At 46.6% G+C, this 211716-nt stretch overlaps 8 protein-coding genes across 17 annotated transcripts; 5 read left to right on the forward strand and 3 right to left on the reverse strand.

Moving 5' to 3' along the window:
• Positions 1 to 10537: 10537 nt before the first annotated feature.
• Gfod2 (glucose-fructose oxidoreductase domain containing 2) lies at positions 10538 to 53077 on the reverse strand. 4 transcript variants are annotated; one of them, XM_036187672.1, is made up of 3 exons: positions 52887 to 52945; positions 22621 to 22964; positions 10538 to 12053 (listed from the first exon to the last, which is right to left on the reverse strand). In XM_036187672.1, the coding sequence occupies exons 2-3, from the start codon at positions 22877 to 22879 to the stop codon at positions 11155 to 11157; spliced, it is 1158 nt and encodes a 385-aa protein (XP_036043565.1). In that variant the 5' UTR covers positions 22880 to 22964; positions 52887 to 52945; the 3' UTR covers positions 10538 to 11154. The 4 variants fall into 4 exon arrangements, with proteins under 4 accessions (XP_036043565.1, XP_036043566.1, XP_036043568.1 ...); XM_036187673.1 differs by lacking the exon at positions 52887 to 52945 and adding an exon at positions 37981 to 38041; XM_036187675.1 differs by lacking the exon at positions 22621 to 22964 and having other exon boundaries at positions 52887 to 53077.
• A 12925-nt stretch (positions 53078 to 66002) lies between these two features.
• Ranbp10 (RAN binding protein 10) lies at positions 66003 to 125851 on the reverse strand. Of its 2 annotated transcripts, XM_036187599.1 has the most exons (14): positions 125585 to 125851; positions 124718 to 124829; positions 103418 to 103470; positions 84237 to 84404; positions 79708 to 79730; positions 77441 to 77625; positions 73597 to 73709; positions 72212 to 72320; positions 71965 to 72113; positions 71588 to 71783; positions 70723 to 70844; positions 70125 to 70270; positions 69708 to 69819; positions 66003 to 69377 (listed from the first exon to the last, which is right to left on the reverse strand). In XM_036187599.1, exons 1-14 carry the CDS (start codon positions 125817 to 125819, stop codon positions 69247 to 69249), a joined length of 1854 nt encoding a protein of 617 aa, XP_036043492.1. In that variant the 5' UTR covers positions 125820 to 125851; the 3' UTR covers positions 66003 to 69246. The 2 variants fall into 2 exon arrangements, with proteins under 2 accessions (XP_036043492.1, XP_036043493.1); XM_036187600.1 differs by lacking the exons at positions 124718 to 124829; positions 125585 to 125851 and adding an exon at positions 109373 to 109497.
• Positions 125852 to 126357: 506 nt separating this feature from the next.
• Tsnaxip1 (translin associated factor X interacting protein 1) lies at positions 126358 to 147985 on the forward strand. 2 transcript variants are annotated; one of them, XM_036187597.1, is made up of 16 exons: positions 126358 to 126464; positions 129273 to 129354; positions 140281 to 140393; positions 140542 to 140668; positions 141426 to 141519; positions 142383 to 142579; positions 142904 to 143039; positions 143973 to 144142; positions 144224 to 144383; positions 144460 to 144590; positions 144710 to 144835; positions 144990 to 145142; positions 145262 to 145371; positions 146246 to 146372; positions 146471 to 146577; positions 146784 to 147985. In XM_036187597.1, exons 1-16 carry the CDS (start codon positions 126421 to 126423, stop codon positions 147025 to 147027), a joined length of 2121 nt encoding a protein of 706 aa, XP_036043490.1. In that variant the 5' UTR covers positions 126358 to 126420; the 3' UTR covers positions 147028 to 147985. The 2 variants fall into 2 exon arrangements, with proteins under 2 accessions (XP_036043490.1, XP_036043491.1); XM_036187598.1 differs by lacking the exons at positions 126358 to 126464; positions 140542 to 140668 and having other exon boundaries at positions 129309 to 129354.
• On the reverse strand, positions 147247 to 153837 carry Cenpt (centromere protein T). The gene is made up of 13 exons (XM_036187601.1): positions 153725 to 153837; positions 152316 to 152406; positions 152107 to 152194; positions 151897 to 151993; positions 151652 to 151788; positions 151481 to 151517; positions 151139 to 151290; positions 149504 to 149704; positions 149168 to 149320; positions 148517 to 148610; positions 147677 to 147847; positions 147491 to 147595; positions 147247 to 147412 (listed from the first exon to the last, which is right to left on the reverse strand). The coding sequence occupies exons 1-13, from the start codon at positions 153835 to 153837 to the stop codon at positions 147289 to 147291; spliced, it is 1563 nt and encodes a 520-aa protein (XP_036043494.1). The 3' UTR covers positions 147247 to 147288.
• A 10484-nt stretch (positions 153838 to 164321) lies between these two features.
• Positions 164322 to 166355, forward strand: Thap11 (THAP domain containing 11). Its single transcript, XM_036187950.1, has one exon. The coding sequence runs from the start codon at positions 164773 to 164775 to the stop codon at positions 165676 to 165678; it is 906 nt and encodes a 301-aa protein (XP_036043843.1). The 5' UTR covers positions 164322 to 164772; the 3' UTR covers positions 165679 to 166355.
• A 3873-nt stretch (positions 166356 to 170228) lies between these two features.
• Positions 170229 to 191986, forward strand: Nutf2 (nuclear transport factor 2). 3 transcript variants are annotated; one of them, XM_036189112.1, is made up of 6 exons: positions 170233 to 170309; positions 170684 to 170777; positions 185044 to 185169; positions 185835 to 185906; positions 185992 to 186090; positions 190384 to 191986. In XM_036189112.1, exons 3-6 carry the CDS (start codon positions 185071 to 185073, stop codon positions 190495 to 190497), a joined length of 384 nt encoding a protein of 127 aa, XP_036045005.1. In that variant the 5' UTR covers positions 170233 to 170309; positions 170684 to 170777; positions 185044 to 185070; the 3' UTR covers positions 190498 to 191986. The 3 variants fall into 3 exon arrangements, with proteins under 3 accessions (XP_036045003.1, XP_036045005.1, XP_036045004.1); XM_036189110.1 differs by lacking the exon at positions 170684 to 170777 and having other exon boundaries at positions 170229 to 170309; XM_036189111.1 differs by lacking the exon at positions 170233 to 170309 and having other exon boundaries at positions 170331 to 170777.
• A 431-nt stretch (positions 191987 to 192417) lies between these two features.
• Edc4 (enhancer of mRNA decapping 4) lies at positions 192418 to 205533 on the forward strand. Of its 2 annotated transcripts, none has more exons than XM_036187927.1 (29): positions 192418 to 192700; positions 196170 to 196326; positions 196690 to 196801; positions 197513 to 197612; positions 197875 to 198064; positions 198181 to 198328; positions 198406 to 198510; positions 198920 to 199029; positions 199122 to 199205; positions 199291 to 199386; positions 199475 to 199577; positions 199702 to 199882; positions 199976 to 200048; positions 200149 to 200240; positions 200317 to 200504; positions 200579 to 200709; positions 200794 to 200947; positions 201406 to 201842; positions 201917 to 202021; positions 202107 to 202259; positions 202339 to 202375; positions 202507 to 202684; positions 202789 to 202944; positions 203033 to 203148; positions 203237 to 203402; positions 203488 to 203674; positions 203765 to 203984; positions 204598 to 204761; positions 204983 to 205533. In XM_036187927.1, exons 1-29 carry the CDS (start codon positions 192619 to 192621, stop codon positions 205173 to 205175), a joined length of 4218 nt encoding a protein of 1405 aa, XP_036043820.1. In that variant the 5' UTR covers positions 192418 to 192618; the 3' UTR covers positions 205176 to 205533. The 2 variants fall into 2 exon arrangements, with proteins under 2 accessions (XP_036043820.1, XP_036043819.1); XM_036187926.1 differs by having other exon boundaries at positions 192434 to 192700; positions 200791 to 200947; positions 204983 to 205517.
• A 39-nt stretch (positions 205534 to 205572) lies between these two features.
• Nrn1l (neuritin 1 like) lies at positions 205573 to 207302 on the forward strand. Of its 2 annotated transcripts, none has more exons than XM_036187930.1 (3): positions 205573 to 205986; positions 206663 to 206777; positions 206916 to 207302. In XM_036187930.1, the coding sequence occupies exons 1-3, from the start codon at positions 205896 to 205898 to the stop codon at positions 207187 to 207189; spliced, it is 480 nt and encodes a 159-aa protein (XP_036043823.1). In that variant the 5' UTR covers positions 205573 to 205895; the 3' UTR covers positions 207190 to 207302. The 2 variants fall into 2 exon arrangements, with proteins under 2 accessions (XP_036043823.1, XP_036043822.1); XM_036187929.1 differs by having other exon boundaries at positions 206645 to 206777; positions 206916 to 207300.
• Positions 207303 to 211716: the final 4414 nt, after the last annotated feature.

Genomic DNA, 211716 nt, shown 5'->3' on the forward strand with positions numbered 1-211716 from the left:
AAATCTTATTCTCTGGCTAGCTGGTTGTGTAGCTGGGTGGCTGGCCTGGTGTCCTCTTGCTTCTCTGGCTCCTAGCTCTCTTTTCACTCCATGTTTTTTCTTCTGTGTATTCTCTTCCTGCCAGCCCCACCTATCCTTTCTCCTGCCTTGCTATTGGCTGTTCAGTTCTTTATTAGACCATCAGGAGTTCTAGACAGGCACAGTAACAGTAACACAGCTTCACAGAGTTAAACAAATGCAACATAAGCAAAAGTAACACACCTTAAAATAATAGTCTACTACATTTCCCCCTTTTTGTCTAAATAAACAGACAGTAAGACTATATACAATAACAATTATCAAGTAACGATTACATTCACAATATTCTGTCCATTTATACTTAGCATATTCAGAGAAAATAATGCGTGCTCTATCCTGTCTTAGTGAACCCAAAGTTTTACACCTAACTTACTTTTCTATCATAACTAAGAGAAACTGCAACTATAACTATCTAGTCTTCAACTTCATCAAAGACCCAGCAGGATGTAATATTATCTAACAACAGAGACATCTGACTGCCTGGATAATCACCCAGAGTTCCTCTCCAACATTGGGGTATCCATCTTCAGCCTACAGGCCTAGAGTTTCTGGCAGACTCTCCTGTGAAGCAGGACTTTTGAAGGACAGTCCTGCTTTGTTTTGGCAAAGTTCAATGGTCACTTTTTCTGGGTCCTCCATGTCCAGTTTGAACAGCATTGTCAGCAGTTGAAGGCAAGAACAGTTTCCTTGCCCAGTGACTAACCTTGCCACAGTGAAAACAAACTCCATAAGGAGTTTCAGTGCCCATCATCTTCTCTGAAAGAAATTGGTGCTGCTAGAAGCAGATGTGGCTAAGTTAACAAAACATTTTAAGTGCTATATTATGTAGGACTTTGAAATATTTAAAGACCATCTATCTGTCTAAAATACATATGACCTAGGAAACATACCTATCTACAAATTTGATTGTTATAAATTATTAGCCACTAACCTATGTTTCCTTGTTATCCTATATAGTTTATAATGAAACCTTTCAAAAACTAGAATTTCACCTTACATTTTTAAATAAACTGCATAAGTACAATACCTTAAACAATAGAAACATATACAATATGTTGTAACAAAAATAACCTTAAATTTATATTAATATACAAAAGTCCTTTAAACAAGAGTAGAAACATACAGTGTAACAAAGTTTTTTGCCAATATTCTATAGTCTTAAATGATAACAAACATCTATAACCCACTAAATAACCAAAAACCACCCACAAAAACCTAACTCTTGGGAATGTAGGCGTAGTTTTCTCCATACTTCTTCCTGCTGTCTGTGGACAAAGTATCTTTAGGGTCCCAGAGAGAAAATCTGAGATAATGACCAAGTCCTGGGGAAGACCAGCAGTAACTTTTGCTATCACCTGTCAAGTTTCAGATCTCACCTGTTCAGGCCTGACCCATACTAACCCTGAAGGAATCCACAGCCTCTCAGCTCCCGTAGGAACAAAACTCCAAAGCATTTTTTTATTTCCATTTGACAAATACATGTTTTGACTTTTTAAAAGTGAAGGCATTCCTAAAGTGTATACGCTGATTTTTTTTCATCAGCCCCTCTTCAATCCCATGTCTCTTAGCAGCTGCTGTTTGCTTATCACCAGTCAAAAAATCCAACACACAATATACAGGATCCAAACTGCCTATGTATTCCCCACCTTACATGGCTTTTTTCTTTTACTCCATACCCTTTTTCTTCTCTTTAAGCCTATACACATTGTAAAACAGGCTGGAACCTGTTTAGAGGTTTTTCTGTCTACATCTCTTTTACTGTGTATCTTTTAGCGTTTTTTGTTTTGTTTTTGTTTTTGTTTTTCGAGACAGGGTTTCTCTGTAGCTTTGGAGGCTGTCCTGGAACTCGCTTAGTAGACCAGGCTGGCCTAGAACTCACAGAGATCTGCCTGGCTCTTTTAGCCTTTTTTGACTGCACGAGCAAACTTTTAAACTGATACGGTACACCTGGATTCTCCGCGTGCACGGCTCTCAGCTGCCTCTGCCTGCTTCTCAGTTGTGAAAGCCAACTCATGGCCATTTGGAGGTTGGTCTGGCCAGGTACTGCATTCGACCTTCTTAGAGTTCTAGAATACCAATGCTTGCACTGTGGCAGGCATTGACTGGCAGAAACTGTCTAGTTGAAACTCTAAAAGGAGCCATATACTCTTTTTTTGTTTGTTTGTTCAGCTTCTCAGGTTCTAGATTGATACTCGAGAGCCCTACACTGGGGTACCATTTTGTTGTTGGAGATTTTTGCTCTTTTAGGGGGGCCCACCACCCAGCTACCAAATTCACACATGGAAGCTTATGAATGCTCAGCCTTAGCTTGGCTTAGTTTCTAGCCAGCTTTCCTTATCTTAAATTATCCCATCTACCTTTTGCCTTTGGGCTTTTCCTGTTCTCTTACTTCTGTAAATCTTATTCTCTGGCTAGCTGGTTGTGTAGCTGGGTGGCTAGCCTGATGTCCTTTTCCTTCTCTGGTTCCTAGCTCTCTTCACGCCTCCACCTTTTTTCTTCCTCTATATGGTCTCTGCCTGCTAGCCCCACCCATCCTTTCTCCTGCTTTGCTATTGGCTGTTCTTTATTAGACCATCAGGGGTTCTAGACAGGCACAGTAACACAGCTTCACAGAGTTAAACAAATGCAACATAAACAAAAGTAACACACCTTAAAGTAATATTCTACTACACATAATACACCTGAGAAATGCCTGCCCCACACACAGCCGGTGTTGCCAGAGGATGCTGGTGGGGAGCTGTGTCCTTGAGAGCTGCTTCAGGAAGGCTAGGGTTAGTCAGTTTTTAGCCAGACACTAGAGAGCAGAGAGAGGCTGGGCTCAACCTGGGAGAGACAAGAGCACTTCCGAGGTCAGACAGGCTGAGGGCAGCTTAGGCAGTAATTCCTGCTCCTTAGCTCCACCTGTAGTGGAAACACCTTCACTTCAGGTGTGTTTGTGTGATTTGTTTCACCAAAAATACTCCTTACTGGATTTCTCTGTGTTATTTCAATGAAAGTCCAGTACTAGTAGTTTTCAGATGCTTTTCAGTGAGAAAAAAAGCCAAAGGGCAAGATTGATGTAGATTGTAGCTGGCTTGTGTCACCTGTGCAAGCAATTTACTGAGGAAAACAGAATAATAGGTTTCTTGAGTCTGGAATATTCCAAACTAGGCAGACATCTCACCTAAATGGATATTTTATTGTATATTGTAGCCTGGGACTGTCAGAATTAGACTTATTTACAATAGAAAGTCCCTTTTACAGAATAGCCAGCCAGTTGTGTTGACCTACATCACCAGTAACCCACACTGCACTTCTGCATATTCAGATGACCTGAAAATCAAGAGTCCATCAGTCCTGGCTGACTTGATGGGAAGGTTCAGGCAGGAAGGGGAAGTTCTGATGGAGCTAAAGACAGTGGTGTTGCCCAGCTTGTGCTATATCTGACAGAGGAGTCCACTAACCCTCAACATCAGAAGCCGGCTCGCCCTATCCTACTGAGAAAACTTAGGCCTAAATTACTGAGCCTCCAGTAATCTATAGTCTGTAATCTGTTCTCTCCATCCCTGCCCTGGCTTCAGCCCGAGCTGCAGCTGTCCTGTTGAGCGTGCACCTGAGTGAGCCCTCAGTGGCTTTAGTCAGGCTCTCTTGTAGTAAAGCCACCTGTGGTGAGTTAGCCACATGCACTAGTTTGTTCCTCTTGGGCCTCCAGTCACCTGTAGAATCTGCCTGAGTGTTCTCGGTCTCGGGTTTGTTTTGTTAATACTGTCCTGACCACGAGCAGCTGTGCAGCTAGACCTCCTTACCTCTGCAGAGCCTGTTTTTCCCAGTAGTCCCTATCCGCCTCAAGCACCCAGAGCACAGGACTAACCCTGTAAGTGCTGTCTGGCCTTGGCCCTGAGAGTCTTTCTGTAGCCCTTTGACAGTCACCCCTTCTCATTTTAATCAGAAAAATCCCACTTGGGGTAGGGTTTTCTCCCTGCTGTTTGGTTGGTTGGTTTGGTTTGGTTTTTCAAGACAGGGTTTCTCTGTGTAGCTTTCCTGGAACTCACTTTGGAGACCAGGCTGGCCTCGAACTCCTGAGATCCACCTACCTCTGCCTCCTGAGTGCTGGGATTAAAGGCATGCTCCACCACCACCCGGCTTTTTCCTGTTTTTGAAGTCCCAGAGTTACCATGGTAGTCTTGGTAAGCAGAAGTGCTCACTAATACACATCTCTAAATAAACATTAAAGCCAGCCGGGCGGTGGTGGCGCACGCCTTTAATCCCAGCACTTGGGAGGCAGAGCCAGGCGGATCTCCGTGAGTTCGAGGCCAACCTGGGCTACCACATGAGCTCCTGAAAAGGCGCAAAGCTACACAGAGAAACCCTGTCTCGAGAAACAAAACAAAACAAACAAACAAAAAAAAAAAAACATTAAAGCCAGGCATGCTGGCACACCACTGTAATACCAACATTTGGGAGGAGGAGGCAGAAGTTCAAAGCTGGCTCAGGGGCTCACGCCTGCAATTCTAGCGCCCAGGAAGTGAAGCAGGCTTGCCACAAGCTGAAGGCCAGCATGGACTACATAGGACCCGGCAACCAAGGACAGCAAGGCCCTGTGCCAACAAAAAGGGGGTGAAGAAACGGGTCAGTGGTTAGCAGCTCGAGGTGCTCTTGTAGAGGATGGTGCCCACTGCAGGCAGGGTGCAGCTGCCTGCCACTAGGTGACCTGATGCCCTTCTGGCCTCTGGGCGCCCACACAGTGTGCGCAGGCAGATACAAACAGAAATCCAGTTCTGAGAGTAACTCAGGTGTCAACGGCTTCTAAAAGACTAGTGAGTGTCAAAACTCATTCACTTTGCCTTTCAAAACGCACATTCTCGGCCATAATGTGCATGAAACTAAATGTTGTCACCCTATAAGCCATTTGTGAATTCCAGATGGTCTTACAGTCTTCCGTCTCAGGCTCAGACTTGAGAGGCTTCAGAACGTCTTGGCTCTTTGGCATCTGCTCTAACCAAGCCCTCCCCATCTGCCTTCAGCTGTCACTCCATGTACTTCTTGCTTAAATGGCGGTGTCTTCCCCCAAGTGGTTTGGAAGTCAGCAAACACATGCTAAGAGGTTTGTTCTCATCACAGTGCAGGACACTGAACTCGGGTTTCATGTAGATGAAGCTAATGCTCCTGGAGCTTAGACATTTTGTTTTGAAGAGACAGGGTCTCTGAGTGGTCCAGAAAGTCCTGATTATTCAGAATCACTGGGACTTGGTCAAGAGGGTCCTGGCTAGAGGATGTGCCCAGTCTGGGAAAGGTAGAGATGGGAAAGAAGCTGAAGAGCTACCCAATACACAGTCTTCTGCTTCCCAGGACATTCCATCTCTCTCTGGCTGAACTGTAGATAGAAGTGAGATTCAGTGGAAGTCTCGGGGCACAGTTTGAAATCTGCGAACCCTGGAATCTAGCCTCTTGGCTTTTGTAGGTCCATATGCTTCTGGCTGGCGTGCCTCATGACTGGCTTCTTGACCTCCAGCTCTAGACTAGCTTTATTTTATTTTATTTTTATTTATTTATTTTTTGGTTTTTCGAGACAGGGTTTCTCTGTGCAGTTTTGGTGCCTGTCCTGGATCTCGCTTTGTAGACCAGGCTGGCCTCCAACTCACAGAGATCCGCCTGCCTCTGCCTCCCGAGTGCTGGGATTAAAGGCGTGCGCCACCACCACCCGGCTAGGCTAGCTTTTTTCTCAAGTGAATTCTCCCTAAACTTCAGTGCAGACAACATGAGGACATACTTGTACCTGGTATTTGCTCATGAGTCACTCCAGCATTCCCTAAAGTTCAGGCCATAATTAGCTAGAGCTGTGCCCTAGGAGCCCCAATCTGCCAGGCGGTGGTGGTGCACGCCTTTAATCCCAGCACTTGGGAGGCAGAAGCAGGTGGATATCTGGGTTCAAGTCCAGCCTGGTCTACAGAGTGAGTTCTAGGATGGCCAGGGCTGTTACAGAGAAATTCTGTCTCAAAAAAAACAAAAACAACGTGTGTAAGTCCCTGATCAACCAGGCCTTTTACTGCTTTCATTATGCACATGGGGCTTTCTCTAAGATGTCTCTGTTCCTTCATCCTTCTACCTGGCAAGTACATACATACCACACACCACATACATACATGAATACATATACACCACACACACCACATACATACACTCCACGTACACACATACATACATGAATACATATATACCACACACACCACATACACGAATACATATACACCACACATACCACATACATACACTTCACATGCATACATACCACACATACCATATACATACATGCATACATATATACCACACACACCCTCTTTCTGCTGAGTCAGGAAGCACCAATGTTGTCCTGAATTTGTAGCATTTTTATACTGTGAATTGTATATCTCCATAGACTGTGCACCCCTAGATCACACATCATTGGGTCACACCTACTTAGGGGTTCCCATCAAAGGCCTCAGAAAGGAGGTAAAAAGTAGAGGAGGCGGGTTGGGGATTTAGCTCAGTGGTAGAGCACTTGCCTAGCAAGTGCAAGACCCTGGGTTCGATCCTCAGCTCAAAAAAAAAAAAAAAGTAGAGGAGGCTACAGAGATGACAGGTATGAAACAGAACAGTTAAAGCCACTAACACCCATGACCTCAGGCAGGGTCTCTGGAATAATGGTCCAGCATGATCACTGGATGGGAATGAGGTGGGCAGAAAGGGAGAATGGGCATGGTCCTCTTTCCTGGCATCATTCCAGGCTGCTCCCTGCACTGGAAGGTTACCTAGATGTTTTCTGGCCTACAGCAAGGTCACTGGCAAGCCATAAGGTCTGGACATTTCTCCCTCCATCTGCCTACAGTAATGATTCCACCACCTCAGGTGATACTGTCCACAGGCACCATGAAGACAGAATCTGGCCCACAGAGATGAGATGATCACTATTGACGAAGGATGTCTCAGAGCTAGATAACTGAGCTTGACCTCATTTTATGATGGAGGAAGTGGATGCATGCAGCGATGTGGCTTTACAGTAACCCTGGGGTCCAGGCCAGCTGGTCTGCACCATCTGTGGACCAAGGGACTCTGACTGTGGTAGACCCAAGCATAGGAGCACTTGCTCTTTCTGTCTCCAGAGCTGGAAGTGCAGAGATCTAACACTGAGAAGAAAGTTCATGTTTGTGCTTAGAGAACAATTCCTGAGGCCTAGACCTGCAGGCTTGTCTCAGCAGGGTGCATGACGGGAGCCAAAGGGAGCCAAAGGAAGAGATCACCGCTGTGCTCTCATGCTCATGTCGGAGCACAGATGGTGAGGTGACTGCCACTTTACCCTGGGGACAAGTGATGCCAAGACAGCTGTTCCTGGAGGAAAGCCCTTCAGGCCTGAGATAAGCCAGGGACACGCTGTCCTGGTGTGGGAGATGTCTGCTCAGTGTAGCAGAAGCAGAGGACATGGTGAGCAGGGTTGCACGCTGCACAAGTGTGAAGGTAATGAGGAAGAGCGTAAACAAACGAGTCTTAGCCACGAGAAAGGAGGAGTTCATTGTCAAGAGTTAAGTCTATTGTAGCCCAAGAAGGTAAGAGAGTTAGATGGTAGGAAGGAGTCAAGCCCTGCTGGAACCTAGACTAAAGATAAAACACGTTGTCTCTTGAAAATTTACTTATTCTTTATGCCAAGAACTGTATCTTAGTTGCCTTGAGAAATAGTTCCAAAAGAACTGCCTTGTCCTGCTATTTCTATAAACTTGCTTGGCTTTATGTTTTTTGTTTGTTTGTTTTTGGGGTTTTTTTTTGGGGGGGGGGGGGTTTCGTTGTTGTTTTTTCAAGACAGTTTCTCTGTAACAGCCCTGGCTATCCTAGAACTCACTGTAGACCAGGCTGGCCTTGAACTCAGAGATCCACCTGCCTCTGCCTCCCAAGTGCTGGGATTAAAGGTGTGCACTACCACTACTGGGCTTAACATCCTGGTTTTTTAAAATGAAGAAAAATGAATCGTTAGAAGTCTGTAATCATGCAAACTAAAATGTAAATCCTACCAAAGTTGCACTGTACATACAGCCAATAGAAACTGTATCAGGGTCTGACCACTCTGAGGATTAGCTTGAGTTATCAGCAGCGGATACAATAAAGTTGAGTTCTCCATCTCTCCAAGTGCAGACTGGTGGTGTCTGGGGTGGGGTATGCTCCTCTCATAGCCTGACATTGTGGGCAAACCGTTTATGAAGCAAAGAACAAGAATTGGTGAGATGGTCAGGGCAACGGGAAGCAGCTACTGTGTCTGGGTGAGTTCAAGGCCCAGCTAGACTTTCTTGAAGGCCGATGACTTAGCAGGTATTCTGGAAGTTCTCATCTGGTTGGGGTATCAAATGGGGAGAACTAACGCAGAAGAAACTTTTACCTCCAAGATGCTGTGGCCTTCTTCCAGGAGGGGGCGCTGCAGGACAGGCCTAGAACTAGTTTGGCTCTGTCATCCCTGGGCTCTCTTAGCCACAGGCATCTGGGCCTTAATGCTCAGATTACCCCATTCCCAGTGACCGCAAGTTCTTGTGCCAGAGAAATGGAAAGATGTCAGGAGTCCAGGAGGTGCCCTCAAAGCATATGTCTTTGTTTGTTTTGGTTTTTTTCCAGAGTTCCTCTGTGTAGTTTTGGTGCCTGTCCTGGAACTCGTTCTGTAGACCAGGCTGGCCTTGAACTCACAGAGATCCGCCTGGCTCTGCCTTCCGAATGCTGGGGTTAAAGGTGTGCGCCACCACTGCCTGGCAAGCCTGTGTCTTCTAAAAGTAGTCCTGCCTCGTGCCCACTCATGCTTGCTCCAGGACTAGGCGTTTATCTCCAAACCCAAAGTTTTCTAACCTAAGCCCCACTCTGGGCCAGCAAAAAGGCTCTTTCACAGGGGACATGACAGTCTTAGGTGGCACCCTGGCATCTTTTTGTTTTGATGACAGGGTTTTTCTGTGTACCATTTCTGGCTCTCTTGGAACTTGCTTTGTAGACCAGGCTGGCCTCAAATTCACAGAGATCTGCCTGCCTCTGCCTCCCAAATGCTGGGATTAAAGGTGTGCACCACCACTGCCTTACTAGTAAGACATAGGGACAGCTGGAGCTGAGTGGAATGTTCTGGAGACAGGGCTGTCTCACGTTACCTCCTTCCTGAGGGTGGGGCACTGTGCAGTGCCTTCCTAGTTCAGGCCAAGCTGAATCCTGCTTCAGAGAAGACAACACCTGGTATCTGAGAGAAGATTCCCAAGTGCTGGAATAAGGTGGTTTAAGGTCAGGAGCTAGAGTCCTCACCAAGGAACTGCCTCTGTGCCTTCTAGTCTAAATAATAAGCATGGCTTTTATTCTGAGAAAGGTTCTCTATGTAGACCAGGCTGGCCTTGAACTTACAGCAATCCTCATGCCTCTGCCTCCCAAATGCTAGGATTACAGATGTACAGCACCATGCCCAGCTCTAATGGACATAGTAACAGTACCTTTCAGAATGGCTTAGAGATGAAATGAAGTGATCTGCATGAGTGCTTTACTCTGGGGGACCAGAACACCACAGCACTCCAACCTTATTTTACCTCATAAGGACAATGTTTGAAATCAGGACACGGCAGGGAAAGAGGCCTGGTGATTCCCACAAGTGATACCAAGAGGAAGAGGAAGGCCTCCCCAGGCCTTTTGGGCAAGGTGCCCAGGATTTGAAGGAGGAAGACTAGATAAGGAATAGCGTTCATAGAGGCCTCACAATCCAGCAGATTGACAGAGAAAACAAAGGGGCAGATTTGTCCTCCAAGACCCCACCCAGCTCAGACCTGTCCCTGTCTGCAACAGCTAGTTAATGGACATGTCTGGTGACTAGCTAGCTGACTCAAGTAGTTAAACCTGCTCCTGCTCCAGAGGGTGGCCAGGCCCTTCCTCCTTATGCTCCTCCCCAAGGGCTCTCCGGCAGCCACACATGGCTTCAAGAACAGAACCCTGGAGCTGGAGCTGGTTCAGCAGTTAAAATTGCTTACTGCTCTTACAGAGGACCCAGGTTCAGTTCCCAGCATCTGCATCAGGTAGCTCACTACTTCTTCTTGCTCCAGGAAATATAATGCCATCTTCTGGCCTGTTTGAGTATCTGCACTCATGTGTACACACACACACACACACACACACACACACACACACACACACACACACATAAATAACAAATCCAAAAAAATAACAGAAAAAAAAAAAGAGCTTTCCATGACCTCCAGCCAAAGGGTCCCAGGGTCTCCCCCCATCATCTTGAAATGGCAGGTTTGGCAGCAGCCTGATAGGAAGCCTCACACCCTGTCTACTAAGGATATTTGGAGAACTTCTGGGACTCAGCCATGAGCTGAGCCCTGAGCTCAGAGCTGCTGTGTAGTCCATGAGAAAGGGGGAACAACCAATCTACAGCGAAAAACAAGCATTCCATTATTAAAGAAACCCAGTCCCAAACAAATGACCACACGCCATGATGTCACATTTTGTCCTGACTTATTTACTGACATTTCTCAGATGTTCTACAGTTCTCCTTTGTCCCCTCTCTGCCAAGTCAGGGGCTCTCCTCCCTATGTATATTACAGAAATCTCCTTTTCTCTGGGAAGGGCCTGCCAGGGGGCTGAAAGGGTCTGGTCACACAGGAGAGTGGGCGAAGACCCCTAAGGGATGGTCTCTTGTCTTGCCCAGTCCTGAGATGCCCCAGTCCAACATGGGCACGGCTTCTTGCCATCTCCCCTTAGGACTCAACCAAGCTGGTTCCTTTTGTTGGGCTTTCTCATCCTGTCAGACCACACGTCAGGCTGCACAGCCCAGGGATTGATCTTGCAACTGGCCCTGCTCACTGGGAGAAGCACAAGGGGCCGGGCCTCAGCCCTATCCTGCATACACTGCATACAGCAGCTGGAGCATTTGCTGCCTTGCAAGTCTGAGGAGTCGATAATGGACAGATGGGCTTTTTTTTCGGCCACCTGCAATCGGCTCCTAGCCCTGGCCCAGGCTGATTTATTAAAAGACATGTCTCTGCTATAGCCAATCACAGTTCCCAGTCCCCTCCCTGGTCCCTCTGCCCAGCGGGAGGAAGAGCACGTGTAGGCTCACAGGTTGTTCCGCTGAAGCGCTTCACACAGGTTCTGGTTGGCATCTGGCTCCTCGGTCAGCATCTCCACAGTCTCCCATTCCCCAGATCGGCTCGACCTTTTAATGGCATCCACCACGCTCTGCATGTACAGTCCATCCTCAAATGAGGCGGCCATGGAGACTGGGGTGCGGTCCCAGGTACGGCGGTCCCCCTGTCCCTGGAAGGACTGGCGCAAGGCCTGCACCATGTAGACCATCCCTTTCAAGTAGAGCAGTGGGGCATCCTGGGGACCTTGCTCAGGGAGCCCCGCACCCACAGCCAGCGAGTCCCTCACCAGCAGCTCCTCCTGCGCGGCAGAATTCTTCTGCCCATAGAGGTCAGCTCCCCGGGCAACAAGGCGTCCTGCTGAGCCCACAACCATGACTTCATGGACAAAGGCGCCTGGCATATTGAAGTTGAGCGTCACTGTGCTGCACACCCCCCCACCCATGAGCATCTGGAAAAAACAGAAGTCATCGCTGGTGACATGCCGGATGCCTCGGATGCTGGCATTCTGCCTCACAAAGGTCTTGAGTAGCCCATGCACCTTCTCGGCTTTCCGGCCAGTCAAGTGGGTCAACAGGTCTACAATATAGGTACCCATGGTATGCAGGCCCCCACCACCCATAAGCTCATCACATATCCAGCCATAGCTGGGGCTGAGAAGGCTCCCGGAGTAGATGCGGGCATCGCAGATCATCACCGCACCCACGTAGTGCTCTGCAATCAGCTGCTTCATACGCACAAAAGCAGGCAAGAAGCGCAGCACATTCCCCACCAGGCTCATCAGCTGTGGGTAGTAGCGAGATGCTGTCACCATCCGGAAGGCATCTACTGATGTTGCTGCCTTCTCACATACCACATTCTTCCCAATTCCTATGAATAAAACACAATGAGAAATCTTCAAAGTTTCACAAGATTTGCCTTATAGGGAGAAAAATCATCCCCCGCCCCCCACAAGTTTCTTTATGTAGCTTTGACTGTCTGGAACTCATTCTATAGACCAGGCTGACCTCCAGCTAAAAGATCTGCCTGGTTCTGCCTCCCAGGTGCTGGGATTAAAGGTGTGCACTACCACTACACAATTTTCTTTCTCAAGCCTGACAAGGTGGAATATACCTGTAATCTTAGCATTTGGGTGGGTGGGTGGGATGGAGAGAGGAAGAACTGGAGTTTGAGGCCAGCCTGGATTACGTAAGATTCAGACACACACACACACACACACACACACACACACCCCCTACACACCTCCAAGGCAGATAGCCCAGGAATGTCTCCTACAGAAACAGGTGATCTGGAATGGAGGGAGGGACTCAGACATACTGAAAAGGTCTCAGCGACTGGAGGAGTGGTAGAGGGCACTGGGGATGGCCAGGACCAAGGGAGGCTTCACAGGGGAGTTACTGGGGCAAAGGGCACGCAGAGAGGGGGTGTGACATATGCCAAGACTTTAAGGCAGAGAAGGGCCAAGAGTTAGAATTGCTAACACCCTGGCTGCGTTCCAGGACACAGAACCAGGTTGATCATGTGGTATTTAAAGTGATATGAGAAAGCACACGGACAACAGGCATCACTCACTCCCAACACATTCAAGGTGAGATCCAAAATGGGGCTCTGGAGAATCCCTTGTTCAGATCTTCCCCAGCGGCCTGGCAGTGGTGTTGCACGCCTTTAATCCCAGCACTTGGGAGGCAGAGCCAGGCAGATCTCTGTGAGTTGGAAGCCAGCCTGGATCTACAGAGTGAGATCCAGGACAGGCACCAAAACTACACAGAGAAACCCTGTCTCGAAAAACAAAAACAAACAAACAAACAAAACAAATCTTCCCCATCTAGGTTTCCTGAGTCAAAAATCACTGGAGGTACCTCATACGTGCCACTTTTAAAAAGATTTTCTGTCTGCATGGTGTAGGAACATGTTTGTATGTGTGCGTGTGTCTGTGCAGTTGGTCATACAATGCGTGCATATGGGTGCCAGACCCAAATCAGGTGTCTGCTTCTATCACTTTGCACATTTTTTTTTTTAAATTTTGGATACATAGTCTATGTAGCCACAGCTGGCCTTGAACTCACTGCAGATCACACTGACCCAATTCAGAGATCCTCCCGAGTGCTGAGATTAAAAGTATATACTACACCAGGCCACTTTATTTTTTGAGACATTCTCTCACTGATCCTGGATTTGTTACACTGGCTGGCCAGAAAGCCCACATCTCTGCCTCACCACCTCTGGAATTTCTGGCATATGCTGCTATGCCCTCTTTATGTGGGTGCAGGAGATCTAAGCTCAGGGTCGCCACAAGCACGTCACTGAGTAAGTACTTTGCTAACTAAGCTAAGTACTTTGTAATTATGCCCTTCATATCCCACTTTCTTTCTTTGCTTTCTTTCTCTTTTTCCTTTTTTGAGACAGGGTTTCTCTGTTTAACAGCTCTGGCTGTCCTGGAACTCACTTTGTAGACCAGGCTGGCCTTGAACTCAGAGATGCCCCTGCCTCTGCCTCCTGTGCTGGGATTAAAGGCGTGCGCCACCACACCAAGCCACATTTCACTTTCAATACACCCTGTGGACTTGGTCCTCCAGCTGCATGCAGAATCAGATCCAGCTCTAACTGCCACTTTCCTCATCCAGGTTATCACTGGTTTGTTTTGCCTGGATTATAACAGTCATTTCTTGGAAGATAAGACAAGAAGATTAGGAGTTCAAGGCCAGGCTCAGCTACATAGCTAGTTTGAGGCCATATCTCAAGAAACCACTCCCCCACTCCCCAAAGTCACTTAGTCGGGCTCTGCCTCAGCTCAGTTTTCTCACAGCACAGCAGTCATAATTCTGTTCAAACTTGTTATAGTTTGCATCTTGACATTCTCTACAGGTCCACATGTTAAAGGTTTGATCCCCAACACTTGGTGCTATTGGGAACGGAAACCTTTGGAAGGAAGGCAGGCCACTGAGGTTGTGACTTTGAATGGGACACTGAGTTCCTGGCCTTGCCTGCTCCTTCTCTTTGCTTTGCTGCCAAGAAGTAAAAAGCCTTGCTCCTGAGCTGGATGGGGTGGCTCAACTTGGAATCACAGCTACTGGAGGTTGAAACAGGAGGATTATGAGCTTGAGGCCAGCCAAGGCTACACAGTGAGAGCCTGTTTCAACACACACACAGAGCAGTCTTGCTTCACAACATGCTCTTTACCTTACTCTTCTCTCACAGGGGTCCAGAAGCGACAAAGCTACTACCATGGCTAAATGGCTAAACCCTCCAGCAAAGCAAACCTTCCCTTTTAAACTCACAGAGATCCTCTTGCTGCTGCCTCCAAGTGCTGGGATTGGTGAGTGCCACTCGCCGGCTAACCTGTCCTCCTTTTAAGGTGTGTATCTCAAATGTTTTGTTCCGGTGATGGAACCCTAACATAACATAAAACTTAAGATGCCAGAATACTTCTCCCAAAACCTTCCAATGGATTCATCTCTCATTCAGAATAAAAGTCAAAGCCCTGGCACCAGGCACGGCAGCGTCTGCCTATAATCCAGCACTTGGGAGGTAGAGACATGAGGACTGAGGCTGGAGGCCAGCCTGGACTACACCAAAAGGCTTTGTCTTGAAAGAATTAGGGCTGATGAGATGGCTCAGTGGGCTTGGGAGAAGCCCCTACTATGTAAATCTGATGACTTGAATTCAATCCCCAGATTCTACAGTAGAAAAAACTGACTCCAGAAAGTTGTCTGCTGAGCCCCCCACCATGTCCTCTGTGACACATGCACATCTGCATTCCCCTCTCTCTCTCTCTCTCTCTCTCTCTCTCTCTCTCACACACACACACACACACACACACACACACACACACCAGTTTTTGTCTGTTTTTGAGATAGGATTTCTCTGTGTAGCACTACCTGTCCTGGAACTCACTCTGTAGACCAGGCTACCCTTAAACTCATAGAAATCATCTGTCTTTGCCTCCCTAGTGCTGGTTGATAATAATAAATTCTAAAAGTAAAAACTTGCCTGGCCTAACAATTCAATTTCAGCCTGGAAGTTAGACAGATCCAGTCTCAAAATACAAAGTAAAAAAGGACCAGCTCTTGCCCCGCACACTTGAGGCCCTAGGGTCAACCCAGGCACTAAAAAAGCACAAGACTCTATTAGCTTTCTCCTGACCATGGTCGGTCCCTCCTCTGCTCAGCCTGTACTAGCTGCTGACTGGAGATGGTACGGTTCTGCTCCAGAGTCTGGCAGTTGGGCAGAGGCAGTGATTATTAGTACCAAGGAATCTGACAGGCAGAACTGGATACCATCAAAGTAAGGGAACTCTTGAGAGGGACTACACTCTGTAGACCAGACTGACCTTGAACTCAGAGATCTGCCTGCCTCTGCCCAGCTGTATTCCTGGTTCTTATGGAAGATCATCTTAAACAGTGTGTGCCCCTGGGCACACAAGGGCTATCTGTACTAACCTGGCTCGACAGGTACGGCCTGCCTGGTTGGAGGAGCAGCCCCCAAACCTTGATGGCCCTCTCCTGGGTCCTCACTGTACCTCCCCTCCAGCTGTGCACATCTGCAAGTGTCCTAGTGCTCACTCCTTTGGTCCCTGCCTGTTTCAGATGAGACAGGGTGGGATGCAGATGACTTTCGGAGGCTCACTCTGGGGCACAGACTGTCCTGATGGGTGGGTTCTGTTCCTACAGACTCAGCAAGGAAACTCCTCTACTCATATTTCACCATAAACACTGGTCACCATAAACCTGAGATTTATGTAGGATTGACTATAAATCTTACACCAAAAAAAAAAAAAAAGAAACTATAAAAATGACTGATGTCTCCCATCATGGATGGGCTTCCAGTCAGGCAAACAGCAAGAAAGTGCCAACTATTAGTAGCAAACTTAAACATTGGGACCAGAAATTTCTGTCATCAAAATTTTCTCACTTCACGATGAATGACCTGCTTTCTGTCCACCTCTCAGAGCTTTGGTTTATTATGGTGGGTTGAGTCAATCCACCTTACAGGGAGGATACCTGGATGAACTAAGGTAACCCAGGTAAGGTGCCTGGCTTGGCAAACTGTCAGTGACTCACTATTACCAAACACAGGAGAGCTTCCTACAACTCAGATCCCCACAAATGCTACAATTTCCAGGCAAATAGTTTCTGTGTTTAATATGTCTAACGTTTCTTCTTCTGGAGGAAACCGGGGGCGGGGGTGGGGGGGTGGGATGGGGTAGGGGAGGTGGTAAGATAGGGTCTTACTCTGTAAACCAGGCTACCTTCAAACTTATTATATTCCAGGCTGGAGAGATGGCTCAGAGGTTAAGAACACTGGCTGCTCTTCCAGAGGTCCTGAGTTCAATTCCCAGCACCGATATGGCGGCTCACAACCATCTGTAGTGAGATCTGGCTCCCTCTTCTGGCCTGCAGGGACACATGCAAACAGAACACTGTATACATAATAAATAAATAAATCTTAAAAAAAAATATATTCCTTATTAGTACTGTTCACTAGGCCTCTCACAGAAATAGGCTCTGTGTAGCTCTTTGGGAGCTCCCGCCCCCACAGTGGCCACAGCAGAGAAGATATTTTTGGCAACCCTGCCAGCTTTACTTCCTACACCTATCCCTACACCACCCTGACCCTCAAGAAGTCTACAGAACACTTATCATCAACACATACGCGGGTGTCGGGCCTGAACTCTCAGGATGACAAGCCTTAGTGCTATACCAAGAGCATTTATACTTAGAGCACATGTAGACAGCACCCTATGTCATCACTGCAACTTAGGGTGCCCTTCAGTCTCCCGCTCTTCTCCAAATAACTGAAGCTTCAACAGCTGCAGGCAGGATGAAAGAAGAGCTAGCTCACTGTCACGTCTGGGCAGGGGACAGAGTGCCCAGGGCAGGGTGGCCAGGCCTTTGCATAGTGGCCCTGCAGGAGAGAAAGGAGTCCCAGCTGCTGTTACCTTGCTTCTGGAGGGTCTCCAATGCTCCCCCAATTTAAGACGTCTGGATGAGGAACAGGAAAATCACAATACTAGAAGTAATTGCCATTTGGCTGTTAAACACATGTGGCGGGCCAGTGAGGTATAATTAGGTTCTTAGAGACAAAACCCCACTGATGGTTGCAGTTCTAACCACCTAGAAGCCTCCTATTACAGTAACACACTGTTGGGCTTGTGATAGACACTAACGAGTGAAGTGAGCTTGGAGAAGGGTGAGGAGAAAACCCCATTTTCAGCATGCCCAGCAGAAGAGATCTTAGACTTGGAACCCAGGAGTCTTAGCATGGAAATCAAAAGTATTCAGATGTGATTAGGTTCCTGCAGGCTAGCCATGCAAATTCCAACTTTCGCTAGACTTGGGTTGTCTTGAAATACATGCTTAAGTTTTTCCAGCTCTCCTGCCAGGCCGTCAAGAGACGTTACTGAATGAAAACTGCCACTTGCCTCCTGGCAGCAGGAGACAGAGTCTCTGGGTACTTTTCTGTTTTCTTTTTCTTTTGTTTTGGGATTTTTGTTTTTTACCTCAGGTTTTCTGGAGGGTAAATATGTTTTAAGCTATAAGCCTCTTTCTAGCTATAGATCCCTTAACAAGGCCCCAGCCCTCTTCAGAACACTTCTTTGTTCCTTAGTAACACACCATAGAAAGTGAGGTTCACAGGCTGGGCTCAGGACACCGGCATCTTCCTATCCCTACTGAGAGGCCCTGGGAGTAAATGATTCATATAGCAGGGTGGAGAGGGAAGCCCAAGAAGGACATCACTTTCATGTCTTATATTGAATAAAATCCAGGGAGATATACATACACACACACAAAGTTTTATTTATTATGATTGTGTGTTCGCACATGTATTCATATTGTGTGCATGTGGGTGCATGTTGGCCAGAGGACAGCTCTGTGGAGCTGGCTCTCTCATTTCACCTTTATGTGGGTTCCAGAGATCAAATTCAGGTTGCCAAGCCTGCATGGTTGTAAGCACCTTTACCCACTAAGCTATCTCAATGGCTCCCACTTTCTTTCATTTAAAAAGAAAATATTATTTTATTTCATGTGCATTGATATTTTGACTGCCATGTATGTCTGTGTGAGTGTGTTGGGTCCCCTAGAACTGTAGTTACCAGTGTGAGCTGCCATGTGAGTGCTGGGAATTGAATCCGGGTCCTTGGAAGAGCAGCCAGTGCTCTTAACCACTGAGCCATCTCTAGCCCCTCCACTTTCTTTTTTTAATTAAAAGGTTTTATGGGACTGGAGAGATGTCTCAGTGGTTAAGAGCACTTGCTTCTCTTGCAGAGGATCTGAGTTCAGTTCCCAGCACCTACCTGGTGGCTCACAACCATGCATGTATGTGGTGCTCATACATATACACAGATAAACACACCCATGAAATAAAAGTAAATTTTAAAAAATAATTTATTTTTATTTTATGTTCATTGATGTTTTATCTGCATGTATATCTGTGTGAGGGTATCAGGAGTCCTGGAACTGGAGTTACAGACAGGTGTGAGCTGCCATGTAGGTGCTGGGAATTGAACCCAGGTCCTCTGGAAGAGCAATAATTGTTCTCAACTGCTGAGTCATCTCTCTCCAGCCCTTGTTTTGAATTTTTTTCTTCCTTTTTTGAGACAAGGCCTCTCTATGTAGTCCTGGCTGTCATGGAACTCACTATGTAGACCAGGCTGGCCACAGATATCTATCTGCCAGTCTCTGCCTTCTGAACACTGAGATTACAGGTGTGCGCCACCACACCTGGCCCAGATGCTAGAAACAAGCTTGAAAACCAACTCTCACTCCTGCCTACAGCCAATCTCCATTTCTTCCCGGTCACAGGTCCATTGCTAGCTCTCTGGCCACCAGCAAAGTGGATCACATGTGTGGAAATTAAACGTCTTACTTACCCAGGATGCTAGGTTCTAGGTCAAGCCCCGGGGTAACACAATATCAGTCACGGACTTAACTTGAAAGATTATACTTTAGGGGTTCATATGACCATACGGTAAAAGTATAGACCACAGAGCAGGGATCTGGTCTGGCCTGGGCTCAGGGAAGCTTCCTAAGGAACTGGAGTTCTTGAATTAAATTACCTGGGTCAGTCTGCTTGGAGAGTGATCTTTTGTTATCATAACAGACCATGAGAAAAGAATTCATAAACTTACTGTGTATGTGTAAAATACATATAGACATACATATATAATTTTAATTAATTTTATAAACTTTATTACTTCACAGCAACAACAAAACCCTTTTAAATAACACACCCAGATGGGTGTTGGTGGCGCACGCCTGTAATCCCAGCACTCGGGAGGCAGAGGCAGGCGGATCTCTGTGAGTTCAAGGCCAGCTTGGTCTACAGAGCCAGTCCAGGAAAGGCGCAAAGCTACAGAGAAACCCTGTCTCGAAAACAAACAAACAAAAAATTACACACCCAAATCAAGCAGACCTGAAGTCTGTATCTCAGTGAATTTCTATAGAATTATAATGGCCGTTCTGAAGCTGTGGGGCTTCACACTGGATCTTTCACTTTCACTATGGAATATATTTGTATGTACTTATCCGTCACCAAATATGAAAACTCCTTGGAGAATTAGAAATAGGAAACAAGTCACTCTTTGTCTTCTTTCATAACTCAGCCTGGGGAGCAGGCTGGATGGGGACCTGAGTGGATTCCCAGCACCCATGTAAAACCAGGCCCTGTAGCATGTGCAATAACCCCAGGGCTTAGCATGCAGGGAGTGGACACAGACAGAGGTACCCCAGAGCTTAGGACGCAGGGAGTGGACACAGATGAGGTACCCCAGGGACTTACTGGCTGGCCAGCCTAGTTGAAATGGTGAACTCCTGGTTTAGTGTCTCAAAAAATAAGGTAGATAGGGCTTGAGAGCCCTAAGTTCAATTCCCAGCACCCATGTGGGCCACTCATAACTGCCTGTAACTCCAGCTCCAGGAGGATCTGATGGGCTTCCTCCCTGGGTACCTGCATTCACATGCCCCTCTCCCCTGCCCCCATCCTGTAAATTAAAAATAAAATTACCCAATATCAATTTCTAGTCTCTATATGTGGCATGAAGGGACATGCATTTCCATACACAGTGTGTAACATGGATACTACAAACACAAAATCAAAACAAAAAGTACTCTAATGAAGGAAAAGCAATTTTGCCTATAGCCCAAGACTTAGAAAATCTCCAAGTAACATTCCTGGGCCTCAATTGCATTTTCTTCTTCTTCTTCTTCTTCTTCTTCTTCTTCTTCTTCTCCTCCTCCTCCTCCTTCTTCTTCTCCTTCCTTCCCTCCCCCTCCTCCTCCTCCTCTTCTTTTTGTTTGTTTGTTTGTTTGTGGTACTGGGTATCGAACCCAAAGCCTCATGCACATTAGCTCTACCTGAGCTATACCTCCAAGTCCCAGTGGGCCTCAGATTCAGGGGAAAGCTTTGAGGAGTCAGTCTCTTCTTCCACCATGTGGGTTCTAGGGATCAAACTCAGGCTGTCAGCTTTGGCAGTAAATGCCTTTAACCACCAAGCTGTCTCTCACTGGCCCTCTTCCTCTCCTTTTCCTTTTTGGTTTGCAGGTTTTGTTTTCTCAAAACAGGGTTTCTCTGTGTAACAGCTCTGGCTGTCCTGGATCTCACTCTGTGGACCAGGCTGGCCTCGAGCTCACAGAGATCCACCTGCCTCTGCCTCCCGAGTGCTGGGATTAAAGGCGTACGCCACCACTGCCTGGCTTTCCTTTTCTTTTTTAAACAGTTTTTCGTGTACCCCACGCTGCCCCTGAACTCATTATGGAGTCAAAAATGATTTTGATCTTCTTGTCTTCCTGCCCCACCTCCCAAACACTGGGATTACAGGTATATACACACCATCACACTTAGTCTTCTATGGCTCTGGAGACTGAACCCTGGTTTTCATACACACTAAGCAAACACTACCAACTGAACCACATCCTTTAACTGACAACAAAGACATCACTATGGGCCTGTGACCCTTCATCCACAGTGTGCATCAGAACCACCAAGGAAGCTGGCCCAGCCAGTGTGGGGTCCATCCGGAGACAGCACGTTTGAGGTGCTTGACAAACGACAGTTCTACCTTCTGTTTGTTTGTTTGTTTGTTTGTTTTGTCTTCCCCAGACAGTTCTACTCTTACAACTGTCCCAGGTGACATGCTTCTTTGGTGGGCTGTGCAGGGACTCCTGCGGTGTGGGGGAGCTGGAGGGTTCTGGTGGAACTCCACTAAGAAAGAGAGAGCACACGACAGGTGCTGACCACACACTGCTCAGGGCACCTGCAGGCCTCACTGGTTCTAACTGGCACGAGAAGTCTGAGAAGACGTCCGTCTGTGTCACATGTGTCACAGTATCTGCAAGTCTGTGTCAGAGTCATGTGCCTCACAGTACTGTTTTTCACCCTCTGTACCTCTTACGCGCTTACCATATTATAATACAACCCAAGAAATAGGCTTAGTTAAAGGGAGGCTTCAAGTAAGTGTGAAAACTTCTTACATGCTTCAGGTCTGAAGGAGCTGAGCTAAAATTAGACTATTCTAACAGCTACTGACTAAGAGACCATTGTGTCTTCTTCCACCTCGAAAAAGACTGCATTTATAAAGCTTGGAACCTAATTAAAAACAAAAGAAAGGCTGGGCGGTGGTGGCGCACACCTTTAATCCCAGCACTTGGGAGGCAGAGCCGGGTGGATCTCTGTGAGTTCGAGGCCAGCCTGGTCTACAGAGCGAGATCCAGGACAGGTATCAAAGCTACACAGAGAAACACTGTCTCAAAACAAAACAAAAACCCCAAAACAAAGGCACACAAAAAGAGCAGGAAAGACCGACCAATAATAGAAAGTAAAGCCAAGAGCAGCACTCAGATATGAGGCAGGATTTGAGTTGGGGGCCAGCCTGGGCTACCTAGGTAAAATCTTGTCTCAAGATATGTATGATGGAGAGAAACATCTGTCTATAGTTCACAGGCAAGAGGAACTCACTAAGAATTGAAGATCAGATGACCGGACCACACCCAGCTGGGGTCAGAGGCCCCAAGCCCAGTTTCCCAAGAGAGTGGAAATGTGAACAAGAGGTCCTGTGGTTGGTGTCAGGAAAGCCAGGGCTGACAGAGAGCCTTCCTGCTGTCTGGCAACATGAGATTGCAGCTTGCCAGGAAGGGTGGTGCTCATACAGACAAGGGCTGACAAAGCATGGGAAATGGCAGCCTTCAAGACAGCCTCCTCTCCTTCCTGTGGTGCAGTGCACTACAGAACAAACACATCAATCACAACGGATGTCGCAGGGTCTGGGGAATGCTGACTTCCCAGACGCAGACCCGAGAGACAAGAAATCCAACTGTCTCCTTGATGGGCTGAGTTTCTGCTCAGAGGGTTCCTAGTGAATGAGGGTGGAGAAGGGCAGTGAGCTGTGGAGGACTGCCCAGAAGAAAAGATAATCTGCCTGCTGTGGCCTGAAGGTGCATACCTAGAGCCTTCACGGATATCTGTCGGGTGAGTGGAGGTGGGATGTTGATGCACACCAGGTCTACATCTTGATGCAGCAAGACGTCATCAGTCCGGCTGGTGTAGAAGGTGATATTCATCTCCTCGGCCAGCTGCTTTGCTTCCTCCTCGGTCTCTCCCCACAGGGCCTCCACGGTGAACCCCTCTGCCCTCAGCAGCGGGACTAGGACCCGGGCTGAGCTGCCAGTCCCAAACACGCCCACTCCTGGCAGCAACTTCATCCTGGCCTCTGTTCAACAACTCATCTCCTTACAAGGGTCTCCAGAATGGAGCTGACCTTCCCATAGTCCTGATCAAACATGGCTCCTAAAACAGTAAGAAACAAACCGGTTAGTGGTGGAGATCACTCAGTGGAACCTACGTTCTTGGGTAATTTGGAAGCAACAAGTTCTCTGCTCCCAAAGCAAAAATGAAGTATTTTTACAAAATAAAAAGCTGAAGGATCTTGTTCCTGAAACACTGAAAGAGACCACACAGTCACCTGTTAGACACAGAGAAAAGAAAACAAGTCAACAAAAGAAAAGTGGGGGTGGATCTTTATTCTGCTAAAGTTTCTATATAATGCTGGGCAAGTAATTTAGCCTTCAAGGCTTCAACCACCAAAGGGGAACAAAAAGGATTGATCTTAAACTTAAACTTCCTTCTTTTAAAAAGTAGTGTGTGTGTGTGTGTGTGTTTGTACCTGAGTATGTATGTGTGTGTGTGTGTATATATATACATATGTCTGTGCATTACCCATGTGCAGGAAACCATGGAGGCCAGAAGAGGGCACTGGATCCCCTGGTATTGGAGTCACAGGCAACATGAGCGTCCATGTGGATGCTGGGAAGGGAACCCAGGTCCTGGGCAAGAGCAGCAGTGCTCCTAACTGCCCAGCCACTTATGCAGCCCTAAAGTCCTTTCTTGCTGTAAACATTCAGCGGTTCGCGGTATGACAATGGGAAAAGGAGGAAATAAAAGCAGCGCACAAGGAAGACAAGCAATAGGGTGGAAGCTGGTGAGGCTTAATGGTAGAGTGCTTGCCACGCATCTGTGAGGTCAAGGGTTCGAGTCCCCAAACCAAAAAAAATAAAAGAAATTGTCCTCTTTTCCTTCTTTTTGTTTTGTAATCAGATATTCACCAGGAAGGACTTGGAAGTCTCAGGAAGCAGTACTGTGCATGTGAGGCCAGCCTGACCTATATAACAAGAGTCTGTCTCAAAAAAGAGTGAAAAAAAAAAAAAAGATAGAAAAAGAAAGCCAAGCATGATGATACACTCCTTTAATCCCAGCACTTAGGAGGCAGAGGTAGGTGGATCTCTGTGAGTTTGGGTCCAGCTTGGTCTACATACTGAGTTCCAAGACAGCCAGGGCTATATAAAGACTCTGTCTCAAAAAAAACAAAAAACCCCAAACAAAAAGACCGAAAAACAAGGGTAGCTAATAAAAATGTCAGGTTAGATAAGGTAACACTGGACACAGGGCACAGGTTACTAAAACCATAAGGCACAGGGGCCTTGGCCACCTGAGCTCATTTACCACACACTCACTGTAATGGGGAGGGAAGTGCTGGGTCCACGAGGTAGCCCTGCAGCAGCATCCTGTACTGCTGACAGGACGTCTGTGCCTCTGTGAGCCTGAAATGAGAATGGCTTAGGAGTTGGTAACTGCAGAGCCTTCAGTGTTGGTTTGGCGTGTGGATTAGGATATTTGTTTGTTTACTCAGCATCTTGTGTATCCAAGGGTGGCCTCAACCTATGAACCACACCCGGTTTTAGGTGCTAGGGAATGAACCCAGGGCTTCACGTGTGCCAGACAAAGCTTTCTACCAACTGAAGTAGATTCTCAGCCTGGTTTGTGCTATCTTTTGTGCCCACTGTGGATGTGGAGCCTGGCTGGCCCCTGTGCACTATCGTTGGGATTTTGTCTTACCCTATTTATTTACTCACTATGAAGGCCTGTGTGTCTGGAACTAAACACATAGACCAGCCTGGCCTCAAATGAACAGAGATACACCTGTTTTTGCCTTTCGTGTTGGGACTAAAGGTCAAAGCCACTATGCCTGGCTCTGCAGACCATTAATTATTAAAGCCAGGGATATCCTCTCTAAAGTTATGTGCAGGGCAACACATTTCCTCCCGTTTCATGCTGCATGCCTAACTATTCTAGTCATATATGGTGTATAGAAAAATAAATAATATATGCATACATTTTGTCTATTTATTTATGGTATATATATAAATAAATAATATACACACATTACATATCTTTCTTTCTTTATTTAGTTAGTTATTTTTTGAAACAGAGTTTTTCAGTGTAGCCCTGGCTATCCTGGAACTCAATTTATAGACCAGGTTGTCACTGAACTCAGAGACCTATTGGCTCTGCCTCCCAAGTACTAGGACTAAAAGACCACCACTGCCCAGGGATATTCTGAAGCACTGATGGCGGAAAAATAACAAAATGGAGTTGTTGGTTTTTTTTTGTTTTTTTTGTTTTTTTTTTTTTAAATAACCTGTTTTACTACCACTGACCTCTGAGGAAACTAAATGGCATGAAACTAAGCAAGCTGGGTGACTCTGGGTGTTGACTTCCTGCTCAAGCAGGAGCAGCTAGTTTGCCTGGTTTATTTCCCTGACTACTCTTTCTCATCCCAAATTTCTTACTCTTTGAAAAATCTTGGCATATGCCTTTCACATGCTCCTGAAGATCTAAACAAATCCAGCCTCATCAAGCTCATGTGAATTCCAATCACCACATCTGTCAGGAATGCCCAGGACAAGTATTAGGAAGGCGGTACAGGGGTTAGAAGCAGGTTTGCAAATCCTGACTGCCACTTACAGCTGGGTGGCCTTCACCTGGGTGGCCGAGTGAGTTGGTCACTTTCTTTCTCTCAACCCCCTTTCTCTCCTCCCTCCCTCCATTTTTTGTTGTTGTTGTTGTTGTTTGTTTGTTTGTTTGTTTTTTTGAGACAATGTTTCACACTATAGCCTAGAACTCACTATGTAACTCGGGCTGACCTCATACTCACAGCAAAGTGCCTGTCTCAGCTCCCCAGATCTGTGATTACAGGTGTGCACCATCATATGTAGCCAGCTCAGCTTTTAAAAAGACTATGTATCTTTGGACTTACATTCTCTGTATGTGTAGAGGAGGGTTATGACATGAACAAAGTATAATGTATGTATGTTTGAAAATGCTGTAACTGACCCCATTATTTTATATGCTAACTAAACATTTTTAAAAAGAGAAAAAAAAGATTTGTTGTCGAGTATGTATAGAGAGAAGCCTTCCACCAATGACTTGTCAGTAAGAAAGAAAGAAGCTCTGAAATACAGGGAGCTATGCTGAGATTCATTGTTTTATGTTTGCTGGCTTTTAAAGGAAAGGGCTTATTCTGGCTTACGGTTCTAGGGGATGGTCCATCATGGCATAAGGTAACAGCTGCAGGAGGTAGCTGGTCACATGGAGATCACAGTCAGGAAGCAGAGAGCAGTGAAATCATTTTTTTAAAAGTAGGATCTCATATATTTCAGGGTAGCCTCTAACTCATCATGTAGCTGAAGGTGACCTTGAACTCCTGCTACTTATACCTACCAAGTGCTCTACTACAGCTAGCTCAAAGTTGCATGCTTTTCTGAATTTAAAATATTTATTATTATTATATGTGTTTGAGTGTAGACAAGCACATAGCAAGGCATACATGTAGAGGTCAGAGAATAACTTTTGGGAGTTATTTCTCTCCACCATGGGTTCTGGGGACCAAACTTAGGTCTTCATGCTAGTGTACCGAGTGCCTATGCCCACTGAGTCATCTCACTGGACAAAATTGCATTTTCAAATAACCAATTCAAATAGTGATATCTAATATTCAGAAGCAAATAAACAAATAATAAGTAAATAAATAGTGAGGACTATGGAGCTTGCAATATAAGAATATAAGCATGAAGACATGAATTCAAATCCCCAATACCTATGTAAAAAGCCGGGCAGCTTTGTGAGCCTACAACTCCAGCATTTGGAACACAGAGACAGGTGGTTCCCAGGAGCTTGCTGGCCAGCCAGTCTAGCCAAAATGGCGAGCTTCTGGTTCAGTGACAGGCCCCGTCTCAACGGAATAAGGTGCAGAGTAATAGAGGGGCCACCTGGCATCTTTATCTGGCCTCCCCAGCCACATGCTCAGATGTGGGCACCACACCCTCTACACACAAATCAAACAATCAGCTATGCAGGAATACAAAGGTAACCCTGAGCTAATTGCATGGGTACAGACCATCAGGTAGCATGAGCCTGTCTTTAAGTCTATACAATCTTGTCTTAAGGGGGAGAAAACAGAAGCCCAGAGAGACTTTTCCAACACCCCACAGCTGGCTGTGAGCAGCACACCTGCCACACACTGTGAAAACCTCCACAGGTTACTTGGCTCTCCTGAGACTCTGAAAGTTACTGTGGAACACGTGTACTCTTAGAGCACACTCTTGTCCTTAGTGATGAGTGTGAGCCAGAAAAGTTCCTTCTGTCACCAACCCTACTGCTCGCCTCAGATCTGTCACTCAGCCAACACAATCTGTTTATGCACCACATCTTTTTTTTTTTAATTTATTATGTACACAGAAGAGGGCGCCAGATCTCGTTACAGATGGTTGTGAGCCATCATGTGGGTGCTGGGATTGAACTCAGGACCTCTGGAAGAGCAGCTGGTGTTCTTAACCTCTGAGCCATCTCTCCAGCCCCTATGTATCACATCTTTATGGGGTTTAATGGGGCTCTGGGGTATGAAAACCCTGAGTTCAGGAATGACAAGTCAGAAGGTCAACAGGAGTCGGAGCTGGCAGCATCAACTAACAGACTAAGGGTAGACTGGCAGATGGTTTGCTCAGTCCTCCTGCTCTGCCATGCTGCCTCGGATTCAGAAGGCCAATCTCTAAGGAGCAAGACTCCAGGTCTTCTGGCTTCTATCTGAGTCCCTAGAAAAAATCTGAGAGCAGGAAGGTCAAGGCACTTATCCTGTGATCTCTTTTCAGACATGGTTCTAGCAGGATCTATGTTCTTTGACTGAGGTCACAAGTCCTATGGGTGACTACTGAGGATCCTGTTCTTGATCATAGCTTTGGCTGGGTTCCAGGCACACCCACTTTTCCTCCATTGTATCTGGAATGGGAGCATGACCAGGTACTGTCAGACCTTGACAGTCTCTTGGTGCTCTACCATCCATTATAGGGCCACTTTGGCTGTTCATGCAGTTGTAAATAATCCCTTCATTCAAAGTTTCTTATTAACCTCTGATTGTACTGGTTGTTTCCTGTAAGCAGCTAAGTACCACTGATTTCTTTTTTAAAGCTGGCACAAAGATGAAGGCGGAAGAGATTTAGGAGACACTTGATAAAAAGGAACAGTTACAATACCAAAAGACAAGAAAGGCCAGGAAGGCGGCTCAGTCAGTACAGTGCTTGCCACAAAAGCAGAAGGACCTGGGACTGGATCCCTAGTATTCCACAGAAAGCCAGGGGATGCCCAGGAATCAAGAAAGAAAGATCCCTGGGGCTTCCTGGTTAGCTAGTCCAGCTGAATCAGAAAGCTCGGGGTTCAGTGACAGGCTCTTTCCTCAGAAATGAAGGTAGAAGGCTTGGAGATGGCACAGTGGTTACAGCACTTGTTACACAAGCAGGAATTCAGATCTACTGAACTGATGTAAATCTGGAGGGGCATGGCTATCCACCTGTAATCTGGGCTTGGAAGATGGAGACAGGATCTCCAGAGCAAGCTAGCTAGCTAGACTCGACATATCTGTGAGCTCTGCCTTTGACTGAGACCCTGACTCAAAGTATAAGATGAAGAGAAATGGAAATAACCACAAGCTCACACACCCACACACACACATGTGGAGAAAGAAGAAAAAGCAAAAGGTGGACGGGCTGGTGAGATGGCTTAACAGGCTCTTGCCACTAAGTTTGAAGACCTGAGTTTGATCCCTGGAACTAACACAGTAGAAGGAGAAACCAATTCCCACAATTTGTCCTTAACCTGCTCACTTGAGTCACAGCATCTGCATACCCATAAGTAAGTATATGCACATGTGTTGTCTTAGTTAAGATCACTACTGCTACAATGAAACACCAAGACCAAAGCAACTTGAAGAGAAAAAGATTGATTTTTTTTTTAAGGTTTAGGCTTTTTTAAATTTTTATTTTATAATTTAATTTAATTTTACATATCAGTCATGGATTCCCCTGTCCTCCCCCCTCCCACCCCCACCTTCCCCACAGTTCCATATAACAGTTCATTATCAAAAGCAGTGAGGGCAGGAACTCAAGCTGGGCAGGAACCTGGAGGCAGGACCTGATGCAGAAGCCATGGAGGAGTGCAGCTTAGTAGCTGGCTCCTCATGACTTACTCAGCTTGTTTTCATTTTGAACCCAGGACCACCAGCACAGGGATGGCACCACCCACAATGAGCTGGGCCCTCCCCATCAATCACTAATGCCCTACAGGCTTGCCTACAGCCCAATCTAATTGAGGTATTTTCTTAATTGAGGTTGCCTCCTCTCAGATAATTTTAGCTTGTGTCAAGTTGACAGAAAAACTATCTAGTCACGTGTGCACACACACAACTAAATGTTTAAAATACAGGGCTGGAGAGATGGCTCAGAGGTTAAGAGCACTGACTGCTCTTCCAGAGGTCCTGAGTTCAATTCCCAGCACCTACATGGTGGCTCACAACCATCTGTAATGAGATCTGGCACCCTCTTCTGTGTACATAATAAATAAATAAAATCTTTTTTAAAAATGCATATATATATATATATATATATATATATATATATATGCAATAGTAACACACACCTTTAATCCCAGCACTCAGGAGACAGAGGCAATCGGATCTTTTTCAAGGCAAGTTCCAGGACAGCCAAAGCTACACAGATACACAGAGCAACCCTGTCTTCAAAAATAAAAACACAAAACAAAAAGTTTAAAAGAAATATAGGGGTTGGGGATTTAGCTCAGTGGTAGAGTGCTTGCCTGGCAAGTGCAAGGCCCTGGGTTCGATCCTCAGCTCAAAAAAAAAAAAAAAGAAATACACCACACACACACACACACACACACACAGACACACACACACACAAACACACGTGTGTGTGTTTGTGTGTGTGGTGTGTGGAGATGGCTCAACAGTTAAAAATACTGGTTGCTCAGCCAATGAACCCAGGTTCAATTCCCAGCACCCAAATGGTGACTCATAACTGTAACTCCAGTTCCAGAGGACATGACACCCTCTTCTGGCCTCTGTGCTCCATATTCATGCCTGTGAAGGTCAGAAAAGAGTGTCTGATCCCCTGGAACTGGAACTACAGATGGTCGAGTTGAACCGGGTCCTCTGGAAGAGCAGCCAGTGCTCCTAACATCTGAGCCATCTCCAGCTCCTCCCTCCTTTACCTTCTCCATTATAGCTGCTCTAAGTTACAGCAAACAGTTCAGTAGCAGCAACAGGCCACAGTGGCCCACACAGCCTAAAACAGTTCAAGCTGGCCCTTTAAACAAGAGATTTGCTAACTCATTCCCTATCCATGGGTTATACAGTTCAGGAGGTTCTGAGTTGACAAAGCCTAGCCATGAAGGTGACAGGAAAGAACACTCTACCCCACTGTTGGAAAGTCACAGATTCTGAGCTGGTGGCTGATTTCATTAGGCAGATCACATAGGAGTGAGACCTTAAGTCAGAAGATGCCTGGGAATCCTTCTTTGTCGGTTGTTATGTGAGGTCCCAACGCACCAGGTTAAAAGTCAAAATGGATTCGTGCTGAAGGTATATCATTTTTTTTTTGTCTAAATAAAAAAAGGTTTTAATTCTAACACATTAAAACTATATGCAATAAGAACAATTATCAGGTAAGAACTACATTTATAATGTCCAGTCCATTTGTATTTTGGAAAATTTGAAGAAAATACTGTATTATCTATCCTATCTTAGTCCAAAATTTTATTCCTAAACCTTTTTTTTGAGACAGGATTTCTCTGTAGCTTTGGAGTCTGTCCTGGACTAAGTCTGTAGAACAGGCTGGCCTCGAACTCACAGAGATCCGCCTGCCTCTGCCTCCTGAGTGCTGGGATTACAGGCGTGCACCGCCACCGCCAGGCACCTAAACCATTTTCAATCATATCTTTTTTTTTTTTTTTAAAGATTTATTTATTTATTATGTATACATTATTCTGTCTGCATGTATCCCTGCCGACCAGAAGAGGGCACCAGATCTCATTTCAGGTGGTTGTCAGCCACCATGTGGTTGCTGAGAATTGAACTCAGGACCTTTGGAAGAGCAAGACAGTGCTCTTAACCACTGAGCCATCTCTCCAGCCCCCATCATATCTTGTATTACCATCTCAAAACTACCTTTTTAGACCTCAAAACATTCTCCCAGATAAGCAATTTAAGCTTTTATGTCTCTCAACCCCATACATACATTTTAACCTCCTTTGTGAGTTTCTTTATGGTTTTCATTCAGGTTACATGTCACTGAGTTTAAACTAGACCGTTATCCAACTTTCTCAGATATTAGAGAGCGAGTAGGTAAATTTCCCCAAAAGACCAGTGTCAACTAGCAGGCAATAAAGACTTCTCTGCTCAACCTTCATGTAAAAAAGGAAACCTCAGTGATTACAAAGAAAGTAAAGAAACTTCTTGCTTTTAGTTTCTGTTTTCTTCAGCATTTTTAATAAAAAAAAAGAAAGAAAAAAGTTTATAGGTATTTTGCCTGTTCTTATGTACTTACAAAATCTGCATGCTTGGAACTAAAGTTAAGAAACAGCTGTGGCCGGGTGGCGGTGGCACACGCCTTTAATCCCAGCACTCGGGAGGCAGAGCCAGGTGGATCTCTGTGAGTTCGAGGCCAGCCTGGGCTACCAAGTGAGAACCAGGACAGGCACAAAGCTACACAGAGAAACCCTGTCTCGAAAAACAAAAAACAAAACAAACAAACAAAACAACAACAACAACAACAAAAAAGTAAAAGAAAAAGAAAGAGAAAGAGCTGTGAGCAGCCACTGGGAACCAAACTCTGGTCCTCTGCAAGAGCAGCAAGTGTTCTTAACCATGGAGTCATCTCTCTAGCTCCTTCAGCCTTTTCAAACTCTAAAACCAACCTTTTCTTGGCTCACAGAAATACTTACCCGGTTTTAAGGAATGAAGTGTTACATGATTCTAAAACTAAGAATAAAGCCAACTGTGAAAGTTAAATTAAATTATTGTAATTTTGTTCTTTATAATGTTGGGATTGTAATACGTAAAGCTAAATCCTGTGTTTCCCATACTTCCTTGCAAAGAGATTTATCTAGTGAGATAAAAATAGAAGGTACAGTTTGCTAAAACTTGTGGATTTTTTTTCCTCCAGGACAGGGATTCTCTCTGTATAACCCTGGCTGTCCTGGAACTCACTAGATAGCCCAGGCTGGCCTCCAACTCAGAGATCCACCTGCCTCTGCCTCCCAAGTGCTGAGATTAAAGGTGTGCGCCACCACCTGGCCAACTTGGGGATTTTTTTTAAAGAGAAATAAAAATAGGGGGTCTACAGTGAGGACTCAGCAGTTGAGAGCCCTTTTTCTTATTGTCTGAACATGCAACCACTTCCTGCAGCATAATCAGACATGACCCATAGCTTCAGGGAACACCATGCCACAACAAGACAGGCATTTAGCGAATCTATTTTAAAGTATGACAGGGCACAGTGGCACATACTTATAGTCACAGAGCTCAAGTGGGGACTTCAGGTGTTCAAGAAGGATCAAAGTGTTCAAGGCCAGAGCAGCTACATATTAAAGCCAGCCTTGGGCTCTAAGAGACCCCTCCCCAACACACACACAAGATACACTAAGTGGGTACTTGTGTGTGGCACAGGGCTGGAGATGGCATGCGAACAGGAAGCTTCCTGGAGGAAGTGCTGAAAGAGCCCTGAACTGATGAGAAAGACAAGCGATAATAAAGTCCTCCATCACATTCAGGTCAAGGCCCCTCTTAAATGGCAGCCCACTTCTGTCTCTCAGGACATTTTAGTCAAGGTTTCCTTCCTTCCTTCCTTCCTTCCTTCCTTCCTTTCCTTCCTTCCTCCCTCCCTTCCTTCCTTCCTTTCTTTCCTTCCTTCCTTCCTCCCTTCCTTCCTTCCTTTTCCGTTCTTTTTCTCTTTTTGAGACAAGAATCTCAACAAGAATGGCAACTCAACTGCTTCTGCCTCTGGTGTGCTGGGATTAAAGACATGAGCCGCCACCCTCAGCTTGAGCATTCTTCTTTAGATGGACTTATAGCCTCAGGAATCCCCCACCCATAGAACACCCATGACTCTGCTAGGTGGTGGGCCCGCAGTCACATCCCACACTGATTTTGAGATAGCTGTACTGTTTGGTAGCCATCAGCAGGATGAAAAGACATAGGATGGATTTCTCAGCCAACAGCTTATAAAACCAGAGTGAAAGAGCAGGATTCAGGAACTAGTCAGAGAAATGGGACCCTAGTCATAACGCTTGGCCCTGGGAAGAGACACGGTATGCTGAACTGCCTGGAAGGCCATTAACTGATAACTAAACCCAGTTCCAGAAGTCCTGGGTATGCCCACAGGCTGCCAAGGAGAGCTATGGAAGCAGATCAGCATAAAAGCAATCATTAAATGCTGAGCTTTAGTTTGTTTTGCTTGTTTTTTAGGTTTTTTGTTTGTAATTCAACTGCATGGTTCTCAAGTGTGAACTCTGTAGATGAAGAAGTTGTACAGGAGTATCAAAGGGTTGGGTTCACCTGCAGGAACATCAAAGGGTTGGGTTCACCTGCAGGAACTAAGATAATTACTCAGCAGAAGGCTTCCTGATAAAGAACAAGTGCACCCCAACTGGCCCCTCCAGTGCCAATCCAAATGGGCTTGTCAATGACCCTCAGGAAAGCTGTCCACCCTTATAAAACCAGCCTCAGCTGGGCAGCAGTGGCTCACGTCTTTAATCCCAGCACTCGGAGGCAGAAGCAGGTGGATCTCTGTGAGTTCGAGGCCAGCCAGACCAACAGAGTTACACAGAGAAACGCTGTCTCGGAAAACAAACAAACAGACAAACAACAACAACAAAAACTTTGCCTAAACTATGGGGACAATGGCCCACTGTCCACTCTCACCCCTTGAAAGTGTTTGGCTCTGCAAGTTTCTTTTTATTCCTATAATAAATGCCTGTCTTTTATACTACATTCTGTGTTTCATCTGAATTCTTACAATGGAGATCAAAAGAACCAGGCAAGTAAAGAGAGAGTCCAGACAGAGATCTCAGTAATAATACTGTCTGGCTAACAGTAGTATGACAAAAGCTGTGTGTTAAGGTAGGTCTTACTACTCTTAAGATATCTGGGGCCATCAGGTAAGCACAAAACCATCCTTTGGGATCATGAGAGATGTGTCCAAATTATTCCCACTACCTCAGCTGGCACTGAGCCAACTGCCAGTTATGTGAGTGAGATCATGCCAGGCCATCAAGTTCCATTTGAACTGACTTAGACCAGACCACCCCAAGAAGCAGGAGAAATAAACATTTGTCTTAAGTTCTTGGATTTTAAGGCTGTTGGCTATACAGTAAGAAGTTACTAATATACTTCATATGGACTAAACACCTACAGCCTTCACAGGCTCCACCCCTTGGTCCAGCCTGTTCTGGATGTCAGCCTGGTTTATCAATGGCTTAATTAAGTGCAGGCCCCAGGGCTACACACACACACACACACACACACACACACACACACACACACACGCTCTGTTCTTACAGCACGTTACACTTTCTAGGAACAGCTTGGGTTCCTTCTATTGATGTCAGTCTCGGAGACTGAACTCAGGGCTTCACTAAGTGTTCTACCAGCCTACATTTATTTTATTTTCTAGTGCTGGGGATCCAATTCATGGCCTTTCACATGCCAGGCAAAAACTGTCCCATTAAATAACATCTGGAGTCTTTTTTTACCCCTCTTTTTAAAGAAGATTTATGAGGCCGGGCGGTGGTGGCACACACCTTTAATCCCAGCACTCGGGAGGCAGAGGCAGGTGGATCTCTGTGAGTTCAAGGCCAGCCTGGTCTACAGAGTGAGATCCAGGACAGGCTCCAAAGCTACACAGAGAAACCCTGTCTCGAAAAACACAAAACAAAACAAGTAAAATGTTCTGAACCCTGAACTGCAATTATTCAATGTGTAATACTACATATTCGGTCATTGTGGATAAAAAACCTAAACTTGCCTGATATTTGCCACATACAATTAAATATTGCTAAATACAGGGGCCAATTCTCATACTCATCCCTCTTACATCTGTCTGCAACATCTGATGGCCTTTCCCACCATCCTTGACAGTTTTGTTTTCTTGGCTTCCAGAACAAAGTCTCCTGATTTGCTCCTATTTCTCTAGGCCCTTCTCAGACCCTTCTGCTAGCTTCTCCTGATAACCAATGTAACTACCCAGCCCATTTCTCTTCTCTATTTATACTCCCTTGGTGAGGCTACCAAGTCTCATGACTTTAAATACCATCTATTCCCTAGTGACTCCTAAAATCAGCAGCTAGATCCTTTTGCTTGAGGCCCAGACCAGTATAATCAATCACCTATCTGACATCTCCACTTGGATGCTTAACAGGCATCTGAAACTTAAAAAGTCCAGAACAAAACACTGTTTCTATTCCTCCCACGGTGGCTTCATCACTGAAATTGGTAACTCAAATCTTCAACGGCTCACGCCAAAACCTTGACGTTATCTTTGCTTCCTTCTCACACTTGATATCTGACCCACCACAAATCTAAGTACTTTCCACTTTCTGTCACCGTGGTCTAAGTTCAAGAGACCGTTCCTCCTAGATTACTGCAACAGCCTAACTGTTCCCAGTTTCTACTGTCTCCCCATATTACACCCCCACTCTACTCACACAGCACCAAGAGTGACCTGATTAAAGTGTAATTCAGATCAAATTACCGGCCAAAGGCTTTCGCATGTGGAGTAAGAACAAAATTTTTCCACTGGCCTACAAAGCCCTACACCTTACCTGCTGCCTACTTTACCTTTCCGACCTTATATACCAAGCCAGATAAAATGGTTCACTGCTGTATGTATCTCAAACAAGCCAGGTTTGCTCCTGTCTTAGGACCATTACACTGTTGTATAGAAATCCACTCACCTCCTCCTTCCTTTCAGGTCTCTACTCAAATATGGTCTTTTTTTCTTTCTATTATTTCTTTACTACAGAGGAAGTGGCCCTAAAGCCTCATACAAGACAGGCACGTGTTCCATTAGTGATGTCTCCTAAGATTTTAAACACAGTCTTATGAGAACAGGTTTGTGGTAATGTTGTTGCTTTACCCGCCAACTGCTGGAATTTATGCTCCCTGGGAACAAGTAATTGGGGGGGCGGGGGGGGGGCGGGGCTTGGAGAGGTTTATTTTCCCATGTTTTTCTTTTCCTTTCTTTCTTTCTTTTTCTTTTTTTTTTTTTTTTTTGGTTTTTTTTTTTTTTTTTTCTTTTTTTTCCGAGACAAGTTTTCTCTGTGTAGTTTTGGTGCCTGTCCTGAATCTTGCTCTGTAGACCAGGCTGGCCTCGAACTCACAGAGATCCACCTGGCTCTGCCTCCCGAGTGCTGGGATTAAAGTCATGCGCCACCACTGCCTGGCCTTTTCCCATGTTTTATCACTGATATTTATTATATAACTAATGTTTAACAAATATGATCTAGGGGGAAAAAAAGGTCTGCCTTGTTCCTGCATAGTCAAGAACCCACATTTACCGAGCTAATAAAAACTGTATAGAGGCTGGAGAAATGGCTCACTGGTTAAGAGCTCTTGCAGAGGGCCTGGGTTCAATTCCCAATATCCACATGGTAGCTCACAACTAGCTATCTATAACTGCAGTCCTAGGGGATCTGACAATGCCCTCTTTTGACCTTCTAGGGCACCAGGCAGGCAACATGGTGGACATACACACATGCATGCAAGTTACTTGCACACATAAAATGAATAAATGTAGTCCGGTGTAGTAGGGCATACCTTTAATCCCAGTACTCAGGAGACAAGAGGACCTTTGTGAGCTCCCGGGCCCAGTCTAAATAGGAGTTACTTAGTGAGGCCCTGTCTCAAAAACAAAACAACAAAAACCCAAGTAAACAAATAAATAAATCTAGAAACAATGTATATAGAGATGGACATGGTTAACTCATCCCTGTAATCGTTGCGCTTGAGAAGCTGAGGGAGAATTTTGAATTCCCGGCCAATCTAGGCTACATATTGAGACCCTATCAAAAAACAAAACAAACAAAAGAAAAGCTACATATAATTCAGTAGGGTCTTGGGATATGTGTACAATGTAATACATAGCTCTCTAGCTACAAAATTAGGCCTGGGGCTGCTACTCAGTTGGCAGAGTCCCTGAGTAGCATGAATGAATGTTACTGTTCCTATCACTGCATCAAAACCAGGTATGGCAGCGAAATTCTAGAACTTAGAAGGCAGAGACACAAGAATTAGAAATTCAGGTTACCCTTTGCCACACAGTGAGTTCTAGGCCAGCCTGGACTGCATGAGACCTTGCCTATAAAAAAGAGAGGGAGAGAGGGAGGAGGAGAAGGAAGGACAGGTAGTGAGGGAGAGAGACAGTGAGGGAGGGGGAGAGTTCCCAGGCTTGTGCCCCTCTGGAAAAGAGGGGGAGGAGATTTCTAGGTAGGCATGGCAGTTCTTGCCTATAACCCAAATACTCAGTGCCACGACAAACCCGTTTCAAGTACAACAGGAGAAACGGCTTCCTCAGTAAAGTACTTGCTGCATAACCCTGAGGACCTGGGTCTCTTTCTCCAACACCCACGTAAAAAGCTGGGGAGTGCCGCTGTGCCCCTCTGTGAGTCCCAGTGCTGAGAAACCAGAGACAGGGAGGGCCTGGGCCTGCTGGCCAGCTAGTCTAGCCAAATTTCTGAAATCCAGGTTCAGTGAGAGACCTTGTCGAAAAAAATAAGGTGGACAGTAAAGGAGGAGATCAGCGGTTATCAATCTCTGGCCTCCATACGCATGTGTCTACACACACACACACACACACACACACGCACGCACGCACGCACGCACGCACGCGCGCGCACACACACACACACGCACGCACGCGCGCGCACACACACACACACACAGTCTGGTTTAGCGGCTCAGGAAAGAAGACGAGCACCAGGTGACGGCGAACTGATGACCAGGGAGAGGCGCTGCCTGCCCTGTGCCTTGCGTTGCAACCTGAGCTCTCAAGAGGGTGCCCTTGACCCGGAACCACCTCTACACCTTTGACCCTCCTTCCATCCCAGCTAAGCTGCCCTCTCTTACCAGAAAAGAAAACTGTATGTCAACGTTTGGAGGACCGCAGTGGACAGCATGGAGGCTGTGTTCAGTCAAAGGCCACACACCTACATCAAAGGAAGGAAAGTAACAGTGGACTCCACAAACGCTGATCCATATGTAACCAGTTTAAAAGAAACATGGCAAGAGTGAAGCCTCTCTGTCCCCACCCTGCCCCACAAGTCTGTCACCGCACCCCATCAACTGGACATCCTGAGGTCACTTGAATTCACCCACTACTTTGATCTCCAAAGATACCCAGTACTTTTCCTAGTCCTGAACATTAACTTCCCCAGCCGAAGGGAAGCACCCCCGGCCCCAGATTTCCTGACAATGCTCACACCACAGCTAGTCAGTGGGCAGGAGCCCCACCTCTCTACCTTCCCACTTTGCCTTACACAAGCACGGCCCCGGCTAGCCACTGTCTACAGCTGTCTCCTTCAGTTCCTCTGAGACTTTGGTCTATACTCTGTCTGTCAAGTCCTTTTCTAACTTCTAGCTAACTCCTCAGAACTGTCAGTCCTCCCCTTAAGCATCACTTCTCAGAGAACCTGTGTTCTGGGCTGGGGTGAGTGATTCTGGCTTCCTCAGTGCTCACATGCCCAGCAGTCAGAAGGGCAGAACATGGCTTCTCTCACACACTGCTGCAGTAGCTCCAAACCAGGCACAGCCTGACAAGCAGCGGAGGCTGCGGAATGACCCAGTCACTGAACAAGCATGGGAAGGAAGGAATCAAACCGGCCCAAGCCTGTGAGGATCTTCCTTGTCTTTCTGATTTAGAGAAATGATTATGTTTAAATCTTAAGGGTGTAAGCTGAGCTGGTGAGATGGTTCCGTGGATGACAGTGCTTGTCACCAAGCCTGACAACCTGAGTTCAATCAATCCCTGGGCCCACATGGCCGAAGGAGAGACCTGACTCTGGCAAGTTGTCTTCTGACCTCCACATAAAAATGTGGCAAGTGGCCGGGCAGTGGTGGCACACGCCTTTAATCCCAGCACTTGGGAGGCAAAGGCAGGCAGATCTTAGTGAGTTCAAGGCCAGCCTGGTCTACAGAGCGAGATCAAGGAAAGGCGCAAAGCTACACAGAGAAACAAAAAACAACAACAACAAAAAATGTGGCATGTGTGCACATACTCAAAACCACAGTAAGTAACTATATTTAATAAAAAAAAAATTAAGATGCCTGTTTTTTTTTTTTTTTTTTTATTTAAAGAGTATAAACTACCTGGAGAATATAATCTCACTTAAATAATACTGTGGAATTCTCCCCTAAGGAATGCCATGATTTAGTATCCAGTTGAAAAAGAATCTTGAACACAGCATAATTCTCGAGGGCAGTAAGAGATTTAAAAAAATAGAGACAAATGTGTAGCTCAGTGGTAGAGCCCATGTTTACATGTAATGAATCAAAGTTCAATCCTCAGCACCAACATGAGCAAACAGGAAAATAAAAACATAAAATATATAAAGGCTACCTTTCTGTTTTGCAGAAACTAGGAACCTGTTAGGTACCATTAGACTTTTAGCAACAGTCATATGCCAAAATTTAATTAGGAAGGTACCTCTGACTATCCCCTGCCTAGACTTTCTCATAATCCCTTTGATGTCCAGAATTGAGGCATTATGGCAGACACGCTAACAAGACTTAAACTGTAGGGCTGACCCCAAAGAACAAGGACAGAGCTGGGACCAGGGGCAAGCACACAGCTTCAAAGCTCTGAACAACAAATTCACAGCCAACAGACTAGCTACAGAATGGTTACTACTCCCTGACAGCCGACTGGTGCTGAGTCTGAAATGCTAACATGAATGCCTTCAGGGAGATGAGAGAATGTTTCTTCACCTGCAATTATGTTCCGATTGAAAACCAAGAAGACAGCCAGGTGCAGCTAGTTCTAAGACAGCCAGGGCTACACAAAGAAATGCTGTCTCAAAAAAAAAAAAAGAAAGAAAGAAAGAAAGAAAGAAAGAAAAGAAGAAGAAGCAGCAGCAGCAGCTGGGCAGTTGTGGCACACCACCAGTACTCGGGAGGCAGAGCCAGGCAGATCTCTGTGAGTTTGAGGCCAGCCTGGTCTACAGAGCAAGATCCAGGACAGGCACCAAAACTACACAGAGAAACCTTGTCTTGAAAAAAAAAAAAAGAAAGAAAGAAAGAAGGGAGGGAGGGAAGAGAGAGAGAAAGAAAGGAAAGAGACAAAGAGAGAGAAAGCTGGCCATGGTGATGCACAACTATAATCCCAGTCATTGGGAGGCTAAGGCAAGAGTTTTAGGTCAGCCTTGGCCACACAGCAAGTCCAGAAAAGAAGAAGAAGAGGAGAAGGAAGAAGAGGAGGCGGCGGAGCCAAGCAGTGGTGTCACACACCTTTAATCCCAGCACTCGAGGCATAGGCAGGCAGATCTCTATGAGTTCAAAGCCAGCCTGTTCTACAAAGCGAGTTCCAGGACAGCCAAGGCTACACAGAGAAACCCTGTCTCAAAAACAAAACAACAAAACAACAACAAATAAAACACAAACGAAAAAGAAACAGTTCGGTGTGGTGGTGCACGCCTTTAATCCCGGCATTTGGGAGACAGGCAGGCCAATGGAGACCAGCCAGAGCAACACAGAGAACAAGTCTCGGGGTTGGCCCTGGGTTCGATCCTCAGCTCTGAGGGAAAAGGAAGAGAGAGAGAGAACAGAAAACAAACCAACACAACTAAAATTTGATATTTGGGATTCACATGGTGGAAAGAAAAGGCAAGCAATAGGCAAGCAAATTGTCCTCTCATCACCACAACATGCGCGCAGACACAGACAGACAGACAGACACACAGAAGGGGAAGGGAGGTACATGGAAGGAGAGGGGGTGGTAAAGAACTGAAAAGGGAAGGAAGGGGAAGAGGAGGAGAGAGGTACTGGTTGACTCTTACCAATTTGTTTCCATAAATATTACTTATTTGAACAGTGCCTTCAGTGACTCTATGACGTGGTCACATATTTCTGCCTTCCCACTGGGAGCAAAACCAAAAGCAAGACAAAGGAAAGAGAAGCCATCCCTCAGCACAACTAGCTGACAGGGCAGTCACTTGCTAGGCAGCCACCACCTCAAAGCACAGAGGCACCTGCTCTCCTCTCCACTCACTGTACACGGGACTCCAATGGCCAGCCTGCTCTCCTCTCCACTCACTGTACACGGGACTCCAATGGCCAGCCTGCTCTCCTCTCCACTCACTGTACACGGGACTCCAATGGCCAGCCTGCTCTCCTCTCCACTCACTGTACACGGGACTCCAATGGCCAGCCTGCTCTCCTCTCCACTCTCTGTACACGGGACTCCAATGGCCAGCCTGCTCTCCTCTCCACTCACTGTACACGGGACACCAATGGCCAGCCTGCTCTCCTCTCCACTCACTGTACACGGGACACCAATGGCCAGTCTAATGACCTATTCTGTGAAGCATAATTACCCTAAGCACAAAGGGTCAGCTAACTGGGTCATGAAGGAGAAGTAAATGTAACACCACAGATGCATTTAGTTTGCTATTAAGTTACAAAGCTTCAGCTGGTAAGAAAAACAGTCCTCTGCCAGCTCTAGCAGATCTTTATTGGCTTTTGTTTCTTTTTTGGTTTTTTGGGGGGGTTTTTTTGAGCTGAGGATTGAACCCAGGGCCTTGCGCTTGCTAGGCAAGCACTCCACCACTGAGCTAAATCCCCAACCCTTGTTTTGTTTTTGTTTTTTAGAGACAGGGTTTCTCTGTGTAGCCCTGGCTGTCCTAGAACTCGTTCTGTAGACCAGGCTGGCCTCAAACTAACAGAGATTCATCCGTCTGCCTGCTGAGTGGGGGAAGGGGATATCAAAGGTGTGTGCCACCACTCCTGGCTACTGTTTCTTTTTTCTTTCCTTCTTTCTTTCTTTTTTCTTTTTTTCTTTTTTATTATGTATATACATGTATGCCTGCAGGCTAGAAGAGGGCACCAGATCTTACTACAGATGGTTGTGAGCCACCATGTGGTTACTGGGAATTGAACTCAGGTCCTCTGGATCAGCAGCCAGTGCTCTTAACCTCTGAACCATCTCCCCAGCCCTACTGTTTCTTTTAAGTTACATTTATTTATTTACTTTTTTGTTTATTTAGTGTGCACACTTGTGGCGGCCAGAGACAACTTGCAGGAGTTGGTTCTCTCCTACTGTATAGGTACAAGAACTCGAAACTCAGGTTGTCAGGCTAGCAACAGTGACTTTACCCACTGAGCCATCTAACTGGCTCTTTCAAATACATCCAGAATAAGCTGAGCATGGTGGCACATGACTGTAATCCCAGCACTCAGGAGATAAGGCAGGAGAACTGCCCGGAGTCTAAGGCTAGGTGAGGCTACATAGCAACTATTAGACCAGCCTGGGCAACATAAGATCCTGTCTTAAAGCATGCACAGATAGACAGACAGACAGACAGACAGACAGACAGACACACACACACACACACACACACACACACACACACGAAGACACAGACACACAGACACGCAGATTCAGACATACAAACACATGCAGGCAGCAGGAGGGACTGGGGATGTAGATCGATTGGTTCAGCGATTGCCTAGCATGTTTGAAACCCTGGGTTAGATCCCCAGCTCTCCATAATCCCCATGACATGGCCCACACCTGTAACCCCAGCTCTCCATAATCCCCATGACATGGCCCATACCTATAACCCCAGCTCTCCATAATCCCCATGGCATGGCCCACACCTGTAACCCCAGCTCTCCATAATCCCCATGACATGGCCCATACCTGTAACCCCAGCTCTCCATAATCCCCATGACATGGCCCACACCTGTAACCCCAGCTCTCCATAATCCCCATGACATGGCCCACACCTGTAACCCCAGCTCTCCATAATCCCCATGACATGGCCCACACCTGTAACTCCAGCTCTCCATAATCCCCATGACATGGCCCACACCTGTAACTCCAGCTCTCCATAATCCCTATGGCATGGCCCACACCTGTAACCCCAGCTCTCCATAATCCCCATGGCATGGCCCATACCTGTAACCCCAGCTCTCCATAATCCCTATGGCATGGCCCACACCAGCTCTCGGGGTGCAGGCAAGCAGATCCAAAGCTCATCAAAAGCTGGTTACACAGCAAATATGAGGGCAACTTAGGTGGCAGGAGGCACTTTCTCCAAAAAGGGAGAGACCGCAACATTTTGTCTTGTTTTGTTTTCTGACATTGCTTCACACCAGCCTAGGGACATTCTCAGCCCTTTTTCTCCTGCAGTTTAGTCTAATCTCTCCTCGATTTTATCATGACTTCCACGAAAACATTCCTAACTTCCAGTCGCCAGCCCTGGCAAAGCAGCTTCAGCTCCACCTCATGCTCATTCTTCTAAGGGTCTGCTGGGAATTCCCGCGGCCGGCTACCAGCATCCTCCACCAGAAGTCCTCTTCCCTCACGTCCGAAGCTGCTCCTTGCCCCTCCCCCAACAACATACAGTCACCAGAGTTCTTTCCTCCCTCACTTCCTACCATTTTTAGTCACGAGGAGTCAGGCATGTCAGGACCTGGGGCACGCACACAGGAGTGACTCAAACAGGCCGTGCCCCTGGAGCTCAGTTTCCATTTCTTACTTGGCTCTAGCTGAGGAGAGAGACTGATGCCTTGGAGCCTGGGGTGGCGAGCCATGTAGTAACAAACACTGGTTTGTCTTTAAGGCACTGAGGGAAAACTCTCGAACCCTAGGCACAATTTTGTTCCATAGTTTAGTTTTACTTGTGGTGCCAAGAACAAGGTGAGTTTTTAACTTAAGATACTTTTTCAATGGACAAACTAATTGACATAAGCCTTAAGGTTTTCACTTTCTTTTTTGTTTGTTTTTGCTTTTGAGACAATCTCAAAATACACAGCCTTGGCTGGCCTGAAGCTCATTATGTAGACCAGGCTGGTCTTGAACTCACAGAGATCCTCCAGCCTCAGCCTCCCAGTTGCTGGAATTACAGGCATGAGCCACCACACCCACTTCTGGTGCACTTGTACGCAGAAATCAGCTCACCAGAACCAGCAAAGTGGCTCAGTGGGTAGAAGCACTCACCCCCAGGCTCACAGATCTGAGTTGCCTCTCCAGAACCAACACACAGGAGAGAACTGTCAGGTCCAAAAGGTTGTGGTGCCTATTAGCATACCAAAGCTCTCTGGCCTCCCGTCTTCTCACCCCTAAATTTCTCCAGGTGTGGGCTTCCTTCCCCAGATTCTCATTCCCGTACAACCTTCTTATCTAGCTGCGGTCTCGGTCTCTCTCTCTCTCTCTCTCTCTCTCTCTCTCTCTCTCTCTCTCTCTCTCTCTCGGTCTCTCTCTCTCTCTCTCCTCCTCTTTTGGCCTCCTCTCTCTTGGCCTTCTTTACTTGAACTCTCTCCTCTCTCCCAGTCTGCTGGCCATGTTTAGTCTACTACTTTCTTTCTCTGCTCTGGACACTGACTATACACTCCCTCATATCTACAATAAAAACCTTCTCCTCAACTATACCTTGGAGCAGTTATGTCCTCAGTTTATACATCTGGTGCCAAAACCCTCAGTTTATACAAGAACCAACTCCAAGTTGTCCTCTGCCCTCCACACTTGCACTGTGGCAAGCGCATGCCCACATGCACGCACATGCACACACAAATGAAGTAAATAACTAAGAAAAATCTGCTTAGTAGCTAGGCCATAACTATGCTTAGAGCTAGCCTCTAGCTCAGCAGTTCCCAACCTGGGGGTCATGACCCCTTTGGGAAGTGGACCGACCCTTTCACAGGGATCGTGTATCAGATATCCTGCATATCAAATATTTACATTATAATTCCTAACAGTAGCAAAATCACAGTTAGGAAGGAGCAACGAAAATAATTTTATGGCTGGGGGTCACCACAACATGAAAAACTGTATTGGCTGGGCGGTGGTGGCGCATGCCTGTAATCCCAGCACTCCAGGAGGCAGAGGCAGGTGGATCTCTGTGAGTTCGAGGCCAGCCTGGGCTCCAGAGTGAGTTCCAGGACAGGTGCAAAGCTACACAGAGAAACCCTGTCTCGGAGAAAAAAGAAAAAGAAAAGGAAGGAAGGAAGGAAGGAAGGAAGGAAGGAAGGAAGGAAGGAAGAAAGAAAGAAAAAAAAGAACTATATCAAAGGGTCACAGCATTAGGGGGTTGAGAACCACTGCTCTAGATGTTAACTATGGGATGTAAATGAACGTAGTCACATTTTTATTTTTATTTGTTGCCATACCACCCCTTTTTATTTTGTAGCTATGTAGTGAAGGGGCCAGCTCTAAAATACAGGTTATATACAGGATGTGCCTGACTGAAAATACTCATTCATTTAAGTATTTTAGAATTTTCTGTTCCTGTTAAATGTTGTCTTGTTTCATTATTGAGACTCTTTCAGGACAAAAACTGAGTTTTCAGTATTAAGCAGCTACTAAGTCCCTGAGAATTAATACTTACAAATACATTGAAGATAACATTTCTTTATAATCTGGTGATTATTTAAATGCATTTAAATGTTCTCTGGATAGCAATTAATTACTAAGAAATATTAGGAGGGGTTGGGATTTAGCTCAGTGGTAGAGTGCTTGCCTAGCAAGCACAAGGCCCTGGGTTTGATCCCCATCTCAAAAAAAAAAAAAAAAAAAAAAAAAAAAAAAGAAGAACAAGAAGAAAAGAAATATTAGGAATCCTAAGCATTAAAAGAAGGATAAACTAATTTTAAAATAAACAGTATGTATGCTAGCTAGTTTTATGAATTTCACAGGCTTGAGAGACGGGAACCTCAATTGAGAAAATGCCTTCATATGACAGGGTTGTAGAGAAGACTGTGGGACATTTTCTTCGTGATCGATGTGGGAGAAAGCAGTCCACTGTGGGTGGGGCCAACTCAGTCTGGCAAGAAAGCAGGCTGAGCAAGTCCTGAACAGCACTCCTCCACAGCCTCTGCAGCAGCTCCTGCCTACAGGTTCCTGTCCTGTGTGAGTTCCTGCCATGACTTCCTTCAGTGATGAACAGTGATGTGGAAGCACAAGCCAAATAAACCCTCTCCTCCCCAAGGTGCTTTTGGTCATGGTGATCCATCACAGCAATAGAAACCCTAACTAAGACAGCATGATCAAGTCAAGCCCAGCAAGATGGCTCAGTGGGTAAATCAGAGGTATATAAGCCTGATGACCTGAGTTCGATTCCTAGAACCCACAAAAAAATAGGAGAGAACCTACTCCAAAAGCTGTCTCTGACTTCTTATGCCATAACATGTGTGCCCATACATGAACATCTCATATGTTCACACAGGCACACACACATACACACAGGCACACTTTTTTTTTTTTTTTTGGTTTTTCAAGACAGGGTTTTTCTGTGTAGTTTTTGGTGCCTGTCCTGCAATCTGTCCTGCATCTCACTCTATAGACCAGGCTGGCCTCGAACTCACAGAGATCTGCCTGGCTCTGCCTCCCGAGTGCTGGGATTAAAGGCATGTGCCACCACCGCCCAGCATTAGGCACACTTTTTTTTTTTTTTTTAAGATTTATTTATTTATTATGTACACAGAAGAGGGCAACAGATCTCATTACAGATGGTTGTGAGCCACCATGTGGGTGCTGGGAATTGAACTCAGGACCTCTGGAAGAGCATTCGGTGCTCTTAACCTCTGAGCCATCTCTCCAGTCCCTAGGCACACTTTTTAAAACATTTAAATACAAAAAAAAAAATATTTTGAAAGTAGTATCATATAAGGAAATAATATATTAAAGTATTTACTCCACTGCCCCTAAACACAAGCTGGATCTCCTAAACACTCCACACAGGAATATAAACGCAAAAGGCTAAACAAAAAACAAAACCAGGGAGTACAGTTGACCCCTTCTCTGACAGTCAGAGGAGACCTAGCAGGTCAAATGTACCAACTCTCCAGGTTCCTAGAACCACTCCCAAACGGGCTCCTCTCAGAGACAATCATTTTCTAGCATGAGCCACCATGGGGCTGCAGAAGAAACTAATCACACAGACTATCCTCTGCTTTGGAATATTGTCTAACAATAAAAACCAACAAGGTGCTAGGTGCTAGGATGGCATTGCTCAGTAGTAAAGCACTTGCCTAGCATGTACAATGTCCAGTACCCCTAAAACCAAAATCCAAAACATAAAATCTATGTGGTAGTGCACACCTTTAATCCCAGCACTTGGGAGGCAGAGGCAGGAGGATCTCTGTGAGTTCCAAGGTCGGCCTGGTTTACAGAGAAAGTTCCAGGACAGCCAGGGATATTATTATTATTATTATTATTATTATTATTATTATTATTATTATTATTATTATTAAGACAAGGTTTCTCAGTGTAGCTTTAGAGCCTTTCCTGGATCTCACTCTGTAGCCCAGGCTGGCCTTGAACTCACAGAGATCCACCTGCCTCTGCCTCCGGAGTGCTGGGATCAAAGACGTGCGCCACCACCTCCTGGCAAGCCAGGACTATTATAAAAACCAAAAGAAAAAAAAAATTGTAATAGTATGGGGAAGTCTTTGATTTTCTCTCATATCTCTTATTTTAACTTTCGTAACTTCAATAGTTTTCCCTTTTTTGATGGTACTGGGCACTGAACCCAGGACATGTGCACACTAGGCAAGTGCTGTCCCGCAACTCTCAGACCTCTTTCACTTTTCATCTCGATACAAGGTCTTGCCAAAGTCCAGGCTGGCTCTGAATGCACTCTGTAGCCCACAAGGCCTTGAGTCTGTAACCCTCTCGCCTCAGCCCTCCACTTGGGGTCACAACCACATGCACCTGTTGTTCTTTCACTCACACTTTTTAAACTAAGAAACTGAGGGTCTGGAGTACACCTTAGTGGCAGGGCACTGTCCAGCATGCATGACGCCCTAGGTACAGTGCCCAGCACAAGAAAAATAAATGAAATGGAATAAGACATGACATCTAAATTTTTAAATAATTCCAATTTTTTCATCTTCAAACATCAACTGTTTTGTTTTGCTGCAGAGTACCTTACACATATGCAGAAAACTCCATCACTGAGCCAACTCAATGCCCCAACTCCTAGACTTACTTTTTAAGTTGATTAACACAAAACTGACGTTTTACGTAAGACAAGTGACATCCTTTTATTATACTACATAAAAATTCTCAATAATACCAAAATCTCTGATTTAATTTTCTCCTAAACGCTTTCTAGCTCAACTTGTGGCTCTGCCTAAGAATCATCCCAATTTGTACAAATAAGTTTTCAAGCTCTAGAAAGGCACAGAGGCCATGTGCCCTGCCCAGTTGGGGGTATCTGATTTCCTTTGCCTGACTGCCTGGCCTCCTTCCTTGTGAGACAGAGTCCCACCTATGGAGCTGTGGCTGTCCTGGAACTCACAAAGATCCACCTGCCTCTGCCTCTCACGTGCTGGCTGAGATCACAGGTCTGCGCTGCTAGGCCTGGCTGGTTCCTGTTTTAGCCACTGACCTCTGTATCTCAGACTCATTTTATCAGATGGAACTGCATGCCCCTTTATTTCTCCTGTAGGAAAACCAGAAAGTCAGTTCAGTGAAAGTAGATTCTGTTAGTGCTACGGGTTTATCTGGTAAGAGTTCCTTGTGGTTGAACGGTCAAACACTAGTGATTACTTTATTGCAGGTCAGACTTGATAGCTGCCCTCACCCTGAAAATGGAGTCAGTGCTAAGCAATTATTTGTCAAAGGTTTCATTGCCATAGTAACTTAGAAACACCTGCAGAGTCTCTTGTAAGTCCACTTTTCTCTGGAAACAAGTGTCTGATTGCAGAACTCAAAAACAAAACAACTCCCCCCAAACAAAACCAAACAAAAAAACCCACAAACCCATGAAGCACAATGAAGCCACATCTACCTACACATCACAACATAACAATGTCTCTGTAGTTAAGAGTACTTATAGCCAGCCTGGCGGTGGTGGTGGACGCCTTTAATCCCAGCACACAGGAGACAGAGGCAGGAAGATCTCAATGAGTTCGAGGCCAGCCTAGTCTACAAATCGAGTTACAGGACAGCCAGGACTATTACATACAGAAGTCCTGTCTCGGGGAAGCAGGGAGTACTTATTGCTATGGCAGAGGACCTGGGTTCAGTTCCTAGCTCCTATGTGGCAATTCAAAGCTATCTTTAACTCTAGTAACCAGGAAATCTAACACCCTCTTCTGACCTTCCTGGGCACCAGGCACACATATGGCACATATACATACATATAGGCAAACACTCATATACATATATATATATATATATATATATATATATATATATATATACATACACACACACACACACACACACACACACACACACACAAAATAAATCTCTTTTTTAAATGTTATTTTTCAAGATTTCTAACTACTGAGCCATCTTTCCAGCTCCAAAATTTTAAAATTTTATGTGCATGATTGTTTTGCCTATATGTACATCTGTGGACTGTGTATGTGCCTGGTGCTCATGGAGGTCAGAAGAGGGCATTGGATCCCCTAGAACTATAGTTACAAATGGTTGTGAGCTGTCAGGTGGGTGCTGAGGATCAGAACTGGGTCCTCTGGAAGAGCAGCTAATGCTCTTAACCACTGAGCCATTTCTCCAGCCCCCAAAAGAAATGTTAAAAACAAACAAACAAACAAACAAAAACCCTCACACTTGGGACTGGAGCAATGGCTCAGCAGTTAAAAACATTTGCTATTCCCCAAACCACACATAAATCCAATTTCAGGGGTTCTGACACTCTCTTCTTCAATGGCACTAGGCACATGCCTGCATGCAAAATTTAAAAAAAAAAATTATTTCTGCCAGGTATGGTGGGGAACAAAGTAGGAGTGTAGCTCAGAATGTTCCAGGCTGGCTTGGGCTATAGAGTGAAATCTTGCGCCGCCCCCCCCCCCCCCCCCCCCGACAAAAAAAATCATGTGTATATGTTTTTATTGAGACAGTCTCAACCATGTATGTAACGTAACATTGGTTCTCTCAGAACTTTGAACTCACAAAGATCAGTCTGTCTCTTACTCCTGAGTACTGTGATTAAAGCCAGGCGTTTGCTACCCTGCCTGGCTGCATATGTTTGAGGCAAGAGCTCACTCTGAGATCTAGATTATTACAGAAATCATGTATCTGAATTTTCTAGGCTTTTGTTGATTTTTTTTGTTTGTTTGTTTGTTTGTTTTTCGAGATAAGGTTTCTCTGTGTAGCTTTGCGCCTTTTCCTGGATCTCCTCTGGCTGGCCTCAATCAAACTCACAAAGATCTGCCTGCCTCTGCCTCCCGAGTGCTGGGATTACAGGTGTGTGCCATGACCGCCTGACTTGTTTGTTATTTTTTATGTTAGGTTCATACTACTAAGATCAGGCTGGTATTGAACTTCCAGAAATAATCTTGCCTCTAGCTCTTGAGTGCTGGGATTGCAGGCATACACTACTACCTGATATTTGTGTGTTCTATTTATTTTAAATTTTTTGTTTTGGACTTATTTTGTTATGGTGTGAATGTTTTCCCCACATGTATATATGTATACCATGTGCATGCCTGGTGCCCAAGGAGGCCAAGAGAGAGTGCCAGACTCCCCGGAACTGGATTTATGGATGGTTATGTGCCACCATGTGAGTGCTGGGAACCCAACCCATTCTGGGTGAGAACATCAAGTATTCTTTTTCTCCAAGACAGGATCTCTCTATGTAGCCCTAGCTGTCCTGGAACTCACTCTGTAGACCAGGCTGGCCTCAAACTCACAGAGATCTGCCTGCCTCTGCCTCCCAAGTGCTGGGATTAAAGGCATGTGCCACCACTGCCCAGCAACATCAAGTGTTCTTAACCAGTGAGCCATCTCTCTGGCCCCTTTTTGCAGTTTTGAAACATGATCTTAATATGCGGTCCAAACTGGCCCAGAACGTGCCACCTTCCTACCTCTACCTCCTGGGTGCTAGGATTACAGGCGGGTACTAGCCTCGCCCAGATTGAATTTCTTCTCTCTCTCTCTCTCTCTCTCTCTCTCTCTCTCTCTCTCTCTCTCACACACACACACACACACACACACACACACACACACACACACAGGCCAGGGAGGTGGCTGATCAAGTAAAACTACCCTGCTGCCAAGCCTGACACCCAAGTTCCACCCCCAGTATCCACATCGTAGGACTAGCTGTCCCTGACCTCCATATTCATGTGCACAAGATAAATAAAATGTAAAAAAATATTTTTAATGGAAGATTACAGATGTAGCTCAGTTCATGCAGTGCGTGCCTATCAGGCACAAGGTCCTGGGTTCATTTCCTGGTGCCTTATAAAACCAGGCATGGGGGAGCACTCTCAGTCCTTGGAAGGTGGAGGCAGGAAGATCAGAAGTTTAGGGTCATTTTTCAGCTACATGGTTGAGTCTGAGGCCAACCTGGGCTGTATGAAAACCAATCTCAATGCATAAATTGAATAAATGAAGGATTGGACCCAGACCAATAATTTCATAGGAAAAGTGACACAACCACATGGTAAGAGAACATTCTTTGTAACAGAATTTTCATCTATAAAACAGGGACTCTTTAGAATTGTCAATTTAGCTGGATGTGGTGGTGCACGCCTTTAATTCCAGCACTCTAGGCTGAGGCAGAGGCAGAGGCAGGCGGATCTCTGTGAGTTCCAGGCCAAGCTGGTCTACAGATGGAGTTCCAAGACAGCCCAGTCTACAGAGAGAAACCCTTCTGGGAAGGGGGGGGTGGGGGTAGGGATTCTACCAATAGAACTGTGTACAAATATCTTTCACTTCTTGGCCCCAAAACATGTTTTAAATTCATAGCCCTAAAGCCTTCATTTTCTCCTGTTTTCTGTAAAATGGGTGTTCTGAAACTCTAGTATTCTCCAGTATAGTTTTTCAGAAGAAAATGAGTTTCCTTATCACAAATGAATCTAGCTTCCCCTACTCAAAGACTATCACTCCGTATCATAATAATGTTGGATCTTCTTTTTCTAGTCTAAGGGCTGTTTCTTTCAACTGAACGGTCTTCCATCAAGACGTCTTTGTGCCCACAGATCGTAAGAGTAGTGCCTGAGCTGGGTTTTGATGTCTTCCTGATGTATTCTATCCTTAGCATGATCCTGGGAACAACGGACACAGACGTAGGATAACTTCCTTCTGTCCACCAAACCCAGCTTTATACCTTTACATTTCTGCCCTGTTCTTCAGATCCCTCTGCAGTCTGGAAGGTAAACGTACTCATTCACAAACGCTCATCTCCCAGGCACATCTTTCCTCACCATTCAGGTGTAATAAAGCCTTGACAGGAACATTACATCTCATCTTTTGTCTCCTCAAATTCAGCAGTTTTCTTCCTGAGCTACAAAAGTAGGCCAGAGCCAGGACACTGCACTCGGGGCTGGCAGGGTTAACCAAACACTTCTGGGATGTTCCTGTTTTCAAGCTGTTACCTGAACACCAGTTTCTTACACATTTGCAGCAAGAAAATCCCATCTCATTTAGCAAGAGGATGGACCATCTCCACGACGAGTCCTTTGTCTGAAGTTCCCACACCTCACAAACGCTCATCCACAAAGCACCCATCCTCACACAGGTATGGATTGATCTGCTCCGCACTGGGCGAAGCAGTCTAGGGTTTCACATCTGTATAGGTTAGGTTCAAGATCCTACAGGATCCAAAATTCTGCATTCAAATGCCCAGGTCCTATCTCTGAGGTGGGGAAAACGAACCCCAGGACGACCCTCGTACTTAGTGCACTGCACATAATAGCATTTAGCACAGGCCTCCTCCAGCCAGGGCCCCGCGTATATTCGCCTCCAACCTCAGGAGCCGGGCGGCGGCAGAGGCCGGGCCAGCGCCCACTCTCAGCCGCGCCATGCCCTCCTTCGCCCTCACCCGCCGCCGGCTGCCTCTCACCTGGCACGCTGGCATCGCCCGTCCAGAGCCGCACGCGAGACCACAGATCCGGACAAGTTTCGGAGGCCGCCCGTCCGCCTCCAGGGAGGCTAGTGCGGATGCGCGGGCACCGGAATCCAGCGCACCGACACCGGGAACACGCCGCCGGTTTCCAAGGAACAGGGGGCTCTGGTAGGGAGGGGCGGGGCGGCTGGAGGACAGCGCATGCTCTGTGACGGGGGTGGAACCGCGAGAGGAGGGGCCGGGGAGGAGAGCTGCGCATGCTCGCGCCTTGGGGCGGTGCTTATGAAACCCGCCGGGAAGCGGCTGCTCTCTGGGTTTCTGCTGTAGAGGTATTGATGTTAGGGGCTTCCAGCCTCGGAAACTCTGGGGTTTGCCCACCGGCGTCAAGAATGTAGATGCTTTAGAGGTTTTCCGGGAATGAAGAAAGGTCTCGTGTTCGACAGTAACCTGTGTTTGCAGAAGTCCAGGTATCTCCAACTGGCCGCATTTTTTGACTCGGAATGATTGGCCTTCCTGTTCGCTCAGGTGACTGTCTGATCTCTTCCTCTGGGTGTTCTTTGGTTGTTCCTTAAATGTCATTTCTCTTTTACACTATGACCTCAAGTTCCCTTGACCTCCTTATGGAGCCTGTGTTCTCCCAAGGAAATAGATTTTGTAATGAGACTACCCTTAGTTTTTTACCAGACTGCTATTATAGTGAAGCCGGTAGGTCTTAGTGTGAAATTGGCTCTGCAGAATGTGACTGGGGTTTATTCTATGTGGGAATAGTCTCCTGGCTACTTCTCAACTGCAAAAGGGGAGGCTCCTAGTCCTCATCCCACAGCAGGCTGGGATGAAGGAACATGCCAGCTGAAGGTGGTTCTGTGACCCTTTTACCAGTTCTAAGCCTTGCCACCATTACCGCCATGTCTCTGCACCTGGGCAGCTTCCAGGGTGAAAAGAAATCCCAACTTCAAGCCTTCCTCTGCAAATAGGCCGTTTTCTCCTGTTCGCTAGTGGCAGAAAGGATCAGAGTTAAAAAGTGGATGCACTTGCCTAGTTAGTATTTTCTATTTATTGAAATATTTCTTTTCTTTGTTTTTTCGAGATAAGGTTTCTCTATGTAGCTCTGGCTGTCCTGGAACTCTCTCTGTAGACCAGGCTGGCCTTGAACTCAGAGATCCATCTGCCTCTGCCTTCCGGGTGTTGGTATTAAAGGCGTGCGCCGCCACCGTCGCCGCCACCACCACCACCACCCCGGCTTGCATTTATAGTCCTGGATTATGGTAATTCTCCTAGATCAAGGTTTTTCAGCAGTGATACTGCTAACTTTTGGAGCCTGGTAGTTTTTATTAGGCAGAGATGGAGAGGGTTGTTTGCTATAGGATGATTAGCATTATCCCTGGCCTCTACCCAGTTGATACCATTAGCACACAACCAGTTGTGACCAAAATAACCAAAAGTTACTTTTGTGCTTATCTGATTTCCCATTTTCTTCCTCTACATTAGCTGTTCCTTAGGAAATGAAGGTGCTGGAGTGTAGCTTAGAGGTAGAGCATTTGCCTAGTTAGTATCTGTGAGAGCCTGGGCTTTACACCTCAGCACTGCCAGATAAAACTAAAACATCTATAAGATGCTACTGAGTGAAACATTCTCTAGAAACGCAGATTTAGGAAAATGAGCGTTAAGCCCCACACTAACTCAGGACTTCTAGAACTTTTAAATAACTGGTGATTTCTGGGCTGGTGGCACACACCTTTAATACCAGCACCCTGGAGGCAGAGGAAGATGGATCTTGAGACCAGCCTACACTACAAGGTTCCATTCAAGACAGCCAGGGATACACAGAGAAACCCTGCCTCAAAACACACATACAAACAAATAGTGATTAATGTTCACTATCAACATCCAAGAGTTTTCCTGATTTATAGACCACCAAAAAACCCTTTTGCAAGAACATGCCTCTTGAGATGTGTGTCTGGTTCCTTCAGCAAACCTCACTCTGGTGGCTAAGCCACCACCTGCTTCTGTTTGTTAACCATCATAGTCTCTCTCCCCAGTCAAAGCTTGTTGACCTTGTTTCTTCACCAATCTTGTGCCAACTTTTATCTCCTAAATATTTCCCAGCCTTTCTGGCTTTTAGGGCCTACCAGTGGCATCCTAGTTCATGCTTTTATCTGTTGTCTCTAATCTTACCTCCTGTAGACACCAGCATAATTTATTGTATCCCCTTTCTGCACAAACCCCTGGTTTTATGGAATCAGGAGAGCCATCGCACAAGGCTCGTGGAAGGACTGAACACTACTCACAAATGCTATCACCCTCTGATTTCAATGGTTCCACAGTAACCTTACCTTTTATGGATGGGAGGCAAACCTAGAAAATTAACTTCCTTTTTTTTTTTTTTTTCTTTGTTGCTAGGGATTGAACCAAGGGATTTTCGAATATGAGGTGTCTTGATTTCTTTCCCTGACAAAATACCCCAACAGATTTAGCTCAGTAGTAGAGCGCTTGCCTAGCAAGCGCAAGGCCCTGGGTTCAATCCTCAGCTCAAAAAAACAAAAACAAAAACAACTTAAGAGCGGAAGTCTGTTTGGCTCACAATTCCTGATTAAGTTCGTCACTATGGGGAAGTCAAGGTAGCTGTCCATTACACTCAAGAACAGTGCTGAAGAGGTGGCTCAGAGGTTAAGAGCACTTGCTGTTCTTACAAAGGACCTGAGTCCAGTTCCCAGCACCCATATGACAGCTCACAACTGTCCATAACTCTAGTTCCAGGGGACCGGATGACCTTCAAGAGCACCGGACACACAGATGGTACACAGACATATATAAAAGCAAAACACACAGATAAAAACAAACAAAAAAACCAAACCAAGGAGTAATGTATACATGCTATTGCCCAACATGCTCACTCAATCTTATATAGTCCAGGATCCTCTGCCCAGGGAATGGTCTGCACATTGAGATCTTAGTACAACTGAAGCCATGTTAGGAACATCGTTTTGACCTTAGAACCCAGACCATATGCCCACCATCTGCCAAAATGGAAAAAAAGATGTAATCTATCAAAGACCTAATCCACAGTTCCAGGATCTGGGGAAGTCCCTAGATGTATTAACCTTTGTTTTTTGGCTTCTGTAGCTTCACTTCTTGCTAACTGTTGCTAACCAAAGTGTGCCAACCAGGATGTGGGTTTTGTACATAAAAGGCAAAAATCTGGTGAGTCTTGGAGCTGCATGATTTGGGCAGGTTCCCCATGCAAATTGCCAGCCAGCAATACAGACTTCAGATTTGGCTTTAAGAGTTTCTATGTGAGTGGGGCCAATCCAGCACTAAGGAGGCAGAGGCAGGTAGATCTCTGTATTCCAGGCCAGCCTGGTCTTCAGAGTTAGTTCCAGGACAGCCAGAGCTACACAGAGAAACTCTGTCTTGAAGAAGCCAAAATTTCTGTGTGTTGGGCTGGAGAAATGACTTAGTGGTTAAGAGCACTGGCTGAGCTGGGTGGTGGCGGCACACGCCTTTAATCCCAGTACTCAGGAGGCAGAGCCAGGTGGATCTCTGTGAATTTGAGGCCAGCCTGGGCTACAGACCGAGATCCAGGACAGCATCAAAGCTACACAGAGAAACCCTATCACGAAAACAATCAAACAAAACCAAAAAAAAAAAAAAAAAAAAAAAAATGCACTGGCTGCTCTTCCAGAGGACCTGGGTTCTATTCCCAACATCTACATGGCAGCTCACAAATGTCTTTAATTCCAGTTCCAGGGGATCTGACATTCTCTTCTGGCCTCCAGGGACACCATACACACATGGTGCCCAGACATACATGCAGGTAACACACCAATATACATAAAATAAAATTTAAAAGAAAAAAGAGTTTCTGAGTGTTCTCTGTTGGAATTACTTCACAACATCCTAGAAGCCCCTGCGAGATACATGTCCAACACCCAAATATCTTATTTCCAAGCACTTCTCTTAGACCATCCCCATCCCCAATTCTGTAAAACTTTAGTCATCAACTCAGCCAGCCTGCTGCCATACAATAACCCCACAGAGCCTCTCCACTATTCCCTTGAACTCACTGATGTGCAGTTGGTCAGACCCAACAGAACAGAACCAGAAGAGGTACTGTACGCTGATTGCAGTAGCTTTGTTCAAAGTGGAATCAGATATCCTGGGGCTACAGTTGTCACCTATCCTGGAAAGATTGGGCCCAGTCTCTCAGATGATGGACTTCAGCACAAAGGGCTGAGCCTTTGGCATTAACCCAGGTGCTTTGCTGGAGGAAAGGCAAGCCATCGCTGTGTACACAGACAGTTGCTATGGATTTACCACAGTCCATGTCCATGGGGCCCTCTGTAGGGAAAGGCAGCTCCTCACCTCAGCCAGAAAGGAAATTAAAAACAAAGAAATCCTGGCCCTATTAGAGACCAGATAGCTGCCAAAATAAGGTAGCCACTATCTACTGCAAAGGACATCAAAAAGGGGGGGGAGGTGTCTCTGGATGCCCAAGGAAATGAATGGGTAGCAGACTCAGCTGCCCAGAAGGCGGCCCTAGAACCAGTGGGGCTGCACCAGATCTTGGTCACCCTGTCCAAACCCGAATTGCTCCAACACCAAAAGCACACACAGAAAGAAACCAAACGGACAGAAAGGGAGATCGCAAACAGGTGATGCTTGGATGCCCTCCCTGCTATTCTCAGAAGACAAATTGTCTCCACACTCCACCAGGCCACCCACCTGGGGGCATCCAAACCTGCTGAGTTACTCAGGCCCAAATATTACACCCTTCAAGTAGACAATCTTGTCAAAGACACTGTGTCCAGGTGTGCAAGTGTACACAAATGAATCCCAAAGCAGGAGGAAAAGCCTGGGAAGGAACCTGCACTCAAGGAGCACCCCCAGAGACCATTGAGAAGTCAATTTTACAGGGAGAAAACCCACAGTTCTTTGATATAAATAGATACCTTCTCTGAATGGGTGGAAGCCTATCCCACCCCAATGCAGACAGCCTCAGCAGTCACCAGGAAACTCCTCTTATTGATTGAAAAATACATTGTACCTGTAGTTTACAGAGCTCAGGATAGGTACAAAGGATAAGCACGACCTTAGAAGAAACTTTAAATACATCCCTGAGACTGGCAAAAATTAGATCAATATCCTACCATTGGCTTTTTTTTGGGAGGGGGGTTGGTTTTTAGAGACAGGGTTTCTGTGTAACCCTGGCTGTCCTGGAGCTTGCTCTGTAGACCAGACTGGTCTTGAACTCACGGAGATCCTCCTGCCTCTGCCTCCAGAGTGCTGGGGTTAAAGGTGTGTGCCACCACTGCCCAGCTTACCATTTGTCCTTCTAAGGGCCAGATGCACCCCAGATCAAGAGGGTTTCACCTCATTTCAAATTATATTTGGGAGGTTTCCCCTTCTCCTTCCTAAGCTATGTTCATGAGGCAGAAACTACTAACCATTCCCCCCTCAAGTCCTTACAGGCTCTGCAACAAGCCCAAAGGGCTGTGCCCTTATCCATGTCTGAGCCTGTAGACAAGTTCTAGCCCAGCAACCTTGTGTGAGTAAAGAGTCTCCCAGATCCTGAAGCCAATATGGAAAGGCCCATATCCTATGATTCTCACCACCTCTAAAGCAATGAAGGTTGCCGATGGATCCACCATACCTAGCTGAAGGAAGCTACCAAGGACAACAGATGGGTTGTCACCAGATCCTCTGACCCAGAAGGATAAGATGACAGGTCCCGGAGACTGTGGCTGTCTATTTTGTCTTAATCCCTATGGAAAAGGCCCATAACCTCCATAAGACAAGACCCTGGGGTGAGAATTAAGAAAGATGAAACTGGGAAGTTTAATCTCTCCACTGAGACCCAACCTACCTTCCGGTGGACTTCTATACAAAATTACATCCAGAGGCTACTGGGAAAAGAAGGCTGCAAAGGAGCACGCTGCCTGAATAGTAGTGCGCTCAGTGGGGTTGCGAAACGGATTCCTTCTGAAGGCACAATTGACCCCTTCAAAGTCCTAGAGAGAAAACCATCACAATCTACCTGTCATTTCTCTAGTCTTGAGCAGTGCAATCTCATACCTATAAAGGTTTGTTTGGGCTTGCCAGGAAACTGAAAGTCATTATTGGAAAACCAAAACCCAGGGATTCAGGTGGTAGGTGTGTGCATGGTCAGGACCCAGACAAGTTATTTACTAGCCAAGGAAACCTTCACCTCGAGTTATCTGCCCCATTGACCCAAACTGGCCCATCTTGGTACCCCTGGAATACAGCCTTCGAAGGCTGGAATCTCCAAAATTCCAATTTCCCCAGAAATCCCTTGGTAACTAAGCGGGAAGACGTCAGAGACAACAAAGGCAGCCCCTCAGCACTTGGGATGCCGAAAGGAGTGTGTCAGCTCCTAAGCCATTCTCAACTGGACATGGGTGTCTTAGTTGACGCTCTGTTGCTATGAAGAGACACCATGACCATGGCAACTCTTAGAAAACATTTAATGGGGCTTGCTTACAGTTTCAGAGGTCTAGTCCATTGTCATGGCCAGGAGCACGGTGACACACAGGCAGCCAGTGCTGATGCTGGAGAGTAGCTGAGAGTTCTAGATCTGGATCCATAAGCAACAAGCAGAGAGAGACTCTGGGCCTGGCTTGGGTATTTGAAACCTAGTGACACATTTCCTCCTCAAGGCCACACTTCCTAATTCCTGTCAAGTAGCACCACTTTCTTTTTTTGTTAATTTTTTAAATTACACTCATGATATTCATTAATTATACTCATGATATTAATTACATTTGTGGTATTCATTGATTACATCCGCAGTATTCATTCAATAACTATCTGATATTCATTAATTACATTCATTGTATTGATGTATTACATTCATGATACTATGTCCTGGTACTACTGTCCATTTGTGGAGCTTTCCCATCACACAAAACAGAGATTCTGTACTTAGGAAATCATTGCTCTACATTCCTTTCGTCTGCATCTTGAGATAACGTCTAATCTTTCTGTCTCTATGAACTTGGATATTCTATATATTTCATGTAATACAATTCTATAGTGTTTGTCCTTTTTTTAATGTAAAAACATGTACAACTGCAGGAGAAATAATACACAGATAGCTTGAACATTTTAAAAAAAAGTTATAATTCAAAAGTCCAGTGTTATTTGAAACCGGAAAATATTTTCTCTGTAGAAAATAGTAAAAATAGCCGGGTGGTGGTGGCACATGCCTTTATTTTATTTATTTGTTTGTTTGTTTTTTCGAGACAGGGCTTCTCTGTAGCTTTGGAACCTGTCCTGGACTAGCTCTATAAACCAGGCTGGCCTCGAACTCACAGAGATCCACCTGCCTCTGCCTCCTGAGTGCTAGGATTATAGGCATGTGCCACCTCCGCCTGGCACAAAGCAAGATCCAGGACAGGCACCAAAAACACCACAGAGAAACCCTGTCTCCAAAAAATCAAAAAATAAGTTAATTAATCAAACAAATAAATAAATAAAACTAGCGTTTAAAAAAAAAGAAAGAAAGCTAAGAGGTTGGGGATTTAGCTCAGTGGTAGAGCGCTTGCCTAGCAAGTGCAAGGCCCTGGGTTCGGTCCTCAGCTCCGGGGAGTGGGGGGGAGAAAATAGTAAAAATGATAACATTTCTCAATAAGACCTTTTAAGTCAAATAATAGCTGAATTATACATATTGATTAGATTCTGGGATACAGAAAAAGCCTATCTTCATCTGTTCAGAGAGCTATGTTCTACTGAAGTTGTGTAAGTGAGATTTCTATTCATCTTCCCCTTCACTGTTTGATTTATGGCAGACATTTTTCTATAGGCTAATCCATAATCTAAAAAGATTTTAGCCTCCCCTCCTGAAAGTACAGCCAGCATATTCTTTCATCAGCTTGATATGGTAAAAAATCTTATCTTAATAGTGAAATGTTTCACTAAAGCTTGCCCAGTGATTGGGCTGAACCAAAACTTATTATTAAGCCACAGTCATCCTAGGGTCTTTGCTGCTAGGTAGCCTCCCTGGATCTGTGGGTTGCAGTCTGATTGTCTTTTGCTTTATATCTACTATCCACTTATGAGTGAGTACATACCATGTTTGTCCTTCTGGGTTTGGGTTACCTCACTCAGGATATTTTCTAGTTCCTTCCATTTGCCTGCAAATTTCATGATGTCATTTTTTTCTGCTGAGTAGTACTACAATGTGTATATATAACACATTTTCTTAATCCATTCTTCAGTTGTCAGGCATCTAGGTTGTTTTCAGGTTCTGGCTATTACAAATAATGCTGCTTTGAATATAGTTGAGCATGTGTCCTTGTGGTATGATTGAGCATTCCTTGGGTATATGCCCAGGAGTGGTATGGCTGGGTCTTGAGGTAGATTGATTCCCAATTTTCTGAGAAACTGCTATACTGATTTCCACAGTGGTTGTACAAGTTTGCACTCCCACCAACAGTGGAGGAATGTTCTCCTTGCTCCGCATCCTCTCCAACATAGACTGTCATTAGTGTTTTTGATCATAGCCATTCTGACAGGTGGTCTTTCAGCCATTTGAAATTTTTCTTTTGAAAATTCTGTTTAGCTCTGTAGCTCATTTTTTTTTTAAATTGGATTGTTCAGTATTTTGATGTCTAGTTTCTTGAGTTCTTTATATACTTTGGAGATCAGTCCTCTGTCAGATGTGGGGTTGGTGAAGGTCTTTTCCCATTCTGTAGGCTGTCTTTTTGTCTTATTGACTGTGTCTTTTGCCCTACAAAAGATTCTCAGTTTCAAGAGGTCCCATTTATTAATTGTTGCTCTCAGTGTCTGTGCTGCTGGTGTTATATTTAGGAAGTAATCTCCTATGCCAATGCGTTCAAGTGTACTTCCTACTTTCTCTTCTATTAAGTTTAGTGTAACTGGATTTATGTTGAGGTCTTTGATCCACTTGGACTTGATTTTTGTGCATGGTGACAGATATGGATCTATTTGCAATCTTTTACATGTTGACATCCAGTTATGCCAGCACCATTTGTTGAAGATACTTTCTGTTGTATAGTTTTGGCTTCTTTGTCAAAAATCAGGTGTTCATATGTGTGTGTCAGGGTCTTCATTTCGATTCCATTGGTCCATATGTCCGTTTTTTAAAATTTTTTGTTTTTGTTTTTTGAGACAGTGTTTCTCTGTGTAGTTTTGGTGCCTATCCTAGATCTCACTCTGTAGACCAGGCTGGCCTTGAACTCACAGAGATCCGCCTGGCTCTGCCTCCCGAGAGCTGGGATTAAAGGCATGCGCCACCACACAGCTGTAGCACCATTTTCTATTGACCAAGCATTCACATATATGAACCTATTGCTATTATATAGGATGAGGAGCCCTTTTCTATTAAACCGATGCTGGCTATGCCTAGACCCCAGACCCCCGTAGTATGTTGGGCTTGGAACTAGTCAAACTAAAGCTCCCCTTCTAATCGTGACAACTATGAATGGGACCAACCTATACTCACCCTGTGGGACTTCCAAGGAAGGATGCCTGCTCAATGCTACCGAGATATCCCTGGATAGTTCCCCCCATGCAAATTCCTGTGGCCAGGTACAGCAGGTTTACCCCAGGAATGGCAGATGGGTGTATTTTAGGCCCCAGAGACTATCTGGCTTGTTTACACTAACAGCTTAATCAAGTGTGCATCTTGTAAATTGTTTACACTGGAGGAAACTCCACTCCTTTGCATCTGTGTTTGTTATACCACAAGTGTTCATCTATAATAATAATAATAAAAAAAAGAGGATAGGGGCCACCTTTATCTAGATTTTGGGTTTCCTCTGTGTGACAAGCTGTTCCCATTCTCACCCCCCTGTTGGTGGGGGCAGGCATCTTGGGTGGGCTCTGCAGCACTTGGTACTTGAGCCCTAATTGTGGGAGATAAAAATTTCAAGGAACTCAATGCCCCAGTAGACACAGACCTAGGCTATCTGAAAAATGCCATTTACTCTCTGGAAACCCAGGTAGTCTCTCCCTAGTAGATTGTTTGTCAGAGGTCTGGATTCCCTCTTCATGATACAAGGAGGTCTCTGTATGACACTGGGAGAAACACTGGTTCTATGCCAACCAGTCAGGGATAATTAGGAAAAGTTTAGCCAAGAATATGGTAACTGCTACCAATTTGGTCTCCTAGTTAACTGAGCCATTAATCTTTTTTGCTCCTGGCACTCAAAAGAACCTTCAACTCTGGTTGCAACATTTGGGTGAATGCCTTCAAAATATATAGTTGGCTTTTGCATTCTACACCCATGGAGCCAACCAACCAGGGGCCAGTAGGATCTTTGTGTGCTTTGTTTTTTTTCGAGACAGCTTCCCATGTAGGCCAAGCTGGTCTCACAGCTACGTAAGATGGCTGGCCTTTAAGTACGGACCTTCCTGTCTCCACCTCTCAATTTCTGGGATTATAACTATGTACCACTACACCCAGTGAAAAAAATTGTTTTCTTTTTAGTTGCATATGTAGCTGGAATTTTGTCTCCAGATCCCGTCAAGCCCCGGCAGTCCAACAGCCCACTTATAAAATAATCACTCAGACGCTTATATTGTTTAAACTGTTTGGCCTAATGGCTCAGGCTTCTTGCTAGCTGTTCTTACATCTTAAATTAACCCATTTCTATTAGTCTGTAAGTTGCCATGTGGCTTGTGGCTTACCGCTACCTTACAGCTCGCTTGTCATGGTGGCGGCTGGCAGTGTCTCAGCCTTCCACTTCCCTGAATTCTCTTCTCTGCTTGTCCCACCTATACTTCCTGCCTAGCTACTGGCCAATCAGTGTTTTATTTATCAACCAATCAGAGCAACACATTCACAGCATAGAGAACACCCCACAGCATGCATACAGAGACTGGAGGGATGCTTTAGTGGGTCAAGTGGTTGTTATGCAACCATGAAACTCTGGACTTGGATCCTTGGTACCCACATATAGTCAGGCACAAAAACACATAAACCATAACCCAGCACTGGGAGGCAGGAAGGAGAGGCTCTTAAGGACTCACTGGCCAGTGTGGCCAGACTGGTGAGTTCCAAGTTTAGAGAAAAAAACCTCAAAAGAATTAAGGTGAAGGAAGCTTGGCTTAGCAGTTAAGAGCAGGCACTGCTCTTGCAGAGGGCTAGAGTTCAGTACCCACATCGGGTAGTTGAAACAGCCTTTAGGGGATCCAGTGCCCTCTTTGGACCCCCCAGGCACCACACATATGTGCAAGTACCCCCACCTCATATACATAGATTAAAATAGTAAAGAAGGGCTGGGTGGTAGTGGCACATGCCTTTCTCTCTTTTTTTTTTCTGGAGCTGAGGATCGAACCTAGGGCCTAGTGCCTGCTAGGCAAGCGCTCTACCACTGAGCTAAATCCCCAACCCTGTGGCACATGCCTTTAATCTCAGGACTAGGGAGACAGAGGTAGGCAGATCTCTGTGTTTCTATGAGTTAGAGGCCAACCTGATCTATAGAGCTATTTTTAGAACAGCCAGGCTACATAGAGAAATCCTGTCTTGAAAAACCAAAAAGAAAAAAAAAAAAGTAGAGTGAAATTGAGGAAGACACCCAAGTCTCTGGCCCCCATACATTATACAAGGGGAAGTGCACCTGCACACATACAAACCACACACAAATTTTTAAGTGTATCTAAGCCGGACATGGTGGTGCACACCTTTAATCCTAGCATTCAGGAGGCAGAGGCAGGTGGATCTCTGAGTTCATGGCTAGCCTGGTCTACAGAGTGAGTTCCAGGACAGCCAGGGCTACACAGAGAAACTCTTGTCTTGAGGGGGAAAAAGTACATCTAAGTATATCCAGGATGTGTGTAGGTCATATTATATACCATTTTATATGAGGAATTTGAACACCAGAAGAATCTGAAATGTGGAAAAGAAAGCAGTCTCTTGGAACCCTTTCCATGAATACTGAGTATATGCTACACCCCCCCTTTTTTTTCCTCTTAAAGATTTATTTTTATTAAAATTGTGTGTAGGTTTATATCTGAATGTGGGTATGTGCCTGAGTGCAGTGCCCTGGGAGGCCAGAGGTGTCAGATCCTCCTGGAGCTGGAGTTACAGGTGGCTGGTTAGCCACCTGATGTGGGTGATAGGAATTGAACTCAGGTTCTCTGAAGAACACCAAATGCTCTCTCAACCACTGAAGCCCACATTTTTTTTTTTTTTTTTTTTTTTTGACACAAGATCTCACTGTGTAGTCCTGGCCTGCCTGGCCTTTAATTCAGAGATCTGCTTGCCTCTGCCTCTTGGTGCTCAGACTAAAGGTATACATACACTATCACACCCAACCCCCATACTACATCAAAAAAATTTTTTTTTCTGATACAGAACTTGCTTTGTAGACCAGGCTGGCCTCAAATTCAGGAGATCCTCCTGCTTCTGCCTCCCAAGTGCTGGGATTAAAGAAAATGCCACCACACCCAGCTTCAATTAAATATTTTATCAATTATCCCTTTCCTCTTCTCCCTCCAATCCTTTCCATGCACCTACCTTGAGCTCTTGATTTCATGTTCTTCTTTTTTCTTTTTTTTGAGCTGAGGATCGAACCCAGGGCCTTGTGCTTGCTAGGCAAACACTCTACCACTGAGCTAAATCCTCAACCCTTTTTTTGAGTTTTTTGAGACAGGGTTTCTCTGTGTAGCTTTGGTGCCTGTCCTGGCTCTCATGCTGTAGCCCAGGCTGGCCTTGAACTGAAGAGATCCACCTGGCTCTGTATCCCCAGTGCTGGGATCAAAGGCGTGCGCCACCACCACCCGGCTTATGGCCTTTATTTGTTATTGTTACATATATATGTGAGTGTCTGTGTGTTAATACAATCCATTCAGTTGGTCTGTTACTTCTGTGTATGATTCTGATCAGGGCTGACCACTTTGTACTGGATGACCAACGTGGGGGCTCTTCTGTGGAGGTAAAAGGACCCGGCAGCCCACCCTTCTGAAGTCAATTTCTTGTTTTCCTTGTTAAGATGAAAGCTATCTGAAGAGAGAACTAGCTAAAGTCCCTGTCCTTCTTGGAGTCTTGCAAAGATGAAGTCTCAAGTCCTGGAGGAGGAGGCACTAAGGTAGGCCCACTGACCCTAGTAAGACCAGACAAATGAGGCACAATTGCTCATGGATGTGTATTTTAATAAAAATAATTCTGTCAAAATACAACCGGAATTTTTTCATCTCAAGTACAATTTAATAGGATGTTTGTGTTAGAATTCTGTCAACCCTCTCACACCACAAGTTTCATGCTAATGCCGAGTATCAACTTGCAAGGACAAAGGCAGAACCAGTGTGCACAATGTGGAGGATGCCTGTTTCAGCTGTAGTTGATGATGGAGGGAACCTATGCGAAGAGGGGGCTCTGGGGACAGCCAGAAGCCACCATCTGGCCACAGGTCCAAATGCCTGCGATTGGTGGTGAAATGGGGCTCTGCTGTCCAGCTGCCAAATGACATGCATACCTGAGTTGTGAGCAACCAAAGGAACGTTCAGCCCCAACAGTCCTCTGCCTCATCTTGTTGTGCTTAAGGGCTGGGAAGATGCTGGGGAGCCAGGCAGTCCTTACTTCCCTAGCTTGTGATATCCTTGTTCTGCCAGCCTACACCCAGCCACAGACTCACCAGGAAGGGGTGGGGATGAGTTTTTGACTCTGAGTGGTCTGCCAACTTGGTCCTTGCTCTGCAAGGAGCTACCATCTGGTGCCACAAAGGGAAGGGGAGTAGGGATTGCTGCTCCCCAAGGGCTGGACAATCCAACACAGCCAGGTCCTCCTGCCCACAAGGGTCAGGTCCAGCCCTTTACTAAGCTGCATCCAAGAACCCCACTCCAGGCTCCTGGAAACAGGCTAGTAGGAATGGGGGTACATACGGGGCTCCTCTGCAACAGGACAGGACTAACAACTGGCTCCAGCAGCTTGATTTTGGCCCTCCCCACAGCTTGTGGGGCAAAGGCTTATGTCCCCAAAGTGAGCTGTCCAACTGGGACAGAGAACCCCTCTGGAGAGGAACAGAGTAAACAACTTGGACTCAGCTGAAACAGTGAGATAAGGCACAGAAAATGGGGAGGTGGCCGTGGGTACTGAGTGCGAGCCAGGTAGACACACAACCCCATGCAGCACACAGCAGTCCCGAGCCCTCCAAGGCCCTCTCAGCCGCTCCACAACCCAAGTCTAAGCACCCATGCCCAATTTTGTCACACTCCTAATGGTACCTGCTGCTCAGGCACTGCCCAGGTCATGCCAGCCTAACCCCTCACAAAGCTCTTTTGCCATTTTGCTTTAGGTCTAGACAGGACTATCGAACCCACAGGAATAGTTAGTCCTGGCTCTGCCACTCTGCTGTGTGGCTTTGGCCAAGTCACTTCATCTCCTGGGCCTGTTCCTTTAACTGGCAAAGGAGAGGAGGTGGAGACTTTTTTTTTTTTAAAACTCCACCGCTCTGCAAATACCACCGGTTTTCATACCCAAATTCGAGGACAGCCACTGCAACAGCCTGATTTTCCAACCTGAGTTTGGAGCTTGGGTGTTCTAGCTGTGGACAGGATGAAATTTCCTTTACACAGGACAAAACCTCCTGACAAGCTGCTAACCAAGACCCTGCCGGGAACCAAGAAAATGCAGTAGCCTGTAGGATTAGCCCCCAGAGCAAAATTTTGGAAGATTTCAGTCAGAGACCTGGCCCCTCACTGACAGCTGGTCTAACTTATTTTTGTCCAGCTGTGGGCCTGGTGAGGCCATCCCAGTAGGCACAGAACATCTTGAGCTTTACCACTGATCTCTGTGTCCACCAACAGAACATGGGCTCACCCAGCCCAGATGCAGATGGGGACTGGAAAATCACTTGGGGCTTTGCCACAGTTGGACCTACTCTTTGCAGAGGCTGCCTGGGCTTTTCACTCACCCTGTGAAGCAGGTGAGGAGATCCTGACCCCTCCAGGTCTCCTCTCCATAGACCCTCCTCCTCCTTGGCAGACAGTCCCCTCCCCAGATGGCCCACCCACATCCTGGCAGCATCTCAGCCCTGTGGTGGTAGGGTGTGTTGTTGTCCCACCAGCTGTGAGGATCCACATCCAACAGCTGCTAGGACATCTGTAAGGCCCATGGAGTCTCCTCTTTCTAAGAGTCGCTGGGGCCAAGCTGTAGAGAGAGCAGCCTCCCACAGCTGCAGGGAATCTGGACCAGGCAGCCAAGGGTTCCATCCACTCTGGACCAATGGGCCGAGACTCAGCCTCCACGAGGTACCAACTTCTCCACAGGAAGCATCAATCCCATCAGAGTTGGGCAGTGATGGTGAAGACCCAGGCAGGAAGAAAGCAGCCAGCCTGTCCTTAAGGGCCTCTGTCCTGGAATGGAGTCTTCCTCTTGGCAGCCTGGCATACAGCAGCTCTTGGGTTGAAGGCAGGTAGTTTCCAGGCATTCAACTGAGAGTAATGAATTATTTGGCCATCTTAACAAGGGAAGGCAGGGCACTGAGATGGGAGAGAGGGGCAAGGCAGGCAGTGAAAGGCAGGGTAGAGCGGTAGACAGAGTGCTGGCTACGGACCCTGTGTTCCCTTGCTTTGCTGTGTGCCCTGAGCCACCTCACTTCCCTGAATCCCTGACCTGCAGTTCTGTGTTTTGTCTACCTATAAGGGGCCTAGAGACCCATACCTCTTGGGATGCTACAAAGCAGCTTAGCCTGACCTTGCCCACCAAGCAGCCTCAGCTGGACCTGTGGCTCAATAAAGGGGGGGCCTAAAATAAACAAATCACTTGACTGAAGTGACAAGAGATGATTCTTTTTTAATGAGTTGGACTCAAATAAAAACACATGGTGTCTGGACAGCCTCACCCAAGAGGTGCTGGACCACTAGTGCTATGATAAATACTGCATCTTTTTTTTTTTAATATATATATATTTATATATATATATATATATAATCTCATTTGTTGTTTGTTTTTTACTTATGAAAATAATAAGCTATCATCAACCTGGACAGGCTTCATTACTAAATCAGCAGAAACCAGCTCAGCACAAACTCTCCCGAGAGAGACACTGGCGGCTCAGTCAGGAGGAAGAAAAAGATTAAAAACCCAACCTCTCCTCAAAACAAAATCTCCTTTAAAGGAGAAGCCGCTACATGAGTAACCAGCCAATACTGTGTCACAGGCCGCTGCACGTGGGAGGGAGAGGCAGAAGGAGAGGACAAGGAAAGGAAGGAGGGCGGGATGGAGGGAGGGAGGGAGGCAGGGAGGACCGGCCAGGTAGGAGGCGTGGGACTCTGCCCATGGCTTCCAGGTCTCTGTACCAGGTGCCTATGGAGGGCAGAGTTGCTCCAGCCCTAGGCTGAAGGACGGCCAGACAGAGCCAGCCAGGAAGGTCAGCTAGTGCAAGTAGTCATCGACTCTGGCAAAAGAGCAAGATCCCAGGCCTGCTCGGGCCATGAGCCGCAGACATTCAGATGCCTGGCCCAGGGCAAGCATCAGAGGCGGCTGCTTTGGCAGGTTCTGAGACTCTGTGGAGGAGATTATGAGACATGGTCAATGCCTAGCCAAGGGCTTGGGCGCAGGTCAAAGTTCTCTAGAGTTTATAGAGGTATGGACAGAACTCTTGGAACAGTGTTTATTGTCTGAGTGTTCTAGGCACCGGCCATGGCCCTGCATTCATGACAGGAATCTGAGGACCTTGGCCTTCTCTAGAGCAAGTAAGTTGGCCTGGCCCATGGCCATGAACTAGCGGCCAACTCAGTTGGCCTATGCCAACCTTGATGCTGTCTATCTCTAGGAAGAAGGAAGGTGGTCACCACACTCATGGGTTAACTTTTGCTTTCATTAGATGCACTCACCTAAAATGGCGCTGTTGAGAGCAGCACACACAGGCTCCCTCTGGATGGGATCAAGCTGATGGCCAACTGGGCAGCTCCAGGGGTCTGAATATGCTAGTAGGCTAAAGGCATCCTAAGGGACAGAGCATCCATGAGAGGAATGTAGCACACTCTACATATTCCCATAGCTCCAGAGGAGGTCAGAAGACTGCAGGGGCCCAGGGAGAGCTCAATATCCCTGGACTATAGAGTCAGGCAAATATATACCCTCTTTAGATCTTGGAATGGGAGGAACACCCAGGACACCCTAAACACTCCAAATTCCACTACAGACATAACTAGAGCCCGTTCTGGCTATTACTACTGCCCCTAGATGTTCCCAGAGCCCCGGCATCAAATGGGGAACTGCTCTGTGTGAGGACCTGACTTATCCTATACCTGTAGCATCTCCGTGTGGGCCAAATTCTTGCCGTACTCTCGGCCCAGCTGCTCACTCAATGCTTGCAACTCTCGGCCAAACAGGATGATCCTTTCTGTGGCAGCCTGGTTGCCCCCGCAGAGCTGCCGCCGTGGATGCCCATCATCTGCACCCAGAGGTCAGCAGAAAACACATTAGAGGGTGGAGAGGGAAGAAGAAGGAGGACCCCATGAAGCTACAGCTTCTGCCAAAGGCAGGCAAGGGCTAGGAGAGCAAGCAGGTGGAGCAGCTACTTCCAGCTGGCACACAGACCAGAGGTGGGGCAAGGCTTGGAAACCTCCCCTTCCCAGCCTGCACGGAGCTAATGAGGTCCACATTCTCAAACTCCCTTTGGCCTTTGAAGGGGTCTTGGCAGCATACATGGACCTTCCTTCACCTCGGAAGCCACCTCAAGGGTGCATCCAGGAACGACTAAGAGTGGAGGACTCAGGACACCTGCAGTTTCTCAAGCTGCCAGAGCCTGCCATCTTAGCCCCTCTTAAGAGGAAGTGGGCATTGGGACTGTCTGTTGCCTCTCAAGGAACACAGGGCTAGGTCACACTAAGGAACAGCACTTACCCATGCTGGACTCATCTGTCTGCAGGCCTTCGTGCTTGTAGGCACCATTGACGATGCGTGTGGATATGCTCTCCAACACACCGTTGGGATAATGTTCCGCCTCCATCTCCATCTCGCTGTCACTGTAGAGAAGAGCTGAGATGAGTTGGGCCTCTATCCAGGCTTTGCTGACCTTTGCCTCAGGCAAACCGAAGGAGTTTACCTGAGGGACCATAATGGGTCCCAGAATGGCATCAAACTGAAGGACTGCCAGGAACATGAGAGGACAGATAACCAAGCATTCTAGGCTCTGAAACTTAGCCCTACTACAGTTATCTCCAGGGGCTTGTTACATGATTCCTGTTCTTGCCCCCAAAGCTGCCCCTGGGACTCCTCTCAGTAAGCTCTCTTCTGAGTTGATACACCTCTTCAATATATCCCGCTCATCCCTACCAACTGAACTGATTGGGTATCTCTGAGGCCTTGGCAAGGACCCAAACTAAGGTCAGCCCAGGACCTGCTGAAGGCCATTTGGAGCTGCAGCCTACAGCCCAGGTCACCTGGCTACCCATGGGCCTGATTTCATAAAAAAACTCCCGTTGACCCGAGAGGTTCTAATAGGCCCAGCCTCCTTGGAGAAGGAGTCTCTGTGTAGGCCACCACATTCTCAAGTCTGGCAGGGTCAAGGGGACTGACAGCTATCTCTTGAATAGGGACAAAAGCCAGAACCAGTGTTTGGCCTGACCTTTCCACAGGCTGCAATCCAGGCAAAACCTATGACAAACGTGAGGGTGAAGGGCAGAAGGCAGCATTTCAAAGGAGACTGCCCAGTGGTGGGCCCAGTGGGCACAGAACCGAAGTGGGGAGAGAGGAGCAAGACAGGCACCTGGTCTCCTGGTTACTGGTACTGCTGTGGGGCTGGGACTTGGTGGAGTCTGTTGAGTTGGACTCGGAGTAATTGATGGAGGACGGGGAAGAGGAGGATGAGGAGGACGAGGAGGAGGAGCTGGGTGCGGGGTATTTACTGTGGTTCTGTTTGTTCTTGGAAGCAACGCCATTGCTGCAGCTGGGACTGTCTGCTCCTAGAAGCCAGGAGGGTCAGAGAAGGCAGGTCAGAGGTGGGACCCTAGGGATTGCCATAGTGGCCTTTCCCCTTCCACCCAATCCAGCAGTCAGTCCTAAGTCCACCACAAGGAAAGGTAGTTGGGGCGGCCATTCTTCTCCACACCAGCTCATCCCAGAGAACTCCCAAGAATGGCTGACCTGTGTTATGCATGTGGGAACTACTAGGGCCATGTCGGGGGCTGAGGCTGGGGGAGCCAGGGTAGCTGTCCTGGGACTTGGGGCTTCGGGAGCTCAAGCTGCGGACCTCACTGTCGGTGCCGTTCACCATCTCCACAAACTGCCGACACCTGTGAAGGGAGCGGAGAACTGACACTCTGGGCTGGCCCAGGCTGTGGGCTCCTGGTGCAAGCTGCGGGCCAGGCTCCGGAACTGTAACCTGACTTACTTGAGCATAAAGAGCAGGTTGGGGTTGTGTTCCAGCAGCCCAGGGTAGAAGCGTTGGGTTGTTTCAATAGCTTCACCCACCCGGCCTTCCAACACCAGCTTCTGGATTTCTGTAGAGAAGAACATGGCTCTGAGTAAGGGCTGAGGTCCCCTCCATATCCCTGGCCTGAAGTCAGGTGTGCGGGCTCTTGGCATGCTGCTAGCTGGAGAAGCTCACAGAAAAGGCTGAGAGAACTTGGTTGCCCAGGACCACAGCAGAGGCTGCTTTGGGTCAGCTGTCAAGGAGTCTTTAAGAATATGAAGGGAGAATAAGAACTCACAGCCTAGAGATAGGTGAGTCTGGAAGTCCGCTCCTACGGGGCATAAGAAGCCAGCTAGTGAGGAGAACCCTGGCTGGGAGACCTTGACAATCTGTAGATGCTGCAGCGTGCTCCATACTGGGAGAGAGGCAGTCTACCTCGCACTGGCCTCTCTGATGATGGTGCCTCTCCAGTCATCCTGCCCCCTTCTCACTCCTGCCTAGGACTCTTGCTGTGAATGACTGCTGGGTCTGAAGCTCCCTCATTTGTAGACTCCAAGTCTAGGATAGGATACTTTTCCATCTGTCTAGTTGAGCGCAGCTTCTCTAGGAGACCCAGACACATGAACACACACAGACACAGACACGGAGATAACGGGCTCAGAGAGACAAAGGTAGGCATTCACAGGCACATTCATAAATATATCCACTCACCCACATTCTCCTCTCCTCCTATCTTATACTGGGTGGGTTCTGTTCTCTATCCTATCCCTCCTCCCATGAAAGGGTTCCAAACACACAGAACACCAGGAGAGCTGCCTTTGGTCAAGAAAGAACAGGTTATCTGCAAAGGGCAGGCAGGACTAGAGGTAGGGATCAGGGAGACAGTATGACAATAGTCAGAGAGCATCAGCTTCACCCTGTCTGAGCACCGAATCCTCTCTTTGGCCAAGAAAAAGCAGAACTATTAACCTTGAGTGAGCGATGGGAAAGACAAGATGGTGGAGTAAAACACAAACATTCCTTCTGGAAGATCACAAATAGGAGGCCAACTAGAACCCAGGATTCAGGGGGCAAGGAGAGGAAACTAACATGGAGGAACAGAGTTCTGTCATGCCAGGACCAGGTCTGTACCTGACTTTCAAATGTGTTACGTTAGGGATGCTGCTCTGAGACCTTCTGGGGCCACTGGCTACCCAGGTGACAATTGTATCTTGAATGGAGGACAGGAGCAAGCACTGGAACAAGCAAGCTGGTCTCCAGGATGCTAAGGACAGGGTTGGACTAGACTTTTGACAGGCTAACAGGAGTAATCCATAGATTCAGGGGCAGGGAAGGAGCCATAGGGAGAGAAAAATTAACCTTACTTTGTCTGTTCTTTATGGATGCCTGTTCTTCCTGAATTGTGGTTTCAGTCATTCGGGCAAAAGCTGTGGCTGTGGCACAATACCCATGATGCACCAGGTAAGATGAGACCATGCTAGAAAAAAAAAAAAAAAAAAGAACAAGGTAACACTCAAGAACCACATTTCCCGTACAGCACTGAAGGGGGACAGACTACACACACCCCTGAGGGCTCCCCTACACACACCTTGGAGGTGTGACCTGGGAGTGGACGAAGAAGGTGAAAACTTCCCTCAGGTACTCCGACTGTTGGTAGGAGGGGACTGTCACCTCTGTGCTCAGAGGCCACAGGAGTGGCTACAGTTCTCTGAGATATGTTGCCCTCAATCTCATAGACATGGCTGCCTTCTAGTAGACTGCAGCAAGTCCAGATCTGGTCAATGAGCTTACCTCAGGGCTGCCTAAAATGGCAACTAGCCAGGCAGTGTGGCAGTTGCCAGAATACAGAGGTTGCCCGGCACACCCACACTTGACAGAAGTACTAAACAAAAGCAAATAGTGAGAAAGGCAGAGTGGTACTCTGGGGCTGCCTGTACTAGGCACAAGCATCTTTGTCCCTGGTGAGCCTGCCAGGTGGTGGCGCTGGCCCTCAACAGCAGTTCTCAACCCCTCTGGGGGTCACACATCAGATATCCTGCCTGCATATCGGATATTTATATTGTGATTCATAACAGTAGGAAATTTGTAGTTAGAAAGTAGCAACAGGAGGAACTGTATTTATGGGTCGCAGCATCAGGAAGGTTGAGCGCCGCTGCTCTAGAGTAATAGGAGATTAATCTACAGTCCAAATTAACTCCATGACATACTATGTATCAGGCGCCCAAGAATTCATAAGATCAGGCTGATTTTGCTGGGAACAGACAGGCACAGCATGGCTAACAGGAGCACAATCTTTGTGGAAGGGCATAATGTACAACAATTTAATCCCATCTAAAGCTGGCTGAGCAGTGCTATGTGTATGCATATGTGTGCATGTACATGTACATAGATGAGCTCTTACAACTCATGTGGATAGGAGATGTATGGGAAATGTTCTGAGGCTGTGTGCAACGTTGGCTGTTAGTCTTCTTATGTTTTAAGTGACAAATAAGATAAGACAAACAGCTGGGCGGTGGTGGCACATGCCTTTAATCCCAGCACTCGGGAGGCAGAGCCAGGTGGATCTCTGTGAGTTGGAGGCCAGCCTGGTCTACAGAGTTAGTTCTAGGACAGCCTCCAAAACTACACAGAGAAACCCTGTCTTGGAGGGAAAAGAAAAAAAAAAAAAAAAGATAATACAAACAAAATGCTTGGCATTTGATCATCAACAGAAGAGCAGTGAATTTTGAAAAACAAAAAACAAAAAATAAAAACCAAAAAAACCATGATTCAGATGAGCCCATATGAACATCAGATACCCCTAAAATGTACTTTCTTGGGGCTGGAGAGATGGCTCAGTGCTTTAAGAGCACCTGCTGCTCTTGCAGAGGACTGAGTTTGGTTCCTAGCACTCATATAGTGGCTCACAACCCTTTTTAACTCCAGGTCCAGTGGATCTAATTCCCTCTTTTAGTTTCCACAAGTACCAGGCACACACACAACGCACATAATATAACTGCAGGCAAAGCACTAATTCATAGAAAATAAAAATAAATAAATAAAATATAGCTTCTTTGACTTAAGAATACTGTTTAGCCAGTCAGTGGTGGTTCACGCCTTTAATCCCAGCACTCAGGAGGCAGAAGCAGGTGGATCTCTGAGTTTGAGGCCAGCCTGGTCTACAGAGTGAGTTCCAAGACAGCCAGGGCTACACAGAGAAACCTTGTCTTGAGAAACAAAACAAAACAAAACAAAACAAAACAAAACAAAACAAAACAAAACCCCACTACTTTAGAGGACACTAAGGAAGTAATTTTAAGCATTTATTATTATTATTATTATTATTATTATTATTATTATTATTATTATATGTATTTGAGCGTTTGCCTTCATGTATGCATATATACTGTGTGTATGTCTGGTACCTGCAGAATACAGAAGAGTATCAAATCCTGTGGAACTGGAGTTACAAATGGTTGTGAGCTGTCATGTGGATTCTGGGAACCAAACACAGTCCTCTACAAGAGCAGCAAGTGCTCTTAACCTCTGAGCCATCTTTCTAGCCCTTTATATATGTAAATTTCTTTATTATGAAAGGGTTACCTATCCCAGCAAAAGAAACAGGGGCTGGGGATTCAGGTCAGCAGTACTGTGGCTGCCTAGCATGTATGAGGACCTGGGTTCTACTGCTGTCTCGGGAGGAGGGAAGGGGAGAATGATAATACTTGAGTCTCACCAGGGCAAGCCAGTCAGACACGAAGCTGTTGATAGCTCTATCTCTAAGATAACCTAGCCATTTCTAATTTTATAAAATAAAGCTATGTGAATAACAGAACACAAATTATACGCAGGTCTTGGCAAATGCTGCATAGGACGCATACAGGCATCATGGATACATACATAAAAACAAAAAAATCCATGTGCTGTGCCCGACCCTGAAAGTAACTCCATCTCTTCTCCTGCCCAACCAGCAAGTATATTGTGGAGAATGGCTTTGCTCTGGCCTTCAAGGAAGCACTTCTTAGCTGCTGGGCTAGAAACCAGAGATAGTGATGCTGTTATTCCCAGGTCTACCCGAACCCCAGCCCTTCCTTAAGTCTATCTTAGTCAATCCCCCAAGAAAAGAAGGCTGAATACTGGGGACGTGGCTCTGTGATAGTGCTTTCCTAGCATACACAAAGCTCTCGGTTCAATTTCCAGTACTACAAGAGAGAGAGAGAACCAAGAGAAAGGCTGGGGTGGGTGGGTGGGGAGGGGGGAGAGGGGGGAAGGGGGGAGGTGGGGAGGTGGGGGCTAGAGACTCACTGAGTAAGACTGGATGAGAACTCACTCCTACCCCTGGCCCCCTGGTGCCTTTGCAGCCAAGCCCTTCCCTGCCCTTGGGAGCCAAGCTCACATCCACCTTCTAACAGGTGGACGAGTAATAGTCATTGCTTCACCCAGGTATGCAGTTGGCTAGTGAAATAAAGACCCAAACTTCGGGCCCTGGTGGATCTCAGCAACACTGGCTTCCAAGACAATTCTTCAGACATTAACTAGCCAAGGAGCTTGCTCGGCTCATTCTAAGGAAGACTTCCTGATACCGCTCTGCCACGGATACAGGGATACTTAGCTGGATGCTGACCCTGGGAAGTGATCTCAAGCCAAAGTATGGCATTACAGATTTTATTTTTAATGGTTTTTTGAGACAGGGCTCTTCTACATAATCCTGGCTATCCTGGAACTTGCTCTGTAGCCCAGGCTGGCCTCAAACTGAGAAATCTGCCTGCCTCTGCCTCCCGACTGCTGGGACTTAAAGGCGTGCACCACCACACCTGCCCTGTGCTGGTGATCTTACACACAGGAGCCTTGTGAGCTGCCTGAGGGGAGGTTTGGTTTTTTTACTTGTTATTATTTTTAATTATATGTATGTATGCAGTCTATGTGTGGGTTTGTGCCACTGAGAGAGGCTGGAGATGTCAGATCGCCTAGAGCTGGAGTTACAAGTGGTTGTGAGCCACCTGACACGGGTGCTGGGAACTGAACTCAGGTCTTCTACCAGAGTACTGTGTGCTCTCAACCACCGAGTCTTCCCTCCAGCCCAGGCGAGGTTAACTAGGAGCAGCTCCAAAGTACAAAGAGGGAGACAGCCATTGATGAGAGGGAGCAGCAGCTGGGTTGTTAGCAGCGTCTGCAGGACTGCATAGGCCCACGGTACCATGAGGCCTAGGGGAGAGGGGCAGCACTCACTTCTGCAGCACCGCCTGCCACTCGCCGAGCCGAGCACTGATGGGAAAGCCGTGGACAGTGCCCTGGACTTTGGCACGCCACTCCCGCATATAGTCCTCAATGTCAAACAGGAAGGGCTGCTGCCCAAAGTTGGCGTCCACAATCTCCCCAGGAGTCTGCAGGCCTACGGTGGGGTAGAGGTTGGCCTGAGGAGGAGAACGAATGTCAGTCAAGCCCCAGAGAGCAGCAGGGCTCCAGGGCTTCTCTTCACTTCCATGAGTCCCACCAGCCAATACTAGAGCTAGAAGAGGGTAGCGTGCCAGAGGCAGCAGGGATAAATCACATTCTGTCCACCTCCCTAGCAGAAAAGCTACACCAAAAGCTTCAAGGGAGAAGAAAAAGAAAAGCAAGGCTCAGCATGGAAAGTCCTCTGTTCTGCATCAAAGGCCACTGTGCCCAGGGCCTTTGGCCAAGGTACACAGTAGCAGACAGGACTGCACACCATTACATACATACTAATAAAAACGTGCTACAGGGTTTATGGCTGCTCCCAGAAAGAGATGCAGGGCCAAGGATGTCCTTGGCCACCAAGAAAAGGTACATGAGGGGCCGGGGTGACACAGGAAATGAGGAACACAGGATAATAGCCAAATGAATTTGGTGAGTTGCTTCTAGAGCTGGTCATGGAGAGAGGGGTTGCTCCTCTTCCTGGGACAGGCTTTCTAGCCAGTGATGTATGGAGCTCTCTGCTTATACTACCCACTTCCATGACCAGCTCTAGTCGGGTCACACCCTCACTCAGTGCCTCCTGTGGCTCCTACTGCCAATGCCCAAAGCTTCACCCACCTCCCATGCCACTAGACACATTTCCTCAGGAACCCTGATCCACTTTTTTTTTTTTTTTTTTTTTTTAAGATAGGGTCTCTCAGGTTGATCTCTGTGAGTTCGAGGCCAGTCGAGTCTATAGATCCTGGACAAGCTCCAAAGCTACACAGAGAAACCCTGTCTCAGGGGATGGGAAGGGGAGATAGGGTCTCAGGTCGCCCATTTGGCCTCAAACTCACTATGTAATTGATGACCTTGAGCTGACCCTGCTGCCTTTACCTCCTAAACGCTAGGATTACAGGTGTGCCCCACCACCTCTGACTCCCTTGAGCCCTCTCATCTTCCACTCTCAGGTGATGGGTCATTTACAAGTACTTCATGTTTCCAGGCACATGGGTTTAGCCCACCATGAGGTCTGAACCCACAGACTCTCAACTCCATTCTTCCCCTCCCATCTTCTACACCACAGGCAAAGCCCACAGGGGCATTTCCCAGTCTTTCCAGCACGTGACAGCACACTGTCCACACTCACGTCTGTTCATTTCATGTCATGTCTCCATACCTAGATGCTTCCCCAGCCAGAGTCAGAATTCTTCTAAGTCTGCTCCCTTTGCCTAGGACAACAGCCCCTTTGTGGGGCCTCCAGGTAGGAAGGAAGGATTCTGATACATAGACAGGAATTTCAAACATGACTGTGGGTACTGCAGTTAAGATTCAGAGGCCCCTCAGATTACCAATACACTCCTCGGGGCAAAGTGGGCTACCCAGGATCCTAAAGCAGCCATCAAAGTCAAGAAACTTCTCCTCAGAACCAGCCAGGGCACACAGACCCATGCAGGCTCCCAACATTTTGGGTGAAGGCTCTGCATGTGACAATGCCTGAACAGCTCAGTGAAGTAATGGGACCGAGACGGTGGGAGAAAGAGTCCCAAACTAAGCTGACAGGAAACCCCATCCCTTTCTAAGAAGAGGAGAGCCTCTACAACTCATCTCCCAGGCTTAGGGGAACCCTGAATGGTAGCATTCTAAAGTTTCCAGGGGTGCTGGCTTTCCTCAGGGATCTCTGATGGCCTGTATAAGGACCTGATTCCTAAAAGTTCAGGAGCAATCCCTATATGCCAGACCCCAGTTCACTGGCTGGAAGTCACAGGCATCTGATTCAGATCAGCCTGCGCCATGGGTTACCCTCATTCCACCACCAGTCTATCCCCACCCACCACAACTGCCTTAGAAAATGCCACAAATTTCTGTCACCTGCTAAGAGACGTGGAAGAAGACCAGGCCTTGCTGAAGAGAGGACGGCCAGCAGGTAATCCCTACTGGCACCCTTAAGCTGGCAGCACATCACACATCCCTGCTTGGGGAAAGGGCCAGACTCCACACCCTGCACTTGCAGGTACCACCACCCACCCCAGGCAGCCCTCAACAGCCCAGGAGGAGGAAGACCCATTGGCAGTACTTACCGGGAGATCCGTGAAGGCTATACCTGGGGGAGGAAAGGACAGTGATCAGGCCGTTAGATAGGGATGCCGTGGTCTCCATGCCTCTGTGAACTTGAGGTGCAGATGGTGGCCAAACATGTACTAGGCCCTGGTATTTTTAGGCCTGGGCCCTCCTCTTGCTGGATAATCCAACCAAAAGGGAAACCAGAACCTTAGGTAATTAATTGCCTATGGTTTTTCTACCTAGTAATGTATCACCTAAAGCTGTTCAAGCCTCTTGATCTAAAAGATGTTCATAGAAACCTATGTGTGCTCTTACCCTTTATCATCTATTACCTGATCCACTCCTCATGTCAATCCTTGGACCAGGCATTCTGTTCATTCTCCCATTTACAGGCAAGAAAAAGAAGTGTCAGAGTTAAAGGCCTTGCTCTGGTCACTGAGATGTTGGTAGTGGTGGATCTGCAACATTCCTAGTCTGAGTCTAACAGTCCAAGCTGACAGAGAAGTGCAGGCCGCGAGGATGGCAGCTGCTTATCTAGTTCCAAGTCCTTGGAAGTTCCTTATTATCTTAGCACTGGCTGACAATGGCCTGTGCATCTCCAAACCCTCCTGTCAAGAGTGGGAAATGCATCTTCTAGAGACTTCACTTTTGAGCTGCAGTAAGGGTGGAGGCCATGCAACCCCAAACATATCAGAAGACCTGAGCAATATCCTTAGAGTAGTGCATCAGAATGTGAGAGCCAAGGAAGCCTCTTCCAACACCTCACAGACCACGTTTTTAGATAGTCTGTCATCATCTTGGAACCCCTCGGCTTTTGGCATTAGGGGTATTCAAACCACTGACTCCTTGGAGGTCCCAAAGGACTTTCCGAGCCCTCATCCAGAAGGGAACAGGAACTTGGCAAACAGCACAGTGAAGGCTGGTAACAGCCTTAGGAAGTGCACGTGATTTCCCACTAGTCCACAGACTAAAACCCAAGGTAAGGAGAGATGAAACATTCTTTGCACAGCTACTTGGCTCTTCAATGAGTGAAAGTCAAAAACCTTATTATGCTTCCCTGGCCCAAGACCACTTGTGAGCCGCCTCACATGCCGGGCCAGAGTCACAGCACCAGAAGCCCCTCATGAAGCTGCCCTTGTAGATCTTAGGTATCTAAGATGTTACTCACTCCCAGGCTTGGAAAAATGCTCAGGGGACATTAAAAGGGAGACTCCTGGGGTTGGGGATTTAGCTCAGTGGTAGAGCTCTTGCCTAGCAAGCGCAACGCCCTGGGTTCGATCCTCAGCTCCACATAAAAAAGGGGGGGGGGGGAGCTCCTGCTCTCGGTCACTGCTATGTGACCTTTGGCAAGTTACCCAAAGTGCTCTAGCCCATCTGAAGAAAGGGTTATACTAACCCTTTACCTCAAGGGGAAAAAAAAGAAACAAGCAAACAAAAATGAGACAGTCTATGAAAGCTGCTTCCCACACCACGAGGTTGAGTGCAAGTTGGCTGCATGGGCTGGCTACACAGTGAGAAAACTGCCACACTCTGGACAGAGGCTGACCCACTCAGGCCTGCCCAACTCTGCCTCACAACAGCACCAGGAAAGACAAATCCTCGAAGGGCTTTCAGGACAACAAGGAAAAGAACTAATTTTTACTGCACTGTGGGAAGAACCACTGCTCCCTGATGAGGCCCTGTGAGCCTCACCAAAGCTACTATAATAGTAAGATTTGTGTAGACCCACAGGAAGAAAGGCCAGGCAAACAAGACAGCCAGACTTGCTGATAAGAAGAACCCTTGATCAAACAGGGTCTGGGGGCCCTGAAGCTGATAACAGAAGACTGTATGGGACAGTACAGGACCACATGAAGAAGAATCTACAAGCACACAGACCACTTGTAGACCAGATATCAGTCCTCTGTCTCCACTATCTTATAAATAGCTGTTGAGGAGCCAGGTCCACTAACAGGACTGGGGAAGCAGCTATAAGCCAGCTGGCCCCCCAAGCCCCTGAACTTAGCAGGAGGTCCTGAATGATGGCACACAGGGCCTGAGTGCTATGACAAAGAAAAGGACCAGGGAGGCCACAAGTAGGATATGTAATTCTAATTCCCTAAGTGGGCGGGATTAGAGCCGAAGCACATTAATAAGATGGCACATGGCATGGGAAGATTCACCAAACATCTATCACTCAAACTTCATGAAATTCCATGATCCAGAAAATGTAAAAGACAGGACCTATTAATTTTCAGTTAGGTCTCAAAAATACACTTGTAGGCAGATGGTAAAACATGAGCTTCAAGCTAACATACCTGATTCTTTTTCCCCCCAGCATTAAGGATGGAAGCCAGGGACTTGACTAGGCCAGGCAAGTATCACCAACTCTCTTTTCATTATTTAATTTTAAGACAGATTCTTATTAAGATGCCCTATCTGGCCCTGAGCTTTGAAGGCCCCTGCCTCAAGAAGTTGAGATTACAGCCTGTGCTACCAGACAGAGCTTAACTGACTCTTTCTTTGGCTTTTTTGTATTTATTTTGCCTTACTTTGTGATACTAAGGATTGAACTTAGGATCTTGAAGAATGTAGGCAAATGCTCTACCACTGGACTACATCTCCGGACCACACAACTGGTTTTTAATGGTTGCTGTCTATCTAGGAAAGCTTAACTAGAAGCAGAACTCAAATCTTGGCTTTTTCCTCTTCTAGTATGTTAACAAAAGTTTGAAATTAACATCAAATATTAAGAAATAAGATTTTTTAAAGGATAGAAAAAACAATGTACTACCACATCAAGTTTATTTAAACATGTAGAGTAAGTCTTTGCATAGGGTCCATAAAAAGAATTCACTAGGCAGATGAATACCCAAAATGGCCTGAGGTGACCAGCTGGCAAAGAGTGTGAGGCCCTTTGGTGGTCCTAGCACACATCTATAGGGCCCAAAGGAGGTACTAAATATACAGGTACTATAGGTACAGCATAGTATTCTCCCAACCTTATATCCACAACAGACACCATGCTGTAAGCAAGATGGATAAGCTACAGGGACATGAAAGGCAAGGTACATAAAGGGGTAGGACTGAGCCTGCTGCAGACAGGTGGTCAAAGGGCACATGATGAGAGCATACAAGAGCCCCTGGATTCTGGCAGCAGATGAACCCAAAGTGAGGAAACAGCTAGAGTCAGAGATCAGAATGAGGAGCAAAAAACCTTCCTGAGATCTCAGGTTAGCTAGTAACAAGCCTGAGCTATTGGCTGAGCACTTATTATTAATATTAAGCCCGATATTTACTGCCCCAGAAGTCAGCAGAAGCAGGACCCCCAGTTTCCATTTCTGCAAAGCTTGGTGGACTGGTTAGTAAGGTGCTGCAGGTCCTCTTCTTGGAAGAAGCAGAGTATGGTCAGAGCAGAGACCCTTGCAAGACAGGCAAACCCAGCAGTTAGGGACCAAGTTGGGACAGTGTGGCCATTTACTAGTCCCTTTATCTTGTGTATGTATGTGTTCATTTGAATAGGGGCACACATATGCCACAGCACATGGGTAGTAGTTATATAACCATCCTCCTCAGCTCCTGATGCTGAGATTTCATGTGTCACACCTGGCGTGTTCTTTCTCTTCCCTCTCCTCAGACACGTTTTGTTTGAACAGTGCTCTTATAGTCTAGACTGGCCTCAAACCCTTTTTACAGCTGAGGGCGGCCTCGAACTTCTGTTCTTCCTGACTCCATCCCTCTAGTCCTGGAATTACAAGCATTCACCACCACGTCCAGGTCAAGTTCTAAAGTTGAATTTCTATACATTTGGAGAACAGCCCCTTTCAAGGAGGGCATCAGACTCCCAACTTTCCTACTGCTATATATATTCCTTCACTCCACTAGTCCAGTCCCTTCCTCAACTTCCTCTTCTCACAAGTGCACCCACCCCATCTATCCTGCTGGACCTCCATTCCTCTTTCTCAGACCCATCACTAGAGATTAGCCTCCAGACACTTGCCTTTTCTCCTGGCCTTTTCTCCAGCCCATCCTTCCATTTCTCTCTGAATTTTTATTTGTAATTCTGTCAATGCTGCTTCATGTTAACCATGAACGGGCCAGAGTTCCATCCCTACTTCACTCGTTCCTGACTGTTTACCTTCTGTCTGGCAGCCCTCACTGGTACTTTCAGTACCCCACTATCAGAAGAACTAGCCAAAGCCTGGGCCAGGTTATAGACATGCAAACCCTAATCTAAACCATAATCACGGATAACTACACTCAGGGTCTCCAAACTTTTTCTCTATCAGGTACGACAGACAAGACAAGACAGGATCATGACCAGAACACTGTTCCACTCTCAGCATCCACCCTGGGCTTTTCCAATAATGCAGCTGAAGGACGGGTTAACAATTGGGCATGCCCTGTTGCCTTCCATTCACCTGAAAGGGTTCCAATGGCTGGAAATGACTGCAGTTCCCCAGAGCTGTACAGAGGCTCCATGATACCACTTTGACTTCCCTTTGAGTTTCTCATCAACCAAAGTGGCTCCACAGGCCAGACCCTCCCAGGTCTCCTATGCACCTACCAAGGCTATGGCCATTCTTGGTGTAGAAGCAGGTGCCATTGATGAGGTTGACACAACAGCCAATCACATCCCCTGTGGTGAATGTGGGACCGTAGGGCTGACCCGTTCCCGAGGAGCAGAAGGAATGCCCATCATCGCCATGGTAACCATAGGAATGTTTGTCCCAACCTGTGGGGAAGAGAGCAGCAATAGCTGAGAATATGTACTTGATAGAAGGCTCTGAAGGTCTCAGTTATACTCCCAGGCTCCGCTTTAGCCAGCACTCAGGAGTATGGTCTTTCACAGAGCTGCCTGTGGACATGGGCTTGCTGAGCTGCACACACATGTCTTCTGACAGAGTCCACCAGATCATCACCTCTGAGGAGCTAAGGCAGGAACCCAAACCTGGAAAGGACTCACTAGAAAACAAATGCAAAAGGGGAAGCCTCATGAAGGAGCAGGCTAGAATCTAAGAAGTCTGTCCTGGTGGGCTGTTACACTGTTTCTGTTTTTCAGACAGAATCTCATGACATCCACAATAGCCTCAAACTCACTCTGTAGCTGAAGCTAGTCTTGAACTTCTGATCTTCCTGCCTCCATTTCCCAAGTGCTAGGATTCCAGGAAGAGTACCAGCATGCTCAGCTGTTAAAAATATGTATAAGTGGGGTTGGGGATTTAGCTCAGTGGTAGGCCCTGGGTTTGATCCTCAGCTCAGGGAAAAAAAAAAAGCTCAGCACTCGGAAGGCAGAGCCAGGTGGATCTTTGTGAGTTCGAGGTCAGCCTGGGCTACCAAGTGAGTTCCAGGAAAGGCGCAAAGCTACACAGAGAAACCCTGTCTCGAAAAACAAAAAACAAACAAGCAAACAAAAATGTATAATTGTTTTAAATGGGGAATAATTTAGTTTTTTTCTTTTTGGTGAAACTAGAGATTGAACTAAGGTTCTTAGGATTGTTAGGCAGGCATTTCAACATTTGGCTCTACTAATTTTTTTTTTAAGTTTTATTTATTTATTATGTATAAAGAAGAGGGCGCCAGATCTCATTACAGATGGTTGTGAGCCACCATGTGGGTGCTGGGAATTGAACTCAGGACCTCTGGAAGAGCAGTCAGTGCTCTTAACCTCTGACCCATCTCTCCAACCCCTAATTCTTTTTCTACATTTTATTTCTATGTATTTATTTATTTAGTTTTTGTTGTTGTTGGTTTTTTGATTGTTTGTTTTGTTTTGTTGAGACAGGGTTTCTCTATGTAACAGTCCTGGCTGTCCTAGAACTCGCTTTGTAGACCAGGCTGGCCTCGAACTCCCAGAGATCTGATTGGCTTTGCCTCCTAGTGCTGGGATTAATTTATATTGTATTTTAAGACAGGGTCTAAATTGCCTATGTTAGCCTCAAGCTTAAGGTTCCACTGCTTCGGGGTTGGGGATTTAGCTCAGTGGTAGAGCGCTTGCCTAGCAAGCACCAAGGCCCTGGGTTCGATCCTCAGCTCCACACACACACACACAAAAGGTTCCACTGCTTCAACCTCACCTGAAAACTCCTTCCTTTGTACTTTTTTCTTTTTGTGTGATGGACATTGAACCCAAGGCCTCACCTGTACCAAGCATATTAGAATACTGACTATACTCCTGCTTCCTCTTCCATCTTAGCAGTACGATTCAAATTAACTTTAGCAAATGTATATACAGCTGTGTTACCACCAAGGCAACAGAATGCTGCCAAGTGTAGTGGTGCAGGCCTTTAATCCCAGCACTTCAGAGGCAGAAAGGCAGGTGGATCTCTCAATTCTATGCCTGCCTGGTCTATTTAAGAGTTCTAGGCCAACTCAGTAACCAAACCTGAGTCCGCTGCAAGAGCAACAAGTTATCTCAACCACTGAGCCATCTCACCAGCCCCCCAATTTTTTTTTTTTAATTGTTGTTGTTGTTAATTGAGACAGGGTTTCTCTGTGTAGCTCTGGCTGTCCTGGAACTCGCTATGTAGACCAGGTTGACCTCAAACTCAGAGATCTGCCTGCCTCTGCCTCCTGAGTGCATGCGTCGCCACCGCCACCACCACCACCCCCTGGCTATAAATAAGGTATTTTTAAACTCCAGAATGTTGTGTATTTCCTCAGGAATAGCAGCTGCAGCAGCAGGGTGGTTCAGAGACAGCACAGGACTTTCCTTTCTGGAAAGAGCAGGGTGCCATCCCCTCCGCCCCGAAGAATCAACAAAACTCCTGGGAGTTTGCAAGGGTGATGTGAGATGTGGAAGGAACAGAGAAGACTGATAACATGTAAGTAAACAATCAAGTAAGGAAGAAATACCTGGTAGGGACTGGAGAGATGGCTCAGCAGTTAAGAGCACTGGCCACTCTTCCAGAGGACCTGGGTTCAATTCCCAGCACCACATGGCAGCTCCCAATCATCTCTGGTTCCAGTTGCAGTGAGATCCAGTGCCCTTCTCCTGGCACTGCATGTGCTGCACAGACAACACATATCCAGGCAAACACTCACACACTGAGCAGAGTTCTACTTGCCAAGATCAGAGGGAAAGACATTTTGGGTGAAGGGAATACAATCAGTTCATCAGAGCAAAACAAAATTCCACAGATTGTTAGGAGGACAGCAGCTCTCAAACTCCCTCCCAGCCATTGTTCTAACCTCAGAGAGAAGTTCAGTTTGGTAGCCTAAAGCTAATAAGCAGAGAGCAGAGATGAAAGATACAGAGACCCTCAGGAACACCTGTACCTGAGACCTGGCACCTGTTTGCCCTTCCAGAGGTCAGTGGGTCAAGCTGGTCAGAGATAGGTTCTCTTCCTTAATGCAGTCAAAGTTCTCTGAGTAAAGTAACCCTATTGAGCATCCTTCTGTCCACGCAACCTAACATCTGGTTCATGTAGGTGTTCAAAGAATGTTTAATAGGACTGAGGGTAGATCTCAGTGGTAAAGTGTCTGTCTAGAAGCTTGAGAGTCATCTATGGTGGTGCTAAGTCCCCTTCCTGTTTAGGGGACCAGAAGTCATGCCTGAGTAAGCCCCCTCCTACCCAGCACCCTCTCCTTAAGACTAGTACACTCTTTCCCACTCGTGCCCTAAAGCCAACAACATGCACACTCATCCTTCTCTGGGTGAGTCTGGTATAAAGTTGGGTATGTGACTGGTAATGAGATTTGCCATTCCCATTACAAGACCACAGACATGAAGGCCCGTGGTAGACTGATTGCCTAATATGCTTGAAACCCTTCTGGGTTTGATACCTAGCACCACAAAACAAAACAAGGACTAGAGACAGCTGCTTCAGAGGACAGCAGGACACAAGGGTCATAAGAGGGCAGGTGAGCACTACTGTATGGGTCAGGCTCTGCAGGTAATCACATACAGTTAGCTCTGATTCGGAAAGATGGGCTGGGGCTGTGCAAATAGGGACAACACTCTAACAGAATGCCACCCAACTCATCATTCCTCTCTCTCCAAAGAGATTAGGTATAGCTACTCTCAAAGGGAACTGATCACATGGGCACCCTAACAGAAAAGCCAATGTCAGGGTGCCCTGCCACACATCAGGTACTACCAGATGCCAGAAACACAAAGGGAGGGCAAGCTACATTCAGCCCAGGAGGCTCCATGTGTACAGTTTAGGAACCCTAGTACCACCCATTTCCCCTGACTCATCATCAAAACGGGAAGACTGAACACATAAGTATATGGTGGCTGAGGAAGTGGGTCATTGTCTTGGCATCCCCAGACACCATGCATGGGATAGCCCAGAGGTGAGAGACTCTCTGTGGGAGTGCCAGGACTCCAGCATGATTGCTCTGGGAGCCCACACATGCCATGCCCATCCACCAGGACACACCAAGGGCTTTAGTCTCAAAGTAACTGACAGTGGAAAGACTACTGCCAAACCACATTATCAGTGTACTAGGTCAAAACCCTGGAAGAGGGCCTAGGCTGTGCCCACTAGGGCCCAGTCCAACGTTACCCATACCAAGGGGCCAGCCTATGCCTTACCACAAAGCTAGCCTCAGCCTGGGCCTTCAAACCATTTATTTCCCCACATCCCACTCAACAATGGACTTTGGGGTCAGAGGACTTGATTTTATTTTGGTTGGGGTCTCACAATGTTGCCCTGGCTGATCGCAAATTCACTGGTTAAAATGACCTAACTGCCTCAGGGTTTGAGTCGGAATCCCAACTCTTCCACTCAGCTCCTGAGTTCACTCAGTGAATTTCTTTCAGGGATGGTATAACTCAGTGGGACTGTGCCTGAGGTACGATCCACAGGAAATGTTTCTAGTAAGGTTCTTTCCTCCTACCACCTTGAACACTAGCTTAGTAATCACACCTGGGTGCTCTTGACTTCTAGCTCCCTTTTGCCCTACAGTGGCAAGCCAGGGTCATCATCTACCTCTCTCAACAAAAGCTTGACAGGCCCACCAGCAGAAGACCCAGGCCCACTCTGTTCTTCCTTGTCCACAGCCCTTAGAGAACACACAGCATTCAACAGCCATGGCTAGTGGTTCTCAAAATTGCACCCTCAGGGCCTGCTGTGGAAAGGAATGTGCTGGGCTGGCCGGCCAGGGGGTTTCCTAAGCCTCAGGCTACTAAGAAGACAGCCAAGCATTACGTGGGACATCAATAGTAGGGCTGCCCCAAAGGGTAATCACCAGTGCTGAGACATTCCATTCAGAGGTCCAGCAGATGTGCTTTCTCTATAACCCTAACTACCTTTAAAAGCCTGACAGAACCACGGCGGCAGGGCAACAGATCAACAATGACTACCGGGAGAGCAGGAGAGGTTTGTTTCCACTCAGTAGATGCTGTGAGGTAACAGAGAACATGCCCATCACAGGAAGCACTGCAGTCACACCACTCCCATGGCCATTAGTCTAAACTCTGGGAATCTTGGGTCATGGCACCCTCAAACCTCTAGTAGTTGAAGGCAGAAAAGGAAACAGTAACAAAGGGGCAGAATCTTCATGGGGGCTCTGCATGGAAACCACGTTAAAGAGAGAGAAAAAAACAAAACACACAAAAAAGTCTGCAAGTAGCTACTGACCCGGGGAAGGTAGCTTCCCACATGGCTCCTGGACCCTCCACTGAAAAGAGCCTGGGAGTCAACTTGAAGCTATGGGTAGGGCAAGGGAGGATACAGTCAGAACCTATATAAAAAGGGAGATTTCAGGAATGGAGAGATGGCTGGGCAGGTAAGAGCACTGGCTGCTCTTCCAGAGGACCCAGGTTCAATTCCCAGCACCCACATGGCAGCTCACAACTGTCTGTAACTCCAGTTCCTCACAAAGACACACAGACAGATGAGACACCAATGCACAGAAAATAAAATAATTTATTAAAAAAAAAAAAAAAAAGGGAAGAAAGAAAGAAATCTTGTTTGTGTCATCATCCTTGGTGTTGAGGAAAGACCTAAAAATGTCCATGAGGGTCTAGCTGGGTCTGGCTAGGTCTAGGCTCAAATGGCATCTGCCTAACCTGGGTGAGTTATTTTTCCACACCCCAGAGTCCCTTGTTAAGGAATAGGGATGGAACCGTTCTGTACAATGGGGGCATATGGCCTCAACTCCCAGATTCTAGGGTTGAGTCTGGCTTCTGCTCGTTTCCCACAGACTTCTTTGAAAGCTCTGGGGAATGTTAATGGGTGGTAGAGATGTGTAGGTAAAGAAAGAAGCCTGACCTTGCATGCATCCCCAAATCCTAAGAGGTCTAGGTAAATATGAACAAAAGGCTTCCCCAAAGGTGGCCCAGACACCACTGTCTTTTGACACAGATCTCTCTGGTTGTGAGGGTTGGAGCAGCAACTGGTCCTCACTCTGTTCTAGCCTGATGTGGCTCCAGCCTCATCAGAGCACACTGGAGAATCTGTTTACAAAGGCTAACAAACTCAAATTTTAGAACTGGCCCTTTCACTGTCAGTACCATCCCTTATCTCAAAGGTCCCAACTTGCCCTGAAAAAAAATCTCAATCAATCTCAATCAATCTCTCTCTCTCTCTCTCTCTCTCTCTCTCTCTCTCTCTCTCTCTCAAGATGGAGATTTGCTATGTTGCCCAGGCTGATCTTGAACTCTTGATGCTCCTGCCTTGGCTTCCTAAGCAGCTGGAATTATAAGTGTACTCTGTGCTCAGCTTGAAAAACACACTTGTTTATACAGCTTCTCACTCTATAGCACAAGTCTAGAACTCAAAGTGACCCTCCGTTTATAGAGACTAAAAGCGGATATATGAAAGAGCAGAATACTATAATGAACCCCAATGTCCAGTAATACGAATTTCCAGGGGCTGGAGAGACGGCTCAGGGATGGGGAGCATTGGCTGTTCTCCCAGAGGTCTTGAGTTCAGTTCCCAACACCCACATGGTGGCTCACACCATCTGTAATAAGATCTGGCACCCTCTTCTGTGTACATAATAAATACATCTTAAAAAAAAAAAAAAGGATTTCTAGGTCTAAGTGAGCAGCCTTCAAAAGGCTGCCAAGTAGCACTGATGTGCTGTCTAACACACACATGTCCTGTGGGTGAGGACAGTAGCCTTTGGAAAAGGGGTTCACCTGGGCCACAGGACCAAGGGCACTGTTAGACTTAAGCATAACTGCAGGGAAATGAGAGGTGGAGGCTCTCCCCTGAACCATGCTCCTCCCTTGGGGACCACACACCACCACAGGAGCCATCAGGATTTCTGACCCATTCCCTGCCTCTGGCATCCAACTGCCAAACAACTGTATTTGAACTGCCCCGCAGCACCTGCTGCCAGAGCTCCAAGGCTCCTGGGCATCTTCATCACTCCCATTCAGGATACTTTCCAAGGACATCTCAGAAAAAGGAGAGACAGAAAGAAAGGCCACAATGGGTCAGGCAGTACCAGGCTTTGAAGCCCCAACCTCTCTCTCATAGCCCTGGTCCTAGCAGCTGCTCAGTGGCTTCAGAGAATTTCCTAACTGATCCCTTTTACAGGTAGGGCTGCCTTGAAGTGCCCTACAGAACTGACTACTAGGGAAGTATTGACTCCCAGTTCTGTGCCCAGGGATTCTCTTGTAGTGAGAAGGAAAGGCACCCAAAATCTGAGTGAGGCCCTGGTGTTCAACTCAGAGAGGTGGAGAGAGCAATTTCCCTCAAAGAGGGCTTGAGCACCACATGGCAAACCCTTGGGAAGGGTTTCCTGAGAGGAAAGAAGTTCCAGAGAGACGATGGCCGAACAAAAGACCTGGTGGTGCTCGTCAACTAATGAGCAACAAGGATCCCAGCTTACATGAAGTAGGAAAGAACAATTCCTTCTTGGCAGGTACACACAAGCAGCATTTCCAGACTATTAGAAACCCATCTATCTAAAATGTCTGCTATATATCACCATCTGCAACTAGCATTTACTTCAGACCCTTCCCACTGCTTGAACTGCACCCTTAGGAAGGTAGGGAGGAAGGATATTGAACATCCGGTTTTTTATTCACACTCTCACGTGAACCTGGCACAGACCCTGAACTCTGCTCTCAGTGGCTCACTTGTGCAGATGTGACAGATGAGCTATTAGCCCAGCTAGTAGAGGCAGCTGTCCTGCTGGGGACATCCTGCTGATAGCCCACTCACAGTAAGGTACACTCTAGGAGGAGGAGAGGTGCTCAGTTACTTTCCACCATCCTGTGGAGACAAAGCCGACTGTTCCACCTTGGGCCCTCCCCCATCTCAGCCCAGGCCTGGGCAACAGCTACTCCAGGGGATATCCTCTCAATCCCTAACCATAATCCTTCCAGAGATTCCTTTCCAACAATTAGGGAAAACAGGTCTCAGTGGGTGGGTGTGTATTCTCCTTTGAGGGGTTGTAGCAATCAAGGTAATATATGCAACACCATGGGAACAGCCATCTTACTATAGAAAAGGCAAGTGGGACCATGCCAGAAACCCAGCTTGTTGCAGACAGGCCTCCTTTCGACACAGCATGAGTTTCCCCGACTCCAGCTGAGGGTCAGGACACAGAAGCAACAGTTCTCTATCCCCCAACCTCTCAAAGCACCCAAGCATGGAAGAAGCCCAAAGCCCTGGTCTCCATCAACAAGCCTGCTTTTTTCTTTCATCCAGCTTCCTCAATCTAGGGATCCCTGCCCTTTCCTGTTAGTTCTCCAGCGCAAGGGTGGGGCAGCAGGCAGCTGCACTCACCTGTCAATAGATCATTCAGCCTTGCCTCTGAGTCATTTAGCCCAGGGTTCCAACATTCTTATTTTGGAACCACACCTGTTCCTTGGTTTCACACTTAAGGAGACCAAAGAACACCTTGCAAAAGATAAGCAAAACTTCCACATCTTCCAACAGAAACTTCTGACATTGCAAACTAAGACACTCCCACATGCTGTCAAGAAACTGAGCAGTACAGCCTCATGGGGAGGTACTCCTGTTATCATCCTCACCCATGAGTCCCACAGTGCCATCCCACCCTCTGCCCCAACACCCTGGAAGGCAAAGATGCTCCACTGAGCACATTAGAAGCATCAACATCCTGACCGTGGTCTCAGCCTTCCATAACACTACTCCTGCTAAGACAGTTGACATTCAAATACAGAAAACTAGCACCTGAGGGGAAATGCAATTTCCTTCCTTTTTCTTTTTTTCTTTTCTTTCTTTTGTAGTCCTGGCTGTCCTAGAACTCACTATGTATATCTGGGTGCCTCAAGCTCCACCTGCTTCTGTCTCCGGAATGCTGGGATTAAATGCATGGGCCACTATGCCCAGTTTCAAAAAGTACAGTTTCAATGAAAGCTAACTCCAATCTGTATGCAGACACAGGAGAACTCTAAATGCACAGGTGCTCTTTTTTCAGGAAGAGGAAATTTACCTCTACAATAGCTATGCTTCCGCACCCCTTTTGAGTCAGGTAGAACTCTTAGTAGTTTACAGAAATAAACTCATTCATCAGGATGTGGTGATACACACCTGCAATACCAGCATTTGGGATGCTAAGGCAGGAAGATTCAGTTTGAGGCCATCTGGATTTATTGTGAGATCCTATCTTAGTTCCTCCCTGAAGAAGAATTAATCTTTAATTCTTATAACTACCACCCTAGATATTTCTATGTTAATATATCCCTTCCATTTTACAGATGGAGAAACTAAAGAACCAAGCAATTAAATAATCATTCTAGGCAATAAAGCTTCAAGAATACAAATACAAACAAACAATGTGGCTTCCCAATCCATGGCCTTAGCCACTGAGCCACACAGTTTCAGAAGTCAACTACACATTGCCAGGCGGTAGTGGTGCACTTGGGAGGCAGAGGCAGGTGGATTTCTGTGAGTTTAATGCCAGCTTGATCTACAGAACAAGTTCCAGGATAGGCGCCAAAGCTATGCAGAGAAACCCTGTCTCGAAAAAACAAACAAACAAACAAACAAACAAACAAGTCAACCACACAGCCCTCAAGATTTTTCAGGCTGACAAGATGGCTCAGTAGGTAAAGGTGCTTTGCTATCAAACCTGGTAACTTGGACTCGATCCCCAGGACTCAGAAGGGTGGAAGAACCAACCATTGAAAGTTGTCCTATGACTTCCATGCACCACACACTCGTGCCCTCACACACACACAAACAAACACACACCCTCAATGAATGTAAGATCTGCTTTCCCGCATGACCAAATGTGAGCCAGCTTTGAGTCAATGACTCTGAGCCCTCTAAGTACAAGGTGGAAGAGCCCATCACACTCAGTGCCACTGTGCTTAAGGCTCATCCAAGGCTTATCCACGCTGATGCAAAACTGGCTCCAAAACCACAGGTGACTTACCAAAGTTCATCATGTTGAGGCAAAGCACAGCAAAGCACAAGTACAATTTCAACCCAAAGCCATTATGCAAGGCCCCGTACACACTCTGATGAGTCATAATTAAAAGATGTACTCCACAACCAGGTGCAGTGGCACACCGCTTTGATCTTAGAACTCAAGAGGCAGAGGCAGGTGCATCTCTAAACCCAAGGCCAGCCTGGTCTACACAGTGAGTTCCAGGATAGCCAGGGCTACACAGAGACCCTGTTAAAAAAATAAAATAAAATGTAGTCTAAGTCCTAAGGAGCTCACAACCCAATTAAGGACATGATAAATGCTGAGCCATACAAGGCATAGTGACAAATGACATCACAGAGATGGTGAGAGTGAAGGGACCAGGCAGACTGCACTAGGGGTCAAGAGGAAGGGCTTCTCAGAGCAAGGTCAATCAGTGTCTGCCAGTGGCAGATGTGGGATGTCAGCAGCATGTGTGAGGTGCCCCACAGCCATGAGGCTGTGTAGTACATGCAGGGTGCAGAGGTATTTGAAGAAGAGGCAGACAAGAAACTGTCCTGTCAGCAGAAGAATCAGAGGCCCAAAGCAACAGGGGCACAACGTACACAGTGGAAAGCAGAGGAAGACGGCAGTAAGGCGGCCGTGGGTGAGCAAGGGCAGAATGGAGAAAGCAGCGGAAGCACAGGACAAGGCCAGTAGAGAGCCTGCAGGTTACTCCAGGTTACACTCAAGGGCCAGTAGTCAGCAGCTGTCAGCCGAGTCACATAAGGACCCGGTCCTTGCAAGAAAACTTCCATTTGGAGAAAGCAGGTCCACTTTCTGTCCAGTTTTTTGTTTTTGGTTTTTTTGTTTTTGTTTTTTGGTATCTCTGTGTAGCTTTGTGCTTTTCCTGGAACTCACTCTGTAGCCCATGCCAGCCTCAAATTCACAGGGATCCACCTGCCTCTGCTTCCTGAGTGCTGGGATTAAAGGCGTGCTCCACCACTGCCCAGCTCTGCCCAGTCTTAAGAAAAGAACAGAGGTTTCTAGAGGAATGATTTGCTTAAAAGTGAAGTTGAGTCAGTACAGTGAGTTGGATTCCCCCTGGTTGCCCTCAGACTGCCTTTTCGGGGCCTGACCAAGCCCAGGCAACCACTCGAAGGCCACAAGAGTCCTCTTAAGGAAGACCAATACTGCTGCTACCACCTCTCCAGGACCTTCACTCAGCTACTGTACGTTATAATAAGACAGTAGAGCCAAAGGGACCAGAGAAATGAGGAGTCCATGGTAGAGAAGGAAAGGAGAGCACGCTCCTGTCAGTCCCTTATTGGTTCCGGCTGGTTTCAAACACTCACTAGATCAGGGCCTTAAGAAAATGATGTCCATCACACTTGCAACACGCCTTCCTCACACTCAGTTTCCCCAAGGCCCCGAGAGGCTACAGTATGAGGAGGAGTCAAGGACCAAGTATTTCTCAACTGCAGCAGGACGGCAGATGAGACCTGGGCTTCATAAATTAACATCTCTCAGATTTTGACAAGAGCTGCTTGACTCAGGCTCTCAGCCTGTTTCTAATGTCACCGAGATTCAGTATCAAAACAGCCATTTCTTATTTAATAAAAGCATTTTTCTTTTTTTAAATTTGCCAGGCAATGGTGGTGCACACCTTTAATCCCAGTACTCCAGAGATAGAGGCAGGCAGATCTCTGAGTTCAAGACCAACTTGGTCTACAGAGCATGAGTTCCAAGACAGCCCAGGTTACAAAGAGAAACCCTGTCTTAAAAAAAAACAAAATCTGGCCGGGCGGTGGTGGCGCCTCCCAGCACTCGGGAGGCAGAGGCAGGTGGATCTCTGTGAGTTCAAGGCCAGCCTGGGCTACAGAGTGAGTTCCAGGACGGGCTCCAAAGCTACACAGAGAAACCCTGTCTCAACCCCCCCCCCAAAAAAAAAGCAAGGGTTGGGGATTTAGCCCAGTGGTAGAGCACTTGCCTAGCAAGCGCAAGGCCCTGGGTTTGATCCTCAGCTTAAAAAAGAGAGAGAGAAAAATAATCCCCCTTTCTCTTTCCCACACACTCTCCTTCCGTACCCCCCACCAGTCCTTCTCTCCGCTTCTTCTCTTTCTCTCCCAATAAAGCTCTAAAAAAGAAAAATCAAATCAAATCAATCAACCAATCAATCAGTTACTTAGCACAGGCTGCCTCAAAATTCACTTCATAGCCAAGACAACTTTGGATTTCTGCTTTGTCTGGCCTCTACCTCCCAGAGTGCTGGGATTATAGGTGTACATCACCATAGCCTATGGGTTTCTGCAGTGCTAGGGTCAAACATTTTGCAGGCTGGGCAGACAAACACTCCTCCCCCAAGCTCAGTGAAAGAGCTTTAAAAGCAATGGTCAGTAACTCTGGAGACATGCTGGAGACATCTGTCCACTCCTCTAAAACACTCCTCCAAGAGCTATCAGCCATCCCATCTTCTCCTCCTCAGTCTTGTCCAGGTCACTTCATGAAGTTCTGGGCCACTGAGACAGGTTCTAACTGGTCTCCTTGTACCCATCCTTCCAAGCTGTACTACGGTTTCCTCACAACAACACCCAAGACATCCATATTCCTTACTGGACCCTGTCAACCATTATAGCCCAGTCCCATTGGCCTTAGCCAGTCCGTTACAACTCAGCTCTTGCACCGCCTCCGTCAGGATCTTTAATACGTTCTTCCCCACCTGAGCTTCCCTTACCACTTATCATCACCACTCCTGGCCTGACCCCTCGTCCTTTCCAACCTGAAGGCCATTACTGTCTCAGGAGGCCTGTCTCCAGTACACTTGCATCACACTCTCAGCAGTCCCATCAAGGAACCTACAAATGTACAGTGCCCAATGCAGGGTTCTCAACTACACGTTTCTTCCCTACTGGGTAATTTCATAGGGGGAGAGACAGTGTCTATTTACCTCCAGGCTAGACTCAGTGCCTGTCACAGAGCACCCACACAATGCACTATTAGGGCCTCCCGGTTATAAGGAATGAGAAGCTCCCTGTAAAGCATCCAGCACGGAGAGAGTCTAAAACACAAGGGCATTTGGTTATCCACAGCTCCAAGAGCAAAGTGTCTGGGGGTCACGAAAGAGTCTGTTGACTCGATGTTGTGATGGGACCAGAGGACAGCTTTCCAAGTTTCTCATGGGAAAAGAGACCTGTCTGGTGATACTTCCCCAGAAGCCAGGGTAGAGCTGCTAATATTATTGTTCACATCCAAAGCCTGGTCCAGAGGAGATAGACCTCCATGAGATGATGGGACCTGCCCTGACAAGTTTCTCTGCAACGCTGGAAAGGCCAGCCCGCAGGGGCTAAACCCAAGGCCTACTTGGCCCAGGATCAAGGGTGATCCTTTTCACTCCAGTGGCTTCTTTCAGGATGAAAGAGTATTGCCTGCCACCACTTATAAATGCTGAAGCAGCAGCCTGACACTGGACCCCACCCAGCAATTCCAGGCAAGTTGCCAGGACACCAGAAGGGAGGGCACTCCACTCCCACAACCAGCCAGAAGCCTCAGTGCATCCATCATATCACAGTTCTTATCCCTGCGGAAGGTTTTTCTTGTTTGTCTAAAACAAGGTTTCACTTACATAGCCCAAGAACAGGCAAGCTTCAGCCTCAGAGATCCACCTACCTCTGCTAGGATAAACTCAAGAGCCATCATGCAGGGCTATTTGTTTTAATTTGAAGAACAATTGACTATATAGCCTAAGCTGGCTGAGAACTCACAAGCCTCCTGCTTCAGCTTCCTGACCGATGTGTGCCAGCACATACAGCCTTCGATGAGTTCTTGTACTTTCCTGTGACTCCCAACTGGTACCTGGATATCCACGGCTCCCCAGAGAGGAGTGACTAAGCCCCACTTCCTAGTCCTCCCTCTGTATTGAGCACAATCCAAACACCCATCTCCAGGTGACCTGCAAACAAGAGCACAAAAGGCCTTTACCACATGCTGAGGACGGACAGACAGACCCACACCCACAGACCCAACATGCTTTGACTCCTCACCTGGTCCAACAGCCCTGAAAACAAAACAGCTTCCTCTGAGACTTACTGACTCCTACGTTTTTTGTTTTGTTTTCTTGTATGGGTATAGTGTACCGGAAGGAGGGATTTATGTACTTGTCAATGTGGGTATACCTGCATGCAGGTATATACACATGCACATCGGGTAATGGGCAGAGGTCAACAGTGGATATCTTTCCTCAGTCACTCAGTCACATATTTTGAGACAGGGTCTCTTGCTGAACCTTAAGTTCATTGACTCACATAGATTGGCTGGTCTGTGCATTTCAGGGATTTGCCAATTTACACACACACACACACACACACACACACAGCACTAGAGTTACATATGTGTGCTACCACCCCCAGCTTTTATGTGGGTTCTGAAGATCCAAACTGAGATCGTCAAGTTTGTGTAGCAGGCACTTTACCAACTGAGCCATGTCCCCTGCCCACCTAAGCTTTTCTTTTTTGTTTTCTTTCATCCCCCCCCCCTTGTTTTTGGTTTTTCAAGACAGAGTTTCTCTGGGTAGTCCTGGCTGTCCTGAAACTAGCTTAGTAGACCAGGCTGGGCTCAAACTCACAGAAACCCACCTGCCTCTGCCTGCTGGGATTAAGGCGTGTGCCAACACCACCCAGCCCACCTAAGTTTTTCTATACTTGCAAACAGAAAATAATCTCTACAGGGTGAGTGGTATAGGTCAAGTGGTAGAGAGTTTCCAAGTGCAAGACCCTGAGTTCAATTCCTACCACCACCACCCTAAAACGTAATCTATATACACAGCCATCAAAATAAGGAACCTCTCCCAATGACCTAGCAAGAGTCTTCTCAACCAAGCCAGATATATTCCGTTATCTCAATATACACACATTTAAAATATAACTGCCTACTTTAGGAGACGGGCAGTACTGGGGACCAACCCACAACCTCATTACTCAGCTACATCCTCAGGCCCCATTCCGCTTATGACTAAATGTGTCCAGTTAATATCTTAGGGTGAGAAAAGAGTCTTTTTGTAAACCATAATCTACCACTTCTTACAGTTCCCTGACCAGCTGACTTCTTAAAGTTCTTACTGCCCAAGAGCCTCAGCTTCAATTCCTCTGTCCTCCTTCCTCTACATTGGAGTTAGGGTGAGTTAATCTGCTAACATCTTACACATACGAAGCAAGTCTGTAGCCCCAGCTGCTTACTGAAAACGAAGAAAGGAAGAGAAGGAGGAGGAGACCACCATCACATGCCATGGGAAAGTGAGGCAGGAGGACCAGGAATTCAAAGCCAACCTCAGCCACACAGCAATTTTGTGGTCATCTTGAGCTACCTGTCTCAAAAAACAAAATGGGGGCTGGAGAGATGGCTCAGGGGTTAAGAGCACTGACTGCTCTTCCAGAGGTCCTGAGTTCAGTTCCCAGCAACCACATGGTGGCTCACAACCATCTATAATGAGATCTGGTGCCCTCTTCTGTATACATAATAAATAAATAAATCTTTAAAAAAATGGACAAATTAATAAAATAATTTACAGTAAAAATAGGTTTCAAACTCCAGTAAAGAATAAGACAAAACCGGGCAATGGTGGCACGTGCCTTTAATCCTAGCACTCTGGAGGCAGAGGCAGGTGGATCCCTGTGAGTTCAAGGCCAGCCTGGTCTACAGAGTGAGTTCCAGGACAGCCAGAGCCACACAGAGAAACCTTGTCTTGGAGGGAGGGAGGAAGGGAGGGAGGGGGAAGGAAGGAAAGAAGGGAGGGAGGGAGGGAGGGAGGGAGGGAGGGAGGGAGGGAGGGAATATGACCAACCACTAAGCAAACATGAATAGCCTGGCTAAGACACCATGGAAACAAACTCGTTTCTGCTCGGCATGGAAACAAACACCTATCATCCTATCAGAGAACTCAAGAGGCTAAGGTAGGCAGATGTCTAGTTTGAAACTAGCTCAGGATATACAACTAGACTCTATTTAAAAACAAAACAAAAAACAGCAATAACAACAATTACAATAACTAAAACTTAAGGACAGCCAGGGCTACAGAGAAATCCTGTCTCAAAAAATCACAAAAAAGAAAGAAAGAAAGAAAGAAAGAAAGAAAGAAAGAAAGAAAGAAAGAAAGAAAGAAATGTCAGTACAGCGTTTTGGAACAGTTACTTAAAATCTTGCTGGTAGGGCTTGCTAGTTCCAAACTGGCCTGCCCAAAACAGGGTGTGGTAGTACAGGCTCATAATGGCATAGGCCTGTAATCCCAGTACCCAGAGGCAGGAAGATCAGAGTTCAAGGTCACTCTTAGCTATATAGCTTAGAATGTTTGAGGCTAACTTGGTATACATGAGACTGTTTTCCTATCCCCTGCAACCCCCAAAAAGGTCTATTACAAATATACTTCACTATATTAAAACATTAACACCCTTCCCTAAATAACACTAGAAGAAAAAACAAACATTTTGCACAAAGATGTTTGGAGCTGAGGACCCAACCCAGGGCCTTGCACTTGCTAGGCATAGGCAGGTGCTCTACCACTGAGCTAAATAAATCCAACCCTACAAAGATGTTTCTAAGTTTCTAAGACTGGTCAAAACAGCAAACCCTGCTAAGTAGATAGCTCAGTGGGACAGCATTTGCCTAGCATGTGCAAGGTCCTAGGTTCAATACCCCAGCAGAATATAATTTATAATTTTAATTTAAAGAAAAATATCCAGGCATTGTGTGATAAGCCTGTAATCCCAGCAGAGAGAGGAAGGCTGGAAGATCAAGTTCAAGGCCAGCCTGAGCTACCTATGAAAACCATGTCTCAAAACAAACTCCTTCACATAAACAGAGATAACCAATAAGGAAGAAAGGTTTGTAGCTATGGTATATCTAAACAAAATGGATTTATTGGGTCCATTGACGGTGAACAAACACTGAATGTGTCCACCAACTATTTATGTACACACTGATCTCAAAAAGGATATTTGAGTGGGGTATGGATGCATATGCCCTGAATGCCAGCACTTGGGAGTAGAGGCGAGTGGACCTCTATATGTTCGAGGCCAGCTTGGCCTACATAGTGAGTTCTAAGATAGCCAGAGAAACATAATAGAGGGACCTTGTTCCAAAAAAATAAAAAAATAAAAAATAAGCCGGGAAGTGGTGCTGCATGCCTTTAATCCCAGCACTCCGGAGGCAGAGACAGGCAGATCTCTGAGTTCAAGGCCAGCCTGGTCTACAGAGTGAGATCCAGGACAGCCAAGGCTACTCAGAGAAACTCTGTCTTGGGGAAAAAAACTAAATAAGTAAATATTCATAAAGCCCCCTTGAGTCTGAACCACTGGCCTGAAGACACAGAACCCCTAGTGGGTGGCTAGCAGGCTGGAAGATATCTTTTCTCTCAAGCATCTCATTGAAAGTAACAACAAAATCTCAAAATCTGGACCCAGCCAAGGCCACTACCAGACCCTTCCCATCAATCACACATCCAAACAATCCAATTACACACACACACACACACACAGAGTCATACAGAGTCACACACACACAGTCACACACACACACAGCAACCTTGGGAAAGCTGAAAGCACATTCTTCTATTCTAACCTTCCAAACGCAGCAGCAGACCCAGCAATGATAGACCCATCGTCACTCCTGCAAAGGAATCCTCCACTCTATTCATATACCTGTCCTATGCCAGATCTGCCCAGACATTCTGTTAGTCCTGCATCCTAGGAACGTCAGGGATATCCATCCTTCCCAAGAAGCCCTACCTAGATTCAATCTGATGATTTCCATCCAGGAAATTCTCAGGCAGAGTCCAGATATGGCGGAGAGCACTCAAGATGTAGCAGTGAGTGTGGAAATGAGGGCAAGCAGGGCCTGCTGATGCCCATCTGTGATCCCAACACTTGGGAAGCAGAGGCAGGAAAACTACCAAATTTGATGCTGTCTCCCACGACAAAATCTCTTTTCTCCACTACCAAAACAGTACAAAAGTTCAAAGATCACACTGAAAGCAAGAAACAGATCTGTGTAAGAGAGCTAAAACCATAAAGAGGCTGAGCCGGGTGGTGGTGGTGCACACCTTTGATCCCAATGCTGGGAGGTAGAGGCAGGTGGATCTCTGTGAGTTCAAGGGCAGCCTGAGCTCCATAGTTCTAGAACAGGCTCCAAAAGCTACACAGAGAAACCCTGTCTTGGAAAACAAAAACAAAAACAAAAACCCATAAAGAGGCTACACCTAACTTACAAATTCTGATTAATAACAAAAAAGTTTGTTTTTAATCACATTAAACCAAAAAGACAAAAAGAGAAAAGCCCAATTCCTGACAATTAGTTGAATTCAGAGCAAGTGTAGATTACATTTGAAATCAGTTCATCATAGACAAAGCTGTGATGAAGATTACAGTCCTTAGGAAAAGGCACTGAAGTATTATTCGCTCTTTAGAAAAGCCAGTGGTCTTCTGCAGCAGAGGTACAAGGAATCCAAGTCAGAACCACCAGGACACTGCCTGCCTTTTTGATGGTATCAGGGCAGCTCACGCCATGCCACCTCTACCACTTAAGGCAGACACGGACTTAGCACCATCACCTGGAATCTATCCATACAGGACTGGAAATGAACAGCTGGGCAGAAAACAACTGGAAGTATGTAGGACTGGTAGAGGAAGAGCAGATGCAGAACCTAGAACAGTTCACTGATCTGAAGCTGCTGTGGACTCACAGCTCCAAATTCAGATGTCTTAATCATATCTCTCTTTTTTTTCTTTTTCTTTTTTTTAGCTGAGGATCGAACCGAGGGCCTTGCGCTTGCTAGGCAAGCGCTCTACCACTGAGCTAAATCCCCAACCCATTAATCATATCTCTTATTTATTCAGAATTCACCTCAACCAGGTTCCACGTGGAAAACCACTTAAAGACTTTGATCTTTAACATGGTGAAGTAACAAGCCACGAAGGAGCCAGGCTTGGCAGTACATGGCTCCTGGCACATGCCTGAGTCCCAAGCTGGCAGGGGCCAATGGGAATGAGGGCTACTGAGGCGTAGCCCCAGTGGGAGTAAGGTCAGGTCACTTCATTTAACAGTAAACAGTTCAAATTCCATGAGTGACAATCACTTGTCAATTTTTAAAAGATTTTTATTTTTAATTATGTATGATTGTATGTCTTCAGTGTGGGTTCAGGGGTCCAAGGAAACAGTTGTGAGCAACCTGACATGGGTGCTGGGAACTGAACTCAAGTCCTTGGGAAAAGCAGGAAGCACCATTCACTGCCAAACTGTCTTTTCAGCCTCCACCAACCGGTTTTTGAAATGGAAGATGTCCTAACTCAATGACCATCATTTGGAATTCTCTACCCAATGTCTGGACATCCTGCAAACAAGACCCTCCCCAGTCTTTCCGCTGCTCTAATAGACCAGGACAGATGAGAGCGAACAATGTTTTCTTAAACAGTGACTCACCAGGTAGTCTGTTCATGTTGACGCCTTGAGCCGAGAGTCCAATTCCCATGTACCTTAAAAAGCAAAGAGGGGAATGCATGAAAACAGAGCAGAACACAGATGTATGAAGAAGCCATGATGAAACTTATTATCTTGTATGCTAGCTAAAAATTAATTGTATCTCCCTTCTTAAACAGTTCTTAGTAGAAGACAGAACAATGAGAAAAGCAATGGCTGTAGTCTTTCAATACACTAAGGGCTCTCAGAGAACCTTCATCTTTGGATTTCGCTCATCTAAGTATCAACTAGGCCCCACTCTTAGACAACCTTGTGATCTTCCTTTCCCTCTCTCTCTCTCTCTCCCCCTCCCTCCCTCCCTCCCTCACTCACTCCCTCTCTCTCTTTTTCTTTGAGACAGGGTCTCTCTGTGTAGCTCTGGCTGTCCTGGAACTCATTGAGATCCACCTGCCTCTGCCTCTGCCTCCCAAGTGCTGGGATTACAGGCGTGTGCCACCACCACCCGGCTGTGTCTTTTCTTGATCCCTGTACAACATGATGGGGTTGCTGGTTTCAAAGGGAGGTGGGTGGGTCGGAGCCTTGCATTCCTTTCTGCTATTCTGTTTGGGTATTAAAGTTGCTCCTCCCAAATCCAGTGAGTGGTACAGATAATGAGAGAAAGAAAAGAGGGCATTAACTACAGTGTAAATGCCAGGCAGGGGCAGGGCTGACTATGGTATGGGGCTCTGGAGCATTAGGAAGCAGGTGTCTAGAGCATGGAGTGTGCTAGAGGAGCAATACTCTGAGATGAGATATATATATACGTGGAAAGGATTTTGTAAAGTCATGACACAAACAATCAAAATGTGACTATCCGAGCCACTTGAAAATAGGCAAATTAAGGCAACTCTATGCAGCTACCTCAATTTTGGGGAGTAGGGCGATGGCTCAGTTGGTAAAAATGCCTCCTGTCCAAGCATAAGGACTTGAGTTTGGATCTCTAATATCCACATAAAAATCTGGACACAGCAGTGTACACCTGTAATCTCAGAACTGGGAAGCTGGAGACAGGAAGATCCCTGTCTGTGGCTTACTGACCAACCAATAGAGTTGAAATTAGTGAGCTCCAGGTTCAGTGAGAGAGCATCTTTAAAAAAAAAAAAAAGGCCAGGCAGCAGTGGCATGCCTTTAATCCCAGCACTCAGGAGGCAGAGGCAGGCGGATCTCTGAGTTTGAGGCCAGCCTGGGCTACAGAGCAAGATCTAGGACAGTCACCAAAACTACATAGAGGAACCCTGTCTCGAAAAAAACAAACAAACAAAAAAAGATGGAGAATGATTAAGGAAGATGTCTGATGGTAAATTCTACCTTCCACATACATGTACACACATGATGAACATGCACATACACATCAATAGAAACTTTTTTTCATTATGGTAAAATTCATTTTACATAGTATTGCCATTTTAACCTTTTAAAATTACAATTCAGTGGCATTAAATACATTGACATTGTTAGGCAATTATAAAGTTACACCTTAGCCTCTTTGGATGGTGTTTTGGGTGTCTTAAGTATTCCAAGCACCTCAGCTGCCTGTTTATTGATGATTTTATGTGCTTAGAATCTGGTATTTATATTTGGCGTCTACTCTTTTCTTTTACTCTTAAAAGATGATTGCTTGGCCAGGCACTGGTGACACACACCTTTAATCCCAGTGCTCGAGAGGCAGAGGCAGGCAGATCTGTGAGTTTGAGGCCAGCCTGGGCTACAGAATGAGTTCCAGGATAACCAGGGCTGTTACACAAAGAAACCCTGTCTCAAACAAACAAACAAATAAACAACAATAACAAAAAAGCCAACAAAAAAGATGATGGCTTGATTCTTTTTTTTTTTTTTAATTAATTTATTTATTTTATGTGAATTGGTGTTTTTCCTGCATGTATATCTGTATGATCTGTGTGAAGGTGTTGGATCCCCTGGAACTGGAGTACAGACAGTTGTGAGCTGCTATGTGGGTCCTGGGAATTGAACCCCGGTCCTCTGGAAGAGCAGCCAATGCTATTAACTGCTGAGCCATCTCTCAAGCCCCAGATGGCTTGATTCTTTTATTTTTAAGTTCTTGAGTTACCCATTTCCTTATATACCACAAACACTTAGACTGAAAAAGAGATTTCCTTTTTTGGCTGACCTCTTCTTACGAGTGCCACTAAAACTTCTTTGGAAGTTGCCACAGGAAGGGCCCCACCTTGCCTTGCATACCTTACTTAGGTACCTGGGGAGGAAAGATGTGTGTGTGTGTGTGTGTGTGTGTGTGTGTGTGTGTGTGTGTGTGTGTAGGGGGGATGGTATTGGAAGCTCAAACTTCACCACCTCCCTGCTCTGTGTGATCCAGGAGACTATCTGTAAATGTACAGGGAATGTGTATATGTTTTGAGGATCCTGAGAGGAAGCTGTGTCAGGATTCTTGATGACCCAGAATAGATGCAGCCTGGCTGTATTTTTTCAGGGTACTGCTCCTTGCTAATGAGTAAGTCTGACCTTGCATTGCTCTGCCACTCGTTCCCTAGGTACTTCTAAGGACTAGATTCTCCTTTCCTCTTTGGAATTAGAAGACAGGTGACTGGAGGCCATGATTTCAGTACACTAGCAGCTAGTCATGGTTACACACACTATCTCTTATTTCTTTTTCTTTAAAGAAAACTTTAAATTGTGTGTATTTGTTTATTTTGTGTTTGCATGTGCACACATGTATCACGGACAGATCTGGAAGTCAGAGGAAGACTTTTCAAGGGTCGGTATTTTTTTTCCCACTGTATGGGTCCCAGAGACGGACGGAATTCAGGTTTCAGTCTTGGTGGCAAGTGCCTTTACCTAATGAGTCATCTTAGGGGCTCTCTTCTTTGCCACTAAAGAAAGTGGCAAAGATATTAAGATGCTTCCATTAGAAACCAAAAGGTTAGCTGGACATGGTGACACACACCTTTAGTACTAGCACTCTGGATGCAGAAACAGGCAGATCTCTGGGAGTTCAAGAGAGTTAGTCTGGGTCTACAGAGTTAGTCCAGGACAGGCTCCAAAGCTACAGAGAAGCCCTGTCTTGAAAAAAGAAAAGAAAAGAAAAGAAAAGACACAGACCAGCACATAGAGCTAATTAATTTAGTCCACAGTGCTTAAAGCGGGTGGTGGAGAGGACCAGCATTTTATAGAGGAGGCATCCATAGCACAAAGAAAACTTGTCTTGCTTATTTTAAGCACTATTTGGGACACAGAGTTAGATCCTTTGAGGTCAAAGACATGGCCCAATACACAGCCCAAAGCTGAACAGAACTGCTCAGCCCTTCCAAGAAACACATACTGACTGCCCAAAAGGGCCAGTTTCTAGGACCATCAGGAGCCATTGTGTGAGCCTGCTGGCAGGATTCCCATTAGATTACAACCTGCACATTTCCCCAGAAAAACAGCAGCCTAAATAACCAGTTTCCTGGCTTTATGTGGTAGAGGATGCCAAGAGCTGGTCTCTGTTCCCTTGGTGTCTTTGCTGACCAAGCAGTAAACAACTCAACTAGCCTGTAGTCACCCACCCAAAACGCACAAGTGTAACACAGCCAGACGGTTCCTAACTTGGAAGACAGTCACTTCTCCTGTCTACTGTGAGAGGCCTGAGCCTGTACCCCACACCACTTGTGGTTTCCTGAATCTAAGGTAAGAGCTTGTGTTTAGAGCATATTTGTTTCCTGAATAACCCTTGGCAGCAGCTTAAAGCTAGTGCAAACAGGGTAAATCAAGGATCCCACAGGAGGAGTTATGTTTGGCCACCAGCCAAAGTTCGGGTTCTACAACGTTCCATAGGGATGAAGGACCACTAAGACACCTATGCTCAAAGCACAAGCTGCTTTTAGGGAACTAGTGTAGCTCAGTGGTACAGCACTTGCCTAGCATGTACAGAGCCTTGGGTTTGATCTCCAGCACTATAAAAAACAAACATGAACAGAACTATTTGTTCCTTCCTACAAGGGAAGCCTCTTCTCTCTCCAGCAGGAAGCCATCACCACATTCCTCTAGGTCCTGTGCTTCCCCAGCAGGAATAGCATTTCCTAGACAACGGCCTGCCTGAGAGCCTGTGCACAGACTCTTGCTCAACCTCACAATCTGATTGGATGAGTTAAGTGTAGAGTAGCCGGGGGAAGCTGACACCCATTCACATTGGGCACCATGCCACCTCTGGGTGTCAATGACATGTGGAGCAGCCCCACAGGAACCCAACTAGCAGACTCAAGTGAGGTCACAGCTGAGTCAGGGTCCAAAGGAAATAGGCCCCAACTCTTCAAACACTAGATAACACTAAGTCTTTTCCAAAACAAGGGCACTCTGAAGCTACAAGACGACACAGATCCCTGGGCTATACTGGCAGGGCACTTGCCTAGGATGTCTAGGCACCTGCACTCAAGCCCCAGGCACTGGGTAAGGGAGGAGAGAAAGAAGTTTTCACAGATGGGTGTGATGACACATGGCTGTAATTCCCCAGTACTTAGAAGGAAGAGGCAGGTAGAATGTCAAAAGTCCAATACCAGCCTGGACTACATAGCAAGTCACCCAGGGATGCATAAAGAGACCCTGTCTCACCTTTTTGTTCAAAATAGATGTAGTTTCCCATCTTCTAGTGAGTTTTCAGGCCCCTGAAGACTACCATCTAACCGCTCTGAGATAATCAAAGGGTAAGAGCCACAGCGCCCTTTGAATATACTAAAAAGTGCTGTGCTACACACTTTTTGTTTTTGTAATACTGGGACTCCAGCCAAGGTCCTTTTGAGTACATTGAAAGTGCCAAGCAAGGACTGTACTGTTGAAATAAATCCCCAAATCCTCAACTATACACTTTAAGGGGTGAATCATAATGAAATTACATATAAGCCAGGTAAGGTGGCACACACCTACAATCTAAGAATCAGGAGGCTGAGGCAGCTATACGAGCCCAGCCTGAGCTATAGCAAGGACCTTGCCTCAAACAAAATAAATTTTTAAATATTTAAAATTATATCTGGGCCAAGCATGATGGCAGCTGTCTTTAATTCCAGCACTCAGGAAGCAGAAGCAGGAGGAGCTCTGTGAGTTCAAGGTCAGCCCAGTCTACATAGCAAGTTCCAGGACTACATAGATACTTTGTCTCAAAACAAAACAAAACAAAAATTACATGTCAATTATACTCAACAGAGAACAGAAAGAATCATAATATAACAAGAGCCATTACATAAGATGGTTAGAACTAACAAGACCGAAAGCTTACCCTCCAATATTGGGAACACAATGCTCTCACTATTACCACTGCAACAGAATACTCAAAGTTCTAGGCAAAGCAGTTAAGACAAAAATTAAATATAAAGGCTGATAGTGCACACCTTTAATCCCAGCACTCTGGGGGCAGAAGCAGGCAATCTCTGTGAGTTCAATACCAGCCTGGTCTACATAGCAAGTTCCAGGCCGCTTAGGGTTACATAGTGAGACCTTGTCTCAAAAAAGCCAGGTATAGTGAGTGGCACATGCCTTTAATCCCAGCACTTAGGATGTAGAGGCAGGTAAATCTCTGAGTTCAAGGCCAGCCTGGTCTACAGAGTGAGTTCCAGGACAGCCAGGGATACATAGAGAGATCCTGTCTCAAAAAAATAAACAAAAACCTGGGCAGTAGTGATGTACACCTTTAAACCCAGCACTTAGGAGGCAGAGGCAGGAAGATTTCTGTGAGTTCCAGGACAGCCTAGGCTACAGAGAGAAACCTTGTCTTGAAAAAACAAAATAAATATTTTTTTTTAAAGTATAAGACATGAAGATCATCAAAACAGGGAGCCTAAAAATAAACCCTCACACAGTTAACTGATTACAACAAGGGTGCCACGACCACTCAGTGCAAAAATGAGTTTATTTTTTAAACAAATCATGAAGGGATTATCTAGATAACCACAAGTAAAAGAATGATATCAGTACCTTCTTCTGGAGAGTCTGAGATCTCATTCATGTCTTCCACAAGGATCGGCATATTGCTGGGGCACATTGCTGGGGGAACAGGGTAGGGCCTACACTCAGTCCCACCATCTTTAGGTCAAGGTTGAACCAGAGAGCCAGAGTGTACTGACTTGAAGGGAGAGATTCCCTGAGGAAGTGAAAGCTGAGCTAAGGCTTGGAAAAGGAGGTAAGAGAAGCAAAAGAGAGCATGTGCCATGCGGAAGCAACAGAATATGCAAAGGCACATAAAGACAAGAAAGCAGACACAGGCTAGAGGAGGAACTGAAAGAAGTCCAGTGTGGCTGAGCTGTAGGCTGGGCAGACTAACAAAGAACCAAAGCTGGACAGGAAACGGGGTTGTGCACACAGTCTACATGCTAACTTAAGGAGACTGAACTTCACGGGAGGTCAATGGAAAGCCACAGAAGAGGCTAGCAAGGCTACAGTGGATCAGACAACTAACACATGTGAAGAAGCAAACCCCCACACTACCAAAGTCATCCTAGGAAAGAAAGCCATGGGGATGAAATGACGTGGGAAAGGCCTACCACTCCTCAGAACATAGTGAATTTATTAGGCTGGGATGGGGCAGCACAACCAGTCACCAAAGCAAGGCCAATGGGACCCACTTGGAATTTTGAAGCCAACATGCTCAGCAAGAGGCCCAGCCGCCATCCCCCAACTCTGTTCCAGCACTGATGCTGACATCGACACCAAGCACAAGCACCTGAATGAGAAACATAACTGCAAACAACAAATGGACTGGACATGCTCAGACTCAAATCTCATCTTGGGTCCGCCGGCATGTCTCCTGGCCTCTCAGGGCCTGCTTCATCAGCTGTTACCATAAATCCAGACGCCTCAGTGCAGCCACTCACCAGAACCAGATAAAAACGCACCTGGACTGGTGTTCAGGGCAAGCAGATGATAACTGTGTACATGACCCACTCTGTCTAGTAGGTCACTGTAGGTTCTTCCAGCAGGACAATCAGATAAATCAGACTATTCTCAAAGGCCTGAACTTGGGACAGCTAAAAACAAATGCCTGTTTATTTGGGATTACCAAGGAGAAAGGGCATGAAAATTTGCTTCCTCCTTGGTAATAGGCCAGGCTATGGTAAGAACACTACCAGATACAGGCTGATTCAACACAGCCTGGGAGGGAGGGAGGGAGACAGCAAAAACTCCACTCCCCTAAGAGGTGAGAGAGGGATCCAACAGTTGGGCTCTTCTACCTCACTTGTTCTTCGGGCATCAGAAGACATGAGAGAATAATTTACTCCACAAATAACTGCAAGACAAACCTATGTGATTTGCTCTTTTTTTCTACATGACAGCAAACAGAGGAAATAACATTTAACGAAGAAGTGAGACGGTCAGGAAGTACAGAGGGACAAACAGACAAGTTCCTGATGGTAGCTGGTCATGAGCTGGTTTCCAACTTCTCAGTTTCTGCTACTCACTGCGCCAAGATCACAATGCAGGCTAAAGCTACAAGAGACACTCTGCCCCCATTGTGGCTTCGCACTGCAGGACCAAGACGAGTAGAGACCCACCACTGACTTAGAGAAGGGGCAGCACAGCAATAGGTGGACAGGAGAGCCCTTTAACCAACTACACTCAAATTATGTCTAACCAGAAGCTCCTACCCTACCCCATAGACAAAGGGGGTCAAACTGAGGCTCAGGAAAATGACTACCTTCAGAATAGAATGGCGGCTCCTGGGGCCCAGGCTGCCTACCACTCATCCCTGCCCTCTCTGCCCCAGAAGCAACAATGTGCTGAACCTGGTCACATGGAGAGATGCACACACACTTGTCAACTTGGACTCTTCCCCTTTGTTTGCCATATTTCCTATGACTAACATCAATTACTTTGTTGATGGTAGGCTTGATTTCCTCTTTTCTTTCTCTTTCTCTCTGAGACAAAATCTCACATAGTGAGATTGGCCTTGAACTTCTGATTCTCCTGTTTCTACCTCCCAAGTGCTAGGACTAAAGGCATGGGCCACCACACCCAGTTTATGTGGTGCTAGGAATCAAACCCAGGGTTTTGACATGTTAGGCAAATAGTCTACCAACCTAAGCCTTGGAATCACTTTTATAATTGTGGAAAAATGACATTTAGAAGTCAGCTATAGCGGGGCGGTGGTGGTGCACACCTTCAATCCCAGCACTCCGGAGGCAGAGGCAGGCGGGTCTCTACAGGGCCAGTTCTATGACAGCCAGGACTACCCATAGAAAGCGTGTCTCAAAAAACCAAAATAAATTCTTCTGTTTCCCTTCCAGAAATAAGAAGAGGGAGCATTATATTTGTTTCTAACGGGTTCCCTGTGCAGAAGGGTGTGCCCAACTCTATTAGGAAAAGACCACGAAGGTGTTGTGTCCTCCCTCTAGCCTTGTTCAAAACTGGAGGGTATGAGAGTCAAGTGGTCTTGTTTCTAAGATCCTGTCCTCTGATATCACCAAGCATGGCTGGGTCAGGAAAAACTCTCCAGTCTTTTCAAGCTGTGCTGAGCCTGACTCATATAGCAGCGCCTCCTGAGAGTGAGCTCTGGATTGTACTTGGGGTGGAACCACAAGATGCCATTTGAGCCTGGGTTCCAGCTCCACTGCCTGTCAGGGATTTTGACTGTTTCTGCTGTTTTCTCCAATGCATGCTGAGCCTCCTGTCAAGGTTTGGGGAGCTCAATGCACTGAGGAACTAACATTGAAAGCCAAATTCCTAGTCTGTCTCTTGTCACTGAAGTGCTGCACTGGGATGATCCAGAGAGATGGTTTATAGCTGACTTCTTCTGTTTTGTTTTTGTTTTGTTTTTTGTTTTTCAAGATGGTTTCTCTGTGTAGCTCTGCACCTTTCCTGGAACTCTCTTTGGAGACCAGGCTGGCCTCGAACTCACAGAAATTTTGCCTGCCTCTGCCTCCTTCAGCAAATCCTACTGGCATGCACCACCAAATCAGCTTTTTTTTCTTAAGTTTATTGTATTTATTTACTAATCTGGGTGTGCACTTGTGCCATGAAGCACATGTAGAGTCAGAGAACAGCTTATATGAGCCAGTTCTCTCCTCACCATGTGAGTCCCAGGGTCAGACTTAGGTCATCAAGTTTGGTGGCAAGCACCTTTACCTGCTGAACTATCCTACCAGACCCTGAGCAATTTTAAAGTGACAGGAAGTCAGGTATGGTGTATGCTTCTAATCCCAGCACTTTGGAAGCTGCTGCTAGAGGGTCAAGAATTCATGGCCAGCCTTCTTAGCTATCCTTCCAATTTACAGGCAGTCTGGGTTAGATGAAGATAAAAGCAAAGTGACAGGACACTTCTCAGTAGGCCTCTAGATATAATACCCCAACTTGGAAAGGCTGGTCTCAGACTCCACCCTAACTCTGGATCACAGATCTTGGGTTTCAACCCACATCTCAGGTTCCCTATCAGAAAAGGAGAAGTCAGACGAAAGGGCTCCTCAGCTCCTTCCCAGCTCCGACCTTAGCAAATTTAATTCTTAGCAGAATAATGTCAGTAATAGCTGTGTGCTATTACAAATGTACCATACCCAGATGCAAACCCAAAGTGAAATACATCTTACAAGAGCAATTAAAAAGTCAACTAAGGGTGCAGGCAAGATGGCTAACTGGGTGCAAGCAATCCCATGCAAACCTGATGACCTGAGTTCAATCTATGGTGGAAGGAGAGAAATGCCTCCTGAAAATTGTCCTCTGACCTTCACACCTATGCCACTGCACATGTCTGCCCACACCCACACACTCATATGCACTCACTGCAAAAATAATAAATACCAGCAGGATGCTGTGACCCATGCCAGTAATTTCAGCCCTCAAGAGGCAGATGTAGAAGGACCAGGATTCAAGGCCAGCCTGTGCTACAAGAGAAGTGTACATATAGTGTACCAACCAAGCAAGTGCTATGGCATCAGACAGTCTCAGATTAAAAAAAAAAAAAAAAAGAGCCAGGAAGTGGTGATGCTCACCTTTAGTCCCAGCACTCAGGAGACAGAGGCAGGCAGGTCTCTGTGAGTTTGAGGCCAGCCTGGTCTACAAAATGAGTTCCAGAACAGCCAGAGCTACACAGAAATATCCTGCCTTGGGGGAAAAAAAAACCTATATAATTCAAACAAAAAGACAAACCAACTACAAAATAGGCAAAGGACAATATAGATGTTTCCTTTTGTATGATTTCTATTTTATATATTATTGTATGTATGAATGCAGGGGCATATGGGCCATAGAACATGTAATCATACTGAAAACAGGACAATTCTAAAGGGCTGGTTCTCTCCTTCCACCATGGGTTTTGGGGATCAAGCTCAGGTTGTCGGGCTTATACAGCAAGTGCTTTTATCCACTGAACCACCTCACCAGTCCAATAGACATTTGTTGAAAGATTTATAAAACAACTGGTGCTGAGGATATACCTAAGTTGGTAGCACTGTATCTGAGCTCCAGAATAGCATAAATTGAGCAGGGCAGCACAGCCTAAAGTCCTAGCACCCAGAAAGTAGAAATAAGATCAGAAGTTCAAGATCATCATCCTTGGAATAGTCTAGAATACAAAAAAAAACTGGTATAGTTAAAAAAAAAAAAAAAAAAAAAAAGCCGGGCAATGGTGGCACACGCCTTTAATACCAGCCCTCAGGAGGCAGAGGCAGGCAGATCTCTGTGAGTTCAAGGTCAGCCTAGTCTATAGAGCAAGTTCTACGATAACCAAAGCTACATAGTGAGACTGTTCTGAAAGAAAGAAAAAAACTAGCCATGTTTGGTGGTTCATGCCTTTAGTCCCAGGACTTGGGATGCACAGACAGACAGATCTGAGTTGGTCTACAGAGCTAGCTCTAGGATAGCCAGGGCTATACAGAGAAACCATGTCAAAAGCAAAGAAAGAGAGAGGGAAAAACAGAAAGACAGACAGAAAGAAGCTAAAAAGTAAAGTGGATAAACAGCACATTTGATGTTGAAGGTCTTTAGCGCACAGAGTCACACCCTTATAGTTAAGCCAGACAGCATGAGCCTCAGCTGGCTTTTCCAGATAAGACAAGGGCCCTGGCTCAGAGCTCAATGGAAAGCATCAGAGCAGCCTGTACTCGGCCTTTTGCCAGAAATAAGAAGACCCTCTCTGCTTGCACAGAGCAGATGAGAATAGTGAAAACACAGACCCAGCTATTTTCACTGTCTCTCAATTTCTTCTTAGAGGGGAGATGGGGTTTTGTTTGTTTGATTGTTTTTGTTTTGGTTTGGTTTTGGTTTTTGGAGACAGGGCTTCTCTGTGTAGCCCTGGCTGTCTTGGAACTTGCTAGACCAGACTGACCTTGAACTCAGAGATCCCTCCTGCCTCTGCCTCCCGAGTGCTAGGATGAAAGGAGGTAGATCTTATGGCACTTTAAATAATGACTATTTAAGGTACAGGAACCAATGTGTTTAGCGACAGGACTTCAAGACTTCAGACTTATAGGGCCACTGGTAGGAGTGATGCAAAGAAGACACAAAAGACCCGAGCCTCGGTGCTGAGATGCTCTGGGTAGCTGTGGGAAACTATAAGCCTACCTTCTCCAACAAAAAGAAAGGTCTGGCTTCAAAAAGCACACCCTTACTCCCAGTACTGGGGAAGCAAAGGCAGGTGGATCTCTGAGTTCAAGGTCAGTATGGTCCACAAAGTAAGTGCCAGAAGTACACAGAGCACAGAGAAACTGTCTTGAAAAACAAAAACAAAAAACAAAGTCCCAGCTCTCCAAGGAGCTCCAAGGATCTCACCTAGAAATTTCATCTTGATGTCTAACATTTCAGTCATAGCTCATCAGGCTGACAGTCTTGCTCCCTATCAGAACCTGCCCCAGATAAAAGAAATCAACAGCTTCAATAACAGAGAAGACTCAAGAGCAATGGCCACAAAATGGTCCCTGGAAGACCATTTAGTCAAAACACCAACTGACACTTAGGTCTGAAATAAGAGCTAATATTTGGCACCGGGTATTTTATTTCACAGTCTGATGAGCCCACTTAAAACCACAGACCATCATGGCACCAACTACTATGTGTATTTTGTTCCTCCAGCAACCATGTCCTATTGCCAGGAAGCCATGCAGCTCACTTAGAGCCGAGGGGCATGACAGGCACCCCAGCACTATTCAGGAAAAAACAATCCAAAAGGCAAACGGCCTCAGTCAAGATGTGCTCCACTCCCATAGAGAAAGGTGGCTCAGAGTACAGAAAATCCTAGCTTATTCAGGTATGGGCTCCTCTAAATGGCTGACACTCTTAAGTGGTGGCGCATGCCTTTAATCCCAGCACTCGGGAGGCGAGTGGATCTCTAAGTTCAAGGCGAGCATGGTCTACAAAGCAAGATCCAGAAAATCAAGGGTTGTTACAAAGACAAACCCTGTTTCAAAAAAAAAAAGGAACTATAACCAACTTTGGACTCTCACTTTCTAAGTGGGACATGACTGTTGGTGAGATGTAACCAATTTTCAGCAAGCTGCCTCCTCTGCTTCTTCTTGGTGCAACTCCACCTTGGCACTGTCCTGTAGAAGAGAAAAGCTGAGCCCTCAGACCATCTGGACACAACTACCCTTTCTCTGCCATCCACTTCTCATCTTCCAATCACCTCTGAGGTTGCTGGATTTCATCTCACGGTAAAACTGTGAGCAAAACTCCCTGCTATACTGTGAATTGAAAACAATTCTGGGGCTCTATCTGGACTAGAATGAATGCTTGTTACCGGTGTTTGCCCTGGAAGCTGAGGGTGTAAGGGTGTGTTTGACCCCTGACATTCGTCATTCCTGTCATGGTTAGGGCTGTCATTGCTGTGATGGAACACCATGACCAAAGCAACTTGGGGAGGAAGTTTTTATTTGGTTTGTGCTTCCACATCACTGTTCATCACTGAAGGAAGAACAGGAACTCAAACCACGGAGGAACCTTGGAGGCAGAAGCTGACGCAGAGGCCAAGGAGGGGTGGTGCTTACTGGCTGGCTCCCCATGGTTTGCTCAGTCTTCTTTTTTTATAGAACTCAGGACCACCTGCCCAGGGATGGCTCCCCCACAATGGGCTGGACTCTCCTCTATCAATCACTATTTAAGAAAATGCTCTACAGGCTTGCCTCTTATGGAGGCATTTTCTCAACTGAAATTTCCTCCTCTCCGATGACTCTAACTTATGTCAAGTTGATATAAAAAAAAAAAAACTGGCCAGCACACTGCTCTAAAGTAGTTTCCTGAAATCTCAAGACACCTAAGACAAGAAGAGAGGCAGGAGGGGGACAGGAAGAACTTTCTTGGCCCCTCCCAAACTCCTACACAGTCCAGGGCACCCTGTTCTAACACCTTGATGACAAAAGGGCTAGTCACTCACTGCTCTATCACCAAGTCCTCCAGTCCTTCTTCTAAGTCAGCCATGACTTCACATTTTGGTCACAACCAAAACACTGGCAATCTTGGAGTTATGAAGACATTTTATATGGATTCTGAGAAGCAGAGAGATATCCTTGCACTGAAAAATCTTCTCTCAGAGTTAAGCCTTCTTGTCAACTTGATCCCTGACCACACACAGACCTCCTTCAGGACTCTACTCTTTTCCAGTGGTCTGCTAAATTCATGCTCTCTGCTCAGCCTGACAAACCCTGGCGTCCCCTCTAGCTGGGATTCTCCCCTTTGTACTGACTCATCTATAGAACAAACCAAGCATTCTGAAAATAAAGGAGCAATGGGGACACAAGGAGGAGAGTCTAGGAATTTACCCTAGGAACTTCTCTAGGGAGGCCACACAGTGAGACTTTGTCTCCAAAAAACCAAAAGAGAACACAAACAAACAAAAAACCAACCTACCACTGCCACCACCCCTGAGGCAGTAAGATGGCTCAGTGTGTAAAGGAGCTTGCTGCAAAGCCTGATATCCGAGTTCCATCCCCAGGACTCACATGATAGAAGAGAACCTATTCTTATTGGTTGTCCTCCAACCATGACATATGTGGTGTAATACATTACACACACACACACACACACACACACACACACACACACACGAAATAAACAGTAACTTAAAAAACCTCAAGAGGTACCACCACCACCACCCCCGAAAAAAGATTAAAAAAAAAAAAAAAAACTCAAGAGGTACAAGGTTGTAGGCGGATTTTTCTTTGGGCCACCAGCTCATAAATAACGACAGGGAGACTTATTAATTATGAAAGCTTGGCCTCACCTTATGTTTGTTTTTAACTAGTTCTTATAACTTAAAATTAACCTGCTTATATTAATCTACATTTTACCATGTGGCTTTTCACCTTTCTTTCATTCTGTATGTCTAACTCCCCGAGTCTCCACGGCATCTCCTGTGTGCCTCTTCTTCTCTCTGTCTGGAAGTCCCACCTATACCTCCTGCCTAGCTATTGGTTGTTTAGCTTTTTATTATACCAATCACAGCAATACCTTCACATAGTGTACAAATATCCCACAACACAGGGTAGTGGTGGCTCATGCTTTTTTGTTGTTTTGTTTTGTTTTGTTTTTCGAGACAGGGTTTCTCTGTAGCTTTGGAGGCTGTTCTGGAACTCGCTTTGTAGACCAGGCTGGCCTCGAACTCACAGAGATTCACCTGCCTCTGCCTCCCGAGTGCTGGGATTACAGGTGTGCGCCACCACTGCCTGGCGGTGGCTCATGCTTTTAATCTCAGCATTTGACAGGAAGAAGCAGGCAGATCTCTGGGTTTGAATCCAGCCTGGTCTACAGAGCAAGTTCCAAGACACAGGGAAATCCTGTCTCAGAAAAACAAAAACAAAATTCCAGAGTCAGAAAGATGGCTCAGTGGGTAAAGACATTCACTGTCAAAACTGAAGACCCAAGTTCAGTCCCAAGATCCACTTGGGAAAGGAAGGAACCAACTCCTGTAGGCTGTCCTCTGACTCCCACATGTGTACCAAGGCACATGGGTAGCCTCCCAAAGAAAATAACAACTCTTTAATTTAAAGAAAGGTGACCAGCTGGGTGGTGCTTGCACACGCCTTAAATCCCAGCACTTGGGAGGCAGAGCCAGGCCAATCTGTGAGTTCGAGGCTAGCCTGGTCTACAGAGTGAGTTCCAGGACAGCCAGGGCTAGACAGAGAACTCTATCTCAAAAAACAAAAACAAAAACAAAAACAAAAAAGTGACCATACTCCCCACTTTGAACTCACAAATAGATGTAGATGATAATTTGAAATGAGTAGGGAGTCCCCACCAAGAAAATAGATCCCAGCTTTCTCAACCCATGCCAGAGCTACACCTCAAGATACCCAATCTAGTTTTCAGCCACAATACAGGTAAGCCATACATCACCCCAGGAGGCTCCATAGCCCAAGTGTTCCCTATCTCCAGACACAGCACAGGTTTGTATTTGAGGGAAGACACAGCTAAAGCTCAGCAGTCACTTGTAAGTCTACCAGCTTTGGGGCAGTCAGGGGAACAGGACTCCATTACTGCTGGCACCTACCTAGAGCAAGGATAGCACCTACTCCTCAGGGCAGACAGGGAAGGCATTAGCCAGTCCACAGGAAAGCACAGAGTTTCAACAGCAGTGAACAATGCAGAGAGACCAGAATGAGGGGAGGGATCCTGAATGAGAGGCCCAGCCACAGGCTGTTTCTAGAGCTGGTAGATTTTGAGACCAAGAAGCTAACAGGTAAGATCTTCACAATAGAGTGACTCTCAGTTCCATGGAAATTATTTTGGGTGATCCTAACTCATGAGAGGGAAGTGGCTGGGCACAAAACACAGGATGTCTTTGGAAGAAGAGCTGGTAAAGCAAATCATCAGACAATCACAGCATAAGCAGAGAGTCACTCTCCCTCTGAAAGGACCATGCTATGAGAAAATCATGCTCTGGGTGAAGGATAAACCACTGGCCCACACAGACAAGACTCTGAAGCAGAGGTCTGGTAGACCAGACTGGCAGTGTCTTCTGCCCTAGCCAGAGTCTGTCCACATAACTGTCCTCAAAACAAAGTCTGAAATTTTGGCCACATTACACAAAGGGTTTTCCATCTGGCCTCTACTTACTCAGTTTGGGCCCGTTTTTTCCCCCCAAACAAACATGGTCTCCCTGTGTAGCCCCAGGCTAGCCTTGAAGCCAAGCTGGGTTCAAGTTTTCAATCTTCCTGCCTCTGCCATAAGAGTGTTAGGATTACAAGCCTAAATCACCATACCCAGGCCAGCCTATACATCTTTTTGTGTGTCTTGTGCTTCTCACTTTATTTATCTTGAGCATTCCAGCTGCTCTTTCCACTTTTCCTCACCATCTCTTCTATGAATCGTCCTCTAAACTCAGAGGTGTAGAAGGAAATCTAATCTCTGGGCCAACTCAGATACCATGGGTCTATACCATGGGCTAAAAAACTTCTATGCCCCTGTGAGGTCACACACAGGGTGTATCTCTCTTGTCTCTACATAGGCCTCCTGTCTGTGCTCCTGGAGCCCATACCCAGGACAAAACAATCAATGTTCATCCTGGTGTATGGCATGAATGGGTGGGTGTACCGTTATGTGACCAAGCAATAAGAGTTGGTTGACTGTAACCAAAGATCCCTATTCAGGGCCCTTGCTGAAGAGAACTCCACCTCTCCCTGCACTACCTAGTGCTCTAGCCTAAGTTTGCCCTTCTTGGGAAGAGTCACCCATCACATGTCAGGAGGCCTCTGCCACTAGGATGATGTTACAATCTATTTTGAGGGTCACACTGAAGCATCTGTCAGCCAGGACAGCCACACCCTCCATGTGTCATCACTAAAAGCTGGGGACACCCACAGGTCCATAAAGTCTGCCTACTTAACTTTCTGCAAAGATCAACCCAGATGCCCCTTATCTGCTGGGGGCAACCCTGGCAGGGCTTGAGACATCTCCTCATCCTATCAGACCTGCTCCCAAATTTCACAGTTCTGATGACTTGAAAATCCAGCCGAGGCTGATTAATCAGTCTATGCCAAGCTCTTAGCTCCTTCTACAGAGTCCTCCCTCCTAAATGGGAAGAGTCCCAAAAGCTCTGCACCCTGGCACGGAGCTAATTACCCACAAGACTCATAGATCCACAAGCAGTGCCTCCTGGGAACTCCTACTCATCCCCCACTGCAGTGCCCAAGCTTTGCCTCCTCTTATAAAGGGCCCTTCTCAGACCCACTCTCTCCTGAATAGGCCACAGGAGCCTGAGGAAGAGGCTCATCTACTGCTGTCTTTGCTTCTGCTCTCTTGTAGCCAGCACATCAGGATGAAGGAAAAAAAGAAAAGAAAGAAAGAAGGAAGGAAGGAAAGAAAAGAAAAAGAAAAACTCTATAAACCCTTGAAATAAACCTTTCTGTGGCACTTGGGAGACTTTGAGGCTGAGCTATAAAGCAAAACTGTCTCATAAGAATCCCAACCCAAAGCAAAAAAACAAAAGCCTTCTGTGAGGGGGCTAGAGAAGAGCTCAGCCAATAAAAGCATGGATGTTCTTCCAGAGGACCGGAGTTTGATTCCCAACACCCATGTTAGGCAGGTTACAGCTACCTGTATGTAATTCCAGGTCCAGAGGATCTATCATCATATTCTGGCTACCTCAGATACTGTGCTCACATGCACATACACACACACACACACACACACACACACACATGCATGTAACTAAAAATAAAAAAATAAAGTCACTTAAAAAAACTTTCTGTACAAACAAACCAGATTAGCTTAGTGTTTTCTATAAAACACTATGAAAACAAAGGCACTTCTAATGAACCATGACAACAACAAATGAATTTATAAATACCTTAGGAACACACAAGGCTACAGAAAAACAGATTTACACAGTCAATGGAAAAATAAGTCAATCGAGGCCAGCACAGAGCATGCCCTGCTTCTCTAGCCTCAGTTAGCACATGTCAGCCCTGTCCCCTGACATTGTGACCCTGGACAGATCCAACAGGATGTTCCTTCACACTAGCCCAGAGAAGGAATGCAATAGCAGTCCTAATTGGAAAAGTCAGCAGCAACTCAGACACGTGTCTGGGATCAGGCAAGGACATCTGACAGGTTAGGCTATTCTACTGCACATCTTAAGCCCTGCAGCCAGGGCAGGCCACCAAACATCTCAGAGACTCACCCACAAAACAAGTCCATCATCGTTTGCTCCAGTCATTATCTAGAGATGCTCTGAGGCTCAAATGAGACCACACAGAAAGGCTACAAAGTCAACAGCTATAGTTAATGCTTGGGCCATCAACGAGACCTGGGTCAGAAATACATTTCCAACATTGATGGAGAAGAGTCAATGTCTGCCTGTCCTACAACTTCTGTTGGCTTCCTCAAAAACCAAACCTGAACTATACCGTGTGGCTCATACCAACTGGCTACACCTTAGCCTTTCAGGGATTCCAGAAAGTGGCTGTGGGGGCCAGTCATATGCTCACTCACCATTCTACCGCTTTAGCTGTCAACTGAAGCCAGCCACTACAGACACACGGGACCTTTATAAAAGTGAAGTTTCCAGATCAACTCAACAACTGTAGTCACCATATGTAAAAACAGGGAGAACAGAGCACAGGAATGTAACTCAGGTGGCAGAGTGCTTCCCAGTTGGTTCAATTCCCAGCACTGTATCAACCAAGTAGGGTAGCATATCTCTGTAATCCTAGCACTGAGGAGGTGAAGGCTAGAGGATCATAAGTTCAAGACCATCCTTTGGCCACATAAGAAGTTATAAGCCAGCCTGGGACACATAAAACTTTGTTATTTAAAGAGGGGGGAAAATGCTGGGGAAAGCCGGGCGGTGGTGGCGCACGCCTTTAATCCCAGCACTCGGGAGGCAGAGGCAGGCGGATCTCTGTGAGTTCAAGGCCAGCCTGATCTACAGAGTGAGTTCCAGGAAAGGTGCAAAGCTACACAGAGAAACCCTGTCTCGAAAAACAAAATAATAAAATTAAAAAAAAAAAATGCTGGGGAAAGAAGTCAGAGAAAGATCCTCTTCATTTTGCTGAGACAGGGCCTCATTATGCAAGCCTGGGTGGTCTGGGACTTGCCATGTAGACCAGTCTGACTTTAAACTCAGAGAGATTCACCTGCCTCAGCCTCCAGAGTCCTGTGATTAAAGGCATGCACCACCATGCCTGGCTTTCACTTTTTTAAAAAAAATAATTTATTCATTTTATTTTATGTGCATTAGTGTTTTGCCTGCATGTGTGTCTAAGTCTGATCTTAGAATTATAGATGGTTGTGAGCTGCCATATGGGTGCTGGAAATTGAACCCCGGTCCTCTGGAAGAGCAGTCAGTGCTCTTAACCACTAAACCATCTCTCCAGCCCCTGGCTTTCACTTTTTTTTAGACTTGTAGACAATATCACAGTCATACAGTCTAACACACAGCTTTCTTCTCAAGAGTCACTGAAATCTAAAAAGCAAGTTGAAAGAATCCAGATCTCTAAGTTTAAACCCTCTCCTAAAAAGTTGTTCTTGTTCTCACTAGCTCACCCCTTATCTATGAAAAAGAGCTACAGAGAAAAGATACATTTTCCTCCCTACAAGTTTAAAAAATAAGCCCCTCAGTCTCCTTGGCAGTATCAGAGTCCAACACCCACATCTTCGTCAACACTATAACTGTTTTTGAGGTGTTTGTTTTAAGAGGTCATACTCATTGACACTGGTTTAAACACAATTAGATATGTTTTATCAGATGATAGAAAGAAAAAAAGTTTTAAGCTGGGTGGTGGCACATGCCTTTAATCCCAGCGCTCGGGAGGCAGAGCCAGATGGATCTCTGTGAGTTTGAGGCCAGCCTGGTCTACAGAGTGAGTTCCAGGACAGCCAGGACTGTTTCACAGAGAAACCCTGTCTCAAAAAACAAAAAAAAAATCTGAAGTCACTGAATTTTAAGGTTAAAGGTAGTTTAATGCTGACTGAACTTCCCAGAGTGATGTTGAAGAGACAAGCCCCAGGATCTACCCAAGTCCACAGGATCCTCCTTGGCTGGGAAGTCACAAAGTCACTGAGAAAGCAGGGAGATTAGGATTCCAACAGTCCTGCCCCAGAACAAGCTTCTTTTCTGTTTTTTTGTTTCAAGACGGGGTCTGACTAAACAGTCCTAGCTGGCCTAGAACTCACTCTGTAGACCAGGTGGCCTTGAATTCACAAGAGGTATGCCTGCTTCTTCCTCTGAGTGCTGGGATTAAAGGCGTACATTATTACACTCAGTTCAGGCTCAGCTTCTAAACCTGGCATCTTGCACACAACACAGTGAGAGAGTTAGAAGAGAAAAATTATCCTAAATTCCCAAAAACACACACTCAGGCCCACACGAATGTCCCTGGCAGGGTTTGCAAATTTCCCATAACAAACCTAAGGTCTATTATGGGAAAGCTTGTCCTGGGGACTGGAGAGCTGGCTCAGTGGTTAAGAACACTGGCTGCTCTGCCAGAAGACCCTGGTTCAAATTCCTAGCACCCACATGGCAGCTCACAAGTGTCTGTAACTCAAATTCCAGAGGATCCAGATTCTTCATGAAGATATACATGCAGGCAAAACACCAATGCATGCAAAATAAAAATAAATAATTTATTAAAAAAAAAAAAAAAAGAAAGCTTGTCTCAGGATAGTTAAAGTCACATTATCTCATAGATTGAACATCTGCTTTGTTACAATTACTAGGGGGAAAAGGAGACTGGGAGATAAGGAAGAAGACAAGGAAAAATGTCCCCTCTGATGCCTTGTGTCTGCTTATGTCACCCTAAAATAGGGAGTCTCCCTAATGCTGACTTTAATAAGGCCTTCCTAAAGCTGGTCCAACTGGTGTTCAAGTCCCTGGACAGAAAAACAAGTTTATGAGCAGCAAAGTCACCTGACTCTAACCATGTGTACACTGTTTATCCGATGACAGTGGCCACCACAGCTTTGATGGATGCTACACAGACTCTACCATCCCTTTGAAGTCTACTGAGGCCTCTCCATTACTAAATGCCATAAAAAAGAACCTCAACTTCCAAAGGAGGGAAGTCACAAACACCACATGCGAGCAGAGGAAACCTCATTTGGCCTCTGAATTGTTAATGTAAACTTGTTACTTATATCCTTGATCTGTTACTATCTAATTACAATACTTCAACAAAAAAAAAAAAAAAAAGTGTCCTCTGCTCTACCTACAATGTGCCTACTGCTATCAAGGCCCACTGTTTAGACCAACCAGACCATATTCATAGTCAGGAGAGAGGTAGCCCAGATCCAAGTGGGTTGACAGGCTAACATCAGTCACGAATACCAGTCAGGAACTTCAAACTCTGAGGAGAGGAAACACTAGTTCTGTGCTGAGGGGAAAAAGGATAGTAAAGAGGGACTTACCCATCTCTTCCTTTGCTGACAATCTTCACTTCAAAATAGTAAATGCCACAGGCAGCAGGGATGGGGTGGGTGGCACGCACAGAGGCTGCATCTTTGTGATTTTTGCCATGACCTGATGTAAAAAGGCAAAGAAGGAATGTCAACACAGGAAATACAAATGGAAGCCTCCTTTTTCTCTGTACATGGTAACTTCAACCCTCCTTTGCTAGAGGACGTTCTTATACTGTCCAAGGAATTGAGTAAACACATACACCTCCCACCTTTAAATCACCTCCATCCTAAACCAACCAACAGTCCTGACTGACCAAGATACTGTCCTCCATAACAAAACAAGGGTACACATAGGCAACAGAGGTGTGTGTGTGACACTGAATACTGTTCTCTGTCTTTCTAGATGGCCCAGCCTGGAGCTCAGGGGAAGGAAGTGGCAGAAATGGAAGTCACCACTACCAACAACTTTAGCACACAACCTCCAGCCAGGCCAGTTCAGGGTGACTGGCAGGCAGGCAGCCCATGCACCGCCTGTGAGAATGTTACCACCTCTTTTTGCAAACATTACTTAAACTAAGCCGTGGTTAAAGGGCCTAGCTGAGGTTGGAGCCAGCTCAGGACAAGACTGGAGGCCCTAAGTGGAAGGTCTTGTCCAACACTGGTTTTGGACATTTACTGTAGTTCTCTTAAAGTCGTCTGTTTTCAGAACAGAGCAAAGGAAGCAGGTAAACCCTGGCCTGGCCAACCCCCCTACTCTGGACGTTCCACTGAGCTAAGGCCCAACTCAGAGAGCCCACGCAAAGAAAGGGACATGATGGGCGCAGCTCCCTTGTGGACACTCTGGACTTGTCTCCCAGTGACCAGACACGCTGATACCTTTGTAGTGGACACGGAGGTTTCCCTGGGAGAGGCCGATGTAGTTGTACTTGTCCTTGGGGCTCCAGGACCGCGGCAGCGGCGTTTCGTGCTGATTAACTGCAGGGTACAAGCGCTGCAGGCGCCGGCTCAGTTCCTGCTCCCCAGGTGACGGTAGCCCGCCCCCGGCGTCCCCACCGGAGGAGTCCCCAGCCTGCGGGTTCCCAGCTCCCGGGTCTGCCGTCGCCGCCGCCATCTTGGAGGGAGCTGCTATTGTGTCACTGGGGGCGGGGAGGAGTGCAACCAGATCTGTTTTGCTCAGCCAATGGCCTGTAAGCATCCCGGGGCCATAGGGAAACTGAGTCCCAGCCCGTGAACCTTTCATAGTATACTACTATGCTTCACAAGATACTAGACTACATATCCCACAAGACAGAGCGCGCTAGAAGCCGGCCAACGCGGGCTCCTAGAGAACTTCGGGTGATGTAGTCTAAACCTGCTCACCCACGAGCCGTACAACCGAGGCAAGGAGCCACTGAAAACTACCATTCCCGGGCAGCCAAGTGGCCAGGTCTCGAAACTCACTTCCCTTGTCCACGGTCTCAGTTTATTCCCCTGCCTCAGTTCTGTAACTGATATCAAACTTGCTGCACTGACTGGCTCTCAGAACACCCGGTCCCCGGGTCCCTAGCCTATCTTGACTATTTGGTCTTTCCCCAGAGCGCTCTTGCGGGGGGGAGGGGGCTGGAGGCGTGTCGCGGCCGTGACCCCGCCTTCATCGCGGAGGCCTCTGGGGCCGGTCTCTATGGCAACGGGCTGTACACTACCGCAACGGAGCTAGTTTCTGCTCCAAAGTCATGGCTAGCCCCGGGACGCGTTACTACAGTTTCTCCAAGTCCAGGTAGTACTTGGCCGGGCTGAGCGCGGGAAGGACTTGAGTACTTACAGAGTGGGAAATGACACTAATCCAGACCGCTGCACCATCTGTTGGTCTCTATTGCCGAAAGTGCAGGCGTGCTTTATCATTAGATACATGATCTTAGCTAAAGATTGAAAAGCGAAGCGTCTTATATGTGAAGCCCTTGTATGTAAGAAGCTTTCAGTGTCTAAATAATGTTGTTTCCTGCTTTGTGCTCATTCCCAGTATTTGGAAGAAGGGCAAGGGAGGTGACTTCATCTCAACTCTAATCTTTCAGGGTCTGCTACCTTAATAGAAAAGGGTTACAAAGACCGGGAGTGGTCTCATTAATTAATTAAACTAAAGGCTCCTGCCTTTAATCAAAGCACTGGGGAGGCAGAAGCAGGCTGATCTCTGAGTTTGAGGCCAGCCTGATCTAAATAATGAGTTCCAGGACAGCCAGGTATGGTGATATTTTATTTGTACTGAAATGTGATTTTATTTGTATGTTAATAAATAAAGTTACCTGGGGGGTCAGAGCTAATAGCAAGCCATAACAGAAGCTAGGCATTGGTGGCGCACACTTTTAATCCCAACACTTGGGAGGCAGAGTTAGGCAAATCTCTGTTTGTTCAAGGATAGAATCAGCATGGAGACACACGCCTTTAATCTCAATACCAACCTTAAAAGACCTAGAGGTCTGTATAGACAGGCAGTGATGAGGAGGTCTTGTGGTTGGGTTTAAAGGTGTGTGCCACCACCGCCCAGCTTCTGCTATGGCTTGCTATTAGCTATGATCCCCAGGCAAATTTATTTATTAACATACAAATAAAATCACATTTTAGTACAAAAAAAAATGACTGTTACATCTACAGCCAGAGCTATGTGGAGAGATCCCCTCTCAAAAATAAAATAATAATCATAATAATAATATTATAATAATTTTTTAAAGCCTGCAGAACCCCAGTGACAGGAAATGCCAATGCTATGATTTAATCTAGAGCTTAAAAAAATTAGCCTACAAGAAACAGGCGGCAGGTTGAAAAGAAGAGCTGTTGCCCAACAAAACATAATCTAGGGAACTTATTACCTATGAAGAAAAATATGTAATAGGGCTAAGGCTGTAGCTAGAATGTGTCAGGTCCTGGATCCCCTAGCAACACAAAGAGTATGAAACAGACTCAATCTTCATTCCACAGGAAGAAAGCACAATGTAATTTCTATGAGCTAATTGGTGGCAATATGAAATATTCATTCACCATTCTCTTCTTCCAGCTATATGGAGTAACACACTGCATCCCTTATAAGCTGAGCTGTAGTGGCCCATGCTTTTAATCCCATCACTAGGGAGACAGAGGCCAGCCTGGTCTACAAATCAAGTTCCAGAACAGGCAAGACTATTTCACAGAGAAACCCTGTCTTGAAAAACATAATAATAATAAAAACAACAACAACAAAATTTAAGGGCTGGAGAGATGGCTCAGAGGTTAAGAGCACTAGTTACTCTTCCAGAGGTCCTGAGTTCAATTTCCAGCAACCATATGGTGGCTCACAACCATCTGCAATGAGATCTAGTGCCCTCTTCTGGCCTGCACGGATACAAGCAGACAGAATACTCTATACATAATAAATAAATCTTTAAAATTTTTCTTTAAATATTAGGGTCTAGAGTAATGACTTGGTGGTTAAGAACACTGGCTGCTATTTCATAAGATCTGGGTGAGATTCCCAGCACCCACATGGGATCCAATGTCCTCTTCTGGCCTCCTCAGAAACACTCATATACATAAAATAATAAAATTTGCAATAAGAAAAGTAGCTAGAAATTAAAAATAAATAAAATAATAAGTGTCGTTGAGCAGTGGTGATGTACTCCTTTAATCCCAGCACTCGGGAGGCAGAGGCAGGTGGATCTCTGTGAGTTCGAGGCCAGCCTGGTCTACAGGGCAAGATCCAGGACAGGCACCAAAACAACACAGAGAAACCCTGTATCAAAAATACAAAAAAAAAAAAAAAAAAAAAAAAAATAGAATTTGGGATAGTAACTAATGTAGAGAGAAAGGTATTAATTTAACCCAATGAGCAGATAAAGTTGTTGCACTATATCTTATTGCTCTCCAATATGTGTCTTTTAAAAACAACAACAACAAAGCCTGGTGGTGGTGGTGGTGGTGGTGGTGGTGGTGGTGGTGGTGGTGGTGGTGCACGCCTTTAATCCCAGCCCTCGGGAGGCAGAGGCAGGCAGCTCTCTGTGAGTTTGAGGCCAGCCTGGGCTACCAAGTGAGTTCTAGGAAAGGCGCAAAGCTACACAGAGAAACCCTGTCTCAAAAAAAAACAAAACAAAACAAACAAACAAACAAAAACAACAACAACAAGAAGCCAGGAAGTGGTGGCACATGCCTTTAATCTCAGCACCCCAGAGGCAGAGGCAGTCTGATGTCAGTGAGTTTGAGGCCAGCCTGATCTACAGAGTGAGTTCCAGGGCTACACAGAGAAACCTGTTTTGGAGGGAAAAAAAAGTTTTGGATATTGAACCTGAATCTCACACATACCCTGCCACTGAGGTATATACTCTATTTCTTTAGGTTGTTTGTTTTGAGACAGGGTTTCTCTTTGTAGCTCTGGCTGTCCTGGAACTTGCTCTGTAGACCAGGCTGGCCTCAAACTCATAGAGGGCTGTTACACAGAGAAACCCTGTCTCAAGAAGAAAAAAAAAGGCGGGGGTGGGGGGAGCCATGCCCTGTGGATCTGAGTTGGAGGGCTCTCCCCTCGATAGGCTCTGTCACCCATCACAGCTTCTTTTCTATGCAGAACACGTACACAATCTTCAGGAGAGACTACAGAAGCCAAGAGCGTTGAGAAACGAAAGCTCTCTCAGAAACGAAGAACACTGGTCAGTGATGCTCTTCTTTTGGAAGCCCACATGTCACCCTCCACAACCTGTCTGTCTTCTACCTACAGCCCAAAACATACCCAGTAGACTAGTTTCTTCCCAGGCAGAGATGGCAGCTCACAGAAGCCATGCTTGCCAGGCTTTAGGGGAGGAGAGAGGGCATACTGGTTCCTCCTCATCTAAAACCTGTCTATGACTGTCCTAGGTAAAAAGACTTAGCCCCTTCCCCTAACACCCTTCACTTTCCAACTCAGCATTCTGGAATGGACCACATTTCTTCACCAACCTGCCATGTACCAGACCCAGTGCTGGTGTTAGGGTGACACCGGCTCCTGCCAAGGTCCTGTACTGCTGTAACTGGACCCTTTTGTCTTTATGGCCCTAGGTATGATACAGTACTTGAGTTCCATAAATACTTATGAACAAGGGTTTGTTTTTCTGTTGTGTTTTGGTTCCTCGTTCCTCTTCTTTACAACTCTTGTAAAGACCAAGCACAGTGACCGGCTCATGCCTATAACTCCAGCACTTGGAAGGCTGAGGAAAATTGCTGCAAGTTTCTTTGTTTTTTGTTTTTTTGTTTTTGGTTTTTCGAGACAGGGTTTCTTTGTGTAGCCCTGGCTATTCTGAAACGCAGTCTGTAGACCAGGCTGGCCTCTAACTCAGAGATCAGCCTGCCTCTGCGTCCCAAGTACTGAGATCAAAGGGGTGCACCACCACCCCTTTAATCCCTTTAACAACCTTTCTCAAAAACTATTGGTGTAAAAATTAATGTAGCCAACTAAGTATGATGGCACACACTTTAATCCCAGCACGCAGGAGATTGGAACAGGAAGCTTTTGAGTTCAAGGTTAACCTGCCATACATAGATCCCTCTCAAAGCCCCTTCTCGCCAGGAGGTGGCGGTGGCACACACCTTTAATCCTCAAACTCAGGAGGCAGAGGCAGGCAGATCTCTGTGAGGCCAGCCTGGTCTACAAGACAGTTCCAGGATAGCTAGGACTACAAAAGGACCACTGCCTTATTACCATACTAAGTATTTTAGTTTTAGTTTGGATTTCACATGCCGTGCAAGTGTTTGCCACTGAATTATAACCTCATCCCACTTTGATGGGGCTAGAGTGGATGTCTTAGTGGTTAAGAGCACTTGCTACTCTTGCAGAAGACCTGGGTTCTGTTTCTGATGCTTCCATGGTGGCTCATAAATGTAACTCCTGTTCTAGAAGAGCTGATGCCATCTTCTGACCTCTGCAGACTCCAAGCACATATGTGGTACACTTACATACAGCCAAAATGCTTATACACATGAAGTAAACAAATTTAAATATATATGCATTTGAGAAAACTTATTGCTCTAGTTAACAGTGGAACACTGTGGGCAGTGTGTTGGCATTGTGTGAATGTGTTCCTTGGAGAGGATTTGGTAACACATAGGCCATACACTTTATGAAGCTGGGAACTGCCAAGGACAAGCCCCTATCTAAGGAGAAGGGCAATGTGAACCCCGCAGAGAACAAGTGAAGCCGCAGTAAGGCAGTCCTTCCCAACCTTCCTAATCCTGAGACCCTTTAATACAGTTCCTCATGTTGTGATCCAACCATAAAGTTATTTTCTTTACTACTTCATAACTGTAAATTTACTACTGTTGTGAATCGTAATGTAAATACCGGTGAAAGGGTCGAGACTCACTGGTTGAGAACCACCCTAGGTCCAGTTCAATTCCAGCCCCAACCACTTGCCTGCCAGATGCCTAACTCAGTTTAGACCTGCATGCAGTCCAGGCGCTTTTGTGTTTTTTCCTACGGTGAGGTCATCAACCACCAGAGGGGGATGTTTCTCCCGCCATTATCAAGAATTGGGGCCCCTTCCGGTTTTTACCTGCAGGGGGAAGCAAAGAGCTGGGAACGCGGAGGACCGCGGCGTTCTAGCAACAAGTCCTGGAGAGAGGCAACTACTTCCCCAATTTTTCGAGTTTTCATTCGCCCATGCAAATTACAGTAAGGTGCCTATGATTTCTTCAGCTGAAGAAACAGAAAGAGCACATTTACTATCCACTTGAAAATTTGAAACACTTTCTAAACTCGTCAAGATTGAGCCCCAGTGTCTCCTGGGATTTTTTTTTTCCTCATTCTTTTGTTGTTTTCAGATAATCTGATACAGTGGCCTCAAACTTGTGATGTGTCTGCTTTCACTGGGATAGTGAAGTGCTGGGATTACAGGCCACTCCCACCAACTGTGCAAAAAGTTTGTTGTTCGTTTAGACAGACTCCTGCTACTTGGCCCGCACTGGCCCGCCAACTCACAGTAGCTCTGCTTAGCCTGCCCAGAGCTGGCATTACAGGTGTGAGCCTCCACGTGAAAAAGTCATTTTTCTTCTTACTCCCATACCCCACCCCTCAACCCTGAATTTTTTCCCTTATTTTATATATAGTAAGTAAGAAAATTTTTTGAGATGGCCTCATGTAGCCCAAGCTGACCTCAAATTCTCGGTGTAGCTGAGGATCACCTTGAACTCCAGTCCTCCTGCCTCCACCCCTCAAGTGCTCAGATTACAGTTGTGTGCCAGCCCCATATGACTAATTTATTTATTTTGAGTCAAAGTCTCATTATGTATCCTAGTTGGTTTTTGTTTGTTTTTTTAAAACTCTTTAATGGCCTATCACTAAGATCTCAGTAAATACACTGGGACTTATTCTTACTTATGAATGTCTGGCCTTAGCTTGGCTTGTTTCTAACCAGCTTTTCTAACTTCAGTTATCCCATTTCTCTTTAACTATGTTTTACCTCTGAACTTTTTGCCTTTCTTTATTGTATATATATATCTTTCTTTCCTTCTTGCTCCATGGCTGACTGGGTGGCTGGCCCCTGGCATCCTCCTCTTGTTCTCTGCTCCTTGCTCTTCCCTAGATTTCTCCTCCTATTTATTTCTCTGCCTGCCAGCCCCACCTGTTTCTCTCTCCTGCCTAGCTATTGGCCATTCAGCTCTTTATTAGACCAATCAGGTGTTTTAGTCAGGCAAAGTAACACAGCTTTACAGAGTTAAACAAATGAAACATAAAAGAACGTAACACATCTTTGCATCATTAAACAAATATTCACAGCATTAACAAATGTAACTTATCTTAAGCTAATATTCCACAACATTTCCCCTTTTTTGTCTAAATAAAAATGAAAGATTTTTACTTTAACATAGTAAAACTACTTATAACAAAAACAGTTATCAAGTAAGAATTACATTTGCAATATTCAGTCCATTTGTATTTAACAAATTCAGAGAACATACTCCATTATCTATATCTGTCTTATCTTAATGATTCCAAAATTTTATACCTAATTTACTTTCTACCATAACTAAGGGAAACTATAACTCTACTTAGACTTTAACTTCATCAAAGATCCCAAAAGGATGTAATATTACTTATCAACAAAGACATCTGGCTGCCTGGACAGTCACCCAAAGTTCCTCTGCAGCATTGGGGCATCCATCTTCAGCCCACAGGTCTATAATATCTGGCATACTTTTCAGTAAAGCAGGAAATTTGAAAGACTTTTGGCCTTGTATTGGCAGTTTGTCAGTCACTTTCCTCTGTGTCCCACAGAATATCTGACAGACTCTTCTGTAAAGTAGGAATCTCAAAGGATGGTCCTGCCTTGTCTTGACAAAGTTAAACAGTCTGTTCCCTGTGTCCCGCTTGTCCAGTCTGTACGGCATACCATGAGCAATCAAGGCAAGAGCAGTTTCTCGCCCAAATGGATGGCCTTGCCACATTGAAAGCAAACTCCATTTGGAGTTTCTTCAATACTCATCATCCTTTTATGAAGTAAATTGGTGCTGCCAGGAGTGTCTCATTTTTATGAAAAAAATTAGATTATTAAACAGCTTAAATGCCATATTCTGTAGGTCTTTGAAGTGTTTGAAAATCATCTGTTTGTCTAAAATATGCCTGTTTAACCTTGAAAATATACCTAATGTGACTAAAAGTTTGGTTATTATAGATTAACTACTAACCTCGTTTCTTAATTATACATTGCATTTTTGTTTGTTTGTTTGTTTTTCAAGACATGGTTTCCCTGTGTAGCTTTGGAACCTGTCTTGGAACTTGCTCTGTAGACAAGGCTGGCCTCAAGCTCTCAGAGATCTGCCTGACTCTGCCTCCTGAGTGCTGGGATTAAAGGTGTGCACCACCACTGCCTGGCTATATATTGCATTTTAAAATGATCTGCATAAGTACAATACCCCAAACAAGAGTAGAAACATGTATACAGTATAACAAAAATAACTTTACATTTGTATCAATATACCAAAATTCATGCCAATACCAAATATCTCAGTTAATAGTTTTTTTTTTTTTTTTTAATCTTATATTCCCCTAAGTGATAACAAGCATCCATAAACCACCAAATAACCAACAACCACCCATCCCACCTCTTGGGAATGAAGGCATTGTTCTCTAGACTGCTTCCTGTTGTCTGTGGGTGAAGGCATCTTTAGGAGTATCTGAGAAATCTGAGATAATAGTCAAGTCCTGGGAAGACCAGCTATAATCTTTGTTAATATTTATCATCTGTCAAGATTCAGGAGGTCTTCCCAATCGAACATGATCCATATTAACCCTGAAGGAATCCACAGCCTCTCATTTCCTGTGGAAACAAAAGCATAAACTCTTCCCCAAAGCATTTTTTACTTCTATTTGACAAATACATTTTTTTACTTCCATTTTAAAGTTAAGGCATTCCTAAGTATATAGGCTGGTTTATTTCAACAGTCCCTCTTTCAATCCCATGTGTCTTAGCAACTGTCATTTGCTTATCAGCAATCAAAAAATTCAAGGTCAATACAGCAACATACAGGATCCAGATTCCCTGTATACTGCCCATCTCTATGTGGCTTTTTTTTTTTTTTTAAGCCCATAAAAGTCTTTATTAGCTAGTCAGTGCCTACGTTGGGTATTCAGGATCCCAGTGTACATCTGAGCCTTCCTCAGAGTGAGCTTTTTTTTTTTAATATAAGATCTTTATTGACAGATAATTCACACAGTATACAATTTTCCTGTTTGTACAATTTGATAGTCTTTAGTCCAGCATCCTCATAGGCCCATGACATCATCACCACTTCCTTTTTTTGAACATCGCTGTCTTCAATTTCTTTCTTTCCTTTTTTTTTTTTTTATGCCAAATGCCATTTATTGAAGGAGGGAGGAGGTCTTAAATACAGGCTTACAGCACAATGGGAGAACCCCAGAGGGCAGAAGCTCACTACCAATGTTTTACAATCTTGCATCTAAGCTGTTAACGCCCGATATGCCAGATACTCAGACAAGGAGCTTCCTTTAAGCATTCAGGAAGGTGGAATCTCTCAGGGAATTAGCATAGGGCCAAATTATTATTTTTTTATTTTTATATTACTTTACTTCTCTTTAAAGAATTTATTGTTTATAAACTATTTACTTTTTTTCTGACTGTCTATACCCCTTTTCTTTTCTTTCTTAAGCCGACACACATTGTTAAATACAATCTAACCTGTTTAGAGGTTTTCTTTCCATCTGGATCTGTCTGCATATTTGTGAAGCAGATGTTAAACTCATGGTCAGCTTGTAATAGAATTATTGCTCAAGACTGGGAGATTTGGTTACAGCAGTTTTGGAGGCTGGTCCCCAATTACAATGGAGGACCTGGTGGAAGAATGAGGTTAAGAAAGTCGAACAATGGAGTAAGGCTAGAGGTATTGAAATTTGCCAAGAACAACTTCTTGAAGAGGGCTATTATGCTTATATACAAAGACAATCTTTATATGATGACCACACCCTGGCTTTATACCACACAGCAGCAGCCTTGAATGATTAGGACAGAATTGAAGAAGTAGGAAAGAAAATTGAGTGATTGACTAAAATTATACAGGGCTCAAAAGACTGATGTCTTACAAAGACTGACTTTGGCAGTAAATAGAATGATACCAAATTCAGAAACTAGTTAAATAATAATTGGCTCTCTGGCTTTTGAAAATGCTAATGAGGGGTTGGGGATTTAGCTCAGTGGTAAAGCGCTTGCCTAGCAAGCTCCAAAAAGAGAGAGAGAGACAGAGACAGAGAGAGAATGCTAATGAACAGTGCAAAAGGGTAATTAAGCCATTAAAGGCAAGATCCATTGGTAGGAGAGGTGATTTCCAGAGGTTTGAAGAAAAATAGTAATGTTAAATATTTCAATTTTGGTAAACAAGGTAGTAAAGGAATTTCTAAGCAGTCTTATTAAATAAAAAACACAGAGCCAAATACAGAGTTAAAAGCCCAAGAGATCAGAGCACTAGCAAAGACCCAAGACTATCTTTAACTTAACACTCACTGCCGTCACTTCCCCTGAGAAAGCGTTTCTTCCTGTCTGACTCGTCTTTTTATTGCCTTTCTGTTTTGCCTTCTCATTGGCTATAAACCCAGCCACATGACTTCCTCATCACTGCCTGTCTATATAGACCTCCAGGTCTCTATGTTTGGTACTGGGCTTAAAGGTTCATGCCACCACACTTGGCTATGTCCTTGACCACACAGAGATTCTGTCTGCCATGTGATAGAATTAAGGGCATGGGCTATCACCACCTAACTTCTGTTCCTGGCTTGCTAATGACCTCTGATCTCCAGGAAAACTTTGTTTATTAACATAAAAATAAAATCACATTTCAGCACAATTAAAATATCACCACACAAGGTCAAGCAAAAAGGGGACTGTAAACAGGACATGCCTAGAAATAATGTTTTTTTCAAGGAATAATCCCAACAGAATGCTCCTCCATTCTGGATTTTGCAGAAGGTGTGGCAAAGGCAGACATTGGACTAATGAATGTAGATCAACAAGGGACAGACAAAGTAATCCCTTGCCTTTGCCATTGGGAAATGCCCCAAGGGGCTTCTTGAAGGCCCCATGTCAAATTTCATTAAGTCCTTTCCTGTCATTGTGGAATAAACTCCTTCCTAGAGCAATTAAAGAACTTAATGACTATTGTAAGAAACCATACTGCTCTGGATGATAAAACACCTTTAGAAAATAGAACAAAAATTTAAGGAGAAAACCATAAATCAAAATTGATAAAGATTAGATTTGGAAACTCCCAAAGTTAGGGTTGGGGAAAGGTTTTGTTTTTGTCTTTTCAGGAAAATAAAACAACCATCTTGAAGAATTTAAAGACCTTTGGACAAATAAGCATCCAAAGGAGAGAAACTACCTGGAAAAAATTACCAAGAAAAGGAGTAATCTGACTTAATGTGATTTCTGAAGTCTCCAAAAATATGATGGGACCCCACAATGATGATTCCATCAGGACTATGATAACGCCATTAGGATGACAAATACCACCCAAAGATCAGTTTTGGACTACAAACTGCTCAGGACAATTTCAAGATGGCTAGCTAACATGATCCAGTCTCACAGACTACTCTAGCCAGGACTTGAGATAAGCCCTGCACTTTTCCATTTATGCAGAGACTAGACAACAAGTGATATAGTTACCTCTCCCAGGACCCAAAATTTTTCTTTTCAGGATTCCCTAAAGATGCCTTCACCCCCAGATATCAGGAAGTAAATTTAAGAACATGATGCCCACATTCACAAGAGGTAGGATGGGTGGTTTTTGGTCATTCAACAAGCTATGGATATTTGTCATTGTTTTTGGTAGTTGATTACAAGTTGTTATTGGTAATGTTCAGGAGCCAAGATAAGCTTTCTCAGGCCCTAGATGGATATTTCAGCCCCACATTGGGTGCCAATGTAGTTGGGTTCCCCTCACTTTGGGAGCCTGCCACCCAGATCCTAAATGAATACACTGAGACTTGTTTTTACTTGTAAATGCCTGGCCTTGGCTTGGCTTGTTTCTAGCCAACTTTTCTAACGTAAGTTGTCCCGTTTCTCTTTAACTATATTTTGCCTCTGGGCTTTTTGCTTTTATTCTATATATCTTTCTTTCCTTCTTACTCCATGGCTGGCTGGGGAGCTGGCCCCTGGTATCTTCCTCTTCTTCTCCTTCTCTTACTTCTTGTTCTTCCCTAGATTTCTCCTCCTACTTCTTTGCCTGCCAGCTCCACCTGTTTCTCTCTCCTGCCTAGCTATTGGCCATTCAGCTCTTTATTAGACCATCAGGTGTTTTAGACAGGCAAAGTAACACAGCTTCACAGAATTAAACAAATGAAACATAAAAGAATGCAACACATCTTTGCATCATTAAACAAATATTCTGTAGCATAAACAAATGTAACACATCTTAAACTAATATTCCACAACAATGTATTCCAGTCTGATCTCAAACTTTTGATCCTTGAGCGCTGGGATTACATGCATGAGTCACAAGATATTTTTGGGGTTTTGTTTTGTTTGTTTTTGTTCTGTTCTGTTTTGTTTTTTTGAGACAGGGTTTCTCTATGTAACAGCCTTGGCTATCCTGGATTTCAGTCTGTAGAACAGGCTGGCCTCAAACTCACAGAGATCCGCATCCCTCTGCCTAGAGTGTGCTAGGATTAAAGGTGTATTCCACCATAGCTGGGCTGCTTTTGTTTTTTGAGACAGGTCTCGATGTAGCCTTGGCTGTCTTGGAACTGGATATATAGGCCAGCCTGTTCTAGAACTCAGAGTTCCACCTCTTGAGGGCTGGGATTAAAGGCATGTACCCGAGCTGAGCATTTTTTTGAAACAGGATCCAGGCTGCCCTAGAACTCACTATCTAGTGGAGGATAATCATGAACTTCTGATGCTTGTGTCTCTATAACCTAAATGCAGAATTATACACAGTGCTAGGATTACAGGCAGGCACCAACACTATACAGTGCTTGGCAGATGCATGCTATGCAAGCTTTTTGTTTGTTTGGTTGGTTTTGGTTTTTCAAGACAGGGTCTCATTTTATAGCTCTGGCTATCCTCAAACTCACTATGTAGATGAGGCTGACCTTGAGCTCACAGAGATCTGCTTTAGACAAGCATTTAACAGCTGAACTACATCCCCAGCCCTCAATATTCTTTTCAAATTGAAGATGATTTATGCTTATTGTAGAAATTTTTGAAAAATACACTTATTAAAAAAATAATCGGGTTGGGGATTTAGCTCAGTGGTAGAGTGCTTGCCTAGCAAGCACAAGGTCCCAGGTTTGATCCTCAGCTTAAAAAAAAAAAAAAAATCACCCATGCTCCTGTCATATAGAGAATAATAGTATAATAGTCATGAATAGCCTTTTGGATTTTTTGCTTTTTTTGAGACAGGGTTTCTCTGTGTAGCCTAGGCTGTCCTAGAACTTAATCTGTAGAGCAGGCTAGTCTCAAACCCACAGAGATCTGCCTGCCTCTGTCTCCTGAGTGCCGGGATCAAATGTGCTACCACCACCTGGCAGGTCTTCTCCTCTTTTAGTTGACTTGCCACACTTATTCCCAAATCTTGTATGAAGCCTCTTTGTAGACATTTCATGCCTGTACAACAATGTTCTGTTTTTAGATACTTGGGAATTTAAATTTGTTTCCATAACTCCAAGTATACATTCGGCATTGCCCTGTGTGTAACAATGTTGTTTCATTTCTTGCCCTCTGTACCAGCTGCCCGGACTCCGTGCCTCAGGCCTCTTTAACAGGAGCTTCAGGTACCCTACTCTCACGGGGTATCAGCTCCTTACTCCTAACTCTTGAAAAGCCATCTCCTTGAGGTGTTGGAGCTGTCCTAACAGTCTTTATACCTCCCCACCACACTCTCTCTCCAAGTGACTGTAGCTTCTTCATGCTCTCACTTGAACTATGCTACACAATCATCTTACTCGGAGATGACTAGCCTCCCCCACACAGCCCAGTCGGCACTTCCTGCCTTTTACAGCTTTCACTGGTTTCAGGCACCTCCTGCTGACTTGTGACCATCAATTCACTTGTCACCTTACTCCAGTGGTACCCAACTTCCCTTGGGTCTCTAGAACCCAGCAGTGATCGACTACAATGGCCTCCAAAATGCTGAAGAACAAATAAAGGACCGAATTTATAAAATTCTAAAAGTAGGATTGGCTGGATCAAATCATCATATTTCTCTACGCTGTATTTCATGAAAAGATTTACAGAAAAAAAAAAAACAAAAACAAAACAACAACCCATACATACTATTTCCTACCACATGTATCTGCTAATGGTTCAAAATGAAGTCCCATTCATCAGGGTACCCTCACCTACTTCCCCCTTCCCCAAGGGATGCAAACCAGTCACCTTGCAGGCTCCATTTGTTTATCCCTGTAGTCCTGTCTGTCTTGTCCATCTAGGCACTAGCCTGGACTTAGCCTCCTCTCTTGTCTCTTTAGCTCTACTGTGCCGAAAGGCAGAGACTGAGGCTTCAGGACTCAGATCTGTTTGTCATAGTACAGGCAGTCAGCGTTCTCCAACTGACTACAGAAGAGTTTAACTCCCATTTACTGGGTTCCTAGCAGGCACTACAGCATGTAAACTACACACTATATTTTCCATGGCATCCTTGCCTCAGTGCATTGGAATGGTAACGACTCTTACCCGACTTTGCAAATGAAAAGACTGAGGCTCAGGGCACACTGTGGTCACACTGCTAGTAAGGAAGATTCGAGATTTAATCCTACTGTCTATACCCAAAAGACCACAGTCTTAATTATGGACCATATTAAAGATGTTTGCATAGCTGGGTATGCTGACACATACCTGTGATCCCAGCAGCATACAGGAGCTGGAGGAAAGAAGGTCTCAAGTGTAAGGCTAGCATGGGCCACATAGCAAAAGTGTGTGTTTGTCGGGGGTATGTGGGTGGAGGGATGCAGAAGAGCAGAAAGGAAAGAGGCTGTGAATACAGCTCAGTAGTACAGTCCTTAACATGTGAGGTCGTTCTGTCGCGTCCTCAACAATACCAGAAAAGGGAAGGGGGAGTAATGTTGCCATAGTAACCTCAGCTGTTCCTCCCTTAAGCCCTTGCAGTTATCCATGGGTGGCCACCTGTCCCCATGGCCAACGTACACCAGTGGCCAGACGATTCTGCACAAACGAAAGCCCTGTTCGGAGGACTGCCGGAAAAGAGTCAAGTAAGCCAGGGCCAGCCTGACAGGGGATGGGCTGCTCTAGATTAGGTCTTGGTCCAGGACATACAGCTTAGTGGAGTTTGTGGCCCCAGACCAAAAGTACGAGGATCCATGGGGTGTGAGTGACATCTCAGCCCACCATCCTCTGCAGTAGCTGGCAGCAGCAGCCCCTGGGCGCTTCCAAGCCCAGGTACCTGGAGCAACTGGAGAATTACCTGCGCAAGGAGCTCCTCCTGCTGGACCTGGGCACGGATTCTGCACAAGAGCTGCGGCTGCAGGTCAGAGCCGCAGACCAAACATGTCAAGGGTGGAAAGAAACTTCGTGCATCAGAACTGAGTAACGCAGACCTTCACAGGGGAAGTGGCCCCTCCATCTTCTAACTAGTCCTCTTTGGAAAGAGGGCTGTCCTAGGACAGAGCCCCTGGCCTGGTGGCAACAACTAGAAGCTTGAGGAACTAGACCAGAAACAGAATGGTCAGTCTAGATGCAGTTCAGACCTTGGTACGCATTAGAAAGGGACCCAGTAATAATGAAAAGGAATCTCCGACTTCTGACATGACTGGAGCATTTACTGAGTGCTGACCATGTGTCAGGCTCTGGGCACACATTCACACATATCCCACATACAATCTCTCCGAATCTAAGTTGGAAAGGAGAATATTCTCTTCCACTTTGAGTTCAGAACATGAAGCTAGAATCTTCAATGTCCTGTTCCCACAGGTCTTTGATATGAGGGGGCTACAAGTGAGAGGCTAGTGGGTACAGGATCTGGTAGGCAAGAAACTGACTGCCTGGACAGCCAGAGTCAGTTTGGGCAGAATGGCATATCTAGCCCACAGTGGTGGGTTGCTAAGCCTCAGAGTTAGCACCAGGCAAGGCCTTTATACCTGTCCCTCCTCTCCAGCCCCATGGTACTAAGACTTGGGTGGTGCCTGGCCAGACTCAGGTTACGAGCAGTCTCATATGCAAAGTTTTGAGCCCACTGAGGGTGGGGGTTACAGGCCAGGAAATGATAGGTTCCTTTTTTATGCTAGCCTTACAGGGAGATCTTTGAGTTCTTCATAGAGGATTTCAAGACATACAAGCCATTGTTATCCTCCATCAAGAATGCATATGAGGTGATGCTGGGTAAGACTGCAGCCCCCTTCTGGGCCCCCGTTGGAATGAATAGAGTATCCTATTCTGACTTTTTGATTCTCTACTACTAACTGATCTTTCAGGTCACTTTTTGCACACCTCAACTGTACCCTTTAGCAGGACAGTGAGGCAATCTGTAGTAAATAGAAGGAATCCCAGGAAAGGAAGTCCTTCTAAGAGGATCCCTCGCCTGCTCAGAAAGTGCTAAGCAGGTTACAGCTACAGAATCCATGTTCCTAAGCCTCTCCATGGGAAAGATCCTAAGCCTCAACATGACCCAACCCCTGGTCTGTTTGTTCTTTTGCATGGTTGGAGATTGAACCTAGTGTCTCACATATAGTAAACAAGCATTCTACCATAGATCTCCATCCCTACCCTTACCCTCCTTTAAAAACAAGTGTGTGACGAGTGTGGAGAGGCACTGGAGAGATGGCTCAGCAGTTAAAAGGACAGCAGTAGCTGTCCTTCCAGAGGACCTGGGTTTAAACTGCAGCATCCACATGCTCGTTAACAAATATCTGTAACTCCATTTCCAGGGGATCTGACCTCCTCTTCTGGTCTCTACAGGCACCAGGCACACAGGTCTCACAGACACTTAGGTAGGCAAAACACCCAGTGACCTTAGGATCTGTGACTCCTGGCTGTTTATTCTCTGTGGCCCCCTGAAGAACTTTTTTACCTGTCTTTTTTTATTTGTTTTTTGAGACAGGGTCTCCCTACATAGCCCTGGCTGTACTGGAGCTCCAGTTGTAGAGCAGGCTGGCCTCAAATTCAGAGATCCTCCTGGTTTCTGCCTTCTGAGTGCTGGGATCAGAGGTGTGTGCACTACACCCAGCCCACCTGTCTTTGCTTAGCCCACCAAAGGGAGAAAATTCGGTCCCTGGAGCCCCTGAAGGCCAAGATTGTCAGTATGAACGAGGACTGCAGTGAGAGGATCCTGGCCATGAGGGCTGAGGAGAAGTACGAAATCTCCTTGCTCAAGAAAGAGAAGATGAATTTGCTAAAACTCATTGATAAAAAGAATGAAGAGAAGATCTCATTGCAGAGTGAGGTGAATGAATGGAAGGGGTGATGCTGACAAGGTCCCCAAGTTCCTGCTCTACCTGTAGCCTGGTGTGTTCATGAGTACTGAGGCTATCCCTAACCCCACCTACCCTTCTGCCTGAAGCTATCTTCACTGTGCCCTGCTGCAGTGCTCAGCATAGACTCCAACGTGGCTCCAAGTGCCAGCAAACTCTCCATGGGTTGAACCCAGGTTCTCAGGCAGGACCACTTTCCCTTTCCTAAACCCAAGGACTACCAAGCAGCAACCACAGCCCTGTCGTGACCAAGAGTCACTGAGTACTGTCATATCCCTGCTGCCCCACCCCTGCAGGTGACCAAACTGAGGAAGAGCTTGGCTGAGGAGTACCTTCGCTACCTTACTGAGCGAGATGCCCGCAAGATTCTTATTGGGGACCTGAATGAGCTGCGCTACCAGCGGGAAGACATGTCACTAGCCCAGTCCCCAGGTAACCCAAGCCCGGGTTCTCTACTGAGGTGCTGAAGTCTCTCTGGCACCATTTACATTCCTAGTATCTTATTATCCTGTGTCCATAGATGGTAGGAGAGGTCTGGGCTGCTGGTTGAGGCTGAGGCTCCTTTAAGGTAGACTGAAAATCACAGAATAAAGTAGAGAACTTCAACACTGCTGGAGGCTGAGACTGTGGGCAAGTGAAGCCTGGCACCACATGCCCTGGGCTTCTCTACTAAGGCAGAGATACTGTAGACCCAAAGAATCCCAAGAGAGAAGGTATATTAGTTATTACTGTGATGAAACACAGAGAGTCAGGCAACTTAAAGAAGGAAAAGTCTCTCTCTCTCTCCCTCCATCCCTCTCTCTCTCTCTCTCTCTCTCTCTCTCTCTCTCTGGTTTTCTGAGACAAGGTTTTTCTGTGTAGCCCTGGCTATCTTGGACTCTGTAGACCAGTCTGGCCTCGAACTCAGAGATCTGCCTGCCTCTGCCTTTCAAGTGCTGGGACTAAAGGTGTGCGACACTACCGCTCAGCCAGGAGAAAGAATTTCTTTGGCTCTTAGGGTTCCAAAAGAATATTATTCTATCGTCATGGCAGGGAGCATTGGCAGTAGACAGGCAAGCATGGTATTAGAGCAGCAGTAGAGAGTTCACATATGGATTCACAATCAGGAAGCAGAGAACACAGTGGGAACGGCAGTGAGTTGAGTCTTCTGAAACCTCAAGGCTGCCCCCATTACACACCTCCTCCAACAAGGCCACACCTCTTAATCCTTCTCAAACAGTTCCACCAACTGGGGACCAACTGTTCAAACCTATGAGCCTATGGAGGCCAGTCTATTCATACAGAGGGCATGCCCCAAGCAATATTTAACCCAACCCTGGGTACAAACCCCAGAGCCAAGATGACAGACTGGGGGGACCCTGGCAGGTGTTTGGGGAGAGGACCCTGTGAAGCTAACGCTGGCACTGAAGATGACCCGACAAGACCTGACCCGCACTCAGATGGAACTCAACACCATGAAAGCCAACTTCGGAGATGTGGTACCCAGGAGAGACTTTGAAATGCAGGAGAAGACCAACATGGAACTTCAAGAGCAGGTGCTGGTGGGCAGGCAGGGTTTTACATGGTAGGGTATGGTCAAGCAAGTGGGTAGCTAGGACCAATCGCCTTGTCTACAGCTGGAAAGTCTGAGAGCTGACTATGAAGAGGTCCGAAAGGAGCACGAGTTATTACTGCAGCTGCACATGACCACGCTGAAGGAGCGGGACCAGTTCCATCACGAGCTGCAGGAGATCCTTCGCACCTCCACCCCTCGACCTGACTGGACCAAATGTGAAGGTAATGATGGTTGCAGGGGCCCCAGGGCCTGCTGAAGGACATGGCCTGGATTCTAACTTCCTCTCCCTACCGGCAGGTATCATATTAGGGGGTGCAGAACGCTGGCTAATGCTGGCTGAAGGAAAGAACAGTGACCAGCTGGTGGATGTGTTGCTGGAGGAGATTGGCAGTGGTCTGCTTCGGGAGAAAGACTTCTTCCCTGGCCTGGTAGGAGAGTCCCTGAACCAGAGGGGACTTAAGAATCTGGGGGAACTATCTGGGGCCCTTTCTTGTGTAGACACAGGGCAACAGAAGGGTCCAGTTGAGAGCTGACATCCACCTTTCAGGGCTTTGGGGAATCTGTCCCTGCTTTCCTTCGGTTTGATGGCCCTGTGGAGAACAAGAAGCCGAGCAAGAAGGAGGTGGTCAATCTCCTTGTAGATGCCTGGAAGGAACGTATTGCAGAGGAGCAGGTCAGCTCTCACTGGTTATAATATAATATAATATAATTGCCTCTGTGTAGCCTTCAGATTCAGGGTCCTTAAAGGAGTTCCCTCAAGGTGGTAGGGAGGAGGGTGGGGGCTTAGCAAGCCCAGGACATACTAACCAAATATTCTCACCCTACAGAAAGAGTCATTTCCAGATTTCTTCTTCAATTTTCTGGAGCGTCGCTTTGGGATCAATGATGCCATAGCTTGGGCTTACACCATTTTTGAAAGTATCAAACTCTTTCAATCCAATGAGATCATGAGTCAGTTCTATGCAGTCTTGATAGGCAAGGTGAGCTAAGGTCCTACCGGTTTCCCTAGCCAAATAGAAATGGCTTTTGTCCCCAGCACAATGGCTCTGCCCCATCACTCTAGGAAGCAGCATATTAGTAACTGCTCCCCTTGTTGTAGAAGCTGGAGAGTGTATATATCAACCAAATGGAGACACTGTCCCACCTGCAGAAGGAGATGGCCAACGTTGACACTCAGAATGAGGGGCTAATAACCATGGAGCAATTCAGGTAAGAGGCCAGCCAGGCCACTCCAAACTCTAGTCCATTATCTTGGCTAGTCAGGTTCTCAGGTATGCAGGAAAAAGGGGAGCCTCACAGGAAGGGCCACAGCCTCAAAAACTGCTGTCCTCACCGGCTGTGGTGGGACATGCCTTGAACTCTAGCACTTGAGAGATAAAAGCAGGGGGTCATTTAATTTTGGCCAGCCTAGAACAAAACTGGTCAAAACGTGCCAGGCATTGGTGGCGCATGCCTTTAATTCCAGCACTCGGAAGGCAGAGGCTGGACTATCTGTGGTTTCGAGGCCAGCCTGGGCTACAGAGTGAGTTCTAGGCCATTGACATAGAAAGACCCTTTCTCAAAAAACCAATTAAAAAAAAAGGCAAAACAAAAAGTTTGGGAGACAAAGGCAGGAGGATCATTGAGTTCAAAGACTCCAAAAACAAAAAACCTGTGGAGGGCTGGAGAAATGGCTCAGTGGTTGAGAGCACTAGCTGTTCTTCCAGAGGACCTGGGTTCAGTTCCCAGCACCCACATGGTAGCTTACAACCATCTATAATAGGATATGATGCCCTCTTCTGGCATGCAGGTATATATGCATACGTAAATACATAAAAAACTCATACATAAAATACAAATAAATAAATAATAGATATGGGGTTGGGGATTTAGTTCAGTGGTAGAGCGCTTGCCTAGCAAGCGCAAGGCCCTGGGTTCGATCCTCAACTCAATAAATAAATAAGTAAATAGATAGATAGATAGATAGATAGATAGATAGATAGATACCTATGGAAATACTAGTGGGGATGGCCCAGTGGGGATGGGAAGGTGAGTAGACAGCTTTAATCAGTCAGGCCCTATTGGAATTCCTATTTTCCTATAGCACCATCCTCAAGAATACTTTTCCTCTCAAGAAGGAAGACCAAATTCAGGAGCTAATGGAGGCAGCAGGCTGGGGTCCAGACATCAGCAGTACAGAAGTGTTCAACTACCGAATACTGTTTACTGAGGTGGGTGGAGACACATAACTTGCCACTCTCTTCCCTAGTCTTACTTAAACTACAGTCAATATGGCCTCACCCTGCCTTCTCCACACCCCACTCCATAGGATGAGGAGGGCCAGAGTGAGCCGTTTGTGCAAAAGCTGCGGGAACAGTATGACAGTGAAAAGGAAGCATACTTGCAAGAATTGAAGCAGGATCTGGGCCTAGAGCTGTGAGTGACCCTGGGCCCCAGAGTTCCTCTCCGCCATTGGCAAGTCCCAATCAGATAGCATCTCAGGTGCCAGAGTCTCCCCATGCAATGGGCACAATGCTGGGTACTATAAACTACTCAACCTGACAGAAAAATGGGTACCTGAGTCAGAGTACAGAGAGAAGAGCTCAGACCTGCAAACCTGTCTTTCTTTCCTTGTGGGGCAGCCCCGATGAGGTGAACTTATTGAAGATGCGTGTGGCCCTGATGAACATCGATCCCAGCCTGGACAAGCAGACGCTGAGCAACTATCTGAGCCAGGCCTTTCAGCTCCCTGTGGCAGAACTGCCTTTGGAGGATGATGAAAAGCAGGAGGAAATTGTAGTAAAACTTGAGACTGCAATTGAACGGCTTCAGATGGCAGACATCAAGCGTGTAGGACTGCGAGGAGAGCCAGAGCCAACAAGCTAGAAACCTCATGGGCAACTTAAGTACTCCAGTGTTGCTAAACTTCCAGTATAAAATTATTTATCTAAATTTATATCTTCCAGGCTGGCTGGAAAGTCAAGTGTTGGGGTATGGGGTAAAAGGATCTGGGCAGACATGTACCAAAAAGCAGAAAAACCCATTTGTGAGACTTTATTGGGGCTAGGAGATGAGAAGGAGACCTTGATGATTGTGTGGGTCCAAGTTGTCCAAGGTAGGGAGAGGGCAAGTGTTAAGGCCTGGCCACTACTGGGCAGGGAAGACAGAATTGCCGCTGAATGCACAGGGGATGAGTAGCTGCCGGTACTCTAAGGGCAGGTACCGCTCCACAAGCACGTGCAGCGAGACTTGATCCGTGACTAGTCCCTGCCTGTATCAGAGGAAAGGAAGGTCAGGCCGAATCAGCACCAGCACCCCCATGCTCAGCCTCCCTTTGATGTCCACTTACCGTCGTAACAGCAGCTCTAAATCTTCTAGCTTCACAGTCTTACGGCCAGCATGAGCAGAAAATACCTCCAGGTCATTGCAAAGGTGCTGGAAATACTTGTCGAGGCTGCCAAGAAGGGTGGGATAGAGCAGGCTGAGCAGTCTGTTTATGCGACGGCACTTCTACCCACTCACATGCTAGACTCACCACTTCTCCACCATCTCGAGAGCCGCCTTCTCCACAGGCATCTTGGTATAGAAGCTAAAGAGCTTCATATAGTGGCTCAGTCCAGCCTTGTAGGGGTCTTGGCGGTGCCTAGCACCTGCAGTTCCCTTCCTGGAAGGAAGCGTGGCTGGCACAGACTCCAGAGGCTCTGAACTAAGGACAGGAGCAGACAGAAGTGACCGAACTGCCGTTTGGGAAGGCTCTTCATTTTAGGACAAGTCCTGCTAGCTCTGCTGAATCTGGGACTGGTGCTCATTAAGAAGACTGAATAAGAAATGCAACTATCAGCCAAGGGTGAGATGGGGTCGGGGAGGGGGTGATGGCGTACAAATTTAATCCCAGCACTCAGGAGGCAGAGCCAGGCATATCTCTGTGAGTTCAAGGCCAGCCTGGTCTACAGAGCGAGTTCCAGGACATCCAGGGCTACACAGAGAAACCCTGTCTCAAACAGACAAACAAACAACCTGTTCTTTCCCTGTGACCCTGTTCCAATATCCTAGACTAGCTTCAACATATATGCAGGTACCAGCTCCAGCTTGTTGAACCTCAGGTCTCAAATTGGATAGTCTCTCCCAGTCAGGAATCCATCACTGCCTGTGCCAAGCCTGCTAATGTCCTTCAGGAAACCTTCTAGGATTACATACTGACCTAGGAGCTTCTCCCTCACCCAGGCTCCTCTAAACTCCTGAAGACAGACACCAGGATGACAGAGAGGCAGGCCATCACTACCAGGCTTGAGCTGCTGTGCTTAGCAATCATCTGCATATCTAGAACTTAAATGTGTACAATGCCATCCCCTTCCCAACAACAAGGGTTTCTTACAGTGCAACTCCAGGTGGTGGGGGCCGCTCAAGAAGCCCATGTGGCTGCTCAGTCTGGAGTAAGTCATAGGCACTGGAGGCTAACTCTGGACTTGCTAAAAAGAAAGAATAGTGTCACAAGGGGTTCAGGCTTGACCATCTCACATAGCTGTACAGGTCTAGTCTCTTTTTCTTTCTTTCTTTCTCTCTCTCTCTCTCCTTTTTTTTTTTTTTCTTCCTGAGACAGGGTTTCTCTGTACAGCCCTGGCTGTCCTGGAACTCACTCTATAGACCAGGCTGGCCTTAAACTCAGAGATCCACCTGCCTCTCTGCCTTAAGAGTGCTCGGATTGGGGTTGGGGATTTAGCTCAGTGGTAGAGCGCAAGACCCTGGGTTTGATCCCCAGCTCTGGCGGGGGTGGGGGGGTGGCAAAAAAAAAAAAAAAAAAGAGAGAGAGAGTGCTAGGATTAAAGGCATGCACCACCACCACCCAGCTTCCTTTTCTTAATTCTTAAGGGCCTTATAGAGCTCTAGACAAGTGATTTCCCCTTATATTCTCCCTGGTCTCTAAAACTACCTGTTCCCAGAAACAGCCCAGGCAAATTTTCTTCTGTATGGTAGGACCTAACAAGCTAGTGACATTAACCTGTCGATGCTACATTAGGCCTCTTACCTGGCCTGCCAGGAGTATCCTCATCCCCTGAAGAGCCTTCTTGCTCCTTGGCCTCCACAGTCTCCTGGGATCCTACTGCTTCTCTCAGTTCTGGTGGCTGAGGCTGTAGCTCCAAGAAGGATAAAGGAGCAGTACCAGAGCTAGTTCTGCTCACTGAGGGGAGACCAAGTGAGGCAGCAGTGACTGAGATCTCCTGGCCAGCCTGACTGCTCTTGGGTGAGGACGAACTCCTAGGCAGGGGTTCTGGGGCACACAGATGGGTTGGAGGAGGGAACTACCTGTGCTGCCTCTCCCCCAGGATGCGCCCGGCTCCCAGCCAGCTGCCCTCATACTCACCATGCTCCTGCAGCCCGCTCCCAGAGCTTTCTGTCCTGCAGCCCACAACTCTTTCAGCACCTTCAACCCCAGAGTGAGAAAGGATGGGCAGAGAATGATGCACTCTCAGGGAGCAGCTACCCGAGGGCTGTGAGAAAGGCTGGGTGTCTTCCAGCACTACATCCGTTGGCAGAGCAGCAACAGAGGCTCCATGGGCGTCACCTAGAGATCAAGAGCCAGATCAGTTCTGTATTCGAGGCCCACCTGCTAATACCTGGGGCTGTCAGGGTGCAGGCGGTGAGATGTAAGGGTCTTCTTCTCTGCCTAAGTGACCTCCAGATTGAGATAACCTTCACTCTAAGGCTTTTGTCTTCCATTGCCCTTCTTGCTCTTTCTCCTGGTCCTTCCTCTGACATTCCCAGGCCTCCCTAACTTGCTTCCTTCCACCCCTGCAAAACCACTTACTTATGCCTCAACTGTCTACTTCTTCCTCTACTCAGGACTTTCCTCGAGCATAGTGAACTTGTCCTCTGGAATCAGGATCCAGCTTAGTGTTAACTCACCTTGAAACCTGTTTTACTAATAAGCTCTAGCCAACATAGTATGCCCCTTTCCTTCTACCCTCAGCTCTATAGTTCAATAAATACAGAGACACTAAGGCTAAGCTAGTCTTTTTTTTTTTTTCTCTCGGGACATGGTTTCTCTGTGTAGCTTTAGCTGTCTTGGAGCTCCCTCTCTAGACCAGGCTGGATTTGAACTCAGATCTGCCTGCCTGTCTTCTGAGTGCTGGGATTAAAGACATGCACCACCACCACCTAGCTGTTTGTTTGTTTTTGAGAAGGGTCTCTCTCCATAGACCAGGCTTGCCTCAAACTCACAGATTCCCCTTCTCTGCCTCCCGAGTTTCTGGGAGGCTCCCAAGCCTAGCTATGATGGCTGTTCTTGGTTATCAGCTTAACTACATCTGGAATTAACTAAAATCCAAATGACTGAGCACACCTGTGAGGATTTTTTTCTTAATTAAATCATTTGACATAAGAAGACCCACTTCTAATCCGGGCCACACCTTCTGCTGGCAGCCTAGATAGGGACATGGAAGAAGGAAGCTTACTCTCTTTGCCTGTTTATTCTCTCTTGTGTACACACACACACACACACACACACACACACACACACACACACACACACGAGTCCATTCCTTCATTGGCAATGGAGAACTACTTCCTTGAGATTCCAGCATATACTGAAAGCCATCTGATACATCCAGCCTTGTGGACTTAACAAACTACTGGATTCTTGGATCTTCCATTGGTAAAAGCCATTGCTGGCTAGCTGTACCACAGCCTATAAGCCGTTCTAATAAATCACACATACGTGTGTGTGTGTGTGTGTGTGTGTGTGTGTGTGTGTGTGTATTATCCATTATATAATATTCATATTCATTCTCTAAGTTCTGTTCCTCTAGAGAACCCTGACTAATACACCAAAGTGCCAGGTGCACTTTGTAAAGAAAGCAGAAATTCCTCATAGATGCCTGGTCAGGCTTATACAGTGTCCTTGACCTCACCAAAAGTGGAGCAACCCTAAAATCAGTAGCGCCTCCTGTCATAGAGTGGTAGCTTCTCCCTAAGCTAGAAGAGGAAATCTCAACCTTACCTGGAAGAGCTGATGAGGTCAAGGACTTATCTTCCAGATCCTGCAAAAGAGCACGTACATCCACAGGTCGGCGTATGGGACGTCTGCGGGCCAGACCAGGTCTCCTCATTGACTGTGACTGAAGAGGTGGGATAAAGCTGAGGTTGAAGGAGCTGTTAAGATGGAAACAGACACAAAGAAAGCCTGAGACACCACTTCCCCAAAGGAACACATCTCTTAGAATACGGTCCCCACACTGTAAGGCGAAAACTAACAGTAGGAATATTGCAAGACTCCATCAGTCAACACCACTCCCCCCAAGCCTCTGCTCCATCAAATCCCAGAACAGGGAACAAACAGTACCTGGTCAAGGATGAAACATCAGCGTTCCCAGGTGGCTCTGCCAGTGCCCAGTAAGACAGTATAAAAAGAACAATCTATAGTGAGTTACTTGGGCCCTTGGGGGCTCTCTCAGGTTTCTTCAACCTCCCCAGAGAAGAGGGACAGCACAGCACAATGTGTCCTAGGACTCACCTTGGGGGAGAGGCAAGCCCTGGTTCACTTCCTGCTGAAATACCGACAATCGCAGCCTTTGCTTCCTTTTGCCAGTGGCTGGGAGACCTGGGGCCTGCGTTGAGGGGGGTTCCAGTTCAGGAAGTTGTAGCTCCAGGCTATAAGGATAGAGTTTGTCTCAGAGGTGTCAGAAAGCCCAATTTTAGTTTCTGGGGACCCCAAAGAGGTGGCTCAGCCCATGAAGGGATTTATTTCATTCTGTGTACCTTCCCGGACTGCTTTCCCGTCTGGAAGATTCCACCATCTCTGGTACTTGTACTGGCTTCACCACTGAGTCTGGCATCACGATAGACGATTCTGGGGCTGTAGAAGAAAGGAAAGGGTAGGGCTGACAAAGCAGGCTAGCAGAGGATGCCACATGACTGAGCACTAGACTAGCATGCAACTTTTAACTGGCGGGCTAAACACCCACTTACCAGTTAGTAAGATGTTCTTCAGCAGAGTCCGGGGTGTCTGCTCCTCCAGGTGCCCGTGGGCTTGAACATGAGCCAATCTGCCACCTGACTATGGGTGAAAGCACCACCAGTCTGTACTTTTGCCTTGAGAACTCCTCGTTAGGCTTCAAAACCAAAAATGACTTGACGTCAATGCTCCAGAAGTCACTCGTGGAGTGGGCAGGACTTACCCGAGTGCCATAGGAGTGCCTCCTGGCACTTGTTTCTGTCTGGCCACCCTGCTTCTTGGAGGAAGGTGTCTGAAGCAGAGTTCTCTGTGCACTGTGTAAGAAACACAACAAAACAACAGCTTTGAGAAGTCCACGGTGGGAGAGGGGATCTAGAGGATGTAGGGATCGTGGTTTAAAGCTTTCTCCCTTCATGGGGAGGGTCCCAGAAACTACTTGTACCTTCCATAGTCCCTATTTCTAGCTTTGGCAACAAGAAAGTGGATGAGGGTAGCCCTGAGTATGGGCAGACAGGGACTATGACTGGCCTAGCAGAGTAATGAAAGATGAGTAGGGGTTAGTCACAGTGAACACGTTGGAAGAGCATGCTATTCCAAGCTTGAAAGTAACAATCCAAGAAGGAGACTGAAGTGTTTTTACCTTTCAGGCTGTTGTCAAGGTGTGACAATAAGCTAGTTCTACACGGGTCACCCTAGCCCTACTGTTCCAATCCAGTGTGTGTCAGAGGTCTTACCAGTGCTGCTCATCTTGTTTCATCTCATTACCCACAGGTGTAAAACACAGCCCAGGGGCTGGCCAGAAGGCTCAGTGGGTAAATGCACTTGCTTCCAAGCCTGACATCTTGAATTGGTGCAAGGTGGGAACTGACTTCGTAGGTTTCTGACACACACTCTCTCACACACAAGCAGTAAATAAATAAATACCACGTGTTGAATGAGGAAGGATTAGGTAGTACCAAGCCTGTAATCCCAGCTACCAAGGAGGTGCAGGCAGAAGGGCTACTTCAAAACCTGTTTGGGCAAGTTTCAAGACAAGCCAAGGCAACTTCGTGAGACCCTGTCTCAAATACCAAAAAGGCTGGAGATGTAGCTGGGTGGTAGGGTGCTTAACTAGCAGGCATAAAGCCCTGGGATCAACGACTAGTACCATGGGGAAAAAGAAACACCTTATCATTAACATCTCTCCTCTCGAAAAGGATGGCATTCTTCCAGATTGGCAGATGCCAGCTTCGGTACCTCCTCACAAGCCTCCTGGAGACACTCCGAAAAGTCGGACGAAGCCCTGTTCTCTAGAAAAGCATCCTTTCAGTTCCTGCCTGCTGATCTCTGGGAGCCGCAGAGAGCAGGCCTGTGTGTTAGGAAAGGTGAAGTCATCTGGAAGTAGGGGTAGATGTCAGGACAACCTCGGTCTGGACTTGAGTGGAACAGCCTAGAAAACAGGGCCTTATCCTTTGTTTCGAGTGACCCAGCACTGTTGGTCTCCGTGGAGCTCCACGGGTGAGGATACAACAGCTTAGCCGAGTCCGATTCGATTAGGAGGAGGTAGTCTGATCTCAGCGTCTCGGACTCTACCGAGACTCAGTTTCCTTTCCAGACAGGTAGGTACAGCCACCACTCCCCACTCTCACATACTTAGTACGAGCACTCCGTCGTCGCCTCGGGGTGCGCGAATCTGCTGCATCCAGCACGCGCCGTAGGAGCGTGCGTGTTGTCTGATCCGTGTCGAGACTGTAGCGACCGGCCATGCTCAGGACCCACCCCTCCTAACTGCTGTAGCTGCAGCAAGGGCCGCCTTCCCGCCGCCTCTTTCGAGTCAAGTCTCGCGATTCTGCCACATGGCCCCACGGGAACTGTAGTCCTACAGCTGGGAGCCGGGTGTAAGGAGATTGCAAATTGGTTTTGGAGGCCATCTCACATTAAACCTGGGCAAAAGCTTGTAACCAGTTGAAACCTCATTGTTTCTTCATGAAAAAAATTAAGGATTGCCGGGAGGTGGTGGCTTACTCCTTTAATCCCAGCACTTAGGAGGCAGAGATACATAGATCTCTGAATTCGAGGTCAGCCTGGTCTACAGCCCAGGGTTATACAGAGAAGTGTGTGGTGTGTGTGTGTGTGTGTGTGTGTGGTGTGGTGTGTGTGTGTGTGTGTGTGTGTGTGTGTGTGTGTGTGTGTTGAGGGGAGGGGGAAATGATAATTATCTTAAAAAGGAACTAGGGGGCCACAGAGCCAGTTCCGAGACAGCCCAGGGTTATACAGAGGTGTGTGTGTGTGTGTGTGTGTGTGTGTGTGTGTGTGTGTGTGTGTGTGTGTGTTGAGGGGAGGGGGAAATGATAATTATCTTAAAAAGGAACTAGGGGGCCACAGAGCCAGTTCCGAGACAGCCCAGGGTTATACAGAGGTGTGTGTGTGTGTGTGTGTGTGTGTGTGTGTGTGTGTGTGTGTGTGTGTTGGGGGGAGGAGGGAATAATTATCTTTAAAAGGAACTAGGGGGCCGGAAAAATGGCTCAATGGTAGGGCCTGCTCGATGCTCTTGCGTCGGATCTGGGTTCTGTTCCCAAGTACCCTTTTGGGGGCTCCTAACTGCCAGGAACACGAATGCCAGGGCATGTGATGCCCTCCTCTGGTCTCTTCAAACACCAGGCATGCATGTAGTATCAAACTCTCTAGGCAACCTTCTTGCCTTTACCTCATGAGTGCTTGGATTGTAGGTGTAGGCCACTATGCCAGACTTTAGTGATTTCACAGTTTTGTTTTTGAAACAGGGTCTTATGTATCAAGCTGATTTTAAAAAATCCCTACATAGCCTAAAATGACCTTGAACTTCTGAACCACCTTCCACTTCTCTGCTTGGATTGCAGGTGTATTCCATCAAACCAGTTTCAATTTTTTTTGGGGGGGGGGGGCTAGAGAGATGGCTCAGAGGTTAAGAGCACTGGCTGCTCTTCCAGAGCTTCTAGGTTCAATTCTCAGCAACTGCACGGTGGCTCACAACCAATCATCATGAGATCTGGTGCCCTCTTCTGGCATGCAGGCACACACTCCAGTGGCAAAACTCTGTATGCATAATGAAGAAATCTTTAAAAAAAAGTTCGTTTAGAGGATTTTGTTTTGTTTTGTTTGTTCTGAGACAGGATTTCATGTAGCCCAGGCTGGTCTGACTTAACCCTGCAGCTGAGGATGATCTTGAATTTCTGATTCTCTGGCTTCACCAGAGTGGTAACATTACAGTATAGCATTCACCAGTTATACAGCACTAGCAATCAGTCTCAGAGTTTCCTGCACGCTAGGCAAGCAACTGGAGTAACTGTCCAGTCAGATTTGATCTCTTATCTAAACTTGTTAGGTCTTTATTAATAAATTTCCACGATCACTATCAACTACCTAAATCTAATCTCCAACCCCCCGCAAGACAGGGTTTCTCCCAGTAGTTTTGATGCCATCCTGGATCTCGCTCTGCAGACCAGGCTGGCCTCGAACTCACTGAGATCCACCTGCTTCTGCCTCCCAGGTGGTGCATGCCATTAATCCAGCACTCTGGAATGTAGAGGCAGGTGGATCCCTGTGGAGTTTGAGGCCAGCCTGGTACTCATAGCAAATTCCAGACCAGCTTGGGCTACAGAGTCAGACTCTATTTCAAAACAAGCATTTGAACAAACAAACTTCATTACAGTTTCCTGTCTCAACCACCTGTTCCCAAATACCTGGTAGTCATTTCCCAAATTACCACACAGAGGCTTATATTAATTATACATGTTTGGCCAATAGCTCAGGCTTGTTACTAGCTCTCATAACTTAAATTAACCCATTTCTATTAATCTATGTATTGCTACATGGCTGGTGGTTTTACCTGTCCTCGAGCATGTCTTGCTTCCTGGGCAGCTGATAGGCATCTTCCAGACTCTGCCCTTCCTCATCCCATCATTCTCAGTTTGACTTTCCCACCTAACTTTATCCTGTTCAGCTATTGACCAGGATATTGTCAGCTTGTTTACTAAACCAATCATATAGCTAGTACTCGGGTGGCAGAGGCAGGCGGATCTCAGTGAGTTTGAGGCCAGCCCGGTCTACAAAGTGAGTTTCAGTACAATCAGGACTGTTACACAAGGAAACCCTGTCTCTTGAAAAAACGAAAGAAAAAAAAATCAATTATAGCGCCATATATTCACACACTGTATAGAAGGATCATTCCACAGCACTTCATATTTACTACATCCTTGTTTGTTTTCTTAGATAAGCTACATAGGCTTGACTGGCCTGGAATTTGCCATGTATACCAAGCAGGCTTTGAACTTGTACTGACTGATGCTCCCTTTTGGCCTTTTCAAAGCTGAGATTAGAGGCATGGACCACCACTTTATTTTTCTTTCTTTCTTTCTTTTTGTTTGTTTGTTTTTTGTTTTTTCCAGACACAGTTTCACTGTGTAGTCTTGGCTGTCCTGAAACTCACTCTGTAGATGGGGCTAGCCTCGAATTCAGAGATCTGTCTGCTTTGGCCTCCTGAGTGATAAGTAAAAATACCCCCATTAGTGGTAACTCTGAGATGCAATAAATCAGATTAGGCTTAATTTAAAATTTCAGGTTTAATAAACAGTGAAAAGCAACTCACATCATGAAGGCAGGAGAGGAATCAAATGGCAAATCTGGTGACCAGGTCTTGAATAGCCTGTAGGCATGGTCTTGAACAACCCTGGGGCAGGAGTTGACCCTTGGCAACCTTTCTTTGGGGCAGGGTCTGGGTAGATAGAGAGGTAGGGCCAAAGTGGGTCTCCCATATAAACATCCTAGACTCCTTGGGTATATGGTGCCCTAGGGGCCCCACCTAAACACTGAGTACTAGGATTAAAGTACACCACCACCACCCAGCTACTTTTTACTATTTTTAATTTTCACTTTTATTATTTATTTTATACGTGTGTGGGTATGTACATGTCACAGTGCACAAGTAGAAATCAGAAGATGAACCAGGCGGTGGTGGCACACGCCTTTAATCCCAGCACTCAGTAGGCAGAGCCAGGCAGATCCCTGTGAGTTTAAGGCCAGTCTGGTCTACAGAATGAGATCTAGGACAGGCACCAAAACTACACAGAGAAACCCTGTCTGGGGGGGGCGGGGGACGGACGGACGACGACAGACAGATCAGAAGATGAGTTGCAGGAGTCAGTTCTCACCTTCCACTGTGTGGTTCCAGGGATTGAACACAGGTCTTTAGGCTTGGTGGCAAATACTATTACCTACTGAGCCATCTTTCCAGTCCAAGGTTATTTTTAAAACAATAACAACACTGGGTTCAAGTGAGGATGAGAGGATGGTAAAAGGTTTGCAAGGTCGGGTTATGGATGTGGATTCTTGGAGGCTCCAGGAAAGAATTCAGAAAGCATTCTAAATAGACTAGGAAGCCACTTGAGTGACATCTGACCTCTCAGATTTTCTTTGCAGCATCAGAACAGTTGTGGAGGAAGCAAGTTTAGAAGCAGAGACACATGATATGATTCTTGCTTTTCACTAGAGATAACAATATGACAGGATGGGCAGGACAGTGGAGGTGAAGAGAAATTATGGACTACATGGATGTTTTTGTGGTGGCACATGCTTTTTTCTTTTTTTTTTTCTTGGAGCTGAGGATCGAATCCAGGGCCTTGCGTTTGCTAGGCAAGCGCTCTACCACTGAGCTAAATCCCCAACCCGGATGTTTTTGTTTGTTTGCTTTTGGGGCTGCAGGCCTGTTCCTATTCTCACACAGCAACACATTCAATTTACTAGTTACTATGTGAATGTATATAAGTATATATTAAAGGTTATTTTATATACTGAAGGTAGAGGCTAATTGAGCATCTTCTTCAATGCTATTTGCTTTTTAATCAAGTAAAAAGCCAACCATGGGGGGCTGGAGAGATGGCTCAGCAGTTAAGAGCACTGACTGCTCTTCCAAAGGACCCAGGGTCAATTCCCAGCACCCACATGGTGGCTTACAACTGTCTGTAACTCTGGTTCCAGGGGATTCGACACCCTCACACACATAGATACTCATGCTGGCAAAACACCAATGCACGTAAAATAAAAATAAATAGCCAGGTGATGATGGCGCACGCCTTTAATCCCAGCACTTGGGAGGCAGAGGATCTCTGTGAGTTCGAGGCCACCCTGGGCTACAGAGTGAGTTCCAGGACAGGCTCCAAAGCTACACAGACAAACCCTGTCTTGAAAATAAATAAATAAATAAATAAATAAATAAATAAATAAATAAATTTGGGGAGGGGGGACTAAGTTCGGTGTCTCTAATTCCAGTGCTTGGGAGTTTATAAGACAGGCAGATATATGCAGCTTCCTGGCTGGCCAGCCTTAAAAAGAAAAGGTGAAGGGCTCCTCAGGAATGATACCCAAAATTGACCTGTGACCTCCACACACACTCACAGGCACACATATGAACATGCACAACCACACATTATACCCCTATACACACATATGCACTATGGAACAACATTTAATGACATATATGTATTAAAATTTCTCCCATTACTTTGAATCCTAACTTAAAAAACTAATAAATGCATATGACCATATTTATATAAACAATATTTATTGTTAGGATTCCTAGCCACTCCCCCAGCTACATGACCACACATGCACTGTCCAGTAGCCAGGCAAGATGTTTAGCCATCCTAGGGTCTTACGTCCTATGTAATCCATGCGCTGCATGATCACATAATTTGCACACAGCTTGATCATGTAATCTATGTGTATGTGTGGTGTAGCTACATAAGCCCATATGCACATGTGAGAGGGAGGGAATCTATAAAATCTATTAAAAAAAAAAGGGAATCTATAAAAATCTATATTCCTCCTTCTCTTCCTGCACAATCTTTCCATAGGCCTAAGCACCCCTTCTATCTTCTCCCCCAGTAAACTCCCTCTCTCTCTCTTTTTTGTTTTTTGTTTTCTGGTTTTTGAGACAGGGTTTCTCTGTGTAGTTTTGCAGCTTTCCTGGAACTCACTCTGTAGCCTCAAACTCACAGAGATCCGCCTGCCTCTGCCTCCAAGTATTGGGATTTGCTGCCGCCACCACCACCCAGCTTCCTTAATAAACTCCTTTAGTGGGTTTTGTTGTACTTTGTGACTTTTCTCTCAAGTAAACAGCACCGCTTAATGAATAACATTTATACCATTCGTTTTGTTTTGATACAGGGTCTTTTTATGTAGACCTGGCTCTCCTAGAACTCTTTGTGTAGACCAGGCTGGCCTTGAACTCTTAGAGATCAGCTCACCTTCGCCCCCTGAATGCTGGGATTAAAATTGTGAACCATCAGCTGGGGTCAGAGGGATGGCATACATTTTTAATCTCAGCACTTGGGAGGCAGAGGCAGGCAGATCTCTGTGAGTGTAATGCCTCAGTGTCAGCCTGGTCTACACAGCAAATTCCAGGACAGCCAAGGCTACACAAAGAAATTCTGTCTAAAAAAAAATGTGAACCATCAAACTGGATGGTGGCGGCACATGATCCCAGCATTGGGAGGCAGAGGCAAGCGGATCTCTGAGTTCAAGGCCAGTGTGGTCTGCAGAGTAAGTTCCAGGACAGCCAGGGCTGAATGGAAAAAACAGTCTCGAGAAAAAAGAAAAAGTGAACCATCATGCCAGGCTATGTTTATACAATTGTATAAATGATTCACTGAAATGAATACACACCTTTCATCCTACTATGTACACAGTGGGTAACACATTTTGGATACAAAGAGATTTCAGCTGTATCCCCACTTGCTTAGGCCAGGAAAATAGGCTTTTCTCTTATTTACAAGTGAGCAAAAACCCACACAAATAACCAAGGAGCTCTAGAACTGCAATGGTAATGTATGGGCTTGTCTCCTGTTTTTGTTATTTGTTTTGTTTCTGGGGGCCTCCTAAGATCTCACTAAGTTGCCCAGGCTGTCCTTGAATATGGAGTTGTTTCACCTTCTCAACTAATCAGCATTTCAGGTCTGCACCACCAGGCCTGGTTGGCTTGTGCCACCTACAAAGATTGTTACTGGGAGGAAGTCTGGTTATAATCAGAATTGTTTTCATTCAATACCAACTTTCTGGTTGCCATCCCCCCCTACCCCTCCCCACTCCCGGCAGCCCTCCAACTAGCTGCAGAAATGTATTTCTGCCAGCACCACTGCTGCCACCCCTCACACTGCTGGGTCAAGCCAGGCAGAGCATACCCCCCACCCCCATCCCACCATGGTCACTCACAGCTCCGAAGCCCGGGGATCCCCTCTCTCCTGCCAGCCTTCACTGCTACTCCATTTCTCCGAGCTCCAACTCATTAACCTTAACTTCCCAGAAAAACTTTTCTCCATCTTTCTCCCACAAAGTCTATTTCCTGTGTGTGTACGAATGGGAATTTATGACTGATATGGCCATCTATATTTCTTTCTGACTGACTTTTTTTGTTATTTGGTTTTTCTTTTTTGTTTTTCAAGACAGCGTTTTTCTGTGTAGTTTTGGTGCCTGTCCTGGATCTCCCTCTGTAGAACAGGCTGGCCTAGAACTCACAGAGATCCATCTGGCTCTGCCTCCTGAGTGCTGGGATTAAAGGTGTGTGCCACTACCATCTGCCCGGACTGACTTTTAAATACTTCACTTTATATGTTTCTTATCTGTTCAGTTTATTTTTTGGAAAAAAAAAAAAAAAACCCACATGGATACGTGGTCAGGTGCCATATTTAGTAGGGGTGTTCATGTGGTCAAGTGGCGCCATCTTAAATAAGGGCAATCACATGGTCAAGCTGCCATCTTAAATAAGGTAAAAACAGACAGGTCATATGACCTCATCACCATCTTTACTAATGGCACCGGGAAGTCCACTCCCTGACTCAAGTTATGGACAGGGCACCAGGCACTCAAGCCCTCTAGTTACAGCCTGACGTTCATTCCTCTGCAGCCACTAGTGTGGGTAGGGCCTGGAGAAGTATGCACTCCCCTCTGGGGCATCAGCAGGACCACATGCAAGTGGAATCATTATATTAAGATTGAAAAATTTCAGACCTTAACATTAATACAAGCCAGGTAGTGGTGGTGTGCCTTTAATCCCAGTACTTGGGAGGCAGAGCCAGGAGGATCTCTGTGAGTTCGAGGCCAGCCTGGTCTACAGAGGGAGATCCAGGACAGGCACCAAAGCTACATAGAGAAACCCTGTCTTGGAGGGGGGGGAAACAAAAAAATTTTTGTCTCAATAGGTTTCCACTTAGCTAAATACACTGCTCTGGACTTGCTAAAAGCTGACATGGACCAGCTCAACCAATGTGATTGTTCCCTGTCTCTACAGCTGGGTTAGATAACCACATACTTCTGACAAATGCCCTATTGCCCAGCCTTTGACTGGTCTTTCATCCTTTTTGGGAATCCTGACAACACCCAATACCAGCTTGAAGCAGTTCCAGAAGAGAATATATCGTCCCATGTTCCCTGTCCAGAATAGACTGAAATGCTGGGTCAAAAGGAAATCCCCTGGCATAGAGGACCAATTGGCTTTCTAATGCCCATTGATATTTATTAATTAAAATGGTTCTGCAACAAGATAAGACATTTGACCTACTTTATGTAGAACCAGGGAGGTATTATTGTATGATTTTAAGAAATTGTTATTTCCAGGGTTGGGGATTTAGCTCAGTGGTGGAGCGCTTGCCTAGCAAGCGCAAGGCCCTGGGTTCAATCCTCAGCTCCACATACAAAAAAAAAAAAAGAAAGAAAAGAAAAGAAATTGTTATTTCTATATAAATCATAGGGTGGAGTTTCTGGTCCACTAAGAGGGTCCTTTACCTCTTCTCAGAAGATCCTTTTCTCAGAGTTGGGCTGCACCCAGACTCACAAGCCCCTTTTCTCCTGTTCTCATTTGGCCTTCAGATCTTTCCCCATCATTTTTCTTTGCCTTCTCAGAAAACAGCTTAAGAAATTATTATTTCTATATAATTCACTCAGGATTATAATCTGGCGGTACTCAAAGATCAGCCCCCCTGTCCTTGCTAACTTCATTAAGCTGTAAATAACCGGGGAACCTGTATATTCAGATTTAAGTCATATATATGCTCTCAAAATTATGAATACAACCAACAGATTTTGTTCCCCTAATCCTCAAACACCTGTTGAAATCTGAGAATATGGCATTTAATATAAAAGCTTTCTATAATAAAGAGACATGTCAGCTTCTGGAAGCATCCTGTATCTCCTCCAAGAAGACAGGTGGCTGCAGAAGAACTTCCACTCAAGGTTGGCCATGCAGCAAAAAGATGAAATCCTGTCTAGACTGTGAATAAATGGAACAATGGAGGACTTATTGCCCTCTACTGCAAAGTCAAGGTGGGTCAGTCTCCCCAAATTTCTAACACACACACACACACACACACACACATACACACACATCTGTCAGATCTTCTGGGCCTATCTGCTGAACAAGTACTGCCTTTGGGGCTTCTGCACCCCACAATGACCATGAAGAGACTTGGGGCTGCTGCCTAGGTAGCTGGAAAGCTGTTTTAAAATTTATCCTTCTCAGATCTGACAATGTTTGATGATAGGGTATCAGCCTGAACCCCAAGATATATATGCTCTCCAATTACAGACAAGTATGGCTCCTTCACAGACTTCATGGTACAGGGTAGACTGGTTTCAGATAACTCCAGAGGTTCAAAGTTTTAACAAGTGGTTTTTTTTGTTGTGTTTTGTTTTGTTTTTAATTATGTATACAATGCCCTGCCTGTATGTATGCCTGCACGCCAGAAGAGGGCACCAGATCTCATTACAGATGGTTGTGAGCCACCATGTGGTTTGCTGGGAATTGAACTCAGGACCTCTAGAAGAACAGCCAGTGCTCTTAACCTCTGAGCCATCTCCCCAGCCCTAACAAGTGGTTCTTAAGATTTTTAACCCCTTTGCTATGATGTAAATCCATCCCAGCTGTCTTAAAGATACTTACAGATTCCTAGGAAAAGTTCTGCTAAATCTATTACAGCTGTCTTACAGATACCTACAGGCTCCTGGGAAAAGTTGTGCTACTACATCAAGAATCTGATCTTATGAAAACAATCTCCAGAGCTCATTTCTGACCTCACATATTCTTTGAGCATATTTTGCAGATTCATTGTTCCTGCCTGACCTCTAGAGAAATAGCAGATGCCATGGCTTCTATACTTCTGATTTGGCATGCCATTTCCCCCCAAGCTCCTGGAACATCACTGCTGCAACTTGATTTCTCAGCTCCTTCAAGGAACGTTCCTGAGATCTTCTGCTGTGCATGATTCCTGGTTCCTCCTCCCCACTTAGCCCTTGGTCATCTTGAAGCAGTCTCGGGAATTCAATGCCCTTGTTCCCCTACTTGCTTCCATAACTCACTTCTTTTTATAATAATGAAAACGGAAAAAAAAAATAAATGAAAATGGAGGAATGTTTGTATTCTGACCCACACCTTGGAAACCTGCCCCTTGGGGATGCCCTGTGTCCTGACTTACAGGAAAAAAAAACCCTCCCCTTCCTCTCTCTGTGTCTTTCTCCATTCCCACGAGGTGTGCATACCTCTGTTTTCTCTCTCTTCTCTTTCTTTCGTGTCTCCCTCTTTCCTATCTTTCTCCTTATCTCTCTATTATAATAAAGTCTCCACGTGGATGCAGCTCCTGGGTGTGGGATACTCTGGCCCTGCCAACTGGGGATTCCTTACGCGTGCAAATTCATAACACTGAATTTGTTATGACATTTATTCTTAACTAGACATCTATTAGCGCATATTTATCCATTATCCAAAAGACACTCTAGTCAGTCTCCAGGAGAGAGAGGGCTGGGTGGACCTGCCTGCTCAAAACTCCCTACACTCTGGCACATAGTAGCAGCTATTAGGGACCTAACTGGTTTAGGTCAGTGAGTTCAAGTAGGAGGTAGCTGGAAGTCAGAAGAGTGCCCTCAATATGAGAAAGTGACTCCAGAGGGCTTTCTGGGCTGACTTGGGTTTCCTCCAGGCCAAGCAAGCAATGCCCTCCACTCCAAGGCACTGGGGATTGGGGAACTTCTAGAGCAGGCTACAGAACCTCCCTCAAATCCTAGCTTGCAGGAACTCTGCCTCTCCCTTATGCGGCGCTGCAGTCCCCGGCAGCAGCCGCAACGTTTTCTGAGGCAGCATGGAACTTGTAGTTTTTGTGTGCTTATACCCAGAGCGCTTGCGCTTAGGAGGCACGCGCCCCCGTACCATCAGGATTCCGGGTCCTTGTGAGGGGTAGCCCACAAGACAACGTTCCATTCGAATACATTTTCCCCCTCCGCCTGGGGTGAACCTCATCTGGAAAATAATAGGATCTCAGCAGGATGTTGTGGAGCCCGGGAAAACAGCCGGAATAAGCACGCCCCCGTCCCGGAAGTGAGCGGCTTTTGGCGCGGTGCATTGTGGGGGGCGTAGTCCTTCTTTCCAGGCGGTCCTTCGCGGCGTCCCCCGGGCCGACTCCGGAGCGCAGGCGGGCGGCCGGGTGGGTAGCGCAGCGCGGGCGGTCCGCAAGCATATTCCAGGCACGGGGCCCCCGCCCGGGACGACTTGCGCTGGGCGGCAATAGTGAGAGGTCTCGTAGGGCCTCGCGCGGCGCCGCCCGTCGAGGAGCTGAGGCGGGGGCCGGACCCGGCCGTCGAAGAGCGCAAGAGGCCGGTGGGCCGGGCCGCGCGTCGCAGCCATGCCTGGCTTTACGTGCTGCGTACCGGGCTGCTACAACAACTCACATCGGGACAAGGCACTGCACTTCTACACGTTTCCCAAGGACGCTGAGCTGCGGCGCCTCTGGCTCAAGAACGTGTCCCGTGCCGGCGTCAGTGGGTGCTTCTCCACCTTCCAGCCCACCACGGGCCACCGTCTCTGCAGCGTTCACTTCCAGGGCGGCCGCAAGACCTACACGGTGCGTGTTCCCACCATCTTCCCGCTGCGCGGTGTCAATGAGCGCAAAGTAGCGCGGAGACCTGCGGGAGCTGCGGCCGCCCGCCGTAGGCAGCAGCAGCAACAGCAGCAGCAACAACAACAGCAGCAACAACAGCAGCCGTCTCCATCCTCCTCCACGGCCCAGACCACCCAGTTGCAGCCGAACCTGGTGTCTGCCTCTGCGGCCGTGCTTCTTACCCTTCAGGCCGCTGTAGACAGCAGCCAGGCTCCGGGATCCGTGGCTCCGGCGCCCACCACTCCCTCGGGAGAGGATGTGAAGCCCATCGACCTTACGGTGCAAGTGGAGTTTGCAGCTGCTGAAGGCGCAGCCGCTGCGGCCGCCGCATCGGAGCTAGAGGCTGCTACTGCTGGGCTGGAGGCCGCTGAGTGCACTCTAGGCCCTCAGCTGGTGGTGGTAGGGGAAGAGGGCTTCCCTGATACTGGCTCCGACCACTCATACTCCTTGTCGTCAGGTACCACGGAGGAGGAGCTCCTGCGCAAGCTGAATGAGCAGCGGGACATCTTGGCCCTGATGGAAGTGAAGATGAAGGAGATGAAGGGTAGCATCCGCCATCTGCGTCTTACCGAGGCCAAGCTCCGTGAAGAACTTCGTGAGAAGGATCGCCTGCTTGCCATGGCTGTCATCCGTAAGAAGCACGGAATGTGAACGGTTCCCCTCAGCAACCTGCAGAATTCGTGACACCTTCCAGCCCCAGGAATCCTCAGGCGGATATTGAACTCCCCAATATTCTGGTTGACAGTGTTGAGGTTTAGGGCAACGGGACTCTTGTTGGTCACCTGGCACCTTCATTTGTTTCCTCTTGGAGTAGGAGTTGGGAACTTCAGAATCTGGTGACACCAGCATTATGACTTTGTCTCTCACTCCCCAGTTTATGTTGCAGATTCCGGTTAAGCAAAGGTTTCAGAACCATTGAACTTGAAACTTATCCTGGAGGGATGCAGGTGGGACTCTTAGGGACCTTGGGTTTGAGAAAACCCCGTCTTAAGGATGGCCAGCAGTTAGAGACAGCTTTGCCGTGTGTAGTGATAAGAGACCTCAGTAACGTCATTTCTCCTTTTCATGCTCACCTGTTTCAGGTGCAGCCTGTGATTCTGATGGGGACTAGTTGGGCTGTGTCTCTGCCTTCTAGGACCTCTCTACCCAGAAGGTCATTTATGAGAGGGCTCTAGGTGACTTGCTGATGGAGATCCAGCTTACAGGGACTTAGGTTTATCTTGTTATGTTTGCTACTGGTTACAAATTCTATTTTCTGTACAATTAGACTAAAGTTTTCACTGTGTTTGTTTGGCAAAACAAATTAAACAAAAAAAGTAAGGTTTTTATTTGGGTTTCGACATTTTATTTTTATTAAAGCTAAGTGTCCTTGAAATATGATATAGGTATTGGCCTATTTGAGAGAACTGGCTAGCCCTGAAAATAGAGACCTTTTAAAGGAATGGACCGGGTTTCTCCATAAAGCAACGAAGAGTACATACATCTTCATAAAGTTCCTTGCTCGGGTCACTCCATGGTGTTTGGAAGCTGCATGAAAAGGTCTTGATTTGTTATTTTCTTCCTGGATCTTCGTGTGTGTGTATGTACATGTATGTAGTTTGGGTGCCTGAGGTTCCTGGGCTGCATTTCCTCAGGTTCTATTTTTTTTTTTGGAGCTGAGGATCGAACCCAGGGCCTTGCGCGCAAGCGCTCTACCACTGAGCTAAATGCTTTTTTTTAAAGACAAGGTCTTCTAGAGGTTGGGGATTTAGCTCAGTGGCAGAGCACTTGCCTATCAGTTATAGGGGTAGTGGGGTAGGGAAAGAGAGATTGGGTCTTCTCACTGGCTCATCAAGTAGTTTAGGCTGGCTGGCCTGGCCAGCCAGGGAGCCTCAGGGAATCTGCCTGTCTGCCTCCTGAGTGCTAGGATTATAAGTTTACATCACCATGCCTGTTTTGTTTTGTGTGTGTGTGTGTTTTGTTTTTTAATCACATAGGCTCTGTGATGTACTTTTAGGCAAGCACTTTACCAACTGAGCTGTCTCTCTAGCTCTTCCCATGACTTTTTTAAAGTGTGTGTGTGTGTGTGTGTGTGTGTGTGTGTGTGTGTAGGGGAAGGGGTGAAACAGGGTCTCACTATGTAACTCTGGCTAGCCTGAAACTCAGTTTGTAGACCAGGCTGGCCTCAAACTCAGAGATTGTATCTGTCTCTGACTGCCAAGTGCTGGGATTAAAGGCATGCACCACTAATTTCCTTCTTGAATTCTCATCTAGAGTTGAAGTTTGTTTACTATTTCATCCCTTGGGACATACAGTGTCTGGTATTTGTGTGAAAGCAATTACTTAAAATCTAGGTAAGTTCAGAACTGGAAGCAGCGTTGGCTCCTTCAGGCACAGAGACTCTTGTTGCAAATACATTGGTTTCAGTACACCTTCATTGTGAAAGAGACATTAAGGAATTGGTTTGTAACTGCTACACTGGTTTTGGCTGCCTCTATATCTAGATTGGATATTGGAAAGGTGAGAGGTTATTTTTATCTATATTTGTAGTTAATTTAGCTTAAACCTAATGGGGTGATGTAAATGACTTGTTTTTCGAGACAAGATTTCCATCTAGATTGGATATTGGAAAGGTGAAAGGTTATTTTTATCTATAATTCTAAGTAATTTAGCTTAAATCTAATGGGGTGATGTAAATGACTTTTTTTTCCCCGAGACAAAGTTTCTCTGTGTAGCTCTGGCTGTCCTGGAACTCAACTCTGTAGACCAGGCTAACTTTGAACTTAAGAAGATCCGCCTGCCTCTGCTTCCCAGTGCTGGGATGAAAGGTGTGCGCCGCCACCGCCACCGCCACCGCCGCCGCCACCGCCACCGCCGCCACCACCACCACCACCACCAGATGTAAATGACTTTTTTTTTTTGAGCTGAGGATTGAACCCAGGTCCTTGCACTTGCTAGGCAAGCGCTCTACCACTGAGCTAAATCCCCAACCCAGTGAATTACTTTTTTAAAAAAATTATTATTTTCAATTATGTGTGTCTGTGTGATTGCCGCTGCCTGAATTGGCCAGAAAGCCATTAGATCCCTTAGAGCTGGAGTTACAGAGCAGTTGTCAGTCACCGGATGATGGATACTGGGAACAAAAACTTGGGTTGTCTGGAAGATCAGTATATACTAAACTATTGAGCCATCTCTCCAGGTCTGTAAGGTCTTTTAAAACTACCTGTTTCTGTAACTACTGGGGCACGTATGGACTCTTCTTAGGCTCTGGCTCTGTAAAATTTGACTCACTTCTGAGTTACTTACAGACCAGTCACCTTGCCTGGGAACATGCCCTGTGACTTGCAAGTCCCCAGAACTCCAGGGTCTACTTCCTTTCTTGCCCTTTGGCTCTGAGTTGGGAAATAGGTGTTGAGGAAGCTGTAGTGTAGGTTGTATAGGTGACCAATTTGGGGACAAGTTGAATCTGCCTTTGTAGGGTTAGCTTTGGCTTGTAATCAGATGGAGAAAAGCGTAGCAGTGTGTTTCTAGGCCAACTGCCAAACTCTCACATGTCAATACTCTTTCCTTGGAGGGGGGCTTTCCCAGTGCGGGCCGCACTCTGTGTATCCTTGAGCTCCTGTTCTTTGAAAGGACAGCGGCTGTCACTTTGCTTCTCTTTGGCCGCACTTCCTGGATCCTTCCTCCTGTCTCATAACTTGTCTTGTGTTTTGTTTTCCTGGTGGTGGTGGTGAGGCTCCAGATGTATCACCAACAGGGTAAATCGGAGTTCTTAGTGATTGGGTCATAAAAGCAGCATCTAGCCAAAGTTGTCTGGCCAGACAGGACTTAATCAAGCCTAGTTTTACCAATCATCCCCAGGAGGTGGGGTGCAGCCCAAAGTTGAAATCTTATGGCAAAACAGAAATACTAATAATTTTTCTGGCATGGAGGAAAGAGTTAGGGGTGTTTGAAGCCATTTTTCCTTTCCTGTGATTCTTTGGGTTGGCTGCAGACCCTACTGAAACCGGCCTTCAAATGTTTGTGTTACCAAGGAAACTGAAAAGGATGTTGAAAGTAAGGGGTAAGGGGTGGGAAGATTATTTACAGTCTGGCCCCTTGGGAAAGTTAGGTTGAGCTACTTATTTTTTTCTTTTCAATAAAAGTTAAAATTCGGGCTGGGCGATGGTGGCACACCCCTTTAATCCCAACACTCAGGAGGGAGAAGCAGGCGAATCTCGTGAGTTTAAGGCCAGCCTGGTCTACAAAGCAAGTTCCAGGACAGCCAGGGCTACACAAAGAAACACTGTCTCAAAAAAAAAAAAAAAGTAAAGAAAAGAAAAAGAAAAATTCAGAGGATGAGATGGCTCAGTGGATAAAGAAGTACCGCCTCTAATCCTGGGAATCTTATTTCCAGGCCCCATGTGAAGAATTGACTCCTGTGAGTTTCCTGTAGCCTCCATGCATGCACGCATGTCTGGCTCGTCCTTTGTCAACATAAATAAAACGTAAAAAACTAAAAAAATTCATAATTTCTCTGCTGCAACAAAACAAAACCTAGGAATTTAAAAACGAAAACCAAAACCAAAAAAACAACTCAAGATTCTGTTTTGAAAATCCCTTTGTACAAGTGAGATTAACCTCTCCCAACTATGGCCCACCTAAGGGGCGTTTTGAGCCTCGGGCCCAAGAAAAGCCTAGTCGAGTTTGCGACCAACTCTGGGGGTAAGTAGCTCCCTCCAAGACAGAGCTAATTCAACGAATGTTGGGACAAGAGAAGAGTGGGTTTTCGCCACTCGGGTTAAGGATTAAGGCCACACCATGAGCAGAACTAGTGGCCAGAGGGCTTTGGACGCAGATGCAGCCAGCCTGGGGGACCAGGAAGGGGATACTGGAACAAGCCAGGCCAGCGTCCAGCTAGACCAGGGCTCCCACGGAGGCGGGGTCAGGCACCATCCACTACACAGTTTGGGCGGGGCCAGGACAGCTGGGACCGGGCTGCGACGAGACCTGATCCTTGCCTGGCGCCAACTCCGTGTTCCAGAGGCTTCCGCTAGACCACAATTCTCAGGGGCTCGCTCCGACAGCCGCCCTCTCTGACTTAGCCTCTCCTCCCGCGCTACGAGTCTTGGCTGCGCTTCCGCGCAGGGCATTCTGGGAATTGTAGTATTATTCAAGCTCACTGACGCACATAAGGAGTGTAGCGGGACTACGTTTCCCAGAGTGCAGCGGGAAGGGCGAGGGAAGGCAGGGGGGAAGGGACAGTCGGTCGCAGACCGCGCTGGGTTGCCGCCGCCGCTGCCGCCATCGTGCCAGCCCCACGGGTGAGTGTTGGGGCCAGCGCGCCGGGGCGGGGGCTGGGCCGCAAGAGCCGCGCTCTAGGCCGCCGGGAGCTTCTGCTTCGAGGCCCTGGGAGGCCCCTCCCCTCATCACACCCCCCCGGCGGCCCGAAGAGGCGCGGGGCCCGCACCATGTGTCGCGCGCGGCTCCGCCTCCCGCGGATTCTTTGCGGCCGTGGCCGGGGGAATGCTGAGAGCCCGACGGACGCCTGTCCGTGCTGCCCTGTGTCCTGGCTGTTGCGCCGGACTGCGCTGTGGCCAGATCTTTTTCTCTGGTCCGGACGATCAGGATAGCTCTCAGGGCCCCGCCCTGTGTGGCCTTGCCTGGCTTGCTCGAATCCTACAACCTCTGCTGGCAGGTTGGCGGGCCGACCCCAGACCCACGTCCCACCACCGGCCGGCGAAGATCCGGGGATGGGCAACGCCACCCAGCTCGCTCCAGAGCCAGCATGGGTAAGGGTTGCCCTCCTGCCGCTGCTGGGGCTTGGGACCATTGCCCGGTTCCAAACCATAGCCCGGCTAGGATGTAGGTGAACGCTTCTCTGCCTGATTGCCTGCTGGGAGTGCACGAAACTTAACCTCTACCTCAGTGGAACCTATGCTGCATTGTCCAGCATGGAGGACAGGGGCAGGGAATCTGGGGCGGGAGGGGATGCCTCGTGGGATTTTATCTTTAGTTAGTCTTAGGAAATCTGGACCTGGTGTCTTTGGAGAGGCAGTTGCCGGCTGGTAGGCCCAGCCTCCACCCTTCTTTATCCATGACTAGGCTCCAGCTCTGGGGTGGGTTGCCTGACTGTTATAATCGAGGAAGGATGCCAGATGCCAAAGTAGTGAAATTAGATGTGTGAGCCACCAAGGTTTTTGTTAGGTTTCTCAGGCACAGCCCAATTCTAAAATACATCAGAACCTCTGTTGCAGTTCTAAGGCAGGCTGCTGCTGGTGCTATTGCAGAAACTAACATTGGAATTCTTTAACGAAAGAAGCAGTTCGATGTGTAAGAACCCAGAGTCAGCATAGCATAGCCTGAAATAAAGATGATTCCTTAAGGATAAGGTAGGATTTGATACGTGAAATGGGCTCCAAGCTTGAATACCTTGAGCCTAGTGCTGGACAAGAAACAGTGGCAGGACCTTTGTGACTAAAGCTCTGGTTTTGACGGTGTTTGCCGTTTGAAGCCGGTTGCAGAGCTGGGAGTCACAGAACGTCTGGTTTCTCTTCCCTTGTGCTGGAGCTGCTTGTGAGCAGTCAAGAAGCTGGTTGGGCCTTGAGAGATTGCCTTAATAACGGCACCATAGATCATCACATTGAGTTCCCGGAGAGGAGGTGTGTTTAACTAGTTACTGTTAGGCAGGCTTTGAAAAGGCACTTCTGTTTGAGTGGTGATTAAGGGACTAGGCATCTTTTGTCAGCTTGAATTCTCTGGTCTGTTAATGACTTCTGTGTCACAGTTCTTACAAGGACTAAGACGCAGTTCGGTCCTGGAGACCTGGCCTCAGCAAGCAGAGTGCCCAGTCTCTTAGGATGATTGACAGGACCAGAATGTAGAAAGTCACTGTCTTTTGCCCACCTGCTCCATGTATATTTCCTCAGATACTGTTTTTTTCTGGTTTTCACTTGAGAATTTTTCTGCAGTCCAGGTCTCTACCCAGTCATTCTCCCTAGTCAAAGGCAATAAGCAAAGATTTACTACTAACAGACTTTCCTGGAGCTAGGGATGTAACTGGTTGGTAGATTTCTTGTTTAGTCCAGCACTGAATACATTGGGTGTGGTGGCACAAGCTTGACATCCCAGTTTACTTAGCACTGGAGAGGAAGGAGAACAAGGATCCAAAGTTATATTTTAGCTACATAGGAAATTCAAGGCCAGCCTGGGATACATAAGACCCTGTCTCAAAGAAACAAAACAAACTAGCTTGTCTGGGTTTCAGATGAGCTAGGTCTACGGCTGGAGATCAGTTTGCATATTCCTAGCTTCTGGGTGGCTTGTGCACAGGACTTCCTTTTTTTTTCTTTTTCTTGATGCAGTGCTAGGGGTCACACCCTAGACTATAAATGCTAGGCTACATATACTCAGCACCTTGAGGATCAAAAAAGATACTGTCCTTCAAAACGAGCCAGAAATAGGAATTTGGGTCTCTCCTTATTCCTTAGAAGTTCCCAGAAACTAGCTGGGCAGTGGTGGCACACACCTTTAATCCTAGCATTCAGTAGGCAGAGGCAGGAGGATCTCTTGAGTTCAGGCCAGCCTGTCTCGAAAAGAAAAAAAAAAGTTGTCTCCAGAAACTTCTATCTAGAGTAAACCATTGCTAGGTGCCCTGATCCTAAGAAGCCCCTGATCTTTCTGGACTTGGAAGGTCACTTAATGCCTGAAGTTCTAGTACCTGTGAGACTGAAGGAATGATTATGCATTTCAGACCAACCTGGCATTACAAGACCCCCTTCTCAAAAACATCCTTGATGACAACAAAAACCCTTCAGAAAAGTGGTTCTTAACTTGCCGCTCACAACCCATTGCGGGTTGAGTGACTTTCACAGGGGTTGCCTAAGACCATCAGAAAATATTTACAGTGTGACTCATAGCAGTAGCAAAATTACAATTATGAAGTGTCAGTGAAAATAATTCTATGGTTGGGGGTCACCATAATCTGAGGAACTGTATTAAAGGATCACAGCATTAGGAATGTTGAGAACTACTGCTTCAGATAAGAGATACCTAGGGGGGTAAGAATGCTTGCTGTGCAAGGGTGAGGACCTGAGTTTAAATCCCCAGCACCCACGTAGCCCAAGTATCGTCAGAGACAGATGGGAGGTTTGCTGGGACTTGCTGATTGCCAGTCTAACTCCTAGTTCAATGAGACTGACCAGAATAAAGCCAAGAGAAAGACATCTGAGGCCTTCTTCTGATGTTTAGGAACATACCTGTGTGAGATCATGCACACGAACACCATCCAAGAGACTTAAGTAATCTTAGCACTGTGGAGTATGAGGCAGGAGAGGAGGGTAAGAGTTCAAGGATATATCAGCCTTGTGGTGGTGGCTCATGCCTTTACTCCCAGGCACAGGCAAGTTGGTCTCCCAAGTCCAGCCTGGTCTACAGAGTGAGTTCCAGGATAGCCAGAGCTACACAGAGAGACGCTGTCTCAAAAAACAAAACAAAACAAAAAACCCAAAATGTTTAATGACAGTGTGAACTATATGGTGAGATCATATCTCAAAAAAAAAAAAAAAAAAAACAACAAAAAACCAAGATTCCCTTAGTAAGGTATTAGCATTTTGTTTGACATGATCAAGATTTGTTTTGTTTTTCTCTGAATGTTCAGGTTTTTGTTTTTGTTTTTTTTTTTTAAGACAGTCTTTTGTCTTTTCTGTATGTCTGACTCTGGGCTGAGGCTATAGGGACGGACACACATACTGTCAAGCCCTGGTGCTAGAGAAGGAAGGTGTCAGTGCTAAGGGTGATGGAGTAATGTTGGCATTATGTGCTGAAGGCTTAGTGGAAGAGAACTGCAGGGACTCTGATTCTGTGCAGAAGGGGGAGCTTTTAAAGGACTAGAGAGTGTTGACGAGCAAAGACTTAGTGGCCCCACTTTTCTCTCCAGTGACTGCTAAAAACCATAGGGATCTGCTAGGTTCCCCAAATGCCTGGGCATGTCAACAGCATTGTCCAGGCTTCTCTTTTCTTCTATTTTCTTGTCTGAGACTTGGGTGTGTAACATCTCTCACTTAACTGAGACTCCCTCATGATGGACTTGATTCTAGTGACAAGCAGTTATTCCTTGAAATGTCTTGTTCCTCCAGCTTCCACCTCTGAAGTGACTGTGTTATATTCCAGGTCTTCACTGTTCTGTTTTAGGTGTGCTAGGGATAAAACTCTGGGTTTGTGTTATTCTCTGGCCAGCACTCTACCCACTGAACCACATCTTCAGTACCACTTGTTCCTTGAGTGGAAACCAGGGCATCTCTCTGGGCTGAAAGATTGGCGGAGGCCTCCCCAGAGATGAAAGGTCACCAGAGCTGCTCACAAGGATTTTGAGTATGCAGTCAAGAGATGGCTGTTGTCTGGATGTTTCGACGGGGCGGGATCCACTAGGGTTTTCGGAAATGACATTACTGGGATTTGGGTATAGTTCAGTGGTAGAGCACTTGTGTATAGTGGACATAAGGCCTTAGATTCAGTCTCCATCTTTGTGGGGAGTGGGTGAGGAGATGAGAAATGAGAATGCTGTTTTAGACTACATTTCAGCTTATCCTTACTGGGGCCTCGAGTATAAGAATAGTCTTTTGGGGCCAAGGGATAAAAAACATTTTCACTGGGCGGTGGTGGTGCACACCTGTAATCCCAGTACTCAGGAGGCAGAGGCAGGTAGATCTCTGTGAGCTTGAGGCCAGCCTGGGCTACAAAGTGAGTTCCAGGACAGCCTCCAAAGCTACAGAGAAACCCTGTCTCCAAAAACCAAAACCAAAACCAAAAACATTTTCCAAGATGGACATTGAAAGTTAGACAAGAGGGACTGGAGAGATGGCTCAGTGGTTAAGAGCACTGGCTGCTCTTCCAGAGGACCCGGGTTCACGACTCAGCACCCATACAGTGGTTCACAATCATTTATAATGGGATCTGATGCCCTCTTCTAGCATTCGGGTGTACATGCAGACAGCACTGCTAAGTGTCCTGAGCTCTGGAATTAAAGATGTATACCACTACTCCTGGCCTCTTTTAAGATGGGTCTCACTAGGTTGTCCAAGCTGACCTATTATTCACACTGTCACCTTGATTTTCTGATCCTCTGTCCTTGGCCTCTAGGCCTATGTTACCAACTCCAAAGGAAAGCCTGATGCCTCTAGAAGGATCTATATGGTACCATCTCACCTGCAGGTGGTTTCTAGTCATAGGGCAATATGAGCCCTTTGTTGTCCCTGTGGTGAATCAGCCTTGAACTACTGAGCACATACTCAGGCATTGGCTAATAGCAGAAAGACAGAAAAGGCATGGATTTCTCCTTACTACCTCTGTGCTTCTGCTATTTCACTTTGGTTCTTAACTGTTCCATTCTGTCCATCTTTATGGATAATCAAGAGCTGGCTGTGCCAGGGGCCTTTCGTGGTTTTTGTTTGTTTGTTTTTTGTTTTTTCGAGACAGGGTTTCTCTGTGTAGCTTTGTGCCTTTCCTGGACTAGCTCTGTAGCCCAGGCTGGCCTCGAACTCACAGAAATCCATCTGGCTCTGCCTCCCGAGTGTTGGGATTACAGGCATGCGCCACCACCATCTGGCCCTTTCATGGTTTTGAATTCCATCTTCCCGGAGTTATACCTTGCTGAAGTGAAAACTACACCAGCCTTGTAGAACCAGTTCATTATGAGGCTCGAGTCAGAAAAGATGAGAGAGGAGGTGTCCTTTTGTCTTCTGTGGACTCTTGTTTGTTCTTTATATTCTCTTCTCTGCTCAGTCTTGTTATCACAGCAATGCTGTCTTCGGATGGTGGTGACAGACCATGGAAGTAGTTATTGAGGAGCCTCATTCCCTACCAGGGGGCCTGATCAGAAAGCTCAAGGCCTGAAGCTCAGTTCATAAATACACGCTAAAAAAGCCTAGGGCTCCAGAGGTCCCGTGAAACCATCTGGGAAAAGGAAGTTACTGGGGCAGTAAGTGCAGAGCAGAGCAGAGACTATGGATCCCAGGATTCAGCTCCAGGATCAGTCTGGGCTCTGTAGGTCTCCAGGCATAGGATAGGGTTCAAGTGGTGCTAGGGATATATAGACTTCATTCAGTCTGTAGGTTCCGGGAAAGAGCTCTGCCTTGGCTAACCACCTAGGCACCAACTTGTCTCTCTCAACTTGAGGCAGAGGAGGGGTAGGTTGGGCAGTTGCCATTCCTGGATCAAGAATGTCTCCCCATTGCCAGGCAGCGGTGGCGCACGCCTTCAATCCCAGCACTCAGGAGGCAGAGACAGGTGGATCTCTGTGAGTTCGAGGTCAGCCAGGTCTACAGAGCAAGATCCAGGACAGGCACCAAAACTACACAGAGAAACCTTGTCTCAAAAAGCAAAAAACAAGGGTTGGGGATTTAGCTCAGTGGTAGAGTGCTTGCCTAGCAAGTGCAAGGCCCTGGGTTCGATCCTCAGCTCCAAAAAAACAAAAACAAAACAAAAAGAATGCCTCCCTGTCTGCAGCCTCCCCTGTTAGAGGCTGATGATTACTCCCTACCACTGGATTTTGCTTTGGCCCCTTGGGTAATTTCTACCTAATTTGCCTACAGTTACTGATGAGGAGCCAGGACCACAGGTTCATAACACAGGGAGAAGTGAAGCAGGCTAGCAGCCAGATCTTCAAGGATTGGCTGTGTGTCTACCATTGGCCATAGTTGTTCTCCAAGGTGACCAGGGCCTTGGGACTAAGAGAGGGGGTTGGGGCCAGTCTCCACTTGTTTCAGGTCACTCAGCTGAGTGGATCAAAGAATCATTTCCTGGCAACTTATATAGAAGGTGTGGGTGAAAGAGACATGGGTTACTGAGCCATGGTTGAGCAGGGTTGCCCCACATGGACAACTCTAGAGAACAGCCAGCCTAGGTTAGGCTCCCACACATTCATCCACTTAGTCAACAAAAAGTTATTGAGGGCTGGGCCAGGTACCATGGAAACGGGTCGTTAAGACTGCCCTGGTCAGGGAGACAGACACAATATAAATATGATGCTCTGATAGGGTGATGAATGCTAAGAAAAATAATACAGGAGATAAAATGAGTAGCCATGTTTCTGGATATGAGATGGCTGATGCACTCAAAGCAGCAGTGCTTGTGACTAAGACACTGGGTCATCAGACAGGGGGCGGGCTCCTAAGACCCCACCCCTCCCTGAGGAGCTCCAGGCAGTGAATAGTTAATGGTTGCTGGGAGAGGGAGTTATTCATTGGTATCACCATTGTTATTTGCCCAGCTCAAGTAAATAACCCCTCGCTCATGCTCATGCAAGTAACTTTAATTAAATGCAGTGAGCTGAAAAAAAAAAGACATGAAAGTGTGTGTGGTGGGGGGACTCGTTGTGGAGGAGAAAAGGAATCAGAAGATAATGGGGGAGAATGTGATCAAAGTGTATCATATTGTATGTATCACACATACAAAGTGTGTATGAAATTGTGAGAGAATAAAGGAAAATGAATGACTGGACAGTTACTTTAGACTAGGATAGTCAGGGAAGGCATCAGTGAAGAGGTGACATTTGAATTGACACATAAAGACAAGGAACCAGGTATCTAGTTGCAAGAGTAGTCCAGGGCTGGGCAGTGGTGGCGCACGCCTTTGATCCCAACACTTGGGAGGCAGAGCCAGGCAAGTTCCTGTGAGTTCAAGGCCAGCCTGGGCTACAGAGTGAGTTTCAGGACGGGCTCCAAAGTTACATGGAAGAAACCCTGTCTCAAAAGAGAGGGGGGTTGGGGGGAGGTCCAGGTGTAAGAAATAGACTGGGCTGATGAGTCACTAGCATCAAATCTTCCTTAAGTTCCTTGGACCCCTGAGTAAAGTATAGGAAGTCTCATGGAGGAGGAGTAGCTGCCTAGTAGGTAAAGGTGTTTATTGCCAAGCCTGACAACCTGCCTTCAAAGAGGGAACCAAGTCTTGCAAGTTTTCCTCTGACCTCCACATGTTTGGGCTCAAGCACACGCACACACCCTTAAAAAAATGCAATAAAAGAAGCAGTGACCAGAGTTCTCAGGAGAGAATGGGCTCAGTCTGTTCAGAAACTAGCAAGATGCCCAGTGTGGTTGCTAAAGAGGAACACAGTAGGTGGGAAAGTCAAGGTTAGATAGCCAAGAGGGCCAGGGTCTTTTTTTTTTTTTTTTTAGCTGAGGCCCGAACCCAGGGTCTTGCGTTTGCTAGGCAAGCACTCTACCACTGAGCTAAATCCCCAACCGGAGGACCAGGGTCTTAAAAATAAAGTAGTAGTGAAGCTTTGTTCCAGATACCATGGAAACCATTGGAAGGCCACAGAATGTGAGTTACATATTGCAGATTCATGATACTAGAGAGGCAGGATTACTTTTTAAATAGATTTATTTTTATTATTGTATGTGTGTGAGTGTTTTGCCTGTGTGTACATATGGGTGCCTAGTACCCTAGGAGGTAACAAGCCTCCATGCAGGTGTTGGGAATTGAACCCATGTCCTTTGCAACAAGTGTTCTTAACAACTGAGCCAACTCTCCATACCAAGAGGTAAATTTTTATGGTTTTATTTGAAACAGGGTTTCATATAGCCCAGATTGGCCTTGAGCTCCCTATGTAGCCAAATATGGCCTTAAACTCCTGATCCTTTTGCTCCAACTCCCAAGTGGCAGGATTACAAGTACCACCACACCTAGCCAGAAGGGCAGATTTTTTTGTTTTTTTGAGACAGGGTTTCTCTGTGTAGCTTTGCGCCTTTCCTGGATCTTACTCTGTAGACCAGGCTGGCCTCGAACTCACAGAGATCTGCCTGGCTCTGCCTCCTGAGTGCTGGGATTACAGGTGTGAGCCACCACCGCCCGGCCAGAAGGGCAGATTTTTTTTTTCCCCTGTAGGACAAGCAGTCACTCTGCTCGGCTGTCCTGTCTTGGGTTGCTGCTCATCCCTCCCTTTCTTCCAAGGGGCTTTACCAAGGTCTGATGCCAGTCTTACTATTTGAAGAACCCTTCTCAAGGCAGGTGAGCTGTCTTAGTAAAAAACCTAACACCCTGAGTTCCGTTCCCCAGCTTTCTTGGAAAGAGAGAATTGACTTCTCAAAGTAAACCTCTGACTCTACAGTGCTTACCTGCACTTGCATACATATCATGTATCCACACAAATAATGAGTAATTTTTTATATTTACATTTAATTTTTTTTTCAGGCTCTATGCTTCAAGATTTTGGTCCTGGGTTGGAGATTTAGCTCAGTGGTAGAGCGCTTGCCTAGCAAGCACAAGGCCCTGGGTTTGGTCCTCGGCTCTGGAAGAAAAACAAAACAAAACAGATTTTGTTCCTGACAAACAGAAAGAAGGGGAAAATGGCACTCAGTTTCTAAGGCTGTATTGAAAACTCAGTGGAGTAGCATTCTTCACTGGACCTAGTGATGGGTCTCCAGATGTGAGATCATCTCTGTCTGTGGAATTAGTGATTTTTTTTTTTAACCTTCTCTCTCATTCTTGTGCTCCCTATTAGCCCCAGGTCCATCTTAGCTAGCATCTATCTAACTCCTTTGTTGAAACAGTAGACACTGGTTTGTGATTTTGGGGTGTGTGTGTGTGTGTGTGTGTGTGTGTGTGTGTGTGTGTGTGGTGGTGCTGGGGATTAAACCCTGGGCTTCACACAAAGTAAGTGCTCTACACCTGAACCCTTTATTTTATCTTATGTTTTTTTTGGAAGGGCATGCCACAATGGTTATAGAAGTCAGAGAACAACTTCTGCCATGTGGGCTCCAGGGATTGAAATCAACAAATTCGGCAATATATGCCTTTACCTACTGAACCATCTTGTCAGGTCTCTGACCCTTTTTATGTGTATGAATATTTTACTTGCATTTATGTACATGCTCTGTGTACATGCGTGCTGTCCACAGGGGACAGAAGAGGGTTTTGGATTCTGTGGAACTGGCATTACAGACGGCTGTGAGCCTAACATGTGAGTGCTGAGAACTGAACCCAGGTCTTCTGCTAGACCAGCAAGTACTCTTAACTGTTAAACTATCTTTGCAGTGATTTTTTTTTCCCCTGATATAAGACATCACTTTAGCCCATACTTGCCTAGAACGCACATAAAGTTCATCTCTAAACCTCTAAGTCCTGAGATTAAAATAAAATAAACTATTATATAAATCCATCTTCAGCGCTTGGTGTAAAAATCTGAGAGGGGCCTGCATTGCCTCTCTCAGAGATTGAGACTCAGAGGTCTAGGGCTTCATGCCTAGAGGCTACTGTTTCACAGAAGAGATCTGTTCATTTTTATCTCTAAGAGGGCTCAGGTTGCCATTGGAAACCTGACTCTGGACTCGCTAAACCTGGGCAGTTGAAGTCTACCAGCTTCGGAGTTGATGAACTCACTGAGTCTTGTTTCTGACATGAGTATTGCTGGGGTGGGAGGGTACATATAAGGTTCTCTGTACATTTCTCTCTTTGCTTGATCTGTGTCTGTTTTTAAGACAGGAGTCTCTGTGATGTGTAATCATTGCTATTACAGATTTTGTCTTTGGAGACATTTGACATTTCTTTTGCCTAGTGAGACCTTTTAGGTCAACATTTAACCTGGAGTCAATGGTTGGCTTATTCTTTTTTTTTTTTTTTGTCCCTGAGACAGTGTTGTAACAGCCTCTTTGTAACAGCCTTGGCAAGATAGGGATAGGTATAGGTGACCTTCAGAGCTTAGACAGTTTGATCTTTTCGTTTTGGTTTTGATTGTTGTTTGCTTTTGAGACAGGGTCTAATATAACTCTGGAGGGCCTAGAATTTACTATGTAGACCAGGTTACTTTCAAACTCTCTGCCAATCTCTGCTTCCTGAGAGCTGAGACTAAAGATGTATACTACGTCTCACACTCTCACACTCTCTCTCTCTCTCTCTCTTTTTGAGCTGAGAATCGAACCCCAGGTTGAGCACTTGCTAGGCAAGTGCACTACCACTGAGCTAAATCCCCAACCCCTCTTTTTGTTTTTTGAGACAGGGTTTCTCTGTGTAGCTTTGTGCCTTTCCTGGAACTCACAGTATAGACCAGGCTGGCCTTGAACTCGCAGAGATCCACCTGCCTTTGCCTCCCGAGTGCTGGGATTAGAGGCGTGCGCCACCACCACCCACATTGCTCTTTCTCTTTTTAATTTATTTGTATGGGTTTTGTTTTTTAAGGTTTATTTATTTATTATGTATACAGCATGTATGACTGCAGACCAGAAGAGGGCACCAGATCTCATTACAGGTAGTTGTGAGCCACCATGTGGTTGCTGGGAATTGAACTCAGGACCTCTGGAAGAGCAGTCAGTGCTCTTAACCTCTGAGCCATCTCTCCAGCCCTTGTATGGGTGTTTTTTCTGCATGAATATCTGCACCATGTTCAAGCCTGCTGCCGTTGGTGGCCACAAGAGGGCATCAGAGTTGCAGAGGTTGTGGTTCTGGGAATTAAACCCAGGTCCCCTAGAAGAGTAGCTTGAGCCATCTCTCCAGCCCCATCCCTTTTTTTTTTTTTTTTTTTTTTTTTTGAGACAAGCTCTCACTCTGTAGCCCAGGCTAGTCAGAACTCACTGCTGTCCCTGAGGCTGGCCTTGATCTTCCAACAATCTTTCTACCTCGGCATCCCAAAAGCTTGGGTTATAAGTATATGTAACACCTAGCAGTTTGTTTGTGTTGTATGGTTTTGGCTTTTTGTTTTTATATGTCTATATGTGACCAGAAGAGAGGGTATCAGATCATTTGGAGCTGGAGTTGCATGCAGTTGTGAGCTGCCTGATATTGGTGATGTGAGCCGAACTCTAATCCTCTGGAAGAGCAGGAACCACTATTAACAGCTGAGTAATTTCTCCAGTTCCTTTCTTTGTTGTTTTTGTGTTTGTTTGATTGGTTGATTGACACAGGGTCTCACTATGTAGCTGTGGCTGGCTTGTATATCACTATCTAGACCAGGCTGGCCTTGAACTCACCAAGATCCTCCTGCCTCCAAATGCTGGGATTAAAGGCATGTGCCACCACACCTGGATCCTCTTATTTTTCGAAACAAGAGTTTTCACTGTGCAATCTGGTGGCCTGAAAGGTCCTACTGTACCTACCAAGTGCTGGAATTACAGGCATGCACCATGTATCTGACTGCTTATTTTAAGATGGGTCTTGCTATGTAGCCCTGGCCTGTCTGTAACTCACTCATTATTCTCTCCTTTGAAACCACCTAAGTACTGGGTCTGGAGAAATATAATACCATACTGAGTTTAGAGTTTGGCTTTAACCCAAAGCAACAGTGTTAAAGGGAACCAACTTTGTGGTTTAGGGTTCAGTTATGCAAAGCCTTGTAGGCTCTGATATCTAAATGAGCTTCAGACAAGCCCTTCTACATTGTTCAGCCAAACCTGTTTACTTATCTGTAAAGCAAGATGGCAATGGAACATCACGTGTTATGTTTGGGTACATGGAAATAAATGCATGAAGGTTGAGCAGGCTAGAAGTAAGGTTGGTCTTCTCAAAGCAAAGGTCTTTTTTTAATTAATTAATTTTTCTATTATCAGCTTGATACAGTATAAATTCTTATCCTAATAGTGAAATGTTTCATTGAGGCTTGCCCAGTAATTGAGTAAAACCAAAACTTATTATAAGTCACAGTCATCCTAGGGTCCCCCTGCTTTATAGCCTCCCTGGTTCTGTGGGTTGCAGTCTGATTGTTCTTAAAGCAAAGGTCTTAATGCAGTCTTTTTTGGGTTTTCTTTTTGTTGTTTTGTTTTTGAGGTGGGTCTTAAACTCCCTGTGTAGCCAAGGGATGCCTTGAGCTTTTGATCCTCCTGCCTCCACCCTGCCTTAAAACAAGCAACAACAAAACAAAACCCTACCTAACTGGACATAGTAGCATATGCCTTTAATCCTAGCACTGAGGAGGAAACATCAGGTGGATAATAGTCCAGCCTGGTCTATATAGCAAGTTCTAGGCCAGTCAGTTCTAGATTGCATAGTGAGACTATTCCAGATGGATAGATTCATGGGATAGATAGGACAGTACTGCTGAAAAAGTGCCACCCCCCTGTCCTGCATGTGCCAGCACTTGTGGCTTCTGGTTGGTTCCCAGCCTTGCTTCCCCTCACTTTTCTCTGACATCCTCGTCTCCTGCCCTCGTCTGTTCTGGTGCTGTCCGTATTTGGTGGTGCTGTCCGTATTTGGTGGTGCTGTTTCTTCTGCTTGGCATGTTCTTTTCTAGGACCTCCCCTGAGAAGTGCCCAACCTTGATGTGGGTTAAGGGAAGAAGGAAGAGTGACCCTCATTTCTGCAGCTTTCTCCAGAGCTCTTGGGAACTGGGCAAAGTATCTTGGGGGACATGTTGAGCAAATACTAAGGTAGAAGAGGTGGAGGTGTGAGGGTAGAGAGATGTGGGAATTTGGAAATTTGAAACTAGTAGTAGGGCCTGTGCTCCCATGTATTGGTTTGTTTCTTGGCACAAACGTGAACTGGGGCACATCTTATGTTCCTGTGTGCAGGTGTGGCTGGATCCAAGCTTTCTCCTTGTGCTTGTTTTAGACTTTGCTGGACATTTCCTAGTCATATGAGCATAGAGTTTCTATTTTTAGTGCAACTACCTCGTAGGGAACTTAAAATAAAACTGGCTTCATTTCCTGTCCCTTCATTGGCTAGAGTATCTGTCATAAACTAGAGGATTGGATTTATCTCTATTCCTCTACTCTGTCCCTTCCTGCTGGCTCCTCTGGCCTTGGCTGATGTTGTAGGGACTGTAGTGAGTTAGTATTTACCATGTCAAGCAGTCACTTTACTAAGTTTCATTGGCGAAGAAGTTACGTAACCACCAGCAACCACGGGGTTACCATCTTGAGTTTTGCAGAGGAAAATGTGGAAGCCCAGAAGCAGTGGTTTATATTAGCTCTCACTGCAGCTAACGGGTTTCTGCTGGGGTGAAATTGCCTTCTTATGTCTCCAACATACTATCAGGACAGAAGATGTTCTCTGTGCAGTCAGATGCATACAGAGCAACACATGAGTGTATAGGGCCCATAGTGGCTTTTTCATCAGTGTCCGTGGGATCATGGCCTCTAGCTAGGTGGGGACTCCCTTTCAGGAATAGGCTAGTTGATGAGACAGGATGATGTGCAGAGATGCTGTTTCTCACTCACAGCCTCCTGTCTATTTCCCTTTCTCATCCGTCTGTCACAGCTCTGAAGGGAGTAGAGAACATCATTATCACTGAAGAAATAATAGCAGGAAAGGCCAGCTCAGGAGTCACCTGCCCTCAGAGTTGTTAGGTGGCTCCTTAGGACTTGCTGTGGTCAGGAGTGGGGTCTTCAGAAGCCATGTGTCCCTCCCTCCCATGGCCAGAACACCCCTGGGATAGACTAAAAGAGAAACATTCTTTGCAGAAACATTAGTTCTTTCTGGTCTAATTAGTGGTTAGAACGGCAGTACCTGGCCTTAAGAGGTTATTAAAGGAAAAATGGAGCTGGGGCCAGTGTTTAGTTCCTTCTTCTCCCCTTACTGGACGGGCTATTCTGATATTTCTTTTTTTTTTTTTTTAATTGACAGTTATCTCTTCAGGAAGCCACAAGTTTGTTTTATTTACTTACTTACTTATTTACTTATTATGTATACAGTATTCTGTCTGCATGTGTCCCTGCAGGCCAGAAGAGGGCACCAGATCTCATTACAGATGGTTGTGAGCCACCATGTGGGTGCTGGGACTTGAACTCAGGACCTCTGGAAGAGCAGTCGGTGCTCTTAACTGCTGAGCCATCTCTCCAGCCCTGTTCTGATACTTCTTTGCCCTGGTTACATCCTTAGCACCCATCTTGTGTAACTGGTGCCCCTCTATCATCAACCTGGAGCTCCTTAGAAGACGGGCTAAATGTGGCTCCTACTACTGGTTGGGGTTAGTAAGGTCTCCTGTGAAATCCCCAAGGCTTTGTCATATAGTCTGAAAGAACAGGGGTCAACAGAGGATTTACCTGATAAGGAGGCTAGAGGACGAAGGTCAGTGGCTGGCTATTTCGTGCGTCTGTGGTGCTAACAGTGTCTTTGTCTTGCTGGTCTTTGCAGGTCTTGGTGAGGGGGTGACTCTCCAGGATGGGGGACAAGCCAATTTGGGAGCAGATTGGATCCAGCTTTATTCAGCATTACTACCAGTTATTTGATAGCGACAGAACTCAGCTGGGCGCGATTTACGTAAGTTCTAACTTGAGAGCCGGAAGAGGACCCTCAGAAATTAATTTGGGTGTCAAGAGTGGGAGCTGTGGTATCCGGAAGATGTTTGGGCTTTGCTGCTCCATGTGGTTGGCACCTTAGTAGGGCATATCGTCCTAGGAGTAGCTCTCTTCCAAATGAAGTGGCACCAGTCAGAGACTAGGACTCCTTATCCTCTGGAGGCAGCAGCCACGAGCATTTTCAATGTGAAGCTACCTTCTGGACGTCCATGTGCAGCTTCATTTAAGTCCAGAACACCAGAGTGCTCATGGGATCAAATAGTTAACCCAAGGAGTCTTCTAGGCGGGCAGGTTTTTTGTTTTGGTTTGGTTTTTCGAGACAGGGTTTCTCTGTATAATCCTGGCTGTCCTAAAGCTCTCTTTGTAGAGCGGGCTGGCCTAGAACTTAGAGGTCTACCTGCCTCTGCCTCCCAAGTGCTGGGATTAAAGGTGTGTACCACTGCCACCCTTCTAATTTAGAAATTATTGCTAGTATAAATTTGTGATTCAGCCTTAATTTTTCTCTTGTTTCCAGACAAGTAAACAGGTATGGACTCGTTTCCCCAAGCAAGACTTTTTTTTTTTTTTTTTTTTTAAGGGCCTTAGAGTGCTGAGGCCCTGACTCTACATTTCCTATGCACTTTTCAGATTGATGCATCATGCCTTACGTGGGAAGGACAGCAGTTCCAAGGGAAAGCTGCCATTGTGGAGAAGTTGTCTGTAAGTAAGGTCCAGAACTGAGAAACAGATAACATCTTTTGGGCCCCTTCTGACATCAGCCTGCCTTCCATTCTTTCTCTTGCAGAGCCTTCCGTTCCAGAAAATCCAGCATAGTATCACGGCACAGGACCATCAGCCTACACCAGATAGCTGTATCATCAGCATGGTTGTAGGCCAGCTCAAGGTAGTAGTGCCACCATGTTTGAGGGCAATAGTGGGTAGGCAAGGCAGAGCCCTGGGCTTCTGCCTTCCCTGTGGATATGAAGATGTGATCTGTTTATTGAGGGACATCCAGAGTGACTATCAAAACAAATGCCATCAAAGTGACTGTCTAGACCTGCTTTTTATTTTTATTTTTCTTCCTTTTTGGTTTTTTAGATAGGGTTTCTTGCCGGGCAGTAGTGGCGCATGCCTTTAATCCCAGCACTCAGGAGGCAGAGGCAAGGGGATCTCTGAGTTCCAGGTCAGCCTGGTCTACAGAGTGAGTTCCAGGAACAGTGCAAAGCTACACAGAGAAACCCTGTCTCGAAACCCCCCCCCCCAAAAAAAAGATAGGGTTTCTTTGTGTAGCCCGGGCTGTCCTAGAACTCCCTCTGTAAATCAGACTGGCCTCAAACTCAGGGGGTCACCAACTCACAGTAGCTCTGCTTAGCCTGCCCAGAGCTGGCATTACAGGTGTGAGCCTCCATGTGAAAAAGTCATTTTTCTTCTTACTCCCACACCCCACCCTCCCCCTGAATGTTTTCCCTTATTTTATAGCTAAAAAAAAATTTTTTTTGAGATGGCCTCATGTAGTCCAAAGGTGACCTCAAATTCTCTGTATAGCTGAGGATCACCTTGAACTCTAGTCCTCCTGCCTCCATCCCTCAAGTGCTCAGATTACAGGTGTGTGCCAGCCAGTATGGCTTATTTATCAGTCCCAGAGTACTGGAATTAATGTGCATGAGTCACCAGATCATTTGGGGTTGTTTTTGTTTGTTTTGTTTTGTTTTTTTAAGACATGGTTTCTCTGGCTGTCCTGGAACTGACTTTGTAGACCAGGCTGGCCTTGAACTCACAGAGATCTGCCTGGCTCTGCCTCCCCAGTGCTAGAATTAAAGGTGAGTACCACTACCACCTGGTGGCTTGCTCTATTTAATGTAATAGCCATGAGCCGCATGCAATTGACCTTTTTTGCCTTCTCCCTTCTTCTCTTAGTGCTGGGCATTGAGTACATGATAAACATGTACTGTCTTGGCCTGAGCTACATTCTTGACCCCACAAGTATTTCTTTCTATCCTGTCTGTCTGTCTACCTAGCTGGCTAGCTACCTACCTATGCATGTATGTGAGTCTGGATCTCAACTGTATAACCCTGGCTGGCCTAGAACTTGCTATGTAGACCAGATTGGCTCCAAACAAATTTTTTTAAAAATTTTTTTAAATTTTTTTTTTTGTTTTTGAGACAGGGTTTCTCTGTGTAGCTTTGCGCCTTTCCTGGAACTCACTTGGTAACCCAGGCTAGCCTCAAACTTACAGAGATCCACCTGGCTCTGCCTCCCTAGTGCTGGAATTAAAGGCGTGCTCCACCACTGCCCGACAGGCTCCACACAATTTTAAATTGTGCTAATTAAATTAAAATGAGCTTCCTTGGTTGTACTAGTCACACTTTGAGGCTATGGTTGCAGAAAGTTCTAACAAAGAACACTAGTCTAGAGCCTTAATGGAAAAGAGACAAGATAAATAAGAGTAGAGTCAAGCTGTGTTCCCAAATTCTTGCTTGGGCTCTTGCATCGCCCTGGGAATTAGGGAGTCCTGCTAGTTGGATGCTGAGAGACAATTCTCTCCTACAGCCCTCAATGATACCATACAAGCTGATGCTCTCTCAATCTCCTTCTCTCTCTGAGATAGGGTCTTGCTATGTAGACCAAGCCCTTGAATTCACAGAGATCCATCCTCCTGCCTCTGCTTGCTAAGTGCTAATATGAAAGGAGTGTAACACCCTTCTTGGCCCAAGTTAGCTCTTTTATTTGCCGAGCAAAGCAAATCTCTAGAAGTTCTGCCTTGTTGTATTTTCCTTGTCCCTTGAGAAAAAAAAAAAAAAAGAATGAAAAACTGTGTGTTTGTGTGTTTACATGATGGGTGTATGTTGTGTGTGCTGCAACACTCATGTAGGAGTCAGAGGAAAACTCCTTCCAACTCAGGCTTATAGGGCAAGTGCCTTTTCCCATTGAGTACCTCGTTGACCTTTTTTTCAAAGTATGTGTCACTGTGCCTGGCTCCTTTACCTCTCTAAGACCTGTCATCCTTATAGTCAGATAGTGTTTTCAAAAATTGGCTGACTCCTTGACCAGGTCTCAGCTTTCTGGGAATATGTTATGGTAGGCCTAAGTACGCGCCTACTTCTCCCTAGGCTAGCTGAATAGTGCTTCCTGAGTCCAATATGGGTGTGGAAGGGGAGTGTTTGGGGCCAATATGTGTGTGGAAAGAGAGTAAGTATCTTGTGCCTTTGTATTGGACCCAGAGGGAATACCTGCAAGTCTGGCCTCACTCTTCTGTCAGTTAGTTCCTCTTGCCTTTCTGAATGCCTTGCCCAGAACCTGCAACCCAGTAGGCCCTTAAAGTTGAGGAGGTATTTCCAAGGAGCCCAGTGTCCCCTTCCTTAGGCTGAGGTAATAAGCAGTGCCACTTCACATCTAGGTTCAGACCCCTCCTGGTGTTTCTTCCAACCTGGAGCTTCAGGTGACCAGGTTGCCTCCTTGTTGACTGTAATTCTTTTTTTTTTGTTGTTTTGTTTTTGTTTTGTTTTGTTTTTGAGACGTGTTTCTCTGCGAAACAGTGTCCTGGCTGTCCTGGGATCTGCCTCCCAAGTGCTGGGATTAAAGGCGTGCTGCACCACCACCACCACCACCACCACCACCACCACCACCACCACCACCTCCTCCTCCACCACCACCACCACCACCACCACCACCCCCACCCCCACCCCGGCAACTACAATTCTTAGAAAAAGAAGTGATGCTAGAGACTGCCTATTAACTAGGCCTTACTTACCCTCATTTTCTGAATTCTGGGTAGAGGTTTGGGCCTGCTTTTTGTCTGTTGTAGTGTTAGTGCTGGTCATTCCCCTCCTACGCCACCTCTTTACTTATAAAATTGTGATCCGTGTGTGAACTTTGTGTGTGTGTGTGTACATGTGTGTGTGTGTGTGTGTGTGTGTGTGAGAGAGAGAGAGAAAGAGAGAGAGAGAGAGAAAGAGAGAGATTTTACTTATTTGCTCTGGGGGGGGCTTATTTGCTTGATTCTTATGTTTGTTTGTTTGAAATAGTCTTGTCATACATGCCGGCAGGTTATGTCCCACCATGCCCAATGTGAACTCAGTTTTGAGCCTTCAGTCATTTACTCCGACTCAGTCAGTTTTAGCAGTAATTTCTCTTGATTGGACTAATTGGCTTTATTGAACACTGAGGTCACTTACAGTTTTTTGTATTTTTGGGGTGTTTTTGGGTACTATAAATTAAATAGTAATTGCTACAAGATTCCCAACTGGGCGGTGGTGGCCCACACCTTTTTTTTTTTTTTTTTTTTTTTTTTTTTTAAGATTTGTTTATGGGTTGGGGATTTAGCTCAGTGGTAGAGTGCAAGGCCCTGGGTTCGATCCTCAGCTCAAAAATTTAAAAAAAAAAAAAAAAAAAAAGACTTATTTATTATGTATAGTGTTCTGTCTGCATGTGTACCTGCATGCCAGAAGAGGGCACCAGATCTCTTACAGATGGTTGTGAGCCACCATGTGGTTGCTAGGAATTGAACTCAGGACCTCTGGAAGAGCAGCCAATGCTCTCCAGCCCCAGTGGCCCACACCTTTAATCTTGGCACTCAGGAGGTAGAGCCAGGAGGATCTCTTAAATTCGAGTCCAGCATAGTCTACAGAGTGATTTCCAGGACAGGTACCAAAGCTATACAGAGAAGCCCTGTCCCAAAAAAACAAACCAAAAAAAAAAAAAAAAAAAGGATTCTTTAAATTTTTTGATCACATCTATTCAGAGAATTCAGAGACAGGCAAGTACTCTGCTCTGTTGCCTTTTCTTTTTTTCTTTTCTTTTTCTTTTTTTTTTTGTTTTTTGAGACAGGGTTTCTCTGTGTAGCTTTGCGCCTTTCCTGGAACTCACTCTGTAGCCCAGGCTGGCCTCGAACTCACAGAGATCTGCCTGTCTCTGCCTCCCAAGTACTGGGATTAAAGGCGTTCACCACCACCGCCCAGCTCTGTTGCCTTTTCAATATACATGGCAGTGTGAGTAGCCATTTGTTGACATCTACATGACCAGCAGTGTTTCACACACAGCAGTTCACATTCAAAGTACCTATTCTGTACTGGAATTCAGTTTGAAGACAATGAGTGCCTGATTCTAAAGACTGTATTATCTGCCTTGTTCTACCACTGAACATCCTTCCTGTTCCTTGGCCTTCTTACTGAATCTTCTCTTTCTTCCTCCATACAGGCCGATGAAGATCCCATCATGGGTTTCCACCAGATGTTTCTATTGAAGAACATCAACGATGCTTGGGTTTGCACCAATGACATGTTCAGGCTCGCCCTGCACAACTTCGGCTGACCTCCTCCTGGCCAGACACTCATGCTGTTTCCTCCCCCCTCCTCTTCCCAATACTGTCTCACTCCTCCAGACGCTCCAAAGATCATGCGCAAGCGAGCAGGGCCGAGGTGGGAGTGGTGCAGTGCGCCTCTGTCACCGCGGTGTTGTGCATGATGTTTGGATGCTAGACTAGTTGCATCTGACGGGAGAAGTTTGTGTTGTACCAGCGCATGCCTTGGAAAGACTTAAGTAATGCAAAAGATTGTCGGTTTTTGTTTTCGTTTCATTTTGTTTTTTAATCTACTGACAAGTTGATCTAGTAACCCAAAGAAGTGAAGGAGAGAGCAGCTGCCTCGCCGCCCGGATATTGATTTGTTCAGATGTTCCAATGCCTCATGATACAATAAAACCACAAACGTTTTCTTAACAGTTTAAATTGTTTTAATTAGTTAAATAGTTGTCTGGGCATCAACAGTTCTGGCCAATTGTCTCTCATGTCCCCTTCCCTTCTCTGCCTCACCTTAACATTACCTGCTGCAAGGAGCGAATTGATTGAAGTTAGCATCCCAATAAAGTTTCTCTCAAGCTTGCTAGGGGCAGAGTTCTCTCCATCCGACTTGGTCTTTGGAAAGCAGGAAGAGCTGGAACTAGATCTGGCCAGAAGCTTGTCTTGTACTGAAGGCTCTTCAGTCTGTTCTGCCTGACACCTCCTGTGGCCTCTGCTCTGAGTGGGTTCAGGTCTAGTAGCAGGGTAGATAATTCTCCTGTAGCAGCTAGAAAGGCCTTGATAAATATGGTTTCCCATGTTTAGACTCTATGGGTTGAAGTACCAGATTGGGGAGGGACCTACTTTTATTCCCCAAAGGGTCAGGATCACATTCAGAGTGCCCACATTGCCTGAGCAAAGCAAGAGATGCTGTACCACCTGCTTGGGATCTCAGCCAGGCCCCATTGAGTTGGAGTATAAATTATACAATATGGAAGAAATCTGTGAAGGGGGTCATGCTCTAGTTCGTCTGCAGGGCATTTATACACCATCTTACCTTCCATGCACCTCATGCGCTCTTCAAATCCCAGGAAGTCTTAACTATTAGGGCAGTTTCTGCCCTGCTCCTTAGTTTGGGCACAGGTCTTGCCCAGTACAAATCTAGCTTTTCATCCTTGAGACCTCTGGATATTATAAAGCTGGTATCAAAATAGCAACTGCAGGCTAGAACCAGGCCTAGTATTGGTAGGGCACACCTGAAAGCCCTCTTCTCCGACCTGCACTGTGGGGGGAAAGTAAATTTTTTTCATTCTCCACGTGTTGCTTGGTTACACCAGCATAGTCCTGGACAGCACACAGGAGGTATCAGTGGGACTGATCTCTAAGCTGCTTTGTATTGGGGGAAGTAGGGGTGGGGGAGAGGTAGATACAGATGCCTCTTAATCCACCCTGTATAAAATCTGCAATACAGCTTCTTCCATGTACCTGTGCCTGAAATGTCTGCAATAAAGAGGTGTTTGTAAACAATGGTTTCTTTATTCCTAATTTGAAATTGCCATGTGGGGCAAAGGGATGCTGGGGATAGTCAGGAACAATGACAGTAGTTTTTTCAGTAGTAACCATCTTCCTGGGTCTTACTCCTAAGGGAACAGACTTCTACCAATTCCCCTTTTCAAGGTCTGAAAAGTCACTACCTGGGTGGTAGTGTTGTTTCTGTTATTCAGAGTTCATCAGAATGAGCCAGGACCTGGGTTGGATCTCCAGAGACAGCAGGGCTTTAGGCAACCCAGTGCACCATGAGCAAGTTTGTTTGCTCTTTCTCAGTCTTGGGAAATTTCTCCGCTCCTGGGCTATTCTGAAGCAAGCAGCCTAGGAAGCTTGGATAGGAACTAATTGGTCTCCCAGAGCTCGGAACCTTTCTTCTGCAGTCTTTGTAGGTTCCGGGAACGAAGGTTAGTAGGACCGGAAGTGGAGGCGGTTGGTGGGGTTGGCGGGGCTCACGGACGCAACCCGGGCGGCGGTTTGGGAACTGCGGGTGGATTTTGTGTAGTCCTCGGTCCCCTGCTGTCTGGTGGGGTCGTGGCTGGGCGAAGTTGGACAGTGCACGGAGGTAGAGGAACTAACGTCGTGCGAGCAGGACTTTCGTGACTGGGCCCATGGCCTCCTGCGCGAGCATCGATATAGAGGACGCCACGCAGCATCTGCGGGACATCCTCAAGCTGGACCGGCCCGCGGGAGGTGAGCCGGGATGGAGTGGGTGGGCTCTTGGCGAAGAGGCCGATATCTGGCGTAGATCTGAACCGTCCTCGGGTGCCGCATGTCCCTTTAGACAAGCTGTGGAGCCTCCCATTTGATTGCGGAGGACGGAGATTGAAGTCCTGGATGATCCCTGGGCATATTCAGAGAATGGCGCAGACCCCTGGGTGTTATCCCTCCACATCCTGTGCCAGAACATTCTGCCTTGTCTTTAAGTATTTTGGCTGAAGGTAATGCCCCTCCTCAGAATCCACCCAGTCCTTCTGGTTTCCTTGCCTGCCAACTCCAGTGTTTTGAGGACTGGCCCTGTGCCCCCACTCGCCATGGTTCAGAGGCCTGGTGCTGTGTCTGTTTGGCGAGTTCTGGGCCCATAGTCAAGCGATATGTTGAAGAACCTCTGTTCCCTCTCTGCAACTTGCCTTTCCCCCTAAAATATAGACTCCAGGCCTGATGTTGCTCTGAAACTGATTTTCTGACAAAAAGGGGGACAACCCCAAATCCGTGCTCTTAATAGACTGAAGGCAAATCACAGACTTTGTGGCTCTGATTAGATTAGGTTCCCCACATCTGCAAGCACATATGTTCCCAATTCATCTGAGTTTTACTTGGGCTCCTAGTATCCCTTTGGGGGCTACTCTTGCCAGAGAAGAGTTCCCAGGACAGAAAGCCGACAAAGTTATTATATAGTGTTGTTGTAAAAGAGGATTGTTTGGGTACTGTGATGAGAATGGGGGTGGTGGGGGTCGTGAGGGAGATAAAGGGCAGGTCTGAGAGGAGACTATTTAGGCTAGGTCAAATACTATAGACATGAAATTGAATGCCAGGAAAAGTACTCAAGACACTTATAGAAAGTACATAAAGGAAATAGTGTGTATGAAAACTAGATGTTTGAAAGTTGTAGTGGTTGACTGGTAATAGTAGTGTCCGTGTAGAGGCCATAATTAAGAACTGATTCTTTTCTCACACCTGTTATGCCTTCTGGGGTTACCCAGATTGCTAATGCAGGCACTGATACTCAATCCAGTGGGTTTAACTGATACACAGATAATCCATTTGCTGCCTGAGACCACTGGGTCTTTGCCTCATGCCTGCAGTGTGTGCTCCCTTTACTCATGAGGTGGTTTATGCCTCTGATGCCCACCATCAGCTGAGCAGACTATGCTCCATAGAGATTTGGTAGAGCCTGGCATAGCTAAGTGTATAGACTAGGCCCATTGTTTATCCTTATGGTAGGTTGCTTGGAAGGGAAAATAGCCAACTTATCCCTGAGCAGCTAGAAGGGATCTAGTCCTAGGGAAAGATAAAAGGGTCATTTCCTATAACTCTATTGTTTAGTGACTGGCACTTGATTTTGTTGTTGTTGTTTCAAAACAGGATTTCTCTGTGTATCTGTGGCTGCCCTGGAACATGCTCTGTAGACCAGGCTGGCTTCGAACTCATAGAGATCCACCTGTCTCTGCCTCCCAAGTGCTGGGAGTAAAGGCTAATTCTTTTTTTTTTTTTCCAAGTAACTTTTGCTTGTCTCTTTTCACTGAAGGACCTAAGACTTGTCAGACCTAAAACTATTTCATGACTGAAAACTTGGTCTTTTCTTAAAGCACCTTCTTACTAGCTTGGAGTTGAGAAAGTGGTGTTTGAATTAATGAATTTTTGAGACTTAGCCAAAAGCCAGGCATGGTGGCATTCACTTATAGTCCCAGCACTTGGGAGGTAGAGGCAGGGGAATTGTCAGTTGAAAGCCACCTCAGGCTACTTGTTGAGGCCCAATCTCAATAAAAAAGAAAAGTAAGTACATAAATGATTGAAGACATAGCTCAGTGGTAAATCAATTATCTAGCATGTGCAAAGCCCTGAGTTTCATCCCTGGTACCACCCCACCCCCCAAAAACCTAGAAACCCACTTAACATGTATGGGATGTCCAGGACTCAATCCCCAGCCCTAAGGAAGAGTGGGACCAGCCATTGCAAACATCTAAAATACCGTCGTTCCTGATTCCACACTCCACCCTACGCCCATAGCTTCTCTCCTCTTTGTCCAGTTTCCCATGTGCCTTTCCTTCTGAGTTTACCTGCCCAAGGTGGCTTGTTAACTAATTCAGTGTGTCAGGTCCCCTCTTTCCTTGAGTTAGAAACCTTTCTCCACAAACTCTCCACTGTGTTTGTCTAAGTTCTGGTATCTCACACAGATTCTCAGCTGTCTGTATGTTGCCTTGGAACAGTCAGTCCGCTAGCTACAGCTGACTATGTAAAATTTAAAACTCATCTAGAATCAAGTGTGCTAGCATATACCTGTATTTCCAGCACTTAGGAGGCTGAAGCAAGAAGATCCCAACTTCAAGGCTGTCTGAACTACACTGGAAGGCCCCGCCCCAAAAAGCGGGGGAGCAATGAGCCTTTGTGGCTCTCACTGCAGAGGGAGAGGCTGGGCAACCCAGCCTCATGAGAGGCATTTGCAGCCCTCTTTTCCCTCTGTCCTTCCCATGTTTCTGGATTGTTGATTATTTGTTTGCTTCTGTTTTGTTTTGTTTTAGACCTTTTTAAAAAATTGATGTTTGGCTGGGTGATGGTGGCGCACGCCTTTAATCCCAGTACTTGGGAGGCAGAGCCAGGTGGATCTCTGTGAGTTCGAGGCCAGCCTGGTCTATAAAGTGAGTTCCAGGAAAGGTGCAAAACTACACAGAGAAACCCTGTCTTGAAGAACCAAAAATGATATTTGTTCTGCCTGCATATATGTATGTGTACTACATGTGGGCTTGGGGCCTAAGAAGACCAGAAGAGGGTGTTGCATCCCTTGGAATTGGAGTTACACATAGATGTGAATCATCATGTGGGTGCTGAGAACGGAACCTGGTTCCTCTGCAAGAGCAACAACACAGAACCATCTCTCCTACTTCCTTCTGTTTTGTTTTGAGACAGGATTTCATTATGTAGTCTAGGCTGTCCTGAACTTCTTATAGTGTGACCCTGAGTTCACTGTCTTTCAGCTTCAGTCTCCCTGTGAGATTATAGCCACAGCACCTAGCATTTTCCATGTTTGTACGTTGCAAATACAATCACTGTGATGTCCCAAGTATCTTCATACCCTCCTTTAAGTCATGTTTGTTTACTGTTCTTAGCCAAGTATTAACTCGCCTAATTTTTTTTTCTCTTTTTTTGGGGGAGGGTGTTCAAGATCAATCCAAGGGCCTCACATATGGTAAACAAGTAAGCAAACATGCTACCCCTGAGCTGCGCCTCTAGCCCCATCAGAAGATCTTTGCTGGTTTGTACTCCTCCCACAGGTAGAAGAGTCTCATGGTCCTGCTTTCCACCATACTTATAGAATGAGGAATAACAAAGGACACCCCTTCCCCGTGGACATAAGTGTTCATGAATACTTTGTGGTCTAGAGCTATAGGAGAAGCTCATGGCAGGTAAAGAACCTTGACACCATGTCCTCTTCTTCCCCTAGGTTCCAGTGCAGAGAGCCAAAGGCCATCCAGTACTTATAATGGAGACCTCAATGGGCTCCTGGTTCCGGACCCACTCAGCTCAGGTGATGGTAACTCAACAAGCAAACCTGGTATACGGACCATGCCACCTATTAACCTGCAGGAAAAGCAGGTCATGTGAGTACCTGAGAAATAGAAATGGTGGTAATGATATCTTGGCGGTTTTTGCTTAGAAAAAGGGATAAGATTAGCATCAAGGGGGCTAGCAGCCTCTGCTTCTTCTCTTCTGGACTATCTGGGGCAAAGCACTATACCACAGTGAATTTATACTAAGAAAAGAGATGAAGACAAGCTAAAGACTGTGGAGTGGAATTAACCTGTTTGTCAGGAGGGAGGTGAGCAAGGAGAACTGTGACTATGGGACCCTGGAGCAGAGAACTGGGAATATGAGACTAGACAGACACCATCACGAGGACCTGTCCTAGAACCTCCTGCTGGGCTGTTTGGGGACAAGGGACTAGGTTTATGTGCCTCTTCCAGTTGCCTGTCTGGAGACGACAGCTCCACTTGCATCGGGATTTTGGCCAAGGAGGTGGAAATCGTGGCCAGCAGTGATTCTAGCATTTCCAGCAAGGCACGGGGGAGCAACAAGGTGAGTGCCAAGATAATGTGGTACATGTTGAAGGAGATCCTCACTCCCTCCCAGTCCCTGGATCAGGCACAAACCACGCCCAAACACCTCTTTTCACAGCAATCCTTTATTAGGCAGGGAAGAGAAGTTCAAGTGACAGCTTTCTGATTCAGGCAGAAAAACAGCAGCAAACGACCTTGCGGGTGTCATTCTAAAGAAGAGAAACAAGGAAGATCTGTGTTAGGATGGGTGAGGATGTAGTGATGTATTTTGATTGGGCATGTTAATTAGGTGAACCAAAGTGGGGCTTTTGATTGCTAGACTTTGGTACTCATCCTCAGGAATGAGTCTGGCATAAGAAAGTGTCCAAATAGGAGAGTAGATCTTGATGGCTAGCTTTAGGGATGTAATCTAACAGTTTTTAGCAAGGCAGAAGGAATGGGAGAGAAGGGCAAGGCCTGGCATAGCCTCAGCGTGGGCTAGTATCCCATCACGGGTAGTGTATGGGAGCACAGCCCTCTCTTATACATGCTTCAGTTCCTATGGGAACAGCCTTGATAACAGGTATGCCTTACTTTCAGAGACCCAGTGTTGACTTCCAGTCCTCTGTGGAAATCTCTTCTGGGAGATGTCAGTGGGTGCTGGGCTTATACCTGTGGCCTATCCTGTCCTCGGAATTGTTACCTACTCCGGCCCTCAGCTTCTCCAACCTTCCTTATTCTGAGTTCTCAGGTGAAAATCCAGCCTGTCGCCAAGTACGACTGGGAGCAGAAATACTACTATGGCAACCTGATTGCAGTGTCTAACTCCTTCTTGGCCTATGCCATTAGGGGTGAGTAAGGAGGGCAAAAGGGAGTGTTCTGCTACAAGTCCCAGAGATGCAGGTTTAGCGTCAGCCCACTCGGGTGCTAGGGGTGCAATAGAAGGTTTTCCAGGCTTCCTTGCCGGCTTGCTGGGCTGGGGGAGATGATTAGGAAAACCAGGCTTGTTACTGAGATGATAGCGGTGAGGTAGGCAAGGGCGGGCGGGGCTCCTGTGCTGCTGCCTGGCTCAGGGTGCTCGCTCGCTCAGATTCTCGCCTTCTCTAATTCCAGCTGCCAACAATGGCTCGGCAATGGTGCGTGTGATCAGTGTCAGTACTTCAGAGCGGACCCTGCTCAAGGGTTTCACAGGCAGTGTGGCTGATCTGGCCTTCGCACACCTCAACTCTCCACAGCTTGCCTGCCTGGATGAGGCTGGCAATCTCTTTGTGTGGCGCTTGGCTCTGGTTAAGGGTAAAATTCAGTATCCATTCCCTGGCAGGGGACTGAAGAAGTGGAGCTGGGCCAGGGCTGGGCCAGGGCTGGGGCCGCTAGGGATACTTGGTCATCCACCTGCTCAAGCCTTAACTCCCTGCTCAGAGAAGAGATTTTAGTCCATATCCGGCAGCCAGAGGGCACACCCCTGAACCACTTCCGGAGGATCATCTGGTGCCCCTTCATCCCTGAGGAGAGTGAGGACTGTTGTGAGGACAGTAGCCCAACAGTGGCCCTGCTGCACGAAGACCGGGTGAGGGGACTGGTGTGGTGAAGGGGAGGTGAGCTGCCAGACTATGCCCAGGGACTGAATACCGCCCTGTGCCCTAGGCTGAGGTGTGGGACCTGGATATGCTGCGCTCCAGCCACAGCACCTGGCCTGTGGATGTCAGCCAGATCAAGCAGGGCTTCATTGTGGTGAAAGGCCATAGCACGGTAGGCCTGCAGCTGATTGCCTCTCTGCCTTTCCCTCTTCCTGGGCCCTTCATCGAGTCCCCGTCTCCATAGCTGCCCAAGTGGCTTTGCCAGTGTGTTGCCAGTGGGGGTGCTGAACACAAATTGGTTCTCACTTGTACAGTTCACGCCTAATCTAGCTGTGCCCTGAAGGACTAGTTTTCTCCGCAGTGCCTACCCCCTTTATTCAGTCACATAGAAGTGTGAGTCTGCTGTCGGTCAGCCCAGCTCACTACCATCCTCATCTAGGAAGGGCTCATTCCTACCTCTGGTCAGGAGGAGAAGCAAAGCTTTAAACAGTTTTTTGGTGGTGGTGGTTTGTTTGGGTTTTTTTGAGACAGAGTTCATCTTTGTAGCCATGGCTGTTCTGAACTTTTGGGGTTCTTTTCAGTGCCTAAGTGAAGGAGCCCTTTCTCCTGATGGGACTGTCCTGGCTACTGCAAGCCATGACGGCTTTGTCAAGTTCTGGCAGATCTACATTGAAGGTCAGGATGAACCAAGGTAAGGCAAGACCTGAAAGACCCTCCTCTCTGCGCCCTGACTGGAAAGTTGGACAGTTCATTCACTCAGGCCCCTTGTCTGTCTGCTTATAGGTGTCTGCATGAATGGAAGCCTCATGATGGACGGCCCCTTTCTTGCCTCTTATTCTGTGATAACCATAAGAAACAGGATCCTGAGTGAGTGAGTGGGTAGGCACAGTAGGTGGCGGGCTTGTTCATGGGCTCCTAGCAGGTAACCAGTTAGTGCCTTGTTGCTTTTCAGGGTCCCATTCTGGAGGTTCCTCATTACTGGCGCTGACCAGAATCGGGAGCTGAAGATGTGGTGCACAGTGTCCTGGACCTGCCTGCAAACCATTCGGTAAACTAGAGTTAGGGACTGAGGATAGGCCAGGGATACGGCTTCTTTGAATTCTCAGTCTTACGCAGTCTGCTTCTTGGCTTCCTAGGTTCTCCCCAGATATCTTCAGTTCAGTGAGTGTACCTCCCAGCCTCAAGGTTTGCCTGGACCTCTCAGCAGAGTATCTGATTCTCAGTGATGTGCAACGCAAGGTGGGCTGCCGTGGCGGTGCACGGGAAGAGCTGGTATCGATCGCTGGGAGGGCAGGGATATGTGACATAGCCACAGCCTCCCAGCCTCGGTTCAGTACGGGATGTGCTTCTCACACACACACAGGTCCTCTATGTGATGGAGCTGCTCCAGAACCAAGACGAGGGCCGGGCTTGCTTTAGCTCTATCTCTGAGTTCCTGCTCACCCACCCTGTGCTCAGCTTTGGCATCCAGGTTGTGAGTCGCTGCCGGCTGCGGCACACCGAGGTGCTTCCTGCTGAGGAGGAGAACGACAGTCTGGGTGCTGGTGAGGTGCCCCAGGGTTAGGGCTATTTGTTAGTATGTGGGAAGAGTCCTGGCCCAGAAGAGCAGTGCTTAATGATCCACGCTGTCCTTTCAGAGAGTTCCCACGGAGCTAGTGCCATGGAATCTACAGCTGGTGTGCTTATCAAGCTCTTTTGTGTGCATACTAAGTGAGTGTCAGGGAGACCCAACGCGTCCTGTCTATGTCTCCCTACCCTACTGGCCCTGGCTTGTTTGAGTGTTCTCTTTTCCTCCATTCTTGTTCTTTAGGGCACTACAAGATGTGCAGATCCGCTTCCAGCCACAGCTGAACCCTGATGTGGTGGCTCCACTCCCTGCCCACACCGCTCACGAGGACTTCAGTGAGTGCGGGAGTAGAAGGGAAGCAGGTCACACTGGCATGGTTCTGAGATCTGACTCAAGTAGCTTTCCCAACAGCATTTGGAGAGTCTCGACCAGAACTAGGCTCTGAGGGGCTAGCTTCAGCTGCTCATGGGTCTCAGCCTGACCTCCGACGCATCGTGGAACTTCCTGCACCTGCAGACTTCCTCAGTCTGAGCAGTGAGACCAAGCCTAAGTTGATGACACCTGATGCTTTCATGACGCCCACCGCTTCCCTGCAGCAGGTACTTCCTCAGTGAGGAGAGGCTTGGTAATGTTCCATTACCAGCCGTAGTGCTCATTCTCTGCATCTTCCCAGATCTCTGCATCCCCTAGCAGTAGCAGTAGCAGCAGCAGCAGCAGCAGTAGCAGCAGCAGCAGCAGCAGCAGCTCCCTGACAGCTGTGTCTGCTGTGAGTAGCTCCTCAGCCGTGGACCCCTCCTTGACCAGGTAAGACAAACACTGGGTAATGGCAGGATTTAGTACCAGATTGTGACGAATCACAGTAGCTGTTGCCCATCTTTCTGCCAGTAGGCCACCCGAGGAGCTGACCTTGAGTCCCAAGCTGCAGCTGGATGGCAGTCTGACAATAAACAGCAGCAGCAGCCTACAGACAAGCCCTCGAAGCCTCCTTCCTGGGCTGCTCCCAGGCCCAGCTGACAAATTGACTCCCAAGGGACCTGGGCAGGTGTGTGGTGTGTGTGTGTGTGTGTGTGTGTGTGTGTGTGTGTGTGAGAGAGAGAGAGAGAGAGAGAGAGAGAGAGAGAGAGAGAGACACACACACACACACACACACACACACACACACACACACACACACTGATACAGGGCGGGGGGCGGCAGGGGGGATGTAAAGTACCGGGTAGCAGATAGAGGGCAATGGGGAAGATTGGAGCTCTCTGTTCTTACATACGTTTCCTGGTGACCCTGCTTGGCCTTGGGGGCTTCATGTTTCCCCAAAGGTTATAAAAGCTTTTCATGTTCCTTGGAGTGCATCTCCTCAGCCTCCCGATACCCTCCTTGTGAATTGTGGCCCTGCTTTTCATTTGCATCTCTCTTCCCTGTTGTTCTGTCTCACCACTACAGTACCAGTACCTTGTCTCTGTGCCTCTTACCCCTTATTACTTCATCTTTGGCCCTTCTCAGGTATCTACAGCTGCCTCTGCACTATCCTTGGACTTGCAGGAAGTGGAGCCTCTGGGGCTGCCCCAGGCCTCTCCCAGTCGCACCCGTTCCCCCGATGTGATCTCCTCAGCATCCACTGCCCTGTCTCAGGACATCCCTGAAATCGCATCTGAGGCCCTGTCCCGGGGCTTTGGCTCCTCTGTTCCTGAGGGCCTCATTGAGCCAGACAGTATGGCCTCAGCTGCTTCAGCACTACACTTACTGTCTCCTCGGCCCAGGCAAGGCCCTGAGCTTGGCTCTCAGCTTGGCTTGGATGGAGGCCCTGGGGATGGGGATCGGCATAGTACCCCCTCCCTACTGGAAGCAGCCTTGACCCAGGAGGTTGCAACCCCTGACAGTCAAGTCTGGCCTACAGCACCTGACATTACTCGTGAGACTTGTAGTACCTTGGCAGAAAGGTGAGATGCTCAGAAGGGGGAAAGTATGCTTGTGGGAGGGGCATTAGGATTATCCACACTGAGTGTTTCCTTAGCCCCAGGAATGGCCTCCAGGAAAAGCACAAAAGCCTGGCCTTCCACCGGCCACCTTACCACCTACTGCAGCAACATGACAATCAGGACACCAGTGCTGAGCAGAGGTGAGTCCCGACCCGCGCTGCGCTTTTTCTCTAATGAAGGAGGGCCAGCTGGTGAGCAGGCACTTAGCCTTCCCTCCTTCCACAGTGACCATGACGATGAAGTTGCCAGCCTTGCTTCTGCTGCAGGGGGTTTTGGCAGCAAAATTCCTACTCCACGGCTGCCTGCCAAGGATTGGAAGGCCAAGGGATCCCCTCGGACTTCACCCAAGCTCAAGAGGAAAAGCAAGAAGGATGATGGGTAGGAGGGTTCTGGGACTGGGACCAGGGGTGGTCTCTAAGCTGCCTGATGTGACCTTCAGCGCTCCTTGCCTATGTAGGGATTCAGCTGTAGGATCCCGGCTCACAGAGCACCAGGTATGTAAGGGAGCACCTTTCTATCCAGGGGACCCATCCCACCAGGGGGGAGGGACTTTAAGCTATTCCTTTTTATGGTGGGTGAAGATAGAAGGGCAGGCATTGTGTTAATTTATCAGTGCTTCTGGCAGGTGGCAGAGCCCCCTGAGGACTGGCCAGCTCTAATTTGGCAGCAGCAAAGAGAGTTGGCAGAACTATGGCACAACCAAGAAGAGCTGCTACAGCGTCTCTGTGCCCAACTTGAGGGTCTACAGAACACTGTCACTGACCACGTAGAGCGTGCCCTGGAGACCCGGCATGAGCAAGAGCGTATCCTTGGGTAGTGGCACAGCTTGGCAGTATGGCAGAGCAGCATTCTTGTCATAGGAAATGCGTAGGTCCTGCTGTAGGCCTGTTCCTTAGCTTCACCACAGAGCGGCGGCTGGAACGAGCACTGGCTGAGGGGCAGCAGCGGGGTGGGCAGCTGCAGGAGCAGCTGACGCAGCAGCTATCCCAGGCCTTGTCTTCAGCTCTGGCTGGGCGCCTAGAACGCAGTATAAGGGATGAAATCAAGAAGACAGTTCCTCCATGTGAGTTGTTCATGAGATTTCTTTTTGGGTGGGCCATGTGGGTGTAGGAAGCTTGTACACTTCTTCTGGTTCCATCTGTCTTTCATAGGTGTCTCCAGAAGTCTGGAGCCTGTGGCTGGTCAACTAAGCAACTCAGTGGCTTCCAAACTTACAGTTGTGGAAGGCAGCATGAAAGAGAACATCGCTAAGCTCCTCAAGTCAAAGGTGATGATAGAGGGCCCAAGAGGGCAAGTGTGGTTAGGCAGGCCAGATTGGACTCAGGCTTTCAACTTGACCCCTCCTTATATTCTAGAACTTGACAGATGCCATTGCCCGAGCAGCTGCAGACACATTACAGGGCCCAATGCAGGCTGCCTACCGGGAAGCCTTCCAGAGTGTGGTACTGCCAGCTTTTGAGAAGAGTTGCCAGGCTATGTTCCAGCAAATCAATGACAGCTTTAGGCTGGGTACACAGGAATGTGAGTGGCGTCATAAACCCCAAAGTGGGAAGAATGGTTGTACTCTGCTGTCCTTCCTTTTACAATATCTGTTGTCATCCTTTAGATTTGCAGCAGCTGGAGAGTCACATGAAGAGCCGGAAGGCACGTGAACAGGAAGCCAGGGAGCCTGTGCTGGCCCAGCTTCGGGGCCTGGTCAACACACTGCAGAGTGCCACTGAGCAGATGGCTGCCACTGTGTCTAGCAGTGTTCGGGCAGAGGTGCAACACCAGCTGCATGTGGCTGTGGGCAGGTGTGTGGGCAGGGCTCTGGGGGAGTGGTAGGTTTAGGAAGGGTCAGAATGGGCTTCTTACCCACCTCATTGGCTCACTTCCCTTTGCAGCTTACAGGAGTCAATTTTAGCACAAGTACAACGTATTGTTAAGGGTGAAGTAAGTGTGGCACTTAAGGAGCAACAGGCCACCGTCACTTCCAGCATCATGCAGGCCATGCGTTCAGCTGCTGGCACACCTGTCCCTTCTGCCCACCTTGACTGCCAGGCCCAACAAGCCCATATCTTGCAGTTACTGCAGCAGGGCCACCTCAATCAGGCCTTCCAGCAGGTATGACAGTGTTCGGCGTAGTAATCCCCCGACAAAGATGTCTCCTGATGAGGTCTGCATATCATATGCCCACTTCCCCAGCAGGCTCTGGACTGACTCTCTGGCAGACTGGTTCTCTGGCTTTCTAAGCCATTGCCCCTATTGTTCTGTCATGCTAGACCATTTTCTTCCTACCTCAGCCCGCATTTCCTCGTGACCACATTTCTCAGGAAAACTTTGTAATCTTCTTTTCTTTTCTTTTTCCTATCTCTTTTTTTTTTTTTTTTTTTTAAAGATTTGTTTTATTATGTATACAGTGTTCTGTTTGCATATACACCTGCAGGTCAGAAGAGGGCACCAGATCTCATTATAGATGATTGTGAGCCACCATGTGGTTGTTGGAAATTGAACTCAGAACCTCTGGAAGAACAACCAGTGTTCTTAACCGTTGAGCCATCTCTCCAGCCCATAATCTGGTTTTCTAAAGTGACTTTACAGTCCTGTCAGAGCCTCTGAACATCACTTTTGGTTTAGAATCTGACTTTGGTCTTCTGTCCTTAGGCCGTACACCCCAGATAAGCAGGCATTCCATCCTAGTGTTAGGTATAAGTATGCTCCCTTGTTCTACTCCCAGGCCCTGACAGCCGCTGATCTCAACCTGGTGCTGTATGTGTGTGAAACTGTGGACCCAGCCCAGGTTTTTGGGCAGCCGCCCTGTCCACTATCCCAGCCTGTGCTCCTTTCCCTAATCCAGCAGCTGGCGTCTGACCTTGGAACTAGAAGTGACCTCAAGCTCAGGTGAGTGGGGCAGTCAGGGACCAGAAGACAAGCAAGAGGTAGGGACAGAGAGAGCAGCTTGAAGCAGACATCCACTCTTACCTGACTCCCATCCCTAATTTTTCTATCCATATGAGGCTTAGAAACTGTCTTTGTCATTATCCCTCTGGGCTTCAGTACCACTAGGGGGCACTCCTACCTGTCAGCATCCAGCTATAGCCTGTCCTTTCCCCTGCCCCCAGCTATTTAGAAGAGGCTGTGATGCACCTGGACCACAGCGATCCCATCACTCGAGACCACATGGGCTCTGTCATGGCCCAGGTACGCCAGAAGCTCTTCCAGTTCCTGCAGGCTGATCCACACAACTCACTTGGCAAAGCTGCCCGGCGTCTCAGCCTGATGTTACATGGCCTTGCGACCCCTAGCCTCCCTTAGCTGTTTAAACAGAGATGGGGTGACACTGAAGGACAGTGTGCAGGTCTAGGCCAAGACCATGCCTGCTGGTTACCTGCTCAGACCTCTATCTCCAGTGTTGGGAGGGAAGTAGGGGGCAGGACACACTGGTAGTGGTCTACTGATTGTGGTAACCAGCCGGGTTAGGCTGGGCCCAGGGTAGGTATTGTGCCTTCTTGGGTCCTGCCATGCCTGAAGCATGACCCCAAGATCGTGATACCACTTGAGTTGAATTTTCCATGTTCCTTTTTACCTCTAATTTGGATCTTTTTGTTTTTGAAAAACATTGAGAAATTCAATTAAAGGCTTTTGGAATAAAACAAAGTATGTGTATGGTTTTGATTTGTCATTGATGTGACTAACTGTTCTCTCCTCCATCTGGGAAATCTGTCTAAACCAGCCCACCCTGGGGGTACCCTGGCACCCATTGTCATCTGATAAACTGTCTACTCATATCTCCCCTGTCCAATTCAGGCAAAGCTCCTAGAGCCAGCTCAGTGTCAACATGTCTCCTCCCTAGGTAATTTTGCCCTCTGGGGTCCTTCCTTGCTCCCCTGCCAATCTGGATACTGGAGGTGGGGCTGACAGCTGGGATGAGGCCCCGCCTCCAGCTCCCATCCAATCAGGATCCCTTCCTCCGGGGGCTGGGCCCACAGGCAGCTCTCCAAGCCTCTAGCTCCTGCACTAGGCTTACAGCCAGGGATGATGTGCTACTGCTGCCACTGCCACTGGCGCTGCCGCCGCTGTCAGCGGCTACCCTGTGCCCTGACACTGTTGCTGCTGCTGCCACTGGGTGAGTGTGAGCAGCCTGGGCCCAGGCTGCAACCCTTCTTGCAGGTCTTAGACTGGATATGGAGTGTTGGAGCAAAGGGTCAGGGTGGAGACCAACAGTAAGAGCTCTGGGAAGTGTGATAGTGGCTTCAGGGTGGACAGTGTCCTGCAAACAGCTCAGTGTGGGAGAAGAACTTCTAAATTCTGACAGTGGGAGTTTGTGGCCCCTAGTAAAACTCATAAAACTCAGGCCATGGATCCCTGGGCTTAGAGTGACTCTCTTTGGTCCCCACCCTGCTTGCTCGGCGTCACTTGTCTTTGGGGGAGACACTGGGGGTGCCAGCTGAAGCTCATGAAAACTGCAGGAAGACTGCCTTCTGCCCGAAACTTCATGTTCCAGACCCTATACCCCTGAATCCCTGTCTTTGACCGAGAGCCCCAGAAACTGGAGAAGGAGCTGAGCTCTGGACCCAACACCCCCTACCTGTTCCCACATCTCATACCTCCATGTGCATCACAGTCCAGATCCTATCTTGAGAGTCAAGACAAGTGATTTTCAGATACCCTGAAGTTCCCTGGGGGGCACCTCTTTCACGCTGAGTCATGTCCCCAGAGCACTACCAGGTAAACAAGGTCCTGGCTCATTCTCTCAACCATTCTCCATTCCCACCCATTCCTAGTCTTTGTACCCCCTCTAGCTGTGGCCTCTGAGGGCCTAAACCGCTGTGATACCATATACCAAGGCTTTGCCGAGTGTCTCATCCGCCTGGGGGACGGCATGGGCCGTGGAGGCGAGCTACAGACCATCTGCAGGTACCAGCAGGTGGGAGGCAGTGGGCCGGTGGGAGGCACCAATCAATAATCTGGACCACTGGGGCAGCAACCTCAGGGCCTTGACTCTCTTCCCACTCTGAAGTCTGCTCTGACTCCCCTAACCCCATTCTGTAACAGATCCTGGAATGACTTCCATGCCTGTGCTTCTCGGGTCCTGTCGGGCTGCCCAGAGGAGGCTGCTGCAGTATGGGAGTCCCTGCAGCAAGAAGCTCGCCGTGCCCCCCACCCAGATAACTTGCACGTCCTCTGTGGCGTCCCCGTCAGTGTTCGGGAGATGGTTGCTGGCCCAGAGACCAACCAGGAGACACTACGGGCCACAGCTCCAGCCCCAGCCCCTTCCTTATTTGCCGCTGCTCTGGCACTTGCCTGCCTCCTGGGGCCTCTGGCCTAAACAGTCTGGTTGGCTAGCCAACAGTGCCCTTGCCTCCCATCACTGCATGCAGTGGCCGCTGTGTGGGCTCTGCAGAATGTGCACAATTTCCATTAAAGGTATTTATATTTGCATCAAGCTGGTTTCTTTCTCCTAGCTGAGGCCCTCTTGGCAAAGGCAGGGGACCCCAGAAGCCGACCCTAGCATGGAATGGGTGTGACTCAGGACCTCCACAAGGGACTCCACATTCATCCTTACAAACATTTATTTTGTGATGGCAGCATTGAAGTTTCTTTCCATTACACTATAGATCCCAGGAGTACCTTGGGTCCCAAGAGCTCTAGTAGAGACTAAGATCTGCCGGAATGCACAGCCCTTTTGGGCCTTCCCAACCCAGCAGGGATCGGGGGTGGGGATCCAGTGGGGTTCAGAACTCACCCCTAGTGGCTAAGTGAGGTCTTTCTCAGGCTCCTTGTAGCCTCCTGATGCCTTACCTGTACCCACCTCTGCTAAACTATCACCTCAGCCTTCAAGACATGTGCAGACTCAGTGCTCAGTCTTCTCTTCTGAGGTCTGGACTGGACTGTCCAAAGAGAAACCCACCCAGAAGCCCCCATCTGAGTCCACATGCAAACCCCTGACAGGATCTGAAGTTATACACGTTGAAGCCATAACGAGGGGTGGGTGGTCTGGCTCCTGCTCTCCAGAGGCTTGCTCTTAGGGGTTTGCAGTGAAGACACAAAATTATTCAAGAAGGTGTTTTAGAAGCAATAAAATGAGAAAATATGTAGTATGGGGAGAGCCCCTTTTCATTCCAGTGGGGCCAGAAGAACGGAAGGTTAACACTATGTCTTTTTTTTTTTAAGATAGGGCCTTCTTTTGTAGTTCTAACTAGCCTAGATTTCACTACGTAGACCAGGCTGGCCTCAAACTTGGAGTGATATTCCTGCCTCTACCTTGGTGCTGGGATTGCAGGCATATGCTGCCATTCCTAGCCTTAAATGCTATGACTTGTGGACTTTGCCATGGATTCTTCATTGGCTTCTATTAGTCACTCCCTCTACTTTCTGGGTTGAGAAACTGATGCTTATGTTAAGCTCCTTCCCTCTTACCTACAAGGTCCTGCATAAACCAGTTCTGTATTCCTGCAGAACCAGCTCTACCTACACAGTCCTTGAGGACAGGAAGTAGCACATGGGACATGATAGGCCATATGGACAGCAACCTTCCAAGTGGTTTGGAAAGGCTAGGCTAAGTACTTGCCACTCAAGCATTCGGACCTCAGTTTGACCTGTAGGACCTAGGTAAAAAGTCAGTGTGGTGGCATGCACTTTCAGCCTTGAGAAGGCAGAAACAAGTGAATCTCTGGGGCTTGCTGGAGAGCCAGCCTAGCCTAATCTGTGAGCTCTAGGCCACCAAGAAAACCTATCTCAGAGAACAATGTAAATGCCACCTGAGGAATGACACCAGGGTTGACTTTGGTGAAAACACACACACACACACACACACACACACACACACACACACACACACACACGGCAGGCCAGTGAGACAGCTTGGCACTCAGAGAGTAAAGCCATATGGTAGAAGGAGAGATCTGACTCTGATGAGTTATCCTCTGACCTCCACATAAGAACTGTTGTATGTGTGCACATGTACTCGTGTATAAGGAAATAAGGTGACAGGTGGTGGTATCACACACCTTTAATCCTAGCACTCAGGAGGCAGAAGCAGGTGGATCTCTGTGAGTTTAAGGCCTTCTTGGTCTACAGAGCAAGTTCCAGGACAACCAGGATTACACAGAGAAATCCTATCTCAAAATAAAAACAAAACCCCAGCAAAACAAAAACAAGCTGGGGGGTTGGGGATTTAGCTCAGTGGTAGAGCGCTTGCCTAGCAAGAGCAAGGACCTGGGTTCGATCCTCAGCTCCACCAAAAACAACAACAACAACAAAAAACAAGCTGGGCAATGGTGGTGCACGCCTTTAATCCCAGCACTTGGGAAGCAGAGCCAGGTGATCTCTATGAGTTCGAGGCCAGCTTGGGCTACCAAGTGAGTTCCAGGAAAGGCGCAAAGCTACATAGGGAAACCCTATCTCGAAAAACCAAAAAACAAAGCAAAACACACATACACACACACACACACACAAACAAACAAACAAACAAAAAAAACCCTACAAAACCAAAATTCTGCTGCCTTTGGCCACCAGAAATTTCTTGGAAGAACATTTCCATTTTAGGGGGTGTATCTTTTTTGGGGGGAGTCTCACTATGTAGTCCTGGCTGTCCTAGAATTCACCACATAGACCAAGCTGGCCTCAGATGCATAAAGTCCTGCCCACTTCTGCTACTTGAGTACTGGAACTAAAGTTGTGTAGCACCTTGCTAGGGCTGTATATCTGTTTTACAAAATGCATTGTGTGTGTGTGTGTGTGTGTGTGTGTGTGTGTGTGTGTGTCTGTGTCTATGGGTGTGAGTGCTTGTGGTATGCCACAGTACATATGGGGAAGTCAAAGGACAAGGAGCAGAAGTGAATTCTCTCCTTCCACTATACAGATTATGGGATTGAACCATGCTTGGCAACTAGCTTGGCAACTAGCTTGCTGGCCCTGTACATCTACATTTTTTTTTCCGAGACAGGGTTTCTCTGTGTAGTTTTGGTGCCTGTCCTGGATCTTGCTATATAGACCAGGCTGGCCTCAAACTGGCTCTGCCTCCCGAGAGCTGGGATTAGGGGTGGGGGGGCAGTTCCTGGTTCTTCTTGGTCAATAAGAAATAGATATACCTTGCTTAGCATCACCTCTTCAAGGAAGTAATATACCTTGCTTAGTATCACCTCTTCTAGGAAATACTCTGTAACTCTGAATGTAAGCTGAATTAAACTACCTCTAGACAGACACAGAACTTGTGCTTTTCCCTGTCTCAGTATAAAACCAAGTCCCAGTGAATATTCCCAAATGTGGACTCCTCAAAGGTAAGGGGTACTTTTGTGTCTCTGCCATCCAATCTAAAGATAAAGAGTGCACTATGGGAGTCTGGAGAAACAGCTCAGGGGTTAAGAGCACTGGTTGCTCTTCTGGGGGACACGGTTCAAGTCCCAGCACCCACAAGGCAGCTCACAACTGTCTGTAACACCAGTTCCAGGGGATCCAACACCCTCACACAGATATACATGCAGGCAAAACACTGATGTACAGAAAATAAAAAGAATAAATTATAAAAAAAGAAAGCGTGTACTATGGAGTATGTGGAATGAAAGAATCTATAACTTCAACATAGGCATTGTTATAGTCAACAATACCTTGGACTGAGAATAAATCCAGTGTACAGGATATGTCATTTTGGGACATCTCCCTCAGTCTGGGCATACGGTTTGGAGGGGGGAATAGGCTGGGGCTTCAGATCCTAAAAGTTTTCTAGACCAGGTAAATGGCCAGGAGCAGCATGCTTCTCTGAGCAGGGCTGGCTGCTCTGGCCAGCCATTGTTGGGGATTACCATCCTCATACAGTGACCTATTTTTACCCTGATGTTTTACTCCCTAAGTCCTTACTCTTCTATGGGCTGGGTTGGGAGGATAAGTGGGGGAAGAATTTGCTCTCTGGTCAGGGGCTTAAGGGCTTTATGGGTTTTATCTCAGAGCTAGAGCAGAGGGGTGGGATGATAGCCAAGATGCTGGGGCCTGGGCACAGCTGCCTAGGCTTGAGCATTAGTGACAGTGTTCTACAGCTGTAGGTCTATAGACAAAGTATAATTTATTGTCCAGATGTTCTGGGTCCAGTAGCTATCACACCAGCACACTTCAATGTCAGGCCTGTGCTTTCCCCAAACCACAGTGAATATTTGAATAAATATCTGTTAATTTATTTGCCAATATCTGTCAAATGAATGTGATGTTTAGATTTCTGACTGTCACCAACCCTGGAGTTCTATATTATTTATTTATTTATTCATTTATTTATTTATTTTGGTTTTTCGAGACAGGTTTCTCTGTGTAGCTTTGCGCCTTTTCTGGAACTCACTTTGTAGCCCAGGCTGGCCTCAAACTCACAGAGATCGGCCTGGCTTTGCCTCCCAAGTGCTCGGATTAAAGGCATGGGCCACTACTGCCCGGCCTATGTTATTTTTTACTTTCTGTGAGGTTGGGATTATGATTATGATAGTTTTTTTTTTCATACAGTTCCAAGGCCAGCATGGTTAATATAGAAACAGGTGGCTTCAAGGCCAACATAGTTTATATATAGACAGGACAGGACAGCCAGGGCTGCTGCACAGTGAGACCTTGTCTTAAAAAAAAAAACATTGGGGGCTGGAGAGATGGCTCAGCAGTTAAGAGCACTGGCTGTTCTTCCAGAGGTCCTGAGTTCAATTTCCAGCAACCACGTGGTGGCTCACAACCATCTATAATGAGATCTGGTGCCCTCTTCTATATACATAATAAATAAATCTTTAAAACAAACAAACAAACAAAAAACATTGACTTTGGGACCAAACCTGGGATCAAATCTCAGTTCTGACATTTCCACAGTTGTATGAACTCTTAGGGAAGA

The sequence above is a fragment of the Onychomys torridus genome, chromosome 5 (assembly GCF_903995425.1).
Source record: "Onychomys torridus chromosome 5, mOncTor1.1, whole genome shotgun sequence".
In the NCBI taxonomy this organism is placed as follows: Eukaryota; Metazoa; Chordata; class Mammalia; order Rodentia; family Cricetidae; genus Onychomys; species Onychomys torridus.

What these genes read in the sequence shown, in the direction of transcription:
- Nrn1l (XM_036187929.1), top strand. Translation starts at nt 205,896, where the DNA reads ATGATGTGCTACTGCTGCCACTGCCACTGGCGCTGCCGCCGCTGTCAG. An exon ending in GTTGCTGCTGCTGCCACTGG is followed by an intron (nt 205,987 to 206,644) that starts GTGAGTGTGAGC and finishes ACCCATTCCTAG; the next exon opens with TCTTTGTACCCCCTCTAGCT. An exon ending in GAGCTACAGACCATCTGCAG is followed by an intron (nt 206,778 to 206,915) that starts GTACCAGCAGGT and finishes ATTCTGTAACAG; the next exon opens with ATCCTGGAATGACTTCCATG.
- Cenpt (XM_036187601.1), bottom strand. Translation starts at nt 153,837, where the DNA reads ATGGCCGGTCGCTACAGTCTCGACACGGATCAGACAACACGCACGCTC. An exon ending in CGACGGAGTGCTCGTACTAA is followed by an intron (nt 152,407 to 153,724) that starts GTATGTGAGAGT and finishes TTTCTTACACAG; the next exon opens with TGCACAGAGAACTCTGCTTC. An exon ending in GAGCGGGCTGCAGGAGCATG is followed by an intron (nt 149,321 to 149,503) that starts GTGAGTATGAGG and finishes GTCTCCCCTCAG; the next exon opens with TGAGCAGAACTAGCTCTGGT.
- Nutf2 (XM_036189110.1), top strand. Translation starts at nt 185,071, where the DNA reads ATGGGGGACAAGCCAATTTGGGAGCAGATTGGATCCAGCTTTATTCAG. An exon ending in CCATTGTGGAGAAGTTGTCT is followed by an intron (nt 185,907 to 185,991) that starts GTAAGTAAGGTC and finishes TTTCTCTTGCAG; the next exon opens with AGCCTTCCGTTCCAGAAAAT. An exon ending in TGGTTGTAGGCCAGCTCAAG is followed by an intron (nt 186,091 to 190,383) that starts GTAGTAGTGCCA and finishes TCCTCCATACAG; the next exon opens with GCCGATGAAGATCCCATCAT.
- Ranbp10 (XM_036187599.1), bottom strand. Translation starts at nt 125,819, where the DNA reads ATGGCGGCGGCGACGGCAGACCCGGGAGCTGGGAACCCGCAGGCTGGG. An exon ending in CAAGAATGGCCATAGCCTTG is followed by an intron (nt 79,731 to 84,236) that starts GTAGGTGCATAG and finishes TTCCTCCCCCAG; the next exon opens with GTATAGCCTTCACGGATCTC. An exon ending in AACCTGCTCTTTATGCTCAA is followed by an intron (nt 72,114 to 72,211) that starts GTAAGTCAGGTT and finishes CTCCCTTCACAG; the next exon opens with GTGTCGGCAGTTTGTGGAGA.
- Edc4 (XM_036187926.1), top strand. Translation starts at nt 192,619, where the DNA reads ATGGCCTCCTGCGCGAGCATCGATATAGAGGACGCCACGCAGCATCTG. An exon ending in GAACGACAGTCTGGGTGCTG is followed by an intron (nt 199,883 to 199,975) that starts GTGAGGTGCCCC and finishes CTGTCCTTTCAG; the next exon opens with AGAGTTCCCACGGAGCTAGT. An exon ending in CTAAGCTCCTCAAGTCAAAG is followed by an intron (nt 203,149 to 203,236) that starts GTGATGATAGAG and finishes CTTATATTCTAG; the next exon opens with AACTTGACAGATGCCATTGC.
- Gfod2 (XM_036187672.1), bottom strand. Translation starts at nt 22,879, where the DNA reads ATGAAGTTGCTGCCAGGAGTGGGCGTGTTTGGGACTGGCAGCTCAGCC. An exon ending in GATATCCGTGAAGGCTCTAG is followed by an intron (nt 12,054 to 22,620) that starts GTATGCACCTTC and finishes TTTTATTCATAG; the next exon opens with GAATTGGGAAGAATGTGGTA.
- Tsnaxip1 (XM_036187597.1), top strand. Translation starts at nt 126,421, where the DNA reads ATGGCTAGCCCCGGGACGCGTTACTACAGTTTCTCCAAGTCCAG. An exon ending in AACGTATTGCAGAGGAGCAG is followed by an intron (nt 144,836 to 144,989) that starts GTCAGCTCTCAC and finishes CTCACCCTACAG; the next exon opens with AAAGAGTCATTTCCAGATTT. An exon ending in CAGGATCTGGGCCTAGAGCT is followed by an intron (nt 146,578 to 146,783) that starts GTGAGTGACCCT and finishes CTTGTGGGGCAG; the next exon opens with CCCCGATGAGGTGAACTTAT.
- Thap11 (XM_036187950.1), top strand. Translation starts at nt 164,773, where the DNA reads ATGCCTGGCTTTACGTGCTGCGTACCGGGCTGCTACAACAACTCACAT.